Source organism: Apus apus, chromosome 2, assembly GCF_020740795.1.
Source record: "Apus apus isolate bApuApu2 chromosome 2, bApuApu2.pri.cur, whole genome shotgun sequence".
Lineage (NCBI taxonomy): Eukaryota > Metazoa > Chordata > Aves > Apodiformes > Apodidae > Apus > Apus apus.
This window is the reverse complement of record NC_067283.1, coordinates 50,127,163-50,372,242: the sequence shown is the minus strand read 5'-3', so window position 1 is coordinate 50,372,242 and position 245,080 is coordinate 50,127,163. Positions and strand designations below refer to the sequence as shown.

Below are 245,080 nucleotides of genomic sequence, written 5' to 3'. Positions count from 1 at the left end.
ACAGTGTAAGTGGTGTCTAGTCAGTCTTCTCTCTATTTTTCAGCAGTCACTGAAAGCCATACCATATCGTTCATATAACTGATAAAGTGTGTTTACAAATAATTACAGGGTAAGGACTCTGCTTAAAATGAGAACACTGGCACTTTTCCAATGAGAACACATCACCATCACTCTATGTAATTATATGTGGGATTTGTACACAGACACTTGTGAAGTGATACCCAGAGAAGAGAGGACTGAAGAGCTGGGTTATTGCCTCCCACCTCCCCTGGCCCCACTCCCTCAGCTCATGCCAGTCCTTCCAGCCACACCATCCCTGCAGTTTGTCCTCCCCACCCCATATTTCCCTGCTGTCCTACCTTGGCATGTTGGTGGCACCCTAGGGTCCCTGCAGGGCTGCCACATGACACATCCAGGCAGTAATTTGTTTCTGGGATACTGAGTGAATGAAGCATTTGCCAGCCCCTCTTAGCCCCCATGGTGCATTGTGTGTGTGTAGATCCTCAGATGCTTCTGCAACAAAGGCCTTGGAGGTCTTTTGGGGGCCCATACAGGACACTTCATTAGCACAGATCAGTCTCACTGCCCACACAGCAGCATTTCCCTGGCTCGTGACCTCTGTAATTCATCCACGTCACTTAAATCACACAGGGAACCATCCACATCTTTAGACAATCTCAGAGCTGGAAAAAGTTCCAAGTAAAACCATAAAACTCTAATTACATTTAGAAAAAAACTACCTGTTGATGGTAAACTTGTAAACAGTCTTGTAAAGTCACTGTATGGTCCAAAGAGCACAGGCATCTGGCAGAGCTTTGCTGCACAACACCCCAAGCACCCCCTTCCCCAGGCCTAGGGGCATCCTCCCATCACATGGTTCTCAAGTTTAAGGATAAACCTCACACAGGTTCAGCAGACGGATGGATGATATGGAAACTTCATGTGTTCATTTTTCCACAATGCAGCTTAAAGTGCTTTTATGGTGATACAGTAACAAGTTGCAGGGCAAGTCTCTTTGTTTCCTCTCTGCAAAAAAATTTGCATCTTATGTAATTGGAGTCAGTTTAAATAGGAGGGGTTTTTTATTATTATGATCCTTTGCAAGGAGTTTGTTCCCTGCAAAACAAGAAATGAATAAAAATTTTTAATAATTATCTGTATTACAAACCTCTTTTTTCCTAAGCAGGAGATACATAAAATTGTGGGTCTTTATGTTCTCAGGAAAACAAATGAGGTCTCTGTTTTTATTATTAGGAAGTTCTGTAATGTCTATATTTTGGTAACAGCTTAATTAATTAATTAAAACCCTGAATCTACACTAGCTTTTTAGAGCAGCCATCTTGGACACACTGAATGTATGAACAAGACAACATTTTTTTCTTGTGTCATCAGACCACATTTTTTCTTGTGGGCATGTTAAACTTTCCCAAAAGTGGACACCTCAGTTGAAGCCACATAGTGATATAGATTTTGTTTAGTAACTTCTCGATCTGAAAAATATCCACTGGTGACCTACTTAGGAACAATTAATGGAGTTCATAGTCTTACTACCTGGAAATCAGATAACATTTCTGAGCAGTACTTTGATTTGCAAATTGAACATGGCTCAGTCTCACTAAAATTTACATATTATTCACTGGGGTCACCACACGAATTATCCCATCTAAATTAAGCCTGTGCATAAGTAAATGTAAGACTCCAGCCTTAAATTAGGTCATTACTCAATTATTTTCAAATAAACAGTTTTTTTTCTTTCAGTGATTATTTTATTATGTACCATTCACATGTTCATATTCTTTTTCCTCTGGATGTGATTATGATGCCCTTCCACATATCAGGATTTTTCAGTTTACATGGCTGCAAACTGCTTTAGTTTGCATCCCAAGTGCTTAAATACAGAGATAAATAACTTCTTTCATTTTCTTTCCTGCTCTCCTACTGTGCAGGAAACGTGATTTTATTACCATTTTATGTTCTCCAAAGCTTTCACTGTGAGCCAAACTTTTGTTGTAAGCCAGGGTGCACTTTGTCAAGAAACTGAGAAAGAGTGAGTTTTTTCATCAGTCTGGGAAACACTTTCGTGTCCCTATTTTGTCTCTTGGGAGAGTGATTTATGGAATTTTGACTATGGGAGGTTTCTCATTTCATACCTGCAACTTGCTCTTTATCTGTTGACTTTTTAGTTGCTTAATGGTGACAGAGTTGTTACAAAAGACCTCAGACCCATGAGGAGAGCTAGCAAAAGTCAGTATCAAGGTCTGAATGCCCAGAGGAAGTCTGAACACAAGAAGAAGAGGGGAGCCAGGTGGTTTCTTCTTGACAGCCCATGAGGAGCTGTTTGTCATCAGCTGTAACACCTTGAGATGCATCTGTGAGATCCTTCTGACATTCCCACAGCAACCAGCAATATTTGTATGCATGACTATTAGGACATAAAATCCTGTATGATTATAAAGTCCTGTATGATGATAGATTCCCAGGAAGCATAAAAAAATCAGATATTCATCCCTCAGAGAAGTCATATAAAACAGAATAAGACTTGGATACTCTTTAAACTAATAGATTAATTCAAGATAGTAGAAAATATGTGCTTTATGTGGCATGTTCAAATAAAATCTGAATGAGAAAGGGATTTAACTTGCTCTTGGATATTTTATGATGTAATTTAAAGTTCAGTTCTCATAGTCAAGATTTCCATCTGTTGCTAAAAATGTAAAGTAGTATCTTGTCTTTCGTCTTAGTTTTGCCTTTGAAATTTCTGTCTTCTTTTTTATTTTTACTTTGAAAAAGTGAATGCAAGACAGCAAAATTTGACATCCAATTCACTAGGTAGGTATACTCTAATAATAATCCACATTGTGAAGAAAAATGGCAAGAATAGCAAAGTAAAAATCTACCTAGAAGTATTTTGACCATCATCCTCCTGCACAGCGGTGACCAAGTGTTTAGAGATGCAGCCATTATCAGTCAAAAAAAAAAAAAAAAAAGATAGCCACTGCCTGTTTTTTGTTGGGGTTGTTGTTTTGTTGTGTTTTTTTGTCATTTTGGGTTTTTTTTTTTAAGATATCTTTCACAGGAATTTTTTTTTTTTTTTTTTTAAATAACCTTTCAGTATGATACAGGATGGTTTGTCTCCCACAGAACAAAAAAAAATAATTCTTACATATCTCTAGGACTTGCAAAGCATGAATGAATGAAAGTTCATACTGTACAAGTTACTTAAACATTAAATATGAATTGGTTTAGTCAGAAGCAGGCACAGAAATGTTGTCACAGTAGTAGACATACCCAATATATTTTTAGGGTACTGGTTATTGCAAACATCAGACCTCTACTGATAGCAGTCTCTAAGAGGGACAGATAAGGAGAAGTAGAAACAGGTCTAGTAATTCATTTAGTTCAAGCCCTGACATTTGAATACCAGAAAACTTCGTGTCTGTTAAGATTTTGTATTTCCTTGACACTACATGAAGTTGGAAACGGGTAAAATCCTCTCTAAAACCACAGGTACCTGTTCAAACATAGGTATAAATGGCTCCACAAAAAAACAAAAACAAAACCAAAAACACACACACAAAAAAACAAACCCACAAAAAAAAACCACACAAAAAAACCCCAACCAACCAAGAATAGATAGATAGATAGATAGGTAGATAGATAGATAGATAGATAGATAGATAGATAGATAGATAGATAGATAGATAGATAGATAGATAAAAACAACAAAGGCAAAACAACACAAAGGCAAAAAAACAACAACAACAAAATTTTTACAGTGACTGGCAGAGAATTTCTCAAGAGACACGTGCTTTGGGGCAACACCAACCTGAGATAACTAAGAATAGTCTCTTGGCTCTCTCTCTATACAGAATACACTTGCTGGCAAGATGTCTCAAGTACTGAGTCCCTTCAGAAAGCCTTCTCTGGCTGCTTGTGGTGATTTGTTTCAGACAAGAACCCAGAAGGCATCACACTACCTGCCACTTCACCTTACCCCCCAGGAGGATTGAATGTACTCTCTAGAAATACTCAATGAAAACAGAACAACTACTAGAGAAAGAAATAGCAGAAAGCACAGCAAAAAATATATATATGCCTTGGGCCTTCTTTCAAGAGAGGAATCATTCCATGGATACAAATAACTTAGTGCAGAAGCTATCTTTCTCTACTTTCCAACATAAGCAGAGATTTTAGTTTATCCATCAACCCTGGGAAACATGATTGATTTGGGAAGTAAATGCAATTTTTAGTGTAAGGTAAAATATGATTCATTTTCTTTAGCAAACTGTAATTTATTTTAAACAGCATTCAATTTAGATAAGCATTATAGCTGAATGGTTCATCACATAATCTTTTGTCATGTTTGATGGCATCTTATTCAGAATATGCATAAAATATGGGGGTAGAGGGTTAGGCATGCAAACACAGCCATGAATATACAAATAGACATTGCTGATGCCTCAGACTGAGTTCGTTATAGTGCTACGTAATTAGAAGCTTAACTATTAATTTAGACTCAAGTGAGGTAAATGAAAATGGGCTAAAATAAAGCAGCTTTAATAAATTCAATAAAAATTAATAGTCTGAGGCATCATGTAGAAAGAACTGGATGATCTTCCAAACCCAGAGAGCAGAAACTTGGTGAAATGTACCACATTGTGTGCTAATAATCAATTACATAAATTACGAGAAATTACGTTATACATTGGGAGCTCATCAGCTGAAAAGATCTGAAGAGAAGAAAACCTACAGTGTGTTCATTGGTCAGGCAATGCCTGGTTACTGGCCACAATGTGGCCAGTGGGGTAGGGGGGCTAATATGATCCCAACATTTATCTGGTGAAGCACTTGTCAGAAGAACTAAGGCTGTGCTACAATCCCACCCTTACCCCCCACTGAGAACACACTGTGTAAAAAAAAAAAAGACACAGGAAAGAACAACCTGATGTTTTGGCTCATGAGGGCTGGTAAAATGGAAAGCTGAAAAGGAAATTTCCTCTTAATGCATGGTATGGGATGTTAATGGATGGTAATGGGAAAAGGAAGGAGAGGATAGAACTACTTAAAATGTACGATAAATCTGCAACAAATCCTGCCCCCTGGAATAACCTCACCAGGAACAGATTTCAATAAATTCAGCAAACACAATGATCAGCCTGTACAGACCTTATGGTATGGGTCAGGAACAAGTTGTTTGGGAATGAGAGAGCACTGCTACTTTGTGCTATGGCTGTTTATTGAGATCCAAATGCAAGGCAAGACTTTCTGTGCAAGCTTTTTAATGGGACCAGGGGCCGATTCCTCATAGTGTGAATTGTGCTAATGGCCGTGCTTTTGCAATGGTGCAGCAAGGAGATCTGATATGAAGAATACCAGTGGGGGACATTTATTTGGAGAGATAGTATCTTCTTTAGTCAAAGTGATGGAGACGGAAAAGCAAATAAACTTTCAGGCATGAACACACCCTCCCCATCCCTGCACCACTAACTCAAATGACAAGTTTAACTTTAGTTAGTGCAAAGGGTCATCTTGCCTTTTCACTTCTGTTCAGGCTTTCAGGTTGAGACCAATACTGGTGATAGCACAGCTATACAAGCATTATTCTTTGAAGTCTAATCTCTCCTCTTCACCCAAGACACTATAGCTGATGCTTTTGACTCACATGCCAACCTCGTGTTGGAGCAGCACTGCACAGCTGTGCTGGCAGCTTGCAGAGACCCCAGGTCCACTCACCATGTAGCTGGGTTGCCACTCAGCTACCTTCACATGTGCTCATGGTTTTAAAAAGAGGAGACTAAGAGACTGTAACCAGGCAGATATTTATGCATGACATGACTGGAAAACTGCACCGCCTGGGCCGTACAGACTAATGCCAAAGGGGAAAATTTCTTCTAGCTGTAAATTAACAAAGCATCCCTGACTTAAAGGATTTACGTCCCTTAAATGCATTACACAGAAAATTAAAGAGAAGTCAGACTCCCTTGATCATGCTAAAAGCTAAAATGTGCTTTCTGAAGTTACCACAGAGTGAGAAATTACTTTACAGTGATCAAGTAGGAAAATACCACTAAGTCCCATTTGGAAACCATGGCTTATTCTCTTTATCTGGGGGAGAAGCATTACTGCAAGAGAGTTTTTAAAAACCTTGGCAGGGGAATTACTAATTTGCACAGACCTCAGGTAGGTGGAACAAGCATGCTCAGTTTTGATATGGGGCTAAAATAACAATTTAAAGGTGATTCTGCCTTGCACTGATTATAAGATGCCATGGAGGTAGGATAATTCATAGAGGAAAGTCAAATGCAATCACTCATTCAGGAATACTCGCCAATTCCCTGAACATCCCCCAGAAAACAGGCTGTTAAGGCAGTTATTCCCATGGGACAGGGTGTAGAGTCATTTGAGAATTTTATTTTTTTTTTTAAGGGGAAAGAGGAGGGGAGGAAAGGGGGAGAAGAGAGAAGAGAAGAGAAGAGAAGAGAAGAGAAGAGAAGAGAAGAGAAGAGAAGAGAAGAGAAGAGAAGAGAAGAGAAGAGAAGAGAAGAGAAGAGAAGAGAAGAGAAGAGAAGAGAAGAGAAGAGAAGAGAAGAGAAGAGAAGAGAGAAGAGAAGAGACAATAAAAAACTACATCAGTAGACATGAATCATTGCAATATATCACGGTACATGACTGCAATAAAAGCTCCTTTCAAATCCCGACGGTGCTGGTGAGATACCCCCACCACTGCACAGAGAGCAAGCTGCTGTCAGGGCTCACACCGGGGTTCAGTGAGATATCAGAAGGGGCCCGGTGAGAATGCAGTACTACATGGTTCAGCCTGTTTAATATTCTGAGAAGGACTCTCCATTAATTTATCTCAGCAGAGCTGTATCACCTTCTGTTGAAACTATGGTGGTTTTTAGATCAGGCCTTCACCCATGTGTCAAGGAACATATGCATGAGCCATCCTGAAGTTTGATTAATCATCAGAAAACAAGAATAATTATAACTTCATAATTATGAGAATAATTTCAAAAGATTAGTAGCCTATCCAGCTGGAGACTTTGCAAAAACCTGAAGCCAATTAAGTTGCTATATTTTGGAAGTATCTAATCAACTTAATTTCTTTCCTCAAGTAAAGCAGCATAAACTTCAGTTTGCATTGTCAGGGGAGGTGATGAATACATATTACTGATAGACCAAACCAGCCCTATCGCAAGTCAGGAAAAGTCTTCTTGCTGGTTTCAGTAGGATTTCATTGGGCTCTGTTCAAGGAGAACACAAGACCTGTTTAACATGTTTGCATTTACTATTTCAGGCAGGACTGAACTGATTCAAACACAACCTCAAATCAAACTGACATTTAAAAAACAGGTTGCAGAGACATTTTCAGGTCAGTCAAACAAAATGCTAAGAGAAAATAGCGCACATTGACATAGAAATATCTAAGAAAATCCTAAGAAATAGGTTGGGAGGAGTCACTGAAATGGTGACAGAGGGGAAAAAACCCCACATTACCTAGAAACACAGGTAACTCCCACTTTGTGAAAGACTGCCCTGATACTCAGCTGAAGTTTAGTGGACTCAATTACACTACAGATAGGAAAATCATAGAATACGAACGGTCTTGACACAGTGTATTTGATAACCTCACAGGGCACAACTCTTCCCAAAAATATTGCATAAACCTTGAGCCTGTTCTTGATATTTTTATAGGCTCAGCAACAGAATAAAATAGTTCCTGGATCACTGAGTATGCATAGAGATAGACCTGTAGTAACTAAAGTCAATATAAGAGATAAGACTCCACCTACTAGAGATCAGAACTCTGACAAATTTCACTCCTTCCCACTCCAAACTGGGATTAGGCAGCACAAAATCCCTGGGATCTGTTTCAAAAGTCCTGGTAGACAAAAAATCTTGAACTTAGTAAAATTAGCTACCCTGCCCTCAGAGCGTGACCAAAAGTCACAGACTTTCAAAAGTGAGTTCGGAGTATTTCATGAAGACTTTGAGGAGTCACTGTCATCTTCTCACACCCTGGGGAAACCCTGATTACTGTGGGGTATCTGGTAAAACATGCCAGTGGCTGCAGCCTGAAGCTGGAAAAGTCCAGAAAGATTTAATCATATTAAAAAGCCATGTCCAAGTGCATCATTTGTGCAGGTCTCCGTATGGCACTCTCATGCATGTGTGGGGCAAGAAGTCAGGGGCCACAGAACCCTGACCACTCTGCTTTGTATGCAGAGGTGGTTTGGATACCACCGCCTGCTGCCACACCCAGCTGCATTCTTAGACACTGATTCTGCAAATGTGCTACCCTTAAGTCTAGGCCATAGTCACACATCTGGGGTTTTTTTATTTAATAAGGTAAAGGTTTTGGATAAAAGTCTCAGCACGTCTGACTGCTTTGCTGTTTGTTCAAAAGACACAAGGAAAAGGTGAGCTTCAGAATGAAAGTGTTTCCCCTACCAAGACATCATTTTTTAAGATTCATGATATTGCAATCCAATTTTAATACTTTGGTGATGTATAAAAGCCACTCATCACTCCATCTCTGCTTCACAAAGCTAATACAATTCAGATAATTAACTCAAGGACAAATTATTATCAAGCTACAGTGGAGTCATTAAACCCTTTAAAGATATAACCATTGCTCTATTGACTGACAATCTTTATGTGATTACCTGAATTCAGTTTATGATCTTTACAATCAGTCACCAGCAGAAAATGCATCACTGCACTTTCCCAGTCCTCCTCTTCTGAATTGCTACATTAGCCTCCTCTGAAGTTTGAATCACAAGGATTTGTGAAGCTTCTGCTGCTATCTATTAAAGTGATTTATGATTCATACTATTCTAGGTGGCATACCTGCAAGCAGAGACAGAGGCACTTCTGCTCTAAAGTTTCTTTTAAGTCCTTCAAAGCTCTGCTGAAAAGGAGAGGGGGGAGAAAAAAGACTTTTCTAGTAGAGAATGACTCCTGGGAAAGTTTGTTTACTGCAGTCCACAGCTGCCATCAGAACAGCAGCATAGCATTTTGGCATATCAAACCCCCACATTAAGGGCTTTCTCATGCCACCCCATTGCAGCCCCTTAAATCCCTTCTGGCACATCAGAAATTCTCCTATCGCCATGTCACAGCGTGTCGGAAAACTGCAGCACACAATAGCCCACTGGCCAGGATGATGGCCAGGATCTCCATCTAATCTTCCAGGTCCACTTGCTGTGGTGACAAGGGACAAGAGGAAATATGGGGATCCGAGGGTGACAGGCAGGGCTGGCAGCAGGTGCCCACTGCCAGGACAGTGCAGGCAAACAGGGCTTTGAGTAATCACCTTTCACTGAAGGTCTTTTCACCAGGGCTCTCACAATCACTTTGCTACCAAGCATTGTGCAGTCTGAAGCCTGTAGGCAGATCAAAAAAGAAAGTGGGGGAATATCATATTGATCTAATTCCATAATATAAATATGAAGGAAATCACTTCTGCTAAACCATACAGACGACAAACAGATAAACACAGATGAGAGTTGAGTGTTCAGAAAAGCAGGACAGGGACATTCAGTAAATTAGTCCTACATGGAAGGTGTGTTAGTACAGTCAAATACCAAGTTATGCAACAAGGGGGAAAAAAATGTCCCCCCTATCTAGAGAAACTGGTGCTGTTGCTGGAAAGCCTGAAACTAGAAGGGAACTAGGGAGAATAACAATAAACAACAGAACATGAGCTCCCAGTGTGACCAGAGGACCAAAGATCAGGGAAAAGGAACAAGAGGTTGTTCAATACCATTCCACACACACCGAGAAGGACAGATGTGGAAATCATATATTTTTCAAAAAGATTTTACAAAACTTGGGTGGGTTGCCACAAAAAAGCCATAAACCAATCTGAGGATGGAATGAAATCTCCTACAGTAGGAAACATCAAGATCAATCTCTTGCATAGAACAAGATTACCAATAACAGCACCTAAGAATTTTCACAGGGAGAAAAAGCACAGGGCAAAAAACCAATAATTTTAGTGGAGAAAGGCATTACATGTCAGTGATATAAAGCTGAAGCCTACAAATCAGGCCAGACATTAGGATCACATTTAAACAGTGAAAATGTTTAACTCGTGGAGGGAATTATCATGAGAAATACTGGATTCTTCACCTTTGGTGTCTTCTAATCAAAGTTGAGGAGTTTATCTTTTATAAACACATTCAACAGTTTAAAAATCTTCAAAAAGCGAAGCTATATTATGCATGGTTTTGTATTATCTCTTCTGTCTGTACTGGGTAATGTAAGAACCAAAGGCAAAATGGTTGGCTGGTTTCCAGCCTGTTTTTTGCATCCTTGGCTTTGGACAGAAACAAACTCAAAACACTGATTGTTTATATCTAATCAAAAGGAATAAAATGCCCAGGTATCTTTTAGAACATGTTGAAGTGGCATAGGGAATCCAGCAGATGAGACTTTCAATCTGGGTAAAGCAGACACCAAATCCACATCCCAGTGGAGCACAGGAAAAATCAGAGCAAGAGGTGAACAAGACCACAGCTGGGTAGCAGGAAGAAACTTGCAAGACTATGAAGGAAATCTCCTGACCCTACTGCAGTCAATGGAAATTCTCCCTTTGACTTCAAAATTTACCAGGATGGCACACAAACATTGCTTAGTTTATCTGGAAAAAAGTCAGAATCTGGTAAAAGTTGTGATAACATTTACACACTGCTGGGACAGCTGCCTCAAAAGGGCAAGAATAAGGTATCTAAAACTGAGATATAGAGCAGACTGGACACTCCTACCTATTTTGTCCCATAATGAAAGAAGAGAGAGCATTAGATTCAATTAGAAAGGCAATTGAACTTGTACACAATCACTGTAAATGCAGGATTATATTTAGTATATTGGTATTTAGAATTCATTACTCCATGCTAACACTTAATCAGTTTAAACCTTGGTAAACTCTTCAATGCTTGACTAAAAAGAGCAGCACCTAGAGTTACTTCAGTTCTGGGTGAGTGTCAGATCAAAAATATAATGATTACTCTATTTCCATGTAAAAAAAAAAAAAAATCACAGATGGAATCAGAAAGAAATTCCATTCTCTGCAACAGATAGCTGTGAATGCATGTCCTGTGAAATATTGCTTTGGGGTCTGTCTCCTTTTTCCTCTACTGATAAACCCAGGCAAGATCACTCCACTGGTAAAACAAGACACTGGGGAGGATGGCCTTTAATCAGTCTGAGGATGCTGATATCCCCCCCCTCTTCACTTCTAACAACTATTTTGGCTTGATGTCAATGTTTGCATGGGGTACTTTGCATGTAGCAAGTAGGAAAAGAGTAATTTTTCATTTTCACAGGGCAGCACAACAATATTACCAATTACAAATTTAATCTGCAATGTGGACTGCTTATAGCTCTACAGCTGAGCCACTGTGATGGCTTGCATCTGTTTTTGCAATTTTAAGAAGGATTTATTAGAAAAAGAAGCAGAGGGGGGTGGGAAAAAAGGACTAAACTGTTCCACTGATGCTTGGCAAACACCTGAGTCTTTTTCTCCTGAATGGAGAATTAGTGGGCATTAATCCTTCCTGAAGGCAGCATATTCAGCAGATTCCCACAGGGAACACGGGCCACTGTGACTATTGAGATGTTCTGCTTCAGAAAAAACTTTATAACTGCCCTTGTCTAAATGCCAAGAGCATTTAGATGCCTGTAGCCAAGCAACAATGGTCCAGGCTGCCCCTTGGGAGCACCTCAGCACGTGGGACTCCAGCACCCAGGGAAGCAAAGACAAATCTGTTCCCTCCATGGTGCCACCAGTGATGCTGGGGCTTCAATGTGCTTGAGTCATCCTAAAGAGACAACCTCTCCTTGAAACAGCAAAGACATGCACCAGCATCTCTTGCATGGGAGTGCAAGCACGGGACCTATGAGTACAAGGCAGGCTGCTAAGGGCCTTCACAACAGTTAACCTATTCCAAATTTCCATTAAATTTTAATTTATTTTGTTTAAGGCCTGAAATTGTAATCTCACAAACTATTGGCAAAGTTGTATTATCAACAAAAAAACAGTGTTAAGTCTGTTTTGATTTCCTCTTATTGGAGCAGGAAGGGAATATTGTGAGAGTTCAAGATTTTTTTTTAATAATTCCTCTGCGTTCAACTACATCCAGGTTTAGTTTAAATCTATTGCTCTCTCTTCACCTTCAAGGTCAGACAATGGTAATTTTTGTTCGATATGACAGATGTGGAAATTATTCATTACTTGATAAAATACCAGTCGCTGAGGAAATGCATTCAAGAATGCTTGGGGAATTTGTTTGCATGCACTCCTTCATTGTCAGTGTTAACCAGATTGAAAGTCTTTGATTTCCTTCTTTTTTTCCTCTAAACAAGATATTTGGAGCCATTTTGAAGGTTAATTTAGCATTTCTCAAATGTCACTCAAACTCTGAATGATAATGTTTATCTAATTTCTTTTTTCATCCTCCATCACAACAAACTGTTAGCAGCATTCTCACTTAATGACTGTCTGGGGCTTAAAGTCTACAAACTGAAGACATCTGAAAGCACGAGCTGAGCTCTTGGTTGTGCTGGAATAAATCCCACTTCCTTTGGTTTCCTTGGTTTCTTCAGTCCATTATTTCTACAGAAGATGGCAACAGGGCAGCCAATTCCCCCTAAACCTCCAAGTACTTACCAGGCAAGGATGCTGAGAAAGAAGTGTTGGGCATCCTGTAACACCACTTTTAGGCTGACAGCTGTCAAGGTTTAATGCTGGGCAGGCAATTAACTGAACAACAGATGCTCTCTATTAACCCCTCTCCCTTCCCAGAGAGGGAAAGAAAAGAGAATAAGAGAGAGAGCCTTATGGACTGGAAACTAAAGTACACAGCTTTAATGAAACAATAATGATTAAAAGGAAATAATGAAACATATATAAATATACACAAAACCACTATCAAGCTCCCCCCACCTAGTAATGCTTATGTCACCACTGAGGCTGCAGGGCAGCACTGGGAGAGTCCTGGATTGGACTCCTGGCATCAGGGGCAGATGGGAACTGGATTCAGGAACACACCAATTCAGAAATGCAAGGACTGGGATCAAAGGCAGAAGAATGGATGGAGCCCTCCCAGGACACCGGCCATGGATGAAGAGAGCTTGACCCTTGTGATCCCTCAGATTTATACTGAGTATGAAGCATATGGGATGGAATACTCTATTTGGTCAGTTTTGGGTCACCTGTCCAGTCTGCTCCCCCCCACAAGATGGTCTCAGGTATGACTCATTTTCTTCCCTTTCATTTCCGGCACACAAACTCATTCTTTGCACCATTCTCCAGCAATATACGAACATTGAGCCTCACCAGTCCTAGAAGCAGACACTGACTGAAAAACATGCTCATTTCAACAAGTGCAGTCACTTAGAAGGGAGTTTACTTACTGAAAAGTAAAACTACTAAAAAAGAATTGGTTTTGTCCTGACTCAAACCAGGACTACAGCTTGTTAGGTCCTGGGGCAGCACTCTCCATGGGGTTTGAAGCCATTACCACCAGGCTGGCAGAAAGGTAACTATTATTTTTTGTTAGTCCTGCTCCTAGCCGGGTGGTTTAAGTATCACTGGCATCAACATGCCAGGAGGCAGTGCAAACATGCTGTGGAAGACAGTCGGAGTCCAAACTGCAACAGCCCTGATGGATCAAATCTGGACCATGATCACTGCAAAGGTGCACAAATCCATGTGCAAAATTGCCTGCACCCTGGCAAGCCTGATGAGACACCTGTGCCTAATACAAAACTGGAGGCACCAGGAGGAAACGCTCCATACTGCCCGAATTCCTGCCTCCTTCACACATAGGAGGTAACCCACCAAGGTCTCAACCCTTTAGACACACAAAATGAACCAAGACATGGGTGTTCCAGTTAAGACCTGTCTCTGCCTAACCTGCAAAACGGAGACAGATACAGGCTCCAAGGTCACTTCACATTTCCCCAGAGTGAGCCATTTTCCTTTGCACAGTGTACATCTCTTACCTGACTAGCACACAAGACATAAAATGAGCTGATGGGTTTCCTGCTTTGACCTAGCCAGAACTTCCCACTAAGAATCCTTAATATAATAACTCCATGCTGATGTACTGCCACCCAGGATGGAGAGGTTTGGTCCTGAGATTTGTGAAACCTCTGTGCCCCACAATTTAGCTGTTACCAAGCTTGTTAGTTTACACCTCTAAGTAGTTGAACAGCAGGTCATCACCCCTACAAGAAAATAGCCTTGCCAGGTTATACAGTGAACTTGACCTGACTTCTTCCTCAGCCAGCATAGTGTGGGGAGAAGAGTGAAATGGAGTTACTTTTTCAACACATTGCCAGCACCCATCCAAGGCTGTACCCAAGTCCGCCTGCCTGAAACAGATGAGGACAGTCAGCCAAATTCCAAGTTTCAATTATTTACACGTTTGCCAGAATAACTCAATTCTGACAAGTCTTCCCACAACAAATTTCCAAACAATATTTCTTTTGTTGCTGAACATGACTTTGTTTTATTTGGAAATACAGCCAACAGTGAGCAAACTCTGAAATACTGGAGGGAAACAATAGCAGGAAGCAGGAGGAAGGGAAACCATTCAAAGTTGCCAGAAGGAAAACTGCAATTTTCTAATCAGCTCATGAATGAGGGTTCATTGACATAGTGACAACTAGTATTTCAGTCAGCCTGGAAAGACTATTTTATCTAACTTGCTGATGAGCTCAGGCAAAACCTTCCTGTTGCCTCAGTTCTGCACTCTAGCACTGACCACAGGTATCACTGCAGCTTGTGCCATCCACCCGTGTTCCCCAGGGACTCTCTACCCAAGGACAATCATTCAGATGGTGCCTGCTCTGCTTTTGGAAGAGTATAGAAAAATCCTTTTTTTTTTTTTTAAAGTCAGGACTATAGTAAGACCAAATGTATTAGGAAAAATATGATAGTGATAAAACCGCCTTGCCAGGATAACAGCATTAGAGGAAAAGAGGCTAATACTGTCTCTGTAACTGTAATTACTTAATAGGCATTTCAAGCAGCAACATAATTACTCAGCCCTCACTGTAGCTGTGCCTTAGAATTTCACAAAATTTATTAAAAAAAAATACCAAGTAAAGGGTCTTTTCCACACACTGTAGTCTCTTGCATACAAAAGATTAATAAGATGGGTCAAAAAAGACAGAGAATTTGCCATGGGGAGGTTGAACCCCTGAACACCTAGGTCTGTGCTCAACCACCCAGTCACTCCTCTCCTGGGTGCAAAACTCTGAGTTTGAGTTTGGCAACTCAAAACTGCCATAGCCTTTGTTTAACCCAGTACAAATGATGGCAACATGGTTTATCATGTGCTCTCTTTGAGTGCAAGGCAAGGAGGGAGAGGAGAAAGGAGCAAGAGCATATTTCCAGGAGGACAGCCTTGCTTCTTGTTTGCTGCATTTTTCGAAGTGATCTAGACACTCCTCCTCCGAGCATCAGGGTTATCTCCACCAATAGATCTCTAATCCAGAGGGGTACTTCAAAACACAACTTTATCCCACCACTTAACCTTTTCTACAGGAGGTCATGCTACCATCTCTCAGACCCCATTCTCCTGCATTTCCTCGGACATTTGCTCCAGAAGGATAAGGTTTAAGAGCAGGCATGCAGGGAAGCTACCTTAGTGTGATGGCTTGTGATTAACTGAGCTGTCTAAAGCAGTGTTGATACCAAACCCATGTTTAGGTGTGTGAGTATTTTAATAGATTCACGCTGAGCACCAAGACACCAATTCAGCCCATTGGTTCCAGGTACAGAACACTGGGGGACTCTCTGCTTCTCCTGTACCCTGCCAGCCCCCCAGACACAGGACACCCTGTACCCATGGCAAAACAGGACCCAGAAAGCAAGGAGAACCCTAATCTGAAGTCTACAGGAAAAGCTGTAAGTCACCTCTGCCAGCCACAGCAGGTTCAGACTGGAATTTACACAGGATACTCAGATTTCCCTCTTCACGTTTCCTTTGTCCAGTGACGGATTTTCCCAGCAGCTTGTTGAGATCACCAAGTTCTTCACACAGCTGCTTGCATTAATGAAAAGGGTACAGAAAGTGCCATCATCCAGGTTGGTGCACCTTAGTCCACAGAGCAAGAGGGTCAGTCCCACTGCCCCAACCTTAGCTGGCAGCAAGTCCCAAGCAACACTGGCAGAAGTGTGGCTGTAAGAAGCAGATTTTTTACTCAACTTTAAATATCAGATACCTTTCTGAAGCAATTTCTGACCTTTGAAAAATGTCATTTTTAATCATTCAAGCAATTTGCAATACTAAATTTTAAATATTATTCAGAGGAATCCTTTATCCTTTTCAAAATGCCATTAGATTAATCAGGGCACAGATATTTTTTATTTATATGCCCCTTTTAAATTCTATTTTACTGTAGTACTGAGAGCAAAGTGCATCACCTTTGACTACACTTTGAATTCCTCTCCAATTGCATCACTTCAAGACTTCACATTGCATTGAACTTGCTGCAGGGCATGAAAGCTGTTTCTTTACCTTCTTTGAAATGAACTTATCCGGAGGTAGGAGTTGGGGCTGTGCTTTCCACACCCCTAACAATTCGAACAAGAGCCCTGGGGTCTGGTGGCATCCTCATCCATTCTTCAGGCTGCAGGAGGTCACAGCACAGCATAGCAGGCCTGGGGGTCTGTCTGCTCTCCAGTGCACTGACAGTGCAATACTGCAGATGCAGATACAGCTGTGCAGTGCAATATTTTGGATGCCAGCATGGCTGTGCAGATGCACACAGGGTGGCCTTTCATCTGACCAGGTGGGATCCTATGACCACACCAACTCAGAGGGGTATCTGCCTAAAAATTCAGAACCAGCGCTGCTGCAGCTACTTTGTTTTTATCATCTGAGCTATTGAGATAAAAGCTTTGCATCTCTGCTAGCTAAAGTCTTATAATCCTTGACTGCTGTGTCAATATTCTCTAAACCCTTTAACTGCCCTATCCTCATATGTACACAGGCAGCAACATCATGCCAAGGACCATCAATGCTGCAGGTTTCAGGCTTAAAACACACCCTTGTCCCTAGCTGTACACCAGCACTTAAGAGAGGGTTTTAAATGAGTCTAAATCCAAAGAAAAATGAATCAGACTATTTCCAGAACAGTAGCATTCCATTATTTTTGCATTTCTATTTAAAGTAAAAATTCTTTTCTGGGTTATATACTAGCACCTTATTTAGTTACACACCATACAAAGGGTAGTATTTTGGCTTAGGAACTTTTACACTGAAATAAGTTTCTGAAGTTATCTGAGGAAAAACAATGTAGAGAAAATAAAAAGGCAAGAAAAGTTGAGCATAATTTTCTAGAGTTTATAGAGATACCAAGCATATCAAACATTGAACTGAAAGCAAACCCCAGCCGTTTTGGACCATGATACTACCCTTCGATCAAAGCTCACAACATACATTCAGTCAATTCAGTATTTCCAAATTCCTAGTTGGGCTGAACTTCATTCCCTGCTGATTAGCAGACACTATGCTGTGCTGCCAGACAGCAAACTGATCTCAGTGAGCATCTATGGGCACTTTCAGACAGACCACTGTAATTCAGAATTTCTAGGTTCAAAGTATCCTGGATGTGCAAGGCTCCTTCAGGCCTCTGTGTGTACCTCCAGCAAAAGAGGATGGATGCTACTGGGTACTCAGGCATGCTCAATGCATCAGTTATTATTTTTACAGCACTTCAGTGCCTGGTAAAACAACTGCTAAAAACCTACAGCTCTGGGATGGAGTTAAACCACTCTTTTTCCAGGATAGATGTTGCTGACTGGTGCCAGGGATGAAAGTCTGGACCTAATATCCACCCTTCTTTGCCACACAGGTGGCACCTCCCTACAGCAGTGGTTGCTACAGCAGTCCATTCAACTAGATACTGGAATCAAAAAGTCTTTTTCTCATACTTCTTAGCAAGTTTATCCTGAACTCTCCAGAAATCTCCGTTCAAGCATAGATGATTAAACTCAAGAAGAGAACTTTGGTTCTCTTGTATTTGGCACAGCTCAACTACTTTGCTTTTCTTCCTGGATTTTCAGAGCTGTGTCAGTGTTATCTGTTGGCAAAACATAAGATGGGATAACTTTGGTCCCACTCTTTTGAGACATTTGTGCACTCTGAGGTTTTCCTTAACATATACAATTGTTATATTATCTTCAAATCTGAGGAAATGTGTGTGAGGCAGCTGAATAAAACTAGCAAAATTTCTACAGCACACAGGGTATATCAGACATGATTATAGCTTCCCTCTGAAAAACAAGCTCATGACATATGCTTCCCTCCCCCTGTGCATGCACACAGAAAGCTGTGTACCTTCATTATCATGCACTTCCCCTCTTAATAAAAAAAAATCTAAACATAAGCTTGAACAATTACCATGAATTGTTCTTCATGTTGGAAAAAAATTTCAACAGCTTTAATGTGTATTTCTCCCTCTGCAACAGGAGACGATGGATGAAAAGTCTCAGTCAGCATTATATCTGCTAGGGACCCTCTATTCAGACACACACGTGTCCTCAGACTGGACAGCACACAAATGCAATTGTATGTGTCCACACACCAGAGAACCCACAGGTCTGTCAAAGTTGATCTCTCCAAAACTAGCCCAAGGCAAAGTTAAGGTTGTGTGTGACAGTTCATTTACTGTTTTTCCTGCATGAGGATGAAACCCAACACACAAGAGAATCACTACCACCAAGTATATTTTTTTTGTACAACATACAGAAAACACTGCCCTGATTATTTCTTTTTCATTATTTTACCTTACCCCATGCATTCAGTGTGCGGCCACATGCCTTGTCAACTCCACACTTCTCAGATGTGCTGCCTTAGGTTTTTATTTTGTACCCATAGTCGCACCATGAGCTTGCATTAGACTCACCCATGAAATTAAGTCCCTGACACCCTTGTGAGGACACCCATCCTCCCAGTCCTAAAGGCACAGAAGAGGAGTTTTGCATAAACTGGTTCAATTTTTTATTTTCAAACTGAAGATGCTAACAGCTCCACAGGCAGCTGTGAGTGCTCAGCACTCTTCAGAGCTGAGTCCACTTGCATCAGTGAAGAGGCCCAAGGCTGGAGAAGCCTTGTTCCCCCCCTTGATTTGGTTGACTTAGTTAAACTATCAGCAGATAATACAGGGGGTACAATTTGGCTCAGTCACTTCTTGGGAAATAACCTGGTAGGTTACAGAAGTACACACCACTGTCTGCCCCAGAACCATGGTAGTCTCCAGGTAAAGTGGAGACACAAATGCAGACACAGACCCACACTTCACATCCGCGCTGTTGCCAACCCAGTCCCCTAGAATTTGTGCACCATGCAAGACCCACAGAAACCCCCTGGCTCCACTGCTTGTCTTTTAATCCCGCAACAAGCAGTCTTCTCCCTGTGCCTCCTGCCCCCTTGCCCAGCCTTGCCCCTCACCCTCAGCCAGCTCAGGGAGAGACACTGACTGCAGGACCTGGGGCTGGACCTACCTGCAGCCTCTTCTGGCTTTCTGCTGTGACTGTGGAGGGAGGCGTGCAGTCCCTGCAGTCCAAATGATGACTTGCCAGAGTTTGCACAGCTCTTCAAGTAACACTCAAACCATGTTGCCATCCTGGATCTTCCAACCGCAGGTTGTGGGTCCCTGAAGCAGGTGATCATCCCAGCTGTGCTGACTCAGCATTGCTCAACAAGGGGCGGGGTGTGCTTTCCAAGGGCTGCAGAAATGAATTACCAGTCTTCCAGGCATGGTGGGTCCTGTGGAAGAGGCAGGCCTCATTAATGCCTAGTAGGTACTGTGATACTTTCCAATTAAAGGCCTCTTTTCTTCTTCTGTGCAGAAATGTGGGGAAAATGTACTAACATATAAAGACTTGCCGAAGGAAAAAACTGGTACCCCTATGAACAGTGAAAGCTGTTCTCCTCAGCTTCTCTTCCCTTTTATCACAATAACCCCCTTTTCCCTAAATCCTCACTACATCCACCTAGGTAAGAGACAATAGTATTGCAGTTGGAGCAGAGGACTTGAGCAGCTTACAGTCTGCTGGCTGTGCAGTGGGGAAGGCAATGCTGATCTCTCTTGCCTTCTTCCTCCTGCCTACCAGTTTCATCGAAACCTGTAAAAAGTTACCTTTGAGGCCTCTGCCTCCCCATCCAAGTTATCATAGGGTTATTCAGGTTGGAAAAGACCTGTAAGATCAGCCAGTCCAACTTTTAACCTAATTCTATTAACCTAGCTCTACCAGCCCACTGCTAAACCATGTCCCTAAGCACTGTATCTATACGATTTTTAAACACTTCCAGAGATGGTGATTCAACCACTTCCCTGGGCAGCCCGTTCCAGTACTTAATAACTCTTTCTGTAAGTAAGTTTTTCCCAATATTTAACCTAAACCTTCCCTGGATTAGCTTGAATCCATTTCCTCTCATCCTATCACTAGTCACTAGTGAGAAGAGACCAATCCCCCCTCCCTCACTACAACCTCCTCTCATGCAGTTGTAGAGAGCGCTAAGGTCTCCCCTCAGCCTCCTTCTCTTCAGACTAAACAGCTCCATTTCTCTTATCAGCTCCTCATAATGATTGTTTTCCAGACCCATCACCAGCTTTGTTGCACTCACACTTGCCCATGGAGCTATTAGGAGGTTTGGTTTGAAAATTTCATTCAACTTAGGCAGCAGCTCAAAAGCTTTTTGGCAGAGACTGACAGAGCGAGACCCTCCTGAAGGGCCAGCATCACAGACACTTTCAAGCAGCGTAAGGCCACTCAGCCACTGAAAAAGCTGGTGTTGATTGTCTCTTCATTTGTTATGCCTTTTCTCCTTGGTGGTTCCAAGGTTTCCTGTGGCTGGTGGGATGCACGGGATGATGTACTTAGCTGACATAAAAACCAATTTATTTTGCCAGATACATTCCATCTGCAACAACTCCTGATCTGGTTTACTGTACTGACTGCATGAAAGTTCATGCTAGTAGGCAAGCTGGCTGAGGGAGACTGGCTGACAGTAGCACCCTGGTTTACACTGGTCTGCCACATATGTGGAATTACAGCATTAGCTAGACTAAATCCTTCCACCATTTTAAAATCACTGAGCATCTTTTAGAAGATTGCATTTAACGTTCTTATGCCTGTATTTTGTATTATCATTCTTTCAGATTTAATGTCACTTTTTTCTTTCCTACAACTGTTCAACACTCATTTTACTTTTAATTAAATTTATTTTTTAGAAAGTCAATGGAAATGAGCAATTTAATCATGTTTTTCTCTAAATGAACATGATTGCTGTATTTCCCCTTGGTCTTTCAATCTTGTCAGAGAACAGTTCTAGCTGGTGGTATTACAGCCTGTACAAATCATGGGGTTTAGGCTTCAGTAATCCTGAGGAAGCAGAAAATCTCTAGCTCTGGGAAAGTCTAGTTTATGCTCCTCTAAATTCTTCCAAAATCAAACACATGTGCTAGATAACAAAGATTCATATAGTGATGAGACGGAATCCAATCACTAACAAAACAGAGCCTGAGAAAAACAGACTCCTGGGTTCTGGGAAAGTGGACTAAAACTAAGGACAACCTTCCCCATAGTCCCTAGAGTGGTATTTCAATGGCATCCTACTGGGCAGTGACACCTGCTACAGATGAAATCTGATTGTGTTGGCACACCAGCTATGCAGATCTGCACGCTTCATGGTGACAGCCCACCACAGAGTATGTGACCTTCCCAGCTTTGTGTGTCTTTTGGATGGACCTTACCAGTTGCTTGCTGCTACCCATCTTTTTCTCACAGTTGTGAATCAGGTACTCACACAGGAATTAGCAAAGTTCATTTACAGGGTCTACTTCCAAGAATACAAGTAATGCTCAGCAGGATTTGCTGCAATGGACGTCCACCACTGACTGTGCAGAAACAGATACAGTGAATTTAGTAGGTGTGAGCCAGTCAGAGAGTTTGGCTCTTTCACCTTTTACCTTACAATGGACTCACTGCTCACTTACACTCTGCTATCAGCTCAGATGACAATAGCAAAGGGCAGCTGGCAGTCACACTGTGCTGTAAGGAAGAAAAGAAGAAAGACTAGCAATTACTGAAGAGGGTCTGTACTGTTCACCCCCAGTTGCATTTCCAGGTCGTGTGCTTCCCTCATCCTTCCTTCTTACTGAGTGTAATCTGATCCACACACAAACAGATCATTGTGATTCTGCAACATTGTTAGAAAACATCCTTCGACTCTTTGATCACTTTATCAGGGGAAATGGCCTTATGAAGCTCTCTGTAAAACTTGTGTTTATCTTTTCTGTATTTGCTTGGCACAGATTTACAGTGTAGCAGCAGTATCAAAAACTACATCACTTATCTGCTTGTGAAATGTAAATAAAGCAGCTCACAGCAGATAACTTTCCACCACAGTGACTTGCTCTGCACAGATGGTGTTTAAACCCCTTTAGTTGCACAGAGGGGAATGTTAGCTGTAACCCAAAGGCATTGGATGAAGCATGATGATAATAAGGTAAAAAGGGCTGGAACAGTGTGAGGCAGTAGGGGACACCAAGGTCCTATGCCTCGCTGCACTGACAGCAAAGATGACAGCACCTATGCCTGGGAGGGTCTAATAATTTGAAGACATTCAGAAAGCACACCAGTATAAACAAAAAAATTAAGCTGGCAAACAATAACGCCATGAAATAACATTGTCAACCACAAATAACTCAAAGTCTGTGGTTTTAAACACCTCAAACATATTATCTCCAGTTTCAAAAACTCCGAGACCAGAAGGGGTGATTGCACAGGTTTCTTGTTCATTAAGCAGAGATCTTTGTTAAAACTTTCCATCTGAGCTACTTAGCAGAGCAGAACATCCTGATTCTTCTTCATTTACTTGTTTCAATGTGCTTTAACACCAATCTTAGAATGAAAAAACAACAAAAAAAGAGCCTCAGAGCATAAGGGCTGTGTAATTCTTACGGCAACAAATAATAGTTAGCAAGCTCTAGTCCTACATTCAAAGCAGAAAAGCAGCCTGAAAAAGTGCTCACTGAGGATCACATGATCTTTTCAAAACTAAAAATTTATTTCTTGAAACACTTCCAAGATTTAGTATAACTGCTGTTATACAGATAGCCTGGAGTAAGGTACTAGTAGGATATCAGTTTCTCCCCCTTTCTTCTAAACAAGATTAAGTTTAAGATTAACAAGATTAAGGATTAAGGGTTAAGGTTTTGCTTTAACTAGCCAATTCTGAGTGACTGACCTTGCCAATATTTCTTTCTGGAAGTTGAGCCACAACTGCACACCCTGGAATGAAGGCACACAAAATCATTCATGACTTTTGAAAGCCAGCCTTTCATCTCTTTTGTGCTAAAGTTTGTTATGTTCCCAGTGATTAATGATCCAAATAATCCCTTATTTTTCTGCTGTAGCCTTGAGAAACATCCTAATTCTAAATAGCCTTCTATTGAGTTGGTAATAAATAAGAGTATGTTGAATGCAGCAGCTACAGCAGGAAGCTCCCTGATCTCCAGTGTGCCTCCACTGTGCTCTTTTACTTGGTTAAGTACATGGGACCAATCAGATCACACTCCTTTTGAAGGATTACACCATGGTACCTTTGCTCAGTGGGCTCCTAAATTGCAAAGTATGGGAAACTTGGTCAAGCCATCCCTCCAACAGAACACAGATGTCACCAATTCATAGTAGCTTGAATTAATTCTTCAGTAAAACACACTTCTGGACTTTGCTGATTAGGTTAATAGCAAAAGGGTAGTTCCTCACTAAATATAAATCCAGCTCGTACTAGATCATTCGTCCAAGACCACACAGAAGACAACATGCTCTGATCACAGCTGCGTTACATCCACCCTGGTTCCTATAACTACAGTTCACCATAGCACGCTCTTGGCGGGTTACTGAGGTGAGCACCTGTGTCACAGAAATTGCTGAGATCTGCTACATTCAGAATTTGTAGCTAAGAAAGTTACGTTCAGACCACATAAATACAAATGACATGTGGGGGTTTTGCTTTTCACCAGTTGCGCTTGTTACCCTTTGTGATGATGATGATGACTACTCAACAGTTAACCTTGTAATGAACACAGGCTCTTTTTAACTCATTAATGAATGAACTGCAGAGAAACTGAGAATGACAACAGTTTATCCTGGTAGAGGGACGCCAGCTAACATTGACAACTTCCATCACCCAGTTCATTGGCAAAAGCCAAGCATTTTGACAAGGTTTAGAGAAAAACAAGTCAGTGAAGTCTGAAAGACAAAAACACCTTTTCAGTTTCAACTATGCATTTTTGCTCAATTCCATTCTGTTCAGTTTTATCCTATTCCCCAGCATCAAAGTGAAACAGAATAAGATTAAATAGAACAGAGAAAAAAACCCAGAAATACACATTCCAAATTCAGTCTGACTTTATTGAAACTGTTTCCCTTTGGCAATCCTGCTGCACCTTAACGTTGCAAATATTTATGCTTTTCAATTTATTTCAATTGGAACTTTATTGCTTTGCTACTTCCTTATGTGTAAGGATAATCTTACAAAACAAACCACCAGTGCTGACAGGTTTCTCTCTAAATTCAATTATCAATCCAGTTGCACATCAAGGGTTCAAAGCAAGGCAACACATGTCACAGGCTTCTAATTCAAAGGCATCTTTACAAGCCCTTTTTATTTCAGGCAAAAACCTAGAGGGTGAAGGAAACCTGCAACTATTCAAGTAAATAGCCAAGACCTCGTTAGTTTAAAAATTAGTTACAGATTCTGACAGCATCACTTGCTAAGTAACATTTTAAGCATTGAGGGTAGAAAACACTACGAGTAAAGTGCTAAATAAAGAAAGTGTGGAACACAACTTACTTTTGAGCATCTTGTTTAATATTTCTCCTTTCTCAAAATATTTATTCCTTTTAAGTCATGAAATAACACAAATGGCCAAAAAGTATCAAAACAAAGATCCTGTATGCAGCAGCCTGTAGCATGGTAACTGCACCCAGATCCAGCAAAGGTCTAGAACCAAGAACACTAAGGCTCAGGAAAACATCTACTCTTAGCACTTTCATACTTTTGAGTTGAATAGCATTTGAAATACTTCAGGAACATGAAAATTTCTACTTTATTCAGCTACACAGCTTGATTATAACTTTAGATTATTTTTATGAGCAGTGGAAGGTAAACTTCTCCAAATATACATGCATTATTTTTTCATAATCAAAATCAGAGAAAAGCAAGGCAATAATTCAAGCACCACCATAAAGTTAATTCAGATTTAAAAATATAGGAAGCATCCTAATCTGGGGTATTTTCAGCCTTTGCTACCTTTCTTTAGCTAAGAAAAAAAAGAGTTGCTTTTTTGAAATACAAAAGTTAACACTTCAGAAGAGGCTAGGATTCTTTGCAGAACCCAGGTATCTACAGCAAAACATTAACCACTCACAAATAATGTTTGCCCACTGCATCCTAAGAGGCTCTAGGGACTTGTAGTCAGAGGAGATGAGCAACCAGTTGCTCAGTAACATGGAGATAATACTGCTCAGGTGTCTAAAGACGGCAATAATTAGTAATGAAAGGGTGCACTGGCTTTGAAAATAAGCTGGTCAAGCCTGAAGAATGAACTTGAGTGACTTTCTGTCAGGCAAACACTAAAAGACAGAGGTTTTCCTTTTAGAAGCTGTCCTGTTACAAGCATGGTATTACCTTTAAATGAGATCCATTAAGTGTTTTCACATTCTTCAGGCTAAAAGCTAGATCTCATCCTTGCTGCCAAACAGACAAAACAAGTGCTGCTTGTACTTGAGAATCAATTTATAATTTGATAATCCTGACAGGGTGGAAGGCTGGCCACAGGGATCCTTTTCAAGTCCCCAGCCAGATATGATGCCAGTGTTAAGTCATTCACTGTGTGCTCTATCCAGATCTCATGATCTATTAGCAATAAGTGTTCTACATGCTGTAACAGGAAGCAATAAAGTTGTTGAAATACTACATGATTCATGCACTCATGATTTCAGACATTATATTAATTTCATTAACAAAGGATAATTACAGCACAGGATCAGCAACAAGCCAATTTGCTGAGAAGGAAGGAGATTCTGCCTAACCCTGTAAACCTACTAATCTGCTCTTACCCAACAGGTCATCTTACAGCTCTGCTAGACAGTTTATTGTAATGTTTGACTTTATACTGAAATAGAAGTGCTTATGTTGCATAGCTACAGCTGAGAATGTTTAGCATAGCACTGAGATGTTTCACTGCCCAAGCACCTCCTGCAAAGCTGAGCAGTTCTCAGATTTAGAAGTTCTGCACACCATTTCATGTACCATCTTAACTCCACTCAAAGCGTAATTATTCCTTAACATCTGAACTCTATTAACATTCAAACAGTGAAGTCTTCCTTTCACACCACTTCTGTCATTCTACTCTTTCCTCATACTACAACAATAAAGCTTACAGAGAAAAGCACTACTATCAATTCGGATTTGGATCCCTTCATCCAGCTGCTGAATGGACTCAGGAGCCCCTTATTCTTTAAGGCTAAAAAATGTTGGTTTACTGCAGTCCTCCACACTATGCAAGTTAAGTGAAACAACAGCATTTGTAGAAATTACACAACAATGCAACAACCTGAAAACACAAGTCCCAAGCCACAACTCACATCTTCTAATTGCCCTCAACAATGCTGATTTCTGACAACCCTGTGTTTATACTCTTCCTTACATACTTGCTTTTGCTGAAGGAGCTCTCCTTACTTCACTTGAAGTGAGTCCTGTGCTGTGCAACTCAATGTGCAACTCAATGCCTTAACCACAAAACTGACACTGATTCAGTTTCACTGCTTAAGCTGAACTACAAAAGCAAAGGCATTTTTAAAAACGGTAAAGGAGAATGACACAGTGCAAGGCAGTACTGAATAGGACTTAGCATCTTCTCTTTCACAAATGTGCCTCATTTGGTCTCCATACTAAATATTACAGTTTGCACAATTGTTAGAAGTTTGATACTGAATTGTAATTGTGCCCATTGTACTGAAGAAATTGATTTCACTCAAAATTAGTAGTATTTCAGATTTCAATAGACACATTTCTATGATCCAATGTTACTAAAATGTAACAGAAACTGTTTCAGGAACTGAAGTATTCCAGTCATGTGTCTAAATTATGCCAAAGCCAGTGTGTATTTAAAAATGAACTTACTTGAGTTGCAGATCTTGCAAAGGGAAAAACAACTTCAGTGAGAGCTAAAAAAATCTCAAACTTACATTTTCTGATCCAAGTGGCGGGAATAACCATGTTAACATGGTGCTTCTAAGTGTAAAATGTTGTATTATTTAAACTAAAATTATTTCCTTTGCAATTGAAAACAAATTCCTGAGATGAAAAGGAAATCATAATATGATATACCCAGGAATACCCATGTTTCTTCTCCACAATGATATATTGCATTTCTTTACTTCACATTTTTCTATTACTAGATTTTATCATCTCAACATTATCTGATAAAAATTATTTGGGTTTAGGACCAATTCAAAGAAGGGGATCCTATAGTATCCCTCAATGAAAGCTGGAAATTTAAAAACACTGTCTGGCCATGTTCTCAGTAACAATGGCCTTATCACTCAACCGGGAACATTTTTACTAAAGTACATCTTTAAACCTTAGCTTTCAAATTTTTATTCATTCTACTGGTATTTGGTCTTCTTTCTACCAGTATCTGGGCTTCATTCTTCATTACCTGAGTTTAGAAACTTAAAATTTAGATAACAATTTTGAACTGTCTTCCAAGTTTATTTTGAACGTAAATAGGTATTTGACGCTTTCACATATTTCTGCACTGATATTCCAATTAAAAAGGAGGTTGAAGAGAGGTGTGTGGATTCAGCTTCAATCATATCTGCTGTGGCAACTGTATGAAATTTCAGTTTAATTGACATAAGACCAGAAACAACAGCCATCAGAAACACAAGAATGACGTCCATCTTTTTCTTTTTTATTTAACCACATAAGTACATGTCAACAGTTGGCATAAATTTCATAAAAATACAGTACCTTTTTGTGCTGTAACACTAATCACAATATTTATATAAAGATTTTTCCTGCTTCCTTGAATTCAATTAACATTTTTAAAAGTGACTTCCCAAAAGCCCTTTTTGTGAGTTTCCTTATAGAAATTTTTCCAAAATCTATTCTGTAAAAGTTAAAAAGCTAATGCATTTTCAGCCATTCTCCCTCACTCTCTCAATAAAACAGACTTTAAAAAAATAAGAAGTCTTAGAATACTGATCAATTGTTACACTACTACTTTACCATAGGTTCCCATTTAATTGACAGTGTTACAGGCATGATAGATGCTGTTCCTAAAGCATCTAATATTGCTAGATGCTATTAGGGCTAAAAAGACCAGTCATATCAATAGACTGATATCTGAACAAAAAACTAACCAAGCCAAAACAAAACCAAAACATGATTGATATACAGATAAACATTTCACTTTAGAAGCCTTATTCTGCAGAATCAGTTACTGTGATACTTCCCAATGGCAATAAACATACAAAAATTCTATCAAGACAGTTAAAGGACTAAAGGATGTCCTTGCACTGGGTACCCTGGAAAGTGAATTCTCTAAATTCTTTATAACATACTATGTTGGTGTGACACTGAGATGACAGAACCAGTCTAATATTTTTGGAGCAACTACACCCACACAACTGACTACACCCATATTACAAGTGGGTTAAATTTGATTTTTCTTTAATGCTGATGATAAAATCCAGGCAGGATCTAATACCTGGGAAAAGAAAACGGGGCATATATTTTTAAAGTAATTTCTTATGAAGTTAAGCGCTGAAGGTCTAGTTAAGGCAGTGAAGGATTATTTTTTTTTACTATCTTTCTAAGGCTATGACAGATTTTTCCTGAATAAAGCATTTTCCCTTAAAAATTTAATGTATATTATATGTCAGTTTATTCTGAATACTTAAGAATGCTAAAAATCCTTGGACACTGAAAAGCTAAACTATTGCTCACTGCAAGTATTACCCTTATTAGACTTCTTTTTTAATATCAGTAGGTTTCCAAGAACATGCACCTAAGTAATGAAGTTTCAAGTCTGCATACAAACTTTTCCATTTTAAAAGCAAGCTTAAAAGCACATGTTAAGTGATCCACGATGACAATGTTCTTAATATTCTCAAAGAAAAAATGTACTTGTCCCTGACACGACTAGTGAAACTACATGATTTTAAAGAGAATTTCTAGTATGACCTTATCCAGAAGGGAGATGGGTAATGAAAGTGACATGAGAAATGTGATGCCAGATGCTATAGCACCATTCCTTTGTTCCTAGCTGCTAGCACCAAAGACTTAAACAAACTTGCTTTGCTAAAACATTCTGACAGTCCCATTTCACAAGATCATTGGTTTTGAGAATGAAGTTACTTGCCATAGCTACTTTTAACTCTTTTTGGATCAGTGTTAAATACAATGTGCAAACATATAATCATTTGCATAGCAAATCTCAAGGGACTGACCCTGAAATAGAAATCCAAACTGTTAGGTTTAAGATATTTCTATAATCAGAATTCACTTAAAATGGTAAAAAATAAAATACACACTTTTCCATTTTAAGTCTAGTAGAAAAGGTACTTCTGATTTAGAATTCTTATAGTTACTAGTTTAAAAAGTTGAAAGATTGATGGTTCTTTACATTGAAATGTTACTCCTTTGGAATCTTCAAGACTCTGTAATTGCTGTTTTCAAATACAGTGATGAAATGTGGCCTAGAATCCTTGCTCATAAGAGTACACAAAGGAATTTTGCCACTATTAGCAGGATCTTCAACATCCCAAATTTCTGGCATACTGCAACCAGGCCTAGAAAACATACAAATACAAAAAGAGAAATTAAGAAGTGCTATCAAAAATCATACAGCTTGCTGAACTCAGTTTTTTAACCCCCACTATGAATATTCAACCGTACCATCTGTTTTGTTTTTTTTTAATTTGTCTGTATACTAGAAATTCTTACCAGATTACAAAATCAATAAATATAGTAGTTATTTAAAACATAGCATTGAGTGTGGCATTTGTCTGCTTTTGCAGTTACGTAATAAGAATTTATCTGGAGGAGGAAGCACATAAAACAACTCAAATTATTACACATTACTAGGGACCCTTAACACTTCTTATAAATGGAGGGCAATTTTCACACTGTTAACACTTCTAAAGAAAACTCAGGAAATAAAACACCTTTTTAAAAAAAGTAATAACTTCTTGCCTTTTTATTAAGACACATAACCAACACCAATTTCCCATACAGTTACCTTTAAAAGTTAGAATTACTGAGAATTTCCTAATTTGTCAAAGAAACAGTTTTATTTCATTTTATTCTAAATACAAAGAAAATAAAATAAAAAATGCAAACTAATTGGGTTCTAAAGGCCAAAAAGGGGGGGAAAAAAAGTGCATAGCTTTTTATTAAGGGCAGCTTAAATGTGACAAAATTTTCAGTGACCAGCAACAACCAGAATGACAACTGGTTTCCTTTGTACTTCTGCATTTTACAGAGAAGTTTAAGTATACATAACAACACAGCTTTTTAGGTGCACACAAAGACCACAAGGCTGCTGATGTGGGTAAAGTTAGTAATACATATTCATACCTGGAGATGCTGGACAAACATGTATTTTGGACATTTTTAATAAAGTACAGACCAACATTTCAGAACTACTTGAAATGAATCTTTGACTACATACTTGACTGGCATATCATTCTTGGGAGAAAGAGAGAAATTACTCACTTTTTTCTGCTTACACACAATGACTCTTCCAGGATATAATAATTCACTCCTAGTTTTACCAATTCTCTTTTTACTTCTTTTGCAGGTTTTCGACTGTACATAGAGTACACTACTTTAGTTCTGGCCCTTCAGAAAGAGAAATATAAAAGTTAGCTAGCAACATGGCATGAAAAGGTAAATTTAAACTTTAGACTGGACAGGAAGGCTTTTTACTTCACAAGGAAGCTAGGCTAAAACAAAGTTTAAATTAATAATGCCATTTGCTTTAATGTGATCATTTCTTCACAAATATAATGAATCCAAGAACAATGTATATGGCCCCTTGATTTTTCTGTAGCAGGAGACAACTTTGTAACAAGATCCATGGTTACTGTGAACAGAAAATGCAAAGGCATCCAAGCTATGCATTCACCACATAATATTCAACTCCAAATTACCAAAATTGATGCTACCAGATTTTACCAAGTTACCAAAAATGATGCTACAACATTAACTTTTTTTAAATTCACGACCTTATCAGATAAATAACTTTAAACTTAGAAAAATATCCTGATTTTGAAAATGACAAAGTACAAACCTCAGTAATTCCATAACAAAACTTCAGTTTCAACTAGCATGCTGGTTTTGACTGGGGTGGAGTTCATTTTCTTCATAGCAGCTGGTGTGGGACTGTGTTTTGGATTTGTGCTGGAAACACTTGGTAATGCAGAGATGCTTCAGCTATTGCTGAGCAGTGCCTACACACAGCCAAGGCCTTTTCTGCTCCTAACCCCATTCCACCCACAAGTAGACTGGGGTTGCACAAGAAGATGGGAGCTGACCCCAGCGGACAAGGGGTATCCCATACCATATGACATCAAGTTCAGCAATCAAACTAGGTGGAGGGTTGGCAGGGCGGGCAGTGCCACAGGAACTGGCTGGGCATCAAGTCAGGTGTTGACGAGCAGTTATTGGCATTTGCATCACTGTTCTCATTTTAACCCACAACTTTTGTCACTTTTACCCTTTCAATTCTCTTCCCCTAGGTCTGCAAGGGGGGTAGTGAGCAAGCAGCTGTGTGGTTTTTAGTTGCTGGATGGGGTTAAACCACAACAACCTGGTCTAGTAGGAGGTGTCCCTGCCCATGCAGGGGGGTTGGATCTAGATGATCTTTAAGGTCCCTTTCAAGCAAAACCATTCTATGATTCTATGAACTAGTCTCAGTATTTCAGTATTCAAGATATATTAGAATGAAAAAAAAATTACAACCACAGACAGCTAATAGGAATAACTAAATTAGCTACCTTGAGAAAAAAAAAAAATCAAGTCTGTCTACAGTGTCAGGAGTAGCTACAATTAAGAAAGTACATAACAGTACACATTAATTCCAATTCTGTAATTATATTTGGATTTTTTTTTTTTATAGAAGTTTGAAGTCATAGCTCTCCTACAGTATACCCGTTCTGATAAATATAAATCCTGAAGAAATACTGCATTTGTTTTCTATCTGCCTAAAATAACAAATCAAGCTCTGTGGGATTTTAAGAGATTTTTACAACGTAACACAATACCGTCCCTATTGTGTATTACCAACACTAAGAGAATAGTAAAACAAAAAATTTCAACTTCGATATTTACCTCAATCCTGCATCTTCATAGTGAGGATGATTTACAATAGGACGGAGTGTAGACAGTTTAACACTTGCCATTGTAGGCATTGCTCCAGCAAAAACTGCATCTGAAATATAAAAGGAAAGGCATGCTTGAAACAACAAATCAAGCAGTAAAAGCAGAGAAGCAATCTTCAAATGTCTAAACAGTAATCTTGTAGAAAATCATAGAGTAGGATACTCCTGAAATGGCCTTACATGGCACCAACAGGATATGCACAAAATCACTTTTTAAAAAGTTTGAACTCAATACAAGTCACTAAAAAACTTAGAACAGATTTGATACATTCTTATTTTTTTTTTAATGGGCAGAATAACATTCACTATGAGAAGACTTTTATTTTTCTCACTTCTTACACCATTGTTAAATGAGCAATGCAATTTTGGTGCACTTCAGCTTGAAAGTACCTTCCTGCTAAAAGAGTAACTACCTTCTTCCCAGCTGGTTTTCTGACACTTTTACTCATTTTAGTATAAGGATGGGTGCAATCACAGCATACACACTTGGAATTCTCTTCTAGAAAAATTATGATCACAGATCCACGTACAGGTCCCATGTTATGTAAATAAACTGTTTTAATTGGACTTTGCGACAACACTTTTGTTGTAGTAATACTACAGCACTGGCTACAACCTCTAGACTGGCAGCCTGGAGTTGGACAAATCAAGCTTTCAGAACTTTTTTCATTTGAGTGAGCTTCTGCACAGACAAGTATATGTGACTAAACCACAGCTTCAGGATAGTCCAAGGCAAAATCAAATATAGTAGCAATACCTCTGCAGTCATTCCTACCAAGTTCTTTTGTTACATCTCCCATTAAATGAGGAGCATCATACATTATTAAATAATTTACCTTGTCTAGTACTGACTTTTATCCACTCTAAAAGTTCCTCCTGTGGCAAATTGCTAAATTCTCCCATGATGTTCCACTGAGCTTGAAGGTTTGCTGATCCCTCTATTGCCATCAATGCTAAAATAGCAAAGACCAATGTTTTGGGCTGGATTTTACAGAAGAGCCATCCAAACAACTGAAATGCAAGAATCAATTAATGTCTACACAACAATTCTGTAACTTTATATGCAGTATAATAAATTCTTATTTCTCTATGAGGAACCTAACAAGTATTACAATATGAAACACCACTGCTATTGCTTCTCCACATAACTCCAGGGAGATCTCATTAGAATTATTCATGTTTGCGGAATACAGGGCATTATATTTGCAATTCTAGAAAAAAAAATAACAATAAATTATATTAATGTTGCTTTTAAAGTTGTAGTTCAAATGTCAAATTCTGCAAGTAATAATGCTAACTGCACTTTTACAGTATTTTATCTCCTATTTACATGAAGAGTTTCTCACTGTAGTATATGGATTAGAGATAGTACTGCAAACTTCCAACAACATCAGAAAAGCAGACTTCGGGGGCTTAAGATTGATGTTGATTTATATTCTACTCTTCCCTTTCTATAACTGAAAAAGATGTCCCTAGCATATTTTTTTTTCCTAAAGAGAGTTTGCTGATGACTCTAAGTAAATACTCATAAATACAGGAAATGGGTAGTTAAGAAGAAAAAAGTACCAAATTTACAATGTTGAAGTTTAATTTGAGCAAGAACACTATCTCATCCATATCTGACCTAAACATTAAGTAAAAGGTATGAATTACTTTTTTTTCAAGCTATTGTTAATTAGAAGTAAAGCTTCACATTTCATAAATATAAAGCCTGTACATTTTCTTTGCTTTTAAAACTTCCACCCAGGACAGAATGATTCCTCCCAACCAAAAGACGAAATGTAGGGATGTAAACAGTTATCATTTTTATTATCCATCAGGAGCCACAAGCTGTAACATTAAGGTAATGGAAAGTAGACAGATTCATGCTATGGGCTGAAAGAACACAACATAAAGAATTCCTTTTCCATCTGCAGAATAATTCTAGTATGTCTTTTGCCTGTTTGATTGTTTTTTGGTTTGCATTAAAAATGTCCATCTTGGGTAAATGTAAAATGATATATTTTTTAAAGAGAGCTGATTAACAGCTTTCAGTAGCCTCAAAATAAATTAGTTATATCACTGCAGGTTAACTTCCACGGTCTGCCAGAAGAAAGGATAGTGTTGACCTTGACAAGGTCAAGTGTAGAGTACTCACATCTGGGGAAGAACAACCTTGCTGACCTGGAAGTCATGGTGACAACAGGCTGACCATGTGCCAGCAATGTGCCTTTGCATGCCAAGAGGGCCAATGTCATCCTGGGGTGCATTAAAAAGAGTGTGGCCAGCAGGTTGAAGGAGGTTATCCTCCCCCTCCACTCTGCTTTGTGCAGTTCTGGGCTCCCCAGTTCAAGAAGGACAAGAAACTACTGGAGAGAGTCCAGCACAGGGCAATTAAGGGACTGAAGCATCTACCACATGAAGAAAGGCTAAGAGAGCTGGGTCTGTTTAGCTTAGAGAAAAGGAGGCTGAGGGGGGATCTCATAAATGTTTATAAGTATCTAAACAGTGGGTGCCAGGAGTATGGGGTCAGACTCTTCTCAGTGATGTCCAGTAACAGAACAAAGGACAGTGGTCACAAATTGGTACACAGAAGGTTTAATCTAAATATAAGAAAATACTTCTTTATTTTGAGGGTAACAGAGCACGGGAACAAGATGGCCAGGGAGGTTGTGGAGTCTCCATCCCTGGAGACATGCAAAACCCACCTGGACATGTTCTTGTGTAATCTGCTCTAGGGGAATCCTGCTCTAGCAGGGAGGTTGGACTAAGTGATCTCCAGAGGTCCCATCCAACCCTTACCATTCTACCATTCTGTGACCTCAATTACAATGTGATAATTACATATGCCAAATTTACTTAAGTTTTTCTTGCATCTGTAAAAACAAATTGTTGTTCATTATCATTTATGCAAACTTTTAAAACTTAGTGTAGCCAGTGCTAGTAAGTCTTTCAGCCACAAGTCCTACACCCCTCTTCTCATCTCCCTCCATTGCAGCAACTCTACTGAATCAACACCACGCATACAGCCTGATTCTTCAACCTCAAAATGCTACGTCAGCTCAGCAGCCAGCAGGACAGAAAAAGCTCACTAAAAACCACTTGATATTTTCCTAACTCTAAAAAAAAAGTTTTATTATTCCTTTTCTTTTTGAAGTTAGAGCAGTCTTTGAAGTGGTCCAATCAATAGTGGCTGAACAGCCTGATGGGGCCAGTGTTCCTCTCTCATGCTGAAGGCAGTCACATATTAACTGGAAGATTACCAGCCACTCCCTACTAAAGTGAAGGCACATCAGTCAGGTTGGAAAAAAATCTGGCTTGTCTTTTACAGGTATGAATGAGCACCAACATCAGGAAGACGCTGAACATGCAAAAGAACCTTTACTGATAACAAGATAAGGGGATTTTATTTTTACTTACATTTTTTACCTGAAGTCAGGTACTCGTGAACACAGGTATGTACTTCTCCCAGGGCCCAAGCCAGGGCCAGAATAATCATAGGCCTTATTACATGGAGAAGCTGGTCATTTATCACCTGCTCAGAACAACTGTCTAAACTGCAGTGATCTACAGCCTTACCTTCCCTAGCATTCAAGACCTGTATCTTTCAAGACAACTATGCTTCTACGATGCTGCAAAGGGGTAAGAAAAGGTCACTGGACAGGAGCCATCTGTTCCAACAGAGGCAACTCCCAGAATAGTTATTATCTGTGTTTGTAGCCTCCTGAGAAGCTTACCCTCACTCTACAACCACAGGAAACAGCAGAACCATGGAAGGGCCAAAATGCAATTGTGAGCAGAAGAAAATAAAATATTGATAAAATACTCTGAACCTGTACTTCTTCCAATATTTACACAGTGATAACATATGACATCCTTTAAGATGTAAAACACAATGATTACCAAAAGCAATAGTTTTCATTAAGTGGCCTGACGACCTTAGCTGCAGTACTAAAACAAAAACCACAATGAGCCAGGATTAATTACTGTAGTGCAAATCAGGTGCTTCAAAACAAAGAAATAAAAAGATCACTAGCCAAAAGCTTTTACTAATTTGCCATGTAGTGGCTAACTTACTGTATGGGAAAAAAAAAAAGCAAGTGGGGCTACATAGTAACAGAAACCATTCCTAGCAGCTCATCTTTCAGATATTACCAGTTGCAAGACATTTTCCCTGTCTTTTAGAGATTATTTCTCTCCATACAGGGAAAAAAAATAAAGGTAGTTCAGATTTTTTGTTCTTCAATTCTCAGAATGCTGAGACCTTATTCTACAGCACACAATCATACAGTAATACTTTTACTTCTAAACTTAGTTCCAAACTCTTCGGCCACTGGAAAATTCTAAAAAAAAAAAACTTCAGTATTGACAGGGTAGAAAAGCCCAACAATTTTTTTTCTAGGAACACACAGTTAAAAGAAGAATCAAGAGCAAACTAACTTTGGTCAGAATTAATTTATCTTGTAATTTTTCTCTAGAAATCGCATGTTAAAAAATAAAATCTATTTTCATCTCTTTTTGCCTTTGTGACTTGTAAAAAGCAATTTCATTTCAAATTACCCAGGAACACCTCATGAAAGCTTATTTAGAAAAAATTGATCACAGTGTAACTGCTGTTATTTAAACAAGCAGACCACCTAAGAGGACATCATACTTCAACAACCACCTAAAAGCTGGGAAATATAAGAACACCTGTGAACTTTACAGAATAGCAAAAGTGTAGAGGAAATTAAATTTAAAATTAAGTCCCAATACTCACAAGGTAGATAAAGTTACTTTTAAAGAGTTTTTGACACTTTTAAAGCATTTTATTATGTTCACTGTACAAATTCCTTTGACGTTGGCAAACACTCAGCACTTCTATCTATGCCAAGTAGCAAAATGGGCATCGAGAAAGTGATGAGAACATTTAAGCAGATTGATACTGTGCAGCCTGTCCAGCATTATAAAGAACTGTCCTCCCCTGAAAGAACATCCAGGGAAGCAATCCTGTTTTCTGGGAAGCAATCATTTGTTCAGCTGCCTTAACAAGGGACAGCTTTCTCCTCTTTGCCTAATTCTGTGTCCATTGTTCCATAGACAGTAAACTGTCTTGATCATGCAACTCATGCATTTTTAGGACAGGCTTCAACCACAGGTATTGTGGAAAAAACATCTATCGGCAGTTAGAGTTTGTATCATACCACATATGCACACAGCAGCCAGAAAAACAGACAGTTCTGGCACTCTGGATTTTGAGTACTGAACTCTAATTTTGCTCTTCTATTTCTTCAGTTTTCAAGAACAGCAAACCTAATGACTAAGGTTTCTGAGTAAAATGCTAATTTTCTTCCCCTGCCATTCCTAGTCACATATTTTTCTCTTTTCCTGCTTCTGCATTATGTCCGCACCAGTTTTTAGCACTAGATTCTTTCTCCCACTCATCCTCATGGTAGAGTTCTCCATATAGACATTTTCATAAGTCCCCTACCTCATCTTCCCAATTTGTCTTCTTAGTAATCTCAGCTCACTGTTCATCATAATCTTTCACTCTTTCAATAGGGGATACTTCGTATGATCTAAGTAACACTTTCTACAAAATCACAGCACAGTTCAGGTTAAAAAGGGACCACTGGGGGTCATGTGGTCCAGCCTCCCTGCTCAAGCAGGGCTACCTACAGTCCACTGCCCAGGACCATGTTGAGACGGTTTTTGAGTATTTCCAAGGATGCAGACTCCACAGCCTCCCTGGGAAACTTGTGCCAGTGCTCAGTCACACTCACAGTGAGGAGGTGTTTCCTGATGTCCAACAGAAACCTCCTGTTTCAGCATGTGGACCCATTACCTTCTGTCCTCTCATGGCACCACTGAAGAGAACTTCTTTACATCCCCCCTTCAGGTATTTGTACACACTGATTAGATTCTCCCCTGAGCCTTCCCTTCTCCAGACTGCACAGCCCCAGCTCCCTCAAGCCTTTCCTCATAACAGAGAGGCTCCAGTCCCCTAATCACCCCCACAGCTCTTTGCTAGACTCTCTCCAGTGTATCCATGCCTCTCTTGTACTGGCAAGCCCAGAACTCTAGTTGTAATTTCACCACTACTGAGTAGAAGGGAAGGATCACCTCTCTCAACCGGCTGGCAACACTCCTAACAGAGCCCAGGATACCACTGGCTTTCTTTGCAGCAAGGATAGATTGCTAGCTCATGTTCAACTTGTGTCCACCATAACACCAGGTCATTTTCTGCAACGCTACTTTGCAGCTGGGCAGCCCCCAGCATGTACTGGTGCCTGCAGTTATTCCTTCCCAGGTGCAGAACTTTGGTGAGTCCCTTTGTTGAACCGCATGAGGTTCCTGTCAGCCAATTTCTCCATCCTGTTGAGGGCACTCTGTATGGCAGCACATTCCTCTGGTATACCAACTTGCTGAGGGTACACTCTGCCCCATCATCCAGACAATTAACAAAGATGCTGAACAGGACTGGATCCAGTATTCACCTCTGGGATACACCACTAGTTACTTCAGTAAGACTTGGTAATGCTGATCACCTCTCTCTGGGCTGAGAAGTTCAGCCAGTTTTCAATCTACTTCCCTGTCTGCTTCCCAAACAAAAGACTGCTTACCCTGCTTTTGCTACAGCTGCAAAGCTCCTAAAACAGCTATTTAGATACAGATTCGATCAAGTTAACTTCTCAAAAACACCGACACTGAAACATGGAAAGACAATTTTAAGACCTTGTATATCTGGACAAAATATAGTAACAGATTATGTTATGGATGATTTCAAGCTAGGAAAATTAAATCTGAGTTAGGTATATACTTTTGGCTTTTAAGGCTGTAATGTTTTCAACATGCAAGACTTTAAAACTATACCTCCAGAAAGATTTAATACACAAAAAATATTGAAGACAATAAGCTCTTAAGAACTGTGAAAATAGACTGTAAACAGTCAAATACCGTTTGGATAAAATTAGTAGTCAATAAATACTTGCAATGGCATAGAAACATGTAAATACAGTAAAATCTAGTGTATGTCTCCCTATGCTCAAGCTCAGTAAGCAGCATTAACTCATATAATACAATCAGACAGGTCGCATAAAACAAGACACTTGCTTTATTTGGGGTGGGTGAGAATGGAACTTTTGTAACCATATTTTTTGACAGGCAATATAATCTATTTTATGTTTGAACTGATAGACTCAGATTTAGCAATTACACACAGAGAAATTTGCTTTAGAACAAATATCTAGTTAATACTACAAGTACTGATACAGCTACAGGTTTAAGAAGAGACCTTACCTGTTTTGAGCACACCAAGGAAGCCATAACACATAGATGTGGTGTCAAAAACAGTTTTAGTCTCATGATTAAAATTGCTAGGACACTGTATGCCAACAGCTGCAATGCATGATACACCAGCTGAAAAAAAACAACACCAAAAAAACCAAAAAACTAGAGAAGCATAGTATTTGCATAATTTTCATTTGTGTCTTAAAACATACATTTTCATTTTCAGCATAGCTGAAATAACAAGGTTGTCTGAAAAAGATCTTCACATTTCAGATAGTGATAAGGACTTCCTGTTACCTTTTTTCTAAATTGTATGTAGCATGCCCAAGTATGGAACAACGGGATGGATAACCATTAACAATAAACCCAAAAGGAGCTGGAGAAATGGCTAGCTATGCAAAAGATACTGAAACATAAACAGGCAGTATCATATGTAGAACTTCTTGTATAACCTCTTTACAGAAGCAAACAGACTTTCCAATCTAATACCTAAATATCTAAGCATGAAATGAAAGAAGCAAATAAAATCCTCCTTGGTACTCACTTCACCATAGGCAGACTGCTTTAGGATTCTCAGAAAACATTAAAAAGCATGAGATGTCACTCACCACTCCTGACATTGAGCCTATGTTACTTACGGAAGTGCTGTGGTAAATTACCGAGGCATTTTTGCAATCAGTTTTTATCTAACTGATTTATTATCATATTTTCAACAGCATGAGAGTTCTCTCATAGCACAAACCATAAATAAACTGCTGTTAAGAAAGTTTTGCACTGTCCTTGCTGACCTACTTCAAATAAATAAACCACATAAGCTACCATTCATATGTTTTTTGCACATTTTTATTAAAAGAACCACACGTAGAATTATTTTCATTATGTCCTACTTCAGATCTGAATTTTAACATTATCTGCCATGTGAAACCCCAGAAAAGAAACCAATCTCCTTCTTAGTCTACATGGGGAAAATGGAAGGTCCAGCCTGGTTTGTGTCTTTGTGTTCCGCTACAGCTAAAGCCCAAAAGGCTCCTCTCTTGCACTGCCAGCCCACCATTACCTAGTATACTTTTTTGGTCAACATTCCAGCTATTCTGGTGACATATCACACCCAATTTAAGATGAGGAACTAAAAGACCCAAATATTTACCTTCAAATAAACTACGTATGAGGATCATACCATTGCAACCTGTATTTCGAGTATTCACACTACCATATGAATAAAATAGTGCAGAAAAAACATCTTACCTCACCATGGTTAAAACGTTCCTCTCTAAATAAAAAACAGAAAATCCCATTACTTGATTATGCACTACAGAAACACTGCTTTCTCTTTGAAGTCATCTGTAGTGGTTCTAAACAACTAAACTAATCCAGAAAGCACGAATCAGCACCCACACAGATTTTTTTCCTCTCTAAAACAAGCTTTGAAATATAGTACAAATAAGTAACTATCCTCAAACCTGAGATCTATTTGAAAATCTGAAAATTAATTTTAGCAGTTTTTTAATTACAAATTATTTAATATACAGAACAGCTTATTTAGAGAATGAAGCTTCAGTAATGTAAAAGACACCGAGCACTGGTATTAAAAAAAGAGTCAGTCATTTACTTAGTTAATACACAGGCTTCCTGTAGATTCTCAGAAGCAAACAGGAATGTGAGAAGGGTCAAAATAATGTATATATGTTGTTCTCCAAAAACATCTGTGAAAACAGGATGCTGAATCCTGTTCACATCTGTTGAAATTCTAATAAGGAGCATTAGGCTATGGAAAGCTGACACTCTGATCATGTCAGATCACTGACATGATTAGTGATAAATTAAAAAAACAAAACAAAACAAACCCAAAAAAAACAGGAAGCAAAAAGATGTGTCAGGAAAACTTCAACATTCAGATGGACAAATTGACTGCTCAATTTGTGATCAACAAGTGATGCCAAATGGCTGTGACAGGTAGAGCGTTTAAAAATATTTATATATTTAAAAACTAAGCTATAAAACATATTTATAATAAGTATATATAAGTAATATATAATATACTAATTAAGTATAGGTAGTTAAAATAAATTTATATATAAGTAATATATACTAAGTATTATAAAGCTATAATATATATTTTAAAAATAAGTTTAATGTTGTTGGGATCCCTTCCTAAGGATGAAACTCAGGTATCTCTGTAACCTGGAAAAAAATAATGGGGAAGAGAGAATTTACATTCACTGCTTATAGGAGAAAAGTGAACAGGCACGTAAATAAATATTGGTTTACGAACAGAGCAGAAATATTAAGTGATTAAATAGAAAATCTGGGGGTAAAAGGGTTATGATCCTATAAAAATAGCACAGAGAGTATATCCAAGCCATTTAGTTACTGAACATAATTTACCCTTCAAAAAGGACCCATAAATATAATGTAGAATTCTGATTTATTTAGCATTCAGCAAATCAAATAGACTTTGAGCAGAAAATTCAGTTTTACATTAAAAAGACGACAGTATTTACCTTTCATATTGGCCTGCCTGAGAAAAGACCCATATAAGATACTTAACTGCCTGAAGAAAACAAGAGCAAACAAAAAAGTATAAATAAGCTTTTAAAATAATTCTAAAGCATTTTCAACATTTGCTAAATTAAATTACACCTGGGTAATATAGTTTTGAAATAATGCTAAGATAAAGACATGCAATATTTTAGCCAAAAATCTTGAGGATGCTTAATTAGCCAGGCAGTTGGCAGTTATCCCATCTGTTCCTGTGTAAACTGTTACGTTGTTTTCACACAAATTATACATAATCAAATTTACAAAAACAGTTATAAACTTCAGTTATAATACTCATCAGCTAAGTGACAGGAATTTTTTTGGTGCTTAACGTCAAAGTAAGTTTTACCACTGACTCATGACTGATCCATTGCAAAAATCTCTGTAAGAGAATTCAGAATTTTTAGCAAATATTTTTGAAAACTTGTATTGTATCTAACTGCTTGGGTTTATATGGCAAGGTTTTAACAGTTGGGGGGCTGCGGACTTGGCTTGTGTGAGAAGTGACCAGAGGCTGCTGCCGTGTCAGACAGAGGCAGTTTCAGCGAGCTTCAAAATGGATCTACCACTGGCCAAAGCCAAGGCCACCAGTGTTGCTGGCGGTGCAGCAATAACAATGGAGAGCAGAACAACCCCCCCACAATCCAGGAGGAAGCAGTTAATGATCTGCTTCTGCACCTGGACACACAAGTCTATGGAGCTGGATGGGATCCCCCCAAGGGTAATGAGAAAGCTAGTGAGGGAGCTCGCTAAGCCTCTCTCCGTCATTTATGAACAATCCGGGTCAACAGAGAAGGTCCCAGATGACTGGAGGCTGGCTAATGTGATGTCCATCTACAAGAAGGAGTGTAGGGAATTACAGGCCTGTCAGCCTGACCTCGGTAGTGGGAAAGATCATGGAGAGGCTCATATGACAAGTGCAGGACAGCCAGGGGCTCATGGCCAGCCAGCAGGGGTTTATGAAAGGGAGGTCTTGCTTGAACAACTTGATCTCTTTCTATGACCATATGACCCATCTTTTGGATGCAGGAAAAGACTGAACATTGTCTACCTGGACTTTGGTGACGCCTTTGACAAGGTCTCCCACAGCATTCTCCTGGAGAAGCTGGCAAATCATGGCATAGACAAGTGTACTCTTCACTGAGTAAAAAACTGGCTGGATGACCAGACTAAGAAAGTTGTGGTAAAGCAAGTCAAATCTAGTTGGTGGCCAGTCACCAGTGGTGTCCCTCAGGGCTCAGTGTTGAGGCCTGTCTTGTTCAATATCTTTATCAATGACCTGGATGAGGGGATTGAGTACACCCTCAGTAAGTTTGCAGATGACACCAAACTGGGTGGGACTGCTGATCTGCTGAGGGGTAGAAAGGTTCTGCAGAGGAACCTGAACAGGCTGGATTGACGTGCTGAGGTCAGTTGCATGAGGTTCAATAAGGAAAAGTGCTGGGTCCTGCATTTTGGTCACAACAACTGCATGCAACAATAGAGGCTTGGGGAAGAGTGGCTGGAAAACTGCCCAGCAGAAAAGGACCTGGGAGTGCTAGTTGACCGACAGCTTAACATGAGACAGGAGTGTGCCCAGGTGGCCAATGAGACCAATAGCATCCTGGTCTGTATCAGGAATAGTGTGGCCAGCAGGAGTAGGGAAGTGATCATGGCCCCTGTACTCAGCACTGGTGAGGTCACACCTTGAGTACTGTGTGCAGTTCTGGGCCCCTCACTATAAGAAGGACATCGAGTGTGTCCAGAGGAGAGCTACCAAGCTGGTGAAGGGTCTAGAGAACAAGTTATGCGAGGACTGGTTGAGGGAACTGTTTAGTTTGAAGAAGAGGAGGATGAGGGAAGACCTCATCGCCCTCTACAGCTACCTGAATGGAGGTTGTAGGGAGGTGGGTGTTGGCCTCTTCTCCCAAGCAAGTAACAATAGGACCAGAGGAAATGACCTGAAGTTCTGGCAGGGAAGGTTCAGATTGGATATTAGGAAGAATTTCTATACTGAAAGAGTGGTCAGGCACTGGAACAGCCTACCGAGGGAGGTGGCTGAGTCACCATGCTTGGAGGTGTTCAGGAAATGTGTAGATGTGGCACTTCAGGGCATGCCCTAGTGGCTGAGGTGGGGATTTCTTGTGAGTGTTTTTTGGTGGAATTTGTGTGGTTGGTTGGGCTTTTTTGTGTTCATGGTTGGACTTGGTGATCTCAGAGGTCCTTTCCAACCATAAAGATACTGTGATTTAGGTTTTCCACCTAAATGTGCATGGAGGACCACAGTGGAGCAGATGCCCACCCTGCAGCCTATGGAGTACCCCATGCCAGAACAGGTGGACATGTCCTGAAGGAAGCTGCAATGCATGGAGAGCAGGCCCCTGGCAGAACTGTAGCTCATGGATAACCCCCCACAAAAGCATGTTTTCTGGCAGGAGCTGTGACTGGTGGGGACCCACACTGGAACAGTTCTTAAAGAACTGCAGCCTGTAGAAAGGACCCACTGGGTCCAGAAAGGAGGAGGTGGGGAAGAGGGGAAGACAGCTTTAATTTTGCTTCTCACAATCCCAGTCTATTTTTAATTGACAATAAATTAAATCAACGTTCCCCAATTCAGGTCTGTTTTGCTCATGACAGTAAATCAGTGAGTGAGCTCCCTGTCCTTATCTTGACCCATGAAATTTTTCAACTCTTTATCCCCTTGTCCTGCTAAGGACAGAGAACAACAGCATGGCTTGGCAGGCAACTGGCTGCCAGCCAAGTTTAACCCACCATACCCATTTCAAAATAAAGTGATCTCTTCAAAGAACCTAACAATTAAATTCAAGGTAAAGGTGATTCACGAAAACAATCACTTACCCTTTTGATGATTACCCCAAAAACCACCAGAACAACTGGTAATAGCAGTGTCTTTGTGTATCTTACTGGAGTCTACAATGGAAATACACTGCATTAATTGCTTTCCATTCACCTATAATTATTTCAATGATTGTTTTAAAGAAAACAATGTGTTCTTGGTGAATGTTTAAATTTTACGTTTTACTTGAGAAAAAACAAAGCAAGCTTAAAAGAAACTCAAATTGAAACTCCAGCCAGCAATCACACTGTAAGTCGTAACACTGGGGTCCACAAGCAAATTTATCATAGTTCTTTGGCAAGCCACCTAGAGACCAGACAGTAGACTGTATCTCATCCGAATTTCAGTGCTATGAGTTGAGTGATCTATATATGCTCTAAATGCATATCTAGATACTGATTAACTAAAAGATCTAACTAAAAGTTAGTGGGCCTAATGCCCACATTAAGAAGCTTTGATGCCCTTCTGTAGTCTAAATCTACCACACAAGACCACCCTCTGCAGCTCCCACTACATTTTGTATCTACGCAAAACCAGTTACTCACAGTCACATAAAATCTGTAACCTGAGCAAGCAATTGTTTCATTCAACAAGCACATTTCTTAGATCCAAATATCAAAACATTGTTCCTTTTTAGTTCATTTAGAAGCAATAAAACCAGTAAAATTCAGCTTAAGCTCATTAATATGTCAAACTTCATGAGTAAGCACTTGAACTTCTGATGGCAGTTGGAGATTATGGCGCTCAGATGTTTAAAGTTATGAATTAAGATATAACAAAGTTTCCTCTTCCATAATAATCTATTTTGATCAAATTACCTCTTTTTCCATGAAGTCAAACTCTGCAGCACAGGTATACATTAACGTATCAAAATCCTTGTAGCCAATAAATTTCGATTTTAATATATTTCCTATATGAGCCTAGTAGGATATTAAAAAAAAAAAAAAGCTGTAGTAAGCAAAACCAATCCTATTTTCCACAACTAAGTAGTTTAAATGTTTATGAGAAAGATTTTGAGTAAGAAGTTTATACCATACACAAAATTGTTGCAATTGTTGTAATCTATTTCCAGCATACTAAAAGACATCTCTGAGTGTAACAGACTGGACTGTCTAAAATAAAAAGCAGAAAAGCAGCAAAAAGAGTGCTAATGTTGCAGTTAGCTTCAACAAGAGTGTAGTTTTGCATACTTATATTGTAACATATGAGCTTCTTATCTTTCGCCCCTCGATCTACATCTGCAGGTAAGTTTTTAAGATTAGAATCTGATAATAAAGAAGCTGAAGTAAGCAGTCCTAGTTACAACAAGCATTTTAAAACTGTCTTCTGAGGAAAGTGAACTAAGAAATTCAGTACAGATGTAGGTGGAAGATCCCCCAAATAAACAAAGCTCTGTAAATCCACATTTAAAAGCAAACACACTAACTCAGTAGTAAAAACATTTGTCTTCTCACATACTTCAGCAGTAGCATCTCAGAGTGATACTACATAATGAATGAAAAAGCAAACACGCAATCCCTTGCCTGTTTCTGCAAAACAAATCTTAGAATTTCAGTAAAGTTTATTGGTAAGATGCCAAAATCAAAATACTAAGAATTACAAAATTTTTTAAAGACACCAACCAGATACTCAGAAAACTTACATCATCAGCTATTTCAAGTGCTAAAGAAGTTAGGTACTTCAAGGTAATTGTTCCAAATAACCAGGCAAATCCTTCAATGACCTTAAAAAAAACCAACACATTCAGAATGAAATAAATGTCTCAAGAGACATTTAACGAAACCTCTTCTTTTTTTAAAAGGCTTAATAAACGTAGCTACTAGTCATAAATGCTGTTACCACCAGTAAGTACAGTAATTTCTAATTACAATTCCCAAATTTCAGTATGCTGGGTTGTTTTAAGGGTTTTTTTTTGCATTTTCTATTACAGCTGAAATAATTCTGTGCCACTGATTTGTGCACATGGCATTGTAGCAGAGGAGGTACCAAAGCTAACTTTAAAACAGGGGCAGCCTAACTAACAATTCCATCTGTTTTGCACACACCAATGTGTAGTCATTATTTCCCAGCAGTAGCTTGTCCAGATTATCAGGTTGTACTACTCTGGTAATTTGTACCTTTGGCAGAATTTGCTGATTTACAGTACCTTCTCAAGAAAACACCAAGTTAGAACTTGAAGGAAATACAAAGCAAGTATATACAATTCTTACTTTTAGTTACATATCAAGTTTATCCCTGCACCAGAAAGAGTAAATCCTTGGCAATCTAGCATAATCTAGTTATTTATAAAACTGGATCAACTGAATAGGATAACCTGGCTCAGTATCTTACATCCAGGACCAGCAGGTGCTTTCAGAGATAACATCAAAATGCAAACTGATCTTTACCCTAATGTAACCAGGGCTTTTATGGGACAAGGGGTTGCATTCAATCATCCCATTTAATGGCTGCAAACAAAACTAAATACCTAGTAGGTACCTAATCCTTTTCTGGATACCTCTGTTAATTCTTTCTTCTTCCACAGTATCTTCTCTCTTACAAGCTTATTGCTGCTAGCATAAGGGACACTAAATGAACTAAAATTATACCCTACTTCTATTCACTGGCTTTGTCATATTTACCTTTATTTTTAAAGAGGCAGAATTCTAGCATATTTTAACATCTCAGCCACTTAGTGATTCTACATTAATAATTATCTTCATACTCTCTCTAGGCAAATCTAATGGTAGTACATCAAATATTATTTTCTGTTTTCTCTGAAGTTCCTTCTCCACGACCTTCACAATGTATTTTCCTTTTTGATGCCTGCTTAGTAATGAACTGATGCATTCAGACAACTTTTCATAAGAATATGAACATTTCTCTGCTGAGTGACAAGGATTTATTTAGGATCAATTATTTTATACACAGGGTGGTGGTGATCTTCTTTTGAAAACTTACCATTTAACACCACCCTTTGCTTCTTACCTTCTAACTTCACACCTTATCCCATGGAGCTTATTTTCTTTTATAATTCCTGTTACATATCTTCCCCAAAAGGTTTCTGAAATTCAAGTGAATTACATTCACCCACATGCCCTTATCTACATCCTTGAAGGAAGTCAAATACACTTCCAAGGCACTACTACTTCTCACAGAGGCTGTATCAGTCCTATCTTGTATTTCACATACATACAGCCTTAACAACTTCATCACTGTTGAAGTTGTTCTTCTTTTACAAAAGTTAGACTTACCGGTCTACAATTTCACAAATGCCTTGGATCTCTTTTTTAAAATGGACATCAGATTTGCCTACACTCCCATTTCCCCTGGTTACACTGGCAGTTTATACATGCAGTGCAGTTTGATTTAGAATATAAATTAATTTTTTAAAAAAAATAATTCCTTTATAATAACGGTATGAATTCCATCCAGTTTTGCTAACAGTTTACCCTTATTTTAGTAAGAATGCTTGTCTTAAGCCAGGCATAGACTCCATAGGCTTTCAGGCATTTTTACAAGTTAAAGTTACACCTCAAGCAGCAAGTTGTTTCTCATGTTTGATACAGTTATATTTTATTTGCTATAGTTTTGGGAGTGTGTCCATGTTTGGACATGACTTCTACTACCCTCAGACCTCACCCACACACCCTATAGTGTTTTACTCTGACTTGTTTCCTTATGTGCTTGTAAAGTGCTTGCCGTGTTATACAAAACATCCTAAACAAAAATAATTAGATAGGATACATTTTAGTGAATATTTAATTCAGTACCTTAATCTCCATTTCTGCTAGCACTGTTAGCCTTTTACTTGCCTTTTCTAAATTGTCCTTTATTTTAAAGATATTTTCATAAAAAACTTACATTTTGTAAACATGTTTAAGTTGGTAATTTAAAATTAAATGTGTTGCCATCTGAAGGCTATATAAATATATGCTTACACCCTTTTTCTTCCTTCAGTAATTTAAGATTATTATTAAGATATTTCTGGAATATGGACAATTGTTTAAAGAAAATAGTTCTACTGTATCTGATTTTCAAATGTTAGAAAATAAACTAGAAGTTATTTCTGTGTTTTAGTTTAACAAACAGTCATAGTTCTTTTCTGATATTCAAGATACATGAAATTTCTTACCCATACATGGACTACTCTTCTGCCGCTTCTCAAGACTTTCGGCCTCAATTCAAGAATTCCCTAATAATAAATAAACAAATAAATAAATTAAAAAACAGATAGACATTTTCAGGTAATATACAGTAACGACAAGATATTCTAGTACCCTGAATGAGGGTTTGGTTTTTGTTTTGGTAGCACCTATTGTACAATTCTTAAAAAACCCTCCAAAGTTAATACAACCTGAAATATTAATTACTATCTAGCACTGTCATTTCACCCTGCACTGGCAAAACATGCCAACATAAAAACTCTTAACTGCAGTTCATATACAATTAATGGAAGGCTAGCTCTTCTCCTTAACAAGTGAAATTTTGTGTTATATTGCTGAAAGCTTCTTTAAATCAAAGCCAATAGGAAACTAAATTATGTCTAGTGCCATGAATGACAAGGAACATCTGAAGCAATGAATAAATTACTGACAGCATAAAACAAACAATTTTCAAATAAGGCAACAGAACATGGGGAGTGGGAGGAGTTATTTGTATTTGTCTGTTTCACATTATGTTCCTCATTTTTTGACACAAGGAAGACTCATTTTAAGCTAATTTGATGAACAATGTAATCAAGAAAAACTGAAAGTGAAAAGCTTTCAGAAACCCAGTCAATATATGTGACTGAGGCCACTTATAAGCACTCAACAGACAAATAGTAAATATTTTTTCCAAAACAGAAAATAGGCAAACAAATCAATGTACCTGCACTTGCTCTATTATTACAAAAGCTGCTAAAAGAAACTAGAGTGGGTTTATAACAAGGAAACTATACTACAGCAAATACCAGCAGCCAAGACAGCTTATTGTTGGTATAAGTGAGAAATAACCACTCTTTTGACAATGGACAAAATAAAAACAAACAACACCAAAAATTCACTGAGCTCACCCTAAGGTTCTAGGAGTAGCAAAAAGAATCAGAAATGGAGATGATTTCTACTCTGCTAAAGTGTATCTGCTCACACAATCATATCTCCCATTTCCCTTAAGAGAAACTATATGAAACTGAAAGAGGTTGGGAGTTGTTTTTCCTATTTAAGGAAAAATTAAGATAGCGAATTATGAGATGAGTGTTTAGAGAGTACTTGCACTACTGAGGCAGTATGACTCAGTAGTTTCAAGTAGTCTTAAACGATTCCTATGTATGCTTTAGTCATTTGTTCTGCATTAGCAGTTTAACAACTAATAAAGAAGCATTTAAAACAAACTCCTCCTTGCTCACATTCTTGTTTCACAATTACTCTGCCCAAAAAGAAATAACATTTATTTTTATAAAAAGAGAGTTATATAAACAAGAAAACTGAGCCTTTACTGAATTTCTCTTAAGACAAGGTCTTGGTGTAAACCCATGATTTTTTAAATGAGCATTTACACATTCTCCAAATATTTTTAAGGTAAGATTTCTCAACTATCTAGTAACGCAGAAGTTTCACAGTTTACATCAATACATATATAACAGAACAGCATAACAGTCTTACCATGTCATATAATTTTTTTCTTAAACTTACCCAAATAACTAATAAAGATGCAGCATAATACGATGTCAATAACATTGAATTACCAAACATCAAAATAAAACATACTAAAAGAGATACCTGAAAGAAGAAAATAACTACATTTAAAAGAGAAAAGGTAAGAATTGCCCAAGCACAGAAATTACACTAAAAGCTGCCGACACAAGGTAAAGACAACTATTTCACATCAAGTGCAAGATGATGCTCATCTTACAGAAAACACTGTTTAGAAAACATTTATTATAAGGACTTAATGCCAACGGGCAGTCAACTGTAGACCATGATGCTCATTTTTATTTTACAAGTACTTACAGACAAAAAGATTTTATCATAGAACTAACTCAGCATAGGCAATATAACAGTTAAATTTTTAAAGTTATTCCTAGCATATTCGTTTTTTTCTAATTATTGTATTATTTCTCCATCCTCATTGCTATCTTTCAGAATCTCGGACAAACATTAATACGCTGAATAAAATGCTTCTGTCTTCTTCCTCCCAAATGAAAAAGTACATACTTAAAATACAATCATGACCAAAGTCAAGGAAGCAGAACTCTGTTTGATCATATGCACTCTAACCATATGATGTTTAAAGTCGAGACTGAAATGCATCTTTTATCTGCCACCCTGATCTCCTGCTGTGCTTTCTAATAGAAAACAAGACAAATTACATTTTCTAACTTGGAGAGTAAAATCAATGATCTCTGTCTTTTTCTATACATAGGAAAAGAAAAATAATGTAGTTATTTAAAATATGCAGACTTTTGTACTCCTCTCCTCACATAGTTAGACTCATTTTTCACAGAAAAGTGAGGGGTAACAAAAACATAAAACACCACAAAACAAGGACTGGCAGTTTACCCAGCCTCATTAAGCTTTCTCTCTACTATAACTTGTTATCTAAAATAGGCTTTTTTACAGCACTTAAGCACCAAAATTATGATATATCTATTGACATAAGCCAAAAGGCTTAAGAATTTCATCCTGCTTCTGTTAAAAAATTAATAAACCGAGATGCTTATTTGCAAATTTTCCTAGTAAATCTGACTGGGAACAAGCACTTGGCATCCCAGGTTTGTATTAAAAATCAGTTGCATAGAACTTTCTACTGCCTTTATCATTTACTGTATTTCAAAATACATTTGAAAACATACAAAATACAGTTTAGCTCAAAGTTTCTTTCCTGTGGTAAACATTCTTTTTTTGCCCACTGAGTAGAACAATTTTACCAAGAAGCTATTTTTAAACACAATGATATTTCTAAATAAAAGTTGTTTGTATCTTCTTATATATTTAAAATATAGTGTCGCTTCAGAGACCAAAATTCCCGATAGCAAAACTTGATGATTAACTTCAAAAATCAAAATCAGATGTATTATGTAGAAACCTACATCCTTTTTATTTATCATCTCCTTCTGTTGTTGACTTTCTCTCCCAGTTTTGAAAAAAGTTCTTCCTCAGATCAACAGTTTATTTTCTTTGTATTCCTTCCTAAATACTTCCCAAATAGTTCAACCACAACATCTTTGAGTGGTCAAGAAGACAGCAGTCTTCAAAACCTAATTCTAGTTGGGTTTCTTCCCCTACAAAGATAAAGAGTCTATTATCTAATTTGTACTTACTAACATATCATTTTTTTGTTTCTGCTAACTTACGGCATGAGATGAATGCTGCCTTTTCTGTTTTATTGCTTATTACTTAGTATGTTTTCTAGTCTGTTTTCTGAGACTTTATCGTCAAGTCCATGGAATGAAGAGAGACATAAAGGAGAGGCAAGTATTGCTACAAATCCTTTAGGCTTATAACTTTTCCAGAATTCAAAGATTCCTGTGTGCCACGAGGATCCTAGTTTCTGACACTGTGATATAAAATATATATAAGATCAAATATTCAAATTCAGACCACTCCACCCCATATTATTGCATCTTTCCAAACACCTTGCAACTATGGAAAACTCTTCAGTCAAACAGCCTCTTTTGATGCTCTAATCTCTGGATTTAAGGTTTTTTTTAAAAGTATTACCATATGAACCACGAGTATCTTCTGTAATTTGCAGGAATCAATATAACCCATAATGCACACAGCAAATAATGAAGCTATCTAGAATCAAAAGCAAAAGACAAGTTAAAACAAATTGCATTGATAGTGTACTCTTTCTAGCAGAATATACATTCATACCTAAAAAGTGGTTATTCAAACAATTGTTAACTTTTACTTCTACTATTTTGCTAAGTGCATACTTAGGGATTTCATAACGGTTTCTTTCAAAAAACCTATTAGGGTGCTCTGAATAACAGTTATCAAACATATCTGCATATTTGAGTAATAAGTAATTAGCCTTAAAAAATGCTAGTCATCAAATCATAGCACTACCACATCTTCTTTCACTTTTAGATTTAAAAAAAACAACCAACCAACAAAATACAAACCAAACAAAAACCAAACACCCACACATTAATTAACATCCTTTAACCTTAACTTTAACCTTAATTTGCTGCTGAAGAAAATGCAATTTATTGATTAGGCAGCTGGCTAAAACTCACATGGCAAATTAATGAAAAGATTAATTGAACCTGCAATTTCAAATTTCAGGCCCAGCATCTTATACAGGTTACAGTGATTAATTTCTCACAGCATTTTACAGAATTTAATGGCTTCCTCTTCTGCAATTAGAAAGCTTGCATACAACAGCATATATTGATTGTTCAAAACTATCAACTCAAACCAAGCAACATCTGCTTCAAGTAAGACAAACAAGGGAAAAGGTATGGAGACATAGATGGATTCCTATCAATTTAAACCCTAAGTGTGCTGTAGGACAGCACCCTAGTGCTTACAGTAGCATTTACTGTATTTCAACACCAGTTAAAGTTACCTCAACTGCCCAAACTCTCAGACACTAAGACCATGCCACTACTCACAAACTCATCAAAATTAAACAGGAAATCATGCAACATCATGCCAGATATTACATGCCATGCAAACATCGCTCCATTTAAAAACTTGGAATAGTCTAAAGAGATGCAAGATCAATGCCTTTTTACTTTTTTTATTTCTATATATAAAGTCTTTTTCTTGTTCTGCACTTGTTCTAATGTACTGATCTTAAGCTGGAGGCTGCTTTTAAGACAAAAGTAATTTTTTTAGTCCTGGACACAGGAGACTGAGAAGTGTCAATGTTCAACTTTAAATTTAAAGACCAGAAAAAGATTGATGGGATAAATTAGAGCAAGACTGAAATCTGGCTAGAAGGAAAGCATTGACATAGTTGTGAGTTCAATGGCTATCTGTACAAAGCAGTCAATTTGCTTAGATAAGACAAATTGGTTATTAGAGGTAAATACAGTCTTACCTGAGTTAGAAGAACAAACTGAGCAAACTGCCAGGGAAGCATGAAAAAAATGTTAGAAATACACAGTGCAATCAAGCTTCCTGTATTAATATTCGGAATCCTTGGAAAAAAGAGACAGAATAGGCATCAGTAAGTAAAATTACACAGGTATTTCCATTTTATTGAAAAGTACAATAGAAAATCTAATAAAACTATTGTGGAAGTTAGCCAGTAATATTCATCAACTACAAATAATAGTGCTCAAAAGTAAATTTAATATCTATTTCCCGTCAGTTTAAAAAAATATAGTTCTGATGCTTAGTGTTTCTTAACTATTTGATGAGTCACTCATTATCAAACAAGTCTTTTACTGGCAGCAGCTGACCTCTGTCAGTTCAGTGGTTCATTTTCTTGTAACAACTCAAGTTGTCAAGGTCAAAAGCATTTCTATTTCAGCTGGGATCACAAATATTCTCAGAACAGGTTGCTTCTGAAAGAAGCTTCAATCCTATTGCATTTCTTCCATATTTACTTTCTGCAACTCTCTGCTAGCAAGCTTGAGTGAGGTTTCAGGGCAGAAGACACTGACAAATAAATTAAACTCATCTTTAACAGCCCATCCTCTTTGTCCTCCTGTAAGTGTTACTTATTTAATCCTGTGTTAGCTTCACATTCACTTCAGAAACATGTCATGTCACTAACTGGTCTCCAACAGATGAAGACACCATAAATATTCTGCTGTAAAACCTAAACCCAGACTACACCAGTCTCACCAAAATTTGCAAAATTTTCTTCAGCTTATGTTACGAAGCCTCAGTATTAACCTCTATTGGAAATCACACTGAATTTGTATCTAGTGTATCAAGTAATATGTTAGACAAATGTGATGCAAGTGATACAAATAATGGAGAACTTCAGTTTTAGTCTGTTTCAAAGACAGTTCTATATTTCACTGGAAAACTAGACCTACGCCTAGCGAGACCTAAAACAGCTGCTCTTGAAGCAGGAATTAAATCTGAGAAACAGAAAGTTAAAATGTTTTATCCCCTTTTTGAAACCCCATTCTGAAATGTTTAGATTAAATAACAAATCCTCTTCAATAAGAAAGCCCAAGTGCTATTTTTTGTACCAAGATTTGAAGAACTGGAGTGAATCTATCTAAGATAAGAAGACACGAAGAAGTCTCATAATTATAGGCACAGAATATATGTGGTCTGCTCATTGTAACTTAAGTGTAATTTCCCCATGTTTTGTTTGACCTCACAATTTAGCATTAAATGAACAGAAGTCTTTCTAATATGAAATCTAGCAATGACTCTACAAACTATTCTTCAAAATATTTTTCTAGCCAGTGTGTTATCTTTTCCTCACCTAAAAGCCACACGTTAGTGACAAGCAGAAACTATTTTTAGTTTAATCATCAATAACTACAAATCAGCATGACCTGATAAAGGAAAATCTGAGGTTACAAGCACACAGTTCAGCCAGATCATAAGTACGTTGCAAATCTGATAGAAAAGGGTTGATGGAAAAGCTCACAAGTATCACGCTTATTTTTCAAAACAGAGTCAAGACAGTAACACAATCATGTCACAAGCCAGAAACAACCTCTGAAAACAGGGCTACTGAACTCATGAGCATCCCTGCTTCAATGTAATTACATTGCTCTAAATCATTGAACTAGTTAATTAGACTAGTTAATTAGTCACAGAAAACTGCAAGAACATGCTAGCTTATGGGTGCTTAGAGCATCCTCTGTTGCATAGCATAAGCTTATTCTAAGTGCAACCAACATACCACTCTCCAAGAGGGATAAAACCAATTGATGGAGTATCAGCTTGTTTCTCATGGGAAGGAAGTGCCATCAACCAAAAATTCTGATTTTTAGTTTAGATACATATTTGCCAAGACAGTAATTCTGATTGTTATTTTAATCATGTCTTCGAGTTGCAAAGGTTTTCCTTTTAATAAGTGAGTAATACGACTGCAGTTCTACTGGTGCAGCGTCTGCAATGTAACAGCCACAGGAAAGTTTCTATGTTAATGATATCATCTCTACATCACACAGAGGCACTTAAATGCATTTCTTTAAATATTTATTTAAAATAAATGTCCTGTGACACTCAATTATTTAAATCATTGTAAAGAGCTAAGTATAAACTGAGAAGTACCTGAGAATATAGGTCAAAAGCAACATCTGAAAAACAAGGAACGGGTATGAAAAACTTTCACGAAGTGGTGGAGTCCACATGACACGAGTGCACTAAAAATAAGAAGAGTTAGATTGTAAGATTTGCTGATACATTTCCATAAAATGATGCATTTGTATTTCAATATTAATGAGGACAGATATATCAAGAAAGCAAAAACCAAGTTATGTGAGGTTTTCTCACAAACTGAAAAAAAACAAGCCAGGAAGCAGAAAGGAAGGGGAAAAACAAAGTGGCTTCCAGACTAAATGCATACTGTTTAACTAAACTAGATTGCTGCTTTTCCAAAATTAAATGTTGCAGCTACAGAACATCCAAGAAAAAAGCCAGGACAGCAGCTGCTTGATCCTGCTTCTGCTGAAATTAACAACTCTTTTAGGCAACTAAAAACCACTCTTAAATTCAGTTAACTTGCCACACTTAAATGGAGAACGTGTGTGGGAGGAGGATCCAAAGGATAAAACAACATTCTCTTCATTATGCTAGAGTTCTCTAGGTTATAAACGTTTCACATCTCTACTAGCAACAGCACAGAAAGTATAAAATCTGAAGGTGCCCTCCCAAACAGGCCAGTAAAACTGAACACACAAAATCAAGCTCTTACTAAGCTTATACTAACTTACATTCTTTGCTCTTTAACCCTAATAAAGTAAAGCATAATACAATGAAGTCAACTGAATAGCTTCTTCATTAATTTCTTGGTGTCCATGGCAAATGGCTCAGCTATAACTGTCATCTCCAATGTTTATATTCAGCTCTTTATGAAGTGCTTGCAGATGGCAATAACCATTGAAAAATAATTACGAATTACAGAACAGCTTTGACACACATACACAAGGGCTCAAAATGGCTATCAATAGATTTGCACTAATAATTACAAGTAGGTTATTTAAAACTACAGGACAAAAATGTAGTTCATCATAATATGGATCATAATGAATCTCTAAAAGCTTATACGATGTTGAGGCCAGAACGCTCCTTCTGTCACTTTTATAATCTTAAAAACATTTTTTAAAATACTACTTTACCAAAGAAGTCACTAGAATTAAACAATTCCTTGCTTATTGTCTTGCTATTTCACAAATATGTTAAATTAACACTGAAAATAAATGTGTAGAAAGTGTAAAATAGATGCAAAGTACAGAAGTCCACCACATTAATCAAATGCTGTCTGAAAGGCCTGTAAAAACTGCACCCTGATTGCCACTAAAATAAACTTTTCATAAACACAGACTAATGTGTTTTCTTCAGCTGGCTGCACAGACATGATTAGTTAAAATTATTTCCTTAGCAACAGCTATAAACATGATTATTCTAAAGAAGTGTAGTCTATTTCATTATTTATCAAGACTACAGCAACATTTGATTTACCAAATCTTCTGACACTGGAGAAGATAGACAGGAAAGAAATGAGTGCATAAAACCATAAAAAGAAAGCATTACCTTAAAAGTGGAGTGACTAATGTAGCCCATGCTATTTTTCTGTATTTGGAATGTAATACTAAACTCAATCATCTGTAGATGATTTATCAAAGCTGTAAACTAACTTTGCTGTAGGTATAAATACATCAGAGCTGTCTAAGCTTGAAACCATTAAAACAGAGTAGCAGAAGCACAAATAAAACATACTGCCTTAGGGACAGCAGCTCAATGCCAGAAGGCTAACCACTTCTACTCAACATTAGATCTCAGATACCAAGTGAGACTTGCAGTTACAGGATTACTCACTCAGCTTAGTCCTATCCTTCTAGAACAGAAAAGCAAAATTTTAGTAACTGGTCTAGCTCCACTGTACATACACACTGTTGAACCACATGCAAGATGGTTTCCACAGAATCAAAGGCATATCAAAGAGTTAAATAAACTGGGTTTTATACCTGAGTGCACGAACACCACGTGCATGTGATTCAGCATTACATACAGTGAAGCTAGACCACCTACATATATGTAACTACATCTATTACTGTAACTCTACATCCACAATATCAAACAACTCTTGAGTTACTTCATTACGTACAGTACAAATGCAAGAAGCCACCTAAGATCCAACACTGCACCTCTCCAAGACAGTCCTACTGCTCTTCAGAAATCCATCAGTCACCCAACTAAAACTCTACCTATGCCAAGGCTACATCTGTGTAGAGCTATGCTAGACCTAATGCGTGGCCTTTTCCAAAATACACATATTATCTATGTTTTTCCCCCAAGTCAAGTCATCCAAAGAGAGAAATGAGGTCTCCTACAGAATCTCCTACACATAGGAGAACTGCCTGTACTACGACAAAATAAATGCTTCTTTTCATTACTGCTACCACTATCTTTGAAGTTTTCAACTTGTTCCTTTTTGAATTACACTTTATCACCTTCACAAACTTGGCAAAACAGTGTGTAGTCAATCAGTATTTCCTAGAAAAGGATAAAATATTAATTTAACTGCAGAATGCCATAAAGAATAGAAAACCATACAAAATTTTGTATTTACCCTCTTATAGCACCAAAAAAAAAATAAAGCTTAGAAACTCTAGACCAGGCAGTTAACATCCACAAGTGAAAATTTGTCATGGAGGATACTTAAGACATTTCAAATGAAACTTAAAAATAAAATAGCTACTTAATCACACAGATCTTTATAAGAAAATTGTGAAAACTCACTATGAGTAGAAGCCTATTTGATTCTACTATGTGCAAATATGTATTCTTACTACCCTGAGTTCTCTATTGAGTAAAAGAAGAAAGTAAAACTAACTCTTAACTAACTTAACTCTTACCAATATCATGAGGTAGCTAGTTTCCATATAGAAAATATTTACATTACTGCTGCATTTTAAGTAAAATAAATATTTACATATTTTTTACAAATAAAATTAACAATAAAAAATCAGAAACATTGTCCAAGTGTAGCAGAATAAAAGCCAGGAGTTTTCTTTTACAAAATATAAAACAATTACATGAACAGCATTAGCTGGGGAGACAAGGATGAGTTTTAAGCGACAGTTACCTTTTCCCCTTTAGTGAAGCTTACTAAAGAAATTTAGCATTGGAATTCTCTATATACATATCCAGTTTCTAAATTCTGTGTATCCTGGCTCTAGTATGTCAGTACTACAGATGTTTCTTTGCTTTGTGTGTATGCATGATTTTCCAGTAAAATACCTAGCAATTCAAAGTAAAACTCCTAGTGTTTCTGAAGTTTGTTCATATGGGACATCTGGCTCAGTTATACCTGGAGTGGGCACAAAAGTAGAATATTTCAATATTTTGAAAGTTTAAGTAATTGTGCTGCTAAGATTTCAATCTCAGGACCACCTTACAACTTATTACTTTTCTGAATTTTTGTGGGTTTTTTTAACATCTAAGGTGACACACTGGACTGTGCTATAGATTTTTGAGTCACAACCTATTTTGCTTTCAGTGTCATATTCCTTTTACATTAATCCCCTAATAGATAAAAAACATCACTATCTTTAATAAAATGAGAATTAGCTTAAGAAAAAAGAAAAATAAATTAAAAAAAAGATGCAGGTAGGGGAGGGAGACCTACCTCTCCATGGTTGAAAAAGAAACACATCACAGTAACAAGACCTCCTAGACGGCTACCACTGTGAAGAGAACATGAAAAATAGGTAAAACCAAAAATCTCATAAAGCTGCTTAAAAAATGGGAAGTAGCATCTCTATACAGTTTGAGAGGGGGATGGGAAATGCTTTCAAGCATCAAGGGAAAGCAATCTACAGCATCCATAAAATACCAGTTAGTCAGCGAATATCTACTTCAGAGCAGGCCACTCTTCACATATCAGCTCACTTGTGCAGAACACCAATGTTAACACATAAAACCTTGGAAAACAGTTATTACACTCGTCACAAACTTTGATTTAGATCACTACATCTGGTGCCTCATCTGCTGTACCTAGAGCTTGTTCCTGAAAAGTGCCAAACATTTTTATTTTTTTTAAACACCAGGCAATATAAATGGAGTATTTCTTCCCTAAAATGTTGAGCAGAAAACTGCAGAATTTGCATGCTCAATCACCCAACAAGTAACTTGGGTCTGAATCTAAGAATGCTGGGGTAATCAAATCAAGAATGTTCAAAAAACATTTAAAAATGAATTCATGACATAGTCAATGCAAGATACAATGTAATCCTTTTGTGAAATACTGTGACATTAACACAATAAAATTTTAAGCCCTTGACTTAAAGATTTGCACATTTCTAAATCAAATAGACCTGCTGAATAATTAACACCAAAGATCTTAGATGGATCCCGTATCAAAACAGCAATAGATAGGGCTCCTCTTCATTTGACTAGATTTGTAATTAATTGCATTCTGTGATAAAAAGCAAAGAACTTTGTGCACACAACTGAACTACTGCTACGAGAGTGAGAATATACCATTTTTTGCTATTAAACAGCAGTATCAGACAGCTGCTAACATTCTTTGAAAAAAACTCTCAGATCCTACACCCATCACTAACATAATACAAGTCAAACAGAATCAGTGAGTTCTGGGTACAGTATCTGAGGATTAAAGACAGCGAGTACTAAAACAACATACAGAAATTGTGCATTCTTGCACATAAAGCTCACTCTTTCACTCCACAAATTCTAAAAGCACCAACAATTACACTAAAAATCACTAAAAGAATGCACTTAACATAAAAAAATGTTAGCCTGACAAGGCGAACTAAGAGTTTGCAAAAACACACCCAAATCCAGAAACAAAATTCAAGGTCTGTCATAAAAGTTAACGTTTGCATTATGAACATTTTAGAGATACCAGTTTCTATGAGGGAACATTATTTTACCACATGAGAAAAGACAAGTAGAGCTATAGCACAGAATAGGGAAATGCACCTTTATCTTTTCCAGAAAAGGAAGTGAACAGGGCCTCTTTCACAGAGGGTGATGTATAATACTGAGTTAGACTGGTTATCTTCCAACAGCCCAATGCTATCATGTAGGAGACACAGTAGTTAAGCTTTTCTATACCAACGTAAAAGAAAAAGGCTAACTCTTTTGACTGAACTCCCACACCATACCACAACTGGTGAAGAACATGCCCTTCAGCTGGAACCTACTTTCCCCATGTTTAATACATAACAATATAAATTTAGTAAATAGTAATTTTTAAAGAACTGTAGATAACCTGAACTGTAACACTTTTTCTGGTAGTCAGCTCTGAAATAAGGGGAAGAACTAGTCTTTTGACTCTGTGTACAATAAGTTGTCGCTTAAAGAAAATCATCAGGGGAAATGACAGAACTCATTGTTGATTAACATGCAAGAAACAAAAGTATTGAAAAAAGTAGGAGAAATTTACTGGTATTTCTTTAAGATGCTGTACTTGACAATCAGCTCAAGTACTCTGTGCCTTGACTACAAGAATAGACAGGCAAGGAAGGCTGAGTTAAGGCAGAATCTTACAATTCCAAGAAGTACTTATCATCCACATGCCATTCCTTTGACCATAAAAAACCTACAAACTCAAGAACAAAAACCATGGAATGAGTTCTCAACATACTGCTTCAGTTAGCCTAACAGAGAATGGTCCAGAGCTTAAGACTAATGTGCATCACAGAAGAAGGTTCCCAAGTGCCTTTGCATAACCAGAGGCCATACACAGAGAACTAGGGCAGGGACATACCATGTCCAGTAATCTTCTAAATTGGTTAAGGGAGTTAATCAGCAAAAACTAGTCCTACAAAAGCAACTAGGTTTCTGTTAACTCTTTGCACAAGCTCATTACAGAGTACAGCAAGGAAAAACGTGAGAGCACATGCTAGCTTGGAAAATAATTATAAGAAAGTGGTCTTCCATTACTAGTCAAAGTTGCAAAGAGAGTAGAAGCAAATAAAGGCTGAAATAAAGAGATTATACAGTCTATGAACGTATAGAGACCAAAAAAACAAATAGGTGTACATTGAGATTATTATTACTAACAAAATCAGGAATGTAAAGTTATAGAAAGTATTAGAGGATAGTTTCCCACCAACAAATTAGTCAGGCTATGAAAAAGCCTTTCAAAAGGCAAAGCAGAAAAGCAGCATCTTCAGCATTATGAAGCATACATCAGTTCGTGAGATCCAGTTTAGCAGAATTGCATTGCTTGCTCCAGATTATTTTTCATACCTTGTGGAAAAGCCTAAATACTCTGCCTTGCTTTGTTTAAGAGGAACCTTGCAACACCCATAATGGCTAAACAGTCATCTAGATCTGGTATCCAACTATGAACATTCCTTGGAATAACTAAGTAAATATCAAAATCCTACCTGCAGGAAACTTTGTAATTATTTGTTATTTTTCATAAGCCCAGATAGCTAGTGGCTTACACCCTGAAAGAACTGCACTTATATTCAAGTCATCTTGACTGCCTACACCGCAGATCATTTATATTAAAAACTGAATTACTATCAATACTTGATAGTTATTTACATCCAACACAGTCCAAGTCTACAGAAAGTACTGAGAAATTAGGACCATACTGACTTTTTAATGACATTAGCATATAAAATGTAGGTTTCCATCAACCTCCCTGAAGAGAAAAATGAGAATTTAAATATACAAATATTCAAAAATTATCTGCTTCCTCAAAACACGAGACATAATTTTCCTACGTTAAGGAATGCAAACATATACACCTTAACCCCAAACACCTAATCGGTGAACTAGGCGACTTCCTCTTCACTGTCAGCTTCTGCCTTTACTATTCTTTATTTGATCTATCATCACATACTTCAGAGAGAGCAGGAGAAAAACAAAAGATAGTGAAGCTAAGGAATGAAGGGGAAAAAACAATCACATCTCTCAGAGGAAAATGTAGCAGTGTTTTACTTTTTTGTAAAACTGACAAACGAAAACAGAGATAAAGAGAAACATTTCACTTCTGTTTTCTGATGAACGTTGAGTCTATTTTTTGTATGAAAGTGCATTATAGTTCCTGAAATTTAAGAACATATACCAAAAGGAGAAATTTGTAGAAAAAGGGAAATGTATACATATCTCCAAAAGAACGTGTTATCTTAAAAACTATTTTGCCTTCTCAGTTAAAAGTGAAAGACATGCAGTGTGACTTGAGGCAAAGCACTGGGAAAATTCCAGTCTTGGTTAGAAGTATACTGTCATTCAGACTTTCCTTAAAAATTAGTTACATTGACAATTTCAAGTGCAGAAATCTGTCAAAAGTTGTTTAGAACCTGTACAGAATTCAGTTTTATCCACAACCCAGTGGTATCAATGAGATACCTCTTCACTGAAGTTTTCCACAACCTTTTTCCAGGATCATAATTTATTTTAAGCAAAAAGCTTCTCTGTTCCAGTAATTTTTTTGTGACAACATATATGCATTAAATAGCAAACAAATAAGCAATATCTCATAAAATATTTGAGCATTCACTTTTTCAATTTCCATGTAAAAACTAACAGCTAGTACCAACTAAATAGCGCAGTCTCAACTGTCTTACCTGAGGTATGTACCATATATGAAGAACAGTGACATCATTAATCCATTCAAAAGAAAAATGACAGCAACATAAAAGGAAGCGGGGTCTCCCAATCCTAGCAGACAAACAGTTAAGATATGTTGTCAGATATAGAAGAAATATTATATTGCTTATAAACCACCATACAATCAGCATCATACAGCACACAGCATAGTACCACAATATATCTATAGAAAGACAACGAACAAAAGTTAATTTTGCCACAATTATTGTGGAGATATCATCAGAAAACTACTGAAAAATATAGAGGAGGGGTAGACACAGCACTGGGGCAGTCAATAATAGAACAAGCCAAGAGGGAAGCAGTAATTGTAAAGAAAAAACCTGCAGTGTATAGAAGATTTAAGCATCACTAAGAATTGCTCTACAGACTACATTTTGACTTCACAGAGGTTTTTAGAACAGGTTTGTACTCTCACTTCTCATCCCTCTCAGGAGCAAATCCACCTTTAAACATATCACACACAATGCTCTTCGCTTTCTCTGTTTCATTAGTAGCCAAGTAATTTTCCAATAACGCAAAACTTTCTACTTATTCATTCACCAATACTTGTGTGTTCACACTTCTGTTGTTATTCTCTTCCCATTGTTTCTTCAAAACCTCCCAGCTTTAATCACTTCAGCAATACAGCATAAAAAGCCTTATTCATTATAGAGAAGGTAGCTAAACTTCCTAGTTTCATATGCAGAAATTATTATTCACCATGGCTGAAAATACAGCAAGACAGTTTTCTGAAGTAAAATGATATGCTCACCAAACATGGCAGTCTAAATGGCTGGTGTTTTTGTTGGCTTGTTTTTTACAATAAAAAGGGAGGAAAAGTTAAACATTTATTCAGTGTTTATTGCTTCTGACAAAATTAGAGAAAGTTAGTAATTCAAGCTCTGAAGAAGGTTCTTACAGCCTTTTTGCAATGCAAAAACACAAACTTGTCACCACACAAAGACCTTTTAAATGATGAACTGAAACAACTTCACAAGCTACCATCTATCATTCATCTTTAACTGACTGAAACATTTCAAAAGTGTTTCTCAGCAAGGTACTTTTATCACATAAGGCTGACACGAAAAGCCCATACTTTGAATGTGGGGAAAAAAATCAAGTAAGTAGCAGCATCCAAACTTTGTTACCAAAACAAAGCCGTAACACTGAAATTCTTATGCTGAATAATAGGTCACAAGTGGAAGAAGATTCTTTTCAACAGAATCACTACACAAGATTTCTCAAAAAGGAAGCCTTGTGATTACCTTCTCCCCCTTCTTCAAGCTGTAGTTAGGGAAGGAAATACAGAGGGAACGTTTCTGAAATGCAGGAATTTGGAATGTATTAGGGATTCTACAGAAGTTACAAAACATACAATTTAATACTGGAATAGCCTCCTGCTACATTCAGGACATTTTTATTATTTTTTTTTTAATAGTCCAACATTGCAAAGTCTCAGACTACAATTGTGAAGCTTTGAAACGCAGTACAGGAATTCAACCTAGGTAAAAAGAGCTACCTAATAAGCAGAGCCCACAAACTCATGCCTGGTTTTCTTGTAAGTATCGTTTTGTCATGCTTCTCGCTTGTGTTGCGAACCTGCCAAAAAAACAGGCTTAGCCAAATGAAAGCACATCAGTGATACAGACACACGAATATTTATTACTTCTGAAATATTAAAGCCACAATTGTATGCTTCCAGGAAGAAACTGCAATACAGCTCAACTCACCCTCACAGCTTTCAACAGGACTAAGCCCCTTTCCCCTGTTTACAGTCCAACATGTTTTTGTCGGTACACCAAAGAAATCCATCACGGTGGTATACATGCGGTACCAGCTGGCAAGGACCACCTAGGTGAAAAACAGGATTCTAAGTTTCTGAAACAGAACTTTGAGATTAGCTCAATGCCCAAGGTAACCTCTCCTGACAACTGGCCCTCGTCCAGGATTGGTTTTAAGCTCAGAATTTATCTCAACGACTTAGCATTTTTGACCATAATTTCCTCAAGGCATCCAACATAGACTCAGTGTTCATTAATAGACTAAAATTATGCCTCCTATAGAACAGAAATAACGTCATGAATCAAACTGTAATATTTGAAAAAAATTCTACATTTCAATATTGTCTGGAAGGTTCCCCATTGAACTCTTTTCGTTTACCAGATACTAAAATCCCAGATTTTGTTGACAGAGGACATTGAACTGAATTAAATCCACTAAAACCAATTATTATTTTTTTCCACCTGGCAAGAATATTAATGGACTCAAACTTTAGAGGTTTTATTGAGATAACCTTTTATAGGTTTAATTTAAGCATGCATCAGAAAAGGCTTCTAGATGCAGTGCAAGACAGCATTTTCATTTCCCATGCAAATCATAATGCTTTTATAACAACATGTTCTTATAACAACAATCAAATTAAATCTCAACACCTGACACAGAAAACATCAGTATTTTACACACAGAAAAATGATTACTCATCTCACAGCTAAGTCACTAGTTAACATTACAATGCTGTTCCATCAGGATACAACCAACTTTACAGGGTTCATAAACGAGTAATGGGGCCATTCCAGTTGAGCTGCTTTCAAAGTTATAACCCAGGGGTTCCCAGACTGAAAATATGTTTCACCATTGCAGCATTAGCTCTCTCAGCCCTGTGTCACACAGAGCATGTACAAAAAGGATTATTCCCTCTTATGTTTCCCCATACAATGAAAAAAACATACTAAGGAAAAAAACTGATTTGGAGTGGTCAATATGGACTTACACAGCCCAACTTCATAATCTTCTGAGATTAATGTCTTGACAGATCAGGGGACAGCTGTGGATGTTGGGTTATTTTTCATCTGGTGCCAATTTTGCTCTTTATTAAGACTACATGATGGAACAAGAGAGCATCCTCAGCAAGTTTGCACTCAATACACACAAATGGAATGAGTGGCTGATGCTCATGTCATTCTGGGGGAACTCAACAAACTAGAGATATGAGCCAGCAGGAATTCCACAAAAGGAAAACTCAAACTTCTGCGCCCAGGAGCAACACCACCACCATGCACCAGCAGAAGCTGCAGCTGCCCAGCTACACACCAGTTTTGCAGAAAAAGGACCTTCTGGTGGACAAGTCGTACGTGAGCCAGTGATAAGCCACTGTTGCAAAGAAAGCCAGCTGTACCTCACCAGGACAGGTGAGGCAACCCTTGCCCTCCACTCAGCACTGCTAAGACCATACCTGTGGTGCTGAGACCAGTTTGGGGCTGCCCAAGACAAGAAGAACATAGAGTGATGATGACCGAGACAGACTATTTTTGTTCAAGAAGAGAAGAGACGATGAGTGCAAATTGAAATACAGGAAATTCCACTTATATATGGAAAAATATTTTTTACACTGTGATGGACAAACACTGTAACAGGTTGCCCACAGGTGGAGCTACTCAAAGTGAAACTGGAGATGGCCCTGAACAATCTATTCTTCACCTTGCTTTGAGCAGCATTGAGACTAGATAATCTTCAGCTATCCCTTCCAACCTCAACATTCTGCAATTTTATAATTCATTACTTTTTAATACCAGTGCTCCAATCATCATTACTCACTTCTGTGACCTTTACATTCTCTCAATTTAAATCTTCTAGATTTATAATACAACCAAGACTCCCTGCATTAATATTGTGTCCTGCAAAGTACATTATGCTGAACTTCTGGAGGCTTCAGAACATCTGTGCCCTGGCACTTCTGACTCTGTATGTGTGCATGCATGAACTTGCCCCATCTCCAGAGAGGCAACAGCAAGACTGGGGAATGAAATACAGATCTCTCCTCTTTTCACCTGAATGTGGTTTGTACACTGCCAACAGAATGCATATGGAAGCTCAGAGACATCTACCTAGCATATCTGCATCACCAGTCCTGAAGCTGACTTTAAGCACACAAAACACCATTGCTGAAACACAGCTACACAAAAAAAAAATAAATAAATAAAAAATTATTAACTTAACCTTTTTATGTCACAAGTGCTTGTGTCTGCTGCAGATGTTACAACCCATTAACGCTCCCTAAAAAGGAACCAGGTTAGGTATTCCATGCAAAACACGGAAGCATTTTTTGACAAAAGCTACTTTACACGAAACAGTTAACATGGGCATAAAAAAAGAAGCAAATCAGTAGCAGCAAATTGCTACGTACAGTTTTTGGAATTTTTACCATCCCCTATGAGATGAGGCAGCAAATGCAAAACTTTGAAAACAAAAGACTGGCTCTTAGACCCAGGAGACCTCTGTGGGCCAGGCCAGTCCTTTGCTGCAAAATAAGATGTAGAAAACAGTCAAACCCTTTCACTAGTTGTCTTTGAGTAAGCACTTTAACACATCAACACTTTAGCACATCAACTACGCACCAACTCCAGCTTACATTTCCATCATCCCTGCAATACACAGAAATATCAACTATTCTGTGACAATGACCTGCCAGAGACTAAACTTGACACATTCTCTCTCTGCCATTTTGCATTAGGTATCACAGATGAAAACAACTACTGGAACAACGTGACTGCAGCAAAAGCCTAAAAAGCCAAGATTTTTGAGACTACAATATTGTACAGTTATGAAGAATGACTTGCTGCTTTTCACAGGTATTTTTAGGTCTTATATTTATTATTTACACAGATGATGGAGTAATTACTATGGACTCACTTTACTTTGTTGGATTTTTTCTCCTTTTGAAGTTTTCATGGCTTATACTGGCTGTACATCCAGGTGAATTGTTCTGTTTTTCTTAATGGGTTTAACATGCTGTTTAGTAATCAGATTTCAACACTATTTTTGATGTAACAATTTTGAAACCCGCTGAACGAAGATTTTTATTAAAACTCAGCCTTAATGCCACTATTAGGCTGAAAGGTCTGGAGTGACCCTAAAATAACAAACAGGAAATGAAACACTTTCAGAAAACACAACTGGATACTGAGTATCAGAAGGAAAAATTTCACTACCAACAAATAAACACACAAGCACCTTACTACCAGCCAGCCCCATTTTATTTCTGATTAGATAAATTTGGGGAACATACTTCAAATGTCAAGTTACACCTATTGACAATTTTGTAGATATATCACTAAGTTCTATGAGCCAGTAAGATCCTAGAAAACTATGAATGAACACACAAGGCTAAATATTTTCCACAGTAATTTACCTAATGTTCTTACAGAATGCCAGCCACTATAACCAATTGCTCTTGCTTTGATGTCATCATCCAATTTACTTAGTCATCTTGCTTGGTGATACTGATGTTGCTCTAAGACAAAGTTCATTTGACCAGCTACCTTTGATTTTCCAAGTCAGACTATAGCTAAAGTCAATAAAACTTTCTCACCTAAACAAAGTAACTTTGATCTTCCTCAGCTAAACACAATAACTTTGTAGCATTCAAATAAGGCACATGTTCCTTATGTTGCATTTCTGCAACTGGAGTGCAATCCCTTGAGTTAAAAAAAACAAGCAACAAAAAACCCACAAATAAACAGTAAAGAAAAACCTAAACAAATCCCAAACCAGTGAGAGGGTAGTAAAGACCACTCATCTATAGCATTTCGTTCTTCCAAAGCAAGGAATTAAGAAGCAAATGAAACCACTACATGCAAGCTGTATAAGTACATGCATGCCAAGAACTCTTACACATATAGTTCCTGAAAGCAGGTCTGCTCTGACAGAGCAGAAGAATGAGTATAGATGCTAGTAACCAAAAATCACAGCCATTATTAATCCTTTCCGCTCCAAACAACAAGCTGTTGCTGACACATGAAGTTACCAAAATGCACATTAACCAAAGTTTTGCCTTTGCAAAATGTTTGAAACACAAAGGTAAAACTGTAAGAGAGAGGAAATCAAACATTTATTTAATTACATGTTAATTTTAGTGACAGAAAAGCACAGTAGTAAAGTAGTCTAACCAGGTAACAAGCCTAACATCAAGTACATACAAAACAACAGCAGTCAGTAGTCTACAGACAAAATTATTCTGCAACATGTAAGTAAAAGATTACCATTAATGTGTTTTAGGACCACAGTGAACCGTGATGATTTGTTATTTCATTGTCCTACACAAAATGCAAGCCAGAATAACCTCTCAATACTTGTATCACTACAGACACTGTTACACACTACTGATACTTTTTCCTCTCAGTACACAATGTCAGCAACTTACTTGCTGTCAGTGAAAAGAAGAACAGAAGACAAGAAGAATCAGATTGCAACTTTAAGGCATGAAATACTAAGAACTACAGAGTATTCACATTAGATTGAACATAGTTAAAAGTCTGAGAATTCAACACTTCATTAGTCACTGTATCTTTACAACATTTTCCAAAGAAGCATTTCTTACAGATTTAATAGTCAATTCTAAAGAAACCTAAGATTTATCACAAGACAGTATTTTAAAAACATATCTCACCTCAGGGTAAAGATTGAACCTTTGTAAGGTGTTAATCACTAAAGGATATTCAGTTATTCTGTCATTCATAATTGCCCATACTCCATTCCAAAACGATGGTGCCTCAATGATGATCTTGAAGTAGGAATAATAAAGACCCTACAAAAAAGCAGAATAATTATTTACAATTAAAAAGGTCACTTCTGCTTCATGAACTGCCATATACAAGCTTCATTTTTTAATAAAATTTTGTAATATAACAGATAGGACAAAATAATTTAAATTACTATCCAGTTTTTTAAATCTCTTCTATCAGGGTCACTGAAGCAACCTGGGTTTCTTTCCACTCTGTTTAACAGCACATATGGAAGTCTCTTATTAGGGCTGATAACTAGGCACTAGCGTAGTATTTCAAAATTCTCACAATAAAAGCAGTCAGAAGGTGTACACATATGCAAACAATTTATTTTTTTTTTAAAAGCTGCATAGCAAGACTATAAATGAAAGTATGCTAAAGGGCACTTGTAGTTTTGTAATTTACATCCTCTAGAATCACCTCTTTAAATTATATGTGAACTGTGAAGAGATAGATTCATTGTGATCAGCTGCAAGATACACAAATGCTCTGCATGGAGAAGTGTAAGAAATGTTAACTGCAAGATATCAATGTATTTACTTATCCAGAAGATATTAAGAAATTTTGGAAAGCTCACAATCACAAGATTACAGACAGAAGTTTTCCAGCCACCCCTTTATTAATGAAACATAATCTAACCATTTCCGTGCGAAAAGCCATTTCTCTTTCTAGTGTTGACAGGTGAGAAAAGTGACGGTCATTTTCAAAAAGAGTTGTTATATGACACCTGTTAAAAAATAATAATAATGGAAATTGAACAGAGTTTCAGAACCTGTGCTAAGTCATACATACTAAGGAACAACTGGCACAACATTCACTGAAGACCCAAAGTTTACTTACAAACTGTTATTTTAATTTACCTATATATCATACCAATATTCTCCTCTTTTCAGACTATTTGAATGGGAAAAATATGAATCCATAGAGCTTTTAGTAAGTTCTATGGAACTAGCTGTAATACTTTAATACATTTTAACTTAAGTGAATGCACCTAAGGATCAAAAGTGTCATGCTATTGAAACTATCAAGTCTACATATTAGAAAAGGCAAATATCAAATGAGAAGAATCAGAGATAAAAAACTGGTGAAAATAACTGCACAAACAAGTAGTGCAACACATTTTTTCCACAAAAATCTTCCCTGACCTGTACTTTAGTGCAGCTATCTGCCATTATCTATAGATGCATATAGAGCATATTTAAATAACAGTGCAGCTATAGGGGGATTTTATATATATATATCTATATATCTATATATCTATATATATCTCCAGGAAAAACGCTAATAATTTTGCAGGCAAAATTTGAAATTTCCAATAGGAGCTTCATGTCTAGAAAGGATGGAAAATGAAACAGAACAGTCCACATGACTCTGGTTTTGAATAGGAATTTGAAAGAAAAAAGCTACTAAAAATCAGTAGCTCTTTTTGAGCTAGGAAACAAAACCAGTGTGCCAGAAGGTGTTACTTTTTATCTCCGCAAAAGCAGCTGGTGAAAATCGCTACAGCCATTCTATCTTAAGTCTATACTACAAAAAACAAAAGGGTCGCTTTTAGAATGGAACTTGAAACACAAGGATTATGTTGACAGAAAGTAGTTGAAAGGCCATTCTTCTCTACACAAAGAAAATACTGGCCAGACTTCTCTGATGAGGTTAGAGAAGACAAGATGCAAAACTAAGAAATTAAAGCAGAATCTAAATATGCAGAACATAGGAAAAAGTTGAAAGGATTTACCTGGACTTTCAAAACCCACTGTGTGTAAAAAGGGCTGTTAGTGGAAATGCACCTGAATTTGTATAGCTAAGCAAATTTTCCATGTGGAAAACAGCCTTCACTCTTCAGGCCTAAGAAGCCTTTCATATCAGCTTCACAAGAACAGAATTATTCACCTTAAAGACAACAATTTGTATTTGACAAGAAAGGTGTAAATATAAATTATCCCAATAACTTGCCTAAACGCAAGTCAAAATTATATTTTTATTATTTTTAAGTATCATATTACTCTCAACCAATAAATTTAACCTTACCAATGTAAGACTCCTGCAAAAGCAGCTGTAAAGGAAATAAAAAGTGTTAAGTTAGTCAAACATTTAAATCACTGAATATTAAATCATGTTCTTTAAAGTAATTACAGTATTACTTCAGAGATGCATAGAAGGAACTCAGCCTCCAGAGGAACAGAAGAATAGGAACACCTGTATTAACTTTTATGGCCAGCTCTCTTAAAATCTGAAATCATGCTGATTATGCACTCAGCAATAGGCCACGTTCCCACCTCTATCACTCAAGCTGATCCATCAGAATCTAATGCACCCATTTCAGCTAACAAAAACAAAACTGAATGATACGCATTTTTTAAAGATGCAAAAATATTTTTCAGAGTTTAAGATACCTGCTGTGACTGTTCACTCAACTGCTGCTCAGATTTTGGCTAACGACACAGTTCATGCTCTGTAAATACACCAGCTTACCCATAAAGTTATTGAAGCAGATCCAGCTGCAGCTGGACTGCTGAGGCACTCATAATTTCCAGTGTGATACAAAGGACACCTGTACCATGAGGGAAGAGTAAGGATGTCATATTCAAACAGAATATGACCAACAACGCTAATTGTGACTGTAATTGCTAAAAAAAAAATATGTAGATTTTGCATGTAATAACATTCAATTTGTCCATTTGGGGACTATCTGTACTGTTGCGATGTAGGTACAGAAAGAGGGAGGTAACCTGAGGAACAAAAGGAAACTACAAAATATGATGAAGTGGTGGGTAAACAGTCTAGTCTAGGTCTCTGACTTCTTGACCATTACAAGATCCACAGAAAGCAGAAGCCACTCAATTTTGCTTGAGCAGCATTCACAACATATCCAGAGCTCACCACGGAAGCAAATCCAACATGAGCGAGGGCTAAAGTGCAGGATTTAAAGTGCCTGTGGTGCTCCTTCTAGACTGAAGGTGTCATGGGTGACCTCCAGGCACACACTGGCTCTCTGCCATAGAAAGGCCGGTTGCGTCCAATCCAATTATGATTAATGAAGAATTCCTCTTATTCACATGAGCTACATGGAGCAGAGAAAAAGACAACCACCCTCCCTGCTGGAAGGTGCTGAGCTTCACACACCTCTGCAAGGTGCTGACCTGCACAAGGGCACACACCTCCTACAGCCCACACCACACTCGCCCTGTGACTTCAGAGGAAAAACATCCATCAAGTGCATGCACACTGATACAAAACACAGTCGAAGAATTAATTAATGTGCATGTGTTGGAGGTCTGTTTCTGGAAAGTAGCAGGGACAAGAGAAAGAAAAACACCTTTGCATATCCACTAAATGTATGTGGAAAGAAGAGTGGATCATATGTTTACTTCAGGCCCTTGTATACATTCTGAAACTATGATCCTCCAACACAGAGCCTGAAAGTGATGCTGTTCACAGTACTTGTTATCACCGCAGGTCACAATGCAACAAACTACTATGAAAATTGAGGTTCATAAATGTAAGTGTATGTATACAAGATGTATGAGGTGAAACTGACTAAAACAGGAAAAAAGAAAAAAAAAATTATATAAGGGGAAAAAAAAAAGTCTAAACCACCTGCATGTACTGTTTCACATTTACCTCAACTTACATACTTCATGTAGTAGCTGAGGTTGTACAATACCACACTGAAACCTCCTTAAGAGTTTTTCAGCTCCACTTCAACCACTGAAGTAGTTTTCTCAAAGCAAAGCCTGGATTTCAGTTAGAAAGTGAATACCATGAGTTTCATGTAAAACTTCGCATTCTAACATATACTTCCTAGAAAAAAGGATTACTCAGTCCAGTTCACATTAAATGGAATGTAATGTCTTAGGAAAGTTGCAGGACTTACAGATTATTTTTTTTACACTAAGAACATTTACGTTAGTTCTTATGGACAGCTGCAAATTCTTTTTGCAGAAGAGCAGATACGGATATGGTATGGAATTCCAGGTAAGCACACCAGGTCTATCAGCAACACAGCAAAACCATGTTTCACAAACAAACACATCTTGCAGTAATTGTATGGAAAAAAAGAGTCCATACCTTTCTTAGTCACTACTTACTGAGTCTTAGATTTGCACAAGGCATCATTTCATTTCTCAGCAAAATTTCTAAGATCCCAAACAGATGCTGAAATATATGTACATATACACACACCACAACTATAAAAAATTATCAATTTTAAGACAGATTACATGCTAGGTAAGAATATTCAGTGAAGTCAAAATATATTCACATTAACTACTAGCACTGTTCATGCGCTCAAATTCATGTGGTTCCAAATAAGCCAAGTATGCAGTACTCTATTGCTGCAAATAAATTATCTGTTAATATGGAAATGACAATTCAGATTCAAACATAACACATTTCATAGAGAATACAATATATGTAAATCTGATTCTTTCCTTCAGTAAATGTTTTATTTGAAGTGAATGCAGTAAGTGTAAATACATTCACAGTTATTTTGGAGAATTTCACATACATTTTTATAAAACTTCACAATATCACTATTGTAAGTATAAATTGAAGACCTTTTATAATCACACAGCAATTCATGTAATTACTCACATTTCAAGAGACAATATGCTTAATTCATAGACTTCCACTAAGAGTCCAAATCGACATTTTTTTCAATAGACTGCATCCAGACTTACATTAAGCTAGTTTCTGACGGAAAACATGCAGATCAGCACTATTAAATTACCATCCTTTGATTTCATTAATGTCCTTACAGGGGGGTAGGAAATGAAGCAGAGGACAGGAGAGCAATACTAGAGCCCTAATGCTATCAGGACTTACACAGCTACTATGTGCTTGAACTTGGAGATGCCATTTTCTCACCCAACCGAAGAATCCCTCTAAAAGCAACCCATATGATCAGGCTTTTGCAGACTAAGGCTGCTATGTAAAATCTGAGCTTATTCTTCAGATTTCCTATTTTCGCCTGTGTTCTGTTCTAAAAAAAGCAATGTGAATGGCATATAAAAAGGCATTCTAATTCTGGAAATTAGATACTGAAAAATAAAGCCATAATATACCAAATCTGTTTACCAAGAGGACAACAAACGCTGAGATACTCTAACACAACAGGATGTGAAATGTACTAGAAATTGATTAATATTCTGTAAGTGACCAGGTAGGAACACGGCAGAACCAGGAACAATGAGGACATGCAAGCATTGACTGCTTCTGCAACTTGGTCAAGATGTTTTGTTGTTAGATTCTGCATAATCTAGAAAGGATGTCTTCAAGAATAAGGCCTCAATTCAATTGTCATTAAATAAAAACAAAAAAAAAACAACCAACAAACATCATTATAGGAGAAAGTGTTGTATAAGAATACCTTAAAAATCTGGCAACTTTATTACTGCACATAAATGGAGATACTTCTTAAGAGAACAAAAAATCCACAACGTGTAAGAAAACTAGCTCCAACTGTGGGAGAATCGGTTTTCAAAACACTAACCTTACAGCTTAAGCACAAAACCAAGAACTCAAATGCCACCAACGCTAATCAAACCCCACTAATTCATATTTAGTATATGCATATTCATTGATACTGCAAATACTGTATGCTATTACATACTTTGCCATTAAGGGTTTACTCCTATTAAAAATATAAATAGCTCCCTGACATATTTAATTGGTTATCTGCATTTCACAGCCAAATTCAAACTCCCAAAATCATAAAGCTTTCTACCTAATCTGCTCTCAAATTTCAATCAAAGCAAAGCATTTTTTTTATTTTGACCATCAGTTTAACATTTCTACGTCATCCAAGTTAATACTAGTCCAGGAAATGCTGAATAAACAGAGGTATGCAAAGCAATTCAGGAACAGTTTATTTATCAATAAGTTTCTAAGCTAAGGGTTGTTTCCCTGCTACTACTTTGCAACACAATTCATCAAACTGAAGAAAATCCCTTTAGCAACAAGGACCACTGGTAGTTTGATTAACAGTGCCAGTGTCCTTGGAATACCCTGATAGTCTTTTAATATAACACTTTTAAGGGCACACCTAATTGCATATCTGACAAATATGCTATTATTTAACACTTGTTAACTTTAGGAATGCATTCTTATTTATTTTTTAAATACTTTAAGTGCTTTTTCAAGACTTTGGTCATTAGCCATTTTAATATTTACTCCAAAATATTCCCAAAGATAACAACATCTGAATCTACATCCTCCTACAGATGTATGTTCTTCTATCCATAGAACTTCCAAAACAAACTGGTTTGATTACATTACTTAATAAGAGTTGGTTTGAGTTGTGTGTGTGTTTTTTTCCCTAGAAATTAATGACTGGCTAATAGAAGTCCATAAATATCTGGGCAGTTATTTACCTACAAGTGTCCTGATACCACAGCAACTACTACAATAACAGCTTTTAAAAAGTTACCAGGTAGGAAATTATTTGCTGTCTCGTTTCAATATAAACTACATTGTTTTTTTTTCCAAGTTATATTTCCAATGATACTTTGATACAGTTTACAATTCCAGAGAAAGAAAGGTAAAAAACACAGTGTTCTCCCTCAACATACTCATACTCACCCAGAAGGAAAGTGAGCCACATCTTGCTATCAGTTTTTACAAGGAAGGCCCTTCTGTCATCAAATACTGTCAAAAGAAAGCAAGTATTTAAAGCATCAATTAAGAATGGCCTCTCTAAATGGAAATCCATTCAAACTCTAAAGCATTAGCTTTCTGCAAAATTCTTCCGTTCAAAACTGCTGAAAGAAATTTCACACAGCAAGTTAGTAACCACACACAAGTGTTAGGCATCACAGATAAACTCCTAAGGCAACTACATCAACCAGGTTTTGAATTCCTGAAGTAAATTTTACGAAATAACTTGTCAAAAGAGGATCTGTTCATTGCTTTTGTCAAGTCTGCTCTGACGGAAAGCCAGACTTGGAAAGAATAAGCAACCCTCCATCCTTTCAGGAAAGAGACATCAAGAAATAAGCTGGAAAGCTGGACATACCCGTACTATAAGCAGAGCTAGACAAGAGGATCAGAGGGGCTGTTTTCTCGAAAAGTTAGTTCCGCAAAGAGCAAATTTTCCCCTTTCTCCCCCAAATGACGCTTAAGCGGTCAAAAACTCTATCCCCCTCCCTCGCCCCCAATTCTCGCCGCCACCAGTGTGGGTCTCGTCAGCTTTTGTTTGTTTGTTTGCTGTTTGTTGTTTGTTTTTTTTTAACCTCCTCCTACAGTGCCAGCACAAGGGACGGGCACCGGGAGAGGCCGGCGGCTGCCCCAGGCAGCGCCCCACACAAGCTTCCCGCCTCCCTCCCGCCGGGAGACGCCGTCAGGCCGCAGGGCTGCCCGCTTCCCCCCGGATCGCCCTCCCGAGGAAGGACGTCCCGGCGGCTCCTCTTCCACAGGCGGCAGTGAAAAGCCAGACGGGGCCAAGGAAGCTTTCGCGCCGGGCAAGTCTAGCGAAACCAGGAACGGGGGGAAGAAGGCACGCCAGACCGAGCGCCAGCGCACTTCCCGCGGGCGGAAGGGCTGCCCGCAGCCCAGCGGGGGCAGGGGGAGCGGGGCAGGGTTGGGGGCAGGGGGGCGGCTCCCGTCCCTCAGCCCGCAGCTCACCTGGCAGCCGGTCTCTGCAGACGCGCAGGAGCCTCAGGGGGCTGCGGCCCAGCACCACCCGCTCGCCCTCGGCCGCGGGCCCCTCCCTGCAGGGTCTCGGGGGGTCGCTCCTGGCTCCCCGCCGGCCGCCCCCTCCCTTCCGCACGGCGCGGGCCCCGCTGGGGACCTGCCTGCCGGGAGAGTGCGACGGGCGCCCGGGGCCGCTCCTGGGGCTGGTGCCCGGCGACTGGCGCTGCTGTTGCCCGGGCTTGAGCGGCGGCGAGTCTTTGTTTCTGCCTCGGCTCGGGACTACCATCTCCGCATAGTGCCCGCCGGGGGCCAGGACGCCGCGCCGGAGGGGAGAGGAGAGGAGGGCGGTCCTCAGCCAGGAGGTTCCCCCACCCCCGGGCAGGGCCCGCAGGCCACGGGGCGGAGCCGGAGCGGGCGGGCTCGGAGTACCGGGGCGAGGGGGGCGGCCGGCCGGTCACTACTCCGCCGGGCTGCGCCGCCGCCGCCGCCCGCTCCGCCCGCTCGGCCACGTGGGGGCGGGGGCGGCGCTGCCGGGCCGGGCGGGGCGGGGCGGGAACAGCTCCCCCTGCCCCCCCTTCCCGTTCCCGTCCTCGCCCCGCCCCGCCGCTCACGCACGGCCCGCCCCGCAGGCCCGCGGCGGCGGGAGCGCTGTTGTTGTCGTTCCCGCGTTCCCCGTCCTGCCGCCCCGCGCCGCACGTGCAGCTCCCGCTGCGGGGCCCTCCCCTCAAGGAAGGGGGAGCGGGGCTCTGCCCCCTCACCTCCCCTCCGAGGGACGCCGGCAGTTTTTCCCGCCGGCTCCCGTCCTGTTTCTTCGCCTTGTGTCCTGGTGTTTCATCTGCCCTTTCGATCGGCTTTGCCGCCGTCAAATCGAACCCAGCCCGAAAGGCAGGAGATCCCGCCCCGGAGCGCTCCTGCCTTCCAATTCCCAACACGGGAACTGCCAGGAGACAGCGCAGGGGCTTCCCACCCAGGGGGAACGCGGCGTCCTCCGCTTCTTGCTGCTCGTGGTGGAGTTCAGAGGTGGGTTTGCCTTGCCGTGTGGCAGCACCCGGGTGGCCTCTGCCCCAGGCAGGAGAGCTGGGCACGGCCTGCAGCCCGGGGGCAGCCAGCCAGGCAAGGCCACAAGCAAGGTGCAGCTGCGGCCAGAAGCGTTCTGCTGGGTTCAGAGGTTTGAAAGGGGCTGTTACACGGGTCCCGTGTAACACACACCCCTGAGACCTGAAGTGTTTCGTGCCTTCTCTTCAGGACCTCACAGCAGCACTGTCTTCGGGCTTTGCTTTGGCCCCACTCACTCTCTTATGCTTCTGCTCCCAAGTTTTCTTGGCATCGTCTTTCCATTCAAATCTGCTTATTTTTCCTGGCCTTTCCACCCCTTTCCTCTCTCATAGAAGACGTGACTCTTTCTAAAATGTTTATAATTTCCATTATTTATTTTCACCACCTCTTCCTACTTATTTTTATGAATCTTATCTTGAGAAATGCAAGGTTTGCGCCTTAGGCAGCAAATTCTGTGCTAAGATAGTATTTTTAACTGTTCAGTAAATAATTAGTCAGCATATCGTTAGCATTGGAAGGTAATTTCGGTCCAGATTCAGCTACCCAGGTAAGGAATGCATGGGAACTAGATGGCCTTTGCTGGTTCAACAGCGAAACAAGCCTGTGGGACTGACAGGAGGTCTGTGTGCCCGCAGGTGCTCTTGGCTCCAAGTTTCTTCGCCTTGTTGAAGGGAAATCATCCTACCCCCAGCTGTTTTGGGGAGATAATTGCAAAAGGCACATGTTACATTGATCTGAAAAAAAAACGAGCAAGGAAGAAATAGTATTTTTCATTTTACCAGCTTACATAATTTTACAAAACATCCAGTCTCCTGAGCACAGAGGCCTTTATTCCAATGTGAATTACCGGTACCAGTTTCATTTTCGATAAACCCTTATCTGTGCTTATTACATACTAAATGAAAAATGAAAGAGCAAAAGGAACACTATTTGAATGTTTAAAGACTACCTAATATTTTCCCAACTACTTTCCAAGAGAAAAAGCTCCACAATCGGCTCTTTTTCGTATTTGATTTTAATCGTGCAGCCTGTTGTTGCTGGCTGAGTGATTGAAATGTACAGGTTCCAAATAGTTAAGGAATTCTGCATTTATCTGGCATAGAAAAAGAGTAAAGTGATATGTTCTGCTGAATTTTAACTCCTGAAAACTATTTTCAATTTTTGCCCAAATCATTACAGTCATGGAACACTTAAGAACTTGAACAGTTGAGAATATTAAGATTCAAATTATTGCTGTGGGATGGCTCGACCATTGAGATTAACTGGGCCTGCTCCAGCCTGCAGCAAAGCAATTACCCTTCAGGCTGTTTTCTTTTATTAAAACTCTTCAGGCAATTCATTTCAAAAGGTAGCACACAGAGAACCTGATTACAGAGGCATGTACTACTAAACTAAACAACTCGGAAGATTTTAAGTTATTGTTAGAATGTAAAGATAGAATATCACATTCATAAACCTAAAGAGGCCACATTCACCAACTATGAATTGCTAAAGAAAACCATCAACACCACTTCAAAAGAGCTGCAGTGCATCTCTAAAAATAAAATGGCATTTGCTTCAATCTGTAAGAGACACAAGTAGTATGAAATAAACCTTAGGTTTGTATCATCACAGGAGTTGTGTATTTTTCCAGAAATGCAAGGTTTATTTCCAGCATCATGTTTCATATGGAGTAGCTCATTACTAATATGCACATCACAGCAAAGGACTGATCCCAGTAAGCCAGCACATACCTTGCTGTTCATAACAAAAAGGATGAGGGAGGAAATGTGATAATTCTGAAAGTAAAGTTTTATTTCTCTCAACTCTTGAGGATGCTGAAGGGTATATACTAGGCCATAGGAGAGACATCATCTTAAGCAGCTTATCCTAACTTGTTCTGCCCAGGAACAGCAAAAATCCGTAAGATGTTTCTCCACAGTTTTCTGCTGTCCCAGGACAAGGCATGTGCTGGAACACAATATTCCTGTTCCTGCTAGGTCTTCCCTATCTCTCTGACCACACATTTTTCATGATCACTGCACTGTGTCTTCATATTTTCAAATCACTCTGCCAGAAATCAGCAACCCCAGGATGCTGAGTTGGATGGCAGAGATAACGCTCAGTCCAGGTATCAGGCCCTGCAAGTAACACACATAGTCTTGGCAGTTCCTCTATATTCTTTGGCAGTATTCATTCCTCAGGACACTGGACATGCACACCTCATCACCACTGAGTCCAGAGCTTGCTTTCTTTTCCTCCACACATTCTCATCTTCCGTACGGTTTCCTACCACCAGTTCTCTCACTCTTCCTCTTGCCTCAAGTGAGACCTTTACTTTCAAGTTTATCACCAATACCAACCCCTTCTTTCTCCCAAGGTGATTTGAGTAAGAGTGCCTATAGAGAATTCCCTTTTAATCTCTCTAATAATGTTTCTTGCACTTCTCTGCTTTGTGCCAGTAGCACTGTGTCAGAGCATATTCTGCAGATTTTGTGGTAAGGCTACCATTGCCACTTACCACAGGGCTTTGCTTCTGTAAAGTTTGTGTTGATCCACCACACTTTTATGCATGCAGCACCAGACTTAATAATAGCAGGACTGCATTGTAGCAAGTTAGGGAACTTCAGGCTCCCCTTCTTTGGTTTATTTAATCCCAGGTTAGACTGCAGTGAAGGTACAATCTGGAAAGTATGTCTCTTCAGCAAACAATTGTGTGGCTGCTTCTGTTTAGATGTATTCAACCTAACATTAAGCTGGCCATTTTGAGTGCTGACAGCAACATAGCTGCAGCAATGTGGAGATCAGAGCCTCGGGAAACTAACTAGGCAGTTACAGCATTTTGAGCTCTATACCATATGGTCATATCTGACTTAACTCATTATTAATCGTCCTTGAGCTTCAGTCACAGAACAGACATTCTTACCTAAGGAAATAACTTTATGAGAACAAAAATAGTTGAAACCTCTTCTTGTGAAGACCAGGCTGAACAGAAGTGCAGAAGGCTTAAGAAGTCTCTTAAGGCAGAAGTAAAGCAACAGAATTGCCCTCAGAGTTTGTACGTGGAAGAATCTGGCAGAAAAAAAAAAGCAGAATGTAGTGGCAAACAAGTTTAGCGTGTTCCTTGTCCTATTTAACAGTTCTGTGGGGTCAGTTCTCTTTCTGCAGGATACAGATATCCCCCCTCAAATTAACTCCTGTAAAAATGCATTGCCTGTATCCTGAAGAGGGAAAAATATGCTCCTGGTGAGTTAGTAATACAGCAATCTGATCTCTACATGCACATCTCTGTTCACATCTACTTCACTCACTTTTAAAATTGCAGTTGCGTTTTAACTATATATATATATATATATATATATGCAGCTATATATAACTGAAGCATTTGCATTTTAACTATATATATAAAACTGTGTAAAACTGGAACATTATGTCTGCATGGCTAGCTTCTCATACAAGCAAAAGCTGGTTTCTACTAGAAACAAATAAGAACAATTTACCCAGCTTGCCTACCCCAGCAACAAACAAAAAAAATCACATTTTGAGAGCAAGAGGTCCTGGAAACCCTCCTTCCTTTGACACAGAAATCACCTCCTTCGTTTTTACAAAGATGATTTTAAGTCTCAGACTGCCTGCTGCCAGAATAACACTGAAGAACATTAGTGACTCAGAAAATGCAATTACTTTCCACCAGATTTTTTCTGATTTCTTGGCTTTCTGTTTCCTGTACCATTTATATGCTTCCTTAAATGCTTCCCTGCAGCTCTGGAAAAAAAAAAAAAAAAAGAATAGTTAAAGAAAAAGGAAGAAGAATTGCTGTGAATATCAGGGGAAAAAAATAAGGAACACTGGGAACCTCATATGTCCAACATATCTCCAGTTACCTTTGCTTCCTTGCTGCATACAGAATGATCAAAGCAGCACAGCTGTCCACTCACCCTGTTGAGCAGCTGATGTGGGAGATTTGCCAATGCCCCTTTGTATAACACGGAATGTGACCATCTCCTCCCAACTGCAGCCTGGAATGTTTCTGTAATTCTTCACCATTCTGAGGACTTCCAACTCCTCTGCATGATATAATCTCCTTACAGCTTTCAAAATTAAGATCTCTTGCTATACGCTCCACATTCTCACTGTGTGGTATTTGGCCACAGCAAGTAGTCGTGCTAATTTGGCATAGATGCCATGATTCACAGCCACAGCAACTGCATCTCATTATGCTTCTATTTGGAGGCACAAATTATAGAGCAAGTTATCAGGGCCACAGAACTCACTATTACAAGAATAAGTGATGGATCCAGCTTCCCTGAACCTGATTTACCACCCACCATGGTTTTGTTTCATTTTTTTGCAGAGTCAGTATTTGTCTGATGTGTCTCTAAGTAGCTGCTGCCAAAAGATGAATCAGGGAAGATGGAGGAAACAGCTTGCAGTGACAAGCGGGAGCCAAAAGACAACAGAACGGGATCATAGGAACATGGACTGAGCTATTACCATATTTCATGACAGATGCCCTCTATGTGAGGCTGAGAATATGGGCACCATTTACGATGCAAATATGGGAAGGCCAGCAATGGACTTAGAACAAAAACGTGAAGAAAGCAATGATCTGGAAGTGCTCACAGAATAGATTTTCAGTTAACAACTGGCAGAGCAACCAGATCTGCGTAAAACAGTAGGGCTCTTGAAATATGTTGCCATATCAGTCAGTAAACCTACACTGCTGGAGACTTATTGGCAAATCTGCTTTGGCAAGAGACTGAGAGAAGCTCGTGGACCACTGTGAAATACTTACACGCAGCTGTATCAGGAACAGCAGCAGAGTCTTAAGTTTGCCTGTTCAGATTTAGCAAGTTTATTTATATTTTACCCTTTACTTACCCCAATACTCATGTCAGTGGGGAGGGATTTCAGTATATCCTTTACTGCCCTGGTTAATGAAGCCAGAGAAGAGGCAGATTAATTACCCACAGACAGTGACAGAAAGTACCACTGGCAAACTAAGCAAAATGGCAGATCAGACTATAGGCAAGAGGATCCTACATAGCAAGCACCCCTTAAATGACAAAGCAAGCCATGGCTTTGGAATGTTTTTTGCTTCTTGTATATGACCGAGAAAAGCTCTTTTGCCAGAGACTTTATCAAGAGAAAAAAGGAAATGATGCTGTGGCTTTAATTTACACCCACACAAAACTAAAAAATTAAAACCAGTTTTACACACAAACATTTAAAAAATCCTATATAGAGTCCTTGTTGTAACTAACAGCATCAGTTTGTGTCTTCCTCATCTCTTTCCTCACCTTTTTAACTTTTTAATAATCTGTCTCAAATGCTTTCATTATATGTTCTGAGACCCTGCTGATAACAGAGCCCAAATCAGGCTTTCAAACCTGTGTTTCCAAAACACTAAGATGTGCTACAGCTTCTAACAACTTGATGGAATTAATCCCTTTCTTTCCATTTTCTGTGTGAAAATATCATTTGTAGGCATCATGACTTTACCTATCAGTCTGTCCCCCCTTACTTTTTTACAACGCCGCTCTCCTCTCTTAAATTACCACGAAACAACTACTGTCCCTTCCAGTTGGAATAATTCGTTTGCCTGTGTCCCAGCAGCTGTGCTGACAAGTAGGTACCAGGGCCCAGTTTGGAGCTTATTTTTGAGGTCACAGTGCCCTCTACTGTCTAAGGCATCCTGTTTACCGCTGCATCACCTTGGTTGAAAAACCTATATGCTAAGTGTTTATACATCATCACTAACAAAAGCTGTTTGGTTTGTTGTTGTTTTTTTTCTTTTTTTTTCAGAACTAACACATTCATATCTGTTTCAAGATACATTTTAATCTAGCCCATATCTAGATTGTTTTATTGAATAGAAAACAGGTTGACCAGGGCATAGTAATTTCTTGCTGACTGTAAAGCTGCTTTGTCAGTCGCTGTTCATTTAAATTAAACCACTGATCTGTGCAGTGAGCTTGAATCACACCTGACTTGTAAATGTTGAGTAATTCCACATAAGGAAGCGCTCTGACATACATGCAAAGTAAGAACCAGGCCTGTGTTTCAAGTACAGATTGTAAATCCATCTGCCACAGATTTGTATTGCTTCTGGTGATCAGACTCTGCAGAGTCTGATCACCTAGATAGAACAGGTGATAGAAATCACCTATTACATATGGAGACATTTATTACAAACTCCTCTCCTGTTTCTGTTTGCCTTCACTATCTCTCTTTGTGCATTATGTGGGGTACTGTAGTTGGTTTCACTCCCCTGGGAGTGTCTCCTGAAGCACCAACACACCATCCTGCAAGTGAGCTTGGGACCATCCCTGCCTCCCTGCTGACCCATCTCTCACAAGTAACCACAGACCCTTTGCAATGCTCCCTCCCTCACCCCAAAGCCCCATTTGCTTTCACACAAGACATGGGCTGCTCTGCTCGCCCTGCACCCTACCCTTAGAAAATCCTACTTGTTTATGATTTTAACGAAGAGAATTCAAATAAGAAGTAGCATCTATATCCACTGGAAAATACATATACTGGAACAGGCTTTCTAGAGAGGTGGTCAATGTCCCAAGCCTGTCAGTATTTAAGAGGCATTTGGACAATGCCCTTAAGGTCATGCCTGAACTTTTGGTCAGTCCTGAAGTGGTCAGGCAGTTGGACTAGATTATTGTTGTAGGTCCTTTCTAGCTCAGCTATTCTATGCTATTTATAATTCTATTTTCTTCAGCCAATAAAAATCCCTAGCCTGGCCTGCTTCTTAGAAAGCATGCAGCAGGTAGCACTGAAGGGAATATGTGGGGGATGGGGAGCACATCTTTTGAGTTTGTTTTATATTCTGATTTTTTTTTAGCTTGACAGAGCAAGTCATGACTAACAGCTGGCTTATTTCATGACACAGGTGCAACCACCCCAGCTCCTCAAGGTGCTACAACTGGTTTCCCAGCAGGGGATCTTGTATCATGATTCCCCGTAGCATGAGACGTAGGAGTTCAGAGGATTTTCCTTCCTGAGAGATTACATTGATGATATATATCAATGTATATATTGATGATGGACTGAAGCCTGAATATAGTACAGCATTCCTTTTATCATGGTAGCTTGATAGCAAAATGAGGAGAGTTTAGTAAACAGAGTACTTTCATGCACACACAGGCTCATATAAAACTGAGTGTGTGTTTTCATGCATTTATTTATAAAATACTAAAACAGCACTTCTGGGCATAGAAGGCATATTTCAAATGTAGCAGACATACTTGTCTTTATCTATTCTTTGCCAAGCAACTGCCACATCATAAAGTCACAGATAATTTCACTGATACTAAGAACAGCTGAAGCTCCAAAATGAGTGCAACCCCAGGGCTGCACTGCAAGAAAACTGTGGCACACTTGTAATCCCGGATTTCTCTGAAGAAGAACTTCACAGGAAGAATGCTTTTAGAATTACATAATGGAAGGAGAAAAGGATGTCAAAGAGCAGAAAAGTGTGCTGGAATGGGTTACTTCTTAGTGCTGTTTTTGGGTACAAAAGCACACTGTTGGGATCATGCAGGGGAGCAGAGAAATGCAGAATGATTATCAGGAAAAGGTGATAAAGTCTTAAAAGATATTTTGTCATTACAAAGGTTTCATTTTTCCCATCTGCTGAGACAACACCTAGAAAAATTCCACTCACTTTTCAAACAGAAAGAGGTTCATTGCCCAGTAACAGCTCACAAACTACCTGTACCAGATTTAAAGTAACCTCACATGTACATGCTGTATGCATACGCAGAAGTGCAAGTTGCAAGCAGCACAGAACCCCCATATTTCAGCTGTAATTGTAAGCCTTATTGCCAGCATTATTAGAAAAGTTGCAGATGAAAGAATGGAAAATAAATTATTACTGTCCTAATTTACTGTAAACTGATAAAATTATCTCTTATTATAGTTAAATCAGTCAACAGTGTTGCACAGCTGTGGAAAACCAACATGTTACACTGGAGTATGTGAAAAGGAGTTTCATAGCTCACTCATGAAGTCATCTATTGACTCCAGTTAGTACTGGTGAGATCGCAGTTAAAGGAATGTGTCCGATAGCAAGCACTACACTTCAGGAAAGATGTGGACCCACTGAAGGGTAGGGATTTTTCATAATCTCCTTTATCCCTTACTGTCGTTCTTATTTTACACCAGCTGTGGCAGTTGCAAAGCAGATTTCCCCTCACCAAACCCATACACACAGCAGAAAGCCCCCTTGAAGTCTATACAAGGAGGATGGGAAAAATAGCCTGGAGAAGAGTAATCAGAGGCAATGTAATATCAGTTTTCAAATAGGCAGAAAGTTGCTATAAGAAGAGACAGGGCCACTGGATAAAGAGCAAAAGGCTAAAATTACAGTCCAGGTCAGGTTAGACATTAGGGCCAATTTCTAAGGAAAGAATGGCTAAGCATCAGACTCTTTAAAGGACCTGTGGAATCTCCATTGTTGAAGGCTCTTAAAAGCAAATAAGATAAACATCTTTCAGAGGTGCTTTAATTATAAACTGATCTTGGTTTGAGCCAAGGAGATGATCTCTGAAGATCCCTTCCTGCCCTACTTTTTATTATTATATACCAGCTAATCCCTCAATGAGTCTTTATGACAACATTTCATCCCAAGTATCCCCTGACCCAGCTGTGAGCTAGAGACCACCCAGCTCCTAATATACTGAGTAAAATGCTACTTTTATTCTGACCTGACATTCCATGGTTGTTTATCATGAAGGCTCTATGAAACTCAGAGATTAAGAGTCTTCTACAATGAAATACAACACCTCGAAATTTTGAAAACACCTGAAAAAAAAAATAAAAAGAACTCTGAAAGCAGAAGAGCTGGATCAAACTTCTAACACTTGCTTGGGCTTTTATTTTGAGCTGAGGAAGCAGGAGAAGAAAGAGGAAACAATGAGTTTGTGGTTGAAAACCAGTTTGGTTCTTAAGGAGGCATCCGCGTTTTACTAGCAGATCTACTTTGTGAGTACAGTGGATGATCTAAAATGAGGTGATAGCAAGGAAAGGAGTGAGTTGTGACAATAATAGAGTAGTAGCATTGAGAATAGGGACTGTGTATGTGGAACAGGACTGGGAAGGAGCAGGCAATAAACGAGGAAGAAAATTAAAAGTCAGAGCACAAAGAAGGAACAAGAGAGGAAAAGTCATACTGGAAAATAACCTTAAATGTGCAAGTGCAACAGAGGCCTATCTCGCACATCTCTGTGTCTTTTAAATACCTAGGCAGCCCGTTCAGTGCCTGACAACCCTTTCAGTGAATAAATTTTTCATAATATCCAGTCTAAACCTCCCCTGGCTCAACTTGAGGCCATTTCCTCTTGTTCTATTGCTTGTTACTTTGGGGCAAGCGACCACCACCCACCTCACTACAACTTCCTTTTGTGTAGTCGTAGAGAACAATAAGGTCTCCCCTCAGCCTTCTTTTCTCCAGATGAAGCAACACCATAAATAACCCTGAGGGCCTCGTGGAGTCCATGCTTCGCGCACTTCTGGCTCATTGTCACTGCTGTCTGAAAAGAGGGAGGAACCACTCCTTGGGCTTGAAGGAAAGGAAAGCCAAAGAAGGCAAAGAGTTCACACCAATGGACACCTTACAAGAAAAAAGATTGCAACTGCATCTTCAAGTTTTTCTTAAGAGTCTCCTGTTGTAAGCTTTACCTCAATAAATACTCTCAGATTTTCGTCTTCTCTCTACTTCACTACTTAAAGGTGCCTTATCCTTGTCTTACATTCCCTGTCATTTTAGCACTAATGAAACTGGCATGTTCTTTCCTGGGGCCCTTCCATTTGTGAAAAACTCCCCAAATACAGCTTGGAAGAAAAAGGAGGAATTCAAACTCCATGACCAGCCAAGCATGTGTCTTTACTTCTCAGAGATGGGAGGGCTATGGCAGACACATCCTCTGGACTCCAGTGTTTCCACTGGAAGGAGATTTATTCCTATTTCACTAGAGAGTCCAGCTGGGACATTATGATCCTCTAGCAGAGACTGTATTTGTCTCTTTGAGGGAATGAATCCATTTCTCTCATTGTGTGCACTTGAATACAGAATCCAAAATAATGAAGATTAGATACAAAAATAAGTCCTTAAACTCAAGATTTTTACTCAGTCTCTGGATATGCATATATGTGATTGTCTAATTATACCAAATGATTCTTTGCTATTTACCCAAATTAAACCTAAATCAACAGTCACAATTTAGAATAGTAGGGTGTGATTTTGTATTTGGGTGGCTTCTGTATTAACAACAATTTAGATCTGTGCAAAAAGTGGAAGGAAAAGCATACAAAAAGTTGAGACCACTGCAAGAGAATAAATCACAAAGTCTCTTTACAGCTCCACTGTCAGCATGCTTTCTGGAACCTGAAGTGAAGGTCTGCAAATGTATGAAAATTATTTCCACGGAAGAAAATACATGCATCTTCATGCAAACGTGCAACTACAGAGTTGTGCCCTGAGTAAGGTGTTAGGTGTGGCACACTTGCCCGGTTCAGCAACAGCAAGACCTGAACAACTCTCCAGTTACACAACTCTCGTGTGGAGAGAAAGCTTTAAGTGGGTGCAGACATCTGCTTTAAGCCTCGCAAGGCCTCCCGAGCATTGTAAATGGGCTTGTGTGTAGATGAAAATCAGGCTGTGCCTTTTCTGCCTGGCATGGTGTTGAGTACATGTTCCAAAAGTACTGAAAGATTACTTTTGTTAAGATATGGACTGGTATGCTTGTTTTGTCTACCGCGAAGAAATTAGAAGTAGTGCATGTGGGCTTATTATTTTCTCTTGGTCATATAGCATTTGTTACAGAGAATACTAATATTTGCTAAAAATAAGAGAGTAACCAAAAAAAAAAAACCAACCACACAAACAAAAAACCCTTACCATTCTTCATCCAAAAAGACATTACAGTTTACAACTGCCTGGCTACCATCCAACCGTTAAGTAGAAAACAAACAAACACCGAGACAAAAACAAACCGGAGAAAAGCCTAATCAACTCAAGACACACCGACAGCTGATGCAGGCCAGCATCCTTTCAGTCACCATGTGGATTTTGCACCTGGAGGACCTGGTAGGCAATCTGTGAGTACACACTCAAGGCAGAGGGCAGCTTCCATATTGTCTAGGGGAAAAAAAAAATAATTTTTATATCTATCTATCTATCTATCTATCTATCTATCTATTATCTATCTATCTATCTATCTATCTATCTATCTATCTATCTATCTATCTATCTATCTATCTATCTATCTATCTATCTATCTATCTAGCATTTTGCTGGCTTGAAGCAGCACAGTGTGATTTGGCAGAGGAGGTGGCCGAGGAAAGGACTGAAACAAGGGCGGTTGTTGCAGGGGCTGGAAGGGCAGAGGATGGAGGCCAGCGGGAAGAAGGGAATCTGGGGAGCACCAGCAGCGGCATACCTGGCGCACACGGACAAACTGGCTGCACCACATCTCCGCACCCTGCCGCCCGCCTCTCCCACCCCCGCCTCTCCCCGGCCAGGCCCGAGGCCGCTGCGGGGCCAGGATGGGGGGGGGGGGGGGGGGAAAGGGGGCACATCCGGCGGCCGCGCGGCGCCGCCAGGGGGCGCAGGAGGCCGCCGCACGCGCCGCGGCCTCGCGCCGGGCCGTTGGCCTCCCGAGGGGCAGAGGTGGTGGGAGCGGGAGCGCGGGGAGGGGAATATCATCATTATTATTAATATTACTAAATTAGTAAAGCACGGCGGGGATGGGTCCTGCGCCCGCCCAGCTCCGGGTCGGGCGGAGCGTGACGGCACAGGTCCGTTTCCGCGGGGCGCTTCGCTGACAAGGAGCGAGGATGGCGCCCGCACGTCGCGCCGCGCGCTCCGGCCGCCTCCTCCGCAGGGGCCTCGGCGGTCGGTGCCTCCCTCCCTGCCGAGAGCTCCCCAGCGGCGGGGGATGCTCGTCTCGGGGCTTGGATGTGCCACGGCAGGGTGGTGCTGCGGGGCGGGGGGGACACACCTCAGGGGTGCCAGGAATTGCGTGCGCGCTCCTGGGCGTTCGGTGGGCGCGGTACAGGGCCCACCCTGTACCTTCCCACCCCCTGGGAACGGCAGGGCAACAAGCGGCCGGCGTGGAGCGGTGCGAGCTGCTGGCTGCAGGCCGAGCGTACCGGGGGGAAGGAACGGCCTTGCTGCCTGCGCAGGGAGGCTGATGGACAAAAGGTGGGGCTGCAGCGGCCCAGCCCTGCAGGACGCCTCCGTTCTCCGGCAGTCAGCGCGCCACACTGCAGGTGGCATTTGGGCAGCGGGGAAGAAGCAGTGGCCCTTAAAGCACTGATCTTCCACGTGCAAAACAGGATCTAACTCTTTATCACAGCATCCCGAGGTACAGAAAGGGAAGGGGTGTGAAATGTTTATTGTCTCAGCCTTGACGGACGAGAGGACTACGATTTTATATTAGAGTGGGATTTTTTTTTCTTGGGTATTGGGGTTTTTTGTGTGTGTGTGTGTGTGTGTTGTTTTTTTTTGGCATCTAGCAGAAAGTATGATGGAATGGCAGTGTGTAATAGTGTGAAGGTTAGATATTCAAATGAGGGAGTGGGAATTAGGACCCCACATGGCCAAGAAATGCACTGGTGAATGAATTTGTAAAAAGAAGGATCTTGTTCCTTGAAACTGAAATTAGTTTCTAATTCAGACCAAATGATTTTGAGCTGCAAATAAAGAGAGGAAACTATATCACAAGTTAAAAAAAAAAAGTTTTTTGATAGGTGATAAAGCATTTCAATGTTTCATTTTGAAACTGATGTAAATAAGGAAGAGTGGCAGCTATCCTGAGGACACCGTCAAATATTTTCAGTGAATACAACATTACACACTTTACCTTAAATGTGTGGTTCTTCTTGTGCTTCTTTAAGTTGGCTCTTCGTATTCCTCTCAATTCGATTTCTGCATTTTCAATAAATTCTGAAGTAGTTTTCCCCTAATTTTTCAGTTCATCAGCAAAAAAAAAAAAAAAAAGCCTAAGCATTCACAAGCCCATTATTTTAGATTCCCAAATAGAGCTGCATAAAGGGTGACAGTAAAGAAAAGTCACTTTCCTGTCATTGTGTATTTTTGTAATGTAACTGGAATAAATTATATTAGAAATAAATTAATTTGCTGACATAGCAACAACAGCAAATGTTACTCTGCTTTTTCCAGTCCCAAATATTAAAAAAAAAAAGAAGAAGAAGAAAGATTTACAACCTAACAAGAATCGTAAGGGTGGCAATATTATTGTCAATTTCAGAGCAGGATTATTTCAACTATTCCCTCACTCCCACTTTTTTTTTTTTTTTCCTATTTTAATATGGAAGCTGGTGTTCTCATGACATTGTTTCTCATTGCCATGTTTTTAAGAAAAATAGTGGAACACCACGAGAGTCACAATAAAATTACAAAATAAAAATCAGGGGGTCTCTTGCAGATTGGTGGTCAGGAAGGGTGCCTTAATGCTTAAATGAAGTGTATGAGTTTTTAAAATCCTGTTATGGGGATCGCAGTTATCCCATATTCAAATTTATAATGAGTCTTGTACCTTCAAGCTCTGCATCTGGATATCTGATACATGTGAGGGTGGGCAAAGTAAAAAAAACTACTTTCTAATGTCTTGTAGGTATAAGTGAGGAAATCCCGTAAAAACAGCTGAAACCACATATGTTTCATGAACAAGGTCTCTGCTACAGTCCTTTCCATCACAGAGATACACAGCACATAGAATCAGGTTTAAGCCTCAACTTCATCATGTTGAAGAATCGTGTCTTTCTTTGCTAGCAAAACGCAGACCATCACATAATATTTTTGCAAAGGCTTGCTTTTTTTTTTTTTTTTGTTAACTTATGATTTCCTCACTAGCTTGAAATGCTTCTTACAAGTGCTACATTTCAAAGGAACGTCTCATGGAGAAATCTATTTTAAGGCATTTGTTAATTCAACATCAGAGAAGTGGGGAGCGAAACAAAAATGAAGTCATTGTTCGTTTTAAGATTATTTATATCATACTCAATTGGTGGGGGAAATTTTGCAGAGCTCTGTTTCTTTTCTCAATTTTATTCCAACAGCTTGGTGCACTTATTAATTCTTATGGCTTTCATTATTTAAATGAAGATGATATACAGTTCTCTGTTTCCTTTTCTGGGGTCCTTTTCGTCTTCTCTGAGTAATTTCTCCATCTGGATGCATGCTCAGCCCTAGTCATGAATCACAGATAAAGCAGAAATCCATTGTCATCCCATTTGTTGTCTTTGTGTGTTTGAGTAACTGGTTTAGCCCCTGCCATGCAAGTTATGTGGACATACTCCAGAACCAAAGCAGTAAATAGGGATTTAGCAGTATGTTGTAACACAAAAAATAAATTAAGTGTTCATCTTTCCTGTGCTTAGGCATGCTTAAATGGGTGATTTTTAACGTTTTCTTCAGTTGGGATCTCGTATATCTGAAATTTGAATGCATGTTCTGGTTTTCCTTCAGGTTACATGATCATGAAAACCTTCCTAAGCTAAAGTTGTCATTAACCATACTGCAGGGTTGTTTTATTGCACGTGTGACTTTCAGTAAAATACTCTTTTTTGTGGTTTGCAATTTCTCATATGATTTTAGGTTTTAAAATGTCTCCCCTAGTCTCCTGTTATCATACAGTGCATAGTCAGTGTGGAGTCTTATGCTTGGCTCATAGAGCAGTTCATCTCAAAATTACATGTTATTTGCTTAATTTGGTATTTCTATTTACACTAACTCTAAATACCTACTTGGATCTTATGATCAGCTTCCAATTTATTTCTACTGTAGCATCCGGACAGTTGCTATTTATGTCTTTCTAGTTTTTCCAGTGTGTACATTCTGGTGAAATTGTCCATCTCATCACAGCTGCATTGTGGATTCACATTGCCAGAATAATACAAATGTTAAAAATATTTTAAGTCTTAAGTTTTTTTTATAGGTATGAGAGAGACCTGAACATTGCACATCTTAGTTTTCAGGCTCCTAGACCCCCAGGGGAATCCACAGCCTCGAGTAGCTCTAGGCACAGCAGCTCCAGGCACGAGCTGACAAGGCACTTCCTCGACATCAAATAATCTGTGTGTTTATATTTGCAGACAAGGTGGGGACAGACCAGTCCCAAACCTGCTGCCTGCTTTGCTGTCTATACTAAAGCCCTGAAGAGCAAAATTAATTGCTTTTGCTGTGAGGAGAACTCAAACATGCATGGCAGCAGCAGCTGCTCAAGAGCAGGGCTGGAGGCACTGCTTGCTGGCTGCAGTAAGTGTGCTGATCCTGTGCTCCTCCATGTAATTTTACATTCTGACTTCTCCCAGTTTCTTTTGTGGCAAGACAGCTCTAGCCCATCCCTATTATTTCTGGCAGTAACATTCAGTTTTGCCTATATTGTCAGGATGGCAGGTCTGCCTTTAAGATAGGTATATAGACAATTCTTCTCCAAAGCATCAGGAGAACTAAGGTCCCAGGAAGAGGATCCACAAAAGCAGGCATGTCCCAAACCCCACAAACAAGCAAAAAGAGCTAATATATGCAACTTCAATCAGTGCTTGTATTATTGAGGTAACAAATGAAAAGGAAGTATCCATGTGTTCTCTTAACAATTTGGCCAAGGTTGAAAGAACAGGAGAACAAAGGCATTATATTACAGCATGGAGCAAAAGCAGTTTTAAATAATTTTTCATGAAGGGATGACGAAACGTTTAGGCTCGTCTCTAAAGAAAACCATAAACCTTTCCAAATAGCAAACGCTATAGCTAGGACTTTCAAAACAGGACTTAGAAGGATGATGCTTGCTCAAATGAGTGGGAACTGTGCATCTACATCCATAATGCCTTTGAAATCCCAGTCTATAATATTCCTTCTTAGTCTTTTTGCCCATCGGGCATGGAGGAAGGGAGAACATTTTCTGTGACTGAAAACACAAGTAGTTGTCTGTCCAGAACTACTGCAAACTGCCTGGTTGTCTTAAGTGCTAGGCAGGCTATACAGAACATACTAATTCATTTAGGAGCAACTGAAAAATGCTTAAAGCCTTGTAAAGGAAATCAGGGGCACAAGTGTTAGACTTTTATAGGTTCATACGAAATAGCACGAGGTTCCTAGTGCACTGTAAAATGAAGGAGCAAAGAAGGCCAAAGTCTTCAACCATCTGAAACAATCTAATCATCCTCTGGAAATGCACTGTTTGGGGTGACTATGTTAACTGAAAATAGAATGATTAAATAAAGTCAGGCTGATAAATCTCTTTGAGTACTACTAACTTATTTGTAATATCATTGAAGATGAGTAGTACGACTGGTGTCTCAAGTCTAAAAGCTATGACATTCAGACGAAGGTAATTGAAGCCTGCCATTCCAAAGCCCTGGGTACATGTTCAGATATTATCAATGTAAATTTTACAGCCAACTATTTGCATCAAGATAAAATCAATTCTTCTTTTGGCTGCCTTGGAATCGATCCATGAGAGAGCACAGGAAGAAATAATAATAGATTTGTGAGTGAGTACATACCAACCATAAGTTTAAGACAGGGATCAAAATAAACAGAAAAATCCTGCTCTCTCCCACACTCAGCTTTCACACCAGAAAACAATGAAGACTGATAGACTTATTGTCTCATAAAAGCATACAAAAATGTGGGTACACACAGAAAAGGAGTGATTTTCCACAGAAAGACCACTGATTGAAGGCAGTTCAATTCCAGCAGCCCCTATGAAGCACAGACTACCAGTTTTAAGAGTCGCAGCTATTCCAGCTCTGAGAACTGAAAGAGAATAGATTCTGATGACACCAAATATCCAGTTTATAGCTGACTGGAGCACAGTGCAGACTACCAGTAAAGACACCACTAACTTCTCCAATTTCTTATTACTACTTTTAAGATATTTGAAGATGCCTTAAGATAGAAATGCAAGTAAAAAGCACAATAGGAGCATTGGCTTGAGGTGACAGACGTATGAATGCATTGCTTCTGCAAGAGTAAGCAACAGCCTTCTGACACAGGTAAAAGACATTGATATTTTTGCTACGTACTTCATCCCTTCTATGAATCTCTCAGGACAACTCACTGGAAGTTAAACATCTACCCAGAGAAAAGCTGCAGCTGTTTAAGGAACTGTATCACCTCCAGCTTTTGGAAAGTTATTTGTTCTAAATATCATCAATTACAGATTCAGTTGCAAGCACTTGCCCTTCTTGAATTCATCTTGCTCTTTTAAGCTATTCCCCTGCAATAGTTGGTTGAATTAAAACAAAGAGCTAGCTGAGTGCATATCTGAAGGACAGTCATTGATCTCATCAGCCACCCTTCAAACACAGGAGAGTGCAGAACTTTTTGAAGCAGGTACCCATGAAGTTGGTGAAAACATGACTCAGACCCAGAAGTTTCTCTAGGGCACAGAAACCTGAAGCCACTCAAAAAATTATGGCATATGTTCCTGTTTCCCCAGCTTCTCTTTGGTCGGTAGCAAATAAAGGCTCCAATTATACAAGTATTTGTTGCATGGACAACTTGTTCCCAGAGGTCTTGATTCTACAAAGTACAAGGAGTTTTACAGTTGCAGAACCACTGAAATACTTAAGTGCTAAGTTAACTACAGTGAGCATGGCTAATGATGCCAGTTGAGACTATTGGCATAACTACCTCTTGAATCTGCATCCAGCCAGTATTTCTGATTCAGGCAAGTGCTGGTGCACACACTTTGTTTTGCATATCATCAAGAAAGCCCTCTACCCTGAGGTTAAGCTGAAGACTTTCACAGCACTGAATATCCATGAGAGAATATGCTTTTTGCTAACAAGACAACATAAAAATATAATACAGAGACAAAAAGCATCACATACGTTTACCAACACAGTGAGCTGTCCTCATTTTCATATGTTCCAAATGTAAAAAAGATACATGAATGCATAGTTGCAACCCAGCATAGATAAAAGGGGTTTTTAATTACCTCAGGCTCTTCACTCCTTCCTTATGCTCACAGACAGAAACCAAATTAAGGCAATGCTACTGCTGTTCATTAAGACCTTGCAGCTCTTCTCTCACATTCCTTGTAAGCCAGTGACTCTTGGGAACTAACTGCAAAAGACCCAGCAGCTGATCTCAATTTAAGGACAAGCTGAGCTACAGGTGTGTACCAAAAACTTTTGGAGTAACATGAGGATTTTGGCAGAAGCTGCTTTAGAGGATGGCTGTTATAGAAAACTTGGAGGCACCTGAACAGATTTTTTCATTGTCCCAAGGCAAGATTAGCTCTAATCACATTGTTCTTGACTAATGTATGTTCCACTTGTTCTTAAAGGCTTCCACTGATAGACATTGCTACTTATCTTCTTTAGGTAATCCAGTGCTGCACTTCACTATCCCTGTACTTTGAACATCTTAGATGTTTCAGGCAACTGTCCCTTGCTTTAATATATGCTATTAAAACAGAAATAAAATCCTCTTAAATGAAAGCCTGCAGCAGATATGCAGACAAATTTATTCATTGCTTCTTTATATTCTTCATATATTTGAAAACTTTATTGTATCTTCTCATAATCTTCACTTCTCCAAACTAAACAGACTTCATTTCTTTCCACTTTCTTCTTTGACTACATTTACTAGGTGTCTGCTTATATATTTGGGGATCCTGGGAATCCCATATTTGTGCCACATGTTTAGGCTCAGGTGGCAAAACCCAGCAATTTTTCTAAATATGATTGCAAAACATTTTGAAAAAAAATAATTTGTTTAACTACATGCAAACTACAATTGCATTTATCTGCGGTACAATGCTCACTCCATATGGGTCCAAGATTTAGACCACCTTTTGGAGATGAGCAGCCCTACTGGATTTTGCACACTCACATAAAATACGTCACTGGTTCCACTGCATTCAGTGACTTGGTTAGAGGAAATAACAAAAGAAGCAGAAAGATTTGGCTAGATAAGAATGATATATCAAAACACCCAATATTTTAATGAAAGAAACTGAATATCCACACATTTGCACTTCTGTACAATTTTTGTGATATATATATATAATTTTAAGCTGTTTACAAATAACATTTAATGCTTCAAATATTACATAATGTTGATATTATATTTCTAGCAGAAATAAATATATTGCACTTAAAAAGAAACTTTTCATTAGATGTCGCTTCATAGTTTATGTTCATAACTTCTTTTTCCATAAAAAGATTTCCCCCTACCCCCACCCCGTACACACAAACACACACTTCAGTACATGGTGAATGTGCTCACGCAATGCATTTTAAACAACAAAGTCAACACAGCAAACAGCAGAACTGTGGTACATTCTGTTAAAGAGGTTACATCCAGTTTTTTACCTTCCTTATTTTTAAACCAAATCTTTCCTCGTTTCTGAAGGTACAATAGAAAAAAAAGTAATTGTTTACATGTGCTAACGGTAAAATACAGCAAACTGTATTTTTTGTCCTTAAACTATCATAAAAAGTTACTTCAGAGTTTACTTAAATCACTGCTTAATTTTCTTTTAAAAAGATAAAATAAAGAAAAAGTAGTTGTCATTTGATAAACTAGATACTATATGCAAGGACAGTTTATTACAGAGAAATACATAAATCCTCTGGGCAGCAAGTAAGTGGTTAGTAAAGAAACCACATCTCTTGCAGCCAAAAATGCTCTGTAAAGGTTAGTGAGAATAAGATCTCACTAAAACCAAAATCAGTCTTGCAGTGAGTGCATGTCATCCCTCTGCTGCTGCTGAGCATAGGCGCTGTGGCCATAACTCCCTCCCAGAGCCCTAAGTGTTACCCGGATCTCACTGTTGCTTTTACCCCTTATCAATGGGTAAATTAGCACAATTTATATTAACTTATGGTTTTGGAAAGCTTCCCAAGTTTTTGCAATAGTTTTCATTGATATTTCCCTTTCCCTATAATACACACACATAAACAGGATGTAGTGCATCGTTGACTTTCCAGCCCAAATGCTTTTATTTTAAAAGAGGATCATTTTCAAGTGCTGGTTAGTGTTTGCTAGATGTTGGAAGCAACAACATCTTCTTATGTGTACACACTCATCCAGTGTCCCAGCCTGCATGGATAAAACTCTGGGAGAAAATTTACAATTGCATTTTGTAGATTGTACTACCAAGTATGTTAGCTATCATACAACTCAGCATATGTGAACTTGTGAAGAAGCATTTCTGTTAGAAACTCTCTACCTTTATCCACTTGGTCTGTGCTTGTTTGTCAATTTATAGCTAGAAGAGTGTCACTGAAACCCGGTAGCACTGAATTTCTGACTTTGACTGTGCCTCAGGTCATCTAAAGCGATACTGAAAACTGCAGAGCCAAATACATTTTTGATGTCTAGCTTCTCTCAGGGCTCCAAAAGTAGAAGGGGAAAAAAAAAAAAAAAATCAGACAAATGCATCTAAGTCAACTTTGTTAGTCTTTGAGATACTTTTGTTGGATTAAAGACCTGAGGCTCTTAACTAACTGTGGGTAAAAGGGTAATCCAGAAAACACCAAAAAGTACTTACAACACTTTAGACAATAATCTTAGCAGTTTCTTTGAAAAGCATATTTAGGCAGGTTCTCCCCACCGTTCTAAAAAAAAACAACAAAAAAGCCCAACAATATAAACAAGCGCAAGTTTGCTCAGCCAAGAGAGCTCATAAAGGTGAAGAGTACTTCTCATGGGATATAAAATGTGAATTATACTGGAAAATAAACTCTAGATTGTATTTAGCATTCCTAGACCATCTACCAGCAACAGATGTTCTGTCCTGAAAGTGATACAATTTTGACAGCAGTACAGCAACTCCTTAAATAAATGACTGAGTTATTGTCAAAGTAGTACAGATAATTCTTATTTTTTTTTAGGAAAAGCAATTTTACTCTTTCACCAATTAATTATGAACTTACATTCATTTTCTTTCAACTGTGAAATCAATGCTAAATCTGATTTGTAGTTGGGCTTTGGTCTTTTCTGTAGAGGTCCTAGATTGTTGCTGTTGCTACGTTAACTGTTCTTGCAGTTAGACTTTATTTTTAGGTGAGAGTGTTGAATGAAATCCTGACTCCATCACAGTCAATAAATCTGCATCTAACTTCAGTAAAGCTGGAATTTTATCCCTGGAATCATTCCCATGCTGCCCCTTGCTGACAGGAAGATGAGAGGATCAGGGAGAAGAAACCTTGTGAGGCGGCAGGATCTCATTGGGTGTCTTAAGGTCTCTGTGATCTTAATCCCTTCAACCTCAACTCTACACACAGGTTTTGGAGGTAGAATTGCAAGGGCAAAGAAGAGGAGGTTAAAACTACCTATTGACCATGGGTTTTGAATGTCTCCAGGGAAGGAGACTCCACAACCTCTCTGGGCAGCCTGTTCCAGTGCTCTGTCACCCTCATAGTAAAAAAGGTTTTCCTCATGTTTACGTGGAACCTCCTGTGCTCCAGCTTGCACCCATTGCCTGTTGTCCTATTATCCTATTATTGGGCATCACTGAGAAGAGCCTGGCTCATCCTCCTGACACTCACCCTTAACATATTTGTAAACTTTGATGAGGTCACCCCTCAGTCTCCTCCAAGCTCAAGAGACCCAGCTCCCTCAGCCTTTCCTCATAAAGGAGATGTTCCACTCCATCATCTTTGTGGCTCTGCACTGGAGTCTTTCAAGCAGTTCCCTGTCCTCCCCCCTGTGTAACCTACTCTAGGGAATCCTACTCTGGCAGGGGGGTTTGGACTAGATGATCTCCAGAGGTCCCTTCCAATGCCTAACCTTCTGTGTTTCTGTGACCTTACTCCTGGGGAAGACTCTCAAAAGCTGCCCTCATTCCGTTGCTTGGGATCTGCCCATGATTTGGAATTAGTGGGGAACCCAGTGGGTTTCTGATGCAAAGGAATAAAACCCCTGGAGAGCAGTATATGCCAGAAAGCAACACAGGGAGGGATGAGCACTCTGAGAGAGACTTGATCTGACTAGAAGAATCAAGGTGTGGATTTTTAACAGATAGGTCTGTATTATCTACACTATGAAAGTCATCACAGAGAATTTGGATGAGAAGTTGGCCTTCTCATGTTTTTATATAGGGACAGTCTACTGCCATATTTTTTCAAACGTGAATCATATTTTATTCGTAGTGAAAAGCACTTGTCTTTCATTTAATATTTTTCTAAATGTTATTGTCAAAATCTAGTTTCATTCTCCAGGAAGAGCCTGGAGAATTTTCTCAGAAACAGTATTGGAGCATTTCTGCATGCCAATTATTGTTGCTTTCAGAACAGGGTCTGGGATGGGGCTAAAGAGGTTGCACAGTTTATTTCTTTGAGTTTGCTTCACAAAGGAAGGACAAATCCATGTATAAGCAGGTTTTATGTGGCTTATAAAGCAAACCTAAATCAGCCTACCTGTTCCAAACTTACTTCTGGAGTAATGTATAAGCTGTCTACTTACTTGACCATTTCCTGATGGAAGTATCAGCATTAAAGCTGCTGGCTTGAATTCTGGACCTAACCATATCCCCTGCAAATCCAGGTAAGTTAATGAAACTGCAGAAGAAAACAGATAAAATAAATAGAATTTCCCAACAGGCTTGAGTGCATGTCCTCATAGGGCCTTCATACAACTGTAACAGAAGTCAAGCAACTGAAGGAGAGGGATTAAAAATTTCTTTCAAATCTCCCTTGAAATTCTTCTTTCTCTGGAATCATATCTGTACTTGAAGAGTTACATTGTATCTAACCAGTATCATGTAATTTCCTGAAAAATAGAGGGTTTATATCAAAATGGGTCATAAGTAGACAAAACCTTGCAACGTGCACTTTTCAGATGTATCTGATAGCCTGGAGCAAAATCTAAGATTTGGACACCATCAAGCCAAATTCAGTGTCTGATTCTAAGCCATTTAAATACTGCAGAGCTTGGCCTATTATATTCGTTTTTGGAGCTCCTTGTAGCAGTTCTGAGCCCAGAAACTGTAAATAAAAGTTTGTTTTCATTCACACACAGCACAGAAGTTGCAAATTGCCTCAGGTAATTTTTTTATCAGCAGGTCCAACAGTGAGTAAAGGGAAATTAGGATGATATGGCCAATAGCTGAGGTGATTGAAATGGCCAATTTGACAAGATTTTAAATTTAGCTGCTGAGAAATACTTGGAGATGCATCTTATCTGTGGGATGCAAGTACTGGACTCGATGATCTTGAAGGTCTTTTCCAACAAAGGAAATTCTGTCATGCAACAGAAACTGAAAAGCCTGGGACACTGTAATTGCTCTCTGTGATCGAGCATTTAAGATGAGGCAGTGGGACAAAACAAAGACATATGACTTGCCTTGCATTTCCCTGAGATGGGAAATAGGTGACTCAGTTTGTTGCACTCCACTTCTTACCATATGATACCAACACATGCTGGTCAAAAATAGAGAATAGTCCCCACAACACCTGTTTTTCATTCTGTGTTTCAGCTTTGCACAGATTGCAGTACATGAGATTATACTGCTAGTTATTTTTTATCAGTAGATGTATTATCATATATAACTTGGATGCAACTCTACACAGAAACTCTGTGTTGACTTCTTATTTACAGTGAAATCCCAGCTCCCACCATGCAGAAAACCAGCATTGCACTGGAACTCTTTTCAGCAGTGCAAAGCATTCATGCTAGCTCTCTGCAGAGAAGTCAATTTTTCTTAAACCTCTAAAGTTCCTCTGGTGCATCAGACATAACATACTAGAAAAAGTGGACAGTACTTTGAATGAGAACCCTAATTACTAACTCAAAAAAGGCAGATATGAATAAAAAGAAAATTACATGTGAAGTTCTGCATTGGTATTTTCCCAAGGAAACTCCACCATTCTACTGGGAGTTGGAAAAAGAGATGGTTCAACCCTCATTTTCCTGGCTAGCTTGTATAGTAACAGCCACAACCAAACCCAAGAAAATCAGAACAAGTAGAAGGATACTCCAACGCCACTCATCTTATACTAGACCACAGATTACAGTTTGATCTAGAGAGTCTATAGACTGATCTAGCCTGAAATTCAGTTGACTGTACACATTTGCAGCTAGGAACAGGTCTTCAGTGGCAAGCACAACAGCAAACAAGCATTGATTTGGTATCTGGGCTTTCTAAGTTACTGTAACAGAATTTCCCAAATCGACATTTTCCTTCGTCAGAACCTTAGTAGACAGTTAAGTTACTTCCCCTAGGATGTAGGACAAACTTTGTTTTAGACTGAAGGACAGAATACATCATTACTGCTACAGTCCTGTAATGCAGTTCTTTTTCAGAACTAATAGTGTTTTGTGAAAGAAACAAAGAATGAAAGACAGACTTGTTAACAGTTTTCTCTTTGGGATTATAGTAGCAACCAAGAAATACTACTTTTTGGTGAATAAAAATCAGTCTTTTAAAAAACACAGCAGCCTTCTCCACTTTGTCCCATTCCCAGCAAATGTGTGCTGAGACAGCCTAAAACATGCTCAGAGTTATAGCAATACATTTATCTGCTTAGATGCTCATCAGTCACAAGAAGAGATGAAGATGGGTAAGAGTACTGCCTCTTTCAGAATTCTTCTAGCATATGAAAAAAGACCTCTACACAATTAATTTGTACATTGCTGCATAAACATAATCTCTTTCTGCTAGGTATAATGCACCTTTGGAACAAGCTGCTCGTGACCAAAAATCCTGGGAACTTTGGGATCCATTTTGGCTGTTACACAAAGACCTGTGAGCTGCGCGCTCTCTTCTTGTGATCCCTCGATGGAGGAATCTAGATCCGTAATTCATTTCTTAGCTGGTTTCTTACAAGTTCAGTGCTGCTGCCACAGGCCTTTCAGGAAGGTCCCTTATGTTTTTCATGCCAAACTTGCACATGGAAAATCTGGTGTTTCTCTTGTCAGTCATACAAATGGTGTCATCACTGCGGAGGAGTGACGCAGTCCCTGGATAGCTGCATAGGGACCCTGCTGAAAATAGTGGTGGTACCTAGGCATGTGAAAGGAAGGGAAAGTGGGGCCACTACCTTGCATGGAGCTGGCTATAGCAGAGGGTGTAAGAGGCATTCCCAGGCGGCTGTATGGAGGCAGAGATCCTTGGATTGGATGAGGAATGGGTGTAGCTATGGATGCAGTGCTGGTACCCAGGGCACTCAGAGACTGTGGATGCTGAAAGCCAGGAAAGCTGGTTGAAGAGGATACCCAGGAACTGAGGGACAGGTTATCAGATGTTGTAAAGGCTGACCCTGCAAGCAAAAAGAAAGAATGCCTGATGTTTACGCTGCAACACACAAAGCTGGTAAAACAGCAAAAAAGGGAGAAAAAGGTCTTCCACAGCAGGGCTGATTTTAATGACAAGGTCTGGTTGGAAATACTTCCCAAATGCCTCTCTCTCCTTATATCTTTATCTTCTTATTTGCCAGGTGCTGTCCTCTATCACTTTATCTTAGACAAATTTCAATTTTAAGAATCTAGTTGCAGTGGCTTGAACAGTAGAATCAGCTTTGCACATTGGACATTTCTGGCATGAAAGAAGAAACTGGTAATGCTGCCACTAAACACTGAAGCATCTACTCTGACATGGAATCTCACTACACTACATCCCTGTTTTGAAGACATGCTTGTATGTTTTTACATCAGATCCTCAGTAGAAATGGTTATTTTTTTTCTCAAATTTCAGGCTGGCAAAACTGCAGATAAATGTAATTTGCACTACCAAGTTTTCCTTATTTTTTACCCCACTAAAACTTGTCACTACTAAATCTTTTCACTCAACTTGATTTTTTTCCAAAATATGGAACAGAAAATTCTAAACTGTCAAAACAATTGCTATTTTTCCAACAGGGCTCTCAGAAGCAACTCTAAGGCTAAATCATAGTAAAAGATGCATGGCTTTAAGTGAAATGCATAAAAATATTAAAAACCTGCTTTCAGGACAATTACCTACTTTTGATCAAATTAAAGTGGTTTCTTTGGTATTTTTTAATCTGAGAATTTCCAAAAATTCTTGTCACAAATCTTCAACTCTTTAAAAACACTTTTTCTCTGAAGACTGGAAAGTCATTAAAGAAGGTAAAAATTGTTTATTTATATTAAAACTAATTACTTCTTTTATTTTGACAGTAAAATTTTTGGGAAACAATAATTTGTTTGGATATTTATACAGGGTCATTTTCTGGTGATAATGTTGCCCTTCTGCAGTTCCCCTGTGCATGTAGTCATCATCAGATATCTGATTTCTAGAAATGGGGAATACAGAAAATTCTGTGAGTAAGATCTTAATTTTTATTCCTATTCAGACAAGGATTCAACTCATATCCCCTCTGTATTTTCTTTCTTGTCCAACAATATCCATTAAGAAAATGTTTCCTACTTTAAGAAATAAATTTACTGGCAAGAATATTTGACTATAATTTCAAGCCCGTATTGCAAAACATTCTGAGACACCTAACTGAACAGCAAGTATTAGTTTCATAAATCTGATTCTAGAAGATAGGTTCATCCAAACTGTGAAAAGAAAAAAATATGAAGACATCTAGCTCTCAAGTTAAACCTATTGGAATTATGTATACTAATCAATTGTAGCCAGATACTCAAAACAAAACCATAAACAAACAACAGTAGAAAGAAAAAAATGCAAATTGTTATTTAAAAGCATACATCTCTTTAGGGATATATTCTCAAATCAGAAAGAGAGCTACTCTTGATTAATTCCCACTCTGCTTAATGAAACAAGTCAAACGGCCCAGTAACAGGGAAGAGAAATAGTGTTGATTCAGCAGTAGAAATGGACATGAACCAAATCCTGGTTATACTACCATTGAACCAAACCTGAACTGCTGGGAAGTTAGAATCCAGGGCCAAACTACAAGGATTCAACTATACTCACCAACCAGAGCAAAACCTTTTACAAATCAAGGAATATCTGAGCATTATTGCACTAGAGGGAATACGGAACGTGAATCTGGATTTGCCTGGAAGGTTTACGTCTGGCTCTGTTCCAGGTGGCTACTATGAATCCTGTGGGGGGGTGCTGGAGTGCAGGCACCCAGACACTATGCATTAAAGAGTTTTAATTTGATTTATATATTTCATATCTGTTAATTCATTTGGAAACAGACTTCTTGTGATAAATAGACTACTGAAGGCTAGCCACTTCCATCTTTAGAAGGATGAAATTGGCTGGGATGAGAATGCTCTGGATGTAATTAGAAATAAATAGCAGCGATAGACTTTCTTTGTTCTACACAGAACAAAGTATGTGATTCCTTCTCATGAGGAAATTCCGTAATGGCCCTTTCCTCCTCCAATTGCAATGGTATCCAGTTGTAAGCTACTACTCCAAAAAATCTCACATACCACATTTGCCAGTACCAAAGAAATGTGCTGTATTAATTCTGAGGCCGCTGAGGCCTCACGAGAGCTTCTCTCATGTGCCACCCAGCAGTGTGTTTGTATTTGGCTGTCAACTTTCCCCTGTATGGAAGGACATGCCTCAATTTTGCATGCAAGGTAGTTTTCACATGCATTGGAAGAAATAAAAATGTTCCTGGAGTTTCATAAAGATTGTTATTTCTCTCTTCATATCTCGGAGGACTTCTCCTTATTTAAGGACACCAGGCCTAAACAGAGTGAAGGCAGCACAAGGCACTCATCTGCAAGAGCAGTATGTTTTACTGTCTGTGCATGCCTCTGGTTGCTCAAAACAGTCACGTCCTCTGTTAGCATATGGCTCCCAGATTAGAAAAAAGTTGGTTGCCACAACTCATGCTCTTCCTCACTTACTCTTTTGCCGTATATTGAGCAAATACAAAACTGTATCCTGTATATATTATACATAAAACTAATTTTAATAAACTAGTCCTTCATCCTCTGACACCTTCTTCAAGATTCTCTTGAGAAGAGAGAGGCTCTAAGGGCAAGATTCACCTCATTCACTTTGTCACTCCCAAAGGAGGACATCATACCAGGGAGCAATGTAATTCCTGGAAAGAAGGTTCCTTGCTCTGGGAACTTCTGGCAAGGGAAAATTTAACACTATCTTGAACAAAAACTGGCCTAGCATCTAAGCTGACATGAAGTGAGGTAATACCCTAGAAGCAAATGAAAGGATGGTATTGTACCACCTGAGGAGTGGCTCCAGAAACTTTGCAATCTAAGAAACTGCTCTTGGAAGAGATGTGTATGAACAAGCCCACCTAATCACATTTTGTTGAAGAGCAACTCATGGTTAAAAATAAGTGTGTTTTTCCTGCACAAGTCCAAAGAGCTTATAACCAGAAATAATTCTCTTATCTTAGCAACAGTGTATGAAGTTAGAGGACAAGACAAGGACACTGCCAGTAGGAGGGCAGATAGAACTGCTTTACCTCAAGTGGCTGTTGCATATCAGGCAGGTCACAAAGTCAACATGCAAAGTATAATGCAACATGAGTGTATGCTAGTCAGCAATCCCTCAGGATGGGTTTGAGATCTATTTCCAGTGGCAAATTATGACAGATGCCATTTGTCTAGTGAGTATTCCCACAAAGAACAACTGTCTTGCTGCTACTTTTGTGACTGCTCAAGTGGACAAACCATTTGATAAAGCATTTGAGGTGAATTGCCTCAGCAGGAAAAGCATCTTTCAGGGGCTAAGAGATAACAACTAAACATGAATTTTCCAGGGAGCTATAGGCCTTTCTTCCTGTAGAGGAAAAGTAGGTTAACCACAGGCTGGTTGAAGATGGTTAGAAACAAGTTTGCAGCAGGCTGGAGAGGCTGCAAATGGCACATCTACATGATACTTTACAAACAGCACTGAGCCCCAGCTTGTAAGTCCTGCCAGGGTATGAGGTGTATTGGCTTGTTCTCAGCACAACTGTAAAGAAGTTGCCTGTTTTTCAGCCATCTTGAAGGGGAAGCAGAAGTAGGTCTCTTGCAATGGCAAAGGCAGTATAGGCATCCCTAGAGCTGCCTCCTGACCAAGCCACCCACACCAGTGCAATGAGCACATCAGATGTCCAGAAGAGCCACAAGATAACAAGTCTACTTCTTCGTTATAGGAGTTAATGGTAGACACACCAGAGAAATGCTTCAGAGTACCAGTACTGACTGTGGTCCTCCTTTTCTCAAGACTAACTATGCCATCACAGTTAACCTCATGAGCACATATTCCTACCTCTGCTTTGTGTTGCCTGGCTGTCATCTCCGAGATCATCTTCTCCTCCATAGGTTCGAATGGGAGATCGGGCATAGGAATGCTTTTGGATGAGGCTCTCCACACTTTCTCTGTAAAAGAAACAAACTACCATGTCAGTAACATCCCAAACAGCCTCTTAATTCATTAGATTAAATACAATTAACATGGTGCCTTTTCTCCGTCAAATCACAGCTTTGTCTCACAGACTCTCCAAAACTACTTAACAAAAATGTTACTTCATAGCATGTCACTGGAAATGCTGAACTTGGCCTGCAGTGTGATAACATTGCTGATCACCTCTTACCTGTGTGGCACTACTTCTTCAGCAAAATACAGTGAACTTCCCACTGCTTTTCCTGGATGCAGTCTCAGACAATGAATATAACACCAGCACTCCTCATAAATTTGAAAACACAAGCTCTGGGGTTATTTGTGCTGAATGGTCAGTCTCGGTTCAAAGAGACACCTGTGCTCCAGCTCCTTTCAAACAAGCTTTCATGTCACACTTGACCACCTCATCTGGTGCTCTCCCATTTTTCTGAAACTGGGGGCAAAAGATAGATGTGTCCAGAGACAGCTCAGCTCTAACCGTCCTCTCTCAGCATCAGAGCTGAGGCCAGTTTGCAGCAGGAAGTCTACAGATACTATCGATCTCATGCCACGTCTATTCTGGGAGGTTAGACGTGTCTGCCAGGCCCCTGCTTTGCTGGTGGTACAAAGCACAGAAGTCACCCAAACAATTTTTAAATAGAAGAAAGGCATATCTGCATGATAAGCCACAGCAGCTTGTAAGGAAGATCCAACCTTACACATTCCCAGCGTGTTTCTGTGTAAGTAGGTGGCACTACACCAAAGATGAATATTCCTGAGGCACATTTCCAAAATGGGTTTGACCTTCGTTTCCCTTTTAAGAAATCTAAGTAGCAATAGCTGTTTAAATCTGGTGGTCTGTGAAGGTTTTATCTGAATTTAACATTTGGCCATTCATACTTGCTAATACTCTTTGCTCAGAAAGCATGGCTGTTACAGAAATTCCAAGGAAAAACATTTTCCAAGTAACATGATAAATCACAGTGGCACATGTTTTCCTTTCCTACAGAAAGCCCATTATGGTCATTTTGTCCTTGGTCTATCACTGGCATCATTACTTATGCTAGTCTCCTCAGAAAAAAAATAAATAAAAAGAGGATCTTATCAAAGTGATTTACTTGTGTCAGGATTGGAAGTGGACTGAAAGCAATGGCAGTTCCTACATAGAGGATGATATAATTGAATTACTGCCTTTTAAGTGATTGAAAACAGTAGGCATATTGGGGCTATCTCAAAGAAGATTTTACAAAGAAAAAGACAGATGGCATTGTTTACATGATGTGCTGAATGCCTCTTGAAACTTCTTTTTCCTGAAGCAGAATGTGAAAGACAAAGAATTTTGCTTAACCAAAAGACTATTTCAGATGAGTACAGAACAACAGAATAATTAATTAGACCAGTGTTGTCTGAGATGCCAGTCTGTAAACATATTCATAACCAAAGAATTACTGTTCTATAAAGGTCTGAAAAGAAATGGGATTCAGTTGATTCTCTGTATTGTTTCTGTCAACTGTATTTCTAGTAAAGGTTTGCTTATAATGACAGATATTACAGCATGTAATAATATCCTGATGCAACAGAAACAATGCAGGCTCTAGTTTTAGTGCAGTGGGCCAAATTCATCTCTACAACATTGGATCCAGTGGCGGTTTGGGGATACACTCACCCCAATAAATTTACATTTGAATTACCTACAGGGACTTAAAGCTAAATCAAATGCCCACAATTATTGCAGACTAAATTCTTTCCAGATGGGATTGCATGCTAGACAGAGAACTCTATTATTCTATATGGTTGCCTTTTTTTAAAGGAAAAAGAGAGATGACTTCTTAGTGAACTCTGAACCTGCAAAGTTTGAAACCAGGGACCTATGTGGTAGGTTTATTTATTTATTTATTTATAGTGTTGCAAAGCTGCAGGTAGCATGCTACAGGTTTTAGAAGATTAATCTCATTCATTGGGACAAGCAGCAAAGGTTACTATGGCAGAGGGAATGGTCTAATGAGGAAACTTGGATCAGGGTAATTTCACAAAAGCAGTTCCTTTTGTTCTTCTGGTATTTAATATTCAAAACTCTATATGCTTATCCTACCTAACCATGTTGGTGGTTTACACTGTGATCACAACGCGCCTACTAATTTTTCATTTAGAAGTTGAGGCTGTGATTCATATAATGAGTGCAAAGCATTTAGATTCACACCACAATTTCAGCACCTGGCCCTGGCAGCCTTCAGCTGGACATTGTTCTTTCCACATACAACACATGTTGCCTGTAAACCTCCAAACAGACCCATGAAATGCAAAAGGTTGAGCAGGAAACGTCCTAAGCATGCAAAAGGGAAAAAAGAAAAGCAAGAAGTGTTTTGTTTTCTCCAGTCGTGAAGCACATCTCAGAGTCATCCCACAAAGTTATCCCACTGTTTCCTCAGCCTAGCAAATCAAGAGCTGAAGTCTGCACTGAGATCTCCCCCATTCTGGAGAAATGACCGAACTACAAATTAAGGGAGAACCTTTTGTACCCTTTGTATTTCAAAGGAAAGGGGTGGTGGTTTCTGTGCCATGCTCAGATACTTCATGCTCAGAGAACACTACACAGAGATCAAGTCTTCACTAAGAAAGGGATTACATCTCATTCACCAGTGGAAACATGGGGGTTCCCACACAGTGTTGGAAAGAAGAGCTGAACCTCCTCCACCCTTTGAAGACAGAGGTGCTTTAAGACTTCCTCCAAAGTAGGTGTGTAGGAGGATGCAAAACTTTAACAAGACTTAAGTGCCTGTGAAATCTAGTTTAAAATGGAGGAACAAAGCTGGCAATCTGGAACACAGGTTCCTGCTCATACCCTTTTGTCAACTGGAGCTGAAAGGACTTAAAATATTCCTGAATATTCTGTTATGAAAGTATGAACTCTTTAGGTTGTCCAGAATATGGTGCTCTATAGAGTGGGCCAATAAAATAAATGTTTAAAAGTCCGAAAATATAATAATACTACTAAGAGGGAAAGACTCAGTCATTTAAACCTCTGGCTTTATAATCTGATCCGATCTTCAGGTATCTTAGTGTGGTTCAAAGGATTTATGGAAATGATTTTATAAATTACTGAACAATAAATTAATATTTGTCTTTTTGTTATTCTGCTCAACAAAAAAAAAAAAAAAAAAGGAAGTGACAAGTATGGTGGAGTTTTTTTAAAGATATCCTTTGTCTTTTTTCAGAGCTGATCCACAGTAAACTGGCTGAAAAACAAAGACACTTTCAGTTACTCAATGCTTAACTTCTGTACTTCTGTTATTCAGTTTGTGATCCGACGATATCTAATACATGGATATACACATTTTTAACTTTTTAATATACCTTAGAACTCTACATTTTCCTCTATTATGGACATAAATTAACAATAAACTTTGTTCTGAGAGATCACAAGCTGCCAGCTGGATAAAGGAAAGATGTTTTCTTTCTGTCAGATTCTTTTCTGTGGTCTACCAACAATTTTCAGCCTTCCAGACTGCTCTTCAACTCACAGTTATCTAGCAAATACACAGAGGGGGAAACACACACACAGGCATAATATATTACTATGATTAAGCTGTACTATGTGTACAAATGAGTAATATAGCAGATGATAGGCTGGAGAAGAGTGAGTTAGGGGGTGAAGCCACTTGAGAAAGAGAAGAAGGAACCATATGCCAAATGGAGAGGGAAAAAATAAGTTGATATTAGCTGGTTCACCCACAGAGAAGGTACTGTGGCAGGATCAATGTGAGGAGAGGTAATACAGAACAGGAGCTGAGGCTGATCCCAATGATGTGTGTTCTGACAGAAGCACACCTTGAGCCCAGCCTTATAAATAAACCTCTGCTTATTATGAACAAAGCACTTCTTTATGCAAGAAATGAAACAGGGAGTTTTGGACCAGGAAACCAAGGATATGAGGATTTGGAAGAATGGAAGATTTGGAACAATCAATTAGCAAGGTTTTAGGGTGCACAGAGGACATCTTGCAATTCTGCAGGTTTTAACCTCGCAACTGAACATTTGACTCTTGCCTCGGCCAGCAAGTGATCCGAAAGCTAAATCTTCCAGCTAGGGATGTTTTATGTCTTGCAGCTACAAGCTGAGTCTTTGGCCTTGTTTAGTTAACAGTGCCCCGTATGTAGAGAGTAATCTCAGAGGACCAAAAGCAGACTCATACAGATCCTGATGTAGCTGATAAATGATTCACTAACACTTTAAAGACTAAGCCCAGGATCTTGCCAAGGGTATGTGCTGGGGGCTGGCAGAAAGCAGAGCTGACTTGGGAAGCACCTGAGGAGCAAGGCCCTGCATGAGGATGCTTGCTTCCTTTTGCTGTGAACCCAGATTACAGAAATTCTCTCAGGAGAAGATACAGTCCCAGGTTACACTGAGGAGGATCTTAAATCAAGATGAAAGAACAGTACTTCTTGTAGGTGGAAGCTGGCATCTCTTTGATGCTTCTTCATGTCCTTTTTTTTCTGCTCCTTTTGCTGTTACTCTGCTGCAGCTGTGCACTCACGACAGCCTGGTGATCACAATGACCCTGGTTCTGAAGCACATGACCATGAACCCCACTGGTAGCAAAGAGGGCTCACCTGGCCACAATGCACTGTCAACACTGATGCTGCTACGTGCCCACATGCACCTGAAGCTACGGATTTTCCTGACATGAGTGGAGAGTGCACCAAGGGGGTGGAGACAGGAAGCCTACCCTTTTCCTTTGGGATGAGGAGACTTGAGGCGATGTACTTGGTTTTAGCAGAAGGCATTAGAAAAGCTAATAGGAACTAGCTTGCTAGAACCAGGCCTGGGTTGGTATCCATCTCAGGTATGTAACGTGGCTCCAAAGAGGATGGTATTGGTGTAAGAGGCAGCCACTCACTGGAAGCCAGGTTCAACCCCCTTTGAAGACAGCATGCAAAAGCCAGACTGTGGTGAGGATAGCAGGTGGCAGAGCCAGACACTCTGAACTCCTGTCATCTGCAAAAGTTACACTCTCAAGTCAGGAATGGCTATGTGAGGTACAAATTTCAAAGCAGGGTTGAGCAACCTCTTAGTGTTTTCTCTTTTTGCCCTTATTATCCAGGTGCTAGGTAAGCAAAAGGGTGAGAATAACCTCAGAATCTGCTCCCTGCTCCTGGGTTTTGTCTTTTTCTATACAAGAAAGGGAAGGTTAAAAAAAATTAATAGAAGGAAAATAATAAAAGAATAAAACTGAAAACCATGTTTTGCTTGGCCATTCAGTTCAACACAAAGAAAAACACAGAACAGGATATAAAGTGTATGAATTATCAGTTTGCAGCCTGAATGACTTCTTTAGTTCTGCATTTCAAAGGTTTCCTTTTTTTTTTTTGTAGCTGCCAGTTAGTATGTTTGGAAGAAAGCCCAGATAACAGAAGACATCAGAAGTGAGGTGAGGTGAAGACAGATGGAAAAAATGGGCTGAGAAGGCACAAAAATAAACTTGTCGGAAGTCGCACTGTAGTAGAACTTTTTTTTTCTTAAGGGAAAAGATGACTAATTTGTCTAAGACGCAAGCGCTAAAAACAAGTCTGTAAAAAAAAAAAATCAAAAACAAAAACAAACCCCATAAAAAAACAAAAACACCAACCAAACAAAAAAAAGCAAACAGAGAAAAAAACCAACACAGCAGGAGGAAGAAATATATTTCCATAACAGCAGTCAAGAGTGAATAACAAACACTGTCAGAAACACTATTCAGATATCTCTCAGCCTTCATGTTCCTGTGGCTTTCAGTTGTTATTTTACACATAAACATACAGACAGATGAATTTGCTACATATAGTTGCTCTTATACTTGTAGGTGAATATTACAGACTGACTCTAGGAATTTAATTTAGCTCTGACACAGTATGTACCAAATCCTCAACCAGAACAGAGTAGCTCCATTCCACTGCTTGGGTTAGACTTGAACTAATCCTGACCAGGTAAGCCCATCAAACTACATTGGCTCATGGGAGGTGAAGTTCAGTTTGGCCCAAAAGCTAATACAGAGCCACCAAACACTTTCACTCAAAGTCATAGCCATTGGACAAGTGTTGGGTAAATGCAATAATCCAGGCATTCATACGATTTTAAGAAATAAGGGAAATGAGAAAATAGGAAAAATCCGGGTTTTCATGATTGCAAGAAAAAGAAGTGGTGTATCTCCGGTGTTTCCCGGCACCCTTGCAATAAACATCTGGCTACTGATGGCAATTCTGGAAGAGCTATAAAATGCACTTCCAGGTGATGTAGCCTGGCTGAAGCCATGGCATGGGAAAAATGAAGACTCTTATGGAGAAGCAGCATGAGGTTATTAACTATACCCACCCTACTTCTCTTAAATGCAAATAAAAATGAGAAAAACAGCTATATTTATACAGGGAATGGGAAAGAAAGAAAAAAAAAAGAGAAAGAAAATTGCGTTTCTCTTCTCTGACTTGGAAAAAAGCACACGCTTGCAAATGTATGTCAAATATCTTTCTCTGTACCTTGCTTTCCCCAAATCTAGTGACACACTTAACTCTAACACAGCCAGTTCGATGGAGCCCCTCTTCACCCAGTGACTACAACCATGTTTTTCTCACTGCCAGGCAGAGGATGAGGGGTAAGGACAGTGCAGTGCTGAGAATCTGTGACCTGGGGAAGTCCTTGGAAAACTCTGGGGTGGAAACTGGGGGTCTGATCTGATGTCATCCCCTCCCCATATACACACACTACACCTGCAATAGGTGGGTGGAAAACACTAGCGAAATAAAATGTTCTCGTATCATTTTGCACAACTAAGAAGATAGATAACAGAATACCTACGTGGAAAATGAGCCAGGATATGAATGCTTAAAAGGATGGGAACTGGAAATGTTTTAGCTGGCATAGAGAGCCTTTCTGCTGGGGAAAAACAACAGTTGCCAGGCTAACAGTAAGAAGAGTTGAAGGAACCACATTTGAAGGGAATGCTTCTGTTGTCTAAATGTAGGGAGACAGCTCTTTGTAAGACATGCAGATTCATCTGCAATGGTCTAGAAGGGATGATAGAGAAAATCTATACAATATTTACCCCTCTGCAGCATCAGCTGAAGGCATCAGCACGTCTGGAATTGCACCAGATACCAGGCATTTAGGCACCTGAGTCCCTAGTGTTTCTCCCTAAATTCAGGACTTCACTTCTCCCAACCCAGACATCAGAGATGATCTCCCATGGCTGGCTGTTGACATTCACAGACTGAGAATTAGCTGAGGATAAAAGATCAGCTTGTGAGTTGACTTGGAGAACCATGACAAAGCCCTGCTTAACCATGGATGTGGAAGTAGGTCTCAGAGAGGATGTATTTCTGGTGGTTGGTAGGGGCCTTTCAAGAGGCAGGGAAGTTCTAGAGCAGCAGTAAGAGTGGGAACAGGGAAGAAGGCAGCTCTGTGGGGTGAGCAGTGAAGGGCTGGAAGAGAGAGCTGCTGCAGTCAGCATATCTTTAAGCACATGGCTTTGGCTGATACTTCCAACATGACAATGCCCATATCCAGGCATTAGCATCCATTTCACTTACAGCCTTGTAAGCAGGTACAATGTATTTCCGCATCTCAGACATGAAGTTCCTCAGGGGATAATTCAGAATCTGATTGCCATGCAAATCCAGCTGGAATGCTGGGATGCTGCTCTTCTCTCATCGCCCTATCTTTTTCTCTGCTTAAATATTACTTGGGTGTGCAGCCATATTTTTCCACATTGCCCCCCATGTACGTACTTATCTCCCAGAAACTCTACTGAAGTTGTGCAGATAGGCATATACTCCCTTAGGTCACTTTAATATTTACAAGCCCACACCCTGAACTTGCCTATCACATACTGGATCAAATAGACAAGCAACATTCAGATCACGATTACAATCTGTCAATTATCGTTTGGTCATTATTTTACAATTCAGTAGTTCAGTTGACTCACAGTCTTGAAATGACTGCCTTTTTCACTGGATTGCTTACATGATACTTAATCGTGATGGTTTTGTTTCTTTCTCCATTTTAAAAAGGCTGATTTTTCATAACAATTCAAAAGATAGATTCGGGCTCAAGATGGAAAAATTAATTAGTTGGGTTCTAATTTTGCACCCCTTATGACTTTGACAGGTTTTTTTCCTTAAACAGAAGCAAAAAGATACTCCATTAAAGCCTGTTTTCAAAGTGAATTGCTCATTACAAAACCTGCATTAGTCTTTTTTGTTAAGGTTATAATTAAAAAAGATCACACTCATCCACATTGCTGCACAGTTGACACCACAATACATTAAGCTCCATATTCTGATAATTGCTGCTAAATGTTCAGTTTTTCAATCATAACCACTGTGGAAGCCTTTTTATAACAGAGGAAATATAAATACCACGTAAAAAGATCAAAAGGTGAATCAGCAGCTTATGTAAATCACAGTAGCCCCAGATAAAGTCTGCTTTGTTGCCATAAATAGATTACTGCAAGTAATGTATGGAAGCAGTGGATTCTGGAAGGAATCTCACATCCTACTTAAAATTCACTGTGTCCCAAACTTGACAAATATTTTTTTTCAGTGGTTAAAAACTTTGCATATACAGCTGTGAGTAGCAGGAAACTTTTGTAAGGTATTTAGACAGGAACAAAAGAAAATACAGGTACTTCAACAGCTTTGCTGTTGCCCACCTCCTCTACCATTTAACAAATTTCACCACCTTTACATATATTATTTTAAAGTCAACACATATAATGCAAACAGATTAAATCTCAAAGGCATTTGCAGCTTGAATTTCCTAAATAGGGATCGTAAATCTAGAATGGGAAGCCTGAAATCGTTAAAGTCACATATTTATAAAATCATATTCAATTAGGTTAAAAAAGTGCAATTTCTGTCATCATGTCATAAAAAGATGTGTTTTTCTCTCAGATCTACTATAAAGAAAAGCTCCCTATATTGTTACAGATAGAGGCTGTTTTCAATCAGTTACAAGGAGCAATCCAATTACTGGATGGTTTAGTGCAGTAACTGACTCCAGACTAATTTAATTTCTTTAGGTCTCTAAAGATCAATTGATCTGATTTGTTTCCCTCCCCAAAGGCTGTTTAGGAAAAAGCACGCTTAAATACCTAGAAATGAAATCCAAAGCTCTGTACAGTTTCACACTACTTAGGTCATTCGGAAAAGCTGGAACTCACAATAAATGAGTGCTCTCTTAGCCCTAACATCACAGGGAGCTTTGCAGGAGACCATTAGCGTCACCACGCAGCATTGCAGGTTACTTGTGCACCCACTGTCCCCAGACCTGCCTAGGAAGCAGTGCATGGAAGGCATTTTCACCGTTTCTAGATAAATACCCACTTTCAAGAGCTGTGCAAGTGTGTGTTTGGCCCACATCGTCTTTTCCCTGGCAAATAAATATTTTTCTCAGGCAGTGATTTTATGGAAACAATCAAGTTTCCAACTAGACTGAGTGAGAGTTACACTGTACTATTCAATCTATCACCTTCATATTGTAATGCCTGTCTCAATGGACATCAAGCAGGAAACTCTTCCTGTTGGCATGTCTCACTTTGCTATTTCTTTTGCTTTGTACCAGATTTATTTAAGCAATTTTGCTGGCACTGAGATGAAATCTATAGAACCAGTGGGCACTTAGAGAAAATTACATTCTCATCTGCCTAAATATTTTAATGCTGGACCTGAGTAAAACCTTTGGTGTTTCTGGATAGTATCAGATAACAGGAAATTCTCCCTCTCTTACCAACCTTCTTGTGTGTTACACTTCTACTTCCTCATTTCCTGATGTGTTGTGCAGCAGGTTTTGGGTTTTTTAAATACTATTGCTCACTCATTAGGGCTAAGATTTCCCATTTAAGTCAAAGTAAGACCTTACCTAAACTTGGACTCTCAAATTCAGAGTTTTAATTCCCTTTCAATACTTTGCACATTCTGCTTCCATTTATTGGAGGTTTCACATTTGGCTACTTTATCTTTCATGGCAACATTTGTGCCTGGGCTAGGCTGCCTCTCACAGGCTCTATTCTTACACTTATCAATAAACAAAAGGGCACTGCGGTTTATGCTCAGCATTTCTGACTCCATGCCATGTGCTGTTAAAATAAGATGTCCTCTGGAAAAATTCTCTTCATATCCAGCAACATGATAGTTGGTTCCTCTGCACAGAAGTAAATAAGTTTTTCTCCTGGCTTATCTATTTCAACCTCTCAGCCCATACGAAACTGTGCCATTAAATACTGCCTGTCTATAAAACAAGGAAACCAAAATGTGAAGACTCAAAGTCTCTTCCTACAGGTCTTTTCTTGACTGTTTATTGCATAATTTACACAAACAAGACAAGAGCTTTGAATGCTGTTTACTTTGGCACTGTGTCCATACAACAGGTTATGATATGTTAATTAAATCTGCTTTGCTTTTTTCCCTTTTCAGTGAAAACTTTCACTTAGGAAGCAATTCTTAACATTTTTGCAAGTGCACACTGTAGTCTACAAGCTTGCTTTTCCCATATGACTGTTCTTTCACCCAGTTGCTCAACAGATCACTAATAATCCAGTTACTAGGAAGGTATAAAATATGCCACTATTTCCCATCCATAGACCTGCTTAAATTGATATACTTTTGAAATGCTGTAAATACTTTCTCTAGCTGTATGCATATGACTTCATTGAGCAGTTTGTCCCCTATATGCACCCTTAGAAGATGATTCACAGATTCATCTGGATATTGCCACATAGGAGCCTGAAGGGTTTTGGCCTCTCCAAAGGTTCTTTCATGATTGTGTGCTCATAGGAAAATTTGGATGGGCTATATTCATCTCCATCATGTTCACTTCCAGCCTAAGGGACGCAGGCAAACTAATTTGCTTCATTTGCCAAACTATTTGACACGATATCATAAAAATGTGACACGTTGGAGAGCTACCAAGAGATTGAAGTGTATTTCCTACTCAACTGTGTGTTAATGCTTCTGTCCCTATGGCAGCAGTTGCTTATAATGAGCTGTACACACACAGAACTCAACAGTTTCCAGATAAAGCTTTCCTCTGATGCACCCTGCTGTAGAATTTTGGTGAAACTAAAATGGCATCTTTGTCGTCAGAGTAGGAGTTATGAGATTCATCCTGATGGTAATAATTGCTGACTTCAGTGTCTGGAACTGCTGAAGTGTATTCTGGGAAGCTCCCCTTTCTCTTTTCCACTGTGTGGAGCAGTGGGGAGCTATAAAGATGTTTTTCACAGGACTACTGCCCTTGTTTCCCAGTGACCCAATTCACAGCCCTCAATAGGATTAAATGGCATGATAAGAAAAATGCTTTTCATTCTGGAGTTGTAAAACTGACCCTCTCCCTTTTTCAGGAAGCCCCCTCAGGAAGATGAATATATCAGCCTCAACTGGAACAGATGTCAAAACTCAAAACAGCTCTTTCTTCATTAAGTTCATAAGTATTTTTAAAAGAGGTGAAGGAGGCTTACTATATGCAACCAGATAACATTAAAACACACAGCTTCTCAGGAGTTGAAAGGATGCTTTTCCTACAAACTCTCTTCTCTTTATCTTATCTGCATGGAAAGTAAACAGAAAGTCCCCATTACCTCTCGATATCAGTGAGTCTGGAAGAGTCCCGGAATCCTTTAGCAAAAGGGTTGCTGTCAATTTTCAACTTGGTTATCTGGAAACACAGAAAAGAGCAACATGACATGAATACAGTGTTAAGGCATTGCAGTATACAAAGTGTTAACCAATCCATCCTCCTGACTTCACTGCTAATTTTATCTGTGTCCCTTTTGTGTGAGTGCACACTACTTTTGAGATGCTGCAAAGCTGGGGAGGCAAATCAGGTTGTATTACACAGATGGCAATGGAAAGACCAAAGGGCACATGCAGTGGACTCAGCTTTCACATTACCCAGAACAGGAGGAACCCACCCACATACAACATTGCTGCTTCCAAATACTTTAACAGCATGAATCAGGTTGTCTTTTCCATGAGCAATGCACAGCATTCTGCTACCATGTGAGCCACTTTGATGGAGCTGCACGTCAGCTAGTAAGAGCCCAAACTATGAGCCACTGGCTGCAGACCTGAAGATGTTTCTTCAGTTCACTTTTTATGTTTTTTCCTAGGACGCAAATATTCTCCGCCAGACCTACCAGCCATCACACAGGGGCAGTTTAACTGGTTTTGCACGGAAAGGGGCCAAAACAGGGAAGGAAGGAGGGAAAATGTGGCAAGAACTCAGATTTAAAATGGCGGAGCCTGGGTTAAAGGAATGACCCCATAAATACCTTCACAGTTCTGGGAGTATAGAGGTTTTACAACCAAAACTCTCCTCCTTTCTTCAAATGCAGTTACAAACCTACCCAACACACCCTGTCAGCCTTTCCATTCTGCCACAGTAACCCACTAATCAGAAGTCCCTCTGTCCCAAAGTGTCAGGAATCCACTTAACTTTCCAGTCAGACTTTTGCAGGCACAGGTGTTGGCTTCCGCTGGAGTTTTTTTGGAAACAGGAAAAAATACACTATTGCCCCTATGAAATTTTCTAGCCATCCAACCAAATGAGATTTGATGAATAAAACCTGAGACATCATCATAACATTCAGATTTCCTAGCCATACTGATACTTCTTCCAAGAATTAAAAAGAAAAATGCAAGTGGGAGTGGGAGTTTGATTTGGGACAACACAGGACCTGTGAATGTGACCAGCTCTAGCTGCAATCCACGAAAACCAACAGCTCCCAGCATTTCATACTGAGTGGCTATTTCAGCTTAGGTTTCCTTAAAACAAAACAAAACAATCCTGAATCACAGAGGCCACAACCTCATTTTTAATATCTGGCCCTCAAGACTTGGAAAGAAAAGGGATCTTTTCCAAAGAGTCAAACAATCCAATGCTGTCATCAAACAAAAGTATTTCAAAAGGTATTTCTTCCAAAAATTAAAACAAAAAACAAAAACAAAAAAAACCCAAACACCTAACTTTTCACTCCTAGAAAGAAGTCTTCTTGAAGGAAAACACAGAGAGGGAGGAATGGGCTTACAAAGATGAAAACTGAGTATTTAATTGCTGGTCTGCAGTATACGAATGATGTGCTGAGCAGCAGCCACCGACCTGCTCTGTGGCCCTGGGAAACTCACTGCAGCTCTGGGCTGCTGCCCTCCTTGCCTGACGTGCCAGATCCACCCAGAGACAAGGTCTCTGGGGACGGTCCTTGCTTTGAGGCACTATGCAAGGGGCACCACAGCTTGCTGGTTGTTTCTACGGGCTGGTCAAGCAGCATGAGACCTCAGGACTGGCTGAGGGTTTGAGGCTGTCTCATCATGCAGATACAAGTGATGGACTACCTTGCATACTATCCTTGTCACAGGACCCCATCTCACCCTATTCCTGGGGTATCCAGAAGCCATCGACTCGTGGTGATGTTGCAGAGAGTGGCAGGTTAGTGTCTCACGTACAGCGAATGTTTTTATGGCAGCGTTGTGAAAATACTTTGAACAAAGACAAGCTCTAACTAGTTCCATTGATTTAGGTCACCAACACACCGAGCCAACTGCACTGCAGAGTAATAAGGACATCTATTCATCTCTTGAGCATATTTTCACCAATCAAACTTCCATTTTCCTAATATTAAAGATTTGGTATGACATCACAAGAGAAACTTTTTGTAACCACCAAAGCCAGATGAGACTCACAATCATTTATGGCCATATTTTTCCTGAGAGACTGTCTCACAAACAATCAGAGAACATCTGCTAGAAAGCATTTTTAAATGAAATCTGACCTACAATTCAACTCTGTGGCAGTGGTTTGGCTGTTTAAATAAATGCATGCCCTTTAAATCTTAAATTATGAGATAGTTTGTTGAAAGTGTAATGTATTTAGCTTTTATCTAATAACCTCCAGAAATGTAATCAATCCCTCCTTAAAACAGTTCTGAAAGAAATGGCAAAAATGAAAAAAGGCTCCATTTTCATTAGTCATAAATAAAATGACAGCATCAACCTCTAGGGGTTCCAGAGATGTTCCATTGAGAAGTTTTCCAGGATTCAATGTATGTGCTCTCAGAAGGTTAGTTTAGAAACATCTCTGGTGTAAGTATCATTGGTAAACACAAATCCTTCCTACAGAAATAAATTCCAGGTGTAGCTGGTTTTGTGCCTGTTACTATTTTGCTAGTTTCTACAGAAAGTTAAGTGGAAAAATCTAGCTGCCTGTCCAAACATCATATTCTTGAGACTGCCAGGTGCTGAATGCATTTTCTGAGGCATTCAGATACAAACCTGAGTTTAAAATCAATACATTCTGATATTAAAGTCTTAAAGTGGGATATGGGGTCTGTCACAAGGACTGATTATCTTCAGAGCTTCTTTGCCCCCCTGTATAGTTTCATTTTATTTGTAGCATTTAGAAATTAATTTATTTTGCTTCATATGAAGAAATACAGACTTCTTTAAATAATCCAGCAGGTACATTAATCTGTGATGTTGCCAGCCCACATGTTTGTTCAGTACTTATATTTTTCTTAACCTGGGGGAATTAGAGAAGGAAAGAGGCTTTTTTTTTTAAGTGCCATAGTCACCAAGCCCTTCAAGCACAGTCTGAATTGCACTGAAGCCAACAACATATTTCCACTGACTTAAATATTAAAGTCCTATCCACTGTCAAGCAGAGCCTCTGCTCTGTGATTGTTTATATACTTCCTAAAATTACTCATTAGCAATCCATTGTTATGATCTCCATTTTGTATATATTATTCACTGGCATGTAAATTGAAATTCAAACATCTGGATATAATCTGGGCAGCCTCTGAAAAGCATATCTCTGAATGATTTGCCTTATGTTTGAGCCTTACAACCTAATTAGTCAACTTTTTAGCCCATGAAATCATCATGTGCAAACCAGAGTGTCTCTCAGCTAACAGCTCACAGTGTGAAAGATCACTGCAAATAAGAACAGGTCCTTAATGAGCTATAATTTTAAAAGGTCTAAATGATAATATGCAAACAACTTTGTATAGGCAGAAGGGAAGACAAATGAAAGCTTTTTTTCATGTCTTCTTTATTCCCATGAATAAGCCTTATGACCCTTTGAAGTTAGAAGTGCTACCTCTATATGTAAGATTACTCCTGAATAGGAACTAGGTTGGACAAAGTCACTACAGATACTGGCATTGAAAGGTAGATTACATCAGGTGGGGGAAAAGGGAGTTTCAGCAGGGTTGGATATAGCTAAATCCATGGAAATGAGCAACTGTACTCACCAATTGATTCTGGTAGGCAGTAACAGCTGTAAAAACTGTCTCTGGAAAGATAAATGTCCTGAACTCCTCCGATTTCAGATTTAGCAAGGAAGCCGTGTGATCCTTCTTCTTAATAATGTGGACCCTTGGCTGATACTTGTGCATGGAGTTCAAAATGATCTGCAAGAAAGAGTGAGAAGACACTGTCTTGAGAGAAAGGTTAAAAGGACCCTCAAAGGCTGTAACACCACAGGGGAGAAAAAAGATTAAATTAACACTGCAGGAGACACATCGCAATCTAATCAATCAAGGAGCTGATTTTCATAGCAAAGCCTCCCAACTCCTTTGGGCAGTTCCAGCAAGCAAAGCTGGAAAAGCAGGCATCCCAGGAGCTGCTTTTCTCTCACTCCTACGGCACTGGTAAGCACACGTTTCTTGAAGCTTAAGTACCTGTTCCTACAGGTGAAGTGTTTTACATACAGGATTTGTTATTGCTAGTGTGTGCCCCCATTTGCAGGTGTGAGTATGTAACTCTTGAAAGCTCAAGACCAAGAATCCACACTTGCAAAAATGTGCAGGTGCAAAATAAAAACAGTCAGGAGCCCCTCAAAAAAAGCAGAAACAAATAAATCCAACCAAAAAGCCACCACCGCCAGCAGCACAAACCGGCTGACCAAAAATAAAACTCCCCGGATCCTTTTACCATGGCAGACCTTTAAAACAAACTACTTAGTAGATGCTCTTCACCACAGGTTACCAAAAATGAGTCCAAGGAGGGAAACCAGCACAGAACCCAAAAATGACCAGGTTTTGCCATTTTATCCTCATTAATAATTGTTTACGAGCTCCCAAAATAATTCTAAACCCAATGTGCCAACTAACCAATGTCTACGTTTGCTGGCGTCAAACCAGGAGTCCCACTTGCTTCGGTTACCACTGGCTGGAGACCTCTTTGGCTGTTTCTAACCACAGTATTACAATATAAGAATTAAATACAGAGCTCAGCTCGCACCAGTCCTTGTTTTGGATATAATCACAGTCACAAGACGAAATTGGCAATGGTGTGGGTGGTTCTATTTTGCAGGGGCCATAACGACACAGCAGCCAGCTCTGTACATCTGGAATAGCTAATGTGCATTCCTCGGGAAGCATTAACTTCAGCTGAAACACAGCAGAAGTGGTGCAGCACTTCATGCTAACTCAGTCAATGAAATAGGTTGCATGTTGCATTGCAGTGAAGAGCTTAGAGACAGCTTTGTCATGGCTAAAATTTCCATCAACTCCTTCAGAGCCAGCTATGGCTAAGACTCACACTGTGATTTTGCAAGGGGCACAGAGAGAGAGGGAAGTCACTACCGTGATGGGGAGCCACCATCCTGAGAGAGCTGCACATCAGCTTTTACCAACTCAGGTCCTGTCTCAAATCACTTCACCATTTTGTATATGCAGCCACACAATGGCCGTTGGCCTTGTCGTTAATGTTCTCGGCACTTTTTCCTCTCTTGGTAAAATTTTGTCTCACCAGCCTAGTCACTTGGACTGCTCTAAGCAGCTGCAAAAGACATTTTAAAGGACAGTGTGTGTATGGTGGTGAGCTTACTGAGGGGCTGGCCCACAGAGCTCTGCACTTCCCGTTGCCTTTCATGGCCACGTTATCCATGCCAAGGTATTACATCTGAGCAGCAGCCGAGGAGAATGAGGAAAAGGCTGTGACAGGGCAGCTCCTACACATGTCCTTTCCTTTCACTCCTCTGTGAGTGCAAAATGTGATAAAGAAGCTCCATTTCTCATACAAAACCACTTAATCACTTATGAAAGTTTCCTGAAATAAAAAAGGATGCCACAACACTCTACCCCACGTGTTCCCACCAGTGGCAAGTTGGGTCATTCAGGTATAAAATAAGTATTGAATGCAGCCAGGAGGTCACAAAAGACCCAGGGACAAGGTTAAGGTCACTATTTCCTTTTCTTGCAAGTCTGTGTATGTAGTGCTGCATCTGCATCCCTACATAGGCTGCCAGTGTTGCAGCACTCACTGATACGGGTCAGAAGGATACTGCACAAAGATACCCCTTAATATCCATGCAACTTCTTACGTTAGGGCCACCAAAACAGCTTAAGGGAGTTAGATACACAGGGTGCATCTCACAAAAGAGCCCACAAAATAGGTGGTCTTAAAGCCCAAACAGTCCCTCTCCTCCTTGCATGGTGTAGCTGTCAGAAAAAAATCCCCTGATGCCAGCTCTGCGATCCTCATGCTGGTGTGCCCACAGAGGAACATCAGGTGCACATATACTTACAGGAACCCCTAGCACAGGCTTACTGGCAGTATAGCATGGTCACAGGACCTCAGCCATTCCATCTGGCTTCGTGCTGACAGCCTGTGGCTGGGGAGATGACCAGGATCTGTCCTAACAGCATCCTGTGTGCCGTAAGGTCAGGCAGGTTTGTAGGCATCTGGTTCCCAGTGGCTACAGACCGGTTACCAGAAAAAATCTGGGTACCAGCTGCAAAGTCCCCTAGGTGGCTTTGAATTCAGGAACTGTGTTGTGAACATGGCTTCCATGTTCACCAAGGGAGAGTGTTGCCAGGCAAATTTGCTTTCTAAAAGTATGGAAGTTCCTAACTTCTGCCAGGTTGACTTTAAAAAAGACACCTGGGCGTAGCTCCCTGTGCCTATTCTGAAACCCCTGTTTTCACAGTTACTGGTCATGCCCACATCTTTGTGTTTGCTTCTGCAAACATCCATCTATTGGAGTTTTGTTATAATAAATGCCAGAAAAGCAATTACAATAATGTATATGCTCATGGTTTACCTCACCAGAAACCAGAAATGATGCCACCCCAACTAAGTGCAACCAGAAGTCCTAAAAGAAGCAGTGTGAGTGAAAAACAAGACTAGAAATCAGGGTTGGGGGGAAAGAATCATGTTAACAAGCATTCCCCAAGCAGAAAAATGGGAATTACTTGCTCAGCTGTAAAACTCCAGAGACAGGAGCCATTTCCTTCCTCTGGTGAGGATATCTGAAAATGTTTCCATGGAGCGAGCTGTATGTCATGCACACAAAGATAAGACTTCTGCCTGATGCTTGGGGAGAAAATATACGTAGCTATGGGGTTGTGCATGCTGCTGAAGATACACACAAGCAGAGATGCATGCCAACCCCCAAAGTCTCAGAATAAGAGAAAACAAACAAATGCTAGAATAAACAAATGGCTCTCTTCAGGTTCCTTTCTGGGAAATGAACCACCCTACAAATAAAACACCACAATTACCTTAACAACCAGAACTGTCTCCTAGAGGATGGAGAAAGCAAGCAACTAAAACAAACTGGAATCGGGTTGGATCCCGCTTCTTTACCTGTAACTACTATTTGAAGGTGCCTTTTAGATCATTAGAACTTCCTCAGGAACCAACACGCCTTATCAAACACAATCAAGAATTTAGCAGTTCAATTAAAATTATCTCGTCAGTAAAGAAGGGCTCTTTCAAACTGAAAGGAGATGTTCTGGGAGGCATTTCAATACTCCCCTTCTCTTAGTACACAGGAGCTCAGAAATGCTATTGGCCATAGCACAGTGAGTCCTCCTGAAAGCCTTCAGAGAATTAATATCTTCTTTAATTCTACTAAGCACCCAATTATGGTATTTACATAGCTTCAATAAGGCAGCACATAAAACCTGACACCCTAATTTGGAACATGAAAAAACACAAAATAATAAAAAGGGGGTGCTCCATGAAGGCATAGCACCCATCATGCAAATCTCAACATGGGATCAAGCCTGCGGGGCTTATTCCTAAATGAGTATGCAAAACTTCCGAACAATTTCAGCTGTCCAAAGCCTTTGTGTAAAGAATGGGATCCACCTCTGCCATTTCTTGGAAAGTTAATCAGGAGGCCGCATCTCAAACTCTGCAGATCATTTTCTCCCACTGCCTGTATTTGAGACGATTACGTCTCACTGCTCTGTCACATGTCTCTGTTCCCGACAGCTTCTCAGACCTACTTCTCTTTTATACTCATCTGGGCTTCTGGGAACTGCACTGATCCTAACTAGTTTGCAATATACTGCTGCGAGCCCTTTATTAGAGGCACACATGGCCCCTGTTACGATGAAAAATGCTTCTTTTTAAATGCGTACCTATACTGCTCTATCATCACTCGGTGATAGAGCCCACAAATCTTCAGCTTTGCCCTTCTACAGATTATGAAATAAAAGAGAGGGGAAAAAAAAGAAAAAGACATTCTCTGCTAGCCAGAAAGGACACAACACTGGGAGCCAGATACAAGAAATATATACTCAGAGACAGAACTTTACAAAAGAACAACACACAGGCATCTACCTGGGATTTCTTTCTTTTTATCTTTCTTTTTTTTTTTTTTTTTAGTAACTATTTTTGTTGTTGCTGTTTTCGGGATTTATTTTAAATTATCATGGCTGTAGTTCAATTTTTAGTAAAAATTTTAAGTAAAAATTGTCTTTTGGATAAGAAATATTTGCTCAGAACACCTCTCAGACAAACAGCCACTGTCTCACGCAGTCCAAAAAGGCAATAAATGCCACTCTAAGGGAAGGATTTGGGGTACCATGTATGCCACAATCATTCAGCTTTACAGGATAGTTACCCCTATCCATGCTTCAGAGCTCAAAATCACTCCTCTCTTCCTGACATGTCATTTACTAACACTGCCTTTAAGCTCATGCTTCTTACCTGCCCTGTTCTCAGCCAACAAACCTTTCAATCCATCTCCCTGCTCCTTTAGCCTTCCACTGGGAAATTGCTGAGCCAAGGCAACACTTTTAGGTCTTTCTTTGCAATCTGGAGGTGTAGCAAGCCATTCCTGCACTTTACAGGCACTTCTGAGTAAGGGACAAGGCAGACAACACTTTTTCTTATCGCCTGCTGTTAGATAGGTAGCTAAAGGAGTTGTCCCCACTAATTGAGCATAGCAGGAGCTCATGGCCAGCAGCTCTTCATTCTGTTTACCAACTTTCAGCCTCAGATCTTGCAACAACAAACTGGTACCTGTCAGAGGTGGGACCTGTGTCCATTAAAGGCCCAAGGCCATGTAGCACCTTGACTTGCAGGTAGCCTATAATTATTTCAAGGGCAACTGAGGAACACTTAAAATTGATAGCCCTTGCTTTGGTTTTACCTCAGCATTTCCTGCTGACTCTGTTCCCATGCTGCATTGACTCTAGAAGTACAAGAGCTCTTGTAGATGGCCCCAACCCTAGCAGGTTGCCAGTAACAAGAGGGAGCCACGAAGCACATGTGGCAAAGCATGTGAGCTTGCTAGCCAGCACATGCAGCAAACCACACTGCCAAGTCACAGCAAAATGTGGGCAGAAGCACGACAAAAAAGCTCTCCTGGCTCCCTTCTCTCCCTCACTTTGATGCTCAGCTCCAGCTTGAACTTGTCCTTGATGGATGCTGTATGTAGAAGCATAATTTGAACACTTGCGTTGACCTGGGCTCTACCTTAGGAAAGGTAAAAAGCCTGGTTTCTGAAGTTGCCTGTTCTACAGCAGAGATTAAAGCCAAACATGTTTAAGCTCCATGCAGAATCCTCCTCCACTGCAGTAGAAAGGACTGGCCAAGAAAGGTGTAACGTGGGGGCCACAGCAGCCTTTCCCCATTGCGTTCTCCCTCCCTCAAACTTAGCCCTGTGGTGGTTCCTTTACCCTTTCCCACTAGGAGGGCTACTCACGTGGCCATGCTGATCCAGCTCATTGTTGGTGAGTTTGACTTTTTCGAAGGACACCATCTGCTTCAGCAGTTGCTCTCCCGTGAACGGGGAATCAGGGTGCACGTACAACCTAAAAGACACAAGGAAAAGGCCTGCTCATAAAAAAAAAAAATCACCTCTTGGCTTGTACGTGGGCACCACCTCTGTATGAAATTAAAACGCCCAGGCATTAGCTCGCTCTGGGGATATGTGGTGGTTTCATGGATGTGGACTTCCTGAGAGCTTAGGGTAATACAGAGCTGCTACTCAAACAAGACACACATAATCTCCCCTAAATTAATGAATGCTTGAAGTAGGACCATTAATGACAGACAGTAAAGCAAATTACTTGACTTGTTAAATTCAGTGGAACATAATGAAGAATCCCATGTCCAAGTGCTAGATTGCCCTCTAACCATACCTATAATTTTATCTAGTTATCTAAAATGGAGACATTAACTAACATTTACAGTTGTGTCTTTTCCCAAATGAAAAATTGATCATGTCTTTCCCACAGCTGTACTAACAAGCACTTAAAATAACAATGACTACAACTCCGAGAGAAAAAACATAGTGTCATTAGAGAGATAATGGGGGAATGTAGATAAAAATGCATTTTTCTTTATATGTAACATTAAGCCGTGATAATGATTTTAACCTGCACTCGATCACACGTTAGCTACGGTGACGTCTGTTTATAAGAGTCTGAAGGCTGCAGTCCAGCACAGTGGTCTGACATGAAAAAATGAATTGCAGTTCTGTAATTAACAATCCACCCCTTGGGAAATTACATAGAAGAAAGGAAGCATAGAAGACATGTAGATACAATGATATATATACATCATGAATAGACTAATTACAAGTGCCAGGGTATTTACAAATAATGATTTTATGGGAATAACGTATTGCTGAAGATTATTTAACTCAAATGTTCTTCTCTGACAGTGAATTAAGAGCTGAACTAGACCTTCAGCTAGCGCAAACCAGACAGTGTTGGTTATCACCGCTGAGAGCCTGACTCTCATTTTGGGTGATGTCTTTGGCCACACAGATGGATTTCTTTCATTAGGAGGGCGGGGCAGAGCTGAGATGCCAGGTTAGAAAGAGAAACATTTGTTGTTGTTCTTGAGCTACGATGTTAGTTGGGCAAGAGGAGAATGGAAAAACCTCTAAACAATGAGCCGTAACTTATGCTGATCCCTAATCAAGGAATGCCCATACTAAAGACTCGGGGGAGAGCCAGCTCTGTTGCTCAAAAAGGAAGATTTGATCCTGCCCTCTCCATTTTTGCCAGCAGAATCCCCAAGACACAGTAAAACTAAAGTTTCACTGTCACAGCTCACATCAGGATGTTTTTGTTATATTGATCTGAAGCACAGCTTGGCTGGTATAGCTATATCCACAGGAGGGATGCTGAGCCAGGGTTCCTCTCGCAATAAAATATTCCTGGCATACAAGCATCCTCACTGCTACCAGCTCTCACAACTACACTGCAAGGCTCATGTAAAATTATTATGTACTTGAAAAGCAGAGACCTGGAATCCTGTTATGTCAAAATAATTTTACCTCTCATGGAAATTAACTGTGCCTTCCTGTAAAAAAAACATGTGAAAAATCTCAATCTTTAAAGCCCTGAATTACAGAAGTCAAAGCAAAGAGTCCCAAACATGTCCAGCAACTTTTGAGGCAGTCTTGTGATTTTTTTAATTTTTTTTTTTTTTGAGCCTGACTTCTGATGCCTGGGTAGCTAATAATGTTTACTGTGATCACAGAGTGTCAGGCTCAGCAAGGTTTGACTAATTGGTACCAAAAAGCCAAACTATTTCAAATATGTGCTGGGGAATGAGTACAGATCTTCATGTGTCTAAAAGCTGAGCACAATTGTTTTACACCATAAGCAATTAATGCTTGGCACTACTTTCAAACCACAAAGTGCCTGGATGTTAGTGGAGCACTAACAGGAAAGTCACTGAAGGATGGGCACCTAAATATTGGGCGTGTAAATGTATTAATAGATCTTGCTTTTCTCTACTGATTTGCTACACACCATCAATCCCACTGCAACACATGGTTCCACCTGGTGAACTGCTCCTATCTTCACACTTCTCCTACAGCCTGAGCTTGTACACCTTGGAGAGGAGGGTTGAAAGCAAGACATATCGCCCTTTGAAGTAGAAGAAGTTGAGGAGACAGTGAGTGTGCATGAGCAAACGAGTTAGAGAAATAAATGTGCACATTCCAAGGCAGTACACGAGGCTCCCCCAGAAGTTCACACAGAATCTGCTTCCTAAGACTGGCCAGATGCAAGAGGCTGCTCGCTTCAGTTCACAAAGACTTTAGGAGCCATATTTGGATGTGAATTTGCTCCACAGTATATGTTTCATGATATATGCAAGGTTTGAGCACTGCTTCCTTCTTGCATATTTTGGAATGCGACACCGTTCTCCCTCTATTTAGTTTAACAGTTGGTCTGGTCTTTCAAGCTCTGTGCGTGCTGCTTTTAGTTACCTTAACGTCTCAAATAATTTGCAAAACATAATACCTTTCAAAGCTTTCCTACCTAGAGTTCTCTGTAAGTGTGTGAACACTAACTTTATTAAAGGATTGTGGCCAAATACAGTAAAAATACAGACTTTTGAGTGAAAGAAAGGAGGTGAAAAAGGAAGACAAGCTAATAAAGGTACATGCTGAAACTTATTGAAATTATGTTTCACACAGTCTTAGTAATTTGGAAGAACAAACATAAAATATCTCATAGGAAATCTATCCCCAGATAGCACTTTAGAAAACTTACAAATGACTCTCTGAAAAGTATTTTTATTTAAGTGTTTGTTGCAACATAAACTTGTCTTAAACATTGACAGCACCAAGACAGGGATAAAACAGAGTTTTGTAGAAAGTTCCCTGAAGGACTAATCTTTTAGACAGAATCACAGAATACTTCCTGATTTTTTATAGAAGTTTTCTTAGCATTGAGAGTAATTTTTAAAATGGAAAGAGCAAAATATCTAACGGGTTCGGTCCTGAAAAGTCTTACACCCATGTGAAACATGACACCTGAACAGTTCTCCCCCTCCTCCCAGCCCCGATGCTCTTGTGGAGACGGAGATGCCGGCAGTGATGTGCACCGGGAATTAGCACCTTGGTACCAGTGCCCAGACGCTAAGCACACACACACTCCTCATTGACACTCCTCAAGTGGGGAAAGCTAAAACAGTGTTTGGAGAACAGGGCTTCTGTTACTGGAGCAAGACTAAACCCATTCCAATTTGGGAGGAGTACTATTTTTAATTTGTTTGAGCAAGACTGGGGCCTCCCATCTCAAAAGATGCATTAGCACTCCAGAAAAAGCATGCAAACATTGGCATGCTGGACCTCTTGGCATCCTTCTTCTCACAAAACAGGAGCACAAGAAGGAGAAAGTGCATATATGTGTATGTAAGTACCATTCATCCAAGGAAAAAGTAATCTATGCTAAGATCAACTGTCTTTTGGCTGAGCACCCTGAAAATAAAACAGGAAAGCTACATGCTTGCAGGAGCACTGATCTAATGGGGACCTTAAGGAGCTACCACAGTATTATAATAATAAATATTAAACTCCAAGAAGGTTTGAACCATAACAGGTCCGTAACAGTCAGTCTCTTGTCCTATACACTTGTGAGTATTTACTCATTGAACTAGTCTGTGCCAAATAGTGTGAATTAGACATCTATTTAAAGGATCCCAAAAGCCACTTGAAAAGAAAAATAAGGGGAGAACCCTGCCTTAAAACTATTTTTGTCTTTCTCTTACTTCCTCTTTTGATGCTGACTCTTTTAGAGCATGATCTGTGTTTTTTTCTTTGGGTTTTGATCAGTGCCCATTACAATACGTCAAATGAAGCCCTCAGACGTTAACCACATTGCAAGAAGGAGTTTTTGGCCATGAAAACAAAGCCAACATAACTCCTAGGTTGCCGTCTCTAATCACAGCTTCTCTGCATGCACTTTTTGTTTGTTTACTTCCCTGAGCCGCCTTCCAGAGATCAGCAGTCAGCAACATTTCAGTCAAACTATTTATATGAGGATAGTGTGTAGGATTGGGTCCCTGTACTCTCTCTCTCTCTCACACACACACACACACACACACAATGCTTCCATTTCTTCTGTTTCATTTCTAATTTCTGTCTCTGTAATAAGCAAGTTCTTAACCTCAGGCTAAGCCACCTGGAGCGGATCTGTGTGCCTGCACAGATCCCTCCACAAAAAGTTTCTTTGAAGCCAGAGAGGCATCCACGTTATTTCCATATCTCCGGCTCTGACTCAGCAAAGCCATTCGACATGTGCTTCAGTCTAACTGGATTTGGGGGCATACTAAAGTGCTGGGCTGCTGCAGAGCCCTCCTACTCTACAGCCTAATGCTGCAGCCTCAGTTTCCTAATGCTGAAAGGAGCCAGTCATTAATTACATTAACAGAATTATCTTAGAAAATTATTTTTTACAGCATATTGTTTCTGCATAGAAGAGGGAGGGGATTTACTGGATATTTTCATAATGCCTCAGAACAAGAGACATCTCATGATTGCTTAACAAAAAAAAAAAAAAAAAAATCTCTGCGCTGTAGAACTGATCCATATTTTGCCTGCTAAGAGATTGCTAAAAGCAAGAATAAAACAATTGGTTGGCAAACGTTGGGTATATTATCAAGAAATAATAATTTCAAGCATAAACAGCACTGAACTGTAATGTAGTATTTCTGTCTGGCTAGTGGTGCTTTGATTGCTTTAAATTATGAGGTCAAATACAGGGGGACAAACCCAAGTGACAAACCAATATGTATCTTTTTAAAAGCCTTCTTATCTGAATTGAGACAAACTTCGTTTTTTAAAAACAAATTTTGATATTTATTCATTTATTTATATGAGAGGCTTTAGCCAAATCCCGCATGTCTTGGAACATTCAGTATAAATCAAACCTCAAGCAGAGGTTTGAGGCCCGATTCTGAAACAACGAGCAAGAGTTTTGCAACCAACTTTGTTGAGCACAGACTTAAAGTCTCAGAGCACTGTTTGCAAACAGCAGAAGAGGATTAATAACAGCAATTTCTTAAAGGAAAATAAAATTTAAAAATAAAGCAAATAAAAGAAGACCAGCAGTAAAAATCTACAGACCTTGCAGGGAGTGGAGGGTCAGCTTTTCCAGCCACTAACCAGGAAGACCTGTGGTAGGCATATCTATATCTTTTATTGTCCACAGGAACTATATCCATTAACACAATGTACTTGGCTTCAGGATCCACTCCTGAGAAGGAAACCCTGATAGTAGGAAACATTCTCCTAAAATAAAAGCAAATCAGAAAATAAATACATGGATGGAGAAGAGAAATAAAAAAGATTCTGAAAAGCTGCTAGAATTAAGATTTTTATTTAAACCACCCGAAAAAAAAAAATATAGCATCTATTGATTCTTCTTTAGCATGATAGAAGTTAAATCCCGTGTGTCTCCAATATGCACAGAAAGTGCATCTTGGAATCAGAACGATTTTTCAGCAGGAAAGAGCGTAAAACATGGAAAAGTGAAGAAGAAATTTACTTTTGCCTGTTAGTTAAAAGTACACAACGATTTCAGAAAATAGTTGTGCCTAAGGTAGGTAAGTCCTTAGAAGCATGGATTTTTATTTTTAATGGGATTCATACTAGAGTTAGGGAAATATTGCAGAAAACATTTCTGCTTATATTCTCACATTTTGGATGCATCTTCTTTTAAGACTGCTCATGGTATTTGTGGGAGAAATTTTCAAAATTAGCTTTCTTCATTTACATTCTGACAAAACACAACCTTAAAATGTAACATTTTGCCACAGACCAGAAATAAAGTCAAATAACTTTAAACAGTTTAAAACGTTGAACTTTAAATTGCCGAGTTTATACTCTTTTGTTTGCTTGGTTTGGGTTGCTTATATATATATATATTTAATGTATTTATTTATTTATTTTAACGCATGCTAGTTAGGAAAAAAAAATACTATCGGGGACCTACATAAATAACAACTGGGGATTACATTACAAAACCCGACAAAACATTTGGCTTCTCCTGACTTGCCTTTGCCTGACCCTTGCTGAAGAAACGGCGTGGTCTGAGGTGACCAGAAAGCCCGGCATTCTTGTGCACATTATTTGCAACCGAGAGAAAACCAAACCGAACCCATCCCTGCCTGAATTACTACCCCACGACCCCGCAGTTCCCTGTGTTCTACCAACCCGCCCTCCCAAAATCACTGCACCGCACGAAGGAGCCGGTAGCCACAACCCGGATTATCAAGGAAACGAAGTATCTCCCACCCGCCAGGACCCCCAGCTTGATTTCAGCGGGCCGCTCCGCACGGCTCCCGGCTCTCGCCCCTCCGCACCGCGCAACCGCCGCCCCTCCCGCTGCCACCGCTTGCCGCGGGGCTCCGCGCACCGCGCAGGGCCCGCCGAGGGGCTGCTGACATGCGCGGCGACAATGAAGGGGCTTCACCCTCTTCCTCTTCCCCTTAACCCGTCCGTGCGGCTCTCCCCAAATAAAAATACCGGGATTCTTTTCCTTAGTTTGCCTTTCTCTCCCCCCCATCCCTCCTCCCTCCAAGGCCACTTTATTGAGGCTTCCCGGAGGGGTCCCGGGGCTGCCCAGCCTTACCTCCCGGATTTGGTGATGATCATCTCGGTCCCCAGCTCGTGAAACTTGTCCCAAAGCTCTTTGGTCTCCAGGCTGCAGGAGATTTTGGCCATCTCCTCGCTTGGGATGATAGGAGTGGTGGGGATGAGGGGCTCGGTGCACAGGGACGAAGGGCTGGTGCTAAAATCCCCGTGAGGGTCCAAGCTGGACAAGTCACTCAAAGGCTGAGCGCAAGAGGATTTCTCAACGAATTGTTCTGCAGGGTTTAGGGGAAAACAAAAAATAAAGAGAGGGGAGTTACCCAGGACAGGGCGACAGCAGGGAAAAACTGTTTTCAAAAAAACCAAACCAAACAAAAACACACAAAAACAACGAACCAAATCAAAGGGCATTTATCGTTCAGCCTCCTCCCTCGGGTCCAGCACACACCCCCCCCAAGATCCGCGCAGCTTCGCAGGCGTCAGCTCATCATTTGAGGGCAGGAGTGGAAGTTTTCTGAGATCAGCTCTGGGAAGAGCCCTGAGCGGCGCCTCTCCCCGAAGGGGCATCAGGACAGACGTCGGAGGGATGCCGGGGGTCGGCGGAGAGCAGCGCGGCTCCGGCCGCACCGCCGCCCGGCTATAACGCGCTCGGCGGGGCGCTGAGGGGCAGGGCGGGCCCTGCGCTCTGCCGCTCTGCTAACCGAAGGTTTCCATGGAAAGGTCACTAATTCTCATTAAAACGGGAGCGCTCGGCTCCAGGGAGCTGCTGAGCGCCGAGGTCATGCTGGGGGAGCGCGGGTGGCTTGTTCCTAAATTGCGCTGCTGGCAGAGCGCGTGACACAGAAGGAGCCCGAGCGCGGCCGCGCAGGTCCCGCGCTTCCTCCGCGGGGGAAAAAAAAACACAACAAACAAACAAAAACAACAACAAAACAACAACCTCAACGCCGGGCGCGGGATCATCCGCCTGGAAAGCCACCTCTGCCCTGCTTCCCAGCCAGTTTGCTGAGGCTGAACAAACTCCTTTGGAGAAAGTGTATTCAGGGGATCTGCCTGCGGCCGCGCAACCTGCGCGGATAGTGTAGCTACCTCCGCGGCTGGCTCCCGCCTGCTCTCCCCACCCTTCCCGGCCAGCCCCGGGAATCTTCAGAGGTTTCAGCAGCTTCCCTGGGAGTTTCAGCAGCTTCGCTGGGAGTTTCAGCTTAAGGAGAGGACAGGGGGGAGCAGGGTTGCGGGGGGCTGTGCCCCGGCCCCGCGCTGGGATGCTGCGGTGGATCCGCCGCCAAGACACGGCAGGCGGACAAACGTGTCCCGTCCCTGCAGAGGAAGATTTCGCCCACATCTCCGGTTAATAAAAGCGGAGTTACAGGCCGTCGTTTCCCTTCGGTTTCTAACTGAACGGCGTGGGGCAATGAGTTGAAAACATGTGAAATTAATTGAGGGAGCTTTTCAGGAGAAAGAAAAAAAAAAAAAAAGAAAGAAAAAAATAATAAGAAAAATAGCTACGTTTAACACAAGACTGTGTAAGTAGCTCAAACGGGAATACTACGGTATTCCTGGCCTGTGTTATCGCCTAGACTGAAAAATAAAGTTTACAGTTAAACACTGGACTATGTGAAATCTATTGAGTCGGTTGATGAGATGGAGCAGACGCTGAGAGAGCTGCCTTTTCTAATTTCTCATAGGATTTAATGGAATCTTGTTTATTTGCCCTGAAAGCTTAATACACTTTTGGGTTTTGGTAGTAGTCTGCGAACTCTCGGGTACATGCAAGGACCGCAAGCCGCAGAAACTGAGGGAAGGAGGGGAAGATGCTGATGTTTTTAAAAGCCTTCGGGAATCTGAATTTAGACTACCGAACATAAGCGAAACCTCTTTCCCGAAAATCGCAAGGAATTACTATAAAAATCCTCCCGGTCCATTAAGAGTGAAACAGCCTGTATGAGCCTACACTGAGTAGCTCTGGAGCGAAGGGATTTTCAGGTCCATGGACAAGTTTTACTACCCCGTGTAAGCCTAGGCACGATACCGGAGATTCTTTTATTTTACTTCAAAACCAGATATGATTTGCAATAAATATTTAAGACGTTCATTTCACACCAGCAAAGGGAAATATAACTGCCTTAGGGTGCGAGATTATTCTGCGAACGGCGAAGCCGCATAAATAAACGGCGTAATCTAAACTAGAAGAATTTAGGAAACAGGCTGCCCTGTAAAACAGCCTCGCCTGGAAAGGACGGTGGGTAACGAGGAGGCTTCGCCGGCTTTCGCCGTGCGGCTTTTCCTTCTGAGGGGAAACTGCGTGCCCCGGCTGCCAGGGCTTTAAGGAGGGCGACCCTGAGCGGAAAGGACGGACAGACGCACCAGAGACCCCCCGCACCCCGGCGCCACTCACCCAGCGGCTTGATGGTGCTCTCGGGGGATTCCTTGTCCTTGGAGCTGCCGCTCGACATGAGGGCGGCGATGGAGAAGGCGTTGGCCCGGGAGGAGAGCTGCGGCTTGGGGGGCGGCGTGTACTCCATGGCCAGCCGGCGGAGAACGGCGAGAGGCGGCGATGCCCGGGCGGGAGGACAAGGACCGAGGCCGGTGGAGCGGGGTTACCGGGCGGGCGGGAGTTGCTCTGCTCCCGGCGCCTCTCGCTCCCCCGCCTTAACGCGGGGCCGCCGAGATCCTATCGGCCGGCGGCCAATCGGCGGCGGGACACGTCAAGGGCCCCGGCCCGGCCCGGCCGCGGAGGAGGGGGCGGAGGCGTGTAGCAGGAGGAGGAGGAGGAGAAGAAGGAGGCAGGGGAGGGCTCTGCCCGCCCGTGGGGTGGGCAGGGGGCGGCCGGCACTCGGGCGGGCTCTAGCCTGCCGCTCCCCCTTCGGGCAACACAGCCCCGCACCCCGCCAAGGCCTCGGCTGCGGGTCGGGGTGAGACCCCCGCTCCTCTGAGCTCCGGGGAGGGGGGAGGGTGCTCCCAAGAAGGTCCCTAGGCTGCTCGTTTTGTCGAGTCTTGACTCTTGAGTCAGTGGAGATATGGTTGACAGGAGGAAAATTAATAATAATAGTTCGGGGTTTTGTTGTTTTTTGTTGTTTTTGTTTCTTTGTTTCTTTGTTTCGTTTGTTTCTGTTAGTCTTTTTTATTTATTTGCTTTTGGTTCTTGTGTCTCTGTGACAATTTTTTATTTTAAATGTAAGTTTTCAAAGACGACAATATTTAAAGCAGGCGTTTCGCCGTTGTGTGCTTTCTGCTGGGACACAAGGTTCCTTAAGGCTGATCATGCACTTGATTTTCCTGCACTGGATTCCAAATGTTGGCATCCCAATCAGAGGTACTGGCCCCTACCGACTCCAGGTGAGAGCCTTGCTGGGCTCCTCTCCCAGCCAAACCAGTGCGCGGGCCACTGGTCGCACAGTTTCCTTCAACTTTGTTTCCTCGACTCCACCAAACTAGATGGTATCGATCACGCACGTAAGACAGCGAGAAAACGAGGACGGGCTGATAATGCCAACGAGCAGATTATTCCAAGGCAGTAATTTGAGTAAATTGTTCACCAATACTCTTAAACACAATAAGCATCCTCCCGGAAATAAAACAACAACGGGATTTCTAACTAACGTCCTTTAAATAAAAAGAAGATTTAAAAGATTTGCTCATTAAACCGTCTCAGAAAGACGTACAAATTTGTCATACCGGCTTGCGACATCATCAAACTTCCAATTTCTAAACCTAGAACAGAATCCAGGGAGCTTTTAATACGCAGATTTGTGCCGAGAAACGTGCTACCCCCGGACAGATACAGATCTGTGTGACACCCGTTCCTGCTGAGCTTGATTAATTAATATGAAGAAAAAATTATTCGGGTTACCCTTCAGAGCCAGTGAAGTGAGCGACACAAAATAGCTCCTTACCTCCTTGAAATGAAGGAGGACTAGCAGCGCTTTGCCCTTTTATTACCTGAATTTGTTAATATAGAGATAGAACAGATAGAATATGCACCTCCTATGATATATGTGTGTATATATATATATATATATATATATATATATATATATATATATATATCAGGAGGTGCATATTTAGAAGACCCCGCAGCGCGCAGCGGCGGGGTCAGCCGCTCAGAAAGTATCGCCTCTTGCCACAGCGAAAACGAGACGAACGATTCTCCTGACATAGTCCCAATGAAACAAGCAAAAAGGTCCCTAAACCGTCTGATCGCTTTACTCTGGGGGAGACCCCTCCTTTTAACCGCGCGGTTTCCTTGCGGGACGGCCCCGCTCCCGGCGTGCGAGGGCCGGCGGCGGCGGGACGGGGGTCCCCGGGGTCCTGGCCCTGAGCTCCCTTGACCCTGACTGAAAAGCAGGGTCCGGCCTGCTTGAAAAGTAAGACAGGACAGGATACAAATAGCCTGGGGAACGGATTCGCTTCACCTTTCCTCTGGTGGTGGTGGGCATGCCTAAATCCCCTTTGGTTTCCTACCGTCTCTATGCACCACGCAAATAAGGATAATAAAGCGCAGCCCTCGTCAAAGTAACAGCTCAGATCCTGCAAAAAAAACCCCAACACAAAAACCCAACAACAAACCCAACCAAACCAAACCAACAAAACCCAAACCTCTCCCTTTCCTCCTGCTGATCTCCGTCTCGGAGCAGCCAGGTTGTAACATACCTGTCCCTAGTAGGAGCTGCCCGCGGCGTGCCCGGCCCGTCGGGGCTCAGGGGAGGCGGGCGACCATGTAAACCTGCGTGCTGCCTGCGCCGGGCTGGAAAACAGGGACACGGGGGATCGGCTCAGCCCTGGGAGCTGCGGCAGCGTCCGCACCCCTTTCTGTCTTGCCCCACCGCGAGATTTCCAGCCCCGTGCGGTGACCCATCACTGCCTTTGGCTGGGGGAAAATGTCCCAGCCCCGGCGGGGAGAGAGGGGTGCGGAGCGACTCCGAGGGAGAGGGGAGACCGAGGCCGTGGCGCGGCCGTGGAGCGGTTATCACCCTCGGGTAGGAGGATGGTCCCTTGAGAGACGGACCGGCCTTGGGGACTTGCGGATGCCTGCTCCTACCTTGGGAATCAACTACCAGGGTGGGAAGAAACCGGGTGCTTCGTTTTACTTTAATTTCAACAGGGTCAGTCTGCACGAGATAGCTCTTCTTTGCTTAGTTAAGCCATGCAAGCTTTCGCTCTATCCCACGAGAATCTTTATTTTCTTAGCTTTCCCGTCGCTCCGCCTCCGATAAGGAAATGAGCCTTGTCTAGACGTCCAGAGCACCCCTCCTCCCCTGTGGGCAATGAATGGGGCTCGGCTCCGGCCGCCTAATCCTGGCTGTGGCTCCCTCCCCTGCCGGGGCCAAGCTGGGGAGACACACGGATCGGGGAACCCGAGTGGGGAAGGGGAGAGGGACCGGCTTCCCTGGACTGCTTGGCCGCCCCTGCCCGTGGCCCTCTCCAGGGACGGGGGGTGGTGTTCAGAGGCCGGGGGGCAGTCGGGGAGACACACCACTACCCAAGTGCTCTTGATCCCCCTCTGCTTTCGCAGCCAAGGGAGCGTGATTAATAAATCCCTGCTCGCCCTTCCCGGGGGACGCAAGCCGGAGCAGCCCTTCCCCGCCGCCCGCCTCAGCGCCCGTCTCCGCTGCAGCCGGGCACAGAACGGCTGTCATCGCGGTACCCAGCCCGCTCCCGATAGCAGAGCTGCAAACCCTGCTGCACCTGGGCAAGGCGGTTGCCTTGGATGAACCCGTTTAAATCAAATCCTTCGTTATTTCTTTATCCTTATGTAAAGAACACGCCAACTACACCGCAGAGTTTGTTTCCTATTTAGAAAATTCAGGTATTTGTTGCTGGTGTCATCCTGGCATGGCAGAGACGTTTCATTACAATTCATTATGCTTTCAAAGTATCTTTCCCTCCCCCCCCTCCTTTGCTTAAAGAGCTCCTTGCTGTCTTGTGTTCTGGCAAAAACCAGCGTGCGGGTAAGCGCTGCGGGCAACTGCTGCCTACCTCGTTGCGCTCGTTCAGTTTAATCAGGATTAGATTTCGGTTTCACCGTCAGGTTTCAAATACGGAGCTTGCAGCCTTCCTCCGAAAAGTCTCTACGATCCCTGAAAAGCAAAGGCGAAAACCTGATCCCGTGAAAACGACGAACACCGCTTCTTCTCGGCCCTTTTCTCACCCAGGCAAAGTCACGACGGACACAAGGGACAGCAACACGCAGAAATCCGCTAGGAAACCCAGCGTTCTGCCCAGCAGGAAGGATGATTTCAGGTGCGCCTTTGCTTGGGTTACATGAGCTCCCACCCTGCGTGCTTTTACGCGGTCGCGTGGCCCCGCTTGCGGGCGGGATATGAGGAAAGGGGGCGCAGACCGGGCAGGGCACCACGCTCAGCTTTAAGCAGCTGTTCCGCGCAGCGATGGGAGAGGCCACTGCTCTTTTTTTGTTTGTTTGGTTGTTTATTTGTTGGGGATTTTTGCTAGCAAAAGCCCCCACGCCGCGCACTTCACGCTGCAAGTACACACCTCTAGGCGGCCCCTGCGGCGGCACCCGTGGGGCTGTGCCCCAAACCGGCCCCGGCTGCTATTTCCCCGCAGAGCACCAAGTTGAGCCGACACCAGCTCCTCTCCTGGCTACCCTTTGGGATAACCTGGCATTTGCATCCTATCCCTCCTCCCCCTCTTCCCCTCCGGAGCTGTGTAGAAGGTGAGAACCCTCCCTTAAATTGGGAGCCTCGGGATGCGGGGTGCCGCTGCCGAGACCCTTACTGCCCCCTTCCAGTCCCGATCCCAATCTCTCCCGGTGCTGTTGGTGCCCGAGCCAGCACAGCCAGCCGCAAGGTGCCATGCGCTGCTGCTTTTGGCATTAACGCATTCCAGCTACGGGAGAGAACGAGTTAAAATATTTTTTCTTATTATTCCCCCCCTTGTAGATGAAAACAGCTCGTTCCAGGTAAAGAATCCTGCTTATTCTCTCGGCAGGCTCGCAAGAGCGCCCGTTCCTGTCTTCCGAGAGCATCGCTGATTCACCAAGCGATGGCCACAGGGCTCCCAGGCTCCGGCTCTGCTCCTCTGCAACCTTCCGCCACTATCGGCTCTGCTTTCAGGCCTTTGCTCTCCTCCGCTGCACATAATTATATTGTTTTTCCCGCCAGATTCACCCTTTCTTCCCGCTCCCCGGTTTCGGAGCAACCCCAGTTCCCAGCGTTATTTCTGGGGCGGAGGTATCTCTGCCCTCGCCACCCAGACAAAAGCCCAGGTACCTGAGATTCAATTTCACAGCAAAAGCATCTCAATGTCACCTACACCGGGAAGGTGGCTTATTGGAACAAAACGCGAGGCATTTTAAACCCATTAGGCATCTCCCAGATGCAAATCCAACGGTGGAAAGAGAAAGGCTTTATTAAGACCCGAGGGCTGACAATTAGATTATAGTCCAATTGCCAGTGGATAATGTGCTAAAAGCTTTCCCACTTAGTGTAACTCCTCACTGAAAATTATTCACACTTTGCAGGCTGCTGCACTCCTGAACGGGAGACGTGTTTGTCCACGGAGAGCGCGGCCGGCCGGGCATAGCTGAACACACACACAGACATAGGAACACACGGACACGCAGCCAGGAGGATCATTAAACACATCCGTCTTGATCAAAAGCCATCGAGTAAATCTGCTTTAGGTGCAAGCTTGCGAGCGCACGCACACAAGCTAAAAACGTGCGAGTAGCGCTGCATCCATAGGTTTGCAAACTCCTCTGCAAACCTGCGACCTGTATGTACTCACAAGAGCACACCAGCTGGAGACGATTAGACCTTAACGCCCCTTTCACGTACAGAAAAATAGACTGTATTTTTCCAGATAAACCTAAAGTTACGCTTTATGGAAGCGATTACATTTTTATATCAAAATAAAATCAAACCCGAGTTTGGGTACTCCACAAATTTGTTGTTGTTGTTGTTTAAAACCGTCAGTAAAACCTGACAGTTTTTCACTAAGGATTTATTCGAAGCAGTATCAAATAGTGCAAGGCTCCGGACATGATCGCTTAATTCAAATATTGCAAAATCTCTTCAGGTTTTAAGACTAGCTATCGAGTAAAGCTGCAAGGAAGGCACGAAACGCTACGTTTTTTTCTGGCCTGAGCTTATTAGCCCCCTGACTATCCACGGAGGTCGTTATCCAAGGCAATTACTTCTCCCTGTGGCAGGCAGCACACTAGCCAGCACGGCTGGTTTCCCTGAGTGCAAGCAGTTAGCAGGCAGGAGGGGATGAGGGGTTTGAGACCCCGGATGCTGTGCCCACCCCTGGCAGGGGAGTAGGGGTGCCCTCTCCCCCTCCTCGGGCATCCCTCCCCCCAGCGGAGGCAGATGCCTGCACCCCCGGTGTCGTGGTTTGAGCCAGGATGAAGCCTGAGTCAAACCCGGGAAGAGGATGCTCCACGGTAGCCGGCCAGCATCTGGCCGCGTCTGGGGAGAGGAAGGGTCTGCCCTGGACCGGAGGGGATCCAGGGCAAAACGAGGCTTCCCATGGTGAGATGGGGTAAGGAGAGGCTGCAGGGCCTTCCTGCCTCCATGCAGCGAGGGAACTCTGCCCTCTTTCACATCACACAAAACCAGAAGTCATGAGCCTTTTTATTGAAGAGGGTTTTTTGTTGGTTGGTTTTGGGGTTTTGTTGTTGTTGTTTGTTTGTCTTTAATAAAGCAAGTAACTCAGAAGTTTGTCTTGCTCAGCTTTGCCAGCATAACTGAATTGAAAAAACAAAGCAAAACAAATCATCCCCACTAGCACCCAGAATGACCAAACCCGGGCAACATGCCACACCTGCAGCGACCAAGCACCTGCTTTGGATTTGGGGGTTTAAAGCAATAGTCGGAGGTGTTACAAAAAACCACATGATTTTTAACACTCTATTTTTATATATCCATTTCATGCTCAATTTCAAACTAAGGTTCCTAAGAGCCCTTCTCCTGTTTTGCAGAGTGAGAGGAAATATGCATTGAATTAACAGGTAGAACTAAGCAAAAAGGCAGGCATGTTGGAGGGATAAGTTCAGAAAAGACCTCCTTCACAGGTCTTAAAAATAAAATCAGATAATACCAGATTTTCTATTTACAGTCCAGCTACTTAATCAGAGGGGAATGCATTTCAAAAGCTTGTGAAAGGATAAGTTTTGCCTGGTTTCTTTACACAAAAAGCATCTTTAATTTCTTCACACACAAAGCATTTCAGAACACTGTTCAAAATTTTATGAATCATAAGACATGACTTGCTTGCTTAACAAGATGGGAATATTATTCAACACTAAAAACACGCATGTATAGGTAGACATATCTATCTATACACATACATCTGCAGTGCCATACACTTAAACTTACCCAGTGGTGCTTTTCTTAGTTGCCTTCCATGAATCAATACAAGCAACCCACAATCTGCCACAGTGCAAGATTTACTGTAAGCTGAAACCACTGCTTTGGACCAAAATTTTAGTGGAAAATGAGACTGCTATATTTCAGTTCTCATTTTAAAGATGTAATAATGTATGTTAGTGATGAGAGAGCTGTTTGTCAGAGCATCTGAAAAATCTCTTCTAGTTCATGACTTTAGAAGCCTTGCTGAAGTTATCATGTCCTGACACACGTGTATGTCTGTCTACTTTTCTGTCCTAGAGATAGGGCTGGATTTGTTCTTGACTTTCAACTTGGAGATGGAACAGTAGATCCTGGCAAACTGTGAGACTGTGATGATTCCCTCTCTTTCAAACAGGTAGTGTAGTTCTTCTGAAATTTTGGGTTCCAGGAGAACTGTTCCTGCAACTCTTTGTTGCTTGAAGCAAATCTCTCACTACTGAGTGACATGAATGTGCAGTGGGACTGCTGGGAATTCAAGCTCTTGGAACAATATTAATCTCTTTGCTTTGGTATCAGTGACAGGTATTTTATGTTGAACTTTAATTTTCTTTCAAGCATTTTTTTTTTAATATTTCATATTCGATTTTCAAATAATTATTTAATAAATCAGCATTTTTTTTAGCTTTGTTACATAATTGATATTGCTGTTATTTTTTAAATTTAAACACTTTTTAACACAGTGTATTTAAAATACAGAAATAAACAATACATTGCCAATTAAAAGTATTTAGAGAAAATTCAGCTAAATATAGATGTCTCAGGGTGCATTTTTTGGAATCAGACTCTAGAATCAGATTTTTTGAAAATCAGACTTTAGAGAGCACTCAATCTTAAGATGATCACATGTGCATTGGAATAAAGGGCATTTTTTCCCACTCCCAACTTTTGCAGGCCTTGTATTGGTAGGAGAGCTTCAGAGTTGCCTGTAATGGTGATATGAAAATAGGAATAGCGGGAAGTGAGGGGAAGGATAGAAACCTCAAGAACTAAGAAAAAAATCATTTCCTGGCAAATGCTAAAACTTGGTGTTTTTTTAATTTTTATTTTTTTTCTTAAATAGAAGAGTCTCTGGTTTTGGGTCTCCAGTTCGAGATGTCTTGGGTGTTACTTACTTCATCTAGATTTATAGCTCCTTGACACTTCTTTTGTTGTGTCCAAAGTTTCATCCCAAAATATCCCAAGCTAAGAACCTAGAATTAGAGACTGCCTTTGAAACTGCTGACCTCTGCGCATTTTCCCTCTGTGGACATACAGCAGTAGGAATACGCCCAAAGACAACGAGTTTTGCTTTGAGGGCCGGCAGTAGAAGAAAATTAAACAAAAAGACTATCAGCCACTTTCCAAAAACATCAGTACCGGATGCTTTTCCATTTTCGCTCAGTAATGCATCTGCATTTTATGTCCCACGTGTCCTTGTAGATGTAAAGGCAATTGGTAGTTTTTAAAAATATAAAATAATAAAAAGTTAGAGAACCAGGAGACATAAGGTGAATGTAGAACAAAGAAGATTTCATTTCTGACCCAGGGAGCTTGGAAAGTGAGAAGAAGCTTCGTGATTCACCACGCTCCCAGATCATACAGAGCAGCTTGTAATAAAGTGTGTTATGTGGCCTGGGAGCAGCACTGCTGTCACCAAGACACTGCTTTAGCAGCCTTCTGCTCTCTGAAGCCTTACAGCCATGATCGTAGAAACCCAGTGAGCACAGATACGGCCACACTGCTGGACCCATCAGGCACCACAGGCAGGGCTGCCAGATATTCCTGGCTTATTTCCACACTGTAAGGACGGAGGGAGAAGTATTCCCACACCATGGTGTGGTAAAAGGGCATCACTGCTGCTTATTTTAACAGTACGAGGAACAGGATTGGGGATGTTCTGGCATAAAAAGGAATTTTATTTTTTTTATTATTTTTTAAGCCTGTAATTTCAAAAGTATTCACGATTAAGGCTTGGAAAACATATTTCAGTATCCATAACATACTGCTGATTTATCTGGCAACAGCTAAGCTTGCAGAGGGAAACTGAGCTTATTTGAAATAACGTGGTCGTAAATAATGCTGGGGCAAAGCAATTTGCAAGTTTGTGTAATTCCCAGCATAGGCTTTGCTGGAAGGCTGGCACTGAAAGGGTTTTTATTTCAGCAGCATGAAGACAACTGTATGAGCCGAGCACTTCCCACCCTGCTCACATGGATCTGCAGCAGCAGCCAGCTTGCTCCTATTATTTATATCAAAGCAAGGAAAGCAAACAATCTGGAATTTACACCATAAAACGTGGCTGCGAGGCAGGTAGGTTGCCATGAGCTTCCAGGCAAGCTGTGATGAAAATGTGCCCTCTGTAAAGTTAACAGTTCATTTATGTGGATCAGAGGAGACCTTGAATCAATATTTCAGCTCAACCCTACCAAGTCTCTCAGGGATATTTAGGCTGGTTTTAGAGCTCAGCTTGGTGACTGTAGTACAGTATTCACGGTCAATCTCAAACCTTTCAGCAATAACTATTCTGGTAATGAAAATACTAATCAGTTAAGCTCCTGTTTATCATAGATGTTAACATTGCCCTACAACAGACATGACATTATAACAGTTTATATTTAATATAAATTAATGTGTAGTTTTTTGCTAATGAAGGATATTTATACTCTTGCAGTGCCCAAATATATTAATCTAAAATATAGCTGACCAGGAGTAAATAGGGTGTTAGCCTCAAACACACTTTACAAGATACGAAGTTTGGCTGGGTTTTTTGAGGTACAAGAAAGGTTTACAAAATTGAACACAATTTTGACTACTTCTAAAGTGAAACATGAATAAAGCAAGCTTAACCAATAGAATAATATCTCACTGTAGATGTCGAGTAACTAACCAATAAATAAAATAATAGGTATAGTTTATAAATGCTTATAATTCATGTACATTTGATACTTTGAGGGTAAAAACAATGGGAAGTAAAAAAGTGTGAGAACAGCTCTTTTCCTCCAAAAAAGAGTCATGACTTCCTACCTCTTATGCATATTACTTTTTCTATGGCAGAGAAATCCTCATTCGCAGGCTTTCATTTTGATGATTCTCAGTTACACAAGGATTGAACTACATTTGAAGTCCAGCATGCTCTTTTTGGCCCAGCACTAGGAAGATGAATGAGGAACTTTGTAAAGGCTTCTGGGCAGGAGGGATTCCTCTTGTGCAAAGCTGTCGTCAGGGAAGGACACAGCATACCCAGCCCTTCACTGCTGGCCTGGCTCTGCCTCAAATGGAGCTGCAAGGTCTTCAGAGCAGGAATTGGCCTTTCTGTATGTCAGTAGTTACCCAATACAGACAAATCCCACCACAGCAACTGCCTGACTTACTATTGTTAACCATCTTCCCCATCTGTCAGTCAGGAGAGCACAGGGAATAAACACTTTAACCCCTACCTACTGCTGAGGTTTGGGCTACACCTAGCCCCGTTAGTCCAGTGACTTCCTACTTGACCTCCATGGTAGCCTCTTAAATTTAGGGTGAGACACTTTTTTTTTGGTGTGTTTTTTTTTTGTATTTTGGAGTTTTTTTCCTCCTTTCTCCGAGAAATCTTTCTTTGATGCAGGGATTTATGAAAATCAGCCTGCAGCCATATGCTGTAATTCCAGCTGAATATGGAGCCAAAGTAAAAAAAAAAAAAAGTAAAACAATAAATCTCTGTAATCCCTTTCTTTAATTGAAACATTTTCCAGTAATGGATAATATTTGTAAAAAAATGTTGGAATAATATTGCAAAATAATGTTTTTGACTTGAAATATGTTGCTTTTTGGCAAGTTGGGGATTTGACTAAGAGTTTAGGTTTAGCACAAGCTTGAATGAGGGGGTTCTCTTTAAAAGTCTGTGGTACAGCCCCTTTTTTATGCCAAATTCAATATTCCTTTTACACAAATTCTTCAGCAAGTATGAAGCATAGAACTCTATCAAGCATCTTTCAATTTTAAAGCCAGCTGTCAAAGTAAGTAAAAGAAATATTGTTTTGATAATTTTCTCTTTCTCACTCCATAAACTAAGCTATGAGTGTTGGTGCTAAGACAACCCTCACTTTTCAGGCTTGAAACACTTGGATGTAAGCAATCCAGTGGAAAGTGATATTTACATTTCTACAGTGTACAAAATAATAAAACCATTCACTGTGATAAGTAGGGATATCCTAAACAGACCTAAAATAAGTTAAAATAGAAAGGAAAATTCCCTTTAGCCAAGCAGAGTAAATTACACATATTTACTAAGTGGACAGTAAAACTGAGACTGCCACTGTTAAAAAAAGGATAATGGCATGCAACAGGCTGTAGCAGAGGTGAGGGTGAGAAAGCCTGGACACAATTTAGTGAGTACTTTGAAACTAATATTTTATATAAAAAAGGAAAAACCGAGGTTAGTTCTGGCAGAATAAACAGACATATCTGACATGTGGTAATGGAAAGAAAATTAAGACCAAAGGACTGAGAGAGAGAGAAGATTTGGTGCTAAATCCCAGGGGTGGAAACACTTGCTGGGAAAAAAGAGTGGCTTAAGAACGGCTAAACTTTCACAGCTGTAATGACAGCTTTGTACCTCAGGTGATGCCTCCACCCTTCCTCAGCAATGCCACGTTTACTCTAGATCACTCTGAGATGGTAACTAGAACATGAGACTGCGATTTGTTAGTCTTAGACTCTAGCCCAAATTGCAGCTGCTCTATGTTCCTGCACTTTGCTTTGCCCAAAAAAGTGAGCAACCATGCCAGCCTGCTGTATGAGAGTCTTGGGAGTTGGCCGATTAAAAGCACCATACTGAAAGCTGGAATTAGTACTGCTTATAAAACAGGGCATTTGGAAGACAGCTTGATTTGGAGACACCGAGCTTTCACAAAGGAGAAAGTAGAGTCTACTCTTACAGCTTGGTGTTGCCATTCACTAACAGCTGATGACAATATCATACCCAATTAGGTCACATTTCAGGGAGTTTTAAAATATTATTTTTGTCAGAGCAGCCAATATGTGAAGCTTTTCTTTCCCAAGTTCAGTTTCCAAGGGTTGTGAGCTTTCTGCACTGATGTGTTCCTAGAGATTGAGAAGAGCACTTCTATGTTTAATATGCACTCATGTTTTCAGCAAAAGAAAGACCATATGAAATCTGTCACTTAATATTTCCAGCCTGCGTGGCATCCTTTTCTTCAGTTTGACAGGGAAGATTATGCCCACAAATAAACATTCCCAATAGTATATTTGGGCTCTTACCACTTGGCATCTGTCAAACAACTTGCCATCAGCTTTCTAAAATTGACAGTTTCAGTAGATTTCTGCTAAATGTTGAAAAATAGTTTCGCTGACCTCTTCTCTATTGAAGATTCAGACACCAGCTGAGGCAGCTGTCCAGTTTGCAGTATGATATAGGAGAAGAGGAATTAACCCAACAGCAATTGAATTTGGAAATGTCTTTAGAGAAGCCACCGACTGCTGCAGTAAGGGGAGTATTACTTAGTTCTGCTGTCACTAAAATGGATGATATGTGCTAATCTACACTGACTGATCCTTCTCTAATGTGTGACCTGAGCACTGGAAGACTGAATGGGTACAGACTGCAGTCACAAGTACAACACAATGGTCACCATTATTTTGCTGATCCTCTCCACTAAAACCTGAGTATATACAGTTTTGAATAACATGTTAACCTTAGTATTTCTTGTTTATCTGTAGACTGTGCTGCTGTGCTTGAAAATTTGTCTGCTGGTACTTTTGATGGTGGAATTACAGGAGCAACATGTACTTGTCCCCCTGACAGTGGTGTGGATGGCAGGAAGGGGGATGGAGAAGTGGATACTGAGCAGAGAGTGGGATGTCTAATGTATCCCTGTTGCTTACCCTGTTGTGGGCTTTTTCTGTTCACAGAAAACTGTGTTCTTAAAGGTGCATCACACTGGAAAAATGAGCATCACAGGAATGAGACGTCTGTCACAGAAAATCAATAACCAGGAAGAACCAACTTTAGAGTGCATCTGAAGCACATAAATGAGGACTGCAAGGGCAACAGGGGTAGAGAAGGAAGGCTGTACAGGCAGAGAAAGAAAGGAAGGGTTAGCCCTTTTGTAAGCTGTCTTTTCTTTTTCCTGTCCTTTTTGAAAGGAAAGAATTTTCAGTTTATTCAAGCACTGTCTAGGTCATCTGCATGCTATCTCATAGCCATCACTGGCAGCCCACAACCCTTGACATCTGTAACTGACTTTGGCTCTCATTTTCCTTTTTGAATTTTTTTGAAGAAAACTAATTTCTGCTGTGAAATGCCAGCTCTCTCTTGATGCAATTAAGCTTTGAGGTAAAGCCGAAACATTGTCACAATCAGCCCCAGATCCACTGGGGTGAAGGAATGGTGATCATTTTGCAATGTCCTTCCTGTGGTGTGGCACTGTTTTGTATTCTCAAGCTGCTGTTTAGCTGGAGCTTTGCTAACAGCCAGAGTTACTGGTGTACTTAGCTCAGCTATCCACAGGAAACGTGCCATACATGATCTAGCAAAGATGGGGTCATTTCAGCAGTTAACCATATTCCTGAAATGAGTTCTTGGTATCTTAAAATAACTTTTCCTCGAGCCATAAATCAAAGGGGAAGGATTGCAACAAACTCTTTTGCAGCCAAACTTAGACTGAATTACACTAATAGGTTATCCATAACCCAGTCGCATTTTCTTTGTTAACTCTTACAGCTGACACCAGAAGCTGTGGTTCCTCACTAGGCTTTTTACCTCACAGTGTGCCCACACCTAGGTCCTCATATAACACGCCCATCATTTTTATCCCCCCAGCTCTGTTTGTTAGCAGGTAGTGGGGACATGAAGCCTACTTAACATCGTCTGTCTCTGGTAAAGAAGAGGCAGGTCTGACCAAATCACTGGTACTTTGAATCTTCTTGGGGGGAAGGAAGGGACATGAGAGACATAACTGAGCTGATGAAACTTGAGGACACTGGTGCAGGCTTTTCCTGTGAAAGGAAAGACTTCATAGCTGGCTCTGCATATGGAACCCAGATTTTACAAAAGCTGGGTTCTCTTCTTAATAAGACAGAAACCAGATTTACTATCTGTTCAACAGACTTTATATTAATGTGCCACAGTGATACCAAATAGCTTTAGACGTGTCTAGGTGTGGTCTTCTTTGAAGGCTTATGGTGAAGCTCCCAACAAGCTTGTTTAGTTATCCAAGTATCAGGGACTGGAAGAGGTTTAAACTATTATATATGAGATAGTAGCACATGCAACACAGCTAAAGTTAATTTTACTCACTCTGGTATAATTTGAATTTACTGATTATTATTTTTGCTTTAACATGAGTTTATAACAAATGAAACAATCGCTTAAACCTGTGTAATCAAAGCAAGAAAGGACTTGTCAGATCTCATAAAACTCTCTGGGTTGGGAAACCAGACCTATTTCTTAGGCTTGAGGAACTAGTGTACTAATGCATCTACCTAATACTGGGTTTACTGAGAACCAGGCTATTATCTGTGAGACAACGGAACACGCAGTAAGTGTAAATTTAGGTGCAATTTCTCAGGAACAGGTATTGAAGGGGTCATGAAGACATACTTTGCATAAAGTAGCAGACCCATTGAAGGCTGGTCACCTGTGAATCTATGCCTTGTGATAAAGTTTGCTATGTCAGTAATTATCTAATAAGAAATAGAACCAAGTCATGCTGTAATTCTTCTATCAATGGAGACATAAAGAGAATTTCATCCTCCCTGTAACAGTCTGTCTATATTAACAAAGCAAGTATACAATTAATATAATTGACATTGTCCTTATTTTCAAATTAAATTGAAATCAGCCAAGTAGTCCAGAAATTTTGTTGGACCTCACATTTTGTGAGATGGACAGACAGGATTGTTCCAGCCTTGTTTCCCTAGGGAAACCAATTTTAAGAAACAGGCAACAAGCGCAGTTCCCTCGTGGTAATAATACTACAATGAAGCTTATCTGTTTTGTGTTATATAAATAAAGACAGGGCTTTGGGGTAAAAAACTCTGGGAGAGACATTCAGATGCCTTGCAAACCACCCGTATGTTCAGTGTGGAAGATGAAGGTCCTACAGGTGACTCATTAGATTAGACCTCCTTCAAGCAAAAGATCCTGAAAGCTGCCCATGCCCATGTTGAATAAGTGTAGGAAGAAGCAAAAAGCAAAAGACCCCATGGACAATCCAAGTGAAAAAATCCTGACTGCTACTTCCCAGTTGTTTCTTATCCTACTCTTCTGGGGAGGAAACCAGGCAGGATTACTAAGGTATGAACATGATACTTCAGGAACTTTCCCTGCTTTTTGCAGTTTGATCGGCATCTGGTTATAAAGAGGAAGAAAAAAAAAGGAAACCAAGATAATGAAATACTGTAGATGTGGGAATATTTTGCCCTTGGCAGTAGTGAAGAAACCCCTATAAGTTATCTAATATGTCAGCAGATTGTTAGCAGCAGACGTGACCCCAGTTGGGTGGGTACTGCCTCGATGCAGAGTGTACTGGTACGGGGAGGAACATAATGAAAAGCAGGCTGAGCTGCAGCATGGCTCACAAGGAGCAAGGCTTTCTTTGCAGTCACTGTGATGTGTCAAGGAAGTGGGGCCTGTTGTGAGTCAGCAGCAGCGCTAGTGTTCCCTCAGAGGGACACTGCTGAAATGGCTAACAGACCTGTACTGGAGCTGTAAAGGATGAAAAGAGATTATTATATCATCTGAAACCTTCCCATGTGAAGGAAGGGAAGCCTCGACTCGCTTTCTGGTTTCAAATGGAGCTTTAGAGCATTTGGGAACCAAATCTGCTGTTTCTTTTCCTCCCCTTAGAAGTCCTCAGACCTTTGTGGAGCTGCAAATGCTGCAATATACTGAGTATACGTAGAGTGAGCAGGAAAGTAAAGATGGCTTTAGATAACTAGTCTTTTAATTAAAGTACTGCTTGCAGGGCTGAGGGAAAGCACCAGAGAATCAGTAATCAGTTTGTCAGCATGTGACATGCATCTTTGACATGTAACATACTACTGCTCCACTGTTGTCTCCTTCCCTATCCTTGTTGTTGTCCATGGCTAAGTATATGAAAGACTTAACACTGTGGCCATTTCTTTGGGGCAGTAGATTTTGGCAATGTTCATCAGTGCTGGTAGCAGCCCCCTGCTCAACCTTGAGCAGTTCATTGCATTGTTGGAGCATCAGCTAGTAGAAGCAGCAAGATGACCAAGGATGCAAGTTGAACACACACTGGGTACCTAATTTTTTTTTTTTTTTCTCCAGATTTCCACCATCATCTTCAACCAACTCAGGAAGGCAACAGAGTGCCTTGTAGAATTTCAGGGTAATGTATGCACAATCCTTCTTTTAATGACTCACTAATGCAGATTCACAGAGACACGATGCTGGTATTAGCCAGCTCACAGCACTGAACTCTGCTGGAAGCAGATGTAGGCTTTATGGTTGAGCAATAGCACTAGGCAATATTCATATAACAAGGGCAGCAGGGTAAATACCATTCATGAGCCATGAATATTAGCCTGAGGAAAAAAAAAAATCAAAAACATATTACCCCTTACTACTTGCACAATTTTAATTTTATTTTTAAATATAGTGAGATTCTTCTCTACTTGTGAGTGTAGCAGAAATAGGTATCACCAGGATTAGCTGATGCAAAAGCTGATGGTGTTGTTTGGTTAAGTCTACACAAATACTCAATAGTATTTTGTCTTCTAGAATGCGGCCATGCAGGAGCAGGAAGTGAGGCCCAAGAAGTCCATGAGAGAGGACTTTGTTTCCAGCACCCCCAGAACACAGTGACATTCAGCTGAGCTTGGACCACACAGATGGTCATCAAAACTGGCAGAATAGCCACAAATTCTGTTCTTTTTCTTGGGAGCTGAAGTGAAATCTGTAGGGAGGAGTTTTGTTTGTTTGTTTCTCAAAAGCAGCTGCCTGTGCTCCCCAGGTAAGCTGCAAAACCCAGAGGACAAGGCTGGCAGCCTGTGAGAACACACCATGGCAAGGACAAGGGAAGATAACAAAAAGTGAGTCCAGCAAAACAGCTCCGTGATCCCATAGCACTCTTCAGAGAAAGTGTGCCACCAAGTGTCTATTCAAAACACAAGATCCTAAAAGCACCAAGCATCTAACTTCAGTTAATTAATAAATGGAGAATCTGCATGAAGGAAACACAGCATGCTCATCTGAATACTAGAGAGATGCAGCTCCACTGGCAAGCATGTGGCATTTCTTCTGTACCATCCAGCACACAGCAGAAAAGTAATTATTTTTTTCCTTCTCTCTCTGGTAGGTAAGGAAACAGAGCACTCAGTTGCTTAGTTAAGTTCCTGGGCATCTCTGCATCTCATGAGCATGTGCTTGGCTTGAGCTTCAGTTGTCAGTGCTTCTGCATTGATAGTAATAACAGCAAATAAAGATGAAAAGACATTTTATCACACTTTTTAGTGGTACAACTCAAGTGCTTTGCAAATAAGGGCAGTGTTGTGATGGGTAGGAAAGGAAGAACTACACAAATTGTTTCAGCTTTGTCCTCTGAAGTACCAGAAGGTAAATGCTACAGCATGCTATAGTATGCACTTGTCTATTGAGACTCAGGCCAGTGCCATATCAAATAAAAAACATCTATGCTCCTTTTTGTTATATAAACGAAGAAGCAACCTGAATACACGTGCTTGGACTGATATTGGCATTCTCTCATTGTGCCAGGTATCCACAGCTGGAGACACAGCTGTCACTCTCCTGTTGGAAATAAACGGCCTGAGGCACCTTGTAGGAGCAAAGCTGCTCTGAGGGCTGTTTGGCAGGCCCTACAGGAGGGAAAGAGAGTTTCTGTCTGATGGAAAAGGCATACAGCACTTGGGCTGCAGAAAGCTTTCAAAAATTAAAATTAAAAATAATAATAATAAAAGCCCTATCTAGGCTATGATCTATACAGAAGCCAGGGCTAAGGGACTTGTTGCTACATGTCACCATCTCGAAGACCCAGCATATGCACTGATTAAAATGTTGCAGTGGTAGCTGAGTGTTTTTTCTTTACTTATTAAATGCCTCCAGCCCCTATGCAGATGTTTCTTTACCTTCATGCAAAAGCCTGCTATGTCTGACTAGTTTGTTCCTTTTTCCTCCCAGAAATAAGCCATATAAAACATACCTTATGTTAAAGAACAAAATCAAAATTCGGAATTGCTAGCATGCCACATACATTCTGCCACCCACATCAGAAAAGTTTCAGGATACATATAAAGTGTCTTTTATTTCATCTCATTTGCCTCACTTCCAAAGTAAATTCAACAAAATCAGCTGAAGATCTTTTAAACTCTGAATTAGGAATTTGACTCAGGAATTTAAATGGAGTTGAACTAAAAATAAAATACACACTTTTAGTTAATCTGGCTTGGTTTTTTTCTGTGTATCCTGATATAGGCAGGCTGTTAAGACTGCTTGAGCTTTGGTCTTTCTTCATTCACAGTGTGAAAGCAACAGGATCTAAATTTCAGCTCAAGCTGTTACAGCCCGCTATCCAGATAGTGTGGCAAAATTAACAGTAATCACAAAGTTTTACTGCTACTTATTTTTGTCTCGCAGGAGATAAATGCATGTTTTGTTTCACTAGAAGAAAAAAAGAGAAAAAAGTCACACATGGAGTCTCTCAACCAGCACAATTCTCTGAGATTAGTAGACTGTCACTCAGCTTTCATCTCTAATTTTTCCCTTTGCTCATTTTTCCATCTAAACAAGAAGCGTTATTAAATCGAGAAGATTGGCAACAAGATCGATGCTTTTTCTTCCCCCCCAGCCCGTGTTTTGCAAGGAAAGAAACATCCTGGCAATCGCTTGCAGAGCACATGGGCAGAAGCACATCCCAGCTGCGGACGTGGGCGCGCAACTGGATGTTGCGGCGAAGCTTCCCGGTGCTTAAGCAAGGATTCAGCCAGAGCTACCTGTTCTCAACCTCATTTCAGTATTATGTTAGGGAGAGAAGTCTCTCTGTATCAGATCTGACAGGCATGTGTTCCCGAGGAAGTGGAGGGGAAGCCCTCCGTTCATATGACTAATTAGACAGGCTTCATGCTGGGTTGCTCTTTTTTGATGCTGATCCCGGTACTAATTGTCAGTTTGTTCCTTGGGAAAGCAAGGTTGAGTTCAAATGCCCCAGTGCCTTGCTCCCCCTTAGCTTTCCTGACCTTAAACTGATGCGAATTGACATGGAGCAGACTGGGAGAGAGAGAGAGAGAGAGGGGTTCATTCCGCTCCCCGAGAGCACATTTGGGAGTCGGGGGAGGAAAGAAGCACAATTAACAGGGAGCAGTGAGATAAAACGGGCAGTCGTACCCCTCGAGCAACAGCAGGAAGAGTTTGAGGAGGAAGAGACGGGGTGATCGATGCGCTCTCACTTCTGGCTGTGATTCTGCAGCTCCCTAAGTAAAGTGTAGGTGGTTTAATTTTTAACTAGGTCTCCGGTAGGGTTTTTTGCTTTGCTTTTCTTCTGGTTAGATCTGCAAAACCAAGTTACCGCAGCTGAGCCAGGCTCACTTTCCACCAGCTGCTTTATTTTTTTTTTTTCTTTCCTTTTTTTGGTGTTTTTTTTCTGAGGCTGTTTGAGCTCTGATCAGGCTTTCATGGTAGAAGAGGAGGGAGGGGGAAGAAAGGGGGAACATTTAATCAAATCTGACATTCAGGAGCTCAATCCTGCAAGGTACTGAGCTCATTGACCTCGGTCCAGCAAAACAATATACATAGGACTTCAAAGGGGATACTCACATGCTTAAAGTTAAGCAGATGTCTAAGTGGTGTACTGGATCTGGGCCAGAGAAAGCGGGGCCTTCCAAAAAGCAGCGTGCTCAGGTCTGCAAACTGCTACCTTTATCTGCTCAGCGCTCCGTGTAGCCCCAGAGCAGGTGTTACAATTATAACTGGGTCTGAGATGAAAGGGGCCCAAGGACCTGGCTGCAAAGGCAGGAGAAAACTGGCAGTTTTCTGGGCAGTAGTCCTCCCTCCATTCCTTGCAAAATAAATGCTCTCTTATGCTATTTCTGATTTAACATGAAATGAGGCAGCCAAATGCTCCATTTCCCTCTAATGTCCTAAAATTCTAATTTACAATCGAGTCATGACAACTCTGCACAAGAAGGAAGAAAGATTTTGATTTTCTTGGTTGGGCTTTTCCCCTTTCTCTTTCTGATGTTTTTAATTTTAGTAAGAGTTCAGGAGTGCAAAGCCATAGCTTTCTGATTTCAGGGGAAGACAGCTTGGAAATCACTGTGTGTATATGAGCATTCTGAGCACCTGACTTGAGAATATTGGTGCTGTGTAGCTTTAACTAACAGACTTTTGTCAGCACTGTGCATAGACATCTGAGGGAAACAAGAGAGTTTTCAGCCAAGTGAGGACTCTCTTGGTCTAATTTGAGACCCGATGGTCTCAGGAGGACTTCAACTATCCAACACATCTTTGGAGGTAAAGAGTGAAAAAGACCTGACTCTGATATTAACAGCAAGAAGAAACCCAAGCAATGATCTCCACATTAGTAGTGGAGAATACTACTACATTTAGTAGCAATTATCACCTGCTCAGCTCCTTTTGTCCAACACTCTTTAATTTACTAGGCATTCTGTAGGTACCTGTGCACACACTTAAGTATCTTCCAGTTTTTAATTTGCTGGTCAGCAGAATCTGAACAACTGAAAACCTTATTTCTGGACACAAAGAAAATTTTTCTGCCCATCTTATGGCATGGAAATATAAGCAAGTCAGAAGGATATGGATAGAACATTTCAACCTCTGAAGAGTTGATTCTGTAGAAGTTCAACTGGCTGGATGGAAAAAAAAAGCAATTATTGAAGATCTCTGAAATTCCAGCCCTTGAAATGTCTTTGAGATATACAAAAAACATGTACTAATCAGTACAGTGTGCTAAACATCAGCTTTCTGATAAGTCACTACTAAATTACAAGAAGTTTAAGGCTTTATAAAGCACTCATAATGTGATTCTCAAAATGTCTTTCAAGATACAATATTAAAAAAAAAAAAAAAAAAAGGTTTAGGACACATCTCACTCTTCAGTCAGTCCAAGTAAGGGAGAGAGAGAACACACTCCACTAACAGGTGGGAGACACCAGAGAGAGGAGAGTCCAGACAAGCAAAGCACTGTCACAAGCTCCAATGCAATATAAAAACTGTGACATATGTAGAGTCTAATGCATGTTAAACCAAACTTCTCAATACTTTTCTACAGCAGTTCAAAATAACTTTGTATTGCTGTTTCAATAGCTTAGCACTGTGGTAGTGGTTAACTATCTACTCCAGTCCTGCTTTATCGTGATACCACGTGAGAAAAATGTCATCTCAGTCTTTTAACCTTTGGGGACTTGAGGTAACAGCAGACACTTTAAGACTTGCTGTGAGTATATCTATTAAGGGCTACCAGATAGCAGACCATGTTATCCTTCTTCCCTTACCATCTCTGGCTCTGCTGTGGGTGATTGTGTGGTCTGAAACAAAAGGAGTACCTCAAACAAAAATTCACCTCAGGCACCTTCCCTCCATGACACTGGAAGTAACAAAACATTGTCACTCTCATGCTTTGACAGCATGGGGTTCCTCTTTCAGCACATTAGCAGCAAAACAGCTTCATTCTCACTGTCTCAGTCTGCAGCAGGCCCTATTTTCATTTAAATGTGTTCTCAGCCTTCCCTGGTCTAGACTTTGTCTAAATAGAGGAGTATTATCTCATCGGCACCTTAGCCCACACTCACATCAGCACAGACAGGCAAGAGACTTTCCTGCAGAACTTTATCACATCAGCAATGTATCTCAGAAAATTACTTTAAAAAAACCCCTAATGGCCATGTAAGAACGAGGTCACAAAGTATCATGCCTGGTGTAACCATTCCCTCCGAGTGTGCAGTCTTTCAAAACCACGGCAGCTGGCTTCACTGTTCAGCCATGACCTTGGTCCCTACCACACCCTCAAAAAGGGCTTGCTAACAGAAGAGGGGACTTGCAGAATGCCAGAAGACATTGTCCTACGTCAAGTCTGCATTCAGATCAAAGACCTTATTCCAAAGGATGTAACAGAGCCTTGAATTAGGTATTATGCCTTGGCTCTTCACTTTTTCCTTTTTAAATACAAAAGAATGCATTTTGGGTTTGGTTGTAATTTTTTTCAGTTTTCTGAAGCGCTTTTAAGAGAGTGTGACATATCCTCTACCCATCTCTGAAGGAACAGTTGCTTGCATCCTATTTTCATGTGTTTGGATAACATTCCAGCAGCATGTATTATGTAGTTCAGGTAGCCTGAGTGCAGCCAGAGTTGTGTGGCTGTAAAAGCTCCTGTTGCGTTCAATGATCAGAAACACAAGCACATATGCAAAAAGACAGAGCAGTAGACGCTGGTATCCCCCTTTCCTAGAGTTCTTACAGCTGCAATAACAACTTCCCATGTGCCAGAGTTCAAGATAAGAGTTACGACAAAAACACCAGAGTATAGATGGCACAGTATTTCTTTCCCTTTCTTCTTACTCCTTCACAAACATGAAACAAAACAAAAAAAGGCAAAGGGAAATGATTCTGACACAGTTTTTAGAAGAACAATTTAGGTCTTATCATTAGGGCCAGATAAGAACACACCCAACAGTCAAGGTTTCCCAGAGATCATTGTGGAAGGAATCTACTTCAGCATCACGCACATGAGGTGTAGACCATCTACAACACAAAAGAACAGCAGGATATCTTTACCGCAGTTCGAGGTCACTTGCAAATGTCTGTTGAAATGAGCCTCATGAAAACAGTGCACTTGATGTTGCAGAGGTCATTGGCCCAGCACTCGGTTTGTCAACACAACAAGAATTATTCCACAATAACAAGCCTAGCCACAACAATGGGCCCAGAGCATCAGGCGGTAGAGTCTCCAACCTGCCTTCTTCAGCCTGCCTGTTCAGAGTGGAAACAGCCATGTGTGTGGCATGCCCTCTGGCTGACGTACAAGGTCACTGAAAGCAAAAGGGTAGCACTTGGCGAAATAAAAATTTAGACTAAACACTGGGTGATATTGTTGGGACCTGACAACGTGAAGGAAGCTTTCATCACCAAATTGCATTTCAGCAGATGTTCACAAGTACACACCTCCAAACTCACAATCTTTTGTCCATTAGGAGGAAATTCATGCCATTTTCTTTTGTTCATTAGAACAGGGTGCTATTTGGACTAGATTTATAGGAATATTTCAACATATAACAGCTCCCATTGTAGACAGCTGGGAGAAAATAGTAGACATCAGATATGATGACTCTGGGAGGGAGAAGAGACCAGGAGAGCTCAAACACAGTGCTATTGGCAATTTTATCCAAAGGTTGCCCCAATAAGACATGGTGAGAAAAGAGACTTGGGAGGTTTGAGGGGACTTTGGAGTAAATGGCAATGAAAGGTCACAGTTCTGAGGGAAGGAAGAGAAAACTCTGGGTAGGAACAGTTTGGGAAGGGGGATGGAGTTTGAAGAATGGAAGTGATGTGCTGGAAAAGTGTCAGAGAATTTAGAAGCACTGGGGGTGCTTGAACTCTAGGACAGGAGGGTTGAGAAGTAGAAGATTATGAGTTCCCATCACCCAGTCTCTCATACTAAATCAGGGGGAGATGGGATTATCTGTAGCTAGTGATAAGAAGACCCTCATTAGGAGTTCAGGACACACAGGATTCCAGCTAGTTTTTTCTTGCACTGGACTACCAGGACACTCTCCCTCTCTAACAAGCTGGAAATATCTTAACCTTTCCAACTTCTCTTGGCTGTAGGATAGACCTGTCAAAATTTCCTAAGCATGTTGTGCTCTTTGTCTTGTCAAATAACTTCTTTGACTATTTCATATGAAGGAATAATTCATTAATCTTGAAAACAGTACTGACTATCATTAACATCAAATTTTTTTTAGTACTTTTTAGGGTTTTGTTTAGCTTTGTTTGTTTTTTTAGGTCTCCACCTTCCACGAGCACAAACAAGTACTGCAATGTCAGAGAAGCCAGTACCAATTTCCCACTTAAATATCCTCAAGACCCCTAAGACCTTCTGAACATCTCCACATAGGAAAAGAAGAAATTGTTCATCGAAGTACAAAAGCATCAATTTGTAAAGATTCATGTCTGCCATCCTTACATTATAAAGAACAGCATAATGTAAATGCAAGGAACCACTTTTTTTAAAAAAAAGTGCTGAAAAGTGTTTTTCATCACCAATGATGAGGCCAGTGCTGATGAACACTCATTTTCTCCTGTTCCTACCCCTCGTGGTCCCAAAGAGCCATCTCACACCCATCCTGGGGCTTCCTGGTGCACACACATTGCCCTGCACTGAGAAATGGAACTGGAGAGCTGCAGCATGACCTGTGCTAACTAATGTCTGTGGGTTAGTTCAACTCAAGCCACGCCTGGCTTTGGAGATGGTGCTGAGGCAGGTGGAGGAACAGCTGGTGCAGTGCAGAGGTCATGAAGAAGTCCATGAGAGGCAGAGGTTTCTTTACTGTTCACCTTTAAATCCAGCACCACAGTGTTACGGAAGCCTCTATGCGACATGACAACTGGTCCAAAAGAGCTCTTGAAGACAACCTCATTTGAGATAGAACTCACCACATACCCCCTGAATATGTTGTTGCCCCACAGAAGTAACAGGCTGAGAATGTGTGTTCATTAAATGCCATTTATGGTGGGACCCAAGTAGGGAAAAAGTGGTATAACTTAGAAAGGAAGCCAAGATATTTAAGCTTTTAAGTGCAAACACTGAATTTAATTAGTTTTCATAGTTCTGTCCCCTCTCCTTGCCACTCCACAAAACAAAAAGAAAATGAAAGGCACTGGGAGCTATTTTGTTTGCTGGTGTGATCTACAATAGTTTTACCTTCAGCCTTATTGAGTCAGACCTCTCATGGTTATCAAGTAAGCATCCTAAGGGAAATGACACCATCCCCATAACAAAATTGTTCTACTTTTCACCAATGTGTTAGATTGATACAAAAATAAGTTTCAAAAAATGCAGGGGAAGAAGAGGACAGCATAAGTAGAAAGCCCAGTAAAACAATAACAAAGTTATTTGGGACAAACCTGACAGAATTTACTTTAAAAACCGTGTGGTTGTAATTTGACTTGAAGCACATATAAAGACAGGTAAAACCAAGTCCTATGAAATTACTTTCGAAACACAAATAAGATTTCTTCAATAAAGCAGGAATTTTGAATAATATTCAAGAGTTACTGTGCCTAAAAATGGTGAATGTCACAGCAAAACGAGGTGGGCAATAGAATTTGTTTCTCGCAAAACAATCCAGGAGGTACCTGAATAAATTAGCTTGCAGCAACCTTAGAATTAAAGGAAGGGCAGGACTTTTCCACACAGTTAAATTCTGGGACATACTGCCACAGAAGGCTGTGAAGGCCAGAAAAACGAAATGAGGTTCAGAGAAGAACTAGGCAAATCTATAGAGGATAAATAGATCAGCACTTATTTAAGAAACAATGGTTCTTAAATCATTGATATTTGTTTATAAGTTGGGAAAAGTATACCAGAAAAGAGGATCCCTCTCTATCCAACCAGCCAGTTCGTAGCAGAACAGTGTTGGCCTACATGGATCTTCTGGTCTGGTTCACCCTAGCAGTACTTATGTGAGTTCAAGAAAAATCTTTTATGGCTCTTATTCATCAACTTTTTTTTTTTCCCACTTTTTTATCCCCACCCAGCTGTTTAAACATAATGCTACAAAAGCCAGTTAGTAGGGTCTTACTGTCTATATTAATAAAGTACTAAATGCATGAAACTAGTATAAAACTGATTGCAAGGAAACCCATAATCATCTTCAAAAGTCAGCATATAGGGTAATTCTGCAGCATATCAATTCAGCTGCAGTTCTTTAGCATTTGTGTTTGTCACTGTCTCTTTTAATACCCTAGTTAGAGCATAATTTAAATCCTACTAGTATCCCTAGGTTTTCACTATTTTTTAAATTAATACTAAACAACTAAAAAAATCAGACCCAAACCCAAGAGTAATCTCTTTTTAAGTCTATCTTCAGAAGTGCTTCTTTCACCCAAAAACATATCCTAAAAAAATATGAGGAAGAAATGTGGAAGTTGGTTGGATGACTCCAACACCAACTAGAAAGTAGAGACACATCAAATAGCACATGATTTTATAATTGCAACATAACTGAAGTCCTAACTCCAAGGTCCAGAAAAATCTATTGCTTTTCCAATTAATAAGAATTATTTCCTAAACCTCAGTGCTACACTCTGTTCCATTCAATTAATGGGAACCTACATTAAAACATGCAGCATCAACTTCTGTTTTAACCAACTTTCTCAGGAATACTAGACAACCTGTCAACCACAGCTGTAGAAACCATAACATTACTGCTTGAAAATACCTCATATGATAGAAGGACAGTTTTAGAAAGGGAGAACCAACACAGCAACTGCTTGCAAATAAAGCTCAGCAAAGGGTTATTTGCCCTCAACTGTCCTTGGAGGTGCTCTGTGCATACACCTGCATTTTGGTAGTATCTCTGTGCTGGTGCCTGTTGCATACAAGAAGCATGACTGCAGAAGTAGATGTCTGCTTGCAGAAAAAGTAGGTATTTCACTGAGTTATTAGGGCTGCGCTCCCCCCACCCCTCCTCTGTTATCTGGTATCTGCTTGCTTCTCCATCCAGCAGCACAAGCTCCAAAAAGCAAGTAGTGGTTTTCCATGGCCCTTTCCTCTTTGCTAGTGCCAGCCCCACCTGACAGCAAAGATGCTTCTCAGCCCAAGGACCTCCAGATGAACAGGAGCCAAACAGTTCACTCATTCACTAACTAACCAGGAAACAGTCAAATCATTCAACAGCTCTACTCTTCCCTGTTGGTTTTAGCAGGGTCAACACCTGCCCGAGAGTACCTAGAAGGAAACCAGGAGCACGAGAGCCCTGAGTAGGTTTCTCACCCCAGGTATGTTCTCCTATGCAGAGAAGCACACCTTTGTATGCAGGTGTGGCAGCTCCACAGCTGGTGGAAGAATGCTAGGTACTGATTTCAAGCTCTGTGTAGGTGCTATTCATGAATGGTGGCAGACAGCTCCACCACATACACTTACCCAAAAGAGCTGACACAGTACTGCAGCCATTGTGTGTCTCTATTGGTGATAGAGGAAAAAAAACCCTCAACCACTCAGAACTGAACTCCTCAAATAGCAAACTGTGGTCTAGACTGAGACCACCCACTGGATTTTGCTTGCTGGAACCCCCACCAGTGGTCCTTGTATCTTAGTAGAAACAGACACTACATTTCTCATAGCGTTCCTGGTGTCTTAGGGGACTGCTGTGAAGCCACCACATATAATAACCAGTGGCCTAGGACCTGGGTATTTCCTTTGGCTGAGAAAAGTTCAGGAAAATTGCCCAGGAGACTTCAATAAACATTAATTTAGTAGCTGTGCCTTCAAGCTTTATGTTTCAGGAGTTAAACACCCCTAGAGATAAGAGGCTTTTTGTAATCACCACAAACAACGAATTTATATAACCCAATATGCTACATGACACCTTCTTAGCAACCAGTTCAGCATCAGCTGTTCTCACTTTGTTAAACTGAAGCTTTTTAAAGGCCTGTCTAGAGCTGGCTGAGAAAGGTATTTCTCATTCTTTCTACCCTATGCTTCCTCAGACTTTTTTTTTTGGTGTGTTTTAACAAAAAGTCTCTACCAATAAGATCAGCGAATTTCTTAAATAAAAGAAAAAATAAGAAAAATCTGTTTGAGAAATGAAAAGCCCACAAAACTGAACTAGCCAAAACTACTGTACTTCAGTATTCATTACTTTGAAAATACTTTATTTTTTTTGGCAGTAGTTGATTTTTATTAAGCTACCAACTTTAGATCAGGCCACAGAGCAGCACATTGTTTAATTAAAATTTGAGCAGTATTTGGGGTGGGATCAGAACATTAGAAGATTAGGTGCTTCCCTGTTAGTGGGGAAAATATTCACTCCTCCCCACCATGGCATCACTTGCTGCCCATTTTCTTTAAGACATCCAATTACTGTTAGAGAGAGAAATAAGAGATTTTAGAGGAAAACAAACTAAAAAATTTAATGAACTGACAATGATTTCTTCCTTTATGATAAACAAGCTATTCTGTTCTCTCAGTGAGGGATCCAAAACCTGCTGAAGGTTGTAGAGCCTCCCTATTGATTTAAATGGGCTTGGGATCTTCTCTAATTCCCTCCTCACAGTTTTATCTTATTTCTAAAAGGCCAGATGTTGGGTTCGTATCTGCTCAAATCTATATTTTGCTAATGGAGCTCAGGTTTCTGCAGAAAGAAATGTAACTGAGTTCCCCTAATACCCATTGCTGGGTGACTCTAAAAGAGAGACTTAGTCCATCCTGTGGTGGAGAGATAAGAATAATATTTTTAACCAACCTACTTTAAATGAAATTAAATACCTGTCAGTATTAATTGAGGACACTTATCTGTGGAACCAAAAAATCCAACTTTAATTCTTCTTTCTAAAAGACCTGCACTTATTTCACCTCTCCAAACAGTGAGATAGGGATGAACTCTGAGGAAACTGAGGAGAGAGGCTTTTGTGCAAACTGCTTTTAGGGAGAGGGAAGCTTTTCTAAGATTCTGTAGAATTTCTGTTGCACTCGTCCTTAGATAAAATGACAAATGATGTGCACTTGGACCTTTTAATAATAGCTTTCAGTTGTTGGTGAGTGATGAAGCATCTTACCTGTGCAATGTTGTACCCAAATTCAAAAAAGATAATTATAGATAAGGTACTGCAAAAAAAATGCTGCAGCTGAGTGGCCTGTGCCACAAATGATCTCATGCATGTGACATGGCATTTAACATGCCAGACACCAGTCTGGGCTGAAGCAGGGTCACAGAACAGCAAAGGGCTGTTCTGCGGTTTTATCTATAGGTGGTATACTTTACCACTGTATTCTTTTATGTCCTTTTCTTTAAAACCTCATACAGATTAAATACATCCAAATTAAACAAGTACAGAAAAAAATACACTTTAGTTTTGCTGGTAATTCATAACTTCTTTCAAAATACCCATCCTTCAAAAAAAGACAAAAAACCTACTAATAAACGTTTTTATTGCTGCCTTTATTTCCCAAAGGTTATCTTGGGAGTGAGTCTCTGCCAGTGTTTGATTTTCAGTGCCTGAAATGTACTCATCTGGCAATCTTTGTAGGAGGTGATATTATCCTTTATCAGACCAGCAAATGTAAGTGGAAGAAATTACAAGCTTTTGGGTAAATTTGTTCAGACAAGTCACACAGTACCATCTTTGCTTATTAGAACAAAGAATGTGCAAGCATTTCATAAAGGGATTTTCCCTTTAGTCATGTCAAAGTAATTCCTAAGTTGCCTCCTTTGAATATGCATACCAGTAAAACTCCTTCAGCCAAACCTTTGCAAGAAGCCATCCAGAAAGTGCCTAGCATGGTAGGAGAGAATTCATTCAAAGAAACGCACAAAAGCATAAAATCTCTCTTTTTGCACTAACCCTCTGTAGCTTATGTAATCTGCAGAGCCTAATTGTTGAGACACTGCATGCAACTTGTTTCAGCTTCTGTCCTTAAGATTGCAAAAAATCACCCCCAGTGTAATGATTTCCTCTTAGTTTGGAGCTTGTCCCTTTCTGCTTGAGCCAGCTAGTGAAATGCATCCTTCTGTACGTGTTGCACTCTAGCTGGCAGAGCTAACCGTGAAGCAGTGGTCCAAATCTGGCAACTGTTGTACTAGGAAAGTTCAGAACTTTTTTTATAGCTGTTAATTAAAGTAACACTTTCTCTAGCTGCCAGACCATATCCCTTTAAACCTATCAAAACAGATCAAGTGACAAGGGTTTATATGATGATCAAAACCGAATGGCCAAATTGCCCTCAACTAAACAGAGGCATAAATTAACCTGGGTATAGATACAGTGAAAAATTCACTCCAAGAGCAAAACCCTTGAATGATTTCATTCCATTATATTTAAAGGAGTCAAACCCATTTTGTCCACTGATACTTTGGGGAACAGGAGGACCGCAGTTGGTTTTCACACGTGGAATGAAATGCAGAATGAGCTCCATAAAGGATGAATACTCAGAGGAGTTTTTTGTTTTCCAGTGTGGTCTCTGCTTTTCCCACCTCTTTTCACCCACCCCTAGTGATTTTATTCAGAAAAACACAGTGTGAATAAATAAGACCACCAATAAGAATGTGAAGCATTAGCGGAGGAATCTCGTCCTATTTCTTTATTGTGGCCACATATAAAATGTGATTAAAAACTAATACCCAGCACATCGCACATTAGACTTAATTAACACCCTCCTCCCACTTTATTTTTTCCATTGGAATTTCTCAATTCCAGGCTTTTATCACCAGAGTGGTTTGATAAAAGTCTGGCTTAGTTGTGTGACACTGCAAAAAGGATTGTACACTCAAGAACATTCTCACCATTTCTGAAATATCCAATTTCTGTCTCACTTGTAGTGAAGAATACTTGCCCCTTGGGGTGTTTTCTACTCCACTTGAGTGCTGTGATTTTTACATTTATACGTTTATTCCAGCTATGTCATTAAGTTAATATTTAATGGATAGCATTTTCCCCAACCCGCCTAGGGTTAAAGTTAGATGAAGTTCTGCCTGAGAACCAGCAATGAACATTGAAGTTGTTCATATTGATTGCTATCACTGAGGAACATGAATACCTGAATGATTTCTAGGACTGGGAGTACCCTCCAGGGTTTAGGATTGCAAACACCTGTCCACAACTTTAAAGGGTGACTGTATCCTTGCTAGAGCCCTGGGTGTATTTCTCCATCCTGGGGGTCTGGCCCTGAGAAGCCTCTGCAGGTCTCTCCTTCCCTCTGAAGCAGCACTGAGGCTCAGGCTCCCACTCCTGGCCTCTGCATGACCTATGTCACCAGGACAACCATGCTTGGCATGATATATCCCCATCCCAGACCCCTGAACTAGAAGACCTGGCTCAGCTGTCGTTCTGTGTTATCACCATGAACTCATAGAGTGACCTGGGCTCTTGGCTCAGCCTTGTGACCATCCCTAGACATGCTTCGCTTGCTGCACTTGGGTACCATGGCACAGATGCTAAAAGCTTTACTCAGTAAGGAGCTTAGAGGCATTTTAAGAATAATAAGAAGAAATGAGTCATGGCACTCATCCTCTGTTTTGTGTATAGGATTTCTAGCCCATCCGGAGATCCAAATTCTGATAAACAAAGAAGAACGAGGAAATATTTCAAGGCTCAGCTGTGTTATAAGAAATCTTCAGTTTGGCTTAATCTAGAACCTTCATCTGAAAGACTTGCAAGGGTAAAAATATCCTCTTTCCTCCATGGAATATTTGGGACTTTCAGGTTTCTGTCAGCTCCTACAGGATGCCGAGCAAGACACTAGTAGGGAGAAATCATTGTAGAGGGAAATACTTGTGCCACAGAAAGCAATATTTTCATTAAAAAAAAAAAAAAAAAAGAAGACATTCGTGAAAACACACAATTATTTGCTGGCAAATGAGTACTGGTTTCAAAACCTGCAAGTGAGATTGCATTAAACTTTCCTATTCTTCATTTTCCTTGCCACTTCTTCTGTTGCTGGTAGATAAACCATCTGCATGTTTACAATTTCCACATAGACTAAACTAACCTGAGTGAGTTTGGAAGATGAGAAGAGTCCATTTGGACCCAAGAGGAGCATTTTTGTAAAAGCTCAGGCAAGCACTGAAACTGGCAGCTGCAATGGCAGCAGGAAATGATTGTCAGGGAGAAGACCACTATTTGACCTTTTTCCTTGAAGGTCTAGTGGGGTTTTGGAGAGCAGATTGCCATTGGGGTGCCTCTTTTCCCTTCTTTTTCCTGCCCTTTTCCTTCTCTCTTCCTCTCCATCACAGCACAAAGAGCTTCTGACAGAGGCATCTCCATGACACAGCTCCTATCCTTGCTGGGTACAGGAAGCAGCCAGAGCGGATTAGGGGACCGAAAGAGCCATGTTAAGTCACAGGCTGAGCTACCTTGGGTCACTTCCTGCTGATGGCTCCAGGCTGATGTCCAGAGCCCATCTCAGAGAAAGGAGATGGAGACCAAGGAGGAAAATCCAGGAGACACAGGCGCAAGCGACTTGCTTTTTCTACCAGCACCATTTTTTGTGGGGTTTTGAACCCAAAGTGCTTTACAGCACTGCTCCATTAAGAACAGCAGGATGAGGAGAATTCAATTCATCAAAGCCACAAACCAAATCCCAGCTTAAGCCATCAGGTTTCACATAAAAAAAAAACACAACAACAGGGAAAACAGAAGCCAAAAATGCTCAATAAAACCACAGAGACAATAAATCAGGGCAGTTTCATGAGGAAAAGTTACCTTTGAAACATCCCCTGGCAAACCTGCTGAGAGCTTCACATCCCTAATGAAACCTGAAACTTGCAGGCTTGTGTTTTTGGCTGTCAACTCGGCACAAGTAGGGTCAGCACAAGTAAGGGAAAAAAACTACCCTCACAACTCGAGGGAAAAAAAACCCTAAAAACAACACTGCTTCCCAAAACATTCCTATTTTATGGTGCTTGTACCACGCGATGAAACCTGCAGATTCATTGGGCACCGGTGGGGGAGAGATGTTGGCCATGTTTCTGAGAGCTTTTGGGTTGGGCTTTGGTGCTCTGTGCCCAAAAGATGACAGCCAGCACTAGGAACGAGAGGAGTGGTGCCCGCTCTCAGTCTTTACCTAGTAACACATCCAGGCAAAGCACCAGGGGCATTTCCCTACAGCTGCTCAGTGAGCAGTACAGGGATTTCCTCTTCAAACGCCTTCAAGGCCATTTCTCCTTCCTTTCAGTTAGTTACTATGAATCTTGCAGTGGAGAGTTTAGTGAGCCAAGAGAAAGTGCCAAAATCGCTACTTTCCTAGGGACAGTGGGTAAAGGGCAAGACTGCCCTGAAATTAGCAGATAAGAGCAGACCTTAACTGAGGCTTTTATCGGTTGTTTGTGTTCACCGAGGCCAGATGATTTTCAAGGAGCCGCTTAGAGATTTAAAGCACTGATGTGACAGGAACTCTTTGATTTTAATGTTCCTGCCCTCTTCTTGCAGCCAGTGTTTATGTAAACTTGAGAAAAAGTGCCACTACTGTTCATCTCCCTCATTTTTCAACCTTAATGGTAATTACATTCCACGCATGACAGGAGACTCAGCATTGCATTCAAGACAGGGGCTGTAAGGCTGCCTTTGACATGCCATTACTATGCATTAAGTCACAGTTCCATAGAGGGAGAAAAATAACCTGTTGCAAAAGCATGGGCTTAATGAGCATTGCAAAAACATACTGTTGATTTGTGTAAGAGGTTGCAAGAAAATGCTGCTGCTTGAGGTTTCTAGGGGCATCCAACTGATGGAAGCACAACAATCCTATTGGAATTTAATGGAAGCAAGGCTTTCAGTTTTCCCAGGCTGTACTGAAATCCCAGCCTCTAAGCTTTCCACTTGAAGTGCTGTAGATTTTTTTCCCCGTCTTCTGGAAGACAGCAAGGCAATCCTCTATGTGTGTAGGGGAGTTATGAGGTGGGAGGTGTGTGTAATGTATGCACAGGTATGATATACAGCTCTTTCCAACCAAATATCCCTTGTTTCTTAAGCCTTTCTGCACAAGTGACTCCAGTTTTACACCTAATGCTTCAGTGTTAAAGTTTCTTCAGCACTTTTTATTCATGTAAGATCTTCTTTTTTAGGGACAAAATTTTTGTGTGTCTGACTAAGATCAGTGTCAAAACCTTCTTTCCTTTCAGCTTTTCCTTCATTTAATCTGCTTGAGGCTTGCTCTTCCAGATACAATATGGTCAGTTGACAGAATGAAGGGAGGAAAAATAAGTAATGGTTGCTAATTCTCTCCTCCAGGTACAGCACTGTCTGCATGAAAACCTGACTGATGGAGGAGTAGATCACATTTTTGAGAAAACTTAGCAAGCTGTATCATGTACAGGTACAGTTTACAACTGCTTTCTGTGTGACTTGCAGAAAGAGCACTGCAAGACACACAAGTATCATCTGTGACATCTCATAGCTATGAGCAACAGATGGCAGAGCACAGAGAAGACATTTTGGTCTGGAAGAGAAGTTCATCCTCAAGCTCCCAAATATCATTAGCCATCTGAACCACTCTCCTTCCAGCCACAGGCTAAAATAAATGGACCACAGTGAGTGATTTCAAGTAAGTCTTGACATAAAAGCATCTTTGACTCACAGTTTCAGCCCTGAAACAAAGCCAACTGCTCTGGGCAAGAAATAATTTCTGTAGCACTTCAATTTCAGCTTTGGTTCCAAGCTCCTGGAGAGGGAAAACGTGATTTGACCTTGAGCAGCAGCCAGGTTATTCCCCTACTCCCAGCTCCCACTGACCCTCCTGCCAGCAGCCCCTCGAGGACAACCCCTGGCTGCTTCCACAGCCCCAGGCATTGCACATTTCTCCTCTGGAAGTCCCTGTCTTGAGGCTTGTGCAGCCTCCTGCTGAGGCCAGGCCAGTCTGGTGGTCACAGCACAGAGGTCTGCTATTAGTTCATCTTCTGCCAGGCTGATTTACCTCCTTGCAAGAGTGGGTAGCTGGAGATGTTAGCAAAGGAGTGCCTTGGGGGAATGGGCACCTGCACTGCTTTGTGCCAGCCTGCTGGGCCAGAGGGGCTGCCTGGTGCTCCAGCCCACATCTTTTGGGAGTACTGAGGTGCCAAAACTTCTCAAACATGTAGGCAGCCTCAATATTATATCAGCCTTAAAACTGTCACCATTGGATGAGCAGCTTTTTCTCTCTTTGATAGCAAAATATGTCAAGAGTGTGTGTGCATAGCAGACCAAAAGCTGCATCTGTTACTCTCCAAAAACACATTCCCTGCTACCAAAAAAAAAAAAAAAAAAAAAAAGAATATAAAAATATATTAAAAATTTCACCTATATGTTTAATCTAGGCTATGCTGAGAGGAAACAACTGGGCAGTATCCTCCTTCTAATGGAAATGGACTGTGCTCCAATTATATTAGTTTTTCATTCTTTAAATTACAGATTAGATTTTAAAATTCCACACTGCTTCCAAAGACCTTTTAAAGGCCTTTTTCAGGTTTTATCTCACGGTGCTTACAGAACTTGCTTTAGATGACACAGGCAAGGGAAAAAAAAAAAGAAAAAGAAAAAACCAACCAAAACAAAACACAACAACAAAGAAAAAACTTAAAGCCCAATCGATTGCTCTGGTAATGGAAATGGAAACCCTGCTTGTCCTTATTATCATGAGCCTTATTACCCTTGTCATCACCACCACCATTATGCCATGAGGCTTTTATTCTCCAGGCATTGTGAGGAGGTTCACCAGCAGAAGCAGCAGAAGGGGCAAGGACCCAACCCTCTCCCTGCTCTGAGAAGCAGATCCACCACTCCCATCTGTCAGTGGTTCCCTTAAGTGGCCCTTTATCTTCTCTGCCTAACGACTTACACTTTATTGTATCTGTCTCACAGTAATGCCCGGAGTTCTGTCCTAAAACCAGGGATCCCCTCCAATTACAGCCTGTGCAGATTTACAGTGAAAAGTTGTCCTTGACTCACAGAGTTTGCAACTGAAACCATCAGGGCTTTCCAGGCCTAGTCCCAGTGTCTCGTGATGCACAGAGACTGGCCCAGGAAACAGGGCAGGCAGAGCACCCAGCAATAAAAAAAAATCTGTAATTTTCACTCGGAATACTCCTCATCCAATTCAAGAAATCCACATTTCCTGTAGAGGCAGAGGGTCAATTTCCCTTACTCAGCCTAGATGTTAGTCCAGGTAGCTCTAGCAATGTTAATGGAAATTATCAGATTTTTAGGAGGACTAATGAGAGCAGGGTACATCCCACAGCAAATACTTTTAAAAAATGCCCTGGTAGTGACTTTTTTGCAAGCATACATAAAAGACAGCAAGTAAGGGAGTTGCAGAAAAGCATGTAATTAACCTCATAATTTTGGTAGGATTATACTACTACAACTGTGTATTTCTGTAGGCATGATTCAGCTGGAATAAATATATATTTTTCTTCTGAGTGTCATATGACAAACTGGAATTGGAGTGACTCTGCAGGAAGTATTAAAGCATGACTGTTGCAATAGGATTAGACCAAAATATTTCCCCTCACCTAGAAATCGTGTCAGCATGAACAGCTTCTGCAGGTTCTCCAAATTACGTTTGGAACTCTGCAGATCTTGAGAAAAATACCTCAAAGAGTGAGGGTTTTTCCAATCTGAGGAATATTAGTGCTGCTGACACTAAAGTGCTGCAGGACACAAAGTCCCCAAGGGAACTCCACATCTCTTGAAGGTGCCAGAATGGGCTCCTACAGAACATGTCACTTTCCTGATACCTCCCCAAAACGCCCAAGGTTCAGCTCTCCCTGTGGTACCACCAGTGCACAAGGAATAGGACACTACTATCTTTTGCGGGAGAGCATCAGGCTGCTGCTGGCAAAAGAGGACCAGGAGTGGAGCGGTGGGGCCAGGCAGGGCACTGCAGGCACCCAGCCTCTGTCGTTTCAGGGCCAGAGTTGGCACCTCTGTGCCACGCCGTGGTGTCCCACAGGGACTGTGCCTATCTGAGCACTGCTGCGTGGATGCTGAGCTGCAAAGTATAAATGTGGAGAAGGTTATAGAAGCAGAGGGAACTGAACCTTGACTCGAGCCCTAACCCTTGTGTCCTGGGCTCCAGATCTTCATCTTTAGCTGGCAGGCAGACCATCTAGAAATTCTCACATTTCCCTTTCTCCCTTCTCTGTCTTGTACACCACTCAGTCTAATTAGCTATTCCTATTATTGCTACCTTTCTCCCCTGATTGCCTTGTTCACTCCTAACAATGAAGAATGCTACTCCCTGGCTGTTATCAGCTAATTAGGGCTGAGTAAGGTCACTGGTTAGGCATTATCCTGACCAAACCAAAATATGCATTGACATTCAGTGCAAACAGTATCCTCTGCCTGAAATATCCCAGCTTTAACCAGAAGCGTGCCTTTCAAATTTGGCTGAAGCTGCTCTGCAAAATCTCCACTGTGGTTCTGTGAGATCCATGGGGATAAGCTGCAAGAAAGAGCCCACAGAGGGAAACAGTGTTCTACATACTGTGTAAGCATGTTTTCTGGCAGCCTTATTCACCAAGGCTTCCAATGGAGTGACTGTGGTTGAAAGTAGGATCATTGCTAGGCACAGTAATCACAGAGATGAACTTCTGCATTCAGTGACTCTCTCATGGCTGCACATCATGAGACTGGTCACAGAGGGCCCTGATGCCTGCTGGGAGCTGATTTTTCTTTTCCACGGTGTCTGACCAGGCTGCAAAACCTTGCTTTCAAACATCCGATTCACTCATTCAGTTCCCCAGAGAAGCTGTGGATGCCCCCTCCCTGGAAGTGTCAAAGGCCAGGTTGGATGGGGCTTTGAGCAACCTGGTCTAGTGGGAGGTGACCCTGCACATGCAGAGGAGTTGGAACTAGAAGATCTTTAAAGTCCCTTCCAACCCAAAGCAGTCTATAATTCTGTTTCCTGAGTGGCTGCCCTCTTTAACCTTTTTAGCATCCTGCTTTTATTTGCTAATAGTCTGTATACACTGTCAAAGTTTTGTTGATATTGAGACATGTCTATTAACCATCCTAATGCCCATATGCATTTGCCTGTTCATGTGCCACCATATTTTTTTTTTGTTATTCCTAATTCATTGTATAAATATTTCAGTCATTCACCTTGAGAACTGAAAGGATACCCTGTGACTAAGGTGCCAGTCAGACAGCATGCTTAAGTCACAAAGTGGCTGGCTAAGAGGTTTGATGGACATGAAAGCATGAAGTCTGATGTAAGGAAAAAAAAAACCAAAACTCAACCATCTTTGCACTTCATTGAGTATCACTTCCTCTGCTGTTGGGAAGCAAGATCCAAAGCATGGGCAGGTTTCTGCTATGGTTATGCTCTCTGGGAGACCACCTGGACACAATGGGTGGATTGCTCTGAGGATGGATGAAGGAGTAGCCTGCAGAGGGTTGGCAGGGAGGAGTCTTTCACCTTGCAGATCTGTGCTGCAAATCCTAGGGTGGTCGCAGCAGTGGCTCCACAGTCTAGGAAGGAAATCTCTTAACTACAAGGGTGGCCAGTCACGTAGGAGCCAAGACTGGATTCTGTTGATTAAAGACCAGAATTTAGCCTTGGGTGAAATGGGAAAGTTGATTCTGCCAATGACACACAAATAAGAGCTGGAACTGCTTTTGGTTTTTGGGATGGAAGACCTCTTTCTTCTCATAGCACCACTGTCATTTAACAAGGATGTCAGATCCTCAGGCTGGATACATTCAGATACCCAAAGATACCCGAAGAAATCTCTAGTTTTCCTGGCCAGTCCTATGTGATATAGGTGAATAATAAGGATTAAAAGTGAATAATAATGAGTAAAAAGCCTCATTGAGCTTGGGGGTGAGTGTTACAAGGATTTACCTGCAGCTCAGGCTGGTTGTACAGTCAGCAAACAGTGGAATGCAAATAATAAAGAGGATGGTCCTTCCCAGAGCAGAGGAAAGGGGGTGGAAAAGGCAGGAGTCGGGGGGGTGGTGGTGGTGGTATTCTTTTCTGCCAGCAAATCTTCATGTGCTGATTGTTGACACTCAGATTTTAGATCTTCTGACAGAAAGCAATGACTTAACCAATCAAGAAGATTAAGAGTGATGAGGTTGAGGTTCAGCTCTGAAATGAAGTGATTTACCACTTGGCCATGCAAAACACTGAGCAAGAGAGTTTCCTTGTGCCTTCAGCCAAGCAGAAAATCTCTGTGAAATTATCTAAAATAACGGCATCCTTTATAAGCTTTCATCCCTGCACCATATGTTTTCAGCTGGCTGAGGTTATTTCCATGCAGTGCCCTGTGCTTGGTGCACACGTGCGTGCGTAGAAGTGCGTCGGAGACAGGGCTGCTCACTTTTCATGTGCAGGAGGCCACTTTTTGGGCACTCACAAATTTCAGTGGAGGGAAAGATTCCAGGTCAAATTTCTAGTTCAGGATGATTTTTAAAGTTTCATTTAAAGTCACGCAGGAAGCTGGCTCCAACTGAGAGCTGAATGGGAGTTTATAACTTCAGTGCTCTTTAGGTTGGGCTTTCAGTGAATAGAAGTGACTACAGGTTTACTTCAATGTCATTTACAAATCTTATGCATTCAAAAATGAAGAAGACGGTGAGCCCTATCTGTCAGCTACCCTTTTACCAGCCTTCCTACGTTCTCCTTTCCTGTTGCCTCCACCAAGTGAAATGCGCTTGCTTTTCTATCTAAAAGAAGTTGATTAAAAATATACCATGCCTCAGTGAAATGCAGGGCTATTTTTATCTTTCCACTTTTCCCTTGAATACTATGGACTGGGCAATGATTATTTTGTGATTGCATGCGTTGCCTGACAGCTGCCAGAAGCAGAGATTGACCTGGGCAGTAGGGCTCCAAGCCACGACCTGGTGGAACCAAAAAGCAAAGCTTTCAGCCATAAAAAAAGGATTGGGCAGTATGCTTGAAGTTGTGTCAGTTAAATTAGCTAATCAATACTACACACTATTTGGCACTTAATTCAATACATTCTTACTGTATTTCCATTTTGGAATCCAGTGTTTTACTAGCTCAGATTTAAGCTACATGGATATCTACTGGTTTTATTCCTTAGGAATAGATTTGGCTGTACAACCTTATAAATTTCCTCTAGTAGTGCAGATAATCTGCTTCATGCAGCTGTCATGTCTCAGGACAGTGAACCATTTCTTGCAGGACTGTTATGAACTCTGGCCAATCATCTCTTATCGACAAAGTGTTAAGGTTAATAACATTACATTATGTAAGCAGCCAGGAAGTTGGCTGACTCTTCCTATGCTACAAATATTTTGGGTAACAAAGATGACAAAACAACATAGAAACCATCTAGCTTTTAACAACTGAGAGTCTACTTTCATTATTCATTTCCCAAAACATACACTTTTAACAAAAACAACCATCTCCTGTCCTTTCAGCAAGGCCATGTTGGCCTCTCAAAAAAACCCCACAAATCAACAAACCCCCCAAAAACTCAGGATAAAAGGAATTATTGTGAATATGTATTATTGTGTAAGGCAATGAGAAGAACAGATATGAGAATCTGGTAGAGACAGACATTACATGCCCTTCTACTGTCAGCAAATGCTTTTTATAAAGGCAATAACAAACCAAAATCAGTCTAGTTCCTTCTTTCCTATCTGTTCTCTAGGGATGTCAAATTGCTACAGGAAGTTGTTCCATTTCTATTTATTTATTTCCATTTTGGCCACAGACACTTGCTTCCCATCCCATGACATCACATTTGCCACCTCATGACAATGCATTAGTAAGTTGAGCTGGTGTTTGGGAGGGAGTCCAGGATGCCCTGCTCCATCCTGCCGTCTCTCCCTTGCTGGTAGAGGGCTCTGGGCAAGACAGGGGGCTGTGGTGTGATATCCCACCAGCCCCACAGCTGCTGCAGGGATGTGACAGCAGAAGTTTGGGCTCTCTGGGCATCAGGAGGTGGTGCATGGGTCTGGGAACAGCTCATGTACCTTCGATGTCTCTAATTGGAGCCTGGTGTCAATGTCCTCCCCCCAGAAACTGGATGGGCTGCTAAGCTATGCCACTGCCCCTCGCCCCTGCTCCCATCCCCCAGCAGCCAGTGGAGACAGGAGATATTTGGCCACAGTTGGTTCCCCTCCGCAAGCACTGACCCCAGGAAATATCTTCCTTGCAGCGCCAAGGCTGAGGTTTGGCTCACAGTGCCAAAACACAGTTGTTGGCTACAGTCCCCAGATGTCTTTTGCTGTTTACATTTCCCCTATCAAGGCTTTTTTCTAACACCCGTGGTATCAGGGTTTGGGGGAGGCAGGGTGATGTCCCAGGACTACCTCAGACATCCATTTTCCAGCACCGGGTCCTTCCGGTGCCAGACAACCCTGTAGGATGCAGAGGTGATTTTCTCTCTGACTTTATTCTCCCTCTGTCTCCGGTTTGATATCTCAAACTCAGCACCAAACTCTTTCCCTGATAATTGCAACTAATGGCTTTTGAAATCCAGGGAGATGTTTTGAAAGGACAGAGTGTAGTATCTCACCAAGTCAGGGACTGCAGAGAGTGGCTGGGAGAGGATATGGAATGGATAGGGATAGGGAGATGGCACCAATGCTCAGGTGGGAGAAGAGGAGTTCTTGTGATTCTTTTTTTGTAGTCTGAGAGTTTCTTCTAATAAATTCAGTGAAAACTTTTCTTCTCTAATGAAAGCTCCCATGAGGTTTGTTGGGAAACTACCTACCAACCCTTAGGAGCCAAATGAGTCAGCGTGTCTGTGACTGCATCAGATGTGGGGATGGCAGGGATGACTGGAAATCATGTAGGCACTTCTGAATTTACAGCTCCTTTTCAAAAGCATAACAGGTTCTTGGATACAGAACTCAGCAAGAAAAAAGCAGCAGAAGAAAAATACCTGGATAAACTACAACACTTCTGAAATTTGTGTTAGTTTCTAAGTCCTTTACAAAGAAGAATACTACAGGTATGTGTTTTGTTCTGCCACTTGGAGCTACCTTTTCTTTGCTTAAGTTTAAACAAAATGTCTGAAAATAAAATGTCAGTTTGTTTCAGGTTAACCTAAAACCACTTTCTTCACTAGCTAAATTAAAAACATTTTTTCTTAGTTGTTCATTAGGCAGTAAACAAATGTTGTGCTGATACAGATTAACTAATTTTTAATTGTGAGCCAAAAAAAAATCCCCAAAAATACGTTCTTGCTGCTCAACTCAGATCATCAACTTAGAGTGGTCATGGAATATTGCTGAACTTGGCCTTCCCCATCAGGCCAGTATTCTCAAAAATTTCATGCACATGACAATGTTTTCCCACAGTTTTCACATTCCCAAATCCAGTTACATTTCCAAATAAACTAGCTTCATTTGCAGAGATCTTGTGTATCCTCTAAGTAGCTGAAACTCTCACTGAACCTGCTGGGTTGTTGACATAATCAAAAATATACCTTGACAAAATCGAAAAAAAATCAGGGAAGGCTTCTGAGATGGCTTTAAAGGCTACTTTTAGGGCACCAAATTTCAAACTTCAATATTCTTTCTTGCTTGCTCTGTGTGCTGAAATACGTTCATAGAAAGGGGATGAAAGAAGGTTGGGTCAAAGCAAGTTGTCTTCATGTGTTTCTTTCCCTCATCATCAGAGTGAGGGTGTCAGCTTATAAAAATCTGCACCTGTTCTTGTCAGTCAAAGATTTTTCACAGCCAGAAGCCACCTTCATTATTTACTGGATAAACTGTGGATTGAGTTTGAAACTGAAACTCCTCAGCTGAAAGCTGTTATAGATAAAACTTAGTGCACTGGGTGGAAGATGTTGCCACATACAACGTGAGCAACACTGAAGAGACTGATATCGTGTATTACAGATAGGGTTATTTTAATGTCACCTGTTAAATTTATCAGGAAGATTCTTCTAGTATTTCAAAACATAGAAGTTTTGTTGAAAGAATAGAACATCAACACAAGTAATTACAGTGTGACTATTTTCAAATAGTCCTAACAAGATCTTCTGTGTTGCCCAATTTTTCAAGCCAGCAACAAGAAGTAAACATATTTACACTTCAAAAAACATAAGGGCCTTTTACAATTCAAAATATCTTTCTTGCCTTCTATTACGACTGAAAAGATCATAGTAGCAGATTTGATTTTTTCTTTAATCCTTTTGAGAAATTGAATCAGCTCTGACATCTCTACTTTTTTTCCAAAAAGTGAAATCTTTGAATCAATTTTTAATAAGATTGTAATTGACAAATCCATTGGAACATTAGTGAACATTTAAATACTAATTAGCTAAGCCATTGCTAATCTCTCCTCAGCAGAGCTCACAGACACAAATGTCAATTAAACCTGAGTTTGTCACCACAGAAAGAAAGGTCAGAGGGTAGTGTTCAGTCAGCTGTGAGATTATGTTAATGCAGTGTTAGGAGTGATAATCTCTGGGGGGGTGGGGGGGGGAAGCTGAACTTTCTTTTACTTTTTAAATATAAATAATTACATTAACTATAGGGGGGAGAGAGGAGAAACAAGGGAAGAAATACAAGAAGTGAATCAACAGCTGTTGCCTCTTTAGCAATAAACCAGCCAATGATCAATCCATTGCCTAAGGAGCTAGGAGACAGTTCATTCTCTGCATACAGCTAAATCATTCAGTATCTCAGGCAAACTCCTGCTTCTTTCCACCAGGTTAAAATTTACGTTTTTGTTTACTCCTGAAATTGCTGTAGTGTTTAAATTTGAGGGTTTTTTCTGTCCTTTAACAGCTTCCCCACCCTTCCCAAATGAAAAGCACACCTCAAGGTCTTGCACTCCTTCGTTGTCCCCAAGACCTGCAGATCTATTTGCTGTTGCTAGCTAATACAGGACAGCAAAATAAACGGTGTGTGCTCACTGTGATCTCCCAGTTTTCCTCCTTTTGCTTTTCAGGGCATTTTATTGCATCCTTGCACTTAGGCAAGAAAATGGTTGTGTACACACAAACAACTCCATGAAAGTCAAGGGACTTCTCCTGCCCTTCAAATTACACAGCTCCTTAAGTGCTTCAGTAGACTGAAGCCTTAACTCATTAGGACTGGCAGCACAGGAGAATGTATAAGTATATGCTGCAAGGTTTCTGTAGATTATTTATTTATGTTGCATTGATGGACTTCAGCACCTGCTCAAAGTTAAGCACTAGCTTCCTCAACGAGGAACTCAAAACTTTCTTTTCTAGTAATATCTGGCATTCCTGCTTCCTCACACATTCTTCCAAGGAGAGGCTGCCATGGAGAGCATCTCCTAGGACCCTGAGTCTCAGAGGTGCAACTCTACTGACAATATAAAATCGATCATTTCAAACTAGGAAGGAAAGTATGTGAGAGATGATTCCTGGCTCCAGCTGCTGCTGTGAGAAGCAGGTAGTTTAAGAGCTCCCTCTTATCAGAATATATTTCCTGTATCAGCCTGCTTTGTCAAAATCTTGTGTTTTATATAAAATTTGTGGTAGAGTATGGGCAGCCTACAGCACTGTAAAGTTGAAGTTAGAGCCAATATAGTGGCACATGGAAACTGCAAACTCCTGCAGGAAGCAAAAAGCCAAGAACACTAATGTGACACAGCCTGGTGAGGCCTAATGTGCAGCATATGGATTCTCCTCTCTCTTGGAAAGCATTAGAGCTTCTTAACAGTGCTTAAACAAAAATATCCCCAAATCTTATAAACCATTATAAAACCTCAAAACAAACAAGATTAAGAAGTCCCCAATATATCTTAAAAATACAAAAAAAACCCCAAAACCCCAAACTGTTAATGTATAATGCTGGTTAGTGAGCTAAATATAAGTTGATTTATTTAGGAGCTTTGCTGAAATCTCAGCAGAGAAAAATATTACAGCTTGCTGTCATAATTTCCTAAAGTTTAAGTGTCCATAGATTTGTAATGCTCAAAGCTAGGAGGATCCACCCTGTCATCCAGTCTGACCTGTTATATATCACAGGTCATTACATTTCACCAAGTTACCTTTGCATCGAGTCCAAGAAATTGTGTTTTGCTAAAGACTATCTCCAGAAAGACATCCGTATGGATGTAAAGACTTTAGGAACCAGAGAATCCACCCTCCCCTCCTTCTCACCCCTAGTGCGTTCCAGTGATTAGGCTCACTCTAATAAAAACACATGTTATTTTCAGCTTAATTTGCCCAGCTTCAGCTTCCAGCCACAGGTTCAGGTTATGCCTCGCTTCACTGGACTGTAAAGCCCTTTGGTGTTTAGCCTTCTCTTCCCGTGAAGACACCTCTCTGGAGGACCTTTATGGAGGATAAACACACATAAGAAGCTCCATCTAAGTAATTTCTTTCCAACCTTTGATTTTGTTTTACAGCTGTTTCTGTGCTCTCTGGGTATGCACCTTCCTAGCAGAACTTGCTGAGCCTGCAGTGTTTCAGTAGCATTCTCATCAGTCTCAACCACAGATGAGCTCAGAGCTCAGTGACATCTTTATTCTTGAAAACTTCACTGTATTATGCTCCAATCTCCTGCTTTCCTTCTGGTCCAATACAACCAGTGGAACATTTTGTTTTCAAGGGTACAGCCCCCTTTCTCGTAGATGAGGTCTGTATTTTTTGATCTAAGGTATACAAACTGGGATTTTTATTGTATCACTTCATTTTGCCAGGCTATGCTTACCAACTCATTCAGACTAGTTTATGTCACTGCTTAGTCTTCCTGACTTTTACCATTCAGACTGTCTTTGCCTTACCTGCAGAGTATGATCTAACTTAAATTCACAGATAAAGATGTTGAACTGCCAGGTCAAATACATAATTGCCATGGAATCAAAGCAGAAAAATCCCAATTCAAGTAAAATTCCTCATTTACTTACAACTTCTTCAAGTTTTCACTGACCTAACCCACACCTTATTAAGAACATGCAATGTTGATTTATTTTTGAAAAATGGCATGCAGAAGGCAGTATGCTAGAGGCCTTATAAAGTTGCATTACTTCTTTTAGCAATTAACTAAACTCCTCTCCAGTAGAGAAGAACATCAGCTTTGATCTAAGAACTGGTATTAACTCTGTTCCTGTCCTTGGATTCTTCATTAACAGAGCCTTGTAGAAATTAATTTAGTATTTTGGCTGAACTTGATGACTGGGTAACTGGTTTCAGTTATCTCACTTACTCTTTGTGGCTACTGACTGTTTTCTATGCAAATACTGGTAGTTTTAAAGCATGTCCCAGGTCTTCTGTGGTCTAAAATTCAGACAAGATGAGCCTAACCTCACATATTTATGGTCTGAAGATGCCTATTTAGCAACTGCTTCAGCATACAAATAACCACATCATGTGGCCTTGTTTAAGCAATTAAGGGGTATCTAGCAAGAAAGGTTTTGAAATGCACTCTTCTAAAGCCACAGAACCCAAACCAGAGGACTTTGAAAGGAGCGAGGTGATGCTGCAAGATTAGTACAAGTGTAGATTATCCTCACTTGAGAACACTTACATCCTTCAGTCATTTCACAGGAGAAATGGCTACTGGGTAAACACGGCTGCGCTTATGCCTGAAGATGCTGTTTGTGCACCAGAGCCTGCAGGTCTAGAGAACCCCCAAGAACTTTTCTCCAAATTAGTTAAATCCATTGCAGGGTACTTCCAGGCCAGGAAGACATGTGCATGTGCTGAAATGTTTATTTTGCCATTCATTCTGATGCTGGCAGCCTCAAGTGGTGGAGCTGCCATGGACTTATCAGCTCTTCTCCGACTTGAATCTCACATGCCAGCAGGGAGCACATCCATATCCCCATCCCTCCCCATCCCCTATGGCTGCCTGTCACCCCACAGTATCTTGTTGGGTTCCAGGCCTTTTCCTTACAGTTATCACATTCCACTTCCAGTCACTGCGGGACTGAGTCACACTCGCCAAAACTGATAGAGTTGTAATTTTGACATGTCAATATCATTACATGAGCAAAAATCTCCTTGTCCCTGATGGCTTGGACAACGTTGTCTGATAAAACTCCAAAACTAAAATGATGCAGATGCATTTTATACTGCGCAAGAGAGAACACAGCTGTAAGAGTTGCACAAAACTCCTGACTTCAACTCTAATCTTCAGATAACTTGTGCTATGTAATATGCTCAGCACCAGGGGAATTATTAAAGGGTGCTTCCAAATGACATTTTCACATAAAAACTTGCTAAATGGCAGACCAAATCCTCAGCTGGTCTGCATCAGTGAAGCCATGGAAGTTTATCTCACCAAGAATCTGGTTCAGCATCTTGTACATAGAATTAAAGTGGCTTTGTTTGACCCTAACCAGTAATGAAACAGAAAGAAAGTCTACAGGGCTATAACAAAGAGCCTGGGGATTTACCTGAAGCATGTGTTGATCTTTTAACTTGAGCAGAAACTGGGGCCTGAGATGATGGCCTCAGTGTGGAAACACAGATTGATTAGATACCTAATCTGCAACATGTCTTTCATCCCAGAGTGGTTTCCAAACATTATTGTCACGGCTTGCTTTCCCTGATAGCTACCCTGGTACATGATCACCCTGTTTCCCAGAGGCCTGGGCTACACTTCAGCATGGCTGCTTTCAAATGCACACTGGGGTCATCACTTTGGCACCAGGGATGCAGCTGGAGCTCTTTTACATTTCCTAGACAGATATATTTCTGGATCAACAAAATTTCAGGGCTTTGTAGGACTGGATGACCTGGAGCACTAAGACTTCTAGAACAAGGAATTGGCACTTTCCCTGTCTGTGGGAAGTTTGGAGGAAGGGAAAACCCATGGAAATGGAAGCCCAAGGATCAGCAGTCCCTGCCGGACCCCTCCATGGGCAGTGGAGATGGGTGAGCCAGACCACAATCCCTGGCACCAAGTCCTGGGCCACTCTAGAAAGGGGCTATTGTTCCCCTCATACCACCCAGAGCACTGTATGTAACAGACACTAGCTCAGACACCACCAGGCAGGTCTCTCCTCTCTCCAGTGAGCATTCTCATCATCAGCTGTGACCTCCTTACCGTGCAGTCAATGTGTGTTTCATGACACAAGAGAGATTAAGTGCCCGAGAGGGCATATATTTTGCTTAGCTGGGCAACATCCATGCACCTTTAAAAACAGAAATCAAGGTACGTTGTAGATCTCAAACTTTTAATCCCTGACACTCAATAGTCCAATGGAGCCTAGATGGCACCGTTGTATTTTGAATATTTGCCCATTATGTTTGGAACACATCAGTTTGGGGGTTTGTATGAATGCAGCTGATTTGATAGCTCCAATTTGGGCACTTTCCACCATTCCTTTCCTTCTGCTGTCCCTCCTTCCCCTCCCTCCTCTTTGGCAGCTGCCTCCATTGACCCCTTTCACTATGAGCCCTGTGCACTCAGTGCATCAGCCCCAATCTCCAGCCAAAACCAGAGGAGTCCTACAGCTCGATGGAGCAGGTGCCAAGCATGGGCAGCTCAAGACCCTTCATCAGCTCCCTTTGGCTCTAGGGCCATGTGCTGCCTTTTCTTGGCAGAGAGGGCAAAGGACCACTGGTGTGGGACCCACAGAAATCTCTTTTGGTACATTATTACCACACTAGCAAGCTGCAGTCTGCAGCAGTTCCCACATCCTGGATAAAACTCCCTCCCTGCTCTGATTACTGCTAACTCATACTTTCCAAAGCTGATTTATCCCAGGCCTCATAAAAATGCTTCAGGGCAGCCAAAGCATGTTGCCTTCAGAGCACACCAGACTCCTTTCCAGCACCAGGTATTTAAAAAAGACGTATTGTTGGGGAGGATGCCTCTCACAGTCCAACTCCTACGTTCAAAGGCTTCACACTTACTTTAAATCACACAGGGTGTCAGCTGGGCTGAGCTATCATAGCTGCTATTATTATTAGCACTGGCAGGGTTAAGACTCCCTTATTCTGGTCCCTGCCTCTTGCTCTGAATGGCAAAACAGAGAGGAAGGGTGGGAGGAGGGAAGAAAAAGCTGAGCTCCTCACAGGACTATGGTGGAAGAGTGGCAGCAGCTGGAGTAAAACGTTGGATTTCCCTAAATCTCTGCCCAGTGCCCTATGCATTCGGTCACTTACTTGCTTTACATCTCCACAGTTGTCCTGCTCTGTATTTACTTTCTAGGAGCCATAGGTACTTTAGTGAGGTGCAAGTCACAGCAGGTGAGCTTGCTCTTTGCAGTTAGGCAAGCACAAGCCAAACCTGTCTTTGATGAGTGGCTACCTTCACTTAGCTGGCCAGGGGTATGCAGAGGAGGTCACCTGCCTGTGCTCAGCTAAGACTAGGATGCACAGCTCCTAAAATAGTGCCGCTAGTCTGTGTTCTTCTTGAAAGCAAGGATGCAAAAAAATTTGGTTCATCGTGCACCCTGACCAACCACTTACACACTGTCCAACACCAGACCAGTTTTAGCTGCTTTCTGTTTATTGTAACACACTAAAAAAATAGACTATTGTCTTTCACTGGCATTACTCTATGAGAAGAAAACATATGGAGGTATCAGTACACTAGTGCTGAGCCCAGCAACAGTAAAACATCACTCTGTTGCACCCCAGGGAAAGGGTCTGTTAAAAGCAGCAAGCTGAGCATCACCTGGCTTCTCTGAATCCCCCAAAACCTTATTCTGCTCTTTCGAAGACTCCACACTTTGCTTGGAGAAATGAACCAGAGAGAGCAAGCAACCTTAAATGTTCCCACATGTAAACACGCTCCCATAACAACGAGAATGGAATATACTCAGCAATCAAAGCCCTTGACTTTCTCCTAACTTGGCTGGTGGGAAAACAGAGAAGTGATGAAAGAAGAGTAGAATACAGACCCTTGGTTTTCTTATTTTCTACATCCGTGACCAGCACATCCCTTCCACACCCCGGCAGAGCAGTATTACTTAGGCCTTCCTGTTGGAGCTGGCACCCCTTGCACAAGGGGCTGTGCAGGCTTAGAGGAAAGGAGACATCCCTGCTCTGGCTATTTTATGAACTAAGTTGAGTTTAGACATTAAAGTTACTTATTCCTACTACTACACGTGCTTTCGAGGGGTAATGGAGGTGCATGTGCTCTTTTGCTTAACATCATGTAGGTACATTTTAGTCCACAATAAATACAATATGTACGTTAATATAAGTAGTAAGAGTCATCTGCTTCAAAGGATGTTAGATAGGGTCCTCTGAATGTGATCAAAACCCAGTGGGACTATTTACTGGGCTCTGGATAAAGCCTTGTTTTACAAGGTTTCTATGCTGACAGATCAGTCAGGCTTCAGCAGTGCTTTTCTCCCCAAAACAGCAGATCCCCATCATTCCTGACACCAGGCAGGACACCATAGCAAACAATCAGATGTCTGCAGTGAACAGCATCTCTCTCTCGCCAAATACCCATCCCACAGACTGAACATAATAAGTCATTGTCTTCTTAAAAAGCAGCAGACACACTGATCACCCTCATTAAGGAAGCAGGACAGTTTTCTTCTATAAAACTTCAGGCTTCATAAATGTTGTAACTGGTCCAAAGGGAGAAGTGGAGTACTTTAGTAGCCAGAGGACAAATTCACAGCTTCCCCATGTGTTGTTGCCCAGTTGGGGGAAAAAATGAAAGGGGAGAGGGGATTTTGCAGGGCTGAACCACTCTTTTTATTCTCTTTTTCTTGTTTTCCTTTTGAGAGCACCGCTCTTGCCATGGGGCAGTGGATCACTGGAGGGATGGTTTTCCTCCCAGTGGCTGGACTAAACACATCAGTTTGGTTTGCATTCCAGGCTCATGGTAAAGCATCCTCAGCCAAGACCTTTAAAATTTGCTGCACCTAAAAATCTATGAGGGCGCTCACTTGGCAAGCTGCAACCTGTGTTATAAAGCTTTTTGGCTTCATCTGCTTTTTAATTATGTTTTATTTTTATTTTGTTGCCACAAAGGAAGGCAAGTGCTTAATGAAGATCGATTTGATGGGGCTGTCTCTGAGAGTGAGTTGCATGTATTTGCATATACTGAAAGGCAAATACACTTCCCTGCATCTGCGAGCAGTACAACTCTAAATAGGTGTATTTAACAAGTAACCTGAAAGCTGCCTGGCAGCTCAGATTGCTTTCCCTACTTAGATGTTTCACATACATAAAACAGATCACAGAGATGCCAGCTGGGGCCAGGTAGGGGATGCAGAGGAGAAAAATTAGTGGAGATATGAAGCCGGAGCTTTTTAAGACAGGGAAAACCAGGGAAAGATGACTTGAAAATACTGCCAGACACTTCCTCTAGCATTAAAGTCAGCAAAACATTTGCTGGAGAATTGCACCTGACCCCAAGTCAAGTTGGGGGGGAGGGACATACATCTATGGATGTCAGGATCCAAACCAGTCTGGCTGTCTGCATTCAGCTGCATTGCTCCGCATCAGGACCACGTCCCCATGTGGTATGGATGGTGTGCACTGCCAGGTGAGCAGCCCTCTCTCTGGCTGGGGCTGACAGTGTGCAAGGTTTGTCAAGAGAGAGTTTCCCCAGTCCCAAGAGGATACAGGGAGCACGCATTTTTAGGAAATTGTGTTTCCCAGTGTGAGCATCCACCAAGTCTTTGGGTTACTGAGTGCTCTAGCAGCAGGCCACCTTTATGACCCTTAAGCACTGACTGGGTCTTTCTCTCAGTGTCTTCCCAAAGGTTTCCAGTGAGACTTCAACCTAATAAACATGATGGTGAAGGGGCTGAACCCTGACTCCCACCACCATGTAATTCCAGTGGGTAATAGATGCTCTCAAGTAGTTTTCAAGGTGACCAAGGAAAAGGAATGTGCCGTTGAAATGGTGGAGAAAAGGACCACCCAAAACTTATGTATGGTGATTATCTAACACAAGATTGAAAGAGATTCCTTGTTCTACCCTCATTCAGCCTATGTTTGCCCATCACTAAGATATCGTTGTATGACTAATCTTGTTGAAGAAATGAATGCATGCCAGGATGCCAAGCCTTATTCTGAATAAAATCTGAAGAAATACATACAGAATAAAGATGTTCAGCATGACATTATTATACATTAATGCGATGTAGGAGCACCTCTGTCACCCTGAGAGTTAGAGATTTTGAGCCATTAAAAAAACCTCAACAAACCACATATAAAAAAGCCAACATGCCCATAGAGCTACAGCTGTTATCCTGCTTCTTTATACAGACAAAAGTGTTTTTAAAAGTACTAAAAATATCAGCTGTTAAGACCAACCACCCCAATTTGTAATATGAACATATTGTATCCCTTTTGTGCATAATATAGAAGCACATATCCATTCACTTCAGCTTAACCTTCCTGCTCCTTCTGCAGTCTCCTTATTTCTCATTATTGCATTCCATTTAAACATATATATACACACCTGTGTTAACTTATGTTACAGTGAGAGTATTAACACTTTTTAACAAAATGTCACCATCTTCCTAACAGCAAAGGTTTCTGGGAGATGATAACAGCAGTTTTGCAAAATCACCTTGAAGTGCCCTAACTGCAAATCCATTTTATCCAGTGGATTACATTGTGTTTGTTTCAGCTTCTTTTCTACACATCCTGTTGGATAAATACATTGCAACTTACATTTGAACCCCTTTTGCTGGTGGTTTTAAAAGAAAAATCTCAAACCAGAGAAGGATCAACACCTGAGCTGTACAAAAATTGCTGGCATTGCAACACCAGCAATAACCAGTAATTCCATGTACTTTTTCTTTACAATGTTATTCTTGGTGCACAAAGGCTCTTGGCTTTAAGACTTAGCTTTGCCCAATAGGGTTTCCGTCTCACACAATGGTCTTCTCTTCTTTTTTTCCATTTTTTTGTTCTCTTCACTAACAACTAATCACACCCAGTATCTGCAGTCTCTCAAGCACAGAAATACTTGCATTTGGGCACAAACTCATGTACCTGGTTATTCCAGCTAGCATTTTCTGGATCTGAATCCACAAAACTTCTGAGCTCTGATGCTTTGGGGTTGCAATAGGAATCTAACATTGAAAATGCCCTATGGGGAACTTATGTCTTTTACTGTGGCTTTGTTTACTTGTTTATTGAACAGAATTGTTTAAGTGTTAGCTATTCAGATTTATTAGTTATGCTGATCTAAATAATTTTCTAGCCAAATGGTGGAGAGAAACCCTGAGGCCCTGGGCTTTGGTGAGATTAAATCAGTTGTGGATTAACTATGTTCTAAAGCATTAGATCAAAGTGCATTCAGCAGATTCTACCAAAGATATTCAGCCCTCTTGCTCACTGTGCTTCAGTCTGCTGCAGTGGCCATGGGAGTGGTGGTCATGTATATCTACAATAAACTGAAGCTGTCCACTCAGCGTGCCTGTGTAAACCTTTTGCATGAAGAGAACCTTGGTTTGAAAGTGGTAATGCCAAAACCTGGGCATATAAATTGTTGCCAAAGCAGCAGGGATTGTGGATTTCTCTCACTTAAAATTTCAGCTTGACCAAATCAGCATTAGTCTTTGAATTATAAATCAGAATTTCAGCGAATGTGTTGTCTATTTACTATCTCCTTGGGCCCCTCTGAGCCTTTCACATAACAGCATATTTTAACCTGCTTTTTGCCTACTCGCCATACAAATGCTTTCCCCAAACTGGGCAGGCAGCTCTTCATAGTGCTACTTTTCTGCTTTTACAGAAATTATAGCAGAAAAAGAGAGCCAGGCAATGGCTTATCACATTTTCACTGTTGCAGTCTGAAATAAGTTAGACCTTTTGAACAACTTCCAGGTGTCCTTTGGTTTGCAGGTATTGCTTTCTTTCTCAAAATGTGCACTCCCTCAATTCTTCTATTCCTACTACTATTTTAGTGGCAAGGCAAATTTTTGCAGATTTGTACTAGGACCAGGGAACTAGAAGAATTATCTTTAAATGCCTCTATCCAACTTTGTATCACATGCTACACAGACCTATTGCATTTACATGCACACAAAACAGGAGCAGCATCCCTGAAGCAGCAGAGGGAGTGAGGGAGAACCAGATGCATAGCATTAAATATTGAGTGCACCAATGCATATGCATGTGTACCAATCTGCCCAGCCAGAGCTTCTGTGGTATTTGAAAGGACAGTAAACCCTGAAGAGCCTGAATGTTCACAGGGGAGCTTATCAGTTGTTGATGAGGCCCTGTCCAGCCTTACAGACAGCCAGTTTCCTTCTGCACTGGGGCACTAGTTTGCTGTGGAGCCAGCAGAAAGGTGATAAGCTGCGGAGAAGATTTTTTAGGAGTCTTGCCTATCTTTCACACCAAGTGGCCAGAGCACATTTTCCACAGTTGCCACTTACAGATAGGCTGGCTGCTCTTGGATAAGGTCAAGAAAGAAATAGGGAAATGGGTTCCAGTTTGCTTCTTCACACAGTCCCATAGGACTCCAAGGTTAGGTCAGAGTTTTTTCTCCCCCCCACCCCCTTTTAAAATATATAAATGTCCCAGAGCTTATACCGAACCAGACAAGGTAGCTATGGAGTCAACTCAGCAAGAGATAGACTTCAGACTGGCTATCAGCAATTCCCTGTCTGCAACTGCCAGGCAGGAAAAGGCTGCAAGTTCTGCCAGCTGATAGCAAAAGCCTTGGTTAAACCGAGCTGTAAAACTTTTTCAGCCCTCTCAGAGGAAAAGGATTCTTGAAAAGTTCACCTTTTGCTAAACCATGAGTGACTATTTGTGGGTTGAGGAATCAGGTAAGGGTGATGCAGAGCAGGATGGTGTCACTACTTCACTGGGAAGCAGCATGTGACATCCAGCTCCGGGACAGAGCAGCCTCATCCATCGCTCCCCAGGCTGCTCCTCTAGATACTCTGGGAAATGCAAATATGCAGTGGCTGAGTTAGCATTTGGGGCAGATAACTTTAGGAAACTCCATGGGGAGGCTTAAGCTGATGTCTGAGGGTGTTGTATCTTCACCTTTGAATCTTGCTCTGAATGTTTGACCCCCTTGCAATTGCTAGAAGTGTACCAGAACATTATTCTGGTCATTATTTTCTAAGGTTACAAACTTACACTTGCAGGTCAAAAAAGAGTTTTACCCTCAACTTCTGATGATGACAAGAGTAATTTCAAGTTACCCACATATATTTTTGTTTAACAGTCCCCTTGAGATAATAGTATTAGCACACAACAGTAAACAATCACTATAAATCTGATGTCCTGTAGGGCTGCAGGGGTAATGCATCAGGAGGGCAGTTCTCTTCTACAGCAGAGAGAAGTTCTGCCAACTGCAAAGTTGCATTGACTCCTCTCAGCATCTAAATGAGCCATCCTCACTATTGCCTTTCACCAAAGAGCCTTCCAATAGAAGAGATTTGAGCAAAAGGCTATGTGATGCTTCAAAGGCTTAGCTGAATTTTTGCTGCTTTAAGGCATAAATTTGAAATAATAGACCATCCTGTGTTCAAGCACTGCTGTGCCAGCCCTTTTGAGTACTGCCAGTATTTGGGGTCAACATGTTAACAAGGAAATGGCTGAAGGGGTGTGGAGGGTTTTAAAAGTTTCATTCCCAGCTCAAATTATCTCTGGATTCCAAGGCCTGAGTCTTCAAGCTGCCCATGTGCTGCTGTCTCTTCTGTTTCATTAAAGCCCTGATACCTTGCACTTCTTGCCAACACAAATCAAATGCCTCGCAGCCAAGCTCCTCTTCCTGCAACCTACTGTGACAATTTCATCCTGCTGCTGTGCAGAGGCTGTCCCCAAAATGTGTTCAAGCAGTGCCAGGCACAAGGCAGCCTTGATGTATCAGAAAACAGATTGCCTGCTTCTAGCCTGCAGTGGAAAAGGGACATATTTTGAATTTCACATGGTTTCCACACAGCCTTGTAGTCCCAGGCTGAGTTTCTCCCAGTTGCATGGGGTCAACGGGGTGCCACCAGCATTCTTGGCAGCTGGCACCTGCCACAGCCCCAGGAGCTTTACCCTGTGGCATGTCAGACGATTCACAGCCCCACACCACTCTTTCACGAAGTGATAACGCTTCTAATTAGCACCAAGACCTCCCAAAAGGGGGGCAGAGGCAGGACGGGGGGACACAGAGGTGGCTCTTCTGGAGCTGCCGCACTCCCAGCGGTAACGAGGCGCTGGGGCTGGACAAGGAGAGGCCAGGAGATAACAGAGGGCAAGAGGGGAATATTTTGCTGACAGGAAAGAAATATGAGTGGGACTAACATCTAGTGCCAATGATATTTTAATCTCATTGGCCGGGAGCTGCTCTTCCAAGAGGGCAGAATTCATTTGGTGTTTTCAATGTCTTCACTTGGGTGGATGAGCAGACGGAGGAGCACACTCCTTCTGCCACATGCCATCCTTGTACTTGAGGCAGAAAATATTCCCTGACCTGGCAATCAAGAATTCATTAAGGAAAAACAAACTTGAGGCCTGATTTTCCCTTGGGACAACTGCTATTTTGGTGTCTCCAGTAACTGCAGTGAGGTGGCTCCTGACCCTTGTGGTGCAAGGAAGGGAAGAGGCAAGCCTGCAGACTGCCAGAGCCCTGGTACTATTTTGCAGTGGCAATTACTGAGGCATCACTGCATCTGAATTGCTCACTGCAAGACCACCTCTATGACCCCTGTGTGTCTGTCAGTAGCTATAGAAGCACTGACCTAGCCAAAAATGTTCTTGGTGCTACCAAAAAAGCTCAACACAAGAGTGTGAATCTATCATTCAGAAGGGTCCAACACCAGAAGATGGCATTCCTAGTTTTGTGGTCTGTAACCAAAAAGGCACCATCCACACGATAGACTTTTTTTGCCCCTTGATTCCTCCAGATACCCAATGAACCACACATGTGCACAAGGACATTCCTTGTAGAGCCATCCAAGTCTCAAGGACAGAAATCATATTGTCATAGCCACTGCAGTGTTTTTCTACATCCCCACTTGAGAAACACTTGCTCTTTGCAATACCTCGATGTTGTCCTTGTGCAGCATTTCCCAAGGATGCAGAGATAGGAGAACAGCACCAGCTTCTCCTACAACAGACCCACAAACCCCTTCCCCAGCACAAATCCATGCTATCGTACTAGCTAATTTTCCATCAGGGTGATATTACAAATTGATATCTTATACCTGATAATGAAATAGCTCAAAATATAGGGTTATAGGAAAGTGGAAGCTTTGACTGAATTCATATTACCTTCTACAGCTGCTAATTTGATGACTGTCTATTAATTTAAAAAAGTAGGTGTAGAAATTGTTTGGGCAAGCTGCTTGTAATAGCTGCCTGAATTAGACCTGGGACAATTAAAGCATCTTAGATCACCTGTGGTGATAAGAGCAATTCAGACCACCCCCTTCTACATGGGTGGACTCAGTGCTTGCTGCTGGGACTCAGTTCAGCCTTTTTGCCCAGCTGCAACATTCACCCAGAGTATTGAACTGACACAGCTAGATGAATTCTCATTTTTGATGGATGAGGAAGGAAAAATATGTTTTTTCTCTAGTTTAGTTTCTGGAACATCAAAGGGTGATCCAAGGGAAAACAAGCAAATGTTCAAGTTTCTCTTTGCAAGGTAAAGAAGGAGGCCTGGGGACATGCTACTTTAATTTGTCAATGTATCACATGCTACTACTGAGAGCTCTCACTGTAAAGAGCCTCCAGTGTGGTCCAAAACAATAACAGGATAGTTGTCAGGCAGGAAGAAAATCCACAGAGTTTCATTGCGCCATGGGACAGCAAAATCTGGAGAACAGTCAGTGGAAAAAACACATTACTGCAGGCTGGGAGCAGTGGTCTGCCAAATCCAGAGAGTGAAAAACAAAAGGGCTGTAACCTATACTGGATAATATCAGAGACTACAGTAAAAAGGTTAAAAGAAATCATCCCTTTCTACCACGTGTTTATTGCCTGTCTTTGTTTAGGCTTACAAGCCTGAAGGCTCATTTTTCCGCTCTTGATCACTGGCTTTGGGGATTTTTTTGTCATCATCTTGTACAAGATGTTGCTTTCTTCAAAGAGCTCACATAGACTTCAGTGCAGAATTAGGATGTTGGTCGCTCTAGGAGAGGAAACACCAAACGAGTACACAAACAGGGGGAGAAAATACACATCCCAAACGAGACCAATCCAGCAACGGAGACATGTACAGGCTCCCTCGTAAAATGTGACAATCAATATAACAAAGAGAAATTACATTCCTGCCAACCCTCTGATAGACGTTGTGCGTGCTGGGCCTGGATATTTCCTCCTCTTCCTCGCTGCCTTAAGAGGGGATGTTGAGCCAAACATGAAGCTAAGCCTGTCAATATTTATCGGCTTGCTGACAAAGTCTACCAGTTGCCAGCAGCACCCTCATGGAGAGACTCAGCAAAGGCAGGAGCATAAGAGTTGCTCAAGAACGTATCACCCAAACTGGTGGGGGATAACTGTTGTGTATGCTTGCCTAAACTACCAGCTAACTGAGGTGAGAAATTACTTCTCAAGAAGACAGACACTTGTCCTGATCTTGATTAACTCCCTTCGTATTGCGGTTTACAGAAATATGTCAGCATTCTCCATCAATCTGCCAGCAAGTCCTTTCTCTAACATATTTCAGCTTGCCACTTGGCCTTTCACTGCAGATAGGTGCTGCCACAGCTGATATAGCTCCCACGTGACATTAAGGAGCTGCCCTACCTCTTCCCACTGGTGCTGACCTTCCTCCTTTGCAACAAAAATGAAGCAAGTAGGCAACTTCAGAAAAAAAAAAAAAAAAAAAAGGTGTCCTGGAGTAATTGCAGTTGTGGATTTGGAAGTGAATACTTCTCAGGTGTCTTTTCAAATCCTCCCTAGGACTGAGAATAATTATAGAAAAGTGTTAGGGATGGTGCCATTGAAGAGTACTGGTACTGCTTTGGACACATATCTACTGGTATAATTTGCCAAGTACAATTATAATATTTTAACTCTTAAAAATAATATTTTGCTTGAAATCAATAGGCTTGTTATGACATCTCAGAAGGGAAATTTACTTTGCACTCTGGAAGAACTGAAGTTGCAAATGCAGGTTGGGAAACACTTGTTGAGACAGCCTGATGGGAAAAGAGGTAGGACTTCCAGCTGACCACAACTACTCAGAGAGCTGCAATGCCTGCCTCTGTAGATTGTCTGGCACATAACTGTGCCCTCTGTACCCCTGATCATGCTCCACTGAAGTACTGCATTAGGTATCAGGTGCAGTGCTTCAAGCAAAAGTAAAGATTTCTCAGCTGTGCAGGGAAAATGCATTTAGACTTCGAAAACACCTTCAGGAAAGGAGAAAAGAGACACAGAATGGGGTAAGCTGGGCTTATAAGAGCTTATAAGCTCTTATAATGCTTTTCTGCCTCTAGGCTCTTCTATGCATCCTCTTTTCCAAGAGCAACTTGCTCTTTCTGGACTACCATATTCCTCTGCTACCCCAGCAGGAATATATACAGGGGCTAGTGGTCTGCTGCCAGAAGAGATGTGGACTGGGGAGTCTAGAGGAAGGCACAGAGGCAGCAAGAAGAGACTAAAAAATGTAGCTTTGAAGGAAAGGTCAAAAGAATAAAAATTCCCATTGTGATAGTTTAAAGAGACATGGGGAAGGGATATTTAATTAGCTCATTGCCTATGAAAAAAAAAAGATGCAATACATTAAAAAAAAAAAAAAAAGAATGGTAACTAGGTCCATACATCTGTCAGATTTCTAATAACCCTGTGACTACAGCATATATTGGGCTGGCAGATGAATGGCTCATATTGGATGTTCTGCATTGCTTCTTTGGGAAAGATTTTCTTTTACTGTGTCTATATACAGTATCTAATTCAGTAAGGCCCTGCTCCAAAACAGAAGTCTACAGGCAACAATACGCTTAAGTCCACTTAAGAAAATCTAACCAGTTTTAAATAGCCAGAATAACTGGCAGGAAACTGCCAGTTTCTATTCTACTTGCCAGTTTCCATATTCTACTTGCCTAATCCATCATTTAGTCATCACTAAGTCTACATAATATTCAAGACCCAAAAGAAAAGCGGCCTCAAAATCCACATTTATTTTTTTCCATTACCCTGAAATTCAGGTTATTGAATTTGAACTTCATATATATATATATATATATATATATATATGTTTATATGCCAGATCATTAAAAGCAATAAAGACCTACCAAAATACTGATCTGCCTCTGTTAATATACAGAGTACTGGTAAGCTATAAGTTTTCTGTTCAGGGTTTTTTTTAAAAGTTCATCAATAGATAAATCCTTCTGATGCCTATCTATCTATCTATCTATCTATCTATCTATCTATCTATCTATCTATCTATCTTCTTCACCACTGCAGAGTCAGCTGTGCCATAAAAGGTCCAACTACCTTTTCTCCTCCCTTCCCTGAATGGAGGATGTGCATAAAATTGAGCCTGCATGAAAGATACCTGCTGTAGTTATCTCCATGCTACCAGCTACTGTGAGGGAAGAGCATGCAGAGAAATGTGAGCATTGAAATGATACATGAAAACCAAATGGAGAGGTTTTCAAGCTGAACATTTTGTAATATATCTTCCTAGTGGATAAATTAACAGGTTAGTTTATGAGAATTTCTCTCAGAGTAATTTTGTTCCATCACACACTAGGTGGGAGGTTATTTTTTAAATGCAAGTGTTGCTGAATAGCTTGCCTTCTTCTAGGTGACAGAGCCCAAAAGTTCATAAAAGATCATCTTCAATCACCTCATAAACTTGTAGAGGTGTACCAACAGAGAGAGGATTCCCTATTTAGGAGGAGAAAGAAACCAACCTGAATTGATTGTGGACCAGCCAGTGGATGCCACTCTTTTCTTGTTTTGTTTTGTTTTTCTAAGATAGGATGGGTTAATTTCCCAGTTCTACACAATTTATCTGTGCTGAGCTGGAAGAGTGTTGAGTGGGAAAGGGTTTCATTGTCCACTAGGGCCTTATGGCTCTTCAACACCCACCACTTCTGCCTCATGTCAAAGAAAAGCAAATAGGTTTATTAAATAGCTGTCAGGCTGAATGAGGCTGTACAGAGAACAAACAGAAGAGAAATTGGATTAGAGGCAGAGTACATGCCACACTAAACAACGGTACAGATTTACGGCTTTCTCAGCACAACTGGACACAGGACTTTGAAGATGAGTTTCGGGGAGGAGGGAGCAAAAGTCTGGGGAGGAAGGGGCAGGCAAGCCCTGCAGCCCTGGCAGGGCAGCAGTCATTCTACTCAATAGCTGGAAGCACAGAGATGAAGGTACCCCTCGTCTTCCAAGCTGGCTTCCTGGCTGTATTTCTCCAGCACGTCCTTTCAGTGTGTGAACAGAAAGCATACCCAAGCTGTCCCCTGCCCAACTCCCTCAGGGTAGATGCCTTCACCCCAGCCTTCCCAGGCGTCAGCTCCAGATCACACCATCTAGCCCAGCACAGGCAAAAAGAGGGAAAAGGAGTCACAGCAGAGCTACAGAGAATTAAACTTTCCCTGATAAAAGCTTTGGCTCACAGGAAGGAGCGGAGAGGTTGGGCTCTTTTGCGAGTGTTTGATAGTTATTCCCTGAGAGACCCTGGCCAAATTCTCACTGCAGAGGAGGAGGTGCCAAAGTATTTTCAAGCTCTTTTTAGCTCGAAGAAAAAAGGAAGAAAAATGTAGATGTACTCACCAAAGGGACTGCAGAGGCTGGTAAGGTCAGAAGGATCATAATGTGTCAGGCAATGTAAGGAGCTATATGTTTTGGGCTTGAAAGTTGCAGACCTCAGCTACTTATATGTGCAGTAATTGGAACTATTACCTGTGTTGCTATAGCAGCCTGAACTTTTGTTATACTGAGTGAGAAAACTATAACCACATCACCCAGACCACAGTAACTGACTCCACCAAGAGAAGAAGCAGGTCTTGAACTGTTTACCCTTACACCCACTTTCAAAATCTGTGGTTTTGCCTCCTACTGCCAAGCTGGAAAGCCAGGCGCTAGGTTCCAGGTGCTCTTCCACACTCAAGTCCAAGACCAAGCACTTTGCTGGACCTTCACTTCAAACCACATCAGGCAGGTTGGGTTTTCTTTGCACCTCCACCCCAGCACAGCACCATCCTCTCAAAAGCACAGGCTTCCCAGAAAGCAAGAACCCTTCAATGTCCTCATCAACGTTACAGCTTAGTTCCCATCTCTGTAACAGTGCAGGTAAATGTGCTGCTGCACTGTGCACTGACCTGCATATATCAACAGAGTGCTTGTAATCAACATTTCCTGGAGTCTGAGTTGACTGGCACTAGAATTTCTCCTGATTTGCTAGGCTCTGCTAGTAGAAATTGTCCAATCCTCAGGAAAGGCAAGAAAACACGGGAGAGTGGACACACAGAGTGTTTTTTCTATAACAAATAGTCAGATTTTAATTTTACTGTGGAATTCATTGCTTCTGAGCCAAAAGAACATTCCTGCCTTTTCCCATCAGAAACGTGCAAGGAAAGCATGAGACAGTACAACTCTGCACTTTCCTACAAAGTTCTAAGGTACCCTTTTCCTACTGACAGTGTGTCTTTCTGTCTTCACTCATTTAGCTTGAATTTGCATAGTATCCTCTGAATTATTTATCTCCTACCCAGTGATTTCAAGGATCTTATGTCTTCAGATCAATGTGCATTCGGAGTTATTCTTTTTAGTTATCTGTACTTAATTTGCAGATATTTTACTCTGATAAGCAGTTGTGAAGATTGACACCAGGCATTAAACACATCATCTGTAATTTTGCAAATGCACCTTGACACAAAAAGAAGGGTCTTGATTCCATCCACAGTCTTTGTACCATGTTTTCCAACCCAAGCTCATCTAAATGAAGTCTCAAAGGTTTAATTAAAGACTCTGCCTGATCCGTTTTCAGTCACCCAAATACAGCATCCAAGATAGAAACCTTGGCTCTTCCACACTCCAGTAAAAATCTTGAAGTCTAACAAATGAACCAGTTAAATGATTTGAATAACTGCTTATTGGCATCTGTAAGATGACAGGTGAGAGCATGATGAAGCATTCAGATATTCTGCTAAACAGAACAAGACAGAAATAATTTAAGGGTTTTGGTTTTTTTTTTTAAGAGAGAAAGTGCAACCAAGATAGCCTGTGTCACACTGGTACTAAAATCTCTGGTACCTCAAGATCTTAGCCTGAAAGCATCAATATTCCTTTCACTGTTTTAGGTGCCAGATTGAGACTTGTATTCCAGTCTTAAATAAACAGATAGAGCAATCTGAGTGCAGGTTCTCCTGGTCTGGAGATGGCCCTCCAAGACACTGGTCATCTTTGGCTCCTCACACAGACCAAGAAATGAGCTGTACAGGCTTCAGACACAAGTAGGCTCCTCTCTGAGTTTAGTAGGTATTGTCATAAAACACAAAATGTAGCATTAAGGTGGAAAGCGCTTCGCACAGCTGTCATGGGTGTGGTCAGTGCAGTGTGCTGAAACAGCAAGACAGCCCAGGCAAAATCCATCCCAGGACAGCTAAGGAATCAAGAGCTGGTTTTGCTTACCAGAAGTCACGTTTCTTTTGTCTCAACACTGTGACAATGTAAAGGCTTTCTCTCCTCCTTCCCACCAGTTTGTCAGGAACCAACACTATTGTTACCAGAGAGTAGCTGAAAGTTTCCCGTATGTTCCTCAGGAGCTGGAAGCAAAAGGCTGGTTTCAAATGCAATTTTTGCAATGATTCAGTCACTCTGGCTTGTGATGTGGCTGTGCTTAATTTTACGGTCATATTACATGCTGATAGATCTTACTTTTGTTTTATATTTCACTAACAGAAAGCATCAGCATCTCACTCATGAATTATCTAAACATTTCAGCTCTCTCTGTAATGAAACATAAGTCAGAGGGCAAGTTGATTAGTATCACACTTGTAGAAATATTGCACATATGCCAGCACTGGCAAAAGAGCATTCAAGCCAAACAGTGTAGACTTTAGCTTGATTGCTTGAAATAAAACAGCTAGAATTACACACGTGTGAGGTGTTAATTATTTGTACCACAGCAGCACACACAGGTAGTAGCTACAAAGTAGATCGGAACAGGCATAGAAGTCTGGCTGTACTTTATTTGGGACTGAGAACAGAATGAATCTATATATATAACATAAAAGATTTTGATGAAGTGATGACTGTTGGTAAAACTCTTTCCTCTTCATCAATAGTGAGACTCACCCACTTTATTAAGAGCAGATTTAAGCCTACATAAGCATCACCAGAAAAAGGGCTTAGGTGGATAGGATTCCCTCTTGAAAATCCCACCCATTATGCATACGCTAATACTGAATTAGTAGTAGTGAGCACGGTAAAATCACAATAAGTCAAGTAATGATGCAAACACAGCAATAAATCTTATGTTAGACATCATTATGAGTTTTAAGTCTGGCATTAAGTCTGGCATTAGGCAGAAAATGTGTTTAATTGAGATCACAGTAGAGCTTTCCTCAGAAGCCACAAAACTGAAAGTATTAGTGTTACAAAACCAGGCTGTGTGTAAGAACCACCAGGCCTTGCTTTTTCTATGTGAACTAAAAAAAAAAATAATTAAAAAAATCAGCAGATAAATGTACCGTTAAGTTACTTTGTGGCTTTGTCTAACCAGAGATTTTGCCTTAAGCAAGTTTCCTGCACAATCAGGCACGTGATAGGCCTGCAGACAAAAATGTTGTGCTATATATGGAGAATAGATTTGACTGAGTAACATATACTACAATACAGAAGCAGCTACTGAAGTGTTTGGAACATGGTAGGAAGCAGCAGATTGATTAGCTTCCAAAACAAGCTGTAGATGATGTCCAGTTTCTGGTAAAAGTCTGGTAAAGAAAAACCAGCCAAACCCCAGAAGCCACTGAAAGCCTAAACCGACTAACCAAAAACAACCCACGGATTGAGATAGTCAGGTTTCAATGATCTGTGAAATTACTGAAGTAATAAAATGGAAGCAAGTGAAAAGAACATGCACCACAAGTTACAATCTTAAAGAAAATTAAGGCCAGGTCTACACTAGTGAGCAGTAACACAGCAGTAAGAGGAGATCTGCATAGCAAAGCAAGCGGTGGCGAGAACCCATCTTCCACACTGCGCACAGCTTTGGGGTGCTCCAGGTTGGCTCTCATCCCCTTCTGCCAGACTTAGCACCCATTAGCTGGAGCACATTGGGCAAAAATCTGCTTTCAGTCCCTCCAGGAGAAACACATTTTGCCACCTCCAGGACTGCCCCGCAACACAAATCACAGTGTGCTAAGTGGGGACATGTGGGTGATAGACTTCAAAAGCACTCCTGTCCTACCTACACAGATATGCAAACATAGGTGCAGCCTAGCTTCTCTGAAAGTATATCTGTATTGGAGACAGTTTCAATTCAAACTCTGCAACTTTATGTTTTTCATTCTGCAATGGAGCGTCTTCTAGGGACTGTATTGATTGCAGTATTCTGCAGAGACTAGCACCATAAAAGTTATCTTGGTGTTAGACAAAACTCTTTAACTCTTGGTCAGCACTGAAGTGGTCAAGCACTGTAGGTCCCTTCTAACTGAAAATATTGTTCTAGTCTAGACTTCACAATCATGCCTGAGTTTAACAGGTTGGACAGAGTAGATTTCAAAATTGTGTCTCTTTCAGAAAAAAAAAAAACAACAAAACAACAAACAACAAACCTGAATCACTTGATGTTAGCATGTATGGGAGCTGGACTGGTGCATGAGCAAGGCAGGAAAAAATAAGCTGCTGCAACATGGTGCTGACTATAGCAGCACGGATGCACGTGTCCAAGATTCATCATCTGGAGAGGTTACAGCATTCTTCCTACTAACATGCACAGGGAAGTTTGCTCATCATGCTAACCAGACTGCTCATGCTAGTTTACCATTTCCATGGCATCTTTGAACTACTGCATAAGGAAACAATCTAAGACCACCAGCAGGAAATATCTGTGATCAGCTTCTGGTAAGAAACATTATTCCACTCCCCATTAGCAGTTCCCCACTCTGCTTTTTCTAAGGGGGGACTGCTCCTTCTGAGAAAAAAAAGCAGATACCAAGATGCACTGGGCTAAATTTAGCCTTGCAGCCCACGGTTTCATACAATGGGTTTGTAGACACCTGTTGCTTCATACAGCCTGTTGTTTCATACCAGCTTCTATGTTTCAGGCAGATGCTCTCAAAATTGGCAGCTGGTCATCCCACTTTCTCATAGCAACCACACCAAGAAGTCTAAACCCATAACCATCGACTTCTGAAAATGAGACTATGCAAGCCACACTTAGCTTTCTTATGAGTTTCAGAGCAATTCTTTCATCCTGTAGCACTAAAAAGATGGAATGCTGAATTAAACTGTCTGAATGTCTGTAAGGTGGTACTCTGTCATGTAGACAGACACTATTTGCCTGCCATCCTATGAGTCATGGAGGATGGACAGGTCTTGGTATTGGACTGTTCTGAAACCTCTTTCATAACACAGTGGCAGCAGAAAGTTAATGCCAAAGCAAGTCTTTCTGTAGTAGAATGGTTCCTTTTTTTTCCCCTCACCTCAACTTTTATATGTAAAAAAAAAACAAACATATTTTAAAATAGTCACCACCAGCTCACCGACCCACGACAAAATGAACCTCCCAAGTTAATTTAGCATAATTCTATTTGATTTGAAGTTTATCTGCTATTTGATAAATTGAGACCTGTCATGCTTCAGGGGTGGTTAGAAGAAAAAGAGGTCCTGAGTGACAGATGATGTCCCCCTTCTTTCACCATCTCATCTTGTGGGCTTGCTGGATCTTGAATTTTGATTTGAGTTCTTTCCCAGCTGGGATCAAAAAGGTAAAAGGCTTTTTTGCAGACTTGATAGGCCAAGTCCCAGAAAAGTAGTACATTAAACACTAACTTATAGCTACAGAAAAAAACAGGACTGGTAGTTGTTTGCAAAAGCCTGAATTAGAGACTAGCGACTTGAGATAAGATAGGCAATCAGCTCTGACTCTGCCACTGCAGACTTCTGGTCTACTTGCAAGAGAAGACATGTCATCATTTCTCTTGACAGTCCCCAGGATTTCAGGGAGATTGCCTAGCAGCCACAGGAGAAAGAGGGAAATGAAAACAGTACTCTTAAGGAAGAATGAAGGACTTCAGGAGAGAGCAGGTCTTGACTTTATTTTTAACAGTGGGCCTACACCAGTTCCGAGGAAGGTTAGATATGGTTACATGTGTCATCTGCAGATCCTCGGGCAGGGAGACTGTGACATCTTGATGTAACACAGAATTTGCTGTTGCAAGAGTCCCCTACCTAAGGGTCACAGTGTTGGAAGAAGACTGAATAGAAAGGAAGGTCAGTTTATTTTATTTTTGTACTGTTCATTAGTTACTTGAATAACAACCTTGGCTTTTATTAGAATTTCTTCCTAATCTGCCTATGCCTCGTGTGCTGGAGGCAAATACACTAAGTTCACCACCACTATCTCTCCTCAGTGCCCATGCCAGCAGGTGTGTAGTTAACTTGTAAACCTCTGTAGCCCAAGTCTGGGCTGCTTCTATCACCTCTACTATGTGAGGGCTCTAGTTGAGCCATTCTCCACCAAACCCCACTGCACCTGTCCCCAGGCTCCTTAGTACCTTACTCAGCAAACATTAATGGAACTGGAAATTATTCACAGGACGGCTCTCCCTTCCTCCCCTTTCTTCCCCAAATGAAACATCACCTCCTGATGTATGCTCTCCTTAATCTTGCCATTATTCAAAACACAAACATAGGAAAAGGGTTGTCACAGCAGAGCCTCTTCCTTCTTTCCAGAAACAAATAAAATGAAAAGTTCACAAGTCTCCTGCTTTTGGTCACAACTTTCAGGCTAGTTTACCGGGAGGCATATGTATGTACATTTTATTTTATACAGCTTTTCTCCTTCCTTCCCTCAAAGCAATCCTCTAAAGACCACACAGCATGCAGCATTTGGAAATATTTTTTTTCCTTCTTTTTTTCCCCTGGAGTTCATTCTAAAGTGCTTCCACAGATATTTTTCTTGCTTTGTGTTGCATTTCCTCTGTAAGCCTTAAAAGACTTGGCAAGACTACTTCCCTGGCTGGTATAAATACAGCCATAGATATTTTTAAATCACAAAAGCAAACCTTCCTACTTCCCCTCCCTCCTCCCCAAAACCCATATCATGCAAGCATCTCTCTCCTGCTTCTGATGGAAGTAATTTCATTATTTTAAAAGCACTTATGCAACCAGCAGAGGCGACACCATGCACGTGTGCATACACAAGCCTCCTCAGGAGTCAATACAATTGTGCCCTTTACCCTGTCCCTACTTTCTTCTTTCTCTGTCCTTTATCAGTATTAATAATTTTCTTTCACATTTTAACTAGGTGCAGATTTATAACCCCTGTATCTATCTTAAACTTAAGTTCCAATGTACAACATTAAACCCATCCTTTGGTGGAAAAGGCACAGAGAATGCCCTTTTTGATAACTTATACAAGTCTGACTTCTATATGAAAGTCACCTCCTTTTAACAGAGCAATGATGTCCTGGCCACGGGCTTAACTCTCCACACCCCTAGCCCCTCTGCCTGTTTGGGCATCTTAATTTATTCAAATGCTTCCCCCTACTAAGAAGCAAATTACCTGCAGTGTCACTTCTTCCCAGGGTTTGGAGAAAGTGATTTTTGGTTTGAGAGGTTTTGAGTGGAGAGAAGAGGGGAGTGGGGTTTTTTTGGTTTTATTTTTTTTAAAATATTTTTTTCCTCTCTTCAATTAGAGGACATTTCTACTTGCTGTGTCTTAGGTTTGAATTCAGCACCCCTCACATAGCATTGCTTCCTCATCAAGGTATCTCTGTTGTTGTCCATGAATTACCTTTTCTAAAATCCAGCCCTACTAATACACTTTCAGATAGCAAAAACAGTTACCCACACCATGGGTGCATTTTCTATGCCCTGAAAGCCAGCGTAATAAGCAGATAAAGACAATGACAGAAACAACATGAAACATCCCCCATCACTGAGCCAAGGCAGTCTACCAGAGAGACTGAACTGAGACAGTAATTTCAGATACAACACTCCCATTTCTATACTTGGTTATTACTCAGACAGTCCATTTTCCCTCCAATCCCCTGAGAAGTTAAGCATCCTGAGGTAGGAGAAGCTCTGGGCATTTTTGGCCTGTTTCAATGACATTTTTCAAGCAACAAACAATCTCAACTTTGTCAAGGAAATCTTTTGTACAGGTGTTATTGTGTTATAAATAGCTGAACTTAAATGTACAGACTTTACAGGAATAATTTGACTGGAAGAAAGGGGATCTATGGTATTCAGCAACCCCACCATAGTCTGGTGCACCATGAGGAGGAAGAACTCTGCTGTGGTCCTCCTTTCTCCAAATGTCAATATCCCCTACTCAAAACATCACATGTCCCTGCAGAGCTGAAAGATCTTGTTGTGCTGTCTCTGCCCTAGCATCCATCAATACTTGAGCTATAAAGATAGCCTAAAAATGAGAAGATAGAAAATTAAGATGGTTTTGGGGTGTTAGAGTTTCCTGTAATTTTATTTTAACAGAGGGGAAATGTTAATCATCCCTCATGCAATTCCTGCTCTTGGATGTGCTTGGAAGCAGGTTGCAGGAAGGGCTGTATAGAAGCCCCTATAACAAATTTCTCCTCCTTCCTTTGCTCCATTTTGCAGCATTTGCACCACATGGAGTGTGATCTCCACTGAGGGAGCTGAGGCACTTGCTTCAGGAGCAGGGAAGCTTGGCTAGTTGATAGTTGCAGTAACCTTAAGCACGACAGAAGAGTTGGTGACCCAGAGGTCATTCAGCTCACCCTTGCATTCACACTCCTCTTCCCATCTGATTATGCACTTTAATGTCCATTAAGTGTTAGCAGCTGCTCCAAAGTGAGTCCTGTTACACTCTGCTTTGCTGGCCTCAGAGTTTCTACAGCCCTCCTCAGTACTGGTGTCACCTATATATTTGTATCCCCAAGCATTTGGGCTTCTTCTCTTCTTCCAAACACTCCTGCTACACCCATCATCTGTGCTCTTTATTTCCAGACATGCAGTCTGAGCTACTTGTAAACAGATCTGAGTCTCCAAGACTCCAGGAGGAAGCAGGGAGCAGCACTCAGAGCAGCAAGGGGCAGGGATCTCCAACACCAGGCTTTCAAGTAGTCATGGAAGGGCCAGCCCTAGGAGACCAAAACTCAAGTTTGACCATAAGCAGAGCCAGCGCACAGCTATGGGGATGAATCATGCACACTGGAGTGTGCTTTTCCCCCAGATGCACATGGCTTCCCTGCTGCAGGAAGAGCCACAGCTGCTGGAGGGCAAAGGAGACTGAGCCATTTAAAAGTCTTGCCATGGTTCTGTTCATATGGACTTTTTGTAAGAAAGACAGAAGAAAGTCTCTGTATACCTCTCCTTGTTCTCCGTGAAAGAAGGGAAGGTGATGAGTATTTTTTATACTATCAAGGAAGAAAGAACAGATACATCAGAACAGTGATGTCACTGCAGCCTTTAAGTAAAATTTATTCAGTTTCTTTGCTTCAACTGATTTATACCTGACCGAAAAAATCATTCCCATTGTTAGATAAGAGTGAACTCAGCATTCAAGTTATCTTACAAATACTACAGATGACATCTACAGATTCTACAGTAACACCTTATTTTTCTTAACCCTTGCAGTCTCCAACAGTATTTATTTGACTGTACATTTGGTCAAATGTACAAGTGACACTGAAAGGACAAGGACCAATAGATGAATAAATATTCCAGGAAGCAACTGTAAGCTTGAGACAAAGCCCATTTGGAGAAACATCAACAGAAGACCTATGATGGACCTGCAGAGGAACAAGCCTGTAGTAGGTATCAAAGAGAACAAACCTTTACCAGGACTCCCATAAAGACAGCATGATTACTGTGCTATTCCAAGGGGCAAAATCCTTTAAGGAAAATGAGCAGTACTGTGCTATTAGCTCATTTTCCATAGGAAGGCTTGGCAAGGGAAGACTAGCTATGGAATAGATGTCAAGAAGAGTAAGAGCTGGGGAAGCAATTGCAAAACAAATAAAAAGAACTGCCTCCAGATGTTCAGGCAGATCCTCTTTTCCTCTGATCTGAGTTGTGGAGCAAAAGTGCAGCTGCTCGTCTGCTCAAGATTTTTATTAAAAATGAAAACATCAGCATTTGCCCTCCTCCTTTAGGGTGTGCTTGAGTCACCCAGGCTCCAGCAGAACATAATCTGCACGTGGAGGTTAACATGGTTGAATCAATCTGATCATGGATGAAAATTCAGCTGCTATCGATTCCCTGCTTACACTGATTGGCCTCCCCGGGTCAGAACGGAGACCCATCCCATTGTTCAGTGAATACAGTATTCTGTTCACTACATCAATTACCGTGACCCCAGGGGGTCCAAAAGCCTCCCCGCTCACCCATTTACAGTGACAGCTGTCATGCTAATGAATCCACATTGACATTATAATTAAACCATTACACAAAGTGAGGCCTCACTCTCAGCTGCACAGCAAACACACACAAGGCCACTTTGAAGAGGTTGCCTATCAGAAATGTAGTGTAATAAGATGAGGTATCCCTCAGGTTTTGGAAGATGAAAAATGCAGGCTGAAGATACAAACTTTAAGAGGGATTAGAAAACAAAGACAACCCTCGAAGATGTTACTTTTGGTTTCCTCTTTAGGGTAGCTTCTGTCGAAGAGGCAGTTTCCTGAGGAATTAGCTTCCTGACAAGTCTCTTTTTGGAGTACATCTTAGAGAAGAAAGAGCACTTTGGGACAACAAGCAGTTCCACAAGCAGAGTCTGAAGCACAAAAATCCTCACTCATCTCACCTGCGCTAGAGCTCTCTCACATCACAAATAGTTCAAAGAAAAAACAACTCAAATATACATAGGTGAGTGTATATGTATGTCACTGGCCAGGAGGAGCTAGGGACAGCCAGGTTGCATTTGCATTCTGCTTAGCAGAAGACCTTTGCTCCACAGGGGCACTGCAACTGCAACCAAGCCATAATACACCCAGAGTTCCTTTGCATCCCTGCACCATTTTCAAGTTCGGCCATTACTGACCAGCAGTTTCATCTTAGGAAACTGGGTGGGGTTTTTTTGATGTGGCAATAATGCATTGAATGGGTAGAGATAGCTTTATATCATTCAAAGGGCTGTTGCTCTTTGCAGACCTAAACATAGGAGGCTGGAGGAGGTTGAAAGGGAAAAATACTCATTTTTAAGAAGGAAAAAAAAAAAATGTTCTTTTGCTGTATTCTGTGAGTACTGATCTTCACAAATTATATTTTACAGTTACATGACAGCCTGTTATTTTTTTCTAAGGAAGAATGAATTCCATGGTGCAACAGATGACCAGTACTCATTGAGATGTAGAGTGAAACCTACAGAAGGTAGTGCTACAGGGATTATGAAGGCTGGCAATTTGCTATTTTGAAGTCACACATCTGACCTCAACAGCCCTAAAGGGTACTCAACATTTACTTTATCAGAAGTCTCTCATTTGAGTCTGAGTACCATAATATTTTAAAGTTGTAATTTTGTATTTTTTCTTTTAATACACTGCATTCAAGTACCTTGATAAGCTCTGGGATGTTATTGCATTTTGCTGTTTGCCAGTAAATCCTCATATTTGAGTATTAAAAGAGTACAATGATGTATCTCAGGCTTTCAAGTTTGGTAAAGTTAAGGACACAGCTGTCCTTCACCAGAAAGGATCACCTGAACTTCCTTTGAGATCTTTGTGGTCATCCTGAAGTGATTTCAGATCTGTCAGAACAAGCAGAAACAACGAGTTTCTGGGTCTATCTAAAGACTTCTAAACCTAACTGAAGATGTTTACCAGAATTTAGCTTCCATGTAACCCATGGCAGATGATTAAGCTTTGAAGACTTGGCTTCTCTGTCTTGTCAGGTCATTAAAAGCTACCCAGTGTGCCCCTTGTTAGTTTCTACTATTGATGAAAGTAATAAGGCTTCTCTATATACCATATTAAAGATATTTCCCCCAATGAAAACCTGTAGCAAAGAGCCACAATTTTCCACACCATCCTTGCCAAAAAAGCTGGACTTTATAGTCCTAATTACTCTGCTGGATAATATATTCGAAATTTAAAATAAAATAAAAAGCTAACCATAAACCTTTACTTTTATTTTTAATAGAATATTCAGATGTCCTACAATAGATGGAAATGTTCCAGAAAGACTAGTTTTCCCTATGGAAAGAGAGAAAGCTTCAGCACTTCCAATTGATTTTATTTAGAGTTACCTTCTCTGTTCTTTCCTCCCTTCAGCCCCTTGCTATGACAAATTTACCCCATATCCTAAAGTAAAAACCAAAAAGGAACAGACACATAAAGAGGATCATGGAGTTAAGCATTTACAAGTTGGGAAGTGCCAGAACCATGGCAACACTGTCACCCCTAGATCAGGTCATGGGTGTGAATACATTACATTGTCTTTGACTCTGTCCTCTTGCATGGCGCCCGTTCAGTACAGAGAGCATATGCTTGGCTGTGCAGCAGCCATCAGTAGACCAACATTGCTGAATTCTTATAAATCACAGGGAGCCATGAGAAAGCACACACTGGGAATATCCTGTGGCATCAAGCAGTCTTCCACACAGGTGATCAGAAGAGCTAAAAGTCTTAGATCCCGCATTATCATATTAAGCCAATCCAAAGCAAACATTAAGTAGTGGAAGGGGATATAACCTGGCAAAGTTATGGGCAACTTGAGAGCTGGACCTTGGTCAACAATTTCAGAAATAAGTTACACTTCTGATCCTACTTATAATGCTGCTGCTGCAGGAATAGAACAAGATCTGAGAACTTTATTTTATTTTTTTTTAAATTAGCACAGTTCTTTTGCCTTCCCTAGGGCTACGCAAGTCTACAGAAGCTGAAGACTGCTTATGATGTATGTTGTGTTATTCTGGTTTCCTAAACTGTACTTTGAATGATGGATGGGAGGCTGAAGCAGCTGATAACAATGCTAAATGGTGAGAGACCAAATATGCACCAGTAGCTTGGCTAAAATTGTGTTGCTGGCATAGAGCTGGGCCTGAGCTGAGAAACAGATGAAGTGTCCTGAGAGTGTGTCAGTCCTGGAGTTCTAGAAACAGAGTCTCCTTTTGCAAAACATCTTTCTCGTGGGGGGAGTGGGGCAGAGGGGAAACAGAGGGGCTTTCAAGGGATATGAACATTACGATTTTAACCAATTAACATATCAATAACTGAAGTGATACCAAACAGACCGAAGATGTATGTGAACAGATCAGCCTTCTCTTGTGTGGAAGGGGAAGCTGCACAGATAGAGGCAGCATCTACTTCCACACTTTGTGCTATTCTGCTGTGCCCAAAGCAGGTCTACCTATATATTTCAGCAGGAATTTAAATCAAAAGTAAACTGACATTTTTGCAATAGTTTCTTCTCTTCCATGCTCTGCATGCTGCACCTAGATGAAATAAGACTCAGCAGCCCAGTTAGGTCAAGCTTTACTCTTCTGAAGTCAATGCTGCTTTCTCAGGGCTTGAATCAGGTGTCCTAGGGGTTGGCTTTATAAAGACCTGTCTTCTGCGGCCAGTGCAGCCTGATGCAGCAACATTATTTCTCAGTGATAACTCATAATTTCAATGAATGTATTTCACTGGTCTATCTACAGGAGCTGTGGTATCTATCCTCTGGTGGGACAACTTGCTAAAAGCACCCTAAATCCACAGGTATTGGCAGATCAGAACGTTCGTGTTTTCTCCATCAGAACCTCTTTGCATGCAGATAAAACCCAAAACATTTTTACCAAGCTAAGTATTTACAAGTGCTGAAATGCTGGCTGAGAGTTTCCCTCTGCTTTCATGTATTTAGTAAATTGTGATGGTAGGAAAGAATTCAGGGACTAAGAAAACACAGGCTTTTTCTGGGAGAAAGCTTGTCCCAGCCGAAGCAAGAAAACTTGAACTGAAAGACTAAGTAATACAGAGGGAAGAGTTAGTAGGACTCCAAGATAAGACACTGCAGGAAATAAATCCAAGCATGAGTTTGTAGACCTGCTTTTAGGTTCTTGATATTTTAAAAGCTAACATTAGTCAAACACAGCATTTACTAATTCAGCATGTTTACACAACACCCAAGGCCTCTGGACACTTCTGAACTACAACCAATCAATAATATTTGGATTCAGGCATTCTGTCAAGACCAAGGTGGACAAGGGGCAAAGAAGTCAGTATGTTGAAAATCTCATTTCTGCATATCAATATTTTTCCTCTATTCATCTGTGCCAATCTTAACAATGAAGAGGGCTGTTTTTCAGTGCCCTGTCCCTTTTTACAGATGGGTCCCACAGATCCCCCCAGTGTAATCCCCACAGCCTGAAATTTTACAAGATCCCCACAGCTCTTCAATTACCTTCGTTGGCCTGTCAAGACTCCAGCATCTCAAATTCAGTTAGTTGGTGTTTGGACCTCTGCCAAGGGCCAGCCTTTGCTCCTAATGACAGCCAGCTGAGGGGACACTGAGAGGGGCTGAATTCAATTTGCAGGCCCTCTAATCTGATTAGGGGAGCAGGGTTTTTATTTTCTCCAAAGTTTGCAGTAGCCAGGATGAATGATGGCCAAAGGATGAGCTGTCAACATCAACAAAGGCTTGGAGACAAAAGAAAAAAAATGAAGGGGTATAAAAAATTTTTTAAGAAGAGGAATGAGTCTGCTCTGATTGACAGCACAGCAAGCTGTTGAGTGAATTGTTCAGGTGACAATGTTGTGTTTGCAGAGTGTCACTTTGTGTGGGCTGTTAAAGCAGGAATGGATCCAGCTACCAGGCAGATGTCAAACAAATTCCAAGGGCAGCATTTCTTTTTTTTCTAAACAGATCCAGCATCCAGCCTCTAATAAATATTGCACTATTCTCCCCATGCTGGTCTAAAATATGTAACAATTTCTCCATTTTCTACTTCATGATTCTTTATTACAACTACTCAGCTGCAATGAAAACTTATTATATAGCTCCATACACTCTTAATTTTTCATTCTTGCCCATCTGAGGGTTTTGTCTTACTGAGTGGACTTGAGCATCACTCAGCCAAAGGCAGTGTCTCTTCTTGTTAAAGAGCTGTCCTCAAGCACACAAGTTTTATTTGTTTCACTTTGTAACAGAGTTATGGCAAAGTTTAACATCACTTTCCCACTATGGTTTTCTTAATGTTTGAACACCTTGCTTTTCACAATAGCCCACTCAGTTAATCATTAATATATATTTGTATCACCAGAACAAGAGCCTGGAGGAAGATGATGGAGCTGTGGCACTCTGCAGGTTCTGCAGTTCCTCTTATGACACCCAGCATGGCACACTCAGCCATGGGTTCCCCTCCTAACTTTGCATGTGTTTATTTCTATTCACTTTAGACAGATCCTGGGGAAAAATATTTAAATAAAAAGCCTACTCTGATGAAAAGCCTTCTCAGACACCAACCCAGGACAAAAGGCTCCTTAACATAAGACATATTAATACGCTCAGGATTTCCATTCAGAAAGTTTTTGTGATCTAGAATCCATTCCTTAATCCATGAGCAAAGTGAACATATCTGGGGAAAGAGAGGCCAGGGGGAGAACCCTGGTTCCAGATCTGACCCTGCAACGTCACAACTTCTTTGACTTGGATATTTGAGTGGCACCAGTAAGATTCACAGCCCTACAAAGACCATGATGACTTTAGCTGTCCATGGGAATCTCTGAGATGGCCACATATTTCAGAGACAGGACTTCTAAAACTCTCCACCAGAAAGGTGTCTGCCAGCCCCTCAAAAGCAGCATATTGGCTAGCAAAAGATCCAGCTCACATGGCACGTAACATCACTTTCTCCTCATTACTCTGTAATACACACCACAAAAAGTCACACTCTAATCAACTGGCAGAGAACCATGAACTGACATTTTTGGGTGTCAGACTGGAGCAGAGGGCTTAAGAGAGCCTGAAGAAGCATCAGGGTAGGATTCAAGACACTGCCAACACAGCTGCTTTCTTAAGAGCAAAAAGACAGGCACAGGCTCAGAGATGACCAAGCAGGAGCTGGTCATGTCCCGAGAGCTACTTTCCAGCAACATGAGAAAGGGAGCCCACCATCCTGCAGGCAAGCAGCACCATAGTCTTGTGCAGGGGCACAAAGCAGTTCCATCATTGATTCAGCGTCTGAAGGCCTGAAACTGGGGGACTGGAATTAAGATATCATAGAAACAAGCTTCAAAAAGCAAAACAAACAGAAACCCCAATGAGTGTGTATGATGGAGAAAGGAATGTTGCTGAAACCACAAAGAGTCGGAGAGAATTAAAACAAAAAGTGGTAATAATTCTCCTCCTATTCTCCCATAGACAATAACAGCAGGTGTGCATAGGCTGCCTTTCTAGTGGGATGCTTATTTTGCTAGTAGTTTTGACTCACTTGCCATTCTGAAGAACTTCTGGGTACTCACCTCTGGCAAGACTTCCCTTAATTTTGCAATTTGGTGAGGGAGTATCTCTCAGCCACGTGCAGAACTCTGAGGTCTCCTGCTCTCAGGAATGGAGGCTTAGCATTTGGGAAGTAGCTTGTCTCATCAAGGATGTGCTTTATGCTTCTGTCCATATTTGAAGCCTCTGCAAAAATAAATTAGCATTCACAAATGCTCAGCTGGAACCTATTAGCTTGTCTGCAAACATCCCTGATGGTCCCTTGCTCTAACCTCCCTCAGTTCTTGTGTTCAACTGGATTAGGCTGTCTCCACAGAACATCCCAGGGCTAAAGGGCCAAGTGAAATGTTTCTTGCAATCATTCTTCCTGCAGCCTTTTCTCCTGTCTATCTGGGGCCTCTGTGGAGCCAGACAGGAGAGCTGACAGCAGGAAAACTGCCTGTGCTGTGCCCTCAGCTTCCCTTGTTAATGCTCTGGCAGAGAAGAATGAGAGCAGCCGGACAAAGGTGCAGAGGGGGGAATAAGCAGAGGGGAGGAATGAGAGGGGAGGATGAAGCCCAGATGAATGAGGGAAGTGCATAGCAAAGGAGATACAAGGAAGATTAGAGCAAATGTAGACACGTGGACAGGAAGGGCTTGGAGTCAGCACCCCAAAGTACTGCCTTTCCTGTCCTTTCAGAGAATGCCTGTGAATGTCTTGCTGCCCTTAGCAGTGTAATAGAGCTCTGACCTCTCGGAAGTTACATCACGAGCTCAGCTAGTGCAAGATCCATTGCACAGACTTACAGAGCCCACTCCTGATGTGGGAGCAGGAGGGGAAATCAGTGCATTGCTACATGATCGCATTTTACCATTCTGAATATGCTTTAAATGCTCAATGGGTGGGAAATCACAACCCAAATGACACATCAGTAGAAAGGAAAGGCTGCAAAGCCAAATAACTTAATGATTAATAGTGGCAAAATTAGTGTCTCGCGTTTATGATACGTAACCCATGCTCTCTCAACCTGAAAAAGTCATAATGTTTTCAAAAAAGCAATATCCCTTGTGTTGAGAATAGACTATATTAAGGCAGTAGAGGGAACCCTTTCACGACTTGCTGAGGTCTTTTGATCTTAGCCATGCAGTGAAACCTTCACCTGTGCTTGTTCATTAGTTTGCATCTTTGTTGAGAATAAACTGACCTGTAATGGAAGCCTTGCTTTCATTTGGCCTCCATCCATTCAGAAACATTAAAATATTACAGAACAGCATCAGCCCACCAGTAATGCTACAAGTTAGATGCCAAGTGGCCATTCCATATTCTAGATTTGCCTTTGAGTCTAATAAAACTCCAGAAAGCCAAGCCAGCTCCACCAGATAACAAATAGCAGATAAAAAAGGAAAAAGCACTGAACATCCTAAAAAGCCTATGGATGACGAAACTTCAAAAGATGCTGCATATGTTTACATCTTGTTTGAGGCCATTAATGCAGCTACACCATGGAAACATTTGGCCCATTATTCATAATACCCAGAAGATGAAGAAGAGTAACACACTTAATTGAAAACCTTGTCAAAATGAAAAATTAATTATCCTCCAAAGCTTCTCTGTCAAACTGTCACTTTCTATTTGCTACACAGGGGCAGCATCAGCAAAATAGCTCAGCAAGTCCCCACTACTAGCAAGTATATTGTATTATGTACAAGTAAAGAATGCAGAAGGAGGCAAGTCAGGAATTCTGTGATGAGGAACTCTTCAATCAGAAAACACCTCTTGCAAAACCAAACCTTGTTTTAGGAGGATATGGGAAAAGATCAGGCATTGCAGCTGGAACATGGCTATCTCTACTTGAGAGAAAAGCTGCTGAGAGGCAGGAAGGGTCATCGCAGAACTACAAGAAGGTCCAGCAGCCTGGGCACTCTCCCAGCTAAGGGAGTCACATCAGTAGACTAGGCTCTGCTTTGAGTAAAAACAACAAAAATCTATGCTGAAAAGAAGGACCATGAAGTCATTGGCTGTTTTGGATTCCTGCTGCCTCTGTGAACAGCCTGGAGACCCTCCAGGGGAACAGAAACCAAAGAGAGGGACTTCCCCATCTCAGGAACTACTGAAGGATGGTACAATCACTTCGTGTCCATCCCTTTGCTCACCTAGGAAAGCAACAGCATCTTAGGTGGGGGTCACATCCCTCCAACTCCATGACCCCTTTTCCACAAGGATGGACAAGGAAAACTAAACAGAGCACTGTGATAGCAGGCACAGATGACTCAAGACAGTGGCTGTCTGCCCAGACTCAACCAGAAATATTCAGTTTCTAAGTCTTCCTTGAGCAAAGGCCTACAGTTTCCAGTCACCCAGGTATTTGCTTTCTCCTCTGCCAAGCACTAGCCAGGAAACAGAGAGAGAGGGCAAAATCCCAAGTGCCTGTTAAAGGCCCCCATCTACCAAACCTAGAGCATAGCTAGAGTGGAGAAAGACCCCTGGCTTTTTTCACTTGCGCCACATTATCACAGAAAGGTGGATTAGAAGTTATCTCAGCTCTGCTTTCTTTCAGAGCTCCTTGGCAACACAGCCACCAAGATATAAATATGCACACACAAAAATTTGCGGCAGGCATGTGTGCACGCACACACACGAGCCAATAGGCAACAGCATTTCCGAGCATGGGGCAGATATGGCCAGCAAGGCATAGGGATTCTGGAAGTTCTGGGAAAGGAAGGAAAAATAAGGGAGAAAAGTTTTATGCTCTTCTTGAGATTTAGCTTTTTTTAAGGGTAAAAAATAAATATCACATTTAAATATAAAAACCCATAGCTGTCTTACCTGCTGCCAATGAGCTTCACACAAATTGCAAGGGGACAGCCACAGTTTCAGGCATACATTGTGTAAAATATAATTTAAATGAAGAAGACCTAATTCTGACTGAAGTAAGGCTGAGGAAGGCCCAGCTTAACCTTAGTACTCATTAGTACTCTAAGGGAATGTATGCAGGAGAGCTCCCAGTTCATGAAGATAATTAGGCAATTAGCATTTCATGGTCCATTTATCACTTTTTTATGCCTTTGGTGGCCGTTAGCATTTGCACCAAGGTCATGGCCAAGGAGCATAGCACATCAGTACTATCATTTGTGTTCAGCTAGGATAACTGTACAGTAGAACAATACACACCAGGTATGCATGCAACATATCTTAGGTGTCCTGTGCAAGAGGAAGACTAACACACTGCTGTCACTCATTACACTAATTCCCAAAAGGGGCAAATGACCTCACCACACTAAGCTCCTGTGCATAACACATGCGACAGCTCTCACCTCAGTGTGTAGAACCCCAAAGTCCTGAAAGCTTTTCTCAGCAAAGGCCAAGATGAAGGCTGATCATCTTAAGCTTGTTAAAACCTGGCTTCCCTCCTAGCAAGCTCTGGACAGGAAGAGCCCTGCTTTCCTCTCTTGGGGAGAGTTTTCCCACAGGTGATGGGTGTTGATGCACTCAGGCACCTGGAGCAGATGCTCTTTCTTCAAGACAGGGATTTGGCATGGCATTTCAGTGTCTCCTGGCCCACAGTTTTCTTTCCCAGACACAGGGGAATCTCTATCTGCTCCCTAATGAGCAGCAGAGAGTTGAGAGAAGGAGCAATCATGTCAAGAAAGCAGTTCTGGGAAGGTCTTTGGGCTTAAGTTCTTCACTCACAGAGGGCAGGAAGGGATTGTTTATTAGCTGCTTCTATATCTTTTTCTTTATGTGTGCGCAAACTGTTTACATATTGAATGTTATGCAATAAGATTAAGAAATATTTATTCTGAGATGTCTATATTAACCATTCCTAAACCGAGAGCACACTTCATTTTAATCCAGGCTCCAGAAATCCTTCTGTGGCTCAGCTTTATTATTGTGAGCAGTGCTTCTGAAGTCTACATGGTTCTTGCGGTCTTGAAGACAGCACAAATGTGAGCGTTTGCAGTGGAACATTAGAGTCCTGCAAGTGGGACACATTCATCAGGAAAGCCAGGCTCCGCGAGGCCAGAGAGAGGGGAAATCTTGCTGATTTGGGTTTTCTGACAGGGCTTTTTAGACAGGAAAGAATCAAACAACCAAATTTATTGTGAAGCAAACAGACTCTTGGTCCATCACTTGGAAAAATGTGGGAAAAGCTTCTTGGTTTCCTAGCTTTATTATTATTTTTCATTCTACAATCTTAGAAATCTTCATTATTAACATTCATTTCAAGGTTTGAACCTAGTATCTGAATCAGAGTATCAATATTGATCATAAATTTGATAGGACAGGGGGCAATTCATTACAGTTTTCTCCTCAGCTCATTTCTTTTCCCTGCCCATGCAGCCATGCCAGAGTCATGCATATCTGCTCCTGGATGTTTTTAGTCAGTCTTTCAGACCGTCATCCATCTTTTCGAGATACCTCATGAACTGCCATTTCCAAATGTTATTACTGCCCTCTAACATGCCTCTTTCTTGTCCTGCTGGTCCCCCGGGTCTCAGCCGACATCTGGCTGGGTGAGCTGCTCTGTGGACCCTCTCGGGGGGTTGTTTTATAGAAGCTGATATGCTGCAGAGTTGATGCTTCAGCATGAAAGAAGATCAGACTCTTCCCCTAACATGAGTCTTCATTAGTGAATTGCTGTATCAAGGTCCTTTTATGTTTAATCTCCTCAATTAGTTCAAATAATGAATTTACTGCCAGGAAAGTTTACAAAAGCAGATGATTTTAAATAAATCTTTCCTAAGTAAGTAGTCACTGAGTGCATGTGAAACCTGTATGTGTTCACCCCAGCAGGCAAGAGCTATGCAGGGGCATGGTTGCAGCCCCTGCCCTGTTGCTGCTGCTATTTCTGTGCTAGCTGAGGGAAAGGAAGGCTCTGAGCTTTGGGAAATCCCTGCTAGTTATTTGGGGGTGCTGTGCTTTACTCTCAGCTCCCTTTTGGCATCAATATCCAGGCATTTGTAGAGAGCTATTAATAGTCCATTCCCGGGAGAGCTGCAGGTTAGATATCACTTGTGTACATTACCTGTCAATTTAAATCTCATATTCCTTAAAACTCTCACAAAAAAAAAAGCAGAATACATTTTCACAGTCATCTACAAAGACAGAATCATTAGGATAAATTAAGTAGTACCATTTGGTCTTCAACCAGCAATTACTGACAAAATAGTGCATTTTGTGTGTGTGTGTTTTGTGCATGGGCCTTGGAGGTGAGCCATTTTCAATGGCATGCTTTCCTAACAAATCTGGCTTAAGTGACACGGAAATCTTTCAGGGAATATTCTTTGTTCAGTGAAACAGTTCATCTTCCAAAAGCTCTGAAATTACTTGTTATTGTGGAAGATGTTCATTCCACATTAATGACGGCACACTCACCTTTCTGCAGGCTTTTTGCTCCAATTCTTTTATTTTATCTAGGAAAGTAGATAATAACACAATTATTTAATGTCAGATTTTAACAACAGACTAAGACTTCCAGTTTAAATATATTCTTTGAACAGTTGGAGCATTTTGTCTTCAAGGGATGAGAATTAATAACTTGAGACTTCTTTAAAGGCAGAATAAAATGAAATAGGGAAAAATATTCTTTGTGCTTCTTTACTTTTGTCTGCTGGGCTAATGCTGGAAAACCACAAGAAGGTAAGGGAAAGAAGAACCTTCCACAGCCTAAATTGTCTTAATTTCCTGTGAGGCCAAAAAGAATAACAACCATTTCTCCAGAGTTCTAAATGGGGATTTTTCTAATGACAACTCCTGTTTTTTTCCAGTAAGCTCCAATGGGTCTAATTCAGGGCAGGGTCCCTGGCATTTGTTATTATGATTGTCAACATTGACTGTCTCCACTTATGTCCCAGTGGGTAGTTTCCTATGTGTGGCAAGACCTCCCTACCCACTGAAGGAAGTCTGAAGGTCTTCACATTGTGTAGACCTGAATCCATTTACAAGTTTGACATGTTCTTTTCAAATTATTTTTTTTAAGGATTTCTAGAAATATATTTTAAATATCATGTTGCAACACAGAGCACTGAGTCCTTGACCCTACAAAGCACTCCAGGGGAGAGAACATACCCAACACCTTGATGGGACATCTGGGAGATTCAGAAGGGCCCTGCTCACATGTCCACATGTTAGAGTAAGACTTGGGACACAGCACTTATGTTCTGTGTCTGAAATGGAGAAAGACTAGCATGGATCCAGAAGCAACCCTAAAGCCTATTTCAATAATACCATGGATTTTTAGGGCAGCCCTTAGCCTGTGGATTTTCTTGATTTTTTAAATTTAAATTTTAATGCCAAAAACATTAGGAAACCTACTTGCTGTCTCCTAAGCGCTCCTCTCAGCCTTGGAGGAAAGGTCAAGGTTATTATCCCTCGTAATCCATCATGATAAATTTTCAGACATTCAGCAGCAATGCTTCAGTCATTTTTTGTGTCACCTTAAGCCCTATGACTGCATATGGTTTTCCAGGCAAGGATAGCAAATAAACCCATTACTTCAAGTACCTGCCACCTGGGTCAGGAAAGTTGCATCCTCCTATATACAAGAGTACGTTTATATATATATAAGAGAGAGCGGGGAAGGCAATTTCCCAGTGGCCTCAGAAGAAAGCTCTTTCGTGATGAAATTTTTACTTAAGAAAAGCTCCTAAATCAATTGCTCCCAGGCAAGGGGGAGGAGGAGGGAAGACAAGGGGCGGGGGGGTGGAGGCTGCTTTTTCTCTGCTCAGCAGTTTCCCACCATCTTCCCTCCTCCCTCCTCTTGCCATTAGCAGGTTGCAGGCAGCACCCAGGGCCAGAATAAGAGCTGGCCCATGGCAGGGTGCATTGGGGTGCTTGGACGGGCAGCAAGGGCCTCGTCTGGTGATGCCAAAATACGTAGCACTGGTCACTTTCCACCACGTTTCCTTCCAGCAGGGCGAGAGCAGGGCTCCCATATCAATTTAGCATACCAGAGACTTAGAGGGGCTTACCAGGCTGCTCTGTTTAGAGGATAAAAGATGGGAGCTTGGCAGGAATAAACATGTCACTCAGGGAGCCTACTCCACAGGGCCTGATTTCCCTCTCGTGTTGGCTCGCTGCTGGCGCACCTCCCCAGATGCTGCAGCACTAATCCTGATTTATGCAGAATTTGGGTGGGTGCAGGACCAGCCCCTGTGTAGCCTCCCAGGCACACTGCTTCCCCTGCTCCTCCTGGCACTCAGGAGGAGGAAAAACGTGTCCTCCTTGTGCTGGCAGGAACAAAATGTGTCATTAAAGCTATTTTCTAGCTTTTTGAATGGGGGCACACAGCTTCATGTGTTTGTGAAGCATCATTTAACATCCCCAGGACTCAATGCATGTGGCATGGAACCTGGAGATCCCAGTGCCTGCTGGGATTGGAAGACACAGGGGTGAACTTTGTTCCTCTGCCACTTCCCCTGAGGTTAGGTTAGCAAAGTCAGCTGTGATTTTGAAGCATCCCTGACTAGAAACATCCACAGGGCATGCTCTTTGGCGAGCAGACACCTGGCACTTTCTGAGTGGGTCTTGGTGGCTGTACCATCCCTGAGGTGTACACCAAGTGAGCAGAGATCTGCTCACATACCTTCCTGATGAGAGTAGTGGGAGGTAATTTATTTACGGCAGCTCCAAGATGCTCGTAGGAGAGAGATAACAGAGAGTCAAGCTGGCCCCTAGCAATATGTTTGTTTTCAAATTGCTAACTTTCCATTTACAAAGGTTAGCTGGGCACTGGTGATTCAGTCTGGGGCTTTGCACCACTTTTTGGCATTTTGATCTTTCCCTAAAGAGAAGAGCAGGGGGAAAAATAATCCCAGGACTTTACAAAAGGTCTTAGTGGGCTTCCCAAAGATGGCTACTCAACAAGACCAGCAGTCTTTCACCACCAGCCCAAGGTAGCTGAGTACACGGAAACAGCATTTCATCCCACCATCTCCACCTCACAACGCACAGAGCATCATCTCCCCCAGAACTTGATGAGAACTCCACAGAGGGAAAAGCCCCTCCAGAGTGTTGTTTTTTTTTTTTTGTGGAGAAAGTTTATCACTCTCCCCCTTCCCCACCCCTTCCCTCTGCTTGGTCATGGTGGTGTGATTTGGCCCGAGCCTGCACTCCCCGAGAAACCGCGAGGTCCCTTGCAAGCTGTTTGGTAACACATCAACGGCACGGCCCAACAGAGTGTAATGAAATTCCCCCCCAATCTCCCCCAGACATTACCTAATTGATAAAGTGGCCGCCCCGCTCCGCAGCAGCTCCCTCCCCAGCTCGTGCGACACAGCCGCGCTCTGTTCCTGCTCGCCATGACCTCATGCCGGCACTCGCTGCCCATGCATCATGCTGCCTGCAAGCTTCCTCTTCCACCCCAGATAAACACGGCTGAGACAAACTCCCTCAGCAATACAAAGGCAAAAAAAAAAAAATTAATAATAATAATGTACAACTTTCTGCAGCTCCTGCCCCAGGCCTTTGTTCCTGCCTGGGTTGTGGGTGAGAGCTGCTGGCCAGGGCCCCAGACATGGAGCCTGTCTACAGTGGGCTCTAGCCTCCTGCTGTTTCCTGGCAAAATCCAAAGAGGGCAAAGGCTCAAAAATGCAAAGGTTCCTGCTATAACTTCCAGACATGAATACCAAAGTTACTCTCGCTTACACCAGCACACAAGCATCGGCAGCATTTTCATTTGACCGATTGAGACCGTCAGGCTTAAACAGGCAAAAATCTGGTGTGGCTTAGTTGGCAGGGCTATAACTAAGTTTGCAATACCTTTGGTTTACTGTGTACTGCACCCGACACAGAACTGGAAAACAAGGGTTTTCATATTAAAAAATGCATGCAAGTAGGATTAGCAGCAAAAAAGCCAATTTCATATTTTCTTGTTCATAGCTTTTGATTTGAGATTGCCTCCCAATGTCGCCTACCTCAATATATAGTTTACGATATCTTTTTGTAGTGTAAGCTCCCCCATGATTTGAAAGCTGAATTCAAAGATACCCTTCACTGTCTAGTCTGTAGATCTGTCATGAAAAATGTAGCTGTGAATTCCTTATCACCCTTGTCATCCTTATCCATAGCGGGTCTTAGCAAAATTTCCACACAGTTTCTGAAACTTGCAATTATACGCTGACCAAAATAATCTATAAAACCCTGTGGACTTAAGTAAATAAAGTCAGACAAAAATGGATCTAAATATCTGAAAAGTTTTCTTTTCTAAATTGTATGTTTTACAAAAGGAATTTTAGTTTGAAAAATATAAAAAAGTTGGGTTTTAATTAAAATACTATTTTGTTCTAGAATGAAACACACTTTTCCATTTATAAAAGAATGTCCCCTGCCCAATCAGGCAATATAACCTGAAATATGTATATTTGCACTTATGCGTGCACACACATAAGCATTCAGAGAAAGACAAAGTGGGAGAGAACCCACAAAGAAAATTAGCTCCTTTATATTTAAGTCACATCTAAGCCTGAACAACTTTTCTTTCTGCTTTCTTAGTTCAGATATGAAACAGAAAAATAAATGGAGGTCACCTCTTCACTCTTTATAATGATTACACACACAGTATCCTTTACTTCCCCCCCTGCTGAAAAACCCAAACTGGACATCCAGGCTCCGAGGTCTAAATCTGTCTCTATGACACACAGGAAACAGTATATTTTTTTAGCCTGAAAGAAAAAGAAAAGAATAACAGAGGTTCTCTCCTGTTAATGCCTATCATATAATTAATGCCCCCATGTTAATTACAGGCATTAATTGCCACACAATTAATAAAGGCTGCTGTGGGATTTTGTGGGGTGTTTAATGAACTGGTTGCTCAGTTGCTGTAACATTCCTCATCCTGTGGTTTCTCTGGCTGTGGAAAGGGCAGCAGTTTTACATTCAGGACTGGGTTGCCACAGTATTTCTCTTGCCTGCTTCCAAGACTGAGAACCAGAGCCGGAGTTTGAGGTTGGGCTGCTGTAGGCAAGCTGGCAACAAGCAAATGAGCAATGATGTTTTCCCTATTAATTACTATTTTTTAATGAGAGGAAAATATTTAGCTGCAGATGTGGGTGCCGGTTGCTCTGAAGCAGGACCCACTCATGCTCAGCCATGCCCCTGGGGCACAGGAGCCAGCCCAAGAGGCTGCAAAGCCCCCTAAGATGGAAGTACTGCAAGGAAAAGCATCACATCTGCTTGCATCCCAAATCCCTGAGTGTTATTCTCTCCCACTGCAAGAACGCAGGACAGATGAGATAGATTCAGACAAGACTTTAATTTCCTCCTCCCTCTCTCACTTGAGGAGAACATGGCCATAACTCCACTGAGAATAAACAACCCCACAGCTAATCTGCCCACTCCTCAGGACAGTTTGTTGAAATTAGTGAAAGGATGCAGACGTTGCACAGACTTCTTGATAAGAGTTATAAGCACTAGTTTGTTATTATTAAAGCAAGGGAGCATAACTTTGCTGTCTCCAATGATTTTTTAAAACACAACATTCTGCCTCACAGCTATCTTCCTTACCTACTCTATTTACATTAAATAGATGCGTGAGTAAGTGTGGGGATGTGCATATGGAAGGAAAATAAATGGCTTCCAAGGGGAGGGTGTTTTGTCTATTGTATACATTTTTTGAGGATGTGGCAATATAAACCACAAAACTGTAGATGAGAACAAGCTTATTTTCCTCCAAATATCAACACAGATGCCAATAAGGAACTACAAGTATTGGTTAACAATGCACATCTACGATTACCCAAGCTTGCACGTCAAGCTTCATGTAATGGATGCTATGGGTAATTTCACCTTGTTCTTTTTCAGGTGCCCCTGACACTAGAATCAGGCTGCTGGTACACTTGATATTTAGCTCAAATACTAGCTTAAAGGTGACCCCAGCAGCAGAAAATCACCAGCACTGCTGTAGGAGTGAGAAAACAATGTCTGTTCAGGCAGGGCCCCCACAGCACCCCACTGCCTAGGGTGCTACGGCTGCCGACAGCGGGTGCTGAGGATGCGAGAGCTGGCGTGATCCATTTTCTGCAGCTGTCTGCAGGGTGAGATACCTGGCATGTATTTAGGTTGCAGCTGCTCTGAGGCAGACCCAGAGGCTCTCTCTACACTTCGTATCACCCCAAGCACCGCAGGATCCCTGACCGAGGCTCCTTGGAGCTGCAGTAAGAGAGATAAGGGGCTGTCGTCATCTCTGTCGGCCAGAATAGACGTAAGTGGAAAAATCCTCCAGCTAACGTGGATCTGGCACTTGCTGAATGTGCAGGGAAGGTAGAAAGATGGAAGGCAGCAACTAACGACTGGGGGAGATAAAAGTAGGATTTTCTATATCTGATTTCACAGCCTCTTCATGGCATTTCTCTTTCCCATTGGCTTGGAAGTGATTTTTGCTACATTTATTTATACCCTGAAGAGGCAACTCTACTGCTGACATTTGTTCTTTGATTACACAGCACCTAAAAAGGACCTTCATGCCGCTGTTAAAATTACAGTTGAATTAAGCATCAATTAATTACAATGGCTTTATCAGCTGTGGCTAGGTTTTTGGAGATAATTTTGGGTATAAATTATTCCAGTTTAGTTTTAGGCAAATTCAATACCAATCATAACTTCAGTACAGCTGAAGTTACAAAAATCAATCTGTAATGTAGTAGTGTAAACAACTTAACAACATTAAATTTTAAGAAGACTGCATCTGGATGGTGAAAAATTTGGAGTGAAAATCAAGCAGAAACTTGTGTGCCTTCGAAATGCAAAATTTATAATTAACAGAGCCTGTGTAAGTCTGTAATGGTTGTTATTCTTTAATAATAAATGACATTAAAATTACTGAAAAATACATATCATTCTGTCCAGCAGATCAGTTGCAAGAATATTGCAGTGCAGTCTTTGTAACAACACACTTCTGTGTGGATTTTGCTGGTACAGCAGTGTGGGAGCTGGACAGCAGGCACTGCGCATCTCACTGCACACCTTGATGCAACACAAACCAGTAACACAGTGCTTCTTATTGTGTCACACAGCAAATTATTATTTTCTGATTATTATTTGTTTGCTTTTTTAAAGGTAATGATGAAAACAGTGTAGCCTGAATTGCACAGGTTTTCACTTAATATATAAAAAAATTATGGATAGCTAACAGATACTAACGCTGCACTTTCTGAAAAGCAGTGCAGGGTATCTTGCAACCAAATGCATTAATTCAGCCACAATTCTTGGTATTGCACTTATTCTAAAGTATTTCTTTCACACAGGCAGGACAGTTTAGGCCAAGTTGTATACACATTTTAGAAATTCTGACTACAGCCTTCTGTAAGTACTGGTGTCACAGAAATATATGCAGGGGTGTGTATGTGCATGTACATATTTACATGTATGTGTTTGTCTATAATGTATTGTGTGCACATACACACAGACGTGCATGCATCATACATTTTATTTTGCAATATTAAAACAATTTATTTGTAATAATAAAGAGGAAGAATGTGATGTGCTATTTCCTTTCTGTGCAAAATAAGCTACAAATGTTGTCTTTTTAAATTCTGGTGTAGTGCGATTTACTTACAAGTGTAAGTGATCTCACAAACTATGCAACAGGGGATATACCTTCAGCATGGCATACTTGCTAACCCTGTCACTTCTGTGTGCCATGCAGTCATGTGTTTGTAATTAGAGGTCCATGGGGCTGGCAAGAAAATCACTCTCTCTCCAGCTGTTCTGTCCTTTTGCTGGCTTCACATTTGGAGAGCAAACGGTAAATAATGAGTTGATGAAGCTTCCATAGCTAACAAATTTCCAACTTCAAAAGCTTTTCTGCTTCTGAAGTTAATGGTTGACTTCCCTCTGGGTTCACTTTTAAGGCTTAAACTATATGCCATTCTAAACCACTCATAACTATAGGTGTTTGTGGCTATCACACAAGGACTCAGAAACACTTCACCGTTTTTCATGGTTCAGAGTTGCAGATCACAAGTGATCATAGTGCAGATCATAGTACCAGGTTCAATAAGTGTTTCACAGCAAAGCTTTCTATGTTAAAAAACCACTCTCAAATTTAGAAGACGTAACAAACCTTTTTCAAGAATTGCTGGAGATTTCTGAGTGTTTCTGGACACTTAATATGAGATGAATACACCTAGAATATGCGATAATCAAGCCCTTCTGGTACAAATAGCATATTTGGCATTTAAGTTCTGGGGCTAAACTTGTGGGAACTGATGGACATTCTGTATGAAGGTCTGCTCTTCACTCAGTGGGACATGCACATCCGTGCTGGCAATGAGACATCACCCACCAGCTACATCTCTTTCTTTGCTACATGCAAAACAGTCTTCAAGGTTAAAGAAGATCAGTAGGGAAGAATTTGAAGACAATTTGAGATGGTATTGAAAGATTGTTCTCCCTAAAAGAACATGGTTTTGTGATAAGGAATAATATAGCACACCACTTAAACTTCAGATGCGTAGTCACTGAACCTACTCACTTCAGATTCAAATATCAGGTGTCTAATAAATAATATCAGCAGTATTTTTAAAAGAACAACTATATCCCTAAAGAAGAAAGCAACCCATGTTTTTGAGATTTAAGTTATCAGACAGCACAAAGCAAGTATTCCAACTTCACAGCTATAAACTACAAACCACAGGACTGCTCAGGTTGGCAGGTGCGTCTTGATATCATGAGGTCTGTGACCCTGTGGCTCAAAAAGGGCTACCTGTCGAGGATTGTATCCAGTTGGGTTTTGCATACCTCTAAGAATAGACACTCCACAACCTCTCTGGTCAACCTCTGCCAGTGCTCTTTCATCCTCACAGTAAAAGAGTGTTTCTTGTTGTTCAGAGGGAACTTCCTGTGTTTCAGCATGTGCACAGAGCCTCTGGTCCTGTCACTGGGCTTCCCTTAAAAGAGCCTGGCTCTGTCCTCTTCATTCCCTCCTGTCAGTTATTTATACATATGAATGAGAACCCTTGAGCCTACTTTTCTCCAGTATGCACAGTCCCAGCTTTCTCAGCCTTTCTTCATATCTGAGGTGCTACAGTCCCTTCATTGTCCTTGTGGCATTTTGCTGGACTCTCTAGTATGTCCGTGGTTCTCTTGTACTGAGCTGCCCAGAGCTGGACCCAGGACTCCAGCTGTGTCTTCACCCGTGCTGAGCAGATAGGAAGGTGCACGTCCCTCCACCTGCTGGCAACACTTCTGACTCAGCCCTTCATGCTGTTGGCCTCCTTTGCCACGAGGGTGCATTGCTGGCTCATGGCCAGCCTGTTGTCCAGCAGAACCCCGTAGTTCTCTGAAGAGCAGCTTTCCAGCCAGTTCCGCAGCATGTACTAGTACATGACCTCTCTCCATTGTAGATGGATCAGATGAGAAGGAGAGATCCCTCTCTTGTGTGCCAGGTAGCAGCTTGCCACACTGAGTGCAATGCATCACTGAGGACAATGTAAAGACAGGAACCACATGGAGAGGTAACCTTGCCCACACTGAATGTGATGGGCAAGATCCTGCTTGTTGACACAAGAAGTTAATCAAAAGTAAATCCATCCTGGTAACCAGACCCTTCCTTTCCTCATTGATTGATCTTTGATGTAGAGCAGCAAAAGGGCAAAAGCTAATAAAAATCTCATTCTGCAGTTTTCTTTACGTGCACGTAGACTTTATATCTGAGATCACCTGTGATATAAAAGGAAGTTTGGCACAGCAGGCATAAAACAAGAAAAACTCAGTCCCTGTCCTGAAGTCTTACTACCAAATCGTCAAGATAGATCAACATTTGATCCTTTTTCTTTGATAAACAAAAAACCTTCTATCCCTTTGGTTTCTGTTCTCTGTGATATTAATAGTACATCCAAGCATACCAAACACCCAGGTGAATATGTTCACAGCCCTGTGATCCATCCCAGATCTGAGCATGAAGCCTGTCTCGGCAGTTCTTCAAAAGCATCTGCTGAAACAGTTTAGTAAGCTGAGCTTTGTGATTGCTTCCTTCTCCCTCACAGCAGGCTATGTTTACACAAAGAATTTCAGCAGTTAATATATAGAAACTACATATTTACAACTGTAAACCAGTTTGGGGCAAACAACACAACATTTTTTTCCACTTGGTTGTTTTCTTATAGAATCCTTGCCTCAAAGATAGAGTGTCACCCTTTTGCTCATATTCTGCGCTCATACAAAAGTAAAAATAATTTAGACAAATATTTTATCATTGCGCTGCTCAAGATAAAACAGAGTGATAAGCAGAATGAGGCTGTCAAGCCCCAATGATCATTGACATTCAAACACCAAGACAGTTGTTTTCAAGACTCAGCAGACAGAAGTGGCTCAAATCAACTGCCCTTGCATAGGCACCCAACTGCCATGCCCCAGGGCATCTGGGATGTTAGCACAAGGCTGGCAGATCATAGAATCACAGAATGGTTTGGCTTGAAAGGACCTTTAAAGGTCATCTAGTCCAAACCCTCAGCAGTAAGCAGGGATAGTTATGGTATGTAAGTACAGGAGACCCAGGCCAAGTGACTAGCAGCTGAAACCCAGATGTGGTGCCCTGGGGACATATCAAACAGCTTGTAGACATCTATGGGTGAACAACCAGATCAAGGTGGGCTATCTCACAGCTGCCCGTAGCCAGGCAAGGAACTTACTCCCTCAAGTTCAACAAGTGGTTTTAAAGAAAGGACTCTTTGGTATCTATCCCATTACTTCAGAACATTTTAATTATTTCAATTCAAATAATAAGTTGATGCAAGCAGAGATTATCTTGCAGCAGTTTCTGCAGTTGCTTTCTACCCTGTATGAAATAGTTACGCAGTGTGTGAGACAGGTGCCAAACAAATGCCTCTCTTAAACTACTCCACGTGTAGGTGAGTGCCAGTTCCCAAAACACCTAGGTGCTTTATACATAGTGGAACATAATTAAGGGATTGAATTAGAGAAAACTTTCCCAACTATGCCATAGTTGGCAGCCCTGCAGCTGGGGCAACTGCTTGGTGTGCCTGCATCCTTTCAAGTTACAATGACCGTTTTAGCAGGTTCTGAACTAAGAACTACAATTGCCATTTGTTTCTGAGTGGGGAAAAAAAAAAGGGGAAAAAACCCCTAATTTCTTCTGAAATAACTTAGTTTTCAAGCATTTCTAAGAAAAAATGAAAACACAGAAATTAATCATCATGAAAATTTAAGCTGTTCTCAGGTTTTCGCTCAATAGGTGAAACTAAAATCCAAAACTAAACAAAAAAGAACATTGTTCACACAAAGCTTTTCAATTTAGATTAAATTAATTTTTGGTCAGAGGAAATTAAAATGGATGCATCTTCTAAAAATGGAAATGAAACTAAGGCAGCAGAAATTTCACCACAATTAGGGACAAGCTAGTGGTGGTAAACACAGCTTCTGAAGATATTTGGGAATCAGGTATCTACAAAGTTTCGTATTCAAATCTGTGCCCAAGCAACAAGCTCTGACCTTGATAAGACTCACTTAGGATCCTATCTGTTCAAGACAGTCTTTTAAATACAAAGGTGAGAAAGAACAGAAGCAGAAAGTGGAAGAAGCAACCTTACATATTTTGTTGAGTAGGTCACCTTTGAAAAGCTGACAGCTCCTGTCCCTCCCTCCCCCCAGCCTACACAGAAAATGAAAGGTCTCATCTTGGGTTTGGTGGGGAAAACTGGACATAACGAAAGATGACAGGATCTGCTACTATACAAGGCTGTCAGCAGATGTTGCCAACTCTGAAGAGGTGTATCTCACAGTAATAGAGCACACGTTTGCACATCACCAATGTCCACGAGCATATCTATTTTACATACAATAGAAGACTTCTATTACAAGACACTCTGGTGGGCTAAAGCAGATGTTCCAGCAAAAGTACATTGATCCAAACAATATTTCTGAGCATGCTGCCACACTTTTGCCCAGCTCTAATCATACAACAACCATGACTAAACTGATATAGCAGTTACTGCAACATAAGCATGTCTTGCGTTCTGCACATAGGTAACCAAACTGTCCTACGACTCTTAAACATTGATGCATTAAGGCAGCTTTCCTGCCCAGCTACCATTGCATGTGACAAGACAAAAATAAAACCACCACCCCCTTGCAAACTTTAATCACCATATTAACACCCATGAGAAAAGTTTTGGGTGATCCCAATCTTGTTTAAGAGGGTTCAGCTGTAGATACTTACAGGATGTTCTGCCCCTGCTGATTGCTCGTTATCCAAAATTAGCTCTCAGAGCAGTCTTTGCCATAGTGTCTGGCAAAGTGGAAGCTGGACCTGTTTTCAAGAGCTTTTGACATTCTCAGGACCTCCACTCTTCCAGGAATGCATGTCTTCACAGAGCAGGATGTTACACAACATTCTGCAGGGAGAAGTCAGGAGTGTTGTTTCTCGACAAGGAAATAAATCCCTGGAATTAACAGAGCAATTATGATTTTGTTGTTTTCTTGATATACTCACCAGTTTATTTGGGTTTTGACTCCAGTTTAATGATTTTCAAGGCTAGTGGGTTGTGGCTCCCTAATAGGTTCAATAGGTCTTGGACACAATAGGTCCAATCTTGTAGACTTTTTGAAAGTAATGTTGACCCTACTGATGTTCTCCCACCACTCAAAGAAAAAACAAATCACTTGCGCTTTCCTCAAAAAATATACCTATACCCTTCCTGAAAACCTTAGAATTCAAAAATACCCTAAAAAATTGAGTTTATATGCCTACAGAAACAACAGCTCTTCAGTCAAAGCGGAGCAAAAAACACACGTCTTTTACATACACAAAATCTCCTCAGTATATCTTGTTTAAATTATTTGACATGGTAATTCAAATTCCTGTTAAGATCAGGCTTACATTTTCTAAGCTCAGAAAACCTGTAAAAACAAATTATGTTTTGAGGATTTCTTCAAACTTTTCCTCAGACAAATGGAGGTTACAGTAGCTGTTGATTTAACTCTAGTAAGATGATGTGTTGATGCAGTTTATTCATTAAGTGTAACAATTTTCAATGATACTTGTGGTAACTTTGAGCTGATAAAATGCTGGAAAAGTTTTTTTCTTACAGAAAAATGGATTTTATCCAAACCCGAATATATTTCCTAAGATTGCTCATCAGTAGAGGTCTTATTATTTTGTGTCAAGCTTCATTTGTCATTGTCAAAACATTTACATTTGTGTGCCTTTCATTTATTGCTATATTACATAAAAATATTTGGTTTATATATGGTACATATACATTGCATACTACATTTAACAAAATGTAACCTGAACCAAAACTTAACAGAACAGCAAAACCAAAGTCAACATTTCTCACCTTTTCAAAATGAAGATCTGGTCTTCCAAGTGAGATACTTCAGTTCTTTCACACCACATTTTTTTTTTCCTGATTCCTCATGGAATTTTCCTGTAGAACACTGTGCTTTCACCAGCTTTGTGATAGAAGTGGAAATGTGCTCACTTTGAGCACTTAAAAAAAAAAAAAATCACATCCTCTCATTTCATTTTTTAAATTTTTCCTGTTTCTTTTCACTCCATATCATTAATATATTTTTTTAAAACTTTGTGGTAACCATTGCTTAGTATTGCTACATTTTTCCATATGAAAATTTCTTTTAATGTGGCCATTATGTAAATAAATATGTCTAAAATATACTTTGCTATGTTACAAAATGAAGCTCGAAAACATATGCTTCTTATAACTCTTATAAAAATTAATGAAACACTCATTCTTGCACAGTGGGTCTCGCTTAACTTTGAAAAACTACGTGAAAACACTAAACTAAAATAAATTAGATTGCTGTAAATGTAAAATATCTATTTAAAATACTTTGGTATTTAAATTTAGCTCGTTCAGCCTCTGGCGTATGAACTTGGAAGCAAGCCAGTTTCTCTTAAAAATAAAGTACTATTCAAACCCAGAATGGACCATTTTGGAGCAAAGCTGTTCTTCTATTGCATCAACTGTCTTTGGGTGTAGAGTGAGGGGGAAAAGCTTCTTAGACATTAAAATCGTGGTGTGGGAATGCCAACAAAATTATTTTTGCTTTTCCAGTTGATTCTGCCTGGCATTTCCTAAATCCTGACAATTTACTCCCACAGAAGCTTTAGGGTCCACTAAAATCTCTGTAATTAAGAGAAGCCATTCTGAACTGGTGCTGGTCCCAGGCTGGGGTCATGGCACAGCTGGACAGCAGGAGGGAGCCTGAGGCAGAGCTGTGCACAGCTGTGGGCTGCACACACCCATCACCCATGGGTTACACATGCAAAGGTCTGTTCCTTCAAAACATGAAGGAGGTGATGAGTATGTCCAGTGGCACTAAAAGGTGGCTGGTTTGGGGTCCCCCTGGCCCAAATGAACTGGAGAAAGTCAAGCAGGCAGGGAAGGGGAGTCAAGCTTGGGGAGCAGGCGTCGAGCCTGCTCATGGTAGGCCTGTCTCCTTTGGCACAAGTGGGAAAAACTGATCTTCATCATGAGGTATAAAAGTCCCTGAGAAGTGGCACTCTCATCCCACATTTTAGGTGGGACCTGAAGACTTACAACAGGTCTGCATGGGATTTGCCTCTACAGGCAATTTGAAAATATTATGGAAACTGCACTGGTGATGGAGGAGCCGTAGTCGCTCATGGTCATAGATTCATAGAATGGTTTGAGTCATCATCTAGTTCCAACCCTTTGCATTGACAGAGACACCTCTCACTAGACCAGGTTACTCAAAGCCCCATCCAATCTGGCCTTGAATACTTCCAGGGAAAGGACATCTACAACTTCACTGGGCAACGTGTTCCAGTGTCTCACCACCCTCATACTAAAGAATTTCTTCCTAATGTCTAATATAAATCTCTCCTCTTCCAGTTTGAAACCATTCCCCCTTGTCCTACCTCTACAAGCCCTTCTAAAAAGCTCCTCCCCAGCTTTCCTGTAGGCCCCCTTCAGGTACTGGAAGGCCACTATAAGGTCTCCCCAGAGCCTTCTCCAGGCTGAACAACCCCAACTCCTTCAGCCTGTCTTCACAGGAGAAGTTCTCTAGCCCTCTGATGATCTTCATTGGTAAAATCACAGAGAAGCACCCTATAGAGTGTGTATCAGAAATGCATGTTTTTCTCACCATGTACAAAAAAAAAGGCAAAACAAATAATGCATTTGTTATCAGGCAACTGGTGAGGGAGCAGGTACATCGGGAAGAATTATGGACAAAGCGCAGGAAAGAGGAGCAGAGTAGCAGGGTTCATTTCTCCCCACAGAAAGCAAATCTCTGTTTTTATACTCCCAAGTAAGACAGGAAGCAATGCAGTCTGACCAAAAGGCAGTTTGAACCAGCCTGCAGCTGGCCAGCTCATTCCAAGATCAGATCAATATTTGGTGCAGGCCACTACTCTTTGCTTTCAACTTGAGTAATTAAGAAAGATCAAAGTTTTTCAGGTCATATGGTCAATTTCTCCCCTAAAGGAAAGGGAAAAAACCTAAGTATTTGCCAAGCTGTGGGATATAAAAATGATATAACATTATAGTTGTTTTACAAGAAGCAACTTTTCCAAGCATTACACATCCTTATTAGGAATGACATTAACCCACTTAAAAACAGTACTCTACATCAACGTTCAGGCTAATTTATTCTTGATCGGCCTGCTATTATCTAGGACACTTCTTGAATCAATCAAACCCTCTTGTAATGGAAATATTCTGTAGCAAAAAGTGTCATACCTTGTAAAAAGGGAGATTCATTTCACTGTTGGATATATCACGTCAATAAAAAAATCACTTATCACTGGACAAGAAGATAGATTTTTTCCAAAGTGGCTGGGACCTGGAGGGGAGGAGAAGCAGAGGTTATGGTTAATGTTATTAGATTAGGACCACTGTTTGCAGCTTACCTTTTGAATGATGGATTGTGTTATCCGAGGAAACAAATCTATTGTGGCTTTCATCAGTATCTCTTTTAGTACTAAAAGCAGCAAGGATTAAACCCTGCATTTTTGTAAAGAAAAAACATCAGCGAATGAAAAAACATCAATTAATTTAAAAAAATAGGATAGCTTGTTTATTTTTTTACCCTAGTTCTTTGTTGGCATTCCCATTTTCCTAAAAAGGACCAGTGGTGGCCAAGGATTAAGGCTGTGCTGGGGACAGGACAGTTTTCCGCCGTCTTCACATCAGAAGCACAGGGGTGGTGATGCATGTGCTCTGAAAATTGGCTTCCTACAGGGGCTTGCAGAGACAGGGTAAATCTTTTCTTGCAGCAGCATGGCTGCTCACAGGCACAGAGGTGGGAAGGATGGAGTCAGTCTGGCTGGTACACCGAAATCCAGGATCAGCTCTTGGACAACAATTGAAGCAAGTAAACCCAGAGTTACTAGTTACAAAAAAGACCTGAGATAGATGAGACCATCAAACACATGCCACACAGGCATGACAGCTGCAGCAGTTAGGTACACGCTGACCTGAGAAGGGCAGTTGCAGTAACTCACCTTGCCTTAACTCGGTGCAGCACTGGTGGAGCTGAAAAAAGTGTTTCAGGATAAGGAACCTGCTAATTTGTTCTAGCCCCTCTTTGAGCAAATCAAGGCAGGTTTTTCTGTCGGATGTTTGAAACTGTTGTCAAAGTGCATAGAGCATCTGCCTGGGATTTGTCTGGCCTTTCCCAGCTCCTTTCTTGCCAAGGCTAAAGAGGAAAGGGTGCACATATTGGGTTACCTTTGCTGGTGGGGGCTTTGTAGCACTGTGTGCTCATCTTCTCCCTGGTGCTCTTTAGGGGCAACTGGCAGGCAGGTACAGGTAGGAAAGAGGATACCACCCTCTGTGCAGGCAGCAGCAAGGGGGTGGCAGGGAAGCAGGCAGTGACCCTGGTGGGAGGGGAGCGGGACTGGGACACTGAACAAAGGGTCCCAGTTCTATCAGCATCACCCCAATCAGGTAATGAAATTCTGCTTCAGCACTGAGCAAAAAGAGTGGAGAGACCCAGGCATGGAGGCCAAAAGTGCAAATCCCTTCCTGTTTGGGGAGAGTGCTCTCTCTAAGGATTCAGCTATCATTTGCAGATTGCTACAGGCACAGATGTCCCTTGCAGGACTTTGCCTGAGTAAGGATTTGTCCTGTGACAAACTTATCACACAGCATCTTTTTTAACCTAGGGTTCCCCTGCCTCTGATTCTGTCTGGTGCATCCTCTAACTGTTTGCATGTGCAGGTCCTGGGGGGTTCACAGCGTTCATCCCATCGGTGAGAGAATGTGAAGTCAGTTCAGTACATGCACCAAAGGTGACTCTGCATCTGGTGGGCTCTGAGCTAGCCCTAGCTGTGCCTGTCTGGCCTATGCACAGGAGGGGCCAGAGGGGCCAGGTATATATGCTGGGGAAGCACATGCAGAAGCTGAGCAGCTCTCCTAATCAGAAAAAAAAGACTTATGGGTTCAAATCAGCACAGATGTGGCTGGACCCAGCCCTAAATAATGCCAGCATTTTGCTGGAGGGCTGTCGTGCTGGGAGCCTTGCAGAGAGGAGCATCCTAAAATACTTTAGGAAGTGTTTGAAGGCAGAGACAGTGCTGAAAATGCACCACACCTGAAAAAGCTTCCCCATGCTTAGCCCTAACAACCTCCTGTGAGTGCCTCAGAACTCATGCATGGCCACACTGGCATGACTGGAGGCTGACTGGGAGAGCAGGGGAGTCTCTCTCTGCCCTCTGCACCTCCCAGCTGCCAATGTCTCACCTCCCCTGGTGGAGGAGCAAAGCTGAGTAGCAAAATTCCCACACAAGACTTGCACAGTGATGAAATGGCTTTTAAGCTATCTGGCAAAGGGTGCCTGGTGCCCCTTTCCAATGTGTGTGGACATCTCTCAAAATAAATAAAGAAATAAAGAAATGTGGCAGAGTGGTGCTGCAGGTCCTCTCTAGAGAGGAAAGGACAAGGGAAGAGGAGTGAGAGCAGATCCTGGCATTTTACATCTCTTGGTATGAAGTTAAGTCATTTTACATGTCTTGCGATGAAGTTAGGGATAAGGAGGGTGAACATGAAATACTATTAAACACTTCATAGAAATAATTTTACATCATTAAATGATTGGTTTGCATTAACTCCTCCATAAAATGTTGATAAGGTCCATATATTCTTACAACATACTGACATTCACACATCTGTTTCTGCAAAGGAAGCTTCATCAAAACTTTACTAGACCTTTTTTAAACCTCGTGCAACCCTAAAACTAGAGACTTAATTCAGATGAAGCCTGTGACAAAACTGAGTATTACAGAGAAGATCTTTCTACAGAGGGAGACTCTTTAAATTTGTGGCCTCTGTGGTTATAGGAAAAGCAAGAAATTCTGCAGAACATTCTCTCACAGTTCTTTGTTCATCTTAACTAATACTTTTAATTTCCATTCAAATATTAAGTTAAAGAAGCAATTAGTAAAAAAACCCAAACAAACAAAAAAACCCACAAAAAAAAAACCAAAACCAAAACAACCAAAACAACCAAACAAAAACAACCACCACGCACACATGCAAATTCACCCAGAAAAATTATCATGGGAAACAGACTTTTTCTCCAATATAAGATACAGGCTTCAATCTTACCATATTTTCTTCCAGCAAAACTCTCCCTGGAACTGGAAGGAAGGCAGGATTGCCCCCTGCCATGGCACAGCAATCACCCCACTTTTACCACCAGCTGAATTTTTCCCCGTTCACTTCAGGACATCAGTTCTTTGGTGGTCTACTGTTTTGACATCTGCTTACCCTTATCGCTAATCAGTTTTGCTGATAGACATTTCCCTTGAGTGAAGAGACTCTGCCTAATAGATTTTTTTAAAAACCAACCACTACTTAGTAGTCAGGAAATTATCTTTGTGGCCTGCAAGGGTGAGAGACATGGTTCCTAACATTCCCATGCAGACAGCTAAGTCTCACTCAACTTTATCTGATTCGCTCTATTCTGCTCTTTATACTGTCATAACATAATGGCATAATGACTGCAATACATTTTTGTTAAACCTGCAATGAGGCAGAATGCACAATATCCCAGGGCACTGAATTATCACAGAATGCACTGTAAGTAATTGTTAAATAATATGGTAATTTACCACGGCTTGTATCAAGAGTTACTCTGTCTAACAGACCAAGGAACTAAACTTGAAAAATGTTCCTTAATATGAGGAGGAGCAGGTTTTGTCACTTGGTGTGAAATTCTTCAGAACAAAAAAAGTATCTTGCATCAAAGTGCAAGATTTAACAGAAAGAGAAATGGGTAAAATGAAATGTTTTGCCCTCAGTTGATACAAACGCTTATTAGAATATGCGGCAGCCCACATTTTGCTCTAATGGTTATGCAAAAGATGGTGGCTCTCCAAGAGATATAAATGCCATAGCATCCCATAAAAGTCAGAAATTCTTGGTATTTAACAACTGCACAGTGCATTTCTAGCCTGACAGCTGTTGTGCATGGTGGACCAAAAATAAATAAAAAGGGGTCTCAAGGCCTTGCAAAACCTTAGAAACCATAAAGTAAAGCAGAGGACTAGAAAGTATACTGCACAGAAATTATTATGAATTGGCAGGATTCTTGAGAAAACCCCTGACAGACTTCTTGTTGTTGACTTTAATAAAGCAAAAAGAACCACACAGATATGAGAAACTGAGTCCCGGCTGATTTCGATTTGAACTTTCAATGGGAATGGGATATAAAGAATGTCTGCATCTGGGCTTTTGAATTGTGGTCTTTCTTTAAAAAAATAATTTTTTTCTGGGTCTATCAAACGAAATTTTTATTGAATTTCCTTCTGCTCGTTTGTTTTTATTCCATTTCAATGAGAACAAAGAGCACACACTTGCAAAAACACATCTGAGTCCAGACGGTCAGTGCAGGAAATTCCTGCAGCCCTGGTGAAAACTGGGACTGGAGGAAAGAGGGGGACACATTCAGCACCTCAGCTGAAGCATGAGCTGTAGCATGAATCTAAGAGACGCCTGGCTGGTTTGGGTCTGCCCTACCCTCCATGAGCACACAGACAAGTCAGACTGCCAGCTGGCGAGAGCTCCTGTGTGGTAACATGGGTTTTGACCCAACGATTCAGGTGGATGCAACAGCACCATGCTGGGAAGGGGAAAACCCTAGGAAAGGTATCTGGGGAGTCGACGTGAAGTTGGACCTTCAAGGCAGCACTGGTGCAGAAATCCATAGGGAGTCCCCAGTTCCAGTGCCACAGTATAACTCATTTTCACTTGTTTCTGAAGCACAGCACAGATCTCAGATCTGTTTCTAAATTCACATAGCTATATTCACAACTGAAGTGAAGGACAACATGGACACACACAGCACCCCTGATGTAGGTCAGGCTGCTCCTTTCCTCAGAACTGGTGAAGACTCTGTGCCTTACTACTTACAGTTTCTAAGGTCATATGGTTAAAGTAAGTAAATACAGCAAAGCCAGGAATGCAAAGCCTGTGCTAGACGCTTGTGTTTTGATGGCTCCTCATCTCTGGGCCTTATCTGCAGTCTTACGTGAGTGGCTGGCTAGCAGTGTCTCCAAAGTGCTGATGTCTCTGTGCCGTTGTGGATAGGGAAATAACATCAGATCTGCTCCCTGGGAAAAGGCTATGCAGAACTCTGAATTGTGCAGCCAGTTTTCTTGTCACTCCTTGCAAAGCAGTGATCTCATCCTTGCTGTCTCCAGATTTTCTATCTCCAGTGTAGGAGAAGGAGGCAGCAAGGGACAAGGGGAGAGGGAGAGGGAAGCTACGAAAAGAAAGATCCCATTGTTAGAGTGCTCTTATTTGTGTGAACACTTGCCAAGACAACAAGATTGGGTCTGATGACATGAACTCGAGGGTCAGTGGGGAGCTGTGCAAAAATGCCTGAACTTCTTGTGCTTATGATCCTTACGAAAAGAAAAAAGCAACTTCCAGATGTGAGCAAGCCTTCTTTCTGCTATCCAGTCCCCTAAGACTACCAGATTGTATAGCCTGAAGATACCTGCACCCATTTGTATGGCTGAGCAATTGCAATATTTGTCTTGAAGTGTGAGATCGACCATGTTCAAAGAAGGACAACAAAGCTGATGAAGGGTCTAGAGAGCAAGCCATATGAAGACCAGCTGAGGGAACTGGGGTTGTTTAGTCTGGAGAAAAGGAAGTTAAGGTGAGACTTCCTCACTCTCTACAACTACCTGACAGGAGGTTTTAGCAAGGTGAGGGTTGGTCTCTTCTTTTTCTAAGTAACAAGAGACAAAACACAAGGAAATGGCCTCAAGTTGTGCCAGGTGAGGTTTAGATTGGATATTAGGAAAAATGTATTCACTGGAAGGGTTGTCAGGCACTAGAACAGGCTACCCAGGGAAGTGATCAAGTTACCATCCTTGGAGGTATTTAAAAGATGTGTAGATGTGTTGCATAGGGATACCGTTTAGTGGTAGACTTGGCAGAGCTAGGTTAATGGTTGGACTTGATGATCTTAAATGTCATGTCCAACCAAAACAATTCCATGATTTTATAGAGTCTTAGACACAGCCATCAAAACACTTCAGGTATGATGGTATTGAATTAAAGTTGAATTAAATTTCAGGAACATGGTCATAAAGTATAGGACAAGCCCAGGATCCACCCTTAGGAAAATGGTGGGATAGAACTCCAAGAGCCTGGAGTGGTGTGTACATCTTGCATGAACTATATGTGGAGATCCAGCCTCTCTGTCTAAAAGCAAAAACAAGACTGACAAAATGCCGGTACTAACATTTGTTGCCAGAAAGTCACATACAAGCCCAGTGTTAGGCCTAAGTAGCTCTGTTCTATGCCATTAGCATTTAGGAGGGAATTTATTCTGAGTTCAGGTCAGTTTGCACTCACTGACAATGTGCTCACTCCTGAATCCACAGAATGACTTAAGTTGGAAATGACCTTCAAGATCATCAAGTCCAACCAATAACCCTACTCTACCGTGTCCAGAAATAAGCCATATCCCCAAGCATCACATCTAGATGACTTTTAAACACATCCAGGAATGGTCACTCAACCACCTTCTCAGGCAGCATGTTCCTATGTCTGACACCCTTTCAGTTAAAAAGTTCTTCCTAATGTATTGTCTAAACCTCCCCTGGCACAGCTTGAGGCCATTCCTTCTTGTTCTATCACTAGTTACTTGTGAGAAGAGACCAGCACCTACCTCTTTACAACATCCTTTCAGGTAGTTGTAAACGGTGATGAGGTCTCCCCTCAGCCTCCTTTTCTTCAGACTACACAGCCCGAGTTCCATCAGCTGCTCCTCATAAGACTTGTTCTCAAGGCCCTTTACCAGCTTCATTGCCCTTCTTTGGACATGTTCCAGCACCTTGATGTGCTTCTTGTATTGAGTTGCCCAAAACTGGACACAGTATTTGAGGTGTGTCCTCACCAGTGCTGAGTACAGAGGGACGATCACCTTTCTGGTCCTGCTTGCCACACTATTTCTCATACAGGAAAGAGTGCCATTGGCCTTCTTGGCCACCTGGACCCCTTCTGGCTCATATTCAGCTGTCTATCAATCACAAACCCCAGGTGCCTTTCTGCTGGACAGCTTTCCAGCCACTCTTCCCCAAGCCTGCAGCATTGCATGGGGTTGTTGTGGCCCAAGTGCAGGACACAGTACGTGGCCTCCATCCACCTGAGTCTCACAGAAAGCAATCACAGTTATCAGGAGAACTTCTTGCTGGTGGGGCTGACAGGATGCATTGACAGAGCAGATACAGTGCCTGCAAAAGCCAGTACCATGGGTTGCAGCCAGGAGAGAAAAGCCATCTCTTATTCCAGCTAACGCCATCTAGATACTGGCTTCAGAGGGGAGTGCTGGCACTGAGTTATTAATTTTAAAACAACTCTGAAACTTGCAGTGCTTCAGAATCTGTGCACAGCTGCCAGCTAGGGGCATCTGCTTTGGTGTAACTACAGCAGATGGAGAAACCAGGCCCTCCCTCAGAGAAGCCTCTTGAAACCCCACCCCATACTCTGGAGAACGATTTACCTTGTGGTTAGCACGGACAGTACCTCTTCATTGCCCACAGCTGGACCTAAGCCTCAGCCTTGGGCTGGAAAAGGAAAAAAAGCTTTTTTTCACATCATTTAATAAAGGGAAAAAGTGTTGGGCTGTTTTATTTGTTCCTGAGTTGCTGAGGTTTTTTCTGTGGTAAAGCATTTTTTCACAAGCCATTTTTGCAGCAGGTGCTGGTGACGTTGCAGTGGACGAGCCGGTGGGTCCATGCCACCTCCTCTTGGCTCAGCCCAACACTGCCTTGTTTCCTCAGCTCCCTCCTTTCCAAGGGTGTGATTGAATGAGTGCCTGTGAAGGCTGTAAGCACTTGCTAATTTGGGGTTTGTCTGGCAATAGCCCGGTGGGTCTGCATTCCCAGTGTCTGTGGAGCCAAACTGACGGATAACTTGTACTCCCTCCTCCTCTGCAACTTTTTCAAGAGCCTGTTTCTTGCTGGCCTCCACCTTCCTGCAACCCCTCTCTCCAATCACCCCCCTCTTTTTTTTTTTTTTTTTTAAATCGACCTGGTCTTTGTTGTACTAATTAGATTATCTCTGCCTGAGGGACCCAGAGAGCAGCCCCAACAGAGCACAGCCTGGACAGACAGGACACATAATCCCTGTTATCAGGGGGGCTGTCATTTGGCATGTAGATCAACTAGTTCTTTCAATACCATGGGAGCAATTGGACATCTTAATATTGATTTCCCTCCCAAGATATGATCTCCTACATTCCTACAAGAGTCTTGCTTGCTGTGGCTAAAAGGGCCCATTTATTATAAGGCAACACAACGTGTTCACGCACCCCCCAAGCTTTCTGAATTCACAAATGAGAAGGTGCTTTGTGGGGAGGGCAAGAGAGTGAGCAAACATGGATGAGGCAAGTTAACAACAATTTCAGGGAGGAACAGGGAATAAACCAAACCTACTGCACTTTCACTTTGTATTGCAAAGTAATTAATTCAGAGCTGACTGACATCAAAGGCTAAAAGCCAGTCATGGGAAGGGGCATTAGCAATAAATCATATGCTAAAAGCAGTAATGCTTTGAGTCAAGCCATGTTGCTACCATTCAGTAGCCAGGCTGTTAAATAAGTTTCTGCTTGTTTCTCTTGTCCTTCCTTTCCACCCACCTCAGTATTAATTTCAAGAGATGCTACTCATATTTTGTGCTCCATACAAATCACGTATAGCTAATTGCAAAAAGGAGAAACACAACAATTGAATGCTTTAAATAATAGTCAACAAATAAACTTGCACAGGCACAGACCCATTCTTCATGATGCCCTTTTCAAGGCTAACCATGGATAACTGGGTTCTCAAGGTATTCATTTCTGTCAGTTCTGAGGACTTCTACAGTTGGTGCAAAAGAAAATTTCTTCACTTTAGGTGCTCTACATTATCTTCCTAGAAATGCATGTCACTAGACAGCCTATGCTCTCATTGCTTTCATGTAACCTTTTTTAGTACCAAATTACATTCATACCATGACTCTTCGAAAGCAGGTTTGGATGATATAATTCCTTTACTGTCCTCTGCCAAACTTATGCTAGAACCAAAGAGGAAAGAAAGAATTCCCAAGCAAAGGAAGAGGCAAAAATTTCTGCAGTTCCACCATCTAAGCAGCTCTTCTGAATTTGACCAGCCGAGGATTACACAGCTTTAATGAACAGCCTGTAGAGCCCGATGTTGGCACCTGTTAATACCATCCACAGAGCTGAACACATTTTATTGCCAGACAGGAAACTCTATCCACAGCACTGGGATCATGTCCTTCTCTTCCAAAAAGTGTCATATGATCTCTTACTTCCTCCTGGACAGTCACCAGAGCCAGAAAAAATAGGACCTGGGTCCAGTGTCT

The 245,080-nt window shown here is 41.0% G+C and overlaps 2 protein-coding genes and 1 long non-coding RNA gene across 5 annotated transcripts; 1 reads left to right on the top strand and 2 right to left on the bottom strand.

Moving 5' to 3' along the window:
• Window positions 1-27,993: 27,993 nt before the first annotated feature.
• Window positions 27,994-78,447, bottom strand: DPY19L1 (dpy-19 like C-mannosyltransferase 1). Of its 3 annotated transcripts, XM_051609806.1 has the most exons (23): window positions 77,977-78,446; window positions 76,936-77,001; window positions 72,385-72,409; window positions 70,996-71,083; window positions 70,242-70,379; window positions 65,527-65,647; window positions 63,775-63,868; window positions 59,853-59,910; window positions 56,273-56,364; window positions 54,123-54,222; window positions 52,793-52,870; window positions 50,765-50,851; window positions 49,225-49,284; window positions 46,753-46,833; window positions 45,929-46,030; window positions 45,113-45,184; window positions 42,238-42,287; window positions 40,982-41,006; window positions 39,746-39,865; window positions 33,325-33,499; window positions 32,439-32,538; window positions 30,822-30,947; window positions 27,994-29,896 (listed from the first exon to the last, which is right to left on the bottom strand). In XM_051609806.1, the coding sequence occupies exons 1-23, from the start codon at window positions 78,269-78,271 to the stop codon at window positions 29,740-29,742; spliced, it is 2,310 nt and encodes a 769-aa protein (XP_051465766.1). In that variant the 5' UTR covers window positions 78,272-78,446; the 3' UTR covers window positions 27,994-29,739. The 3 variants fall into 3 exon arrangements, with proteins under 3 accessions (XP_051465766.1, XP_051465767.1, XP_051465768.1); XM_051609807.1 differs by lacking the exon at window positions 50,765-50,851 and having other exon boundaries at window positions 77,977-78,447; XM_051609808.1 differs by lacking the exons at window positions 76,936-77,001; window positions 77,977-78,446 and adding an exon at window positions 72,829-74,010.
• A 421-nt stretch (window positions 78,448-78,868) lies between these two features.
• On the top strand, window positions 78,869-88,737 carry LOC127380596 (uncharacterized). Its single transcript, XR_007888529.1, has 2 exons — window positions 78,869-79,005; window positions 88,487-88,737. It is a non-coding gene; the product is annotated as an uncharacterized LOC127380596 (long non-coding RNA).
• Window positions 88,738-103,923: 15,186 nt separating this feature from the next.
• TBX20 (T-box transcription factor 20) lies at window positions 103,924-138,424 on the bottom strand. The gene is made up of 8 exons (XM_051609809.1): window positions 138,298-138,424; window positions 135,946-136,180; window positions 134,439-134,603; window positions 129,270-129,378; window positions 123,577-123,735; window positions 119,908-119,984; window positions 108,192-108,301; window positions 103,924-104,277 (listed from the first exon to the last, which is right to left on the bottom strand). Exons 1-8 carry the CDS (start codon window positions 138,422-138,424, stop codon window positions 103,937-103,939), a joined length of 1,323 nt encoding a protein of 440 aa, XP_051465769.1. The 3' UTR covers window positions 103,924-103,936.
• Window positions 138,425-245,080: the final 106,656 nt, after the last annotated feature.

Excerpts from the sequence above, each read along its gene's own strand:
- DPY19L1 (XM_051609806.1), bottom strand. The coding sequence starts at position 78,271 with ATGGTAGTCCCGAGCCGAGGCAGAAACAAAGACTCGCCGCCGCTCAAG. Across the intron at positions 59,911-63,774 it reads ATATATGGTACATACCTCAG|TGGTAGCCGTCTAGGAGGTC; the intron begins GTAAGACAGTTG and ends TTCTCTTCACAG. Across the intron at positions 50,852-52,792 it reads AGATACTCGTGGTTCATATG|GTATCTCTTTTAGTATGTTT; the intron begins GTAATACTTTTA and ends TTCTTCTTTCAG.
- TBX20 (XM_051609809.1), bottom strand. The coding sequence starts at position 138,424 with ATGGAGTACACGCCGCCCCCCAAGCCGCAGCTCTCCTCCCGGGCCAAC. Across the intron at positions 129,379-134,438 it reads GACCCTCCACTCCCTGCAAG|GTTGTACGTGCACCCTGATT; the intron begins GTCTGTAGATTT and ends TGTGTCTTTTAG. Across the intron at positions 119,985-123,576 it reads CTGCCTACCAGAATCAATTG|ATAACCAAGTTGAAAATTGA; the intron begins GTGAGTACAGTT and ends CTGTGTTTCCAG.